Source organism: Leptosomus discolor, chromosome 1 (assembly GCF_034619465.1).
Source record: "Leptosomus discolor isolate bLepDis1 chromosome 1, bLepDis1.hap2, whole genome shotgun sequence".
NCBI classification, from domain to species: Eukaryota; Metazoa; Chordata; class Aves; order Leptosomiformes; family Leptosomidae; genus Leptosomus; species Leptosomus discolor.
Window position 1 is genome coordinate 125,912,059 of NC_141391.1, and position 288,358 is coordinate 126,200,416.

A 288,358-nucleotide genomic window follows, 5' to 3' on the forward strand; every position below is an offset into this window, starting at 1 on the left:
GGGAAAATATAAGGATGCTTTGTTAACTCCACTGCAATACATTGTAAACATGATACCTTCTTGAGCCCAGACTGCAAGGTGGGTAATACAAGTCCCATTGGCACTCACTGTAGTAGCTTAGGCCTGCGCTGAGTTTGGCTCCATGGAGAAACAGGAGATGATGGTGGAAAAGGCAATGGAGACAGCTGGTGCCTCTAGCAAGAATGGGGCAGGACACTGGAGGAGGGGTCCTGAAAGTAGGCAGAGCCATAGCATAAAAAGCTTTATAAGCAAGGATCCAGATTCCATGTTGCCTTCTGTAAGTACTTCTGCTGCTAGTGGTGTGCCGTCCCTGGCTCGGGTAGCACTCAGCAAGCAGCACATGCCGCAAGACAGGAAGGGAAGGTAGTTTGAGCTGGTGCGCTGTAGTGAAAGGAGAACTTGCAGAGTTGCTTAATACAAGTAGAGTTTCATGAAAACTCAGCTTCCTACCTGTGCTCCCCCTGTACAAGTGCTTAGCAGTAACTGGCTGGCACTGTGACTTGGTATTGGTCCTTGGCAAGGCTGGGGCCCTAGAGCTGCTCTTGTATAGATTCACTTGCTGACATTCACACCTGAATACAGATTTGTTCTTCAAGCACTGGTGCTGAAATGTGTAACACATTGAAAGAAGTTGTGTGCAAATACCTATTCCTTTTACCTGAATGAGCTTTTCATGTTTGTTCTTCAGATGGTGGATATTTCTTTGTGTATTATGAGATTCATAGCCTCCATTTCAGAGATCAGTGTGACTTCTAATAAGCAATTAAGTCCATGGCAAGTCAATCACTCTATAATTAGCTCCTATCTGTGTTCCCATTAGCTGCAACATCCTTTACCTGCCATTGAGCAGCCAGCAGTAAAAGGTGTGAAAATCCTTGTGACCTTGGAAATGCATCCAATAAACTGGAGCGATCCCCTCCAGCCAGCTAGTTGCAGCCTACTGAGAACAGATAGCAGGAGTTGTCTGTTGGAGAAAACACTGCTGAGGAAATCCTCAACTGTGGTAGTTAGTAAAGCTTATTTCTTTTTATTAGTCTTGAGAAACTAAGACAGGTAATTTAACTCGTGGTAAAGTAAGAATAAACAGTCCCCATTAAGGTACTTTTTGTCTGGATGTGTATCAATTTTGAAATGGCTTTGGCTTTACAGGCAGGACCAGATTTTTTTAAAGCCATATAGTGATGTAAAGACATAGACACTTAATAGGATTTTAAGCTGCTACTAGGCACTGCAGGGAAGATAGAAACCTTACTCCCACTAAATCCTTAGTTAGATATTGCATAAACCAGCTTACAGCTTGGGTTTGGTTCTGTGGTTGCTGTGCCTTTATCACCAGTTGCTTTGAAAGGATCCTATCTAGTGTTTCTGTAATATGCCACAATGCAGGGATAAATTGGAAGCCGATTCTTCATCCTAGTACTACTCTCTTGCTTTTTTATCATCTGATGGTATTTTAGTGTGTGCATTTTTCATCGTATGCAAAGGACTACTAAATGTGCATTGCCACAGAGAAAACAGCTCTCCTGTGTTCCGGTGAACAGGTACCTGTGTGAGCAGGTGTGAGCAAAGCTAAAGATAGGCAGGATTTAGAAGGAAGAGTTCTCATCAGTGCTTCTCCACACACACTTTTAATGGCAAAAATTGCCACCAACAGAAAGATGTGAACAGTGAATAGTCTGGACAGCCCGTCAAAACCATTCAGGAGGTCTATACAGAGCATGGGTATCTATAATCAGCTCATTTTTAACTCTGTGACTCGAACAACTGTGTGCTGATGGCAGCATTATTCTAATAAGAGAAAAGCTGTTCCTCTGCAGACTCCCTGATTTCCTAAGTCCTCGTTGGCATCCAGCTACCTGCCCTGCTGGAAGCCGTGCACTTCACTGTGGTTTGCGCTTTTCTGTCTCTGAGGCAACACAGACTAGCTGTGCCAGAGCAAAGGGCCGTGATGAAAAAGGGCAGAGGTAGTATGTGCATGGGGGAATCCTTTCAGGTCTGGTAGGAAGATTCATATGTAAAAGGTGCCGAGTGGGCATCCAGCACTATACCGAAGAGCAGCTTACTTGTGAAGGGAAGAAAAAAAAGCCAAGTTAGGGGGATGATCCTGCAAAGACTTTTGAGGTAGTAACCTGTTACTAAAGCTGGGGGGAGAAGAGTAAAAATGAATTTTATGCAACATTTTTATTTTTGTATGTGATTTTTAAACAGAATCATAATGTTTTCCCTAAAGTATAATTTTTCAAATGTGTAATTTAAATTCAGCTGGAGCATTCAAAGTGGTTCAAGGTGCTTTTTCTTCTCACTGTTGACCTTTTGCTTCACAGAAAGTTTAAAAATGGAAAATCCTCTTTTTCCATTCTGTTAGACAGAATGTCATTGTCATCAGTGTGTGCTCTTGCAAAGAAAGTGCAAATTTACGTTGTATTTTCCTAAGGAAAACATTTTGCTTAAATATGTTTGGGACTGCTGTGAATGGCTCGTGCACACCCTGTGAAAGTCTTGGTTGCATTATGGGGAGCTGGAAGGATCAGAGGAGCCTCCAATAGTTCCCATGCTATGAGCAGTTTTCTGCACGGGGGGGATTTCATTTAATTTCATTTACTGCATTCTCATAGAGAATTTTCTCCTTTCATTTACTGCCTCCTCCTAGAGAAACTGATGCGTTATGGTCTAGACAAGTGGTCTGTGTGGTGCGCGGGGAAGTGGCTGACAGGCTGCACCTGGAGGGTGATGGTGGTAAATAGCTCCTTTTTTAGACTGGCAACCTGTCACAAGTGGGGTCCCCCAGGGATCGATATTGGGCCCAACGCTGTTTAATATCTTCATAAGTGATCAAGGTGATGGGATCAAGTCTACGCTGATGAAGTTTGCGCATGATACCAAACTGGGTGGGGAAGTGGATGCTTTGGAAGGCAGAGCCACTCTGCAGGAAGACCTGGACAGGCTGGAAGAGGAGACTAACTCTTGTTGAACCTTACGAAGTTCAACAAGGACAAGTGTAAGGTCTTGCACCTGGGAAAACATAATCCAGGAGTCCAGCACAGGCTGGGATCTACCTGGCTGGCAAGCAGCTCTGTGTAAAGGGACCTGGGTGTCCTGGTGGACAACAAGCTCAATATGAATGAAGAGTGTGCTGCAGCAGCAAAGCAAGCCAACAGGATGCTGGGTTGCATCAATAAGGGCATCACCAGCAGAGACAAAGGAGTCATTATCCCACTCTAGTCAGTGCTTGTCAGGCCACACCTGGAATACTGTGTTCAGTTTTGGTCCCTGCTGTACAAAAAACGTGTGGGCAGGCTGGAGAGGGTCCAGAGAAGGGCCACAAAGGTGATCCAAGGACTGGGAAGCCTGCCATATGAGGAAAGGCTGAGGGAACTGGGTTTGTTCAGCCTTGAGAAAAGAAGACTTAGACCTTATCACCATGTTCCAGTATTTAAAGGGTGGCTACAAAGAAGATGGAGACTCCCTTTTTACAAGGAGTCATGTGGAAACGTCACGGGGTAATGGGTACAAGTTGCTCCTGGGGAGATTCTGATTGGACATAAGAGGAAAATTTTTCACAGTGAGGACAATCAGCCACTGGAATAATCTGCCCAGGGAAGTGGTGGATTCCCCATCATTGGACACTTTTAAGATTCAGCTGGACAGGGTGCTGGGCCATCTTGTCTAGACCGTGCTTTTGCCAAGAAAGGTTGGACCACATGATCCTTGGGATCCCTTCCAACCTGGTTTTCTATGATCCTATGGTTCTGGCACTGGCTTAAAATGACCCAAAGGAAAGCTTACCGTTCATATGGGGTGTCTCATCCAGGCATGGAATAAGGAATAGCTGCTGCATACTCGGTGCACCTCTAGCTATTTCAGAAATACCGCTCTTCATAGACAGGTGCTAACTAGGCACTGCAACTGTTACAACTTGGCACGGTTCCGCAGCATTTCCCCAACATTTTATGCCTGAGGCAATATATCCTATCTCATTACACCAAATGGTTTTCAACCTTCTTCCAATTCGCCAGCCACTGAAAATTCCAGCAGAAGTGTGGGCTTCTGTGGGAAGAATAGGTTTGCTTTTCTTGATCTTTGTCCGTGGATTCCTTAAAAATAATTTGCAGACGCCTGGGATCTCACATACTGTGGGTTGAAGACCACAAGCCTAGATCAGTAAACAGATCCAGTGGTGAAATGAACAGATCTATTCCTGTCTGCAAGTAGTGCAGAAGCAGGGTGTGAAGTTAGTCCTGTTTCATTTGTTTGTTGTCAGGCAATGCGTTCTTGCAGACAAAGCACTGGTCTGGCAGTCAGGACATTGGGTAGCAAACAGGACCTATAGTTGTGCAACATGCTGTGCAAAGCAGAAAGCATGGTTGATGCTTGTGGAGAGATGAGACAAGTAATATCCCTAGTATTTTGGAGCTATAGAAGCAATATTGGATAGAAAACCGGCTTCCAAAAAGGGTAAGCAATGAAGCACGGTTCTTGGATGTGAAAAGTTCTGAAAAAGACCTTTCCTGAGAGATAGTGTTACTACAAAGACACATTTTTCTGCAACATTAACAAAAGTGGGTTTCCTAGAGTGATGGCAGTAGTAATAGTGCTGAAGAATTTGCATTTCCGTGTCCCAGTGCCACCAGAACAAATTTTTCTTCAGTGTGTAGAAAACCTTGAGAAGTTCAGTACAACTCCAGTTAAAACTGCACAAGCTGGCTGTGCGGTTCTGTCTACTCTTTAAAAATGCCATCAACATTTCAACTTTGCCAACAGGCTTCAGAAGAGCATCACATTCAGCTAATAAAATACAAGGACTAAATTTTCCATTCCCCTTCCAAACTGCTGTCTGAACATGACCTGCTGGTAGGACATCGTTACCACATCTTACACCTCCTCAGTAAGCTACTGGGCTGATGAAGTTATCTGTAAGAGGTTGTGAAAGTTTTTGCCAGAGTTTTGTGGAGAAGTGAATATCCAGGAGTAGGAGAAAGTCTCATCTTCCCACTAAACATGCCTTCTGCCTGATGGATAGAAATGTAGGAACCTCTGGATATTGCTTTTTTAAGGAGGGATAGGTAAATGACCACTGCTCTCTTGCTGTTTGGATGTTTGCCTCAAAATGCTGAACAGGTTCATGCAAAGCTGCCGCTAATTCTCCATATCTCACAATGCCAGAATGTTTTATGTAGTTCTTGCTGCTGTCCTGAACAGCCAGTTCTTGCAGCTGGGAGTTTGGAAAGCAGAGATTTTGTTTTTAGTGATCAGTTTTAACTGTGGAATAAACAAGGAGTTCTCCCAAAAGGGGAGACAGTATAGGAAGATCTTAAACCATTTCCATGGTTGGAAGTGAAAGCTTCCAGACCTCTTCAGAAAGGACTTTGTGAAAGAGAAGATACAAGGGGAAGAGGATGGTGTTCTGTCATCTCTCCAGGAATCAGTCCTAATTTGGTGGACGAAGAGAACAGCATGCTTGAGATTTAGTCCATGTGATGCAGGAGCATCACTTCTTTTGTGGGTACACTGAGTATTTCAAGCATAATGTCTGCATTCTGGCTGTCCTGCACCACAATGAATCTGGATTCTTTCCACTGCAGACAGAGACAGAACATCCTGCAGTTTACAGCTGAATCTTCATGTTTGGAGGCAATCAGGGACGATCCCAGACAATCACGCGTGGCCCACTGCACTTGAATGCAGTTTTTATGCTACATCTGACCTCATGTCCCCTCCATATATCTGCTCAGCACTGCAGATGTCACACTGAGTCCTAGAACTTGCAAGTGGAGAGTACTTGTTTAATAATCTTGTAACTCCTGGAAGGCTTCTCAGGAGCAGGATGTGCTGTTCGGGTCCAATATTGCCCTCAGTGTGTCTGGCCCGCATCTCTCTTTTATCACACGTATATGGCATTAGAAAGCTGTGTCACATCCACTCCTTTGCTGTCATTTTGGTGTAGGTCCCTGCTTTTTGGTTCAATGACCAAATACAGTGACACTTGGCCTTTACAAAACCATGTAGCTTATGCAGAATATTGTCCAGATATGAAGCTGCTGACCCACATGCCATCTGTATGAATTAGGTCACCCTGGTTGTGTTTTGTCTTCATAGGGCAGATAAGGGAAATGACTTACCCTCCTGAGAAAGTGGGCTGGAAGTCAGTATGAGGATTTTAGTCCCAGCAGAACTTGTGCTGCTTTATTTGCCAGCCCTAAGTGCGAATAATAAAAATCAAGGGGGAAAAAAAGTCATAAAGTGCAAGGTGCATATTGTGCCCCAGCAAGAGGATGTCATGTGTATGAGCCAGGGCAGTGCCTATAAACAGAAGTCCGTATTACCGTGGCGATACTGGGAGATCCCAGCAAGAGGCAAGCCCTATTTTACTGATCTGCAAGTAAATGCATAGGAATAGACCATTGTTTCCCCACAGGCATTACACTACACTTGCTGGGAGGGAAGCAGGAAAAGGATTCATCCCATGGAGAACTGAGAGGAGGTATGAATTTTCCCAAGCTGTATTCAAATTTGTGGCAGAGCCAAGACTTAAACCCTTTCCCCCTTCCAGTGCTTAACCATCCCCTTTCCAAATGTCCCTCTGTGGCTGTGCCTGCAAAGCTGTTGTTCCAAAGAGCATGAGGATCTGCCTCTGAAGTGACTTCAGTGCAGTTTCTTTCTTCCTCACCCCCGCACCCCCTCTCATTAGCTTGAAAACTCCTATTTATAAACCTGCTCAAGCTTGCTTGTTCAGGGAGGAGGAGCCGAAACACTCAGCACACAGACTAGGAGACTCAGCAGAGATGCAGGCAGAGCTACTTCTCACTCAAAGGGTAATAACCAGATGGAACAAGTCAGCAGGAAGAGTGCCTGAAATGTCACAGAAATGAGATCAAGCAACAGCTACATCTTTGTGTCTGCAGGCAGAAGGGGGAGAATCACAGGATCTCAGGAAGGAGTAAGAAAGAAGGGCTGAGTGGAAGCAAAATATTTGAGTGGATAAGCATGTTGGACTAAATGGCCTAATCATCTCCCCAGACCATGACACTTCCATTACACAGTTTTGATGCTCTCTCCCAGCCTCTGACAGTGATGAACAGGAGGCCCATAAAGCTGGCTTGCTGTGAAAAAGTGTGCCAGGCTACTAACTGTGGACTGCCTTGTCACCTCTGTTGTTAAACAGATCGCTCTCCTCCCTGCATCTCACCGAGATGCTGTTTGTAAGCAGGGCACTTATTAAACTCAGGTTTGCCTGCAATTTCTGTAGCACTTGGTGATTTTGTGCTGGCAAGCTAGAGAACAGGCTGATGACAACTTGAACCCCTGTGAGGGGAAAAGTGAGTACCTAAATAGCTGTCCTACATTGTATGGCACGATATACAACAGTCTGACTTCCCTCAGCTTTCCTCCTGCCTATATATATGGTAATGAACTAGACACGACCCAGCTATCTCTGCTCTTCCGGAGAACCACAGGACAATTATGAAAGGCCAGACAAGCTTGTCTGCTATGAAGAAAGAAAAAAAAAGCCAGTTCCTAAGTTTTATGTAAAGAATAAACAAAACTGCAGTAACCCGTAAGGAGTTATATTCATGGGGAGGAACAGAATCACATTGTTCAAAAAATCAGAGGAGAACAAAGAGGTTCAATGAGAATCCCAGACCAAAGCTGTTTCTGCTAAGGGGCCTGCATCCGCGTGCTGAACATAACCTCACCTCTTCCCCTTCCGGCTTACCAAATGATTTCATGGAGCTCTTTGTGCTGGCATGCAGGCACCTCCCTGAGCTGCTTCTCTTCCCTGGGCTTCTGAGCCAGTGGAGGGCAAAGGACCTGCTGCCCTGTTCTGCTCTTCTTCAGTTTGAATTCCTCCCATTCGTCTCACTAACACCAGATGGATTCTCCTTGAATTTGTCATCTGATACATTGTTACGTTGCTTCGAAAAAACATTTTGATGCCCACAATCTTGCCAGGCTGAATTCCCAGTGTATTAAGCGACAGTTTACAGATCTAGTGAAGGACAGTCATTCCCACAAAATGCTCACAAGGTGTCAAAGACAAGACACAACTAGTAAATGAAACAGGTAGACTGAGGGGATGAGGCCAAGAGTTAGGGTAACAAAAGTAATGTGATGTGCACCATTGTGGCATTTTCATTCTGATGAGTTTAACGATGGTGTGCTGGACATACCAGAGTACTGGGAAACTCTCATGAAAATACAAAAAATATTCTAAAAAGGTTACTGAATTTGCCTATATGTAATTGCTCTCTTTGCGGGAGAAAACCCAATCCAGTTTGTGGTATCATCTGACATATCTTAGGTATTTAAGAGGCTCTCTGCTAACATCAGAGAAAAAACATCAGCCTATCTAGAGCATGTCTCTGTGTCAGATGCAGACTGAAGTGGGTTTAGAAGTGAGCGATGAAAACTGTCACAGGTCTAGAAAACCTGGCCAAAGCAGAATGATTGAAGGAATTGAGTTTGCTGGGTTTGAAAGAAAGAATGTTAAGGGGGAACATGGAAAAATGTCTTCTAATGGAGCTATAAAAAGAGCAGGGATTAATTGTTTTCCGCTTCTATGGCAGAAGGGGTATGCAACAAGTAGTGGCCAGCTGTGTTTGCATAAACAAAGATTTTGGTTAAGGATCAGAAGTAGATTTATTCTGAAAATGGGAAGAGAGAAGCAGTGAAGCAGCCTTGAAGGCTGTGAAGTCCCTGTTTATGGAGTCCTTTAAGAACAAAGCTTTGTTAGTCAGTGATGGTCTAGGCATGTTTACTGTTGTAAGGAGGGGACCTCCGAGATCCTTCCAGCCCAGTATTTCTATGATTTCTACTAAATCTACAGTTCTAACAACAAGGTTGCAAGCTATAATCTCATTATATAAATAAAGATAAATGGAAATCTCCATTGGGATCCCAATGACCAACTCTGGAAAGGGAAACAGGAAGTTTGGGAAAACAAATGCCACAAGAACCTTGAAAGATTTATAGGTGTAATTTGACCTTGTAGTTTCAGGAGCATCTGTGAAGAGAGGCGTGGGTTGAGCGGGCTAAAAAGGGAAAACCCCACTACTCCTTGTCCTTAGTTTTAGGAAGGGATGAACTGGAGGAGATGGGATTGTCCTGTGTTTAAATAGGCAGCTTCAGGGCTGGCAGTGGGATCCAGGCTGCATCTCAGTGACCACACTCAAAAATGTACAAATAACAAAACTCACAATAACAAAATATTATTGATGAAAATACCCTGACATAGTTAAAGTGGTTCACTATTTCATGGCTGGAATAGGAGAGAAATTTGTGAAATTAAGATCCCTATATACCTTGTCCAAAATCAGGGGGAAAGCTGAACAGCACACAGGTGAAATAAATGGTTTTTAAATTACATTATCTGTAACCTATGGTATAAGCACTACATTTAAGGTTGTTGAGTATTTTTAAACAGCATCTACTGGGCTTGAGTGGAAGCATTAGATTTACTCAAGTGAGTTCTCTTAGTTAATAAAACTACAGATGAATTGCCACTGTACACATGAAAATCTAGTATGATTGCTTTAAGATAGCTTCTTTAGGTTTCTTTCTTCGTCCCAAGTCACTTACTGATTGTTCATATTTCTGTGGTCTCAATATTTTTGGTTTTGCTTTCTTTTTAAAGGCTTTTCCTTGGCAAATATAGAAGTTCCTAAACAGTGATAGACCATGACCAATGGTCCTACCTTAAGCTCTCAAGCTTATGCGTAATACTTGAAACACTGCGGGCTTAACTCTGGAAGATGATAGGAACTGTGGCTCCAGTCCAACAAACTGTATTTGTCCTGGGCATAGTCTGATTCAGCTGGACTACTTCCATGCTCCAATCTAAGCACCAGGAAGGAGAGCAGTTAAATCAGGACCTTCTGGGATAAAGAGAAGCAGTGCAGTTCTGATCATAGCAATGAACTGCCCTCCCTTGACTTTGGTGCAGTTCCTCTGATGTATGCAAGCGTAAGTGAAACTGGATTTGTATCAGTAAGATCCTTTCTCACTTTAGACTCCAGCCTTCAACATGATCTCTTTCACTTGGAAAGCATTGGTTAATTGAGATAATAGATACTTATCACTGGTTTATGACAGAAATTTATCTTTATGTTAACAGAACCTAATTAACATATCTCCTCCAAGAAGATTAAACTTGGAGTATCTGAAAGTCCTGTCTAAAATCACAGTGGTGAAAGGAGCAGGCTCTGTCATGCTCCCATTGTTGATGGCTTGGAAGGATGGACTGTTTAGCCACATTGGTGTGAATTGGTAAGTCTTGGTCCAGCTCACAATAGACTATGGTCAATCTCACAGCTGCTCCACGTGAAGGACTCATTCTGGAAACTTTCTCAAGCTGGAAGGCTTAAAACCAAGGCAGTGTGCTAAGGCTGCTAGCCCACTAAGGATTATGACTTTAATTCCAGACTCCCTGCATCCTGTGTTGTTGTGTAATTAGACAGATGATATTTTTCTAGGAGTCCCCTGAGATTCAGCAGGTTGATGTGACTTCTTAGCTGAAAAGGCACCATGAGGAAAGTACTTGATAAGTGCCTGCATCAGATGTTCTTAGCAAAGGTATAATTATTGTAAGGATAAGCTATGTTGCTCTTTATCTTTAGATGACATTTACTATTATTGCTCTGTGCTACCTGGTCTCCAATTTTTTCCATCCACTCCTTCCCTAGCCAACTCAGATCTGAAAGTGGTATGTTCTGGCCCAGCAGGGCATAAAAGTAGCTCTACTGCACCTGCATTTAAACTGGGTACATCAGCATAGCAGCCTGCTGCAGGGATCTGTGAAAGAGCCTTGGCTCAGCTTGGCCCTGCCATGAGCATCTCTGTTGCATGCTCCACTGCACAGTGCAGAGAAGCCCAAAACCTGATGGGAAATCCACAGACCAACTGTTTCACAGTTCAGATCCATCCTAGGGTCTTGATGTTTGTCACCACTTCTCTGCCTATCAGAACTTTGTTCAGTGTGGCCCAGAAGTGAATAATGCAAAAGACTATTTGAATCATGTGGCCTCTGCTTGCTCTCAAGTTCCTTGGATGAACGGTAGTTTACTGTAATATGCTGCAGCACCAGAAATGCATCTAAGACTGTTTTTCATCCCTTTCTTGCTTCAGAGTAGCAAGGCTTGGACCACTGAAAAAAAATAATAAAAATGCAGAACAACATCAAGTCTAGAGCTCCTGGCTTAGAGAAACGGTCACTTTCTGTTTTCTGCCTCTCCCATGCAAGCTGCGTAGCCTGGGTCTGAAAGCTGGTCAGCTAGCCTCGCTGGTGGTCAGCTCTTTGCAGTTAATCAATCCAAAAAGACCTAACTTGGTGCAGAGCTATAGGGTTACATACAGATGGTTACTCAGTTGTGCTTATGGGATGTTGACAGAAGTCAAAAAAAAAAAACCAACAAACAACTAACACAAGCTTGTTACAATCTGCAAAATAAAAAGCAAAATCACTGTTCTTCCACATACACTTGCAATTCTCTGCTATTTGCTCTCTTGCTGTTCTCTGCCCCTTCCATAGTCTCTCAGAGTGTAAAATAATCATCCTTATGTTGCATAACTTACAGTGTTGATGTCACTATGGAATTTGGTGCTTGGCTGTTGGTTTTTGGGTTTTTTTTATTAGATGTAGTGATTAGAATCTAAGCAGTGATCATAGCTTTAAAACTTCTATAAATACCTACTATAAATATGTTTCCAGTGGGATTTTTCTTTGTATTTGCTAAATAGCTGTCTGATTCAGAACACTTATCACGACTTGGGAGCATAAGTGAGTATGAAGAAGCATGGTGGGGGAAGTTTGGATTTTAAAAGCCTGGTCAGATGACTTAAGGGCAGCAAATTTGTACTGTAGGCTAAGGTACTTTATTTCTTAGGATAATGACAACTGGAAAATAGCTTCCAGAAGAAACATATGAGCTGAAAAATATTGGTAAGGAGGTATGATGTGTCTTTTCCTTCCATTGGTGAACCAAAGCTAGCCCAAGGCTAGTGAGAACTACTCCTATTATAGAACTTGATGGGAACTGTGGAAAAGAGGCTCAGATTTCAGTGCCTGGGCTCCCAAACACCAGGTTGCCAGTGAAGGATCAGGAATCAGTGTCCACCTTTTCATTACCTACATGAGATGAGGAGGGGTCCCAGGAAGAACAATGAGGAAACTGCACTTCAGGTGAATCCATTTCTGTACATCTGATTCATCTGCTTATGTGGGGATGAACTGGAGTATCCCACTGAGGACAGTAGGCTAGGTCACATGAGAAGGGAAGCCTATCCTTCTATATGTATTTGATTTGTTCAGTATTGGGGGCCTGTATTAAAACCACATGCCACAGGAAAGACAGTCTTAAAAGAAATTATCTTCCCACTAGGCTAAAAATAGTGTTTTCCGTGTTTCGTTTTGGTGGCACCTTTCCTTGGCACCTCTGGGTCTACCTGCAGTTGTAGTTATTCCAGATAAGGATCTGGTTTAAGATAAGCCACTTCTGTGCTAGCTTATATGTGCTACTTAATGTTACCTTGACTGGTCTCTTCAGTACTGTTCAGTCTCCTTATTTATGGCCGTCTTGTCTCTTCTGGTTGACAGTTCTGTCTCTAGCTCTCTGCTTATATAATCTTTGAAAGAGCCTCTTACCATGAGAAAAAGAAAAGATTTTTTTTGACATTTCCTAGCATGTGTTCATGGGCACATGCAGCAGGTATGTTCTTGGGAGCTTTCAACTCAGAGTCTGCATATCAAAATATGTTCTAGGACATGTTGTTCATTCTGGAGAAATCATCCGTAGGTATTTCTGAGACACCTACACCTCGTTTATCAGTTCAATGTCATTTGACATTTTCTCTCATCCTTTCACCAGAAGAAAAAAAAAAACAACGAGTGCACACAAAAGGGTCAATGTTTTTGGAAGGTCAGTAATTCCAGATGAAATGCAAACCTAAGGCTTAAAAAAAAAAATCTCCATTGTGCAATAAAGCACTTAGAGTTTGACTTTGTTACGCAAGAGAGAAACTTTCCAGCTGGCTGGCAGTGGTTCCGAAGGGTGTCTGTGTAGTTATTGATTAATTAAATCTATTGTTACTCACTTCTTTCATTAATCCAAGTGTTTTCTCTTCACTCGTGTCCCTGCACAACCTTGTTTTAAAGACTTGGAATATGTCAGAGACAACTGCTTTGAGTATTATGTTGCTTATTTGAAATGCTAACTCTTCCTGTCTCAGAAATCTCTAGGTGTGGCATTTTAGACTTCAGAAAAATGAGAACACTGCTTAAAGTTGAAGGTGTCTCCAGTCTCATGTTCAGACCTGGAACTCTGTGTCCATGCGTAACAGGGAGTAGGGCACAAAAGGCAAGGCTGGACCAGAGAGGTGGCTCCGCTCTTATGTAGGACTGCTCTCAGTTACAGTGCTGAAACACAAACTTGGTAGGGGATTCCCGGCTGAGGTGAGGGGCAGATGCCTCTAGTGGGTTGACACTTGCTGTTCTGGATTATGAATCTATTGTGTGGAGGATGGGATAGCAGTATCAGCAAGCCAGCAGAACAGTTTTGCTTCTCTGTGTGCCCATCTTGGCCCCAATGAAAATTTCCAAACAGCCTTATGCCCACGCAGTCCTCTGCTCATGCTCTCAATAACCAAAAACCCTAAAAACACTGCTGCCCCAGCAGTAGGAAACGGTGTCTAAAAACCCAGAGAAGAGCCCAGATTTTTGCTAAGCCACCCGGTCCCTGGCGTCTCTGTTTGCTGTACTGAGGGTACTTTGTTCGCTGGTCCCTGGCCCAGCGCCACTGACTCATGTCACACAGGAAGCTGAAGCCCTGCCAGCTGGGAACCGCTTCTGGTCGCTATCTCCAGTCATCGGTGCTCAATTGGAGACTGTTAACCAGGCTTCTGACCTGCCAGCCTCGCAGGTCCCAGGCATTTGCTTTCCTTTTCAAGCCCTTGAGATAGCAGAGTCTGTTCTACCGGGATGAATGCGTTTAGGATATGTTAAATCCGAACTAAGCACTGTTGGGTACCGGGAATTTTCAGCTGTAAGACTTCAATCCCAACTGGAAACATTTGCCAGAAACTAGGACAGACTGAGTTCAAGCCCAAGAGCAGTGCAGACCTCCTTGATAAAGCTTCCCGACAGCAGCGAAGCTCATTAGGAGATTCTTTATCGCAGCAGCCACAAGTCACTCTTGCTTCCTTCCTGCTGTATACCAGCGTTATTTCCAGTGAAATATAGGGGTCGTTTCAAGGGTAAAACTGCAGCCATCAGTCAGGTCAAGAGAGCAACATCTCCACCTTTCTGAAGCAGGGGAAGGGAGGAGGCACTTGCAGTTCGTGACTGTTTGGCTGCTTTATAGTTTTGTTTGGTAGAACATAAAAGAGACCTGGAAATTTCAGAGGGCTATTTTATTAAATCCTTTGCAAGTTCCTTTAGGAGATGAGTTTTACCTCAACAATTCAACTAATTACAATTAGTCACTTGATCCTGAAAGCAGAAGGAAAGTGTATCATGCATATTTCATACAGGATTTACTTAAGTATTCTGTTTTTTAGCTCTTTGGCACCTGCTGTTAGTCCTTTTGCCTGTAATTTCAGCTGGCAATACCGATGCCTTTGTACCAGAGAAGTGGGCTTCCTCTTCTGAAGAACTTAACAACAATAGCGTCTACTGGCAAGCTCAGTTCTTCTAAAAACCAGACACAAACAAATTATGCATAGGTTGGTCTTCCAGTCCAGTCAGATACACAGGAAACCTTTGTGCCTGGGGAAGTCCATTTTCTTCAGCTGTATCGGTAGGCAAGATTACCTTGCTGATAACAGTAGATTGCCCTGCTTATAGCAGTACTGCTAGTAAACACTACAGTAAACCTTCACACAAAACAATACCAGGAAGGCCCCCTACTTTCTCTAAAGCATTTTAAACTGGGACTTTTTAACCATTTCCTAGCCACAGCAATGTGAATGTCCCTTCAGGGGAGCTGAGACCTCAAGGGGGGCTGGCACAGCAGATGGGGAGGAGCAGTTGGTGACGTGTTTAGCTTGTGTGCTTGTTTAGGGATATAAATGTGTTGAGCACTGAGGAAAGTTGCTGTCAATTTGGTGTAAACAAAATAATATATTTCAGCATAATTGCAGTAATTATACGGGTACGCTTCTTTTAACTAAACAGCTGTTACCTTTTTCTGATTAAATTAAATAGTTATAAGCCTCTGAGGCTTGCTATTACTCTCTCTTCCTTTCTGGCTTAAATCTCTTTTCCTGTTGTATGTTTTATCAATCAGTGATTGTGCCTGAGGATTTTGCAGTGTTTCTCTTTGGTCAGATGGGAAATGTTTGTGGGGTCGTGCTCTCTAAAGCCTTGCACATGCAGGGCAATTTTCCTGGAGAAGTTCCTCGGCCACTTCAGAAGCGCCCTTGTGCCGGCAGCCACCTGCACTGCTCTGCTGCTGCCTCAACCACTGTGGAAGGGACTGATCCTGGAAATAAGTTGATCCTGATCTGAATAAGCCTGTGAGTGGAAGCAGACGATGCTTTGCCACTCATAAAGCAGTCTCTAACACATAGGAACGAAGGCTCAGCATTTCCCTGAATTAGGGTGCGCTTCACCTGTTTTTGCAGTTGTGTTAGAACAGCGTAAGGTGCTATGACCAACCCAAATATAGGCAAACCCATTTAACTCTGCACTGTATCGGATGAAGAATTTGACTGTTACCATCTTCCACCTGAAAATCCCCCACAAGCAGTGGCATGGGTGGTAACATTTACAAACTGCACTGCCGGACAGCAGGGCAGTAGCAGGAGTGACTCTTCCAGCCTTGCATCCCTTCAGGACGTTTTCCCTCACTTTCTCATCATCTTATCCTCACTCATCCTCAATGTTTTCCTCATTGCACTCTTCAAATATTTTTTTGGTGGTGTTTCAGGTCACCTTAGTGAAGCTGGAAGAAAGACTACTTTTGAAAGAGCAGCAGTGATAGTCAGCTCAGCAGCACAACTCCTGTGTACTCAACTCCGCTAGGTTCCCTCAAATGCAAGTGCTTGGCCCCACTTGACCTGTGGCCCCAAGCAATCCTGTCTTTGTACTGGCTTAAATTTGCTGCAAATAGGTCACCCTATCTAAGAAAGGCCATAAGAAAAGAATCCTAAATATTTTAATTCACAGGCATTTCTGAACTGGCAATACTCTTGGATAGTGCACGGTAGAGCTTATAAATAGCTCTTGGAGTGCCCATGATGTCACAAACCACAAGAGCACCTGACTTGTGATTTATTACATCAGATCGTGGCTTGTTCATAGGCTTGTAACTTGCAGCTTATTTACAGTCAGTGCACCCATTATTATTCCTAAGCCATCCCAGTGTTGAGCAGATACATAAATGCTGCCTGGAATTGAAAAAGTAAACAACCAATTGAAAGTTTAACCTCCTCCTTTCCAATCTCTTCCTTTATTATTAACTGAGGATACTGTTGCTTAAATTAAGGTTATGTGAGATAATGACAAATAGGTGGTCTTTCATTTGCCTGTGTATCATCACATCTGCACAAAAAATACTTGTAGATTTTTTGAGTATTTATGCTCAAAAATAATTTCTCATTAAAACTGCATTTATTTGAAGACATGTTCTTTTCTTCAGTGCAAGAGTGTTGTTTTACAAGATTTCCTTGAATAAAACTGAGAGCTCATCTCTAGAATTTAGTGAAAGAAGAATTTAAATTCTTTTTGTAGTTCTTGACACTGAACACAAACTGGTTTACCTAAACAGTAGTTTGCAAAACCAGAGTTGGACAATGTAATCAGAAAGGGAAAAGCTTGGTATTCAGATTAATTAAGCTAAGTAACATTCAAATTTTATGTCACATCTTCTTGGTGGAAGGGAGGAATCTCATTCACTTTGGCCGTGTTTGGGAAGAGGTCACAGTTAAGATTTAAATGCAGGCCAGTATAAACCTGAGGCATTAATGAATCCTGAATGTATTGATTTTAAGACTGGAAAATTCTTTGTCCCACTCATGTTCCCTAGTATTTCTGTGCTCCAGGGATGACTTAGTTTCCCATAGCCCAGTCACAGAGAAGGGCATCCAACTGGAAATCTACTGAGAGAATGAAGACATTTCAACCGACGGTTGTCCAGCATTTTAAAATAAACAAAAGTCTGCCCTGAGAAAAATGTGTGAATATATACAGGTGTCTAAAAACCTGTATATCCTGGTATCTGGGAGTGAGCAGGGGAGTAACTTCATCATTCAGAAATGGCAAAATGGAAAATAATTTACTTAGCTACCCTCAACTGAATATCAGTGAATCTTGCTGGTACATTGGCATCTGTTCTCTAGCAAATTTTACTGTAGAGCACTACTAAATGTATTATTGTGATTTACTCCCTCTCTTTAAAAAAAACACCCTCAGATAAGTCTAAGGCTGTAGGAGAAGAAAAGTAATTAGTAGTACTAATGTCCTGTAAAATATCTCAGTCCATGCTTCGTGGTTTCTTAGTCTGTGATCTTAAAAGCATAGCCTGTGTCCTGAGATCAGAAGCTCCTTTCATATTCTTGTGGGACAAAGTACCCTAAACCAGCTAGTTGAACAAGACCAAACACTACATGTCAGTGTGATTTGCAAGAGGGACACAAAGGAAACTTTTCTGTAGCCAGCTGGTTCTTTCTAAATGTTCATTTGTATTAATTAAAATATTTACAATGTTAGCAGCCCTTACTGGAGTTGGGACAGAGTGCAGATAAGACGGTTCAAGGTGCATGAGAAAACTGGTTTGTTGCAGTTTTCTCCGTACAGATTTTGCGTTTTATATCTAACCTTGTTTAGTAAATAGTGAGTTGGCTAGCTGAGGTGTACTCATGGCCATGAAAGAGAAATCTATTGCACAGCATGTCAGCAATACTTCTTCTAGCTGGGTTTACATATATCTGTATGTGGCCTTAAAGCTGTTTTTTATTTATTTTTTTTACTGGACCTGTTTTTGAATATGAGTGTTTTCAGACTCTTGCTGAGGTAGGCAGGGGGCTTAGTGGAGATTGTGGGAGTGCTGTGTGCTTGCTGTCTCTGAAAAGAAAAGCCAAGGTGCCTTGAATGTCAAGAAAAATTCTTATCTTCTTTGTGCAAAGAAAAATATTTGTGTGCACTGCTACTAATCTCAGGTGTGTAGTCATCAAGGAAGAGGCATGCAAAATTTAGAAATCAAAGGATTATTGAATAAATAAATAGGAAAAAAATCCTTTTTTTAAGCCCTCTGGATATGGGTGCTATTGGTGTACAGAGAAATTCTGGTTTCAGGCTTTTCTATGCAGTCATGACAGCTCGAATCCCATTTCCCTTTGATCAAATCACCTATGCAACCCCTTGATACTGGGAACTGCAGCTTTAAGGAAAATATTGCAAAACTTTCCTGTATGAAAGTATGCAGATTTTTTGTAATGTTTATCATCCAGTTACTGGCACACTGCCACTGGCACAGGGTAGTGCTGGAGGCTGACTGGGCCCCCGCTACAATTATCAGTGTGGATTTTCCTATGTCTTACATCCCCCTGGACACATGATAGCAGCCACTGTCAGAGCCAGGGCAATGGCTAAATAAGCCTTTGCCCTGCTCTGCTGGGGCCTTTCTTATGTCTTATTTTGGATTTGGAAGAGTTAATAAACATACAGATTCATTTTTCCTCCTCCCTAATTAGATCCCAGAGGAAAAATGCCACAAGCCTCAACTATGTCCTTAATCTCCTGAACAATAGAACCCGTATTAAAAAAACCTAACTGTCTTCCTGGGAGGGGTGGATTCTAGTCCATGACCCAGAGCTGGGTTTCTGGTGCAAGCCTTGCACAGGCTGGCCAGGGGCAGTGAGGGTGGCCACCCGTGGCTGCGGGGGTGCGGCGGCACCTCCTAGTTAACCGGGCTGGGTTGGGTTCCTGCCAGGCAGGTATGTGTGGCCCAAAAACTGTCAGGGCACTTTGCAGCGATGTGGAGAGGCATCAGGGAAGAGGGAGCCTGGGAAGGCAGGCGAGCAGCTTGCCCACCTCTGCAAGAAGCAGCTTCCTTCTAGGTCAGGACCGCTTTGGCAGAGGGACGGGGTGGATGGATACCCTGTGCTTGCCCAACTCAGCTTCTGGAGAGGTGCCTTCTCTCTCCAAGTCTGTCAACTCCCCAGCACTAAAAATACTTCTCTGAAACGTGCCCTCCTCTGCATGCAGCCGTGCAGAGACCCGCAGCTGGGCTGGCAGAAAGCAGTCTTCTGGCGTTTTGTGTGCACTTCAGGAAGGGTGCAATCAGTTGCCCAGGACCATTATCGAAAGAATTGGGACACAGAACTGCACACGTTAACCCAGCCTTTCCTCCTCTTCCTCCTTCCTCTGACTCAACAAGTGGTGTAAGCTGCAAACATCATCCTTATCCAACAAGTGTGTGTTTTATTTCCATAACAAATTGAGGTATTAGGAATTTTAAACCCCAGATGTTTCTCAGAGTTATGTAAACCAAGAGGCACCCAGATGCTGACATAAGAGCAGAGGGAAAATCCTTTTGAGAGCGCGTGCCTGGCCCATGGCTGCCCTGGGCTGCTGAGCAGCGTTATTCAAATTGTGAGGTGCAACAGGCTGAGATAGCAAAAGCCCAGGAAGAATGAGGTGAAGGTGTAAAATGACACACTGTCCCTTTTCTTTTTCCCCAGGCAGGCTGTGGCAAAACTAGAATATACTTCAGTCGTGGCTCCCAAATTAAGAGTCAAGTTCACCTATGTGTGAACACAGGCACAAAGCTAACCAGCAGAAAGAGGCTTAAATGGCAAAGAGTATCAAAAGAAAAAAAGATGTAACAAAACAGGTAAATATTACATTCAGTGTTTCCTAATGTACTGTATTTAATTTTCCTTTCCTTGTTTCATTCCCCTTCTGAGACAGAGAATTGTCATCTGGAAACAAGGAGAAATTTCCTCTTGTTTTGTCGTATTGTGGCATATAGGGAAAGTTTGAAAAAGTTCAGGGTTTTGAAAATTATTTTCTATCTTTAAAACTATCACAAACACTGAGTCTGTTTCTGGGAGGTGTTTCTTGGTGGACTCAAGATGTTGACCAGGAGGTCTCTGAATCCTTAGAGAAAGTAGCTGAGACTTTATTTCCTTCTAACAGTTTATTTTGTCCTTTCAATCGAAGAGATATTAATGAACAGACACAGTTATCAACAGCTGTTTCTGCATCACACAAGAGCTTAACTCCACCATAGCAGCTCTGCTGAAAATAGGAAAGTGATCTCCTGGTGTGGATTCAGACCTGCGTGAGCTTTGGCTCTACTTTCTTCTGCAGGACTCTGTCCCTCACCCAGAATGGGCAGCCTTCCTCTATCTACCTCCCATCTGCCCTGGGATGCCCTATGTTACAGGGATCAATGGCATGACCTAGCCTTATCTCGTACTAGGAAATTATAGAGCTATTAGGAATGCGGAAAATACCTTTTCTCTCCCTCTCCTCCCACCAGTCAATTGCAATCAGCACAAGCTTTAATGTAAACGCAGTGATAGAGGCACAAGGAGCAACAGGAGGCTTTTTACTGGTGTGTCTTGTTATTACTAAGAAAATAAGCTGTGAATGCAATACTGAGGTTTGCTATTTATAGCATTGCCCCTGTAGCTGTACCTTGTTTGGTGGAGGCAGAGTGAGATTTGAAACTGCAACCAGTGAGGCAGGAAAGTATTTTATTAAAAGCTGCAGCACCCTGAGGAGTGAAAGAACTAAATTGTAGGCACCTAAGAAAAGCATTTGATAATGCTTTGAGGACATCCACATGCACATGGGGGCCTTTCTAAGGGGGGCATCATGAAACTCTATCATAGAATCATAGAACAGTTTTGGTTGGAAGAGATCTTCAAGATCATTGAGTCCAACCTTTGTCCTAGCTCTACCAACACCACTAAACCATGTCCCTAAGTACAACATCTACCCATCTCTTAAACACCTCCAGGGATGGTGACTCCACCACCTCCCTGGGCAGCATGTTCCAATGCCTGACAACCCTTTCAGTAAGGAAATTCTTCCTAATATCCAGCCTGAACCTCCTCTGGTGCAGCTTAAGGCCATTTCCCCTTGTTACTAGGGAGAACAGACTGACCCCTGCCTCGCTACAACCTCCTTTCAGGTACTTGTAGAGAGCAATAATGTCTCCCCTCAGCCTTCTCTTCCCCAGGCTAAACAGCCCCAGAGCCTTCAGCCATTCCTCATATGAGACGTGCTCCAAATCCTTTACTAGCTTGGTAGCCCGCCTCTGTACCCTCTCCAGCACCTCAGTGTCCTTCTTGTAGAGAGGGGCCCAAAACTGGACACAGCACTCGAGGTGCGGCCTCACTAAAGCCAAGTACAAGGGAATGATCACCTCCCTACTCCTGCTGACAACACTATTCCTGATACAGGCCAGGATGCCATTGGCCTTCTTGGCCATCTGGGCACACTGCTGGCTCATGTTCAGCCGGCTGTCAACCAGCACTCCCAGGTCCCTCTCTGCCTGGCAGCTCTCCAGCCACTCATCCCCAAGCCTGTAGCGCTGCTGGGGGTTGTTGTGACCGAAGTGCAGGACCTGGCACTTGGCCTTATTGAAACTCATGGAATTGGCCTTGGCCCAGTGATGCAACCTATCTAGAACCCTCTGTAGAGCTTCCCTACCCTCAAGCAGGTCAACACTTCCACCCAGCTTGGTGTCATCTGCAGACTTACTGAGAGTGCACTTGATCCCCTCATCCAAATAGTTGATGTGTATGTGTGGCTTCTCATCCCAGCTTGCCTCTGTTGGGATACCAAGGAATCCACAGTTGGGATACCATCAGGCCTTTCTGGCTGAAAGGTACTGACTGTAATAGTAAGTGGCTGACTCAGTCTAGTAGCCTCCTAAAACTCTCAATATGTGCCAGATATAAGGAGCTCTTCATCATGCAGGTATCTCTAAAGAATCAAATTGAGGCCAGCATATCCTGGCATGGAGAGTACTAATCAGTCCTCTGAGGCTGAATCACCATCCATTCTCACCAGACCAGCTTTTGAATCAGGTCAGAGGATCAGTTGTTTATTGTCAAAATCCTTAAGCTCTCTGTCCCTCCTTGCCAGTAAAGCTATTTAGCTTTCTGCCACTGCTTCAAAGCATTGGTCTTTCAAAGTGGCCTGTGCTTGACTTCTCCTTAATGCCACTCTCCGGAGAGAAGCAAACGTAGTGTCACCCCCAGTCAGGGCCGGGTGCCCTCTGTCCATGACCTTTATCACACTAACCTGCCCTCATCTTGCCCGACAGCATTAATTGCCTCTTAGGGCAGCTTTGTCACCAGCTCTGGGAGGTTAAGACAGACAGCTCATGCTTCCAATAGTTAGGAACTAGTAATAGCCAGTTTGGGTCCTGGTATGAGAGGAGAGGCTGGTAATACCCCTGCTTCAGCGCCCCATTAGAGTGGAGGAATCCTCAAAATGTGGGTTAGTTTCAGCTGAACCTGCTCCCTTGCCGACCCAGGCTCTTCCTCATCTTCTGTTTCAGCTCTGCACCACAACCCACGTGAGGAGGGTGTGATGCTATTTATTCTTTTTTCCTCCCTCTCTGGGATCCTATCAGAAACACCAGCCTGAGTCAGAGGCAGAGGCTGTGACTGAAACGAGAGAGAAAATTTGGAAATGCACAAATTTTAGCCCAATGTGGCTACCCCAGCTCTGTGAAGGAAAACTGGGCCTCAAAAAATGTGTGAGATACTCAGCAAAATAGCAGCTAAAGAAAAATGATGTGAAGTAGAAACTGCCTAGCAAGCAGCACAAAAGGAGTGGCTGGCTTGTCATAGGTAATGAACAGGACTCAGAAGAGTGTTGTAGCATGGGTGTTACGTGACCTTCTACCCTCTTGCAGTATCTGCTATTTTTGGACATTTGCTGAGATTAATCCCTCCAAGATCACTCTTCTGATTTCTTGGGTGGTGATAGCTGGGTTTTCCAGCACAAACAGAACTGTGCTACAGTGAGAAGTTTCCAGCAGGGATACTTTTTCACAGGCATTTGGATGAGGAAGTCACTTAAAAGCCTACTCTCTGCATTCGGCTGGTAGGGGCAGGGTACCACAAACCAACAACATGTGTCCAAATATCCTAGTCGCAGACATGTAAATCTAGCTGCTTGCAATGTGCTACCATTGTACATTAAGCAGCACAGATCTGGAAGTATCTGGAAATACTTTCCACATCCAGATCTCCCCAGCAAGAACCATGTCTTGGGCAGACTGCATTTTTATTGCCTTCACTGCCTGGCTCAGATGATATCCCAGTGCTTAAGGTGAGCTGTGTGAGTAATGGCACTTCAGTATAATGGAGCCATTTGCTTCTGCCCAAGTGAACTGGTGCTTAATGGTCTGTGCAGTTATATGACCTCTGGTTGCAATCTGATCAGATATCACAAAGTAAATGAAGTGGAGTCTTGCTGATAATGGGAGGAGAATGGAGAGTCTTAGGAAGGAGGGAGGGTCAGGACCTAGGGTATTGCCCAAAGTAGGGACGATTGGTCAGTAGGTGGCAATCTTATATCTGAAGCAGGAAAGGCCCCCACAGTGCTAGAAAAATCTGTGCTACCAGCTATGTCTTCAGTGAGATGTGTAATCGTGAGGTCTGGATGCTTTGGGCACTAGTTCTAATCACATGGATTTATTTTTTCTTTGCAGCATGTTAACCTTGCACCCTTGCCAAGTCCCAGATGTTATGACTTAGTTTCCCTTCCCTCAATTCTTCCGTGCCCTCTAGTAGCGTATCTGATTGATAGGTTATATACAGTCTACTCCTTCGCCAGACAGCAGCACAGGGCCAGACGTGTAGCCTTGCTATTTGCAGCTAGAAAGCTGCTATGGAATGGATGCACTGTGCAAATGTGAAGTCCTGAATTATCATTAACAGAATCTGCCATTCAGATGTGTGAGAGGAGGGCATCTCAGTCCTTGCAGAGATGAATGGCTCACAGACTTCACTGGCCTGGTTTGTCCATGCAAAGTCAGTCAACTGCAGCAGTTTGATCAACAGTTAATTCAACACTGCAGCTTAGGCATCTTTGCTCATATAGTGCTGACTTGAGAAATGCTTTCATCTGGGGCTTTTTATTATATACAGAAAAAAGTGCTGGAAACCATTTCCAGAGCATTTGACCTCATTTGCAGCCTGTCAAGTGGGAGAGAGGCCGTGAAGCATAAGGAGAGTGGTTGGGACCAGGCAGGGAGTATGCAGCAATGGAAGCATTTATGATACATGTTGTCCTAACAACAGCAGCCTTCTCTAACCCAAGATTTCCTGTGTTAACGTCTTGAGAAATCCTTGGGTATGGCCTGTTACCTGAAAGGCACTTCATGCACTTATGGGGAGGGAGGAGGTGAGAAAAAAAATGATGATGATGCTTTTAAAGCAAATTTAGCATTGATGAGAGTAACTTATTCACAGCCCTCGAGCCTGAAGCTTTGTCTTACCCACAGAGTATGGAAAACAGGCAGCATTAGAGCAAATGTCCCTGTCTTGTATTTGCTCTAGGTGGACTGGGACCTTGCACCCATGAGAGTGCAGGTGAAGTCCTGGAGGAAAGGGGCAGGTGTTCATGCTAGCCAGTTCTTTCTCATAGACCCTTCTGGGGTGCCTGTCACCTATCATGGCCAAACTTCATACAGCCTCAGACTACCAGCCCCCAGTACCCTTCTGAAACACTGCTTACCCCGATTTCAGGGAAGCAAGTGAGGGGGCTAAAAGCTAGGTGGCTTGGGCATGGTTACGTGACAGGTTTGTGGCAAGGCAAGCAGTTATGCCAGAGCCTTGCAAATCCTTGCTCTTTCTCTTAGGTTAGAGCAGTTCCAGTTGCCTGTTCAGATCTCAGCCCCATAACCAAACAGCCAATTTTGGCTCACTGCAAGTGAGATGTGAACCACTGAGGCCTAAAACTCATTTTGCTCAGCCTGCCAGCGGTCATCAACTGGAATTTGACAGCTAAGCACTGCTAGTCTGTGCTTGATTTAAGCTGTTAGCCTTCTTGTTGAAGTCAAGGTCAATGGGAGCAGTGAAGGGAAGGGAAGAGGCTATTACAGCACACAGAAGCCACCCAGGCGCTCACATGGGGTTTGATTTCTCGCCCCTTCTGTTGTCCAGTTTTCACAATGCACATCCACGGATTTAGGTTATAACCCTGAAAGTGTTGCAACAAGTTGCGGCTTGGAGCACATTTTGTCTGTGATGTTTGCACGGTCTGTCAAGCGAGCAGCCAGGGCTGTCCCAGGCATGCCGGCAATGCAGGCTGCAATGGCTGGATGAAGCTCCCAGGTAGCAAGCAGGGCTTTAGCTCCCATCCCGCTGTAACCCGAATCACCCCAAGGATAAGCTCACTGAAACTGAGACCTCCCTACCGAGGCGTGCACTCCTCGCCTGGCCGCCTGGGGCCTTTGCTCAGAGAGCTTGGGACACTGCGGCAGTACAGATCAGCGGTGCGTGGGAAAGAAAGGGCACTCATCGGAGCTGCGCTGGCTCGGGCAGCTGCTCACACCCTGCCCGCCGAAGCAGTGATCTGCCTTCAGAACCTGACCCAATTTCGGCCCCTGCCTGCTTCACAGGAAAAACACTGTGGGGCTTCCAGAAGGCGCTTGCACAACAGCCGATATTACAGGAGCTGCAGGCCAAGGCAGACGCATTGTCAAAGCAGTGTTGCCACATGTGTTGCAAGGATGAATGAAGGATATTGGCATTTTGTGTCATTCATACCCAGAGGACGATTTTCTCTTTCTGAATACAGTCAAAATGGAGGCGAGGGGGGAATAAGCATGGTTGTGACTTTAATATGCCAGTTATGAGTGGGAATGTGTGGCTGGCATAAAGTCAGTTCATTCACTAATGCTTATGTTGTTTTTGTGTTTGTAGAAAATTCAATGTGGATCACCACCTAGAAAAGGCTAGGGACCTTTGCTTTAAGAGAAGGGCTTTGACCTGGTGGGGTGAAATTAATGTGGTTTGGAAATTTTCCCTTCATAGACATCTGCTCTACAACTAGCCAGGAGCTCTGACCCAAGCAACAGTCTCTCAGGAAACCAATTTCTAATCACATGTAACCACAAGTGGAGGATAATACATTTTCTTTCACAAGGATGAGAAGGAAAAGCAGTGACAAACACAATAACTGATAGGAAAAGTCCACTCCTTATTATAAACCAGATGTCTTCCAGCCTGAGGAGGTGGCATGTGGCTCACAGTGGAGTGGAGGAGTGCCGGGAAGTACGAGAGGGCTTGGAGCCAGATAGCTGGCCTGGCCCAGTAGTGCATGCTCCATGTCACCTTTGGTGAAACACTGGTTGTTTCTCTCTGAAAGCCATTTGCTTTCCACCCACCTTACTGTGTCAGTCCTCAGAAAAGCTTACCTTGGAAAAAATGCCTAGTCATCAGCCTGGTAAGTCAGGCTTCACGTACCCTCTCTCTCTCAACCTTGTTCCCCGTCAGAAGCACATTTATTGCAGCTTCAGAATCCATAGCAGAAATCTCTGCTTTGCCTTCCCTGGAACTGGGAAAAAAGTAAGGCAGTAGAAGAGGTAAATGAGAAGAGGTGATGGGGTAGGGAGGCAGCAAAAGAAACAGACAGGAAAAAATGAGATCAATGTGTGATCCCAGCCTACAGGATGGGTATGTGAAGGAAAGGAAAGGGCAGGGCTTTTGTCTATGCTAAAGAAGCTCTAAGGGAGACATGGGAAATTTTACTGGAAAGGTTTCCAAGGCTGAAAGATGTCAAAAGGCTGTTAGGAGCAGGGAGACAAAACAGTATTCATCTTGGAAAATGGGAGGCATAGGGATAGCTATGGCCCTATGGAGAGCTTCCCATTTGTTTCTTTAGATGGCCCTTGCTTAATTACGCTCTGTACCAGTACTTATAGTAGTATATAGCCCTGCTTATGCTACAACTTTAACCTGCAATGTTAGCAAGTGGCTGTAATGGCTGGACCCAAACCACGTGGGTCAAGGTGCCACGTGGCTTTCCTTCTCGGCTTGCACCCAAGAAGGAGCTGCAGCTCCACAGGTCCCATCCCCACCCCTGCCTGCCTGGAGGCCTCCTCATGTCCCAGCCAGCTCAGCATGGGGGCTGGGTGGACAGTGGTGCTGGTGTAACTGGTTTGGTCAGCATACCGGACCAGAGTGGGTGCCAGACAGCACTGCTCCAACCCCAGGGCTGCTCCTCCAGTGCCTCCTCAGGGCAGAGCAGCAGCTGGGTACCAGCACCCTGCACCTCCTTGGGCTCTTTGCAGAGCAAGGCTGGGCCACGTAGGCGAGGGAGCAGGTTTCCACTGATGAAGGGCCCCGTGCTGGCACATGGGCATTGGAAAGCCAGCAGGGCACCAGTGCGAGCAGGAACAGGCATGTACTGGTGCTGGGTCCAGCTGTGGGTCAGCCTGGGTGACGGGCCAAGCAGCAGCACAGCTGTCACACGTTAGGTGCCTCCACAAGGCCAGGTGGAAAGACAGAGGTGCTTTACATCAGCCTCCAGCCATGTGTGCACAGGTTCAGTGCACGGCACCGCCCCAGGCACGATCGGGTGCTACAGGCTGGTTTGCAGGGAAGCAGTGTCCTTGCAGAAAAATAACTCTCACGGTCACTCTCTTTTGCTGCCCCAAATTGCCCGTAAGGGTAGTGGAAAAAGCCAAGGGGGAAGTCCTGTTCTGCAGCATTTTCTCCTTGAACTCCAGAAGGAAAGTTGATGTTGCTGTAAATGCAGCAACACACTTCGCCACTGAGGCATTTCTGTGTGGCTGACAGGGATTTTGCCTAAATGTCACGCAGGAGGCCAGAGATAGGTCGTCCTAGCATTAACATATATAGCCTAGCCTTTTTCTGCTTCTCCTGCTCTGAGGACTGGCATGAAATGATGAAAAGGGCGTCAGGCAAGGACAGCTAGCTCCTGTCTTCTACCAGTCAAGGTCTCAGCAGAACATTCCTGCTCTGGAGGTCATAAGTCAAGGAAGCCTCTTTGGAACAAGCAGAAATACCAAATCCTGAGCCTTGAGCTGAGACTTGGTCTTCACTGTTATCAGGCTGGAAGGATGAAGCCAGACTGGATTATTTCCTTTTCTTTTTTGAATTCATTTTGTCTTGGGGCCCTGATGCTGTGGACAAGAGTAAGAAACTTCCCCTTGGATCTCTCTTCTTTGGGCATTTTTGCATGCTGCTTGTATCCCAGGAGCAGGCAAAGTTCCCATCCCTCTTACTACAGATTGTATTTTTTCAACCCATTTTCTGCAATGCATTCCAGTGAGAGACGTGTCCTGTAAGTGTGTTGTCTCAGATCATCCTGCCCTCGGCAAGCCAGGACTTGTGGAAAGGAAATCTGTTTGGGCCAGGAATGTGTTAACTGTTTGCTGCTGGCTTTCCCATCAGGGGCTGTGCCGGGGATTTTCCACTGGCTCTGCCTGTTCCAGCTTTTCAGCTGGGTGCATTTTCCCACAAAGACATGGTCTCAGAAGTGCCATCTTCACTGTTTAGTCACTCAGGTAAAGAAAATGGTTAGAGCATGGTTCTCATACTGTCTCCTTCCACTTGGCTTTATCTTGCATTATAACTGAGACTAGATCTTTTTGCAAAACTATGTGTCAGCACCGAATTATTTATAGTCATGTCAAACATTCCTGAATATATGGGTAAAACCCAGGATAAAGTATCTTGGTATGCCACTGATGACAAAGACGTGTTTTGCCAGTCAGAGAGCTGACAAAGATGGTTTTTGCCAATCAGAGAGGGGGGGGTGTTATTGTAAGAAAGTTAAACAATATGTCATATTTTACAATTACCTTAATAATCACATATATATATTTCTAAGCAGCAGACTGCAGCGGGAGATAAAGAGCTTAGAATTACATTTATGAATTTGACTGGAGGAGGCTGCAGTCTGTTCCCAGGCCATGTTTACTCTCTTCACCAAAACAAAGTATTACTTAAATAGAAGGCTAGAGACACTACGCTGCAGCCAAAATATGACCCATTAGAAATGCCTGAGAAACCGCAATTAAAAACTTGAGAAATTTGAAATAATTTCTCCCAAATAAAACTGGGGGGAGGGAAGGTAATTGTATTGGTGCATCAGTTATGAATCCAGATCTTGCTTTGTAGCGGCTCATTTCCTTCATATGCTATTTGCCATTTTTTAAAGAATAACAGAGGCCTTATACATGTATACAATAATACCTCATTATCCTGCTTGTCCTTTATTAATTTTCTATTTAAAAATATTCCAGCTTTTGAAGTGCTCATCCTTGTGTTCAAAAACTGCTTGGCTTTAGTGGCTGCTCTCTCTTATTCTCAAAATAATTAAGACCTCCACATGTCTAAATTTTTAATCTCTTCTTTGCCTATGTTCTGACAGGTATTCTGACTGCGCTCTACTAGAGGAAACTGTGGTTGATAGATCATGTCTTCAGTTAGAGAAGGTCTCTTGACCCTCTCCACACGGGCATTTAAGAATCCTTACTCCCCGCTTTGCTGTTGAGTTCTTGGTGAATTACCCGCATGAATGGGCTGGACAGTTGTCAAAGGAGTGGTTAAATCTCATCCAGGCCTGAGAGGGTTCAAGTGGACTCTCCAAGGACAAGGAATGATAGCCTTTCACCTGTTTTGGTCTTCTCAGTCTTATCATAGCAATATATGCTAACTTGGTCACTCCCTCTTGAAAAACAGTCAGTCTGCTGAAAAACTAGGTCCTTTGATTTGCTCTACGTTTAGGCAAAACCAATCTTGATTCCTGGACTATAGAAATGCACACTTTTCCTTCCACCCTTCAGCTAAGGAAGAGGGGAGAACAAACATTTGAGCAAATCCATCTATAATAGTGTAATATTTTACATGTCTGTTTAATAGACAACTACAGCAGGGAGGGAAAGTTCATTGACCTGGGTCTTCATCTGGATTCCAACAACTCTGTATCTCCTTGGGATTAAATTTATGCATCACTGACAAATCATTGCCGGGGAGTCCAGGCACTTTGTGTTGGTTTGTGCTCTGAAGGCTGCTCAGCTTCTCCATTGTCCTGCAGAGTTTGCAGATTGGATTCTGATCTCTTGATGGTTTTAGTTCATGACTAAACATAAATTTATTTTCTGGTAATGCTTAGACAGAGGTAGAAACTTCCCAACCATAAAGGAACTATTGGCATCCTCAAGGTCCTGAGGGCTGAGGACAGACCACAGAATGGAAATGTTAAATAAAGGGTGGGAAAATCGGAGTTACTGCTGTTGGCTCTTCAGCAGAGCTGTGTCACTTCTCACACTGGAGTGAACACTTTTCCCTGGCTTTATTTTTCCCTCACTATAGTGTAATGGTGATACTGATAATGTGCATACGGATTATTCTGAACCGAAAATTTTTGTTGTCTGGCTGGCTTATACTAGTTGGGAGTACATGGGAGAATACACATCAAACTCAAATCAGTGCTGGCCCTAACATAATTTCAATTATGCTTGCAAAAAAAAAAAAAAACCACAGCTTAGTCTATTTTAGGTAGCTGAGAAAATAACTCCTTCAGTAGTATGAATGGCATCTCCATTACTAAAATATTTTTGTCATGGCTCTAGCAATATATATATATATATATATATGCTGGAAAACTCCTAAAACTCCTTTTAGTGTAGACACACCCTAGAGGAACCGAGTGTCCAGCTTGCCGAGAAGGTCACCTAGGTACCTAACTCCCTTGGACGCATTTGAAATCATTGTCTAAAGCCTACTTTTTCTCTTTTGAAATGATGGTTTAACACATTTCTTTATGTTCCCCCCCACCCCTATGAGGTGTCTATGAAAAATATGGCATCACCTTCCCTCAATCCCAAATCCAGTCTACCTGTTGGTCACCCTGCCTTCAGCACTGCCCCTCAGACATACCCCAGGCAGCAAAGCTGGGGAAGGAAGCCTGGGTTGGGCTGGCTGGAGAGAAAGCAGAAGGGTAAGACTAGGTTTATCAACAACAGGCAGCAAAGCCTATGTTTTTAACTGCAAATAGATGGGCACTTTCCTTTAGCGAACAGACCTGCCCCTGTGATGCAAATGAAGTGGGAGATTTGCAGTGGTATACCAGTGGGTGTAGATTTCACTTGTTTTAACATACACAAACCCTAAGCCTATTTTCCTGTTTCTTTTCTGCCTCTGGAGCTAATGCGTTTAACTCTCAAACAGAAGACAGCTGCTTGTTAGCTTTAGCTTCTCTTGATGTTCATTTTCTTTTTAAACAACCTTGCATATTATTCTAGCTTAATTAGATCTTTCTGCAGATAAAATCCTTGGAAGGGGTCCACCCTCCTCCCCCCATTCTGTTAGGTTTCTTGCTTGATTTCTTCCACATGTCCCTTCCCCAGTGAATATATCTGAATGTTACGTGGCGTTAATTAAGCATCTCAATTGCATATTCATCTTTGCAAAGCTTGCCAGTGTGTACAGGCAATCGTGATTGATTGACAGCACACAAAGAACAATGGAAAAGCCTTACAAGCCTTGGCAAAGTAATACAATTAGTGAGGAGCATGCAGGCGGGAAGAGCTTCACACAAGGACTTCAGGAAAACCTGTGCCTCATGATTTTTATTTCCTTAATCAATGGCAGGAAACAGGTCAGCCCTGCTGAAGCCGGTGATAAAGTAGCTCCCCCAGAGCCCACCACTAAATGAAATAATGACATGGCCTGAGGTAGAACAAGCTGTTCTGGAACATGTGATTGAATGGTTATTCAGGGAAGTCTTAAGAAACTGTGATTCTTCCCAGCAGTGGCGTGGAGCTGGGAGATTTTGATATTGTCCTGCAGCTACACCAGGACAAGGTGCTTGTGATGCTGGTGCAGAGTCCCCTCCTCGTTGAGGTCCTGACTAGATGACCCAAGGCTACACAGGTCAGCCATCTCTTCTGCTGCCTTCCTAAGGCAAAGCTGGAGCAGTGTAGAAGAGACAAAGTCTGGATTTACCTCAACTCACTCAGGAGGTCTTCTATAGGCAGGGTGAGCTTCAGCTGCAGCCACCTTGTCCTGGTTTGCCTGGGATATAGTCACAGCCCAGCCATGCTAGGCAGGCTGTCAGCAGTTTTGAGTCAGCCAGGGCAGCTGCCCTGAGTTGGCTACAGGTGCAGCCCATCCCGTAATGTCATGGTCATTGTTAAGGGGTGAAGGTTGGCTGAGGAAGGGGAGCTCCTGTGGGGTTCCTCCTGGGGTTCCTCCTGCTCCTGAGGACTGCTCTCCTTTCGATTGTGACTGCTGCACATTCATTTGGCTGAGTACAACTTTGTACACCTTTGTTGGTATCAATGTTGTTGCATTCAATCGTTTTCACTTCAACCCACAGATGTCCTCTCCTTTTCCCAATTCCCCTTCCTGGCTGGTGAGGGGTCATCAGGTGATAGAGCAACTGCTATAGTTTAGCCCTGGATACAGACTAAATGTAGACACAGCTGCCCTACATATCAGGGGAAAAACTCATCACAGTTCTGTCCATCAGGCATTGTCCACGGGGTTTGCCTGTCTCACGTGCTGTCATGGTCTCTGGTACCACCAAATCTGGGCACCTCACAGCTTCCCTGACATTCTTGCATTCTCCTCATATTCCTAAGGAGTTAAAAACTGCAGCAAGCCGTAGAGGCACAGAGATGACACCTCTTCAGTTTCCTAAGCAATGACGAAAAATTTTGGGGCAGAACCAGGTATTAAACCTCGGTTTCCCTTTGGTGTTCCTTGGGGAGTTACCTCAGGGGTTTCCTGCTTATAGGGACAGGACTATGGCTGGTAGGACATAATAAGAGGATGCAGTGGTTCAGGCAAAACACTGAGGAATCACAATGATCAGTTACATTTGGGAGCAGTAGCATAATGCAGCAGCATTAGAAACTCCTTTCCCCCCCATCTGTCACGCCTGGAGTGGCACTTACGCAGGCAGATCTCCGTGCCAAGAGGTCACGTTACAGCACAGTTCTCTGCTAACCATGTTACTGCATGTTTTTGCCTCACCTGTGTACGCAAGTCCCATCCATGTTACGGCTCAGAGGACAAATTCCTTGTTAAAACAGAGTCTGACCTTATGTATACCAGCAGTAATAATCACTATTGCAGCAGGATTCCCAGGCATGTTCAGTTTTCTATGCAGACAGGACTGCTCACAACAATGAAGAAGGCTGCCAAAGTAAGGTGTGCACTGTAAACTTTAGTGGGGGATGATGTGCTGACCTATGAAAGTTTGCAATATCCTTTTAGCCAATTGCATAATTATTATTTCTTGCTTATTTTACCACTTCCTCTCTGTCCTGCACTTGTCTCCTGAGTTGAGAAGCACAACAGATCGGGTGTTTGGGTGCTGGCAAAGCACTTGGGAAACATGGAATCAATATCTCTGCCTGCTGCAATCCTTTGTGTCTGAGCTGGGTGAACCCCTTAGGGTATGTCTGCACCAGGTGAACTAAGTGCCTGAGAGGTTCTACCTTCTTGTAGGCAACAGCTGGATAAATTAATCCAGGGAGAACATGGCATGACTGTCTCCCCCCTGATTTAGAGCTTGTCTCTTGAAGAGGTTGCCTGGGCTGCAGGGATGGCTCAGCTGCTTGTGAAGCAGTTTGTGAAACACTCTGGTTAACAACCCCCATCATTAAGGTAAATTAACACTGACATAGAAAGTTTTAAATGAAAAATGGTCATATTGGATCATTCTAAATATCTGTCTAGTCTCGTATCCTTTCTTCATTGGTGGTTGGTAGCAGATGTTTAGAGAAAACTGTGTGAGAAAGGCAAACATGTAGTGGTAATTCTCCGGTGTACTTGCCAGGCTGTGGGTTCCTGAAAGCTTCCTAAAAATCTTGCTGTCTAATAGTGCTTAATAGATCTGTCCTCAACTTTGTCAAATAATTTTTCGAAATCTGTTTTTGGCACCCACAGCACCATTGGCAGTAAGCTCTACAATTTAACTATGCATTTGATGGAGTGTTTCCTTTTATTAGCTTTGAATCTGCCATCTCATAACTTCATTTTATGCCGTTTCTGCTGCATAATCCTGCCCTGTGACGAAACTGCATGGAAATCTTTCTTCAGTTGCCAAGAAACTTTTCAGGCTGGTGTCCGATCTATAGTTGCATGCTTGTGCAACTGTTGTGGTTACGTCTATGTGTTGAGGGGAAGTTGTTTTTCACATAATCAAGTCCATACCAATATAACTCCCAATTTTAAATTCCATTACAATAGCCTGAATAGGTCTGCTGTTGGTTTAACTCTTCTCTCTTCTTGGAAGTGAAAGCTTTGCCAAACTGATATATGTGTGTGACCGCGCTCACTCAGTGAGCAGGTGTAGTCAAAAAAGCACATCTTTCAGCCACAGCTTTGTTACAAACACTTTTCCAGCACTAGTGAGTTTTACCAGGGGGGTGTTTCTGCTGTGGAGATGGCGTGTTGTCAAGGCTCTGCTCCATACCAGCCTGTAACCCACAGGCAGAAAACAGGTCTTTGCTGCAAGAGTGACACCAGCAAGGCAGCTCACCCCTTTGCTGTCCTGACCAGCACACAGGCCAACAGGAGTCTTCAATGATCCAGCCTTTGGGGCTAAACTAGCCTGAAGGGATGCAACGCTGTCCCTCAAGTCATTTGAAAGAAAAAGCACAAATATCCTCATGAGGTCCCTTCCTATACTAAGGAGTCTCCCCACCCAACAACTGTACTAATGACATGATGTTCACTGAAGGCCCATGCCTATGATTTGCATTAAAAGCTGTGTCCCCAAGACCAGATCTGACAGTCTGATAAAAGACTTGATTTTTCAGGAACTCTTGAGTTTCTGTTAAAAGCAGTGAGAGAGATTGTGAGTTCTGCTCATTTGAAATTCAAGACGTTTACTCAGGAGTCTAAATATGGAGTTGGACTTTCATTTTATGATATATTGGCCTTTGTCTTGGGCTGTTGTAAAGCAAACATGATAAGCTAACAACTAGCATAAAATTTTCAGTTACTTTCTGAATGTTACAGCAGCAGAGAACCAAGTAGAATTACCAAAGGGTCAAAGGCATTGATTAGAAACATCATTAAGAAATGGTAAGAATTACTGGTAAGTTCTAGTGTCTTTGTTTTATTACTTCCCTGTCTCAGTCAGGTCTGCAAACACACTGATTCACATTTAATTGAACAACAGCTTCACTGTGAAACCTGCCATTCTTAGCTCCAGTATAGAAAATATCTTTAAAAACACCACCCCCGCTTTCTAACATTGTACAGACAAAGAATTACAGCTCATCTGCCATAGGTTATACACTACAAGTGGCATCATCTTCCTTAAGTCTCATTTTGTCCTTCGTACGTGGTGTGACAAACAGCAATCTGGGGACCTGCATGCTGTGTGTGCCTCTGTGCAGAAGAGGTGCCTTGCTGGCAGTCTACAACAGGCCCTCTCCTTCCCCCCGCCCCGCTCTCCCACTCTTTGTGCACCTCATGTCTGTGCTTTGGGCATGACCAGTGTCCCCTGGGCCGGTGTCCTGTAACTGCAAACTAGGGCAAGGCAGGCGATGCTGTGTGGAGGTGTGTATGGGTGACCTTCACTTCAAGTTCCTGAAGCCCTGCCCACACTCTGGGTTGTGCACAAGTGAATGCGCCTCCCACTTCCCTGAAAGACGCACAAAATGAAGCATGTCCCGCTTCCTTTAGCCATGGGCTATCGTATGCTGCAACATTCACTACATATGATCAATCGTATATATTTGATGGCTCTCATACAAATATAAAGGATCAGCTGTCTCAGAGCGTTTGGCCTGCATTTCACCATTTTGCTTGTGAAGCTGAGCTGCACAGGAGTGTGAAAAAAACAGAGCTTGTGAAAGCCCTGGTGTTGACACACTTAAGTCAGCAAAAATTTCTTTTTGTCTGGATAGCTGATTTCCTTTTGAGGGATGCATTCCTTTGGTGCTCTTAGCTGTGGCTTCCACTGCTGTACTGGCAAGTCCCATCTTAAGTAGATTTTGCAATGCATAGATGATACGGTATGCAGTCCAGCTTGGCTGTGACTCAAGCTGTATGGTGCTGGCAAGTACTCAACCTAGGTGGTAGTCTTGCTAGAGTGCAGCTCCCAGGAGCGGTATGCATCCATTGCAAACTCTAGGCTTGAGGAGGATGCATGAGAGGCTTCTGACCTACCTCTAATTTGAGATACTGCAGCTGTGTGCTCGAGTCTGTTTCCCTCAGCTAATTTCAATTCCAACATACAGGGCATGGTGCAGTGGAAGACGCAGTAGTTTGGAGGAGACTGTATGGTCCTTTAGGTCAGATGACAGATGCGATCATGTATGCAGAATGCCCCATGCTATGTAATACATCCCTATGTCTGCCTTAGACCATGTGAGATTTCACAGGTCTAGTGTCACCATAAAGTTAACTCACTGGAGTGATCTAAATTGACTTAACCAAGGCTAAAAGTGACAGTTCAGTACAGATAAGCCCTTCATTTTTAAGTTGGTTATTTACATTAGATCAGCCTGTGTGAGTCACAGTGTCTGACCTGAACAGCCCATTCCACTACCTGAGTAAGAATTTGTCTGGCTCTGTCATTTTTTGCCATTTTTAAACTCCTCATGCAGTCAAGACTGGAAACTTCTCTGGAACAGTGGCGCCTTCCCCCTTGCTCTCAGTTTTAACCTTTAGTCATTTTACTTTCAGCTGAAATTGCTGAAAGCCCTTTCCTCCAATCTGTACACTAAAGATTATGAAAAGTTAATGAGAAAAGCTAAAACTCATTTGCTCAGAAAGAATAATTCCAGCTCATTCCTGTGGCAAATGAGAAAATTAGGCAAATGTAATGCATTTGTCATAGACTCAGTTGAATATGCTATGTTTTATTCAGTTTCATGTAAGGGTACTGTAATAAAGGTTTGGGCATAAGTCCCTGACAGGTTAATGATGACTCCAACATTGTTTCTACAGGGCTTGTCAGAGCGCTGCAGTTTTCCAGATAGAGGACTGGGGACCTGAGGAAAGGTCCAGGCCCAAGGGATCCTGGCAACAGAGGAGGTCGGACAGGTGGGTATCTACAAATGTTGCAAGAGAAGATCATATCCACAGATCACCTAATGACTGCGCCCACCTCTGCTCTGGACCCCATGAGCTTTGGCCAGACGGGTCTATGATTCAGGGTGCCAAACATACTGTGACTATCATTTGACTTCTGGGTGTTGGCCCCCAGTGCTCCAGTAAACGCCTGTCTAGTCAAGTCACTTTTCCCATCTCTCAGTTTCTGCCTCAGGAAGAGGTAAGAAAAAATGCTTCTTGTCCTTAGTATTGTGTTAAGATCCAGCACTGGAAAACTTCTTTTATATATATGTTCTAAACGTTACTGATGATCCCACAATGCTGAGACAGTGCAGCGCAGTAAGTCGAGTCTGCTAAAGAATAAAATATTTGTGAGTGAATTACCTACCCTGTAGAGGCTATTCTCCATTTTTCTGTCTTGCTCATTTTTATGCTTTATTCCAATGTGCATTTGAATCCCTCTGCACTGCCCAACCTCATACTGCCATTTGGGTAGGGGAAGAGAAAAGGCTAGATTCATCGCTCGTTTAACTGCCCTGAAGCTGCCCACCAGGTTCTCCTTTTGGCTCCTGTAGAGTGCCTGAGGCCGTGACCACCCTGTAGAGCTTGCAGACTTTGGTGCTCCTGTTCCAGCTGCATTGCTGACATGGTGAGGTAGACAAACAGAGCTGCTGTATGTCCTCAAGGACCTAGATATAGCAGCAACAATAAGAAAGAAGTATCTGAGGTTAGGAGAAATTTGCGTTCGTGCTGGTGTAATAATTTCAGACCCCTGAAAAGGAATGGGGTTTTCCGCTCTTTTTTTTTTTTAACTGCTATACACCGAAGCTGCATCCCCAAGAAAACAGTGGCTATGGATTTGCACAGAAAGCCATGTCTGTCAGAGAAGAAAAGATTACAAAAAAGTAGTTTACTAAAAGGAAAATTGGTTTCAATGGAAAACATGCATCTAGCAAAATGCCTGGAACAATTTGATTGCAGCAAATACCTAGCTTCATGCTTCAGTCAAAGATAAGCTATCAGGCTGACTGAAGAAGTAACGGAATGAAATTATACTGTCTGTGTTATGCTGGAAGGGCAGAATAAATGATCCCCACACTTTGCGGTCTTGAGGGACTGCGGCATTTTCATGAACTTTCTACATGGTGTTTCTTGCAGCCAGACAAGACACCTGCTACCTCACTCTTCCTACCTTACCTCGGCTGTTGCAAAGCCTGATGTAGTAGGGGTAGAAAAAGAGTGCAGTAGGGCTAGATCTGCAGAAAACCTTTCCAGCAGTGGTAGAAAGGTAGTGGAGAGTAAAGCTGCTTCCCTGAAACTTGTGTACATCTGAGCTCCCCCACTTCTGCTCCTGGCACTTCTTTTGGATGATCCTAAACAAGTCCCTTCTTCTCTCTCTTGAATGGCTTCTTTACAATGGAAAACTGAGGAAAATGTCATCTAAGTGAACTAAAAGCATGAATTTCAAATAGGTGAATCAACTGCATTAAAGTGGACACCTTTAGTAAGAATTAGGGTGGACTAAATTAAATGTTCTTCAGTTTGCTTTGGAGCTGAAGTATACTGCAGAGAATAAAACATACCTTTAAGTTAAAATGCCCATGTGGGGCTTTAATGTGATTTAATTAAGTTTTTAAAACTTTTGTTAGCTTGCAAAGTTCATTCAAATTAGGTTTCCAGAGCATCTCCATGTGGGCAAACCCATAGTTTCTCCCACTGATGAAATGGGGACCTTTCTACCTTAGAAAGGTGATGCTGCTGGACTCAGTTCATTAATACCTAGACATGTGGGAGGCATGAGGCAAGATATGTGTAGTTCTCTCTTGTGAGTGCAGAAGATGCAGGCTTTCAGCAGCTCCATGTGGCTCTGTGCGAGGCTCCCAGCTGCACCCACCTCCCAGACGCCTGCCACCTAGCAAGGATGGTGCCATCGCCTGCATGAAGCCATACCCGAGGCAGTAAAACACTGGTTCTGCTCTTTCTTCTGCCACCAACTTCCCATGTACCACATGTGCCTACCTGCTAGAAAAGTGGCCATAACAATGTATATGCATTTACTCTAAAATGTGCTTTGAAGCCGAGAGGGATTTGCAGGCCTGTTGTGAACATCCGACGTGGGTGACTTCGCTGACGGTTTCATTATGGGAACTCAACTGCAGCAGATTCCTGGAAACCTGATCCCTGAGATAAATGTGGAAAAACTGAAACAGCAGTATCTGTCCAGTGCTTCAGACCTTCAGTTCAGAGGCAGGTCAGAGCCTCCCTGACCTGGAACAAGGCTGTCAGTATAAAGATAGCTGCTCTCAGTCATAGGCACCCAGTGGGCCTAGGTGGAGGCAAAAGTTACATTAAACAGCCGCCCTGCTTTCAGAGTCACATGAGACCTACTGACACGCATTTTCTAAGAGACTGATGACATTTAAAGCTCTTCGAGTAAACTATTTGCTTTCCATTTATAACAGGATATTCATCCCACTGCTTGTCACGGGAATGAAGCACACTGATCACCATCCCAATGACCAAACGTTTGCCATCTCAAAAATATTCCCCTGGAGAATAAAATATATATCTTCATTGTTAAATTCTGTCTTGTCAGTAATGCTGGTAGAGATTCTCTTACAAAGGTATCAGGTTTAAGAGAGCGGCCATCTTCCTAACCACACCAGCCTTTTTTCCAGATGGCATTTTGAATACAACAGAGACCAGGGGCTTTGCTAACCAACGCATTATTCAATTAATTAGCACTTATAAATTAAGTATGTGCCTAGTAGAGTGTGTCTTTCTGTGTGACAAGCCTCTTCTCACAGTGCAGCAAGGAAGGACTGTGAGTCAGTGGGTCACCACAGGTGACATGCAGGCCACCTCGGTCAGTCATCTCGACTGAAAAATGAGAGGCAATCCCCATGTGCTAGGAGGCTGCATCCGAAGAAGGAGCTCAGTCGAACATGCAGAGCTCTTTGTATGCTCTTATGTTATAGGCCAGTATGTTGTTTGGTGGCATTGGCACGTGGGTGACTGCTCAGATACCACCATGACAGTAAGATGAACACATAGCTAGGTACCTCACTTGCCAGATACACTATCGTGTGTCCACTGAAAGTTCTATGTTCCACTTGTTGCTGCACGCCCCATGGGAAGGCTGATCTGTGGGCCCCCTGCGGCTGGCGGGGGCTTACATAGCAAGGCCAGAGACATCTTTAAACCATCTTGCGGAACTACGATGAAATGTACCAGTGCAAAGCCCAGCACAGCCTGTAGCTGTTCACACAGGTGGCTATGAGACCTGCTCTCACCTCTGCGTGGTCACTGGCCCCTAAAGCTCGCTCGGGTGAACTCGCAGAGGCTGCAGTCACACAGCCGAGCTGGAGGGTGAGGTGCAACATGCCGGATACAGACTGCTTCTCCAAAGTGAGACACAGATTAGGTTTGGGACTACGCCCAGTTTACTTAGCTGTCAGCGTACTCCCTGGCTTGGGAAATCAGAAGGCGGCAGGCTTTGTGACAACGGGCACCTGGGAGGTGACTTGGATCACTCTGTACTTGCCCTGTTCTTAGGCCCTTTTTCCAAATATTTGCTGCTGGCCACAGCTGGAGAAGACATACTTGATTAAGTGGACCTTTAGTGCATTCCAGGTGTAGCCAGTCTTATGTTCTTACAACTGACAAAACTAGCCTGTAATAAAACTGGTCAGCTAAGGCCATTTTTGGTATTGAGTGTTCATTTGTGAAGTGCTTTGAACATCAGGCGATAGTAGCTAATCTTTGATTACCAGTATTGACTGCTTTTTCAAAAGGAAATATGGGTGGGGAGAAAAGGGAATTTCTGTTCAGTTCCCGATGCTGGTTGCCTGGGGAATACTTCTAACACGCAGAAGAACAGATTTGCATGTTGGTATTTTGGGGATGTTTCCCATGAGAAAAAAAGTGCGACTCAAAACTCCAGCTGACTTGGGGGTCTTGTCACGATTATATTCTCCAAGAGTTTGTGTTATTCAGCTGATAAATAGGGTTCAATAACAGAAAAACAAAGGTATCACCTTATGTAAATAACAGCAGCATCATCGCATGCGCTGTCTTCCTCTACCTGTCCCATTGTTAGACCAGACGTGATGGAGTGGTTTGCTTATGGTGTTCCACTTCCCTCTGCCCGAAACTTGTGGTACCTTACTCAGTCAGAATTGATCGTTTCTGAGAAATGCTTGATGGATCTGTGGACACCAGTGACATAAGTGCCCAGCTCCTGTCATGCCTTTGCAGAACGGATCCGCTTTGATGCGGGTCTGGTACAAATGTCCATGTCAAATGCATCCTGGCTATCTGAGCAGAAAGGCTGAACTGTGGAAAGTCAAAGCAGATTTTCTAAGGTACGCAAGCATCAAAAATTACATCCAGCTTTTCAAATCATCCACAGAGGTCATGTTCTTAACTCCTACTGATCATAATGAGAAAGACTTCAGTGCTTTTCAAACTACTATTAGATGCGTGTCTGCCTCCTTTGGCCTGTATGTGAATGCCTCTTAGGCTGTGTGACGTGCTGCAGTCCGTGCAGGACTGGTTAAGAGAAAAGGGAATTTCAGACTCCAGCATGGTTAGCACAGCGCCAAATTTACATCAGGCGAACAAAGACGGACAGTTCCCGTCACGGCTGCATGATGTCTTTTGTCACAGTAACTGGATGTTGAGGACTGGAGAAAGATTCTGCAGTCAAAATGTGTTTGCTTTTACATGTGTTGTGTTGCTGTGTTGCAGATGAACGTGCAGTTTTGTCATTGCAGGACGTAGCAGTGGAACCACACAACTGAAATCAAAGCAAAGACCACCAAGAAGCCCACAGCGGACAGCAGGCTTCCTAGTCTCCAGAGTCATCTGCCTTCAGTTGGTGTGAACTTTTAGTGTGGACAATGCTGGAGTAATCTTTAAAATTATCACAAGCATCTGTGAGTTGTTTTAAGGAAAGGACCTCCCATGAGGAGAAGGAGAAAGGCCTCTGGCAGGCCCCATAAATCACGTAGCATCCCACTGTGGCCCTGACTGAACAATTAAAAGGAGATGTTTAGGAACAAGTCGAACCCTAACTTACCATGCCCATTGCCAGCTCCTGTGTGGTGCTGCTTAGGTAAGTCTTGCTCCTGATGGATAAAGATAGAAATGTTTTTCCAGTCTGATTTTGTTTTTCTTTTTAAACTCTATTAGAGCAAGCCTCAAAATAGTTTTGGAGTTTATTTAGTTCTTGTTCTTTGACTTGGTTTTGTGCTGGATGTCGCAGACTGGCTGGCCCTAGAGACAGCAGAGCTCTAACCGGGGCAAGCCGAGCAGGCTGGTGCCCAAATACAACCTGCCATCAGAAACCCCTTACGGTTAGGAGCAAGTGGAGAGTGAAGCCTTGTGATCTTGCTGCCAAGACAGAAAACTAGTGACAGCCTGTTTTAACGGTGCATAGTGCTGCTCTATCCCATAGGAGCCGAATGGGGACCATTTTATTTGGACCAGCAGGGGTGAAGCCGAATCAGTTCCCTAGACTTGCAGCTGCTGGCTGCATCAGGAGCTCATGTAGCTGCCTGAGCTCTGTGGCTGCATACCAGGAAGCTGGCTGCCACTCCAGTAAGGGCTCCAGGTGCCCGTTGTCACAAAACATGTGCTGCTCTTGCCAGCTTCGTAGCTATTTCCTGGGTAATGCTCCTTCCCTGTGTGGCAGTCACTTCCAGATGTGCCAAGGAAAACAGGGTGGATTTTGTGCAAGAAAGTATTTTTACATTATTTTCAGTGAGGAGATGAGGGTCATTTTACCTGCAGCAGCCAAAAAGAGAAACTCTGGCAATATGGTTTGATTCCTGCTGCCTTCACAAGTTGCCTTTGCCTCCATCAGAACAGTGTTGATAGCTGGCAGGTTTCACTATTGGTAGCTGCGTTCAGCCAGAGGAACTCTATACCGTCCACCAGAAGTATTTATCCCAGTTATTGAACACCAGGCACACAGCACATTGTCTCTATTGCATCCCCCTTTTCTGTCTCCACCTGCCAGCCAGTCCACCCCAGAAACCATCCCTTGTCCTGCACCTAGTCTCCTGTTCAACATGGAGTGCATCTTTTTTTGGTCACGGAGCATATAGGCCTTCTTCTGCCAGGATTGGTCAAAAACTTCTATCATTTGGTCATTGTTGCAGGGAAAAATGGCCCAGCTCATGTAGGTTAAACCAAAACAGGATTGAAATGGTTTATTGATTTACTAAGGACATGTAATTAACTGACAATCAGTGAACTATACATTCAGGATCTATGTCAGCAATACAGCAGTTCAACCACAACGTTAGACACTTGGAAAGCACTAATAAATCCCTGCAAGTTCCTAAACACACTTCTGTACCTAATCCCCAGAATTTCTCATCCCACACATGCAAGCACCCACCCCTCTCTCACTGACAGGGGAGTCACTTCTGGGAGCATGGGTCCCCCCGCTTACGCCCCGCTCCCACTGGGGCTATGGCCGCTCCAGCTCTAGCAGCGCCCACGCTACTCCCTACAATCGGCTAAGCACCCGCTGCCGGGAAGGCAACTCAGCAGGTCACCCCCACACACCTGAAGTGTGAGTCCCCTCACGCTGCACCCCACAGGGTCAGGCCACGCGCTGGGTGCCAGCTGCTGACAACGTCTCATGGGTGGGGAAGCTGCTGCATCTGGTCTCGGCAGAGGCTGTGATGTGCCAGACTGGGTTTTGACTCCTGCTCTGTTCCCAGTCCGAGGCCTCTCCCTGCTCCATTACAAATTTTTATGCTGCTTTTATACAGCTTTTCAGACCAACTCGTTTCAAAATTGTCTATGTCATTCCTTGGTTACCGTTTAATCCAGCTGATGGCTGCCATCCTCTTTAGCATGATCAGTTGAGGACCGATGGGTGTTTCCCTCTTCAGCAAGATCAGTTTTGGGCAAATGCCCTCTCAGACACTTCTGGGTTTTCCATCCTCACATGCTGTTTACACTCACTTATCTATCTTAACAGCTGTTGTTTTCCACATCATTTTGCCAAGGGTGAGCTGTGCAGGCACCCCCACAAGTCATATTACACAACTATCAAACTGACATTAAACAAAAGAATACTGGCCCCATGGCTGGATTTGCAGGGAGGTTATTTCTATATATATTTACTTTCTCAGTGCCTACCAGTTCATGATTTTTTGAACTTAGTTACCTCAGCTTGCATAGCTGTGTGCAATTAATCTGTTCCAATGCAGTCATTGTGCTCAGAGGACCAACCACATATATCTATAAGCCTAATCCCTAGTAAGCCCGCATCTCGGGGTGGGGGGGGTGACGAGAAGGGGAAGGAGGAAGACTCGAAAACTATTTTTGTCAAACTGTGTTCTGGGAGACAGAACAGACCCTGCTTGAGCCAGTGTAATGTGCAGCAGCCCCTGAGCGGGCTCTGTTTCTCCTGAACCTCCCAGGCAGAGAGTTGGAGGATGGTCCTAAGGCAGTGCACTGCAGGACTGGGAAGCTGCCGTGGGGACCACACGCCGGCACTCGCCTCGCTGGGGCACTGAAGGCAGTTCTCGAGGGTCGTTCCTCCCCACTTCAAGACCCCTTGCAGCTCCCAGAGGGGTGTAAAATGCCCGTGTGCCCCCTGGCCCCTCACTCGCGGTCTGTCAGGCTGCGGCAGCTCTCGACGCCCGTTTTGTTCCTCGCCCTCTCTCACCTGTTTTGTGTGATGCAGGCTCGGTGCCAAGCTCCTGCGCAGCTGCCCTTTTCCAGCTCCTGGGCATGCCAGCCCGACGAGGCCCAGCCCCGTTTGTTTGCTGTGGCAGCCCACGAATAGTAACTACTTGAGGTCATTTTGCACACTTCTGTCGTCTTATAATTAGCGCTTGGTCCTGCAGTCTGTGAGAGGCCCTCCCGCCCCCTCCTCCCGGTGTGCCTCTCTCTCTCCTTCCTCTGCTGCATATCGCAGCATCATCCACAGCCACCCTCAGAGATGTTTCTAGATCATGTTACCCAAAGCTCCTGTGTAGGACCATCAGCCACACAGTCTCATTTTCCCCCACAAATGGCGCTAATGTGCAGAACAGTCACCAAGGTGGACAAACCCTCACTTTGCTTTGCTCTGTGCCAGGCCCTTCTCTTTCACCACTACACCAAAAGCAATTGTCCACCCTCCTGCCCTGTAGTGAGACACCTCTCCTTGCCCTAGGTGCTTTCTCTCAGTCCTGCAAGGCAGTAGACCCAAAGCAGGGATCTCGGTGGTGGCTACACCCAACCCTGCTGGAGAAAATCAGTGTTCTTCACGTGCTAACTCCTCAGGGCAGCGAGATAAACCCTTAACAACTTCCGTCTTGCAGGTTGTTCCTTTGTAGGTGACCAGTGCACAGCTTTCCGCAGCCCCATCCTTCAACCTGCAGCTAATCTCCCGGACATGGATTGCTTTGCACATTTTGTTCTTGGCAGTTTCAAATGTTGCCTCAGGCCCTTATCGCCTTAAAAAATCAGATCATATAGTGGTGGCCTTAGAGACGGCCTGATTGATATCTGAGCAGCCAAACAAACAGTAAATTTGAATAAAATTTAGCACCCCATTGCCTATTTGCTCTGCCAGTTCTGAGAGGGTGATTCACTGACATCAAATAAAAGTGCATGTCCTGAGCGTGCATGGGACTGAGGCTTCGGGTGTGTAAAAGAGTTTGTAGGAACAGTGTGCAACCCTCATAAAGGGCCTTTTGCCCATTCCAGATCCTGCATGCCCCAGCCTGTGCAGTCACGGGGATTCGCTATCGCTGGCCACTGCCGACCCAACAGAACTTCTCTGTGTATTTATACAGAAGTACAGATGCTTGCAGGAAGAGGAAAGAGTTTCCCGGTGATCCTCGAACAAACACTGATGAAGCCAGGAGCTCCTGCAGCTCAGCTTCCACCAGCACCACCAGCAGCATGCACGTACCGATGGTGAGGATGTGCTCAGAGGAAGATCTGGCTGTTTCTGGGTGGCCATTTGCCATGTAATTGTGGTACAATTATTCAGATACTCTCTAGCCGCTTTCTCCAAACTCGTTCTCTGTGGTCTTAGGAAATAATGCTGAGGGAGATTGTACTTCCATTCAAGTCTTCCCTGATTTGAGTGTCACCATGAACCTGCCTGTTTTATTTTGGATGACCCCATTGCTTGGGCAGAAGGCAAGGAGAGGAGGGCAGCACTGACTGTTGCTGTTGCCTGTGCCCTGAACTGACTTGTGTGGTGTTTTCCTCTGCAGACTAGCTGAGCTGAGTCCTGGCCCATGGATAGTGCCAGACACAGCATCCAAGGGCAGGCTGTCTGATGAGTAGACTTCATGCTTGGGTGACGCCACCGTACACCCACACATAATTCCCAAACTGCTGCCCTTTGTAGGGTAACATACCTGGGCCGTAAATTGCACCCCGGGCATTAGGAGGAGAGTTGGTTCAGCTCCCCAGTGGCCAGTGCGGAGCTGGTGGCTCAGCAGCCGAAAGGAACTGCCTAGTTGGTTACAGCAGCAACTGCACTGGTCTGGGAGTTAAAAATGGGTGTTTTTTTCCCTCCAGTGGTGCTTGTCTATTTATTGGCTTGATTGTAATCACAACCGCCTTAACTTGTAACTGATACTGTCCTCCCTGCAGCATAGATGATGTTCACTTGAGTATCAGATACTGCTGTCTGTGTTTGCTTTTGTTATCGCCACCATCAGTAGGTCTCTTTAAAAAAAGACCAGCTCTGACCAGACACCATGGAGAAAAGAGAGATACCATTTATCCTCTTCCTTCTAGCTGATTAGCTCTTTCCCATGGCATAAATGCCACTGAGAGCTGATTCTCCTAACCTAGGATGAAAATCCGGGTGGCACACCTGGCTCCCTTGGATCACGCATAACCTATCATGGAGCGTTCAGCAAACTGGACACTCCCAATTAAACACACACCGCCTTCTAGGCACACGACCTCTCTACACCTCCTGCATGGTATCTGTCCACTTTCTAACCCACAAGTCTGCACGGCTTTGAGAGATCTGGTTGTATGCCTAAAGCCAAGGAGGCCGTGCTCAGCTGCCGCCATGAATGGTGGCGTGACCTCGAGGGTATCTGGCCGCTGCGGACCCAGTGTGACTCCAGTAGGCAAAGGCTGATGGCCTAAAAATGCAGGGCTTGCAGCTGGCTGCTTCAGGGGCCTGTTCTGGGTTGTAGTCGTGGATCACTTGGAGAAGGGTGGCACACAACGACATGTCCCCTTACTGCTAGCTTAATGGCTTAGGGAGGGTAGGAGATGATGGTGGCCAGACTATTTCTTCTTGAGATCTGAGAAGATCATGCTGAGGTTGGCTGGTTGGGTAGTCCTCAATTTCAGGCTAGGTCATTCTTGCAGGTAACCTCCAGAACATGCACATGCTAGGTGGTACCACGGAAAGGCCCACCTTCTCTGCATTCATCCTGATTCCCTGACCAAAACCAAAATAAATAATAGAGGATGAAATTAAAATTGAGAGAACATATCAGTAGCTTAAGGGCAAGAAAATATGTGGAATACGATATTGCAACCAAATAGGGAATTCAGGGGTGAATCCAAGTACGGTTGGATTTACACATGTAGCTGTGCCCTGCAATGGTACCATGGGATCAAGGCAGGTTAGTTGCCCGCAGTCACAGAGCAGAGTAACGATGCTGCATTAAAGGCCCTCTGCCTTTTCTTTCACCCCTTCTTCCTGCAAGGTACAAGCGGAGGATGGACGAGGCCGGGGCAGCAGGACGAGCCCCCAGGCTGAGATGCCGAGGCCCCTGGTGTGCTGGCCTCCCCTCAGCTCCTCCCCGGCGGGACGCCAGGTAACCCCACGTCCCCGGGGGAGCGGCGCTGGGCTCCGTGGGGCACCGTGGGGCAATGGGGTCGCAGCCCGCCGGGGTCGCAGGGCGGGCCGGGCCCCGGGGCGGCAGGGGCGTGCGTGCACCGCCCTGAAGGTCACCCTGCAAGGGCGGCTGCGGCCTGTTGTGGCTGTTCCTCCGCAGTCCCTGCTGCAGCCCCCGGGGTGGGCAAGCGGGCAGGGCAGGACCCGCTCCTCAACCCCGCCAGCCGCGCCCCCGGGAGCCCCCGCCCGGCAGGTGCTTCCACCGCGGACGCGGCGGAGCGCGGGGCCGGGAGGGGAGCGCCGGTGGCATGACATATTCCGCAGCCGCGCTACACGTGAGCCAGCCGGAGCGTGGCGGGGCCGGGAGGAAAGGGGCGGGGGGGCCGGTGCGGGGCGGCAGCGGGAGGAGGAGGGGAGGAAGGCGCCCGCCCGATCAGCCTCCGCTGCGGCGCTGCCGGCCGGCCGGCGGCGGGAGCCAGGACCCGCGGGCCGCGGCGGGGGGGGGCGGGGGCTGAAGTACCAGGCGGGGCCCGGCGGCCCCGGCACAACCGCGCGCGCCCGCGCGTACAGGTGTGCAGGCACGTGCACGCGCACACATGCGCACGCAGCCGTGCCTGCAGCTACAGGCGGGCAGGGACACGCAGCCCACGCCTGCACACCCGTGCGCGCGCACCCGCGGGCACGCACGTGCCCGCCACGCCCCTGCCCGGCGGCCGGGCAGAGCGCAGGTGCGCGGCGGGGCGGCCCCGCGCCCACCCGCGCGGCAGCCGGTGCCGCAGACCCCCGTCCGCCCCCTCCCGCCCCGACCGCTCCCACGGCCGGCGCGCCCCCCCGCCCCCCCTCAACGGGGCCCGCCCGCCGCTGGGGCCCGCCCCCAGGGCCCTTTGCCGGGCGCCGATTGGCGGCGGCGGCGGCGGGGCGGAGCCGGCGGTGTATATGAAGGGGCGCGGCAGGCGGGGAGCGCGGTTACTGTGTGGCTCGTGGGTTCCGAGGTGGTCCCCGTTGCCGCCCGCCGCCGCTCCCGCCCGCGCCCCCGGTCGCTTCCCCCTCCCCCCCCTCCCCTGACCCGCCAGGCCAGCGCCGCCAGCTGTCCCGCAGCGCGGGCGGGCGCACCCAGACCTTCCCGGTGCCGCGGGGCGCGGAGTCCGGCCGGGGCCTGCCGGCGCCGCCTGCCGAGGGCTAGACCTCTCCCCGCCGCTCGCCCGCCCGCCCGCTCGCCATGGCCCGCGGGAAGGCCAAGGACGGCGACGGCAACTGGAAGAAATTCATCTGGAACTCGGAGAAGAAGGAGCTGCTGGGCCGCACCGGGGGCAGCTGGTGTGAGTGTCGGGCCGTGGGCGGCGAGGCCGGGTCGGGGGGCGGCGGTGGCGGCGATGCGGCGGGCACTGCAGCACGGCCCGCGGCGCCCCGCCTCCGCCGGCTGCGGCGGGGCTGCGGCCCGCGGCGGACCAGGGGGCCGGGGCCGGCGCGACGCGTCCCCGCGGGGAGAGGGCGAGGGGTCCTTGTTCCCCCCGGCCGCCTCCCGCGTGGGCGGTGGGGGCCAGGAGGCGCTGCCCGCGTAGGTGCGACTTCACGTGGGGCCCGGGGTGAGGCAGGGTCTGTCCCCGGTGCCGGGATGGAGCCCGGGGCGGGCCGACCTTGGCGAGGGCACCTCGTCCTTGGGCCTCCTTCCCCGGCGGCTGGCCCGGCCCGGGAGCATCGCCGTCGGGAGAGCCTGCCCTCCCAGCCGTCGTCTGCCTTAGGCTTCAGGGTGGCTTTTCTTTTATTCCCTTTTTTCTCGTCGAGAGGGAACAATTGGCTTTTAATGCCCCTGCGAGAAGGGAAATGGCTACATGTGCATTTCTGATCAAATGCTCGTGATGTGTTTATTGGGTGCTGTACAAATAGCACTTAGAGGCTTTTAACACTTTCTTTACGCAAATAGCCTTCCAGTTGCCGCCGACCACAGCTCGTGTGCCACGCTTGCGGTGTTGAATTTGGCTCCTGTTGTAATGGATCAGCCGGAGGTGCCACATCCGGAGCTGCCAGCTTTAGCTCTGGCAGGCGGGCGGACTAGAGCAGGCTTCTGCTGTATCTTTACGTGAGCAGAATTGGGTTGTGGGTGCGCATGGATAGGTATCTCCTGCTCCTGAGGCACCAGGCAGCTGCGCAGTGCTTCAGACGCGGAGGCTGAACCAGGTCCTTCTCCCAGCGCGCCCGTACCTGTCTGCCTGGGACCGATTTCCATTTGCAGAGTCGACGGGCAGGCTGGCGATCCGACGTCTCTGTTACAAGCCTACCTGTTGCGGGAAGCTTTCTCGTTCAACCCGGTCGTGCTCGGTTGCTAGACCCGCTGTGTATTTTCTGAGACCTCGGAGTGGTTTTGACCTTTAAAGGTGTCTTTGGTGTTAAGAGCATCCTGGCTGGGAACCTGATTAAATAAGCTACCTCCCAGCGTTTGCCTTTTGATGTTACAAAACTCAAAGGCGTTACGCTGCAGACAACAGCGTTAGTGTTTGGTTTGTTACAACAGCACCTCCTATGACTGTGCTCTGGAAAAAATTTCCACACGTCCCTGACGTCACAGCCATTTGCTTTACGCTGCCTGGATACCAAAGAGTGCTTTTAACTCCTGGAGCACCACGTTACCACATGCAGCCCTGCTCCCCAGCCCTGGCTACCTCCCCTGCCTCCGGTGCACGTGAAGAAGAGGAGAGGATGGAGTTGCCTTTCTGACGGTGTCCCTCAGCCTCCGTGTTGCTGGCTGTTCCTCCTGCTCGCCTGTCTTTCATAGACTTGAGAACAGCCAGAACCGCCTGCTTTCATCGGGAGGCTTCTCCAGTGATGGGGCTTTTTTTACCACGGGGCTGGGGAGCGAGGAGGAATACTTCTACCTGCTGCTTCCTCCCCTTCCCTTGTAGCTCGTTGCTTCAAGTCCTTCAAATAAACCACCTCTTTCTTTGTTTGCAATTAGATGAGGACAGTCTGAGATCAAGCGGGTTCTCTTTCAAGTACTCTTTGGCCTCTGCGCTGGCCTGCTTGTTCCTGCAGCCTGATTAGCATAGAGTTGCTTGGCATGGGCTGGCTTATCCTTCCCGTAGGCGGCCTGGTGATGCCTAGTACGGCATGTTACTGTGCAGTTAATCAGTTGAGATAATCCTTGTAAACTGGTAACTGATACCCAGAGTCTGAGGCATGCTGCGTCTCCAGGCTCTTCTGCCCCCCACCCCCAGATTATTCTGGGCATCTCCCTTCAGACCAAAACTAAATTAAATCTTTCATTATTATGTAATTCACTTTTTAATTAGTATGAGCTGTGCTGGAATGCCTTTGTAGATGTATAAGGCTGGTAAACGTGCGGTACCGTGACATGTCTGAGTGCTTTCCTACAGCTGAGATGGAGTATTGGAGCCAATTGGAGCCTGAATTCTGTTCCTGTTGTCTTTAATAGAGGCAATAGCCAGAATTACTAGGGGAGATCAGGCTTTGCAATTGCTTGTAAACCCGAACAAAACATTTTGCTGTAGAGTGTCCTGGAAATAGCTTTGAGGCCCAGAGCTTTGTGAAATGGGTGCCCTTCAGAGCGCGCCCGTGGTACGGCTTCTTGCCGTTGGGCACTCGCTTCACTGAAAGTCTGTGTCTTGTGATAGCGCGCGATGGGAGTGCTCTGACAGCCAAGGGATCCTTTAAATATTGAAGAACACGGATTAATTTTTGTTTTACAATCCCAAATCCCGATTCACGGATTTCTAGGTTTTCAGGGGCTCATGCTTCCAGCCCCACAAACAGCTGGAGTGACTTACGTTTTCCGTCTGCGTCAGGGCATAATCTCGCTGTTAAATCTGCCTCTGCCATGGGGCTTGCCATCTGAGTTCAGGGCGTTGGGTGCTCGTTGCAAATGGCAAAGGTTGGAAATTTTTTCCTGAAATGTGACGGCCTTGAGGGCTTGATTTGATTCCTCTTCCTGTTTGTTTTCTCTTGCAGTTAAGATCCTCCTCTTCTATGTCATCTTCTATGGTTGCCTGGCAGGTATATTCATTGGGACCATCCAAGTGATGTTGCTCACTGTCAGTGAATTTGAGCCCAAATACCAGGATCGAGTGGCACCTCCAGGTAACTAAATAGGAGGCCTATGTTTGACTGGGTGCAAGCTGTTCTGGGGAGGCGGGTTGGTTACTCACTTCAAGAAGGAGGATGAAATAAATATGTGTTGCAGCAACGACATGCTTATAGGGGGTGGGTACGTTCTCAGCCTTCTGTGTTAACAGTGCTGGGGCTCGAAGGCAATCCGGCTAGAATTAAAGGTTGCATCACATGAAATATGCCTCCTGTGTGAGAGGAGGTTGAACCTGGATTGCTTTCTTCCCGTCCCCTAAACGGAAGCGATGGAGTGAGGCTAAGAGGTGTCCCTTGGGAATGAGCTGTATGAAGAAGCTGGGTTCAGTTTTTCTTTCTTCACAGCTACTGCATTCCCATGGGTAAGCGAAGGGACAAAGGTAAAATGTTAACTTCATCTGTGAAACTGGGGTGCACAAGGAGAAAGGGGACAGGACCAATTCCGGGTGTGCTTACTGAACCGTATTAGCCAACACGGCACTACACTGTGTGATCTAGAGGAGACGGTAGCGTTTACTGCTGGGTATTCCAATGGCACTGCCTCGTGGGAGGTTAAAGGGGGGTCTTGTAGTTGCTGGTGCGTGACCTATCTTTACTAGACAAAGCAAGCCTCTGCTCAAAGTTAAAATGATCCCTTGAGTGGTGCCTGTGGCCAGCCTGCCTTGGGTAGGGGCGAAGGGAGTAACTAGCCCCTGCCGCAGGTTCCCGGCTCTGCCTGTCCAGGCTCTGCTGCGCTGTCTGGTTCCCGCCGCAGCCAGCGGCGGCTCAGAGCGTGGTGGGGGAGCTGCGCCACTGCTGCTTTCCCACATTACAAATGACCTTGAGGCTGCTTGGCACTGGGGATGGTAACGATCTGTCTCCAGTTGCTCTGTAAAACAGTTCAGAAGCTTTTAATAACAGTGGTATTTAAGTGACAATTGTGAGGCCGATGGCTTGTAGCTACAGAAACTGGCTCTGGTGTTGCACGGTGTCTTACAGCCCCGCTGTCTGCAGTGCTATGCTGTGATTATTCCCTGCTCTAACAACACAGGGAACATTACCATTGCCAGTTGGTGGTGTATCTCAGCGAAGAATCATCTTTTTCAGACAATTGCTTTTGCACTTTCTAAAGACGGAGCGGAGACTGGAAGTGCTGTGTTAGCGCATGGCACTGCTCAATGTACCAGCATGGCTGGGGTAAATGCTGTCTTAAGCACTGGAAGTGGCTGTTCCCATCTCTGCCATGGGCTCTGACATTTGCAGGAAAGACTAAACGGTCACTGATACTGCCCAGAGCCGTTAGCTGCCTCTGAAAAGCCAACATGGCTAATGGTGGAGTAGTTGTTATTTTAGTAATGTGTTTTTCCCCGGCTGAAGCCCAGTGGTCTCACCAGACGTGAAATAATTAGCAAAGAAGCCCGGGGATCTTGGGTCACATCCAGATAGACCTGCTGTTTAGCCTGATGTCGCATAATTACTCATTCTAGGTAAACCGCTCACTTTCTGTGCAACAGCAGTTTGCAATTCTAATTTCAAAGCGTCTCTGGGGTAGAATTTTTGTGTAAGATTTCAGCCTGCAGAGGATTTTCATTCATCTCTTAATTGCATACTGCACCAGTTTTTCTGGGGCTTACCCTTTTTTCACCAAAAAAAGGAACTGAATTTCAAGATGCCCTTGTAGGGCGTACTAAAGAAATCAAAATGGAGGAAGAATGAAAAGGTCGTCGGGGATCTCTGTAATGAGCTTTCAGGACATGTACTGAAATCAAGGGGAAAAAAAATCCAGCTTCTTGAATACATGACAGTAGGCAGCCCAATAAACAAGGGTTTTGAACAAAGCTGTAATGGCACACGCACGCAACTTCAAGGAAATAATTACCAGTTAATAGTACAGTCCTTTGCAGGGCATCATGTGACAAATCTTTCTATAGATGTGGGCAAGCTGGGGATAAGGCGTGGTGGAGGCTGGCTCTTAACGACAAGTCCGTTCCTCATTGTGTAGCACAGCAGCCATTAGACCACAACGAGTCAAAAATAACCTTTTAACGTGGGCTTTCAGAGAGATTGACACTGCAGTGAGTTGCTGCACTGCTGTGCTCTGGAGGTCGTGTAGGGCTCTCCCCTGCGCTGCAGGCACAACCCCTTTTCTGACAGCAGATACGTGTGCGGGCACGTTTGCTCCTGCACTTGGTGAGCATCAAACGCAGATTTTTTGTGATCTGGGACCCCTGCAGACTATGAACTCCGTAAAACAGGGTGTTGTGCAATTCTAATTCCTGCTTCTTGTGGGACCATTTGTAAGCCAAGTAAGTATATTGGCAGCTTGATAGAGCTGGGGATATTCTAGGAAGCTAGAAAACCTGGTTTTGTGCTTGTAACAGTGCTCTGTCCTTGGGCAAGTGGCTGTTGTGTCAGCCCAAAATGGCTGGGAAAGGGAAAACTACACTCCCCTTCAGGATTTGCAGGAGAAAATGCTGTAGGGGCTGCTATAATATCACTCTTGTTCCGCAATATAACAGATTTCATAACAGTAACAGAACCTACAGGATGTTTTATTGAGTTATTGACAAGGGTATAACATTGGAAGCCATAAAGTGCTATTTTTGTAGCCAAGTGTCATTAATATGCTAATTGGTTTCTGCATTGAACACAACAGGAATGTTATACAGGGCTTCAGGGCAAGCTGGGTTTTGTACCTTTCCATGATACTCCCCCCCCACCTGCCCTTCTTTTGTCTTGGGGTAGGGAAGTGACAGTGCCGTCACCTTCTTGTCCAGCCTTGCCATCGCCCCAGCTCCTGTTCCATGTGTGCTGTGGGCTCAGACTCTGCGTTAAGCACAGAGGACTTACCCTGCTAATAGGGAAGGATGGGGATATTGCCTCTTAAACACAGTGCACTGAGTGTTTAAAAAATAACACTCCACTCGCCTCCTACCCCACTATAAATTGGGCCGTGTATCCTGCCATCTTGTGGCGTGCGTCCTGTGAAACACAGCATCCCATCCCGAGGGCTGGCGTAGGGGCCAGAGAGCTCACCGCTGCCTAAGGCTGCTCTTAAGTGGCAGCTGGAAGGAAGAACCCTGGCTCAAGCCAGGGGATTTCGGGTGTCCCTGCTTCAGGTGCTGCCTGGCCACGATGTGCCTGGGCAGTGAGCGTGTCATGGAGAAGGCTGCTGTGGTGTGTGTTCCCCACTTGGCTTCTTTAGCCTGGATAGCAGCAGGGAGGGAGGTGGCAGGAAGGCCCCAAGGAGCATTTGCTGCCTCCTGTGAAGTTTTTCACTTCTCTGCTTCTGTCTCTTGTTGTCTCAGCACCCATGTTTGGAAAAAGCTCTGAATCTCAAGCTCCAGGGATGCTGTCTGCCAAGCAGGTTTCGCTGCACTTGTAGAAAACGTGCACCTGCTTTTTGCGCTTTGGGGTGAGGCAGAGGGTGACTGGAAGCTTGGAAGGGCATTGCTTGGTATGGAGGCTTTCAAAGTTGATCCTCATTTAGCGAGCCGGGGGTGGGTGGTAAATAGGAATGGTGTAGTGATCACTCAATTTGTCATCTGTGTCATGCCAGGAGTTTTCAGACTCATTCTGTATCAAGATGACATGGTATTTGGAAATGAGCATTGCATGGTGAAGCAAGAGTGGTTACTACTGACTTAAACAACCTTTCCTAATAACAAGCCTGACTTCCCACTTCTAGTTTCTTCCTCTTCACCCTCAGGACACTGTTTTTCCTGAAGTCTTACTCTTGCAGCTTAGAGCGATAAAGTCTGTGTGGAAAATCTGGTTCTAAATGAACTTGAATAAATGTGATTTTTAATCTGCAGTGGTGTTTTGGAAGTGGAACTGTGGCTGAAGAAAAAAATCAATGACTTTACATGCTTTTTTTTTTTGGCTTTTGGTACATTTGTACACCCACAGTTAGCGAGCCAACAGAAGGTGGTGTCTGTTACCAAGTCAAGGCATCATTCATCACTTCTGTGGACAGTGTCAGTCAAGTGAAGACAGGAATCATATTTCCAAGCAATGCACTCAAGAGCCAATTGCAGAAGCTTTCTGAAGTAGTTTGTCAGTATTTTAGCAGTAAGTTACTTGATTCTTCCACATGTGGAGAACAGCATCGCCGCATGTGACACCATGGTGCATCCCTGTGCTGATCGCATGAGATGCAGAACTGGCACACAGATGATAGTCTGAAGATGGGGAGAGGATTGTTTAGACTCCTGGCTGTGAAAGCCCTTGAAGCTTTGTTTCTTTCCCCCATGGGACTTGCTTATGAATGGCTTCCTCGCGTGCATGAAGCCTCCAAGAGGCTTATTCATACCTGTAACTTATTGGAGCCACATACTTCCTTAGGTGTCTGGCAACCCACGGTGGGTAGCACTGGAATGGCTCAGCTTTGTAATTTTTTTTTTCTTGTCCCTACTTGCTTCAGTTCCTTAATGGGGATGAGAGAAGGTTACGGAAGTGTTCTGCAGAGGTTACCTCTTCTTGTACCAAATCAACACACTTTTTTTTTTTAAACAAGGTTGCTTAAGAAGGATTCAGTGATAGTGCTCCTCTGAAGCTTTTATGTTGGCTATGGGATGTACAAATGGAAAACCAAGAAGGGAATGATAAATCTGTGCTTAGGGCTTTGTCTGGCCTGTGTCTGTGGCAGGCATGTGAGAATGGAGGTGGTGGTGGAAGCCAGTGATACATTTTTAATCAGGATAAAGCTATTTTCTCTAACAAGTCTCATCACAAAGATTTCCTTCCTTGCTTTGTAAGTGGGAAGATTGATCTCCACTTTGCTCTTGTCCTAAACAAAGTAGCTGCTGTACCAAAGCCTGGACCAGTGTGGTTCATCCAAGTACCTGTAAATGCCCGCAGTGAGGCTGACAGCAGCCCAGCTATGGCCACAGGCCAAGCCTACCCTGGTGGGAACGGTTGTTGTCTTGCACTGGCCGCTGGAACAGCTGCACGCAGGTGCTGCTTGGGCTTTGGCGCTGTTCCGCAAGGATCTGCGAGACAGAGGTGTTTTGGGGTGGGAGGCTGTTCTCCCAACAGTGTCACTTGTGTCATGGGCAGACGTTTGGCTTTGGACTGTACATACCAGTGGCCAGGCTCTCCTAAGGACAGAACAGGGTGGCTTTTTACGCACCACAGGGTGTATATTGCTGACCTTCCCTTCACCTTTGCCACACCTCATGGGTGCCTTTGTGCATTGCCTTGGATGAGACAAAAAAAAAAAGACAGAGGTGGGGAGTTCCTTTTGTTTTAGAGATCCTGAGCAAAACTAGTAGCTTAGCTGCCCAACCGAAGGTTAGCAAGCCTGGCCAAGCCTTCTTGGATTTTATATTTATACACTTGAATGACACACCTGTAACTTGAACTCTGGAAAAGGCAGATCCAGGAGAGGAACCAAGGCCTGGCCTGCCTTTGCTGCAATTCCAGATAGTCACTTCAAGTGACTCTGAGCCTTTTGCTTCCCAGCTGAGTGGTAACATGAGGAAGGTCTGACAGGATGGGATTGAAGTCCCTTACTAAAATTGAACCCAGCTTATTTATTTTACATATATTTATTTATAACTGTTGATGAAGCAAGAAAGCAAGTAATTGCTCAAAAAGGTGTTGAAAGCCACTGTCTTTGGAGGGTAGGGTGTAATTCTGCTAGTGGAGTAGTAAGTTGCTTCTAAACTTGTAACACTCGGCCTGGCGAATTTGTACCAGAGGGAGTTTTGAGCGGTTCAAGCTGCTTCCTGGAATAAAACTTGAATTGCCCGAGCTACTCGCTGGGTGTCTCGCTATCTTTGGTGACTAGGAGCTGCGTTTAGGGGAACAAAGCTAATCTTTGTCCTAGTTACAAATTCCAACTCAGTGGGTAGCGGGGGTGGGGGGGTAGCAGTGAGCTGGCTTGAGAAGGGACTAAGCAGAAGCACTCAAGTGGCTTTGGAAAAATTGCTGCAGTCACAAGCTCTTGCGGGCTGGGGCCAGCCCGCTAAGCTGCCTGAGTTTTGCACTGGGGGAACTTGTTGGCAACAGGCCTGTTCTGAAAGCTGTCACAGCAAATGCTGCTGCCCTGCTCCTTTTTCTTGTTCTTGCTAAAATGAAGATGACAAACTGAACAGAAGTCAAGACCTCAATAATTACAGTGGCCACCACAAGAGCAGCATGAACTCCAGTCCCCATTACTTAAGTTTAAGGTGTTAGCCATGCATCGATGCATTCAATTAAAATGTGACCTAAACCGCGCGCGGGAGCAGCTATTTCCAGGTCCCATAATGAAAAGCAAAGGGGTTGCCACTTTTCATCACCTGTAGGCACTACTTGTATCTAGTCCCTTCTCTTCTCCGTGCCTTCTTTTTCTATTCATCCTCCTGAAGTCAAAAGCAGAGCTAGTTCCGCAGCCCGGAATCTGGGACAGTCGTTTAAACATCTCTCCTGTGTGGTGGTATTTCCTACTCACCTGCTCTGCGGTCAGCTGCTGAATAGAGAGCTCAGCAGGCTCTTTCTGCTGTCAGAAGCACCTGCTTGCGGAGTGAAAAAAAACCCAGAGAAAGCGACCAGGCTGATGAATTTACTGAGCGAGAAAATGTCTCCTGCCCTGCGTCCTACAGGGAGGCTACACAAAGGCAGCGTGGATTACAGCCAGCAGAGAGTGACCGCGCCTGACTTGGGGGACCTCTCCTCTTTTATTGCGAGGGTTCACAAGCGGGCAGCTCTGTATCCTACACACGTGGGTTTTGCAGACTTTTGGGTCAACCTGATGGGGATACATACATAAGAGCAGCCTTCTGTGGGACTCCATTTCGTGCAGTTGGTTTCACATGCAGACAGTTTCTGTTCCGTCCTTGAGGAGGAGGAGGCAGAACTGGGCAGGGGACCTGTGGTTGCCTGTTTTTCTGAAGGAAAACCTTGACTTGTAGCTTCTCTTCTGTGATTTTTATCTGCTTAGTGATGCAAACATCGTGATGAATATTCCAGACTGTTGTTGGAAAGAGGAGATAAAAGCCCCTCAAAGCCCCCCCTCCCCTCTAGTGAGCTTAAGGTGTTTTGCCTGAGTCCTGGAGTCTGAAAAATAGAGATTAGAATGATTATGTTCTTGATGTGCATTGTATTGCCTGGGGGCTGCACAGCTCTGAGGTGTAATTAATGTTTTCTTCCTGATTTTGCTTTTCTTAGGACTGACTCAAATCCCCCAGGTACAAAAGACAGAAATTTCCTTTACCGCCTCCGATCCCAAAAGTTTTGACCCGTATGTGAAGAACCTTGAGAAGTTCTTAAAGGACTACAACGCTGAGCAACAAAGTGAAAGCATCATATTTCAGGATTGTGGGGGTAAGTCTCGAGTGTTTCCTGCAGCTGAGGGCTCTGGCCAGCACCTCTGTGTCAGGTCCGTTGGAAGCCGAGGGTGAGCAGTGGTGGTCCCTGTCTTCGGCTTTTTACTGTAACCAAGGGCATGTTGGTGAGCTGGCAGGCTCTGGTTTCGGGCGTATGGCTGCTCGTTATGTTAGTCTGGACAGACCAGACTTGGCAGGGATGTACCTGGAAGCTCACTGCAGAGGTGGTGTGGTTGGTAACTCCTCGATTTCACTTGGGGAAAGTTGCAGCTGACTCTGAGAAGCACACAGTGCTGACCTTAACCTCTCTGAAAGCTACGGGGGTTTTACGCACGACTTTGCTAAAGCCAGTGTCGGTCCTCTTGATGCAATGCAGCGAAACATTTGGGAGGTATTAATTTTAATAGTTTATATGATGAGACTTACCGCCTCATAATACGTGCATATAAAATCTGAGGGGAACCTGCTTGTAAAAGCTGCCAAAAAAAAAAAATAGTCTCTGAGCCAGTGGATTACAAAAGCGTGTTCTCTTGTCATCTGGAAGAATCCTCAGTTAAAAAGAAAAGCCCTGCAAACTTGCTGGTCTGGGACCAGCCCACCCGTGGGGGGGTGGCTGGGTGCAGGTCTGTGGTGTCACCCGTTTGGACGAGGGGGAAATCCAGACCGCACAGTGAAGCCTAAGTGTTGCTGTTACCGACAAGCAAGAGATCGTGTTGCGTACCGTACAGTTGTCTTTCCTTTCCCCCACCGTGACAGACATGCCTACCGATTACAAAGAGAGAGGACCATATAATGATGCCCAGGGCCAGAAGAAGGTCTGCAAGTTCAAACGTGAATGGCTGGAAAACTGTTCTGGAATGAACGATCCCACCTTTGGGTACAGGGATGGCAAACCATGCATCCTCGTCAAGCTCAACAGAATTATCGGCTTCAAACCTAAGGCAAGTATCTCTTCCCTTTCTAGCAGAAGCTACTGGTAAGGAGGAGGAGTTGGCTGCACGTTTGCTGTGCCTGCTTTTCTGTCTGGAGAGAGATCAGTATTGAACCCCTCCTGCAGAGGAGAAACTGTGAGATGATTTGAGTAGCTGGCTTTAAAAAGACTTTTCATGAGAAAGCAATGAAAACCGCACACTGGAAGCAGGTAACAAGTAGTAATGAACCTCACAGTGCCAACTCCTGGTTATTTATCTGGTAACTTCTGAGCCTGCTGACTGAATTGCTCTAACAGCGTATTTCCTTCAAATGATAAAACCCATTTTAAGTTCCTGTGTGCTTCCATGGGACCGTCCCAGACTGACTCTATCTGTAGTAAGATCAGCACGTTGTGTCATGGCCCGATCTACTCCGTGCTTTCCTCAGGCAGTGTAGAGTTGCCTGCCTTGCTAAAACCACTTAATTAAATGAAGTAGTGCTCGTATTAACTGTCAGACTGAAACATAGGCTACGAAGTGCAGATTGTGTCTTAGAGCCAGGCACAGCTCTTGCTTGCAAGAAAGGTGAGCAGGCCTTCAGGTTAATGCAGTTTCCCAGATGCTGTTGGATGGCTCTGTCACCCGCTTGCTCTGTGCTGCACCCGAAGGCCTGTTTGCAGTAATGCTGAAGGATGTTAATCTGCACAGGAACGGTTCTTACCTCAAGTTTTTTTCCCAACACATTTAAATGCTAAAAAATTCTCTTAAGAATTCAGTGGCAGAGCACATACTGTTGAATCAGGTGGTGTGCAAAGCCTGCCACTCCATCTTCTGGATGGAAAACAGTGCAAATGGTGTGCTAAGCTGCCTTCACCAGCATCCCTCGGTGCGGTCCAGGGTGGGGAATGGTGCTCTGTAGCTAACGAGTTGCGAGGAACAGTTTTCTTCAAAGGGAGCCTGCCCGTCTGTGCTGAGAGATGAGCTGAGTTGAGTTTCAGCTTATCCAATCCAGGGTGGAAACAGTGGGTGCATTTTAGCAGGAATGTGCTGCGCTTGGTATGCGGTGGCTGTGGGATGACACAAGACATGCACGTTTGACTGGGGAAGAGCAGGGTTTGGTGTGTTCTTCTCTTTGCCACGGAGCTCTGAGGAGCTCCAGACCACGTTAGGCAGCAGGGCCTAGCCAAGGAAGGACTTCACGCGCTTCATTTAGACATGACATGTGTGTCCAAGGCAATTGTTTTCCTTGTTCCACACTCTGGCAGAGACCCTGTAGCTCTTGCGTTGGGCAAGGTGTGTGCAAGGCAGATGTGAGACTTGCAAGGTTGTGAAGCAAAACTACTGCACTTGTAGTTTGAGACCCAGAACCAACACCAGGGTTGGTGCTGCCACCTTTCCCCGATGTACTTGGAGCCTTTGTCCTTCCCTGCAGGTGGTGTCGAAGTTCACCGAGGTCAGGGCGTCACTGCCGCCCTCTGTTCATTCTCGTGCGCCTCAGTCCCAAGGCACACACCTGGTGGGCAGGTGGCAAAGCCTCCCACAGCGCGTCTCCTCCTGCTGCTGCCTAGGCTTTGCACAAACGCGCCCCGTTAGCCAGCGCTCGGCTGTGGAACGCTTTCCCCAGTGACACCACGGAATTAAAAGCAGCCTGACCTGCTTGCCTTGGTACCCGGAGCAGTAAAGCTGTTGGAACAGGCAACAGCTCTGCTTGGGTGAAGTTCTCCTGCTTCCAGTTGCGTTACACTGCTTGTCTGTCCCAAGAACCATCACCATGAGCTGTTGTCTCTGAAACTGAGCTAGAAGGGACTCTGGGTAACGGCACGTGTTCAGTACCGCTGACCTCTGCTGCTGCAGAGCCGCTCCAGCCTGCAGAGAAGTGTCCGCTGTGTAACATCCCCTTGCTTTGCGTTTCTTTTAGGCTCCGGTAAATGAGAGCCTCCCTCCAGAGGTTATGGCGAAATACAACCCGTTTCTCATCCCTGTCCACTGCACTGCCAAGGTAAGTTGAAATGCAGTCGAGCAGTCGGGAAGCCGCAGGGGAAGACTTTAAGTCTTTGTCCCAGTGCAGTTACCCCTCTCTGCCTTTCCGCAGGCAACGGGGCGGGGTTTCACTTGGGATAGCTCCCTCTGGGGACAGGACTTTCTCAAAACCCCACCGATGATGGATGACAGTTGGTGCTGCCGTCACAGGGAGGAGTAAAAGCAGGGCCAGATAGTAAAAGGTGTCCTCAAAAGTAGCCATTTTGCTTCCAAGTGCTGTACTGGAGCTCTTGGCGTAGGTGGCTGAAAAAAGGACTCCAGGGAAGAGGTGTTTTACTTGGCGTTGTAAAGCAGCTGAGAAACGGCAAACTTTTTTTTTTTTTTTTAGTCAAAAATAGCCCATCGGTATGACAGGAAGCTGTGGTGGCTTCTGAATGCGTAACGTGGTTGGGGTTTTAAATAAAAGCCCTTTTCCTGGCTGATGCGTGGTGGGAGGCGCTTACTGTGTAGCTGCTGGTGAGACAGCACTCAGGTGCCCTCGTCCCCAGTGGGACGTCCTCGTGCTGTCAGGGTGAGGGTCAGCGATGACCAAAGCGAGGTCGTGGTCTTGGTGAGCAATGCCCGCTGCTGCTGGGGGAATGGGCTGCCAAAGGCTGCCTGCGGGTGATTGTCACTGTTTGTTTTTCCTTTTCCCACCTCTAGAGAGAGGAGGATGCAGACAAAATAGGCACAGTGGAGTACTATGGGATGGGCGGCTACCCCGGCTTTGCCCTGCAGTACTACCCCTACTACGGCAAGCTCCTGCAGCCGCGGTACCTGCAGCCGCTGGTGGCGGTGCAGTTCACCAACCTGACCTACGACATGGAGGTGCGCGTGGAATGCAAGGCCTATGGGCAGAACATCCAGTACAGCGACAAAGACCGCTTCCAGGGACGCTTTGATATTAAATTTGACATAAAAAGCAGCTGATTGTAAGCACAACTCTCTTCCCCCTCCCCCTCCTCCTAGCCATTTAAAAAGGTTAAAAAAAAAAAAGAACAAAAAAGAAAACCTACTAGTCTTGAACAAACTGTCATACGTATGGGACCTACACGTAATCTATATGCTTTACACTAGCTTTCCGCATTTACTAGGTTAGAATGTAAACAAAGTGTAGCAATAGCGACAAATATTTATTCTACTGTAAATGACAAAAGAAAACAAAATTGAGCCTTGGGACATGCCCATTTTTACTGTAAATTATGATTCCATAACTGACTTGTAGTAAGCAGTGTTTCTGGCCCCTAAGTATTGCTGCCTTGTGTATTTTATTTAGTGTACAGTACTATAGGTGCATACTCTGGTCATTTTTCAAGCCATGTATTGTATCTGTTTTCTACTTCTTGTGAGCAAAGACTTTTGCTGTCCAAGGTGTAAATACTCAATGGGACTAGAACTGGCATGATACTTCTCATTGTTCTGTTCCTTTTCAAAGAAAGGCCCACCTGTGAGACTCTATTTAACAGCACTCCATACGGCTTCTGACTTTTCCGTGATGTTAGGGTATTTTATTTGGAGGGGTGGCAGGGGAAACTAACTTAAGTGAAGTTAAAGAGAACAGATGATTGTGTACTGTGCTTTGTAGCGAATGCAGTCTCTCTCTCCACCTTTTCCCTCATCCTCCAGTATGTTGTGTGAGAGACCGGGTCAGACTATCACTCTCCGCAGTGATAGGCATAACTCTTCGCTTTGTATATTTTCTTTTATTTTTCTTTTTTTTTTTTTCCTGCTGGAGGCATCGCACACTGTGGTGCTAATGTCTTTATTGAATGTTTTAACCATTTTCATGGTGGAAGAATTTTATATTTATGCAGTTGTACAATTTTATTTTTTCTGCAAGAAAGTGTAATGTATGAAATAAACCAAAGTCACATGTTTGAAAAAAAAAATCTTTATTTTAAACTTTATAAAAGCAATGCAGTACCCCATAGAATGGTGTTAAATGTTGTCTAAAGTGCAAAACTCTATGTTCTAACATGTAATAATAGCCAGGAGTACAGTGCTCTTGTTGATCTTGTATTTCAGTCAGGTTGAAACATTGGACAAATAAATGAATGAACACACTGTTCTGTGTGCGCGTCTTTTGCGTTGGGTGAGGATGGCGGCTGTTAGTTGTCCAGAATCTTGAAGAAGTACTGTACCTATTTCAGATGGAAAACACATCTTTATTGTTCCCAGAACCTCTCAGCTGAAGGTAACTGAAAAGGGCTTTGGGACTGCCTTACATTGCTGCTCCTGCCTGGGAGCGGAGGTGGTGTTACACATCAGCTGTACAACAGCGGGGTTGGGGGTTACTTATTTGTCTCCCCTCTCCCTGAGCTGCGTGTGGCACATGTGCCTGCAATCACACCAGCCAGGAACCCCAAGTCTTCACTGGTCTCACCAGTACTACACGTTCTCCATGGCGGGAGGCAGGGGCCACACATTCTAGCAGTAACTACAGGTAAAAATGGTTGGTGCTGAGCGTGGGCCAAAGCCCCCACCAGCAGCGTGTGCTGCAGGCCCCGAGGGGAGGGTGTGGGCTGAAGTCACAAGCAGCAGAGCGGGAGTTTCAGAGCAGCGGCTTGGTGCTGAAACAGGCTCTGCCTGGTGGGGCAGCTCGGAGGTGACAAGACGTGGCAGCTGGCTTCCTGCAGGCGTCACGACCGCTTTGTGCTGCGTGACGCAGGCTACGAGGGAGAATTTCTCTGTGTAAAGTGACAAAACACAACTGTCCTACAGCAACCTGCTGGATAAAGCCCTTCTAAGTGGAATGCACGATACTGGAAACAAGCTGCTCAACTTTTGCCATCTGCTAGGCGAGGCCGGGGGATGGCCGGCCGTGGTGGGCAGCGCATGCGTGCAGCAGCTGTTTCACGCTGCTCCCATGGGGCAGGAGTGAGCAGAAATCTCACCTGCAACTTTCACTTGCTCCTGTATGTTTATGGTGAGGCAAGGATTTAACAAAGATGCTGTGATTAAAGCGCTAAGATACTCCCTGAGGGAAGCTCCACCTCCAGAAGAGCTGAGCTGGTGTGGCCCTCAGCAACTGGTGGGTGTACTACTGTCACCATTTTGGGGGGGGGGGTGGTGTTGCATGGCGCAAGGTTTGGCAGGATCACCTGCCTGTGCAATTCAATTCTTAAGTGCACAGCCTATGATGGGTTTAAAAAAAAAAACAACAAACAAACAAACCCCAAACCCACCCCCCACAAAAAAAAAAAAAAAAAGGAAAAAAAACCACCCCAGATACTGCTTTATTTATAACTGACCAAACTCATGGTTAGATAATATATCACCTTTTGATTTGCTATATGAGCACAAAGTCCAAGCATGAGCTAATAATAAAGATAATGGCTTATTCCGGGGGGTGGGACAAACATTGTAGAAAACTTATGGTGCCTGCGTTGGCTTCTGTGAGCAAGTGTCAAAACAAAAAAAAAAAAAAAAAAAAAAAAAAAGGGGGGGGGGAGGGTGGGCCTCATATAATGTACGCTTTAGCATATGAAATAAAGCAAACCCAACACTTTAACACCCCCCCACACACACACACCCCCTGCGCCCCCATCACTGTGTAGTACCAAATCAGTGAAAGCCGGCTGCCCTGCCCCAATCCCTCATCAACTCGGCCGTAACCGCAGCCCCAGCTGCGCTCCCCCCCGTTCCCCCCCCAATTAGCAACGCTGCTGTAATTTGGCAGCCCTACTACAGATACAGCATTAAAAGGCTGTAGGATGGTTAAAATCCCCCCCCCCCCCCCAGCAGGTACAGCCTGTTGCTGGCCAGGCAGCTCGCCTCAGGGCACCACTTTTGGCACACAACAGCCTCCATACGAGAATGACCTTTCACAACACTGCTGCCGACACAGCCTTGCTGTGCTAAATGGCCAGGGGAGTGTGTGTGTGTGTGTATATCAAGATGTGATTTCTCATTAAACCCCCTCTAAAATTTGCATTGCTTTCAAGATTTTTTTTTTTTTTTTCCTAAAAAAAAAAATAAATAAATTTGTGCTGCATTGCCTGTGTACAAGCTCTTCCCCTCAGGAAGGCGTTGCTTTCTTTACTGCCTAATAGGACGTTACATTATAAACTGCCAGTTCGAACATGTTGTTCTTTCTGCCACATTGGAGCAACACAGTTAAGTATAATTGTAGCCATTAAAGTGAATTTTATCTCCCTTCTTGTTGACACAGGACACCTGCATTTCAAGGTTAGAGACATACAAAAATACCAATTAAAAAAAAAAAAAAAAAAAAAAAGCAGCAGAGAGAGACAGAGACACACACACACACACCCCCTCACACCCCCCCCCCCCCCCCCCCACCCCCGCACATTTAAGGACAAGACCCTTTAAGGCTGTGTCTGCACGAACACTTGCACCAACACGCAGCAGCTACCAGTTTTACAGCTCTGAGCATTGGCGCTTCTGGGCTTCTGTCCCCAGTTTGGCCGAGGGCAGCTGGCCGGCACGGGCCAGGCACGACCCTCGGCGTGTGCGGGGAGCTGTGCCAAGAGCAAAGAAAAAGGCCAAGCACAGCAGAGTCTGCTCCGCTGTGGGTAGTAACTCTGGGTCCAGCCTCGGCCTGGGGCGCTGACACAACTGCTGCCACCGCAGGCCCCTTCTCCCCGCGCTGGGGCAGGTTTAACAGAGCTGCACCACCTCCACCCACCCACACCCACACACACACACCCCCAGCTTGCTGTGCCCTCCGGGGGGGTTAGGGCCTGATCCGCCCCTGCAGCACCCGCTGACCCAGGTGAATGCTGCCCTCTCCCACCTCCTGCTCACTCGCTCTTAGCCACAAACGGCATTGCGCTATGTTAGTCCTTAAAAGCCCCTGATTTTGTGGAAGCAGTTTTCCCAGGGCAGCCGGGACAACCTCAGCGCACTTAGAACCTATGGAAAACCTTTTCCTCCTCAATGGGCTTTCATAGGATTGCTGAAGATCCCCACAGGCCGTACTGACAAGGCTCGGGCATCAGAACAAGCACACTATGTATTGCATAGCGTGCAAAACTAGGTGCCGGTATCTTATCTTTATATGTAATTATCTTTATGTGGGTCAGCTGCCACCCAGTTCCCAGTAAAACCAGTTAAGAGCTGACACATCTGTGGTACACAGAAAGGATCCTTCTCTCCAAGAACCTCACCCTTGAGAGCACGGCCGTGCTGGACATGGAACACCAGGAACAAGGGACATCCGTTACTCCGCTCACACAAGACATGCAGTGTTTTGCAGAAGAACAAAGACCAAGGATTTCAGCACCACCAAGAGATTTGGAGACAGCTTGAAGAACCCATTCTAAAAGTACAGGTCCTTTTCCAGGGGAATCCAGGACTTGGTGGTACTTGCCTGGAGCATCCAGATGGGGGTTAAGTATTCCAAAGCACTCTGTATTTTAGGAAATACACTTACCCTCTTTCCCAGGGTCCGAGTATAGTATAAACCACAAAACAGGGAGCTGTGCCTGTACAAAACATCTCAACAAGCCTCACATTTGACTTAGGGCAAGGTCAGCTTCTCTGAGCCAAGCACACCTCTGGTCTCTTTACAGGACCCAAAGGTGGCAGAGGGCAAACTCACACCAGGAACTGATCTGAAACCAACCAAATGCACTTCACAGATGCCACCCAAATGCCCTTCAAATGATGCTAACATTCAAGTGTGCTCACTCCTTCCCAGGGGGGAAAGAGGATTAAATTTAACACCAGCCCTCTCCTTACAGATCCCAGGAACCATCTACCTGCTTTACAGCACACGCAGCTACACCTGCTCTAGCTCCTGGTCAGGGACAAATAACAATAATGCTCAGGAAGTAATAAAGGGTGAATAGCTGTGACCTTCTGATTCTGACCCTATAAACTGCTCCACTGAGGAGGAGCTGAGAGCTGCTTCAAGTCCGTGAGGTTTTGCTTCAGCCACACATGTGCTCTGCAAAACTCGCGCTAATGAAGCTGGCCGCTCCCTCTGGGTGCTTCCATGCGTCACTGCAAAGTTTGAGGAGTTAATATAGCAGACAATGACAAAATCCAGTCTAATGCCCTGGCTGAGCACAAACAATTATCATCTGAACAATGTGTGCCCTAAGAGCATGTAGAGGCCAGGCAAAATAATATTTTTTTTTTTAAAAAGAAAAAAAAAAAAAAAGAGGGAAGCAAATCGAGTGAAGCAGCCAGTCTTCCAAGGGAGAGCAAAAGATCTTGCTAAATAACAGGACTCAGCACAGGCACAAAGCGCCCTTGAGATTTCAAGTGCAAGAATCACAGACACCTACAATTTAACTCTCCTCCTGCTCAGAAAACAAAGCAAAAAGCGGTGCTGGTGAGAGGTGCCAGCTGAGCAGCTTTGGAGTCAGAGCTTTTGTCTACAGCAGGGCAGACGAAGGTACACCTTGAACAGTACCAGCGTAGCGTGCAGGCTGCGTTACAGCTTGCCTCGAGGAAAACCAGCACTGAAAGGGTACCTCAGCGTTCCCCATCCATTCCCCTTGCTCCCTTGGGCTGGCAGTTTTCAATAAGAGACCCTGTTAGTAACATTTGTGACAGCAGCAAGGGGGCTGACGGCGAGACATCCTAGTAGGAAATGCGCTGAGATCACAGATTCACTTCTCATCCATCGCCAGAAAGATGACAGCAATTTCAGTCCGTCCTCATCTCTGCCAAACCAGAGCTGGCAGCCGGGAGATGGAAGGCTCTTCCATCCCTGCGTTCATTTAGAGCCTGTCAGTCATCTCAGTGCCTTCCACGCAGCTGGACAGACACTCACCAGTACCCTCTCCCCAAAACCACCACAAAACTGTATCCCCTTGGTTCAGCGTAGGTATCCAGGCACATAATCCAAAGAGTCTTTGCTGACCTAAATTTTCAGCATCAGTACACTCTCCCTCAACGCTTAGGTCTTACAATTTTTTACAGGTTATCTCAGTTTGAGGTCACTAGCAGAAACCAAAAATCTCTCTTTGCCCATTAATCTTGGTTTCTACATCAGCATGAACCTGCCAAGTCTGTCAGCAAGAGCACTTGCTAACACCTGAAACGCATTTCAGCTGCAGTTCACTCAGCTGACTCACATGACTAAATCATTAGCTTAACACACCAAAAACTCATGGATTCAAACCACCCTTCCAGCCACAAGCAGTCCAGAAATAAAAATGCTTGCCAAAGAAGAGGGTCTGCTTACTCACTGTGTTATTTGTTCTGAAAATAAAAAATTCTTTTCCCACATGAACCTGAAGAGGGTTTAGTCCCAGGAAGTTTGTTCAAAACCAAGGAAAGTTCAGTCACTCCTGCCTCTCTCTCAAGCGTCATGCACTGTAAGAAATAAAGGCAGTCAGGCTGCCCAAGGCAGAACACTTTGTACACATGCACTTCAACTGTCCGAGTTAATTTCTTAAGTACAACTGGGACAAAAACCCCTATGCACCAAAAAATAAAACGTTGCAATGGAAGGTTTTATTAAAGAAACACTACAGGGTAACCGCGCGTTCTGCTTTTACGCTATGTGCTGTTAACACAGTCACCCCAAACACTGTGTATGGTTATGATCAACTCTGAAGATACAGTGAAAGAGAAGGGCAAGGGAAGCTATTTGGAAATTGTACCACAAAATAAAAGATTAGAGAAATCTGAAGTCCAAACAAGATGTAAATGAGAGGACAAGACAGTAAGTTGTTACACCACAATCAAAACACCAAGAAAGCAAGTTCTATGCTATTTACTCCATAATAACTACAACAAAAATAAGTGAACCCCAAAACTTAGTTTAAATAACAAAGTGTTGGTTTTACATCGTACATAACTACTGTGCTGACTCAGACCACCGATTTCTGAAGTGCAGGTACTTGTAGATCTAATTAGACGGTACAGGTTCACTGAAACTCCCCGCTCCGCAGCGTGAGCCAGCTGCTGAGTAGCTGGGGCTGAACATATTAGCCCAGGACTCTCTCACGAGGACCTCTACTCCTTCTTTAGCAACATCTCTGGTCACCATCAAAAGAGATCACTGGCCTAGTAGAGCCACTGGAATTAAGTAAATTGAAAGGTCCTGGCTCCCACTGCACATGAAAACCTACAACACGACAGCAAGTACTGCTTTCCCAAGGATCCCAAGCAGCTCACTGAGTCACCAGGACCACTGCCTCTGCACTTCATGCGTATCTTGAGGGACACTTGCCTGCCTCAAAATCGGGAGCTCCTCTGCAGCTCTTGTATGATGCCCTTGAGCCAGCCAGCTTAGGCACAGATGAGATGCTAGGTGCAACATGCCCTGAACACTGGATAAAAACGCTGAGAAGAACCCCTGCTGCTAGCACCTAAAATATCTAAGCAAAACCTGGTTTGGATGCCCCACAGGCATTGTGGGGGCTCCTTGCCAAGGCTGAGCTATGGCTCTCCAGCCTACTCAGAGAACACTGAAAGTCACGGTCCTCACGAGCTACCAGATCATGGCCAGTAGAGGAGAAAGTGGTTTCAGAGAGAGAACAAGAACACGTTTCCACCCACACCATGGATTCAAGCGAGGCTGGAAGCAACAAGCAAACAAATGAAGTAGAAGGCAGCCAGCATTTAAAGCTCTTTCTGAGCAACCAAGATGTTCTGCAGGGTAGTATTTGGTCAGGGGACACAACAGGCTACACCTGGCAGCAGGGTAAAAGTTATGGCAGGTGAGACAATAACAAAACAGTCTGAAAAAACCCCAACCAAACAAAAGCACCACCCCGTCCACAAGTAGTGGCCTTGCATGCACCATCACAAGCCCCTGTGTAGACTGCGGATACCTAGCTGACAGGAAACGTCCCACCAAACTAATGGCATCAATTTCCCCAACATAGCGCTCAAAGTACCTTCTCAGCAACACCACTGAATCTAGAAAGCTCCATTCCCCTGTGGAACGGGTCAATATTAAGAGGCCAAGAGCTCATCTGGAGCCTCAGCAGCCCTCTGCGATTTCAACATTCCTGCTGTGTGCTAAACCATGGACCATCATGGCAGGACTAAACTCCTGACACCTGAGTGACCAAGTTGCTACTCAATAGCGGGACTGAGTGCGGCAGCTACCACACACCGCCCACAGTTCCTGGTTCGTGGCTGGACAGCCTCGGCACACTGTCTCACCCCCGCAGGACAGCGGTAACTACCGCTGACACCAATGTGGAAGGGAACTTGCCCACTTAGCAACTCTGGCCGCTGAAGAGAACTGCCTCTTGCTCAGAGACTTGCCTACACATCTCAGTACATCTCAGATGTACTGGTAGGTACCTCAGTCCTGCCTATATGACAACGCACTTAGGGTTAAAGAGGAAGAGGGAGAATCCAGCTGTTACTGAAACCAGATGGTGCTCGGTGACTTTGAGGGGCCCTAGACTACAGCTAACACCCTTTCAGGTGACCACTGTCTTCTTGTTCTGTGTTTGCACAGTTGTTAGCACAGGATCATCACGGCGAGCATCTAAGCCCCCAGTATTACCAGAACACAAACCCAGCACTGGTATGACACTACGCTTTGAATAATCTATTATTACTTATGAAAGAAGAGAGGTTACTAGAGCTCGATAAACTCTTAACTCAAGATATCCCATGGTGTTAGTTATCTATGAGAGATAGCAAATCCTGTTCACAGTCTTCTATTCATATTAACACGTTTGGCTTTGTTTTCTTCCTCCCATGTTCCACATACATTTCAACACATGTATGCAGATAGCTGACTCACATTCTCCTCTTAATTACTCCTAATTTACAGTAGTCAGTCAAGGTAAACCCTACACCGAAAGTACCGAAATAGCTAATCATTTGCCTGTTTGACTTCTGAGAGAGAGGTGGGAGGTGCAACTGGCTGAGGTCAATAATAGGAAGCCACTTAAAATTATATTTGCATCCCCCTGCAGCATGTGCTACAGGACAACAGTGCTTCTCTTACCCCCAAAAAAGGTGCAGGCCCCCTTGCTCAAGAAACGAAAGAAGACAGTGAGCTTCTACATGACTGTATAACTACAGTGCCCCCTTACTGCTTTTGCTGTACAAACTATTCCCCTGGGCTTTTTTCTCTCCTCTGCTGACATCTGCCCATCCCGCAGCTGAGTTGCAGCTAAATTGTTGCTATGCTTCAGCTGGAGGAAGAGGGGTAACGGAAAGAGTACCTGGGCTTTTTGGTTGAAAATGAGAACATGCTGAGGGAAAGAAAGAAGGCAGCAGCCTCAAAGACACAAACTGGGCCTCAGATGAGTTATCAAGAAGTGTCACGCCTTCCCTCTGCCTTGACCTCCCCTCCACAAAATTACCTTGCTCAGCGCAACACAAACACGTGCCAAAAGCCAAGCCCTGTTTATCACGTAGGTTACCTTCAGGATCAGGTGAAACTTAAAGAGCTTTGGGAGCTGCTTGGTTCACACTCATTAACTTCTTCTCTCTGGTTCACACTCATTAACTTCTCTCTGGCACTTACAAACCTCAGACTTGGCAGAACAAGGGGCAATCGGACCTCAGATCTTACCCAGAAGTGGAAGTACAAGAGCTGAACTATTTCACAACTCTGTTTAAACAAGTTTCTAGCTTAGTTTGCCTGTCTGGCCCACAAGTATAATAATTATACAACCTATGTTCAAAATTAGGCTGCAAGTAACCTAATAATACCATAATTTTATTGTTTTAAAAAAAGATAAATCACCAACATGTGTTCAAAATCCATTCCTCTATTATTGCTATTTTTAATTTCTCCTCAGATAGGCCTACACAAAAAGATTACTTAATTCTCTGCACAAGAATATATAGAGCATCAGGAAACGTTGTGAGACAGAATTCCAGTGCTGGCTAACATCTTCTGATATGCAAAAACACCACCAAATAAGATGAAGTTTTCCTACACTCCAGATTCTTTCCAACCTGTTCCTACAGCTGTTGGATAAAAAGTCTCAGAAAGTTAAAATGGAGAAGCACTTGAATCATAATAACCATTATCTGACAGATCATATTGTACCAGGAGAGACTGAAATTTCCAACTGACAGACAAAAATAGCTACTGCTCTGATGAAAACTTGCAAAAAAACCCACCGAAACCCAACCTCACCCAAACCTTCCAATTTTTTATTTCTTTTCACTGGAGATGATTAAAAGCATCTTACCCTGGATTATGCAGCTCAGTATGGGCCCCTAATAAAAGACTTCATTGCAAAATTGCCGTATGACTGAGTGAAACAATAGCTTCTTTATTAATATTTCAAAGACTCCTGAGGGAAACGCTGTACGGCTGAAATGCCCTCAGTGAAAGGTTCATTGCCATGCTATGCACTTCTGCTGTGTAATGTTTTACAAGCTGCGCTGCCCTGTGAATGGGGAGAGTTAGTTCTCAGCTGGCAGAGGCACCTTGCATAATACCAGACAAGTTAATCGGTAACGAGCAATGCAGGAGACCTTTGTTCCGAGTATGACACACACAAATTCCACGGTAAGCACATTGACGCTTCTGAGAGTTACTCATTGACATGCTTTATTAAATTGCTTGGACTATACCTCGATGCACCAAAAAGATTACTTAAACAGAGCTGCATCCCTCTGATGCCTTCCATCCTAAGCTGTTGCACTATAACCTCAGCCCGTGGATCGGCTCACTGCTGGTACAAAGGCATGTCCAGGGTGGATGATGGCAAGCACGCCGCCGCACGCCCACGTGTCGAGGCAATGGCAGCGGGCAGGCAAGGAAGCAGCAAGCAGCAAAGCACAAGCTGGCAGCCAGCAGAGCGCTCCTGTAACAGGACTCTGTTCTTACGGAAAGAGTTATGGGAAGCATTTGTTGTGTCCCCCCACTGCAAGTGCCCCCCGCCCTGTCTGCTCTGAGCAGCTTGCTAAGACACCACCCTCCCCCCAGCCTCCCTGAGAAAGGGAAAGAAGGCGCCAGGCGTGCTTCTCCTGGCACTGTTGGGAGCGCCAGACCAAGGACAGCTGGCTTCTAGCAGGTGGAAGGCAGGCTGCACCAAAATCCTAGGAGCTGCGCTGCTTTTAACGCTCGTCAGAGCATTTAGTTAATACCAAGTCTGAAGAAAACAATGCTGGTTTTCACCACCCACAGCACTTTTCTGGACAAAACACATCTGCCGAACTGGCCCGTGCTGTCACCGCTTATCGTACGACATCACCTCCCACCTCTCCAAGGCTGGATCCAGCCAGCTGAACGTCCAGTGCCAGAACCTGTGCGAGTTCCATCAGATCACCATAGCTGACCTGCACGGCTAGATGACATTACTTTTTTGCTTAAACGCCGCAGAAGCAGTAAGCCAGTCTCACTGCTGCAAGGCTGAGCAAGGGGAAGAAGAGCTTCCAGCAGTATGTTGCAGTCTGCCAGTCCCCAGCCCTACTCTTGAGCAGCACTGCACAGCTGAAATTCAAAGACGTCATAGGGAAAAAAAAACAACTGGCAGCACTCTCAGAAGACAAACAAAACCCACTCTTCTTTGATAACAGCAAAATCATCCCCCTTCGGTAAGTTCTTTTCATGTCTGTGGATGCTACAAATAGCTCTGAGGCAAAGGAGAAGGCCAGCAAATGATACTCAAGGAGGTCCTCGCTACTGCCTGGCTGGAAAGCTGCCCGCAACACTGAAAACCGACACATTTCCTTCCACCGTCCCAATGCCCAAGGTGGAGCGTGACGGCACCCGGCAGCCACGCGGAGGCAGGCACGCAGCACCCCGAGGGGTCAGAGGAAAGAGCACCCGTGGGGACGCAAGACTGAGAAGGCAGTTGGCACATCCTCCGCTCGCTCCCACGAAAACTGGCTTAACAGCCCACCCCACTCGGCAGTTTCACGCCTAGCCTACCGAACACGCAAAGGCACGTGTGTAAGCACACTCCTGCAGCAATTGCCACGTTATTGTCCACTAGAAGAATTAGTCACCCAATAACGCATCTTCCTTGGCAACAGGGAGAAGGTCATTTCACCCAGAACTCCAATTTTACCCAGCACACAGCAAACCCTTTTTCATGCAGATCTTACTGAAGGCAGCATCCTCTCCCTTTATGTGTATGTGTGTGTTTACTTATACATGTATGACTATAAAGCATTTTTTTAATTATGCAAAGAAACCCCACGACACTGACTGATTGCCCAAGCACCACGGCACAGGAACACAGGAGCCACGTGGGTGGCTCAGACACAGCAGGCTGCACCTCAATGGAGAGACCTTTCAGGTTACCCCAGACGTGTGCAGTCTACCATCTCCAGAGTGTTTTGCTGCAGTACAAATGCCCTTACGGAACTGCTCACAAAAAAACTAAACCTTGAACCGCACAGTAGGAGCAACAATTTACGGGCAGAGTGTGCCAAAACCCAGAAATACTGGTTTTGTTATAACTGCAGGTCTATGCTACCAGCTTTTAAACGGTTGTAGATTACATGGATTCCTGCATAATCTGAAAGGTATGTAGCCACTTGACCCAACAAACTGAGGTGTGTGTACAGCACCACCTCCTGTGGAAAGTTTTGCTCACTGTACTTCCAAGTGGTGTGAACAAGGCCTTCACTGACCAATTTTTAATTTGCCTTCACTTCTTTAAGGAGGCACATAAACCGTATAGTCTGGTAGCCACAACACCTTGTAGCAAGTACTTCAACTAAAACTAGCTCAGGAACGACTAATTTCAAGGAAGCTTGTTTTGTCTAGAGAACGATGATTCATCAGATTCAATTGTTTGCAAGCTTCTATTTCAACAAGATATTTATCAGAAAATATCACGTCAAAGATGTTGAGTTGAGAAACAGAATAATCTTTCATCACGTGTACATGAAAGACAAATGCAAAACTGTTTCTAGCCTGTTAAATAGAGCACTTACTTGGGATATAACACATGCACGTTCCAGACCTTACTCTACTTGGCTCAGAAGGAACGTGAATGCAGCTGAGTACTGTAACTGTTTGCTCGATCCAAATAGTACTTGCTTTATATAAAACAGAAAAAAAACTGACGTGAGGTAGAGCAGTACCTGCTTTGGATGTGGGAAACAAATGCAAACCCCTGCTCTGAATGAATGTCCTACACAACATCAGCTGATCAGAAAAAAATAAGAAACTGCTTGTTTAGCCTTCACTCATGTTTAGCCATCATCTCATAAATACTCTATCGCTATTAGACTTTCTTCTCTACCTCCTCCTTTCTTTCCTCTCCCCATGAAAATGGGAAACTGATGACAAGACTGAGAAAATGTTCTGAGCTATTTGTGTCTACCCATTTTCCTTTGCTAAAATACATTTTGTACTCATACGAGGACACACAAGTCTATGAAGTGAATAAACAAGTGCCTGACCCAGTAAGTCAAAGAGCTCATCCAAGAGGCTTCAGGGCAATATTCACCCTCCTCCTGTATCACTCAGCTAGGAACAGAAGAAGCAGTTACAGCTTTACAACTGAAAATACACTGATTTTTCCATTGCGACCAGTTGCATTTTAGGCTCAACTGCATCCACCCTCCTCTTTTGAGCCAAAGCAGGTATTTGTTAATTCCGGTATGCCTTAGTCACTGCCTAAAATGTGAAGTAGTTTGTAGAACAAAGACAAGAGTTAAGGGTCAAACTGGTGGGAGCAAGTGCTGGTATTTGCTCTTGGGGTTGGTTGGTTTGTTTGTTTGTTTGAGGGTTTTTTAAGATTAAAACTGAACTTCCCTTTTTCCAGGTCCATGGAAAAGAGGTCTAACAAAAAAAACACTGAAAAACTGCTGTACTACACTAATTAAATATAGCGTTCTAAAACTAGGTGTGCAAGCTGACCTTTACTTAGTTAATTAGTCCTTGCTGTTCCCGAGACAGCGTTGTTCTCTCTTCTTTCCCCAAGTACTCCTTGGTCATGATTTTTGGGAGAAAGGTCACTACCTTGCCCTTCCTAGTGACTGTCAACTAAGTATGAACTACCAAAGTCACCTAGAGTTTGACTATTAACTTCAGCAAGCATTTGATCTAGCCCTAATCTCCTCTAAGACATCTCCATTTGTGGACAATCAGACAGCAGCTGCCATCGCAAACACTTCAAATTTCAGTTAGATCTTAAGCTGTGGGTGATGAAAACTGCAGAGAAGGGTGGAGAAATCTTAAAATAAGCCATATCTGGCACAAAGGATACCTGAGTCTTCAGAAAGCACCAATGTTTTCCCCTCTACACAGGAACATGCCTTTATTGTGCTTCATAAATACTGCGCATTTAAGGCCCACAATAGGGTAGCAGGTCAACCAGATATCTCCCCTTTCCACCTCCATCTGGTTCTGGGAGTTCAAAAGTCACAACACCAATTAAAACACAGACCAACCTATTCAGCTTCCTATCCACAAAATGGCAACAGCAGCGTCTTGCCTCCAGGATCCTGGGGGCACTGCTGACCCTGCAGGTGTGCACACACAACATGTGGCCTCAACAGAGTCAGGACTGTGGCAGGGACCTCTAATAATTTAGCATTAACAAAAGTATTCCACATGCCAGCCAACAGACACAGCTAAGGCTTTCTTTGTGCAAACCCACTGGGCTCAATCCAAGCTCAGAGATACTGGGACTTCCACTCTGCAGCCCTTAGACCTGTAAGGAGAGGTTGCACTGGAAATGGGAACCTCTGGAAAAGGAGGATTCAGCCATCAAACACAGTCAAGACTGTACAGAAGCTCTAAATCAAAGGCAGTAAACATCTTTATTCATGGTGTATCAGGGTGGCTCTGCCTGCTTTTGGGATAGTTCTCTAAGGCTCACCTCTCTGGTTCACCATGAGTTTCAGAAAGCTTACATCACAGCATCTTCTCTCCAAGAAAGCTTACTGGGTTTCAGAAGAGTAAATAAGCTATTTCCTATTTTGCTAGGGGGGAGGGGAAGACAAACCACTAATAACAAAAAACAAGACAAACCAACCAACAAACAAACCCCAAACCAAACAACAAAAACAAAAAACCCCTCACAAAACCAACCAACTGACCCTCTCAAAAACCCCACTAACATATACGTAGTGGAAATTGGGGGGGGAAGTGTTAGAAATTTTGTGTCGTTATTTGTAATAATGATTCTGCAGTTTGCTTTCTAAAATTTGTTGAATTTAGTATTTTATTTTGGAGAAGAGAAATATAAATCAGAACATCTTCATACAGAATTTCAGAGCTGAACACTTTCATGCCAAAATTTGATAAGTGGCTTAGCCAAGCTCAGATAAAATCAGCACCAGAGTTAGAAACAAAACTCTGGAGTTCCTAGGTCTTGTGCCTGAATTCAGATTGCCGAACTTACCTTTCCTCAGCAAGAAAGGAGTGCAAAAAGTTGCACATAGGCCAGTTTTTGGAGCTATACTGGTTAGTAACTGCAGCAGAGTGTTAACACTGTACAAAAACCAATGTCACCTGAAGAAAGGAAAGAGACTGCTAGGGATGAATTCATTTTCTTTGGGGTTTTAAAAAGGATCCTTCATCTTTGTAGTATAGGTCTAGTAGGTCAGATTTCTCCTGAAATTTACTCCAGACTCCTCCTCTACTAATCAGTTGTCTTACAATGATACTGTAAAGCTTTTATAGCAACAGCAGCATTAACATCTCAGCAACAGCAACATCTCCTACCAGAACACGGACATAACAGACACATGCTAACTCCATATTGAAAGAAGCAAGTTCCACTGCACCAACATAGCCAAGGTCATTCTCCTCAGTGACAAGTGCCTTACCTAGCTCTGAATTCACCTCCTCCGAGGGTCAGAATAATTGGTCTGTGAAACTCAGTATATTAAGGTATTCAGCTATCCATTAAAGAATGAAAACATTCACTACCATTTACTGAACAGCATACTACTCTAAAAATGTTAGTCTGGCTCAGTTTCCTTGTATGGTTGTCTTGCATGCCACACAGTCATTCTGTTCCAGCCCAGCATGTCAGTTATTGGGGCTGAGGGGGGAAGAAAGGTCTCGTTTTCTGCTTGCCAGCAAACAAGACCTCTGTGACTGCATTTGAGCTCCTCTCACAGAAAAGCTCACTGAGGAAAAAGTCCTTCCCAAGGATGATCTCTGTGTGTACTGTATCATTTCTTTTTCATCAGCTGTGACAAGCCCTTGCACTTAAGCAAATCCAGAGGTTATTTTTTATTTTGCTTACCCAAGTTTTCAGGCAATGGAATACAGATCTAAAGATACTCCAATAATTAAAGTGCTAGCAGTGAAAAGGTTTCTATAGTTTACATCATAATACTTATTTGCAAAACGATCAGAACGAACTGCTTTATTTACTCATTAAAGAACATTGACCTATGTCCTTTATAACTGCTGGCTTAACCTGGACTGTTAGAGAAGAAACTACAGACAGACGAAGAGCCACATTCTGTGCACAATAAGGCCTACAGTAAAAAAAAATTTTAGACCCCTCTCCAAAAAAAAATTGCAATCAATAAATGACTGTTAAAATGACCAGTCTGCGAAGTGTGTAGCCAGAGTAATAGTAGATCCAGAACTTAGCTTATGATTCAGCTGTGGGATTCCGAGGACAAACACATGTAGTAGTAGAGACCTTGAGAAAGAGCTCCAGCCTCAATTTTTTATTTTGGAGAAGCAATTCACCTGCTATGTCCCACCCACCTCACTTATAGTAGCTGTAAACTTGATTTAAACAACCAGCAAAATGGGGTCATACCTGCTTTGCACCAGCCTAAAGGAGACAGACTGTGGACATGAGAGACAGAATTCCGCTGAAGTACTAAAATGCTCTGTGAGTTTTGGTGGGACTTCCACTTTTCCCTTGTAGGCTATGTCTTTTTTTTCCTGCTGCCATTGAAGAGCCATGACTGAGGGATTTCAGGCATGTGGTGACAAATGCCTGTTTGCTTGTTTAAATCCAGTCTCTTTGAGCAGAAACCAGAAATTGTCAACTTTTAATGACAGCTTGGAAATGTTTTAAAGAGCTGCAACTTTGTTGATACTGGCTGCCATTCTCAGTGTTGAATTTCACTAGTCTACTGCTTAAACTAGATGCAATTTCCTGGCAAACAGCACTTTAACCCACAGATCTGACTTTATTTCACAAAGGGAGATGGTGATGCAGTTAGCTCTTCCTCTCCCCTCTATGAAAACACTATTTTGGCAGTGTAAAATTATCCAAGCTAGGAAAATTCTTGCTGCTCCATCATTCTGCTATAGTCTGACAGCAAAACACTCACAAATATGTGTAGACAGTAAAACAGAAGCCATGTGTGTGCTGGAAAAACTTCTGCATTGATGCAGAGGTCCATCCAAGACACACACACCGCTTCAATCCCCTTGTACGGACCTTAGTTTTGAGGCATAGAATTGAGTGAACTTGTTCTGGTTTTCATAGTGAGTACTTCTGTCTTTATGAACTCCCTTAATTTCATATTTTCCCCTTTTATTGGACTTCAATGAAAGCATACAAAGCCAAAATCAGATAATAATCAGTAAGTTAATATAAAACACAGGAAATATCAACTGATGTGCACAATTATGACTGTCTACAAATAAACCTGGACCCCTTCTGGAGAATTTGAATCCCTAGTGCCTGTAATATTGCAAGCACCACACAAGCTCACTGCAGAGACAATCCAGATCAGGAGTCATGGTGGTCATCCAAGAAAGGGCTAAGAAGGTGTCCCTGCACAAGCACTGTTAGGCGCTGATATCCAGCCCCAAGAACTCATTCAGCCAAAGAGAAGACTCTTGACTTTCATTTCATTAAGTACTTCATTGTACTATATTCACTCAAGAAAACTGCATGGATTAATTTTTTACGCTATCAGAATAAACCAAGTTAAATGCCCTTAATAAACTCTTTGCTTTTGTTTCTAGTTACCACTGTTCTCCAACAGAGCTACTCCTCATATAAAACACTTCAACAGCTTAAAACGGTGTCGGGTATAGCTTTTTGCTTTAAAACTTCCTATGATATAAAAGCACAGGTTTGTCTATCTGGTCTTACCTCCAAAAGTCCATCTTCAGGTAGGTCTGTGCAGTGGACAGCATTCTGAATCTTGTTCTTCCCAAAGACAGCACGCAGAGTTCCAGGTCGAAGATGACGGGCTATTTCCTATTGAACACAAAAAATCAGAAGACCTTTGTGAACCACACTGTTCCTTTAGATTGTGGATGCAATAGAATCTTATAAATAAAACATTATTGTGCTATTATTATATGCGTGGTACACTACAAAATAAAACAATGAGGAAAATTTCAGCTTGCATTACACACATAGACAACTGCTGAAAAATCATGACCAAGACCTTACAGCTGCCTTCCAGTACTTAAAGGGGGCCTACAGGAAAGATGGGGAGGGACTCTTTACCAGTGAGTGTAGTGATAGGACAAGGGTGAACAGTTTCAAACTGAAAGAGGGTAGGTTTAGATCAGATATTAGGAAAAAATTCTTCACTGTCAGGCTGGTGAGGCACTGGTACAGGGTGCCCAGAGAAGCTGTGGCTGCCACCTCCCTGGCAGTGTTCAAGGCCAGGCTGGATGGGGCTTTGAGCAACCTGGTCTATGGAAGGTGTCCCTGTCCATGGCAGGGGGTTGGAACTAGGTGACCTTTAAGGTCCCTTCCAACCCAAACCACTCTGTGATTCTAAGATTCTAATATTGTGAAAACTAACTGCTTGAAATTGGAACAACCAAGCCACCTCAGGTGAAATGCAGGACCCTTCACATTACAGATACACCTTCCTGGCACTTGTATTAATACAATTAGCTCATGTTAACACCTTTGCAGCTCTCAGGCACAGAACATGCTGTCCTTAGTGAGCAGACACAAGTGCACCACCTTGCAGACTGCCTCCCCTAACACTGAACTAGTTGCCTCAGAACCTGACATTTGTGAAGCCCAGCTACTAAAGAGCCTCTTGGTCTTCTCCTCTGCGGTGCTCGACACCAGGACTAGTGCCAATATCTGATCCCCTCTGAGGATCAGTCTAGGCTCTCTCTACATCTTTCTCTGTTCTTTAAAGTTGACATTTCAATACTTTTCTTCATCTATGATGCCAAACACCTCCTTGGCCTCTCAAGAGTTTTCCTCTTACTACAGCAGATGCTACTCAGGTCCTGAGATAACATTCCTCCCCTACCTCTTTACTATGGTATATCTCCCATCTTATACCGCAGAAGACTGCCTTCATTAGCTCTCCCTCCACCACACTCTTTCTCTCAAGGCATAATGCTGTCCTGCTGTACTTCTCTGCACTGTCACCTTGCAGTGTTGTCTTTCAACCCCTTTCCTATGCCATCTGTGCTACACCTTGTTGACCTCTCTTCCCAACACCCTGGAGCTCTTCTCCAAGCCCACCTCATGCACCTCCTTTTCAAATTCAGTGATGATGGCATTAACCCAGTTTTCCCTCTTTAAAACCCTTTGAACATTTTCTCATGACTGCCTCCTGAGCGCTGCTTCCTGTAAGGGGACAGGCTGATAAGAAGCTCACACTACAGCTACTGAAAAACAAAAAAAGCACTCTTCCTTACCAGCAGAGACTACATCAGCCCCTTTCTGAAAAGGCACTGGGTACACTAGGGTGTGATTGCTTTGGAAGTGGCCAGTGCGGTTTCACTGTGCCACTCCCAGGTGTTTGTTTCGGTGTCACAGCTGGAGGTTACTGCCCCCACAGCCAAGTCACCAGACTGGATCGTCCAAGCATTTCTTAACGTTCAATGTCAAATGGGTTCAGAGTGACTTCAGTAGCGGCTCTTGGCTGACACGGAAAACTTTGCACGTGTAGAGATGAGAACCACTCACATGATGCATGGTCTCTTCTGGGATGGCAGCAAATGTTTTAAGCTAGTCCCAAAAGACCTCACATGAGCATTATCTGACAATATCCTTTAGCCACTTCCCAGCTTCACCCACTTGTCATGTCTCGCTACTAAACTAAGACAAGTGGACTTTAAGGGCAAGATGTTTTCTTAGCCCAGCAAGTCCTAGATATTTTCCTGTAATAACAACCAACAATTATGGTGATCTGTTACCCAGTAACATAGATCTATTACCTACAGGGATCTGTTACCCCCCTGGAAGATGATTAAACTGCTTTAATGCTTGAAGTGTGTTTAACCCAAAACATGTTACAAGGAGGAGTTTTAGTTCCCCATTGTTACTGTGTGTATGTCACAGGTTATACAGGATCTTTGGGTATGGATGTCAAGGATATTTGAATAAGATAGACTCAACATCAAACAAGTTTTGCTTCAGAGGAAAGTTGTTCAAGAGTTTCAGTTAAAAAAAAAAAAAGCCCCAAGGAGAAAAAAAAACCCTCCTCTACATGGTCCTCATTAATGGCTGGCGATAAAAAAGTCTGCTGGAGAAACAAAAGTCACGTGCCAGTTAACTATAGCTACGTGACATTTCAATCAAACCTTCCTTGAAACAACTGTTGATTCCAGTAACAACTACCTGTCAGGAAGCCAGCAACAGCACTGGGTTCTCAATTATTTTAAGGAAAGTTTGGGCATATCAGAAAAAAATATTGTGGCTATGAAACCTTTGGAAACACTTTAGCAAGAAACAGCTCAGAGCTAAAAAGCTAAAGCTTTGTATTTCATACTCTGTTTACTTCCTATCCATCAAACTTTTGCTCACACTCTTCTGTCCTTCAACGGGTCCAAAAATGCTGCTGCTTATGAAACTTTCCCAAGTTTTCATTGCCCCATCTTCCTCACAAAACCCACTTTTCTTTCCTTTTTCTTTTCTTTTTCTTTCTTTAACAGCAGCTACAGCCTCCTGACTTACCATTTGTCCTAAGCTCTCATTTCTACTTTGCAACTTCATAACAGAAGACCTCATGTTTCTTCTCTTGGACTCTCATTAACATTGGCAAAAGCTCCTACTGTTGCAGTATGCAATCTCCTATTCTTCCTTCAATTTTTCAACACAGGTTGCTACACATTCTCCTGCCGCCCTGAAACTCATCAGCCCTCTTGCACAAAAAGGAACTCATTCTGTTCTGCCTGGGATTGCATTAGATCTGAAGTGCACCAAGGTAAGTCCTTCAGCACTTTACATTGTTAGCACCTGATTAATAAGAATCTAAATAAGCCTTTCTTGCCATCAGTTAACAAACAGGATGGGAGGTAAAGCAGCCTCTGCTTACATTTACATAGCCAAAAAATAGGTAACTGCAAATGAAGGAGATACAAAGAGCTGTGTGGAAATCTTAGGAACATTTCAGGGAAGGAGGAAGAGAGTTCCTTACAGAACCTATTCCTCATAGCACATATAATATATAGTCTTCTGCTCCACAACAGGAAGCTTGCCAAGCATTTTATTTACAGGGCCTCATCTGCAACAACAGGGAAATACAAACAGAATAGCGGGGGGGTTTGGGTTGGGTTCCCCCCACACCTCCATCCCCTTTTAAAACTCTTTTTTCTAAGCTTTCTGCTGAGTCTAGTTTCCAGAGTATGTGTTTTGTGTACTGGTTTTCAAAAAATTTTTGAAAGTTGAGAGTAGGACTTTGGAGGAGGACTTAAGAGCAGCTACAGCCCTACCATACGCGTGAGAGGAGAGTAACATATATGTGCCAGAACTTCGTGTGTGTGTGTAAGAGTTAAATTGTAAGAATTAGGACATGTTTGTCTTTGTACCCTGTGGTTTTGAGAGGAAGTAGAGACTCAGTAGAACGACAGCGCACTGACTGAAGGCCTGAAGCAACTACTTAGAGGAACACCTGTTTGTACAGATGCGGTTAGGACTTTGGGCCAGGCGACACGGCTTCCTGGAAACATTGTGCTTGTCGCTTCGCGGTAACAGCTAAAGGCATGAATTTGTTCGGCTTATGCACTGCAGCTCGCAAGCTGTGTGCTGGAGGTTGCATGGACTGCCAGCTCGCGATCGGCGCGTGGAAGCAACATGCTGCTGCTGGGTTGGATCTCACCGCCTGACCGCAACGCATCACCATCGGATTGGCCTGGGACTGTGGTACAAAAAGGACCCTTGGCAGCCCCTCGGGGGTGGGGGGTGGGGGGGGCAAGAAGAAGGATGGGGGAGAGCACAAAGAAGGACCAAGGGGAGCGGAGCAGAGCCGAGAACCTGCCTGCCTGCCTGGACTGGACTACTGTTGGAAAAACCCTCAGAGCAGAACAACTGGATGCGACAGATCCCCGGTGGTGACTATTACAGTGTGCTCTTCTTCTTCCTCTCTTTCTCTTTCTCTTTTTTTCTCTCTCTCTTTCTCTCTCTCTCTCTAAATAAAAGTTTGTAGTGGTATTGACAATATATGGCCTCGTTTGTGCCTTAATCTCTCAACGGCTATTTGAATCAGCAGCCCTGGTAAGAGTTCACCTCTTCCGGACTGTAACATTAGAAGTGGTGTCAGAAGTGGGATGTCCACTCAGACTGTAACAGTGTGTGTAAACGGGGATGCCATGAACTCGCACCTCATATAAAGGATACACTGTTTGTGGCAAAACGAACCAGGGTTGATGTACCAAAAGGCTTCATCCTCTTTGGTCTTATTCAGCAGGCTATTTGATCACACCTTACAGGCTGGGCTTTGATCTACAGCTAGCCCTTTGAAGATCCTGTCCTACACAAGATACCAATGCATATATTTCATGTTTGTCTCTATCATATAACTGTGCCCAGGGCAACACTGCCTGCATGAAGTACTTAGCACATTCTAAAATATTGCTATTTCTACTTCTGTACAAGTGAAGGGAAACAAAAATGAAATTAATGCCAGTAATATGTGAAAATCAGACTGAAAAATCATAAACATAATCACGAGCAAAGCTCATTAACTGCATTTCCTTCAAATGACTGTTTTACATGGGCTGGATGGGAAGTTACATAGACCAGTATTCCAGCCAAAACAGGAGATTTAAAAAAAAATTGGCCAGTTTTTTAAAAGCACCTGCCCTGAATACTTAATTGCACATCTCGAAAGGCCAAAAGGCCACTGCTCTTAAACATTTCTGCATGCTTTGTTATTGTCTAAAGGCATTCAAGGAAAAGCCAAACAGGTGACCACTGACTCTGCAGCAACCATTCTCTCCCTCCTCAGTGGGAAACAGCACAAACTCTGAATGGACCAAAAACACACAAAGGAACCTGTACAGCCTAAATCTTTGTTCTACTCAAACATGAACTAGAACAAGGGAACCTTGGAAATTAATTTCTGGTCCTCTTGAGTGAAGCAGAATAAAAGTAAGAGAGTTTGTGATCAAATCCTCTCCTACCCCCAGTGTGCTCCCAGGGCATGTTCATACTTTTAGGTTTGCTTTCAGGCCAGCAGCATTCAGAGGACTTCTTGGGCTGCAACAAACTCTGCACAGTCCCCTCTAAGCCTCCAGTAAAACACCTTGTTTTCCTCTCCTATCCGAGCCGTGACTGCACATCTGCTCCTCGCTCTTGGCGTTCCTCAATCATCGGTCTTTCTGAAGGCTTTATGCTGACTTGGTCTCCCCACCTCTGCTTTCCCCACCCTGCACTCATCAAGTTTTTTCTTCTGCAGTTCTCCCTGCTCTGCTGCTGTCATGAAAGAGATGGTCCCTCTTTCCCCTTGAGGGTGCCAACTGATCCAGAAGGCAGTAGCCAGCCTAGTGCAAGCAAGTGCCTTTCTCCTTTTAAGGATCAGCTATGCCCTTGTCAATAGAACAAAACACGCATTAACTGTGAACAAAACAAAACAAAAAAGTAAATTCCACCGCTCATCATGGAAATTGTCTGGCTGAACTTTAGCCATCAGAAAGCTGATTGCCTCATCCAAGCAAGGCACCTGAGCTTCCTCTGTAGTAAGCAGATGATAAGCCCTTTCGGGACAGGGCGGGGACAGGATGGACAGGACGGGTCGACGACTCTCTTGCAGTACAACAGCTATGTAAGCAGGTAGGATAAGTGTCTCTCTCCTCTTCCTATCATCACAGCTCTTCCGTTGGCTTTTACTTTCAGGCGATTTTAGCACCAGTCATATCACAGGCTGCTGGTTGCAGCAGGGAGCTGCGCAAAATATTAATTCCTACATAAGCCATCAGCAAGACGTAAAAGGATAAAAGCAGCACAGTCTCTGTCATGCAGAATACAATACTAGACAAGCATCTCCTGTAATGCTTATTCAAGCTAAGAAACACCTTAACATTATTGTTACTTTGGGAACAACCTCAATTCATTAGTCTGACACAGCCTTCACAGAAGTTCCCATCCAAAGACAAAGACTTAACCGTCAAAATGAAATCTGTGGTCACAGATGACCTTGAGCATGATACACATGGGCTAGCTTGCCTCATCTTGTTTCACAAGTTTTCCTTGCAGCCCATACTCCTTCCAAACTCTAGCCAACCAATTCTGATGTGTGTGCTTCCCCCCTAGTTACATCAGCTCTGATCTGTTTATGTTCCCCAATTTCCTGCGACAAGCCACCTTATCCTCAACATCAGCTGCTGCAGAACACATTAATTTTCTACTCCTGCATCAATCTGAGGTCCATTTAATCATCCCTAAATGCAGTGTTAAGCCTTTTGTCTATATTACAGAGAGAAAAATCTACATAAGATGGTGACTGGGGAAGAGCACATTTTGCCCTGAAACCCATGGCCCAGCTGTTGAAAGGTACTTTGGAAAGTTTCTAAATACAAAACCAGGTCAATGTTAAAGAGAATGCAATAGGTTTCCTTCAGCTTACATTTCACAAACCAACCCAGAACAGAAATCCTTTATTGACAGAGTGACACAACTTTCCTTTGCATTTCACATGAGCTGCAGCACCATCGTGTACAGATACGGAGTCAGTATCAACTGCCTTACACACACTTCCAAGGGAGTCAGTGTTATCAAAAAGTCTTTTGTACTTTCCACATATCGCAAAAAATAATCAAAACTCCTCCACATCCCTCAGCTTTTAATCTTTATCACAAAACAAACTGGTTCTCAAGAAGCTGGAAAGGTTGCACTGAAAGGCTTTATAAAATTTAGGCTAATCTATCTCCTTAGCCCTGTGCATTTGACCTAGACATTCAGGTTGTCTTTTCGTGACTGATGGTAAAATATGTATGCCTCCAATCACTCACTGGCTGTCTGGAAAAGTTTCTCATATCTTCAACTGAGCCAAGTCTGTCTGCACACAGTTATGCACTTGAAAGAGCATGGCTGTAAAGGTTTATTCAGCAAATTAAATGAGCTGATCCAGGCACAGTAGCGAAATTTTCAATTGCAAGGCTGTAAAAAGTGCATCTGAAGCTCACCTCCTTCCAAAATCAAATAGTTTTGTAACAGTAGCAGCAAGTAATCAAACCACAGTTTATTTTGTTACAAAAGCCTACTCTGGTCCGAGTAAAAAAAAAAAAAAAAAAAAAAAAAAAATCCATCTGCTTTTCTGTTTATTTTAAAGTCAGCCTACCTCTGAACTACCAGTCTGAAGCCCTGTATCGTTCGAAGGTTTTGTTAACGGACCTAAAATTATCTTCCATACTCCAGCGTTGGCAGTTTTTTTGGAAGCTCCCAAGCCTGTAGAAGTTGTTACACTGTCTCCTCCTCACCCTCCATTCCCTGAGGCACTTTAATTCTCTCTGCTTCACTCCCACATGTTCCCTACCACTCCTCCTCCCTGACAGCCCAAAGGTGCTGCACCAACTCTCCGCAGACTCTCTGCTGTGGGCAGCAAACGTGGCACATTTGCCAGCCTGAGATAGCATTTTTACTGGTCTTGGTGCTTCTGGTTGATGTTTAAGCAATCCTAATGATACCTGCCCTGCTCAGAAACTTGTTTACTGTCGTATTTGTGTGCCCATCTGCCGTTGCCAACGGGTTGAATTTAGATACGAGCAAGCAGCCACGCTTCTGAGTTAAGTGTAAGAAGTCTTGAGGATAACTAACATACCAAATATAAGCTGGTCACAAAATAGGAATAAAGATAAAATATCTAGCTATCTCTTTGTATTATCTGGGTGTAATAAGGGATATTTACATTACTTGACAAGTTGGAAAAAGGAAGCATTTAAGAACTGAAAAGCAACTAACCCCATAAGACATCAGAAAACACAGTATAACTGTAAATTTTACTATTAGTTGCTTTACTTTAAGCTTTAAAGGCAATATACTGATCCTACTGATGCTCTTCCAGTGCCTTCAAGGCATCCAGAATTTCATCCATTTATTATTTCACCTGTAAAACAAGGATAAAAAAAAAAATAAGGCTGCAAGGGATATTTTGGGATTTCATTAATTCACATTAGCAAAATAGCTGGATAGCTTCCAGTGAAAGTCATTATGAAGTTGCACGACATTATTTTTAGTCTGCAGATATCTTGGCTGAATTTTCCCCTGCAAGAACAAGAAAAATTACCTTTTCCTTTGAAATTTTTGAGACAGAATTCTGCATTTGGAAAAGCAGCTCAGATAGCTAAGCTTTACATTTCTCAAAGCAGAAAAAAAAAATGCTTCAAAATTCTATCAAGACTTCCCAGCTGAACCAACTTCAGACCATCCGCTTCAACAGAAGACACAGACAAACTGAAAGAAAAAACTCACAAGTCTGCCGCAAACCCCAGAGATCCTTCTCATTAAGGGGTCAGCATGGGAGAGAGCTTTCCCTTCCACTCTGTGCCCTCAAGTCTCTCCAATCCAACAGCAAGCTTTTCTTTGGAGGTGGCAGAGCTGCCTGCCATCTCTTCCCACACAGTTGTGAACAGCCCTCTTCTGATGGAAGGAATCACTCATTATTTGTGTTACAACCATTTTTTGAAAGCCCCTGCTGTGACTAGCTGTACTAGTCAGTGTTCCTATACATACTAAGAGATAGTTTCTGGCCTGGAAAAACTTAGATGAAGAGACACAAACAACAGAAAATAGGAGCAGAATGGAGCACATTTTTTGGAGTGGGAAACTGAGACAGACAGTAATTTCCCAGGGGCACAAACAAATACACATTTCACAAAGATCACCAGTTCAATGTCTAGCTCTTCGCTCAGATCTTTTGAATCCTAGCCAAGTTGCTCAACTGTCCTCTCTCCCTGATTTAATTCCTATGCAGCACTCTGATGACAAGCCACAGTCTGCAAAACTCAGGCCATACCAGGTCACCTAAGGGAACTTGAGAGCTGCCATGGGAACACGAAGAACTGCTGCTCATCCATCTTCCACCCCAACTTCATTCTAGTCCCTTGATCTGGGAAGCCAAGGGACACAGAGAAAGGAAAAACAGTAGGAATATCCAAGGGATGTCCTGTGTGCACATCAGATGCAGTCTATCATACTATAAGCAAAAGAAGCTGCTAAAAATTCTGCTCAGGTGGCCTTGCAGTAGAAAAAGTCAGCCTAAAACAAACAGACCAGCAAGCATCACCCCAAATTATTCAGCAGGTTAATTATTTTATACCCATTAAAACGCCTTTGTTTAGTTAATAGTGTCCACAGTCAATGAGACCAGTGGCACAGACTGAAAACTATTTACTGCAGCTGTTCTCATGGCTGTCAGCAATTGCAGAGAGGAGGATTAATGATGATGAGAGTAACAACAACAACAATAATAATAATACCCATCACGATCAGGAAGGCAAACCCAGACTACCTACTTCTTTTTGTTACAGAAGGGAAGGTTTAGGCCATGGTATTTGTTTTCATCCATTTTAAAGCCTTCAATAACGTAGCTCAAGCAGAAAATAACTGCAGATACACTCTGGCCACAGCATGTACTTCTTGCATTACTACAATGGCATGCAAAGCACCTAGGGAATTTCAGTCCATACACACCCTGTTGCAATGTACAGTAGAAGGATACCACCTATGCCACCTAGAAAGCCAATTGATCCCTCTTAGGGCAAACCCACCTGAGAAACTGATAGATGTCCTTCCAGCAGTGATCAGTTCCCTTCAGATCAATTTCTTTTGTGTATCAATTTATCATCAAGAGCATATAAAATACACTATGTTCTGCAGCTCCTTTTCTGTTCAGTTATTATTAGCTCTTCCACCAATTTATTAACTAAGCAGCGCCTGAATAAGCAGTTTTCTACAATAAGAAAAAAAAAGCCATGCACATCCAAGAACTGACTACTCATAAGCTGTCGACTGAAAGACATGAAACCTTTTGGGACAGCTACAGTCTACTTCAGGATACTCAAGATCACAACATCATCATGGTTACGTGGAAAATTAAGTGCTCTGTTCCCCTTTTTCTACATGTTTATAACTTCCTCTAGTGCACATTTTCAACAAGCACCTTTGTGTGCTGATTCTTGCTAACTGCCTCCTATAGTGCTCTAGAAAAGTCCCCTGAAGTTTGTTCTACCAAGTTCTACCTTGGTTTATTAAACTCTTAATATTTTTTTACTGGAATGATCATTAGTATTACTTCATAACTTGACATATATGTAACAGCACTACAAAACTACGTTCCAACAATAAGTCAGGAAGAATTCACATGAAGGACAAAGCTATCTATAGTCAACAAAAACCTGAGTCAGGCATGTAAGCAAATGCTCTTAATCTATTCAAATCAAAGACTGCAAACACACAAGGTCACTGTGACCAGGATGCTAAGAAACTGGAAAAGGAGAAAGTTGTTTAGTGCAGTAACAGTATCATTTTCTTTTCCAGATAAGCGTGACCTCAGCACTTCCCACATCTTCTAGAAACACCGCTGCCTTTTCCCAAGAAAGGACTGAGGTTGTAGAGAATTTGTTTTATGCTTGAATGTTTTTTGTTGGTTTTTTTTTCAGAGATTAACTTTCATATATTCAAAACCATCACTGTCCAATGTAAAAAAGTGATTTGCTGTCTGCTGTAACCAAACAGAACACAGAGGAAGCGAAGAAAACAACCACATAGACTGAAAATAACCCACAACCAAATTGTTCTCAAAAAGGCTCTTACCTTGTGCCTTTATGGACTGAATATACTAATGAATCTATTCTAAGAAACCTCAGCAGCTACAGGAGAAGCATAATAGAACAGTCCAAGGAGACAGAAGGGAGAGAAAAAAAAACCCCACAACAAAAATAAAAAGATAAGGAATCACCAAGGAAGGTAGACCTCCTGTGACCGCAGGAAGAGACTACAACCTAGGAACTCTGATGACCAGCTCTGTGTCTTACTGACAAAGACTATATTTTCACAATGGGGAAGAATACTTTGATTTTTAAAAAGTGTTAAAACCCTCCCATAGGCAAGGTAAATCACATTTTAAACCAGTGCAGCTAGGACAAACAAGCCTTAGAGAGAACCCAGCGGATTACCTTTGATCAGCCTACCAGTGTAGTTACATTGTGTATTTGTCTATACCAGTCTGGTATCACACAATCACCTGATACATTAGAAGCCTACCTCTTTTTCTACAGAAGTGAGAAACAAACCTTTTATCCTTAATCCATCTAAGATATGTAAGCAGAGATACAATAAGCATATGGTATTAGCTAGCATTATTTAAAAAACAACCAAGCAAATGCTAAAAGAAACTAGGCAAGCAAGCACTTTCAAAACTTTGTGTGGTCACCTTTTAAATAAAATATGATCCATCTATATGAGATACTAAATCTGTAACACCACTGTCTAAAACTTGGCATATACTCAAAGTTTGAAAAGAACCTGCACAGGAAGATGCAATACAAAGAGGATATGGAAGCATTCATTTTGCAAAACAAGACATGCAGATGGACAGTTAGAACCAAAACCCCGTGGAATCCAAAACCCCCACCTCCTCAAGGCTGAATAGACAAATTTATGTAACTCACAGCATTTATAAGAATCTTGTGTTCATCACAGACTCTTAAAATACCACCTTTTTAATAACACCCACCTACTACTTTGGGATTCACTCAGTCTGAGTGCAAAGGGAGCTTTTATGATCCCTAAGCCAGTCTTTCAGGCTTCTTTCACACCTACCTATAGATACAATTAGTCTTTGTGATTTCAGATTAGGCTAAACGTCTTTAGATGTCTGCAGAGCTGAATGGTACAAAGTCCTTGACAACAAAACTGAGTTTTCTTAAAAAGCAAATATTTTAAGCATGGCTTAAACCCTTACCAAAATGGCTAGCCCTATGATGCTTTGCAGGGAAAGGCCTAAAAACCTAGCTCCAGGATACCCTGGCACGTTATCCATTCTGGGGAGCAGCTAGGAGCTCTCTATGGCAGCACAGCAAGTCAAGGAAGATCAGTAACCAGTGCTGTTAATGCCTTGTGGCACATTCCTGCTTTCCTTCAGTCTCTGGGCTCACGTTCAGCTTCTCTCCTCTTGCTAAAATAGGGCAAGCTATTCCAGCCTGGAACCAGGCACGAGGAGCCCAGGAAGAACCAGTTCAAAGCCAGAGACAGTCCGACATAAGGGAAAGATGGCAACACAGATGGAAACCCTGAGGCTTCTGAAATAAATGGTACTTTCCAGGAGGGCATACAGGATTTTTGACAAAATGTTGATAACTTCCTGAAAATATCCAGAAATTGCAGTTAAGAAGGTGCCTTGTCAGGAGAGGATACTAAAATATCATAGTGACAGGTAGCAGAGGAAACCACGAAAAACCCCTACAAAGGCTAGAGGGGCTTTGGTAGCAGACTTAGGAAAAAAAAAAAAAGCATTGCAGCAACCAGAAACTAGATGCAAAGGTACTCCATTTTCAGTCCTCTCCCAGAAGTCTCCAGCACCTTCTCTCCAGAGAATGAAAGCAGCAGAAACCTCCAGCGTCGTGCCCCTGCGGTGGCAGTGGGCTTGATATCAGACAATGCAATATCTTTTATTAACTACTTTATGAAATGACTGTAATTTGTGACCCCTGAATCTAACTTCAATGACCTCCCATCCAGGCACTGCTGACATGTTCAAGTCTGGTAGCTCTAGAACCTCAGACAAGGAGTGGCAGATAAAAGGTTTTTTTCAAACTGTAACCTTGCCAACACACCTCAATCACATTGGATTTAAAGCAGAGTTCAGTCTTGAGGGCTCTGTCAGTATTCAGTCTCCTAATGGAGACTGCCAGTCACCACCAATAACAGCAATTTTCAACACATGCACCTACCCATCAAGAATCAAAGTGAGCCTACAAACGCCAGCTTCACATGACACTGAACAGCCATCATATGACAGCAACCTTCCGGCAATAACAAGCCACACTTAAAGCAAGCCATTTGCAAGCAAAAGGCTCCTCCACCACTACAAGTGCTCTGATTTTTGTTCTAGTCTTCACACAAAAACATACTTCAGTGAGGCTGAACTCCCTCTTCCTATCAAAGGACTTTCCGTCACCTGCAAAGCGTGGCTTGGAGAAGACAGTATGCAAGAAACAGTTCTAAAGAGGTCACCTCAAAATTGTTACCAGACCATACATACATGCCACTACAAAGCACATACACACACGATTAAAGCAAACAGGGTGGCAGGGGGAGGGTGGCGGGGCTGGCAGACCTCTGCAATACCCATTCAGGAGCAAAACGAACAGGAGAACTTTCTATGAACACTGAAATCATGTCTGTAAAAATTAATTATTGGATTCTTGGCTCTCGGCTGCTCCCAGGGCTATACACAGCTTTGACAAATACGACATTTATGTACCAGGCTTGCTCCTCGTGCAGCCAGTGCTGACTCTGTCCATTTTAAACCAGGGAAAGCAGCTCACTGCCACAGGTGAGGTGTTTTTGGCACCCACACAGACACAGGCTTGTCTCTGACAACAAGCTGTAACACTTCTAGAGGTAAATTTCAAACTATACACCAAAATACTGACAGTCTAAAGCAGTGGTGGCAACTCACAGTTGCAGTCACATTACAGCTGTCGGTCATTAGAGCACAGCTGTCTCAACACTTCCTTTCCTCTAGATCCAGTCTTAATAAGCTCCCTGCCCATGCAGAGAGGGGTGGCACAACAAGGTAGGAGAAGTTCTGAACCCACCGAGACTTTGGGCTTTATGAACCAGCAGCGTCAGCTCAGCAAAAGGGGGCTGCACTAGAGGGAATGATCTCCCTCCACAGTCAAAAATTACCATGCCCTCCAACTAAGAGGCCTGAGCACTGTCTAAAACACATTTTCATTGGACCTGCAGAGGCTGATGTGGAAATTAAAAACTGAAAGGACAGAGTCAGATGACTGACCCTAAATAACATCTAAGCAATTCAATCGTGTCTTTCCCATTGCAGGCTTAGACAGCAGGATATCGTAACTAGTATCAATCGATCTGTTTGCTACTCTAGCTGATAATGGTCTGGCGCTGAATGAAAATTTTTATTATTATTACATGACTCAGGCTATCTGAGCAGATAATCAATTATATGAAAATATTCTTAATCAAAGAATTAGATTAATAAATCTTATTTCTCTTGAAACACATCATGTACTCCACTGTCAACACTGTTACCAAGGCTCACTAGGCTATAGGGAGAATCCACACTGCAACAGCTATGAAGGTATTACCAGAAAATAAACACTTGGAAGCTCAAAAATGGCTTTTTTATTTCTTTATATCTTCCATTGAACTATTTTCTATGTGACATAATATGAAAATGTAATGCTGCTTAATGTAGTTCTAGGAATAAACACGAACATTTTTGGCCTTGTATGTAGACATTTTTCAGTGCTAGAAATTCACAGGATGGCTATACAAACAGAAGTCTTACAGCAACCGTGCTCTTTGGCTCATACCGTTATCCCTATTTAACCGACGTGATAACTGAGGCAGAAACATATTGAACTTTTTGTCCAAGGTCACGCAGTGAGGTCAGGAATAGAGCTAAAGCAGACTCCAACTCTTTCAGTTCATCGCTTTGTTTTAAACCACTTAATCTCCCTTTTAGCTCTTCGGTGTAGATGCAAAGATACAAAAGACTGTTAATACACTGTTACCCCTAAAATTGCAAATCCCCAATATAGCAAGAATGCAGGTTAGCATCTAAAGAAAGTATACAAAAATCCCCTTCCAGCCCACTGGACACAGAAATATTGCAGCATGTCCCATCCCTTTAATAATATCTCACAGCAGAAGGTACTTGAGTCACTTTTAGCGTAGTGCCAATCCTAACTAAAAGCTCTTAAGACTAATAAAAGTTACACAATCGGCCAGGAACACGTAGCTGATGTAGACTCCTGGAATCACACGTTATATAACCAACCTTTTCATTTATGTACAAAGAAAGTTCAAAATAAAGGTAAAAAAAAAAAAGATAAAATCAATATATCGAATTTCTACAACATTTTACAAGTGCCTTATGAACACTAAGTACCCACCTCAACAATTCCACAACTAAACATTACCAGCAGCTATTTCAACATAGAAGCTGCATGAAGATGACGTGAAAAATGAAGCTGTAGCTTCAAACTTAAGTAATAGCAAAATGCCTCCAAGTGTTCCAGAGGCCAAAAATACACAAGCACCAATCAAATGAAAGATCAATGCCAGTAAGCTCAAGTAGTGACAGGATTCCCTGGCCACCATCCCCCTGTTCTGAGGTTTTCCATTATAGCCTTTGCTTCCTAATCCATGTGAAACAATGTCAAATCAATGCAGAATAGGTTGCCTTTTTTTTTTTCTTACTGCACTTAGACAAAACAGCTTTCTTGATAATGCACACTGTGCTGCATTTACCCCTATATCTCCAAGCACCTTCATTTCTTTACAATGAAGAAGAAACATAGCTTCTTTTCTGTTGAACTTTGTTGCAGTTAGCAATTCTCATTTCTAAGTGATAATGTGTATTGTAAGTTCAAAAGGTTTGTGTTCTGTAGAAATCCAATTTAATTAACTTTTTAACTCCGCTTCCTAGCTTTATAGAGCAGCTACCTCTTTTGCCACAGGTGTAACTTTTCTTTCTCTCGATGCCAGAACTGCACCAGTAGAAACAGAGTGAAATAGCACCCAGCACAAAACCCATAATTTAACAACAAGATTTGATAGTATATTTTGAAAAACGGCTTAAATGATTCAAACATACCATGGAAAATCAGTGGAACTCAAAGTCATTTCAGAAATCCCATTCCCATTTGAAATTTAAATATCTAAATAAGAGTGCTCAGCTGCTCATAGGATCTCAGTATCTCAACCCTCCTAGCTCTGGGTGCATAGCAGAGGCTGCGGGTGCTTTGCCTCCTTAAAAAGCTAGTCTTGTGTGGAATTCAGAGATCTGTTTTATACAGCCCTTATTAACATGGTAAAGAAACATTCTTTCCAAGATGGGGATCAGAATGGCTGCTGGCCTTTTATAGGGGTGCTGCAACAATAAGTAAAGCGTAAATACCTGTTTATTATAGTAGGTGTGGAAAGAGCCTTCCATTACTAAGCCCTACGCATTAGGCACAGAGGCATTCCAGGACAGACACAACGAGGAACAGAGCGACACCAAGAGCAAGTTACACAAGTAGTCTGGGACCTGGCTGTGAGGAACAGCTAAGCTAGAGGCTGCAATCGGAAGACAAGAAAAACAAGCATCATGGCTGATCTGAAAGATTACAGAAAGGTCTTAGATGAGACCACCAATGACACAAAAAAATTCAGCTGCACTCTAAAAGCTTAAGCGCGGTGTAACTAAAGATGCCGACAGTTCATCAAGAGCGCAATGAGCCAGCCAGCCACTCACTAGAAAAGTGCCAGTGTACAACAAGAACGCAAGCAGCAGCAAGATCTGCAGAAAAGCATTTCTCCTAGTGCACATACTATCCACTGAGGACAAATGTTCCACAAGCCTGTAATCTATGACACTAAGCCCTTCAATCAGGTCACAGTAATTCTGAGAGTGAGCACGTCCAGCACAGCTCCTTACAGACAAGTATCTTTATCCTATTGTCCGCTTTCCAGATTTGATAGACCATCCTTATGCTACAACAAAGAGGGTCAAAACAGGTTTTTGGTTAGTAGTCTTCCCTACTACCACATAAGAGGTTTTAATGAAGTATTTATAAGCTGATTTATAACGAAGGATGTTTTTGGCAGAGAGCTTTAATGACCTGCAGTGCTAACAAAATACTATTATAGTTACAGAAAATAGCACAAAGTTCCATTTCATTTTTAGCACTGTACACTTGGTATAAATTGCTAGCTTACTAAAGCACAATCCTCAAAATGGAACAACTCTAATTTTTTCTTTAGCCCTAAACATCAGGGACTTGGACAATACCAGACTTATTTCCAAACAAACATCTCGCTTTCATTTGGGAAAATTTGTATCACCTCTTTCTCGATGCCTTTTATTCAAGTATGCCCCAACTGATTCCCCACAAAACCAAAAACAGACTGAAAGGGCTGTTAACATTCACACCTAGTTTAGATATCTGAGTTGTCACAAAGTAATTATTATATTTGCTATGTATCTAAGATACAATTAACAGTACACGTCACTGGGAGAGATTTATTATCTAAGTCAAATTCCAACACCTTTACTCACTTCAAACAGCACCTTGCTTTGAGAGTCACCACAGTGATTTCACGGCACTACTTGCCAAACAGGGTACTACTTAACAGGAGCCAGTGACCCAATCAGGTATGTTTTGAGTGAACTTGGTCTTCACCTGTGTTTATAAACAGGCTGTCCACACATCAGGATCTAGCATATACAAACAAATAAAGAAGTTATAGAGAGATCCAGATCTCCTAATGATAACATACTTTTTGCACGACACTTAGATTTACTTTAACCACTAGAATATCAAGTCCATGGTATCTTCATGGTCTGTATATAACCTTGCTAAATAATGAAACTGCTGTTATGGTGCTACTCCTATTTGAGACAGATATTGTAACTGCAAAGTTCAGTTGTGAGCTTCTCTGACTATTCCGGCTGGGAATGACAAAAGACCACTGAGACACTTTAGTCCCTTCTTCCCCAAGGACAAGCTACAAACGCTATCTGAAGAGACAAGTGAACTTCAGGCAAACATCACTCTTGAGAGCAGCTGTAGTTACTGTGCATATGCTTTATGTGCCTAAAGAATCAATTAATTTGCAATTCTTATAGAAAACAGTAGACAGAAATATATAAACACAGCTGCCTGTCTTCCAAATATACCATTAGTGTAACTGCTGTGAAGTCAGTGTCCAAAACTTACAGCCGTCTGCTTCCACTAGAAGCAGGCAGGTATTCGTTTTCATTTCACAAGTCACCGTTAACTATCAAAAGGGAAACACAAACAGCATAGGTAGGTCACTAGCAAGAGTTCTGGGAGACAGGAATTTAGTTCCCTCCTCTGCTGTTTTCTTGTGCTACCCAGAGAAGCCATCAGTTTACACATCCCTCAGTTCCTCAGCTCATCAACAGTTCCTTTGGTCACAAACATGTCGAATGGCTATGACAGAGCTTTTTATGTGATGTAACAAGACAAAATAGAGAACTTCCCCTTGTGTAGGTACATTTGTCTTTAACAACCTAAAGCAGCTAGCTATGATGTTTGCAAGTATATTTTGATTTTAATGTATCAGGTATTAAACAAGAAGAAACACGAAAAGGATATAATAGGCCCAGATAAAACAAATGCATCTTTGCAAGTTTTAAAGACGAGAAATCTTAAACACGGAATTTGAAACAAAACTGAAACCACCATATTGTGTGCATCACTACTGATAATCATCCTGCAGTTAAAACTTAGTCAGCTGAACAGGTTATGCTCTGCTTACAAGATGCTAGCCCAGCAGAGGAACGTACGAACGCTACCAAACAGAAGGGGAAAAAAAAGGTTTGGATAATGCATTTAACTTGTGCTTTCTGTAATAGAAACTCTAGATCTAAAGAAAAATACAGACTGAACAACTTGTTCTCTCCTTCTAATCTGTGTGAATTTTTTCCATGGAAACTGGTAAACCCACTCAGTCTGCAACTAACACACCAAATCATAACCAAAAAGCGTACAAACCCTGACCTCATTGCCTCCATCTTGATATTTCATCTCATGGCTCCTGTGTGGTATAGCAGCCTTCACTGTTTAACAAAAAACTGCAAACTCTCTAAGACAGCACTTACGCTTGTCACCAAATTGCACGCAGTATCACGCACATCCAATTAGCCTCCTCGAGAAATTAAAAATTAAAGCTAGAAGCATCAGCATAGCAAACAGGTACGAGAACTTTTACACCATTTTTTGTTCGCTCACTTCTGAAAAACAAAGGAACCAATTCTCCTTTTATAGTTTCACACTAGGAGAATGCCACAGACTGCAGTGGACTAACATTTGATTTACACTGGCATGCACAAGCAATAACTATTTGTTCCAGGTTTCTGAAGCCTTGTGTTAGAATATTTATGAATCTTTAACAGAGATTTTTGCTGAGATAGCTTTCCTTTCACATAAATATCACCACATTATTTTATCATCTAGTTTAGTTAAGATCAGAATAGTTTCTAGTGGACCAATTGGCAAATCCTCTAAGACTGGCATTTGACCCTCATAATAAGGCAGCGCTTACATGTTTCCAAGGAATGCAGCAGGTACACAGCAGCAATACCACACTGTGATACTTTCATTCACATAGACAGCACAGCAACTTTTCCAGTGCTCATTATCACTCAAGCAAGTACTTACAGGGTCAGAAGGACCACAGAAGTCTCTGAACACTTTTGGAGGCTCGGGCTGTATAATCTCCATTGCTATACAAGGGCCTGAACACAACTCTGTAACCATGTCCTGGAAGAGAAAATGACAGAAACAAATCTGAGCTTCTTTGGGCATTAGCAAGGGTTGTAAGTTTGGGCCTAGTTTTGGGGAGGAACACAGGACAGGAACAATTAAGAAATATTGGTGCATTTAGGAAAGCAAAGACATCAAAAAAAGATGTCATTAGTATTCACAACAAAAGAAATGTTTTCCATTTTGCTGTTTGCTTTAGAAGGTGGAGATCGAGGTAAATTAGATATTCAGCTTCAACAGGATACTGAATAACATACAACAGCATGCACAATACTTTAAATTCTTTTGCAGGTACATACTTATTGACCTGGACCTGGATTTCACAGAAGTATCTCATAACTTGCCAAACTAGACTGAATCAATGGAACACACTTTGCTGGGTATAAGTCTGAAAAAAATCACACTATGTTCAGCCAGTTCCATACTTTGCAGTGTTCCCTACAGGGAGCACAGTACACAGCCTCTCTTCGTTTCCAAATGTACGCCCATTTGCTGACTTTAAGACATTAAAACGTCTCTCATGCTTTTGGTTCTCACTGTCCCTTCCTCATATACTAGTACAAAAGCTGATACACACAAGCAAACAAAACAGCATCGAAAGGGGCCTGTGGCACAACCTGTTCGGGAAAGGGTCTTTGATCTGGCAAGAGTCTTGTGGTGTACTGTTACCAGAATCTCAATACACCAAAAACATGTTTCCCCGGAGCCTTCTGGAGAGTGAAGAGACATCATGAGTTCCAAGTGGGTGATGAAGATGGGTCTTAGTTTTCATAAGCTTAAATTAATACCGGACGTTAGTGCCAGTTTGGAGTTTGTTAATTAGAGGTATAGGTTTCACAAGCAGGAAGAACCTATTCTGATGTTCTAGTTTGACTTCATTTTTTAAAACATGCCTTTATAATTGCATACTTTTCTAGAAATTTGGGCAGACAAGTTTTAAACAAATCAGGACAATTAAAATAATTGAAACAAATGAGGAAAGAAGAAAACTTTCACAGGAAATAAGGGAGGTTAGGGAAGGATAAGCAAGGTACTGCAATCACACCTACCAGCCACGGGCAGGTCAAGGATGAGCCATGGCAAAGAACAAGAGCACAGAGAATGGTCAAAAAAAGCAGTAGGAAAAGAAGGATTTAGTCCTTCTCTGCCTTTTATGAATTGTGATGGAAACTAAATACACAAATACTCCAAGTCAAGCAGCATTGTTCCAAAGAGCTGGTATGTTCATAAGAGATTCCATGCTAGGAGCATGTGCTTAATCTCCCCACTCTGAAGTCAACAGTCAGAATTTAGTGAAGTGCCTCTATCACCAATCTGATCTTAGGAAATGCAGGCCAGTAAAGAAGGAGTGCAGACTAGTTTCTTGCTCTACAACATGAATAAATATTTTAATTCAAAAAACTTATCACCAATGGTTAAGAACAGGTCAGAGGGCAATATATTTCATTCTGGTAAATTACCAGTCACTACTCTCTACAATTTCATTGAATTCTGTCATCTAAATAACTGTTAACAGGCAAGGAGAAAAAACAGGCTTTTAACGTAAGTTGACTCAACTGAATTCCTCCCTGCAAACTGTGTTTTCTCTTGCTCCTCCTTTTGCTATTGTTTCTGTATCAGCACTGACATCCCACCAGCAACAGCAAGCAACGTGAGCAAAGTAACTCCTGACTGTCATTACAACACAAAGGTGAGGACTAAGACCAGCTGCCATCAACTATAGCAGAGAGGCATGTAGTATTAAGTGAGACAAGCTTGGTCTACTTTACACAGCCTCATCAAGTCCAGAGTTGAATTTAAATAGCAGACACTGTTTCTCTGATAAGACTCCCAGTTACAGCTAAACAAAATTTTCTTTAGCAAATAGTTTATTCACCAAATAATATGGCTTGTGGTCAACCAAAACCATTTCTGGAGCTAGATCAAGCCCAGGCATTTTTGGTCAACAAAGTGGATTCTGAGCTGACCCAAAATAATCTCCCTCCTTTTCTGCCCATTTTATATTCCGGCTAAAGTAGGAAATACAGTACAAAACAGCACAAAAACTAATCAATAGTATGCAAAATCCCATGCAAGTGATAGCAACAAAGCTAAAATTTTAGGCAATCGTTCAGCTTTCTCTTTTCACAGAGAAGTGCTTCATATATGATGTCAAGCCTTTATCTGAGTGACAGAATAAATGGGAGTACAGTTTTTGAAAAGGATTTCTGGATACCAAGTGTCATCTGTGCAGAGTTATTTTGGAATGATAAATAAAATTCAGACCAAAACAGACGGTTCTGAGTCACAGATATGAGAGATCATATTCTCTCTTCAATATCCTATTTCACAACATACTTCTTCCTATTTGGCCTGCACTGACAACATCTGTGGCTCTTCCCATATGTGCCTTCTCTGGGTCCCCTTACCATCATGATTAGCTTTCCCACATTTTCCTGTTTCACAGATATCCTGAGTGCACAGAGATATTAATTTCATTTCATTTCAACTGAGTGCATCCCGCACATATGGCTTGCAGGACAGAGCCCTGATTCTCACTTTTCTTCAAATCCCATCTAAAATATATCTTCTTTATTGACTTACTCTGTTTAAATGTCACTTTCCCTTCTGAGTATCTCTTCAATTAAATTACATAACTAAAATTTGCAACTTATTAGGGGGTCAGAGATTGTGCAAAAGAGCTGCAGAAGATGGCAGGGAATTTCCAATCTGGTTAATAGCAGAGACTTTTGCAGTACCATGGGATTCTCTGGACCCTGAAATACTGTTCAGATATTACCATATTTTAATTCTGCCACATACCTACATGTCTGCCTGTCCAATCTTCCTTCAGTCCTTGTCAAAAAACAGTGTTATCAGAGACTTTAAGAGTATTGCCCAATCTCAGAGTGAAATAACAGTACTCCTAACCTCTGTAAAGGCAAATCTACAAATCATGTTGAAGTAAGTTAGACTAAACAATCATAAAAGGGGGGAAAAAAAGAAAATAAAAATTTCATTATCAGAGTAATATTAGTAACTGTCTGGAGTAATATTACTAACTGTGTAGAAAGCTTTTAATAATTTAACCATTTAAAAATTAAGGATAATTTGCATAGTACATAGCATGGCAGTGAAGCTAAACTCACCACTATTTGTAAATGAACCAAAATCCTCTGACAGAAGGTGATACAGAAAAGCAAGCTTGTCTTCTTGTATTCCTGTTGTACTGTCTGCAGTCAAGAAGTTATATATCATAGAATCACTGATCGCTTTGGGTTGGAAGGGACCTCAAAGATCATCTAGTTCCAACCCCCCTGCCATGGGCAGGGACACCTCCCACTAGACCAGGTTGCTCAAGGCGCCGTCCAACCTGGTCTTGAGCGCTTCCAGGGATGAAGCATCAACAACTTCCTCACCAACCTCAGGGTGAAGAACTTCTTCCTTGTATGTAGTCTAAACCTGCCCTCTCCCAGCTTCCAACCATTACCCCTCATCCTATCACTGCAGGCCCTTGTAAAAAGTCCCTCCCCAGCCTTCTTGTAGGCCCCCTTCAGGTACTGGAAGGCCACTAGAAGGTGGCCTTTATGTGACACTACAACAAGGCATAATAATATATAAATTCTTAGACATTCACTGGGATTACAGCATATCTCAAACCTCTTAAATTTTCTGAGGACCCACAAAAGTCAGATGAATAAACTTAAGAATAGCTCAAAAATGTCATTAGGAAAGCATTCAAATACAGCATCCCATTGTAAACAAAATAATAAATGCATATTCTGGTCCAAGCCAATATCAAATGAAACAGAGATATAGATGTGACACGTTCTCATAGCTCTACTGCAATAAAATTACTTACCTGAGGGTTTTGGGTTTTTTCCATTCTGTTGTATTTTACTAATTCCTTGGCTGAACAATTTTTCACATCAGACTATCCTTTCTTACAATGTAGATAGCACAATTTTCAAGATGAATTAGTTTATTTGAGAACAAGCTAGAACTGGTCAATACCAGGCTCCTAAAAGAAATCCTATCACAATCCCCAAAAAAGGAAAGTTATGACAGATTATTCTCAAACTTAGGCTTACCACATATTCAGCAACGACACCTTTGTAAATCTCATAAAATTCTTCCACATTTGAACGCTCCATGTTGAACTAGGAAAACAAAAACGTTAGCCAGTCTGCCTTAAACAACAACAAGAAAAAATAGACAGACACCCCTTCTTAATCAGCAAACATTCAGAATACTCTTTTTAATTTTTACTAGGTAAAAGGAATGCCTTTACAGCTGCAGTATGAAGACAACAACTTAGCTAACGATGACAGAGGCAACATAGCACACAGTATCTTCTTCTGCCTTAAATGTAAGCAGACAACGTAGCGTTGTCTGACGTCACTAAGACACGCAAGAGGATCTGTCTGTTGCATACTAAAGGAAAGGGGCTATTCTTCATTTGTGGTGGGGATTTGAGTCATAGGAGGACTTCAGATCTTGAGACTTTCACAAAAAAAAATCAAAGGGCAGGACTTACAGGACTACTCTTGAGAATAACATCTGTGCCAACTTCCTTTAACTGCTGAGGGTGATCAGGGTCAAAATTCTTTAAGTATCTTTAAAAACCTTCCCCTAAATTAATACTAAATATACATTTTTAAGAATTGAGGAATTATATTAACAATCATTTCTCTAATCTTAGCTAGTACATTTTGTAAAGATACCTCAATTTGCCGTGGAAGAGACAGATACCATTATCCCCCTTCTAACTCTATGGAAACTGAGATACAGAGAGGTAAAGTGTCTTGGCTCAAGGTCACCCAGCAACGAAAAACAGATCAGCTGATCAATCAAATAATAAAACATAAATATCACAAGGACAGTGCTAATCCCAAAACATTGCTACACAGTCTGCACAAAGGTTTTGTACTGCAGGAAAACACCTGTGCATTGTTGTGAAGCACACACAGCTTTCTCCAACTTGTGTTTATCAGAAAAACATACACAAAAGGAAACGTACCATCTGCAAAGCTGAGATCTGAAATCCTTCATTGATGATGGCTTTTATAATCTTTCCAGATAGCCCTGAAGAAACACATGAAAGAAAGTATTCAATTTTAAAAAGCAGAATTTACAACCAGAAGGTATTTATGCTAATATACCACTTATTTTCAAACCAAAGAAACAGTGTTTGCGTAATGCTGCAAGAGGAAGCAGAGAGCAGAGCTGAGTTTACATACTCTATGTTCTATCTAAAGTGACATGTTGATGATTTCAAATAACTAAAGTCCATGCAGATGTTGAAAAGAATCTCTACCCAAAAAAGTAATCAGTGAAGCTTTTGCTTTTCTCAGATCAACTGCAAAACACTAGTTGCTTCAGATCAAGATTTATATTTTTAATTAAGTTCCACTGGCAATATTGATGCTTAAACAGTAATCAATTTGGGGCACAGGCTGCCTATTTTGCTGTTTTTATACAGTATTCCCCAGAGTGGGAGTCCTACTTTAAGCTAGAAACAATGCAGGATGATAATAAGTATTCCAAATAAACCAGCACAGAAGTTCATGTCTTCTATGGGAAAAACACATTAGTGCAAAATAGGTTATAACTCACAAATATGTTATTGCTGATTGTACTGCTTCCTTTATTCTCTCCAGAATGCGTCCTCAAAGACTGAATGACATTGTAAAGCAAAACACTAAACTTCAGAGAACGAGAACCACTGTTTTTCCACTGAATGTGTACTTTAGATTTGCCTGTGCTTACAAGATCAGGCCATTTGAAAGATTATGTGTCAGCCAAGCACAGTACGCTGTGTATTTCATAGAATCACCATTTTTACAGAATGTAAGGGCCTGTCCTCTAACACAATTTGTGAGAAACTACACATTTCTGGACATCTATTAATCATAGAAGAATACCCTGTAATGAATGACAACAGTAGGATCTGACTCCTGGTCATTACATCCTTTTCTTAACTAGTCTTTAAATTGCAGGATTTTTCAGCACTGCGTAAATTTAATAGATAAGAATAAAACACATCGGGTACCTAGTTTCTAGCATGCTCAAGACTTAAACTGTACACAGTCTGCTAACACCTGTGGCACAGAATTGGTGAGCTTCCTAGCACAATAAAAGGTCAGTGGAAGCTCTGAGTAAATGAGACGGATAGTTGGAGGGCTTTCAAAAATTGTATTTACAAATGAAAATGAAAAAAGCTATCTCTGAAGTATCCCTCATCATATTTTCACATTCAGGTTTATGCAGAAAAACCTTCCACATAAACAGTGTATACTTCTTCAAAAAAGTCTTCAAACTACTAAAGGGAAAACCTGAAATTTTGGTACATACTCTGTTCATGCAGTCATTGAGCTTACAGAACATAGCAACAAGCGGAGGGAGGTGCAGTTCCTGGCATCCCACTTTACTGTTACACCATGGCTCAGTAGCACTGATACAAGTTTTCTTATAACACTCCTGTGAAACCAGGAAAATATGTTTCCTCTTTTTTTCAAGGTGAAAAAAGTATAACTGCAGAGCAAAATGAAGTGACTTGGACAGGTTTGCCCAGGAAATGTAAGATCAAGTCAGAGGGAGAAACCAGACCTCTAGTTTCTTTCTGTCCACACTGCTGGAAAGGCTAGGCAGCTCAGATGCTTCCACACAGAGGTTCCAGTGAGGTAGCCAGCCCACAGTCTTGACTTCAGAGATGAATGGCCAGTTTATAAAGAGATTAAGCAACTGGCTAGGGATCATTCAGGAAATAAATAAATTAATAAATAATCTGTGACAGAGCATAAACATTTCCTCATTCTCGATCTTCAGAGCAAACGCTCCAGTCAACAGTCACTGCTTCACAAGAAAACAACAAAGAGGGAAGAAAGGACAGTGTCAGAGAAATGGCAAACACCACTTGCAGGGACAAGGCTACCTCGGTGTGAGAAAGCTGCTTCGTGTGACATTTCCATTTTATACTTTACATCAGTCAAGAACGGGCCACTCACATAGGCCTTCACAGCGGGCAAGAATCTAATTAAAATACTCATCAGGTATCAGGTTGAGGTACTATGGAGATCACCTTTTTACAGAACTTTTGTCATCAGCAGGTTTTACAAGCTGTAAGTAAAATCCATGTTTTGGAGAAACAAAGGGGGACTCAAATATTTAGCTTTCTGGGCTGTTTCTCTATTGAAGTAGTTAAGATTTTTCTTTTCTGTTGAGAGGAGACAGGCTCCTTTAACGATAAAAATCAAAGTAGGAATGTATTTTGCATAAAGATCTTTAATACAAGGTTCACTTAATAATTAACTGTGATAAACCTATCAAGATTTTCCTCTACATTGTATTCCTGACTTCACTCTCACTCATCAGAGCAACAGAGCACCTTGTTGCTCCAGACAGATTGGCCATGACCACAACACCCAAAAGACTTAACCAAAGGAATTATTGTCACCATTGTACACAAATAGATGTCTTGCCAAAAAAATTCAAAGTGCCTTCAGGAAGAGGTATGAGATTTCATTTACGTTTGCAAAGCGGGATGTTAGCTCCACTTCCCAGATGTGGGAACTGAGGCACAAGAGGATAAGTGAGTTGCCAGCGGCAGAGCAGATCTACAAATCCAGTGGCTTGGCCTCCTTTGTCCCAGTTTAGGCAATACACGTATCCCTTCTCCTAGGGACACTCTCCTTTCAAATTCCACCTGCACTAAAATAGAAACAAAAAATATAGAGGCAATGCTCAAGCAACAGAAGAGTGGAAGCTCAAGGCTCGGCTTGGGATCTGTTTCAGGCTTTCAGCCAGTTGCATGACTGAATTGGAACCTCTCCTTTGTGGGCAGATAAAGCTGAGAAAAGAAGAACTAATTAGATAGAGTGCCATTTCAGCAGCTTTCAACATTTGTTTTGAACTTTAAAATCCAGATCTGTAGTGAAAAAACAACTTTTTAAGGATCCTTCAAACAGGGCCAGTGCATGTTTAAAATGTGATTACAGTAAGAACCCAAATCAAAGCTCCAGAGTAGGCACCAGTTATGACGACTTTTCAGTCACAAAGTACAAAAGAATCACAAGCATTACTAAATACAACTAGGGGAATGTAGTACTAATCCTAACAAGAGAGAGACAGAGAGCATGCATGTTTTATGTCTTCTAGGCAGCCTTCTGTTACTATGCACCTAATACAGGACAGATAATGTTCCAATGTATTTTAATCAGATAAAACAATAAGGCACCAAGACCTCATCAGTTACATTGATCTTCTACAAGATGTTGATTTACAACGCACAACATTTGAAAATTGTGCTTTATTAAGAAGCAGAAATTAGCAGGAAAGACATCAGACTGAAAAATGTTACAACTTTTAGCAGAATTACGGATTGGAATAAAATAAAACAGCTCATGAAAGTCACTTTTAACCTAACAGCACTTTAATTAATGGAATGTAACAGCTGTGTTACCAGGACCTGCCAGTCCCAGCACACTATGAACCACCAGCCATACAACAAGGGATGTTACATTATCTTCCCCTTGTTCTTGGCCTGTTTCCCAATTTAACGATTCCACCATTAAAAGCTTATTAGGCAAGACAGCAGACTACCTTCAAAGCAAGTCAAGAACTAGCTTCCTCATCTCAGCCTCTATATGTCGTTTTTTTAATAGCCTTCCAATAATTAAAAATAATTCCTCTTGAACAACAACAGGTTTTTGACAGGAATACACAAACTGCTGACACTGATCAGATCAACAATCCACCTAATTCAATAACATATTTCTAGAAGTAAGTGGTACCAGATGCTTAAAGTAGCACTAACTATAAGTGGCAATTTCATACCTATTTTTCACATTTTAAAATGCAATTTTGCTCCACAGTATAACGAAGTATCTAATTCCTTATTGCCAAGTGTTAAGGTCCTGTCCCAAAACTCCAGAGAATCACAGTCAGGCTTGATTCCAAGCAAAGTCCTTTTTTCAATTCCAAAAGAGGAAAAAGGGGGACTCAGAGCTGGGCCCTCCTGCAATGTATTTCAGTTGAGGTTCTCAATAATGCTGCAAAACATTGTGCAGCAGGAGGCTGACAGATGTCCTTCTCAAAATGTGCACTTCTTCCCATCAGTTGATCAACCTATCCCCTGAAGAACAAGGTTTATCTATCTCTTCTCTTAGAGAAGAGAGTGTTTTCTACTTAGAAATAACGTAGCTCTAGGCATTCTTATTATGCAACATAAATACATCACTTCTAGACTCCCCAAAAGTTTGGCCATAGTAATAATCTGCAGCTATTGATCTCCCAGCCTCGCTGTATGAAAAAGGACATCCAGTCATTTTTGTATTTGTACTCTGGAGCACAAAGAAGTGAGTCACAGAGGGCCTCCTGAGCGACACACGCTGGGCCAACACAGAGGAGAAGGGGAGCTCAAAAGCTACCCAGTCTAACCATGAGGAGAAAAAAAAAAAAAAAAAAAAAAGAGAAGTGGATGCAGACAGAAGATAAAGAGGAACATATGAGGAAATCATAAAAGAATATTGTTCATAGTGATAGAATCCATGATTTTCCATCATCCCTCATTTCTCTCTAGGCATTGTATTAAAGGAGAACCTCAAGAAGTTTAAAGGGCAGATTTACAGGTATTTATGGAGAACTCTCCATAAACACTATACAGACAGTATTCAACAAAACTAAAAGGGTAGACAAAAGATATCACCACAGCTTTACTGGAGAATGCAAGTCGGCATTTCGCTAGCACAAGAAAAATTATGCATACAGGCAGTAAATCTTAGGAGATCTTGGAAACCATAATGGCTGAGTGTTTGATGTGACTGAGAATGGGAACCAATAGAAAGATTCAAAGGGGGTGGGAAGGTTCAAAGGCTTAATCCCAGCTGCAACTTTCTGAACCGCTATGAACAAGTCAAGACCACACTTATGAATGCCAGACAGGGCATTAAGACACAAAATGATGAAAACCTGCAGGGAAAAAAACTGTTCTGGGAGTTTTTGCATGGGAAGAGATGGGAAGCATCACACTTAAAATTCAGGTACAAAATTAATACAGAAATTCAAGTCAAAGATCACAGCCAGGCTACAGAAAGCATCCAGCAATTTGGCTGTGCAGCGCGTGCCATTTGAGAAGGGAATCTGAGGAAGCAAGAAAGATTAACAAGTAAAGATCAATATCTCTGCAACAGTTATGCTGAACTCAAACTGATGGCTGTATGTTTACAAAAAACCAGAAAGGCTTAAGTTTCTGGCTTTCACTGTCTTGTGCTAGGAGAAAGCTTAAAAAGAAATACCCGGTTCGTTTTTCTTTTTACTTCTTTCGAGTTGTTCATGATCTCACACTCCTTTAGTGCATCCACTCTAATTTTTATTCACTTGAAAAGGATATGGCAATCACTCTGGCCAGAAAAATGTTTCTATGGCTATAATGATTTTAATTCACTTTTGCTTACTTCTTGAGTGTGAACAAAACTAAACATGATATGTTAGTTCAGGCTGTACTGCCGGATTATACGACGCCATTCAGTATTATAATTCAAATCATTTGTATGCTTACTAATATTTCTTTTTTTCTGATTATCCCTACTGGACACCACGCATGGGACTTTCCATGAATGGTTACAATTACAGAGAGGAAATGGTTAAAATTCTGCCTCGTAGTGTGCAGTAGCCCATAATTATAAACAATAATTTTAAACTACTTTTGCACTGTCAGTTAACTTAACTCTGGAGGTTAAAACCCTCAGGAGATCTCCTGTAACCGGCTCCAGCCTTTACTTATTTTATATTCCACTTCCTGTTGAAGGTTTGCCAACTAACCTTCCTAGATCAATAGTAACTATACTGTAAGCTCTATCATTTATTTTCAACAGGCAAAAGACTATCACATATTCCCACATTCAGTGTTTTGGCTCTTTTCAGACCCAATACCTTGCCTTTCTCCTTACGCTCTGATTTGAAAAGGGCTGTAAGAGGAGATTTCAAGATATTTATCTTTTGCTCAAAGGTACAGTGAAATTAAGACTATGCATGGCTGCATTTTTATAATTTTCCTAAAATGTTCTCAAAAACTTCTGGTAACAAGGGTTCCATTACATTCCGAGATATCAGGCTAGTGATATACTCCAAAGTTTTCCTTAATACTTAGATTAAATTGTCTTTCATCCAAATTAGTAAGTATGCACGTATTTTCCAAATTTACATATAGAAAGCTGTATATCCTTGTCTTCTCCTTCTCAGGTTACACAAATGAAACTTTCATCAAGTTTTCATTGGCTAAATCTCTTATTCTTTTTGCTTTCAGTTGATTATTTTATTTTTGAAACACACTGCCCAGAAACGGGACATGGTACACAAGTTGCGTTCTCGCCAGCACTAAGCAGAACTAGTTACTCAAAAAAACCCCGACCAAAGTGTGCCCAACATTGTGAACACTGATTGTGCTTATGCTAGATATGCACATACATCATATGCTCATGATATATCACTATTCCAACCATTTCTCTACAGACTTTTCACTGACACCCCACCAGTTCTTCTCAGTTTTATATTTGCACCTTTATTTTCCCTTTTTCCTGGCAGTGCTATGCAGTTGTTTATATGCACTTTCATCTTCTTTACATTGCTTCATTTCCGCAGTTCATCAGGAATGTTCTCAATTCTAGTCACATCCTCCAAAACTGTAGTAGGCGCTTGGTACCACATGCAAACACTGCAAGCATCCTCTGTCCTTCCCCATACAAGTCATTGATGACAACATTGACAAGAACTGGGCCAACGATGGGAGACAAGATTTCACTTGTAAAGCCCTTTTAATTTGATCTGCTCATGTCCAGACCACTGTTCAGGAAAACATGAAAGCTATGCAAATGCCTATGCTGCACAGATCTAAACGTGCAAATTCCTTCACTAAAGGAAAATTCTGATTTCCTAACAGCAAGGGACTTTGACAAAGGCACTGATATTCAAGCAGATTAGACTATCTGGCTCTGTTTTACCTTCCTTTATGGAGAGCATACTTAGAGAATTCAGAGATCAAAAAGCATACTTTCGTTCAAAAAAGATAGGCTGGTAAATGTCCATCATATCATCACTATCTAAGTGGTTTAAATGAAATTATAGACTTGATTCATCAGTTTCCTTGGCAAGAAAGAAGTTTCATTAGCCTGAAATGCCCCAGACCCCTCTTAGAGTTGACTTTTCTCTAACCCTTTAAGAATTAAAATGTCAAAATGCAGTAATTAAGCACTTATTCTTGCCTTTTTTTTTTTTTTTTTTTTTAATGTTAGCACCATTGTCCCCGCACTGAGACGATTTTCAGCAACAGGAGTACTACTAATATGTTCTACTGAACACTACTGGGAAACACTCTCTTTCCAGTAGTAGGAAGATACTTATAAGCTTCAGTAAGGATTGGCTATGCCATTTGAACTGCTTTTTTCTCTGAGTATACCTCCTCCTCTTCCTTCCAGTCTCAAACTGTCAGAAAGGATTTCCAGATTCAGTTCACCTCCCCCTCTACATTAATCAATTCGAATGTAAAAAATATTTTTCAAACTTCAAAAAAATAAATGTCACTTCCCTACTAGCCACTGAAATCCAAAGCCAGTTTAAGTTGGGAAGCCAATGCCAAGCTGCTAAAACTTTATGCAGGAAATAATCAAGAAACAACATAGACTTGGCTTCAAAAACAAACATCCCAAGCAAGGGATATCCATCATTACACTACAGCAAAGAATTTAAAACACAGATGGAAGTGGATGGACTACTGTTCTCAAGGAAGCTAAATTTTTTTCTAGAAAACGGTGATAAAGCAGTAAAGTAGGTTGCTTTTATTTTAACTGCTTTTTCCTAGCTTCTCTAAAGAGAACAAAAACAAACAAACAAAACCCCAGCACCACCAGACACCACCAAACACTTCAACACTCTACCTATAATACATTCAAGGAAAACATAAGAAATAACGTGCATTTAATTTTGCATAAGTATGCCTTCTGCCTGGACAATTCCATCTGCAAAAAAACACCCGCATCTGAAAGCATAGAGCTTTACTACGTAGCTTTCACATGATTGCAGCACTAAGATTGACATTTTGCATGTGGGAATATCCAGAGGTCACATCTCAAATGATCTACTGTACTTGTTTGAAGCATCTCCAAAGATTTGTGTTCATCCCACTTCTTTTTTTCCATTGTTTTCCATTTCCAGATTCTATCTTCAAATAGTTCCTTCCAGACTCTAATTGTTAAATGTATCAAGGCTATCACTGATGCCCCTTTGTACTCAAGCTTGTAGACAAGACACAAAGAAAAGTTCTGCCTACAATGAGGCGAAATCCACAACATCTGCACTTCACCTTTCTATTACGAACACTTATCACAGACAGAATATATACTCTCAGATTACTTATGAGAAAACTGCTTTCCTCATTTTTTCTCAAGTATGCAAAAACAGGTTTCTGAAAACCTTGTTCTACTTCTAAGTTTCCTGAAATCAAAATAATGAGTTACTCAAACTTACCTCTAAAAACCCAGGGTGAAAAAAAAATTTGTTTAAACTTTTAAAAATCTTATCTAATGAATACAAATCATCATGATAAAACCCAATGATATAGATATCTAGTCCCGAGAATGATGACAGATTTGACACAGAGGTCAACTGGACATTTTCATAGGGATGCCTTCTCTCTTTCAAAGAGCAGTAAGTACATTGAGTGTCAGGAACAGCTCTTCAGTTGTTTGCAGTCAGACATATCTACTAAAATGCTGGATTTTAGTCCTTCTCTCCCCACTCCCTCTTGTAAAGTAACTTCATTTGAGACCCTACAGAAGTAAATCCTGTTTCTGTACCTACTTGAGACTGAACTACTGTCCTTGGTATTCTTTTTGTCTCTGGAGCAAGGAACTACTCTCACAATTAAAATTTTTCTGTGCCTTTGCATAAATAAGGAACTATGATTCTTATGGTTACCTGTCATACAGCATTTTGTTGATCAATATAAAGGCCTATGAACTTCAAAAGCAGTCTAGTAGGCATTAAGATAGGAGCGCTTTCTAAGATTTATCATCCACTCAGAACAGGTCTAAAACCACATTCCCACAGACTATCTTTTCCACTCGGGAAGAACCCACTCCTGATCCTTTTCTTTTCTACGAGACGTAAATTTTAGTTGAAGAATAATGTGGAAGACAGCACTGCAATTTATTAATTTTTTTCATTATTACAAAGTGTGACAAGGGTTTAATTTACCAGCAATGTTAGAACAAAATCTCAAGCTTGACACATACTAGGAGAACAAACCTGTCTGGGTAGCCAGGCTCACAGCTAGGAGCTCTCAAGACCATAGAGGCTTCCTTACTTCCAGGCAGGCCTTTCAGTTTGCATCAGGTCCTATGCATTCCTGACTAGCAGTTTTGCTTTTCAAGTTCATGGCACAGTTCTGGCCCTAAATTTGTTTTTGACAAAGCTCTGACTTTAGAAGAATCCATGTCTCGGGCTGGGAGTGCAGAAAAGGGCAGCGTTTCACCTCTCAAGCTCTGTGCTGCAACCTAAATACAAAATGTGAAATATAACAAACCTCTGACCTCAGCCTTTATAGCCTGATCATCACTACTTTCATTTTTTCCCCACTCGTTTTTCAAAGGAATTAAGTAAAAGCCACACCAAAGAAACTTTAAACCAGTCATGAAATATCAAATTCTGATTCCTACAGCAAACATGACAAAACTGTTACACATAAATACATTAACGTTAATCCCACTCAGTGATCTACAAGGTGCTATTTCTGCCAACAAAACAGTCGAGTCATAACTGTCCTCGGGGCATTAAAGTGGAGTTCATCCATTTTGGTGCATTTACAGTTTTGGCTTCTGAACACTACTAATACCTCCAGATCTAATAACATGAAGGGAATTACAGAAACAGAATGTCTAAATGATTGGAATTGTGACCTTGTATCTGAATTATCAGAAGCTCCAAATGCAAGAAGCAAGTGGGTTACAGAACACAGATCCACACTGAAACTCTCCAATTATTAAACAACTAAGCCCTGCAATCCTAATCAACACACTGAGGAGCTGTGCTTACTAGCTACCTCTTCTTCAGCTGAAAACTGGTCTCAAGAGAAGACAAGGAGGAGGCTAAAAAACATTGAAAAGTGTGGCAGATTCTAGAGGGGTCAAACCACATCATGACTCCCTGACACACCCCTGGTCAGAACAAGTCTGCATGGAGTAGCATCAGGTTGCTTTTGCATTCTTTCAGCTCCCAGTAAAGAGGAATTGGACTGCTCTTCCAAATCCCCTTCAGAGTTAAAATACAACCACTTCACCATCGCCAACTTTCCAGCCAGCCAGGGAAGTGCTTCGTCTCAGCCAGGAGGAGCTGCTAGAGAATGAGCTAAAGCTGCCTAGTCCAGAAAGCTGGACTACATGGCCTTCAGTGCCCTTCCCAGCTGTTTTCCCATTCCTGATCCTCCACAGAGGACATCATGCTGACACCGGACTGACAAAATAGCTATTGCCTTACTACTTTAGGAGGCAGGTATGATACACATTCTTAGACTGCCAGTGACACCACCCCTCCAGCATTACAGCACCCTCGACAGCTGAAGTTAAACTCTGCGCAACTCCCCTGAGACCCTTTATCAGGCCCAGGGTTTCTCTGCAGCCTGGCTGACACTTTTGGTACTCTCGCTTACAGGACTTGTCAGGTGGGTGGGAGCTGGGCCAGATCATCCTGCAGGTGGTCAGGCTGTGCTGCTGCGGCTGCCCTGCAACATATCCTTTCTGTGTGCCCGCGAGGAGAGGGTCAGCAAGGCCAGAGATAAAACCAACAGTGATTTTCCACTGCTTTGCCACTAGATAGGAACCCTATAACCCCTCTAAGGTAACCAAAGTCAGTTTCTAGACTCTGTCTGAGAATTAACCAGTGTAAACTAGAGATTAGATCCAGCCTTTGACAGCAAGGTAAGCTCGCTGAAAAGCCTCCCAAATTACAGTTGTGGTTAAAGCAAATCATCTTCCAGGATGGAACAATAGAAGATTTTTCCTTCTAAGAATCAGTTATGGAACAGACTCTGGAGGAGAAAGAAACACTGGGAAAAAGGACCAGAAAGCAAAATTCAAATCATTAATTTGGTCACATGTTTCTGAAGAAATAAAGACTAAAGCTCCATATAAGCTCAAGTATGTAAGTGAAACTTCACATAATTGTAAATGTGTAATGAGCAGATTATATTCATGGTAATTAGATAATCAAGTTCAAAGCCACAGCAGCGCATCAGAAATGGCAAAAAGGTTTATTTTTAAATACTTGATACCGAAAATTTGTGGAGCACAAATCAAATCTGCAATGCATAAGAGGCTCTGCTGCTTTGATACACATAAATTTCCCTCCATGCCTCTGCATCTGCCAAACCACCTTTTCACACTGGTGGCCACAAAGGGTTTCCTTTGCTCTCCAGCTGCTGTGTTTCCATGCACATTCTCCCTACCAGAAACAGCAGGGTGGACAGCCACAGCTAGAAGCACTGCTGCTGGGGGTAAGCAGGTTGTTTATTTTTAAGACCATGCAGTCTCCTAGATGCAGTTTTGCCAAAAGGGCAGCTCACCAGTTGCTACAGCACGTACTCTGAGATACAGGAAATGATCCCGGTATAACCAGAAATGTCTTGGGTACTACTGAACACAGTTGCTAACAGTCATCAAAAGGGAGACGAGATGAGCAGGGCCTCCCTGCTCTGTCACGGATCGCTGAGCCCAAATAGGTCAGCCCTTCCTTTCTCAAACTTTCTGCTTACAGATGCACAATCCATGAGGCCAACCTCCTCCATTGCCTTGCCTCTGCTCCCTAGTACCTAAAGTTGGGCTCCTCTGCTCTTGTCTGCCTGTTTCAGACAGGCAGCTGGGAGTTCTCCTTTGCAGACTGTTTGGTCCCCAAAAACCCTTTAAGGATGTTATTCCCTGACTCCAAAACATTCCGCACAGGGAAAGAGGCATGGTGGTATTTCCATAGAGACAGCCTGCCACTGCCACACAGCATGCTTGAAACTTTAAAATCTTTAGAATCTATAGGAGGGAAAGGGTATGTTCCTTCAACTTTAAAACAGGCAGTTTAATCAGAAGTGAGTAATTTCTGAAACAAGGCTTCCAAAAACCATCGCAAAGCTAGTGCACAGCTCTCTACTCTGTTGCGCGTGGTTCTTCAAACTGTGCCAGACTTCCGGGAAGTTTGACAAGACCTCCTCAGTCTCATAATCTCTTTAAGAGAGACAGCACCTGTGGCTTTTGAAACATTCAAAGTAACATTGGAGAAAACAGGCAGGAACAACAGAGCTTAGTAAGGTAAAAGCGTAACCAGTGCCTGGATTCCATCATTCTTTATGTTCATTTAAAATTTGTAAGCTTTGCTGACTTACAAAAGAAAATTCAGTTTTGATTTCTTCATTCTGTTGAGGGTAGTAATCAAAGCCGTACGGATGGGAACGCTCACACGAGGTACACTTTGTCTTTCAAATCCTAGTTGCTGTTTGGCAGCTGTGGCCTGCCTTTGCAGCCCTCTGTGGTGTGAGGAAAAGGATTATATAGTGGATATTAAGCTCAACTTTAGTCCAGTCTTTCTAGCGCTCCCATTGCAAAACAGGGTGTGCACTTATATTCTCTGTTTATCTGTACCCATACCTCTTTCACCCTCTCCCATCACCCTCACCTCCTCCAAACACTCATACTCCCAGATGGGAGTGCAAACAGGGCCAGAATTTGTCCTTTGGTGATGCAGAAAAGTTCTGAGAAGTTCAAGAAAAAAAGAAAGAAAGTAACAGACAGGGCACTATGAAATCTGCAGAAATGAAGAACATTAAAAGTAGGAAGGGACAACCTGAGCTCACTTACAGAGAGTCTGAGCCCCCACATGTAATAGAAATTATATCTTAAATATATGAAAGCAAAGTGGATGGCTTCAGCTGTGCTATTTTCACAATCAAATTAAAGACCCTAACAATCCTGCCATGGAAAAGTTTGTCCTCTGCAAATGTTTAGCTAGGTAAGATCACAGCTCCAGCTGCTGCCCATATTTCTGTAAAAGGAACATCACTCTGTCTTTGTTGCATGGCAGACTTATCAGTAGCAGATACCACGCAAGGCCTCAGAGAGATAACGGGCATATTATCAGCAGTGAGCGTGAGACTCTTTCCTGTGAAAGCCATTTTTTTTTCCAGCAAGCTCTCCAGACATCCCGCTTGAGGTGTGAAAGGCCTGGAAACTGCTACGGCCACTTCTGCTGTTTCCAGTTCAGCTGTCCACAGAAAAGTGATTAAAATGTTGCAGCACGCTCTGCATCTTACTAAGAAAAATCTCAGTACTCTCACATGGCAATATTTATTCTGTACTCAAACATACTGTTGCAGTGCCAGAGCCAAAATATTTTACTGCACTTACTGCTCCTACACATGCTTCTGTATCTAAGTACAGGACACAAAAGTGAGATTATTTTCGCATGGTAACATTTCCAATACTCATATGGTGAGCTCACAGGGCATTCTCCAGCACAGAAAGCATCATGGAATCCAACTAATGCTTTAGGTCTCTGGCACACTTACATAGAGTAAACAAGCCTTTACTACTTTCAATCCCCACTGCATTCAGCAGAACAAGGTTCATATCAGCACAAATCTGCCTTTGTGAGTAGTTTAGTGTAATGCATTACTGCATAAGCGGAAGGCCCTGCAATACGGCCAGGTGTCCTGCTTTCACTCTACCGTGAGGATGCTAACCTCCAACAGATGAGTGTGGTGGGCAGACAGGAGCAAGGACATGGTAAGCTGTCACAGTAAGAGTCATCAAACCTCATGTATATTTTTACCCTTCTTTTTTTCACCTCTCCCTTCTTATTCTGAAATTCTCAAGTATCCACACAGAAAACAGTGACCCACTCTTCATGGAACTGAACTGCAGAAACGCTAAAGGTATATGAAAGACAATATATCTGCATACTTTTGATTGTACTGTGATATACACCCTGTGCTCTTGCACTCCTATTCTCCCAAAAAAGGGCACAGGACTGATCACAGATACAATGAAGCACACGTTGGTTTCACCTCCACTATTTGCATTGCTTACCTTCATTAACCGCATGAGGCTTAATAATGCAACAGGTACAGTTTGTGAATTTTGCACTGTTGACTGGTCCACGGCCTCCACTGGAGGGAAAGAACAACTCCAGCTCCTGAAAACAATTGTAAATGAACACATTTTAGATTCATCGAGCTGCATACATCAGCTTTCAGCATAAATAACAACATCAGAAGTCATAGAAGATAAACCTTAACTATAGATTTTCGTGCTACAAATACTTTTTCCCTATAATATTCTCTCAAGTATCTTTCCCTCCCCAGCACCATTGCTACAATCATACAAATATGACCCGAATAGTTCTTGCAATGTCTTTCTTTTCACTTTTGCAACACAATCCATTTCCATTCAGAGCATTCAAAATGCTGCTGCCACAATCATTTGGTAGAGGTGCTCCCAGTTTTCTGAATTCTCTCTTTCCTCAGTATTTTTCCCAAATCCACTCCCATATACATGTATTTTATCTTCCCTCTTTCCACATCATCTTTTCCACTACATAAGCAAAAATGCAGCTACCTTCTATTTCTCAGTATGTTTTCAATTTGAAGCTGATGAACTCAATTGCTCTGATTTCTGGGTTGAATCAAAAGAACCTCTTCGCCTTTGATCACTTCCTACCATCACTATTCAGGTACCATATAGCTTCCCACCATCACTATTCAGGTACCATATAGACCATACTGGGGTGAGCTTGAGAGCCAGATTTCTTTCCTCAGTGATATTTTTTCCACTGTTCACCGCCAGCTTCACACTTTTTCCATACCATTTATTCACATATATTACACAATCTACCAATTAAAATTAATCAAATGTTCAAAACACATTCCATTTCAGACCTATTGGTCAAATTCAGTAAGAGAATTGATAAATTTCTATTTAACGGAAATAATAATATTCTGGAAATACTACTACCGAATCTATCTGATTTTTTCCTATGTAACAGTAACAGTGCTAAAGGCCATTTCCTGGAACTGTCTCATTATTTTACTAGCTCAATTCAGATGGAATAGACTTAACTATCTCCCAGTCTTTAGCTCATGGCACTCTGACAATTCCTGTAATCCTTACTTGAACAACTATACAACTCAAACTAATGGATCTTTCCACAGACAGGAAAAATTGTTTTTGTTTTTCTCCTAGCAAATAATCCACATTTTAAGTGGGCATATCTGAGACAAAAGGGCTCATTTCCTACATCCTTCTACTGATAAAATGCTGCATGCTTCAAAGACCTTATCCCACTCAGTTAACTAATGTTACCTCTAAAAGAAGCAGCCAGGAAAGGCAGCAAAATATTTATAATATTTAACACTTTGTTTTATCTATTAAAAGTCATAAGAAGAATGCAAGTAAATAATGCTGAAGGACTAGGATAATGAAATGCCAAACGACAACCAAGTGGGGCCTTAAAAAGAAAGTTCATTTCCTTTCCCTTTATTCCTGATCTAAAAAATTCCAAAATCCAAAATTTGGCCTACAGATACCAGCTTAGAGTATACCAAAGGCGTAGTTTCACTTGTCATTTAGCCCCCAAAAGAACAATGCAGTCTTCCACTCTAACTGTTCAGTTTAAAATACATTCAGTAAATGTGGCTGAGACTTCAGTTTTCCTTCAGAAGAGTTCATTTAGGTCCCTTTATCTTATATTTCTTTCTTCTCAGCAAAGCTTCTGCAAGGTGCAGCCAACTAGTTTCCATGGAAACTGCTATACAGCCATATAATACTGGGCCTACTTAATTAAAATAGGCACAGGGGTATTAAATTCACAAATTTTTTTTGATTTATTGAAGATTGCTGTCAGTAACACCACGAAGATGCACACACCTGCAAAAGTTCAGCAAAACAATTCCACAGTCATAAAAATGCTGCAGATGAATGGGGCCTTTAAACAGCACTTCAAAAATAATGAAATGCAAAAAGAACAACAAACTTAAGCCAAAGGACATACTTATGCTTCTAATCAAAATTTTATGCTAATAGATACTCTTTCCTACACTCTCGGTTCAAAAGCTGGCACAGTTGTCATGGCACTACACAGGAACAAAGAGAAACTTTCACACTTGTATATGAAAACATCTAACTATTTAACCAGAACTACAAAGAGTTTTCTGACTATAATTCTCCTTCATCAGAAAAAATCAATTTAATCCAAACTCTTTCTGACTCTACCATCTTCATCAAGTCTGCCAGCAGAAAAAGTACTTCAGGTCCAGCATATGATTTCTTGTCAAAACCAGGGGCACACGGAGAGGATCCAGCAGCCCAGGTATGGTGCAGACAAGAGACAAGTGCTTGATCAACAGAAAACCTCCCACACTTTGCAGTTAGCTTGCTACGCCACACAGTCTAACAGCCAGACAGAAGAAGAGGCTGACCAACTCTGCCCTCACCACCAGGATATAATCTCTGCATGTATTTTCTAGTATACAGTATTTGGCAGCTCATTAAAGTATTCCAGGGCAAGACTCTCCGGCTGTGCTACTGCAGCTGTTCCAATTTAAATCGAGGGAAGACTAGGATCCAAGAAGCAACAACTGGAATCTTTTCCCTGCTGGTCTAGAGCTAAGATACCACTAGAGCAATACCAACTGATCATGAGATAAACTTTATTCTTGCCATCATTTATCAGCGTATCTACCCCACAACATCATATGCAAATAGTCACCTCAATTCTGCAGAAATGCTGGTAATATCTATCACCCAGTCCCAGGGCTTTTTCTTAGCACTAAGGAAAGACACTCTACAAACAAAGCAAATGAGCACCAAACTCCTCAAAGCCAAGCCCACTGTATTACCTCTCAAAATACAAAGCACTACAAAGTGGCCTGTTTTCATAATTAATCATTCTGAACAATAACAGCAGAGGAAAGTAGGCTGCAGGCAGAGGACTAGTGAGGACTGTGGAGGAGAACAGATAAGCAAAACACAGGAAGGCACAAAAGGATTTAATTGTTTAATCCGTTTCTTTTTATGGCCAACATTGGTAGGCTATAGGTAGATTATGCAATTTACTCAGTTTGTAATGTACAGAAGACATTAAAAATGACCAGGCATGCTCTCCTGATCAGAGTGCCCAAGATTCCCCTTTGTGATAAACAAGATTTCTGTTTCCAGACAGTTTATTTCTCCATGCTACAAAGGATCCACAAAGAGTAAACTGAAGTCAAGTGGGGGGAAATAACAAATTCCTGACCCAGCTGTTACCAGATAAAGTAAAAATAAACCTCAGTCAACAGTCAAAAACTTACCTGAGCAGCTGAAGCAACTGAATCTGGGCCATGAGCTGCATTTCTTAGGCCATCATGTCCAAAGTTCACTCTAATGCTGTCTGGTGCATCAGTCTCAGCCACTGCAGAGTTTGCTGGCCCCAGTAACGTTTTCCACTTACAAACCGCATCATCGCCTAAGATTTCCATAGCAACAATGGGACCACTTGTTATAAACTGGAGAAGCTCACTGCAAAATGGAAACAGCACATGGGGATGCACGCTACAAATTAAAACGAACAAAACCACATGATTCAGTGGAGATGCTCAGAACTCAACTCAGCAAGGCCTTGAGGAACCTGATCTAACTTTGAAATTGGCTCTGCTTTGAGGGGGAAGTTGGACTCAGTCACATGCAGACATTGCCTTGTTATTATGGTTGCAGAAAAAGAATCAGATAATGCAAACTCACTCAAGCTACAGTGTAGTATGTTAGATTTCAAAAGAATTTTTACAAGATCAGTACTAGTAACAATGAAAGAGACCCTGATAACCACTTGTCTGATAGGAACAGTTTCTAAGCATGTGTCTTCAGCAGGATTTCAGGATTCTCACACATGACTTGTGTGTGTTCCCCACTGACACAACTTCAGCACTGCTGTCAGGATGGATTGCTCCACTGCCCCATGGATCTCTCTCCAAAGTGGGAGAGAAGGGAGAAGGAAGATTTGGAAAGTTTGGGGGGTAGAGGGGACTTAACCACAAAGTGAGTTATCACATCCTGGCATAAGCAGAAGTCAACAATTTTAATGGGAAGAATCTGAGTAAGGAGAAGAGACTGTCAGGAGCAGCCTGCCTCCTGTCTTGACCACCTCACTTACAGGGAAAACAACCACCCAAAACTGGAAACCCAAACATTCTATTTAAAAACCAAATAAAACACCCTAACTATAATTCTGTATCTTTGCAAAACATGCCAGCCAACAAGCCTGCCTTTTCACTGTGTAACCTGGACAGAACCAACAAAGGAGAAAGTTGACTCAACACTTTTTGTACTACTTTCTTAAAAAAAAGCTTTACATAATTATAATTGTGAATGTGTATGCTTCTTCAACCATCTTCTTCCTAATGATCATTTATGCAATGATCAGGGGCAAAAAGAGGAAAGAAATACTACTAGGTCTTTGCTAAAGGAACCATATTAAAATTATGAAAAGTTACATAAGCATAAAGAAACTACACAGGGAAAAGCTATTGGAACTCAAGTTATGCTGGTCAGAGACTGCTTGTTTAGGATACAGGTAAATAGCTTACACATACATACATCCAAGAAAAAAGCAATTTCTACAACACTGCTTACTGTGCAGACTAATCCTGAATACTAATTTTAAACATTAAATTCTTCAATATGAAAAACATTATTTTCCAAACCAGTAGAATTGCTATTTTTCCCTACTATTCACTAGACTTATATTGACTAGTGAACTTGCAAACTAAATCTGAATTTAAAGACAAGTAATACAATGCTAAATATAAATGAGTTAGAGATTTTACATTTTGCTGCCTTGACGATTCTTGTTCTATTCGATTTGTAATGCTTTATAACTATTTGTTTCTAATTTAGAGAAAAATCCTATACAGAAGATGTAGCCAATAGAACTGTAGGATAGGAGACAGGCACATCACAATGGACAAAGGCTATAGCTCCTCAGATAATTACCATTAGTCTAGATAGACATCTGTGAAATAACACTACAGGCAAAATTCTTGCTTATTTATTAACATATTCAAGCAGGCTTCCTCAGCAAAGAAAAAGCAATTCTAAATCTTCCTCTGATCTCCAACATGGTCAGACATAGCCTGGGGCCATGTCTCCGTGATGGGCTTGAGTTTGGTCCCACAATAAATCAGTTGCTGTTGCAGGAGAGCAGCTGGCAGATCCTAACACTCAAGCTTTTCATGATGGTACTGAAACCAGGTCTTTTGATCAAATCAATGCAAACACGGGCTTCAACATGGCTGAAAAACACAAGGCAGAGCTGCACCCTCTTCCTAAGAGAGGCAGACCGCCAAATCCAGAGGGAAGAAAAGAAAGTTGCTTGTTGGCACTTTCAGGCAAAGTAGAAACGACACAATCTCTGGGTCATAAGCATCAATCTGGTCAGTCATGGAAAGATTAAGGTTTTTTGTGTTAGGTGGAGCAGCCTAGCATCATGGAAGTTTGATGTTTTGTCCAAGGGCAGCAGTACAGTAAACAACTGCCCCACGCACTATCCTTTCAGTTACTTATGATTTGGGGTACTTGCTACAAAAACAATTCTCACAGCTAAGTATTCCCCCCTAATTCTCATTACCTGCAAGCTCCACCCTGATCCTGAAGATGCTCCTTCCCTGGCTTTGAAGTTTCACCTTGCTAGGAGCATTTTCACTTCTGAGAGACCAAAGACATTCGCCTGATATCATCAGGCTGTAAAGAGTGTGAGTTAAAACCCTGAATAGCTGAAAGAAGGATCTGTCCCTGGAGGAAGAACAGGGTGCATACTTTGCAAAGGGCTCCACTCAACTGAGACAAGTTCTGATTTTCCCATGGTCCTGCAGTACCAAATATGGTAAATGAATCCTGCGCATTCAACAAATAAGCTTTATATACGGCAAGCTGAAATTGATATACCTACTTATAAAAAGGTTTTGACTGATGGTCTACGTAGAAATCAGCTGCTTCTTTCCTGGAAGAGTAAAAAGACAGAGATACAGATGTATAGATATAGATATATGCACACACACACATATATATAACCCCCCCCCCCCCCGAAAACCACAAACTTTCATCAACATGTTTCTACAGGTAATACCTTCCCAAGCTGAACAGCCTGTGAGGTATTCATGCCCAATAACAGAAACTACATTTAACTTCCTGTCTTATTTTGTGCAGCTAAGGCATAGCTTGTAGCTGACCCCTCCTTATGCTCCTGCTCTGAGAAGAAAGTAATTACTGAAGCCCATAGCATGGACTTTCAGCACCACTGATGGTCCCCATATTCTCAGGTTGAGAAATAAATGCAGCAGTCACCTTCTTGCCAAGCCATTTGCTGCCATGTTGTTTTCATCTTTCATCTCAGTTTGAGTATGTATGTTGGTTAATGAAGTTTGGGTTTAAAGCGTAAATGTATCTGTTTCATTGGAACTTATTTCCTTATTGAGGCTAGTGTTTGATTACACTAGTGCACAACAGAATATTGATTGCATGACCTGGTTTATATTCAGTATCCTCAAATGTTACAAGTCACATAGGCAGCACAATGACCACCAGATTAAAACTTCCTTTTGTCCACTCTTTCCCACTTGAAAACTCAATTTGGTCTTGCACTTGCCCTCGGGGAAAACAGCAGTTACTACACACTGCTTTCTCCCAAAGCAATGGTGTTTCTGGAATGAGGTGGGTTCCTTACATTGTCAGGCAAATAAAGGCCACCAGGCATACACAGTATGTCTGTACTACAGCTATTTGCCTTTACTCAGGTACTGGAAGCAAAAAGATTCCCTTTTCAGACAGGTTGATGGCCCTTTCCAAGCTCTGCATTGCCACGCTGCCAGCAGCACAGGGCTCAGCTACCCAACTACTCAAGTTTCAGGGACTATGGTGCAGACTCACCATCCATCCGCTGGTGTGCATACCATTCTGTGGCTTTTCACCCTACCACCCCCTGCAGCTAGCCAGCCTACTCTCTTCCCTGTTTTTTCTCCAGCTGCTTCTCATGCTTAACTCTTGCTTACTGTACTGCTTTTTCTGCATGTCAACAGCTAAAAAAATCCATGGTGGTTTTCAAGTTATTTTGAAGCTACAAAATTCGAGTTCAGAAGTGCAGGCTTGGTCTTGGCTTGCTCCTGGCTTGCTCCAAATCCAGGCGTGTACCACTTTCTGAAGCCGGAATTTGTGGAGAAGGACAAGCTCTTCAGGAGGACTGACAGGAGAAAGGAAGCAATATTGCTTACCCCTAGTCTGGGTACAAAGTTCATCATCAAAGCACAGCTGCAAAGGAGACTGAAAGATTCCCACTTGGAAAATTATTTTTACCTGCAGAAACAGTCTTCTGATTTTTTTCCATGATTTTGCTCACTTTGAGCAGCATTCTTTACTGAAAGAAATTACCTGAATGTTTTTCAAATAACAGATTCCAAATACAAACAAAGGCATGGTTCTGTCACCTGCAATGGAACTTTTCACATCTCTCTCCCATTTGCAGTCCAGACTTAGGCCAAATATTGCCAGAGGAAAGAATTAACCTCAAGAAGAACCTAAGAAGAATTTCATTTTCCTAACCTTGACAAATACTTGAACAGTCTCAGCTTTCTCAAGCGTTTTTATCAAAATGACCACCTGCTCATTGGAACTGTGTAATTCCTGGTTTGTTGCTTTCAGTTCAGTACAAGCATGAGGCATTCAAAAGCCAAATTATTTTCACTGACCACACAGCTAATATGTTTTCCTTCCATTTCATAACTAGGGCAGAAACATGATTTAAAAATTATGCTAGTCACAGGCACTCTTGCAATCTCAAGCTTCAAACCTACACTCTGCAAATAGCCTAAAGTTTTTGCTTACAGTTCACTATTTCACCAGAAAATCCTCTTCTGAAATTACTTCACCAAATAATTTTGGAAAGCAAATATGAAAAAGGCATGCAAACAGATTAAGAATTATCATTTCTGAATGTGAAGAAATATTTGAGGGATATATTTCTGAAACAAATTGAGCTTTACTACTCAGTTAAGAACTCCTATTGCAATAAATATAAAATTGCAGTTGTGCTGTATAACTTAGGTCCTTTTTAATTTCATCTCTCTCATTAGTCTGCTTTTGAAGAACTGAAAACAGTGTTCATCTGGGAATAATAGACTGAACTGACGTACGATTAAATGACGAGACTAGAGAGCTGACCTATCAAAGCAGGTGCCTGCCCTTACTTTCATATCTTGGCTACAATTTTTACAGAAGGCATGAATCTGCTTACAGTTATTGCCAGACAAATGTCAGCAATAAACCCTTCAAAGAAAGCAGTAGATGATGATGCTGGTTTGAACAAGCATGCCTGCAGAGACCTAAGGGTAGAAGACTTTGGCAAAGCCATAGTTCTATCATTTTGAAATGGCACAGTCCCAGGAAACAGAGTATATAGTATACATAGAAACCACAAATACTCAAGACATTGTTTTAAATATATCCAGTATCACAGCCCAATCTTGTGCTTATTAATAATTATTTTCAATTAAACAAGACAAGCAGAAATTTTTGTATAGCAATAGGCAATAAAAGTTCAAGTCTCAAAGTTTCTTCCCTTCAGTGTGAGTCAAATTCAAAGCACATGACTTGGCTCAACAGTTCTGATAGTTCTCAGACAGACACTGAAATACCACCCAACACAACACTTCAGGATCAAATCTCTCAGACTGCAGGAGAGCAAGCCAAAACAAGCTGGCCTGAAAGACATTGTGAATTGTAAATCAGCATTAGAAACCTGATTGAACTCATGAACTGGAGTTGTTTGAGGGAGGATCTGGACCACTGCCATGAAACATTGCAGAAGGCAAATGCAGAGACAAGAGGAGGAAGTCACATAGTTGTTTTATCAGTATTTCAGAAAGCCCAAAAGGTTTTGAGGTAGAGGAAAATCGTTCCTGACCTCACCATAAGAAACCTTAAGAACACACATGGTATTATCTAAGACAGATAGCTTTTCTTTTCAAAGACATGTTGCATATGAACAGGTTTGGCAAAGCAGCAATGGAGAAATAGTGCAGTAACTTTGGGGAAGTCTTCTAGGGTAAATTAATTATGTTTTCTTTCCTCTGCAGCATGCCTTCTTTTAAAATGTTGTGGCTCAATGAGGTAATTGGAGAACAGTGAAGGTTGGGGGGGATTAGGAAGATGCATGAGCAAAACCTGTCCAACCCTGCAACAACCCTGAAAACTGCCATCTTGGACTTCCCGAGGGCAGACTTTGGCCTCTTCAAGAGACTGATTGACAAAGTCCCTTGGGAGGCAGCCCTGAAGGGTAAAGGTGTCCAGGAAGGCTGGACATATTTCAAGAAGGAAGTCTTAAAGGCGCAGAAGCAGGCCATCCCCGTGTGCCAAAAAATGAGTCAGCAGGGAAGAAGATCGGCCTGACTGAATAGGGACCTTTGGCATGACCTCAGGAACGAAAGGAGAGTTTATGACCTTTGGAAGAGAGGGCAGGTTTCTCATGAGGACTATAAAGAAGTAGTGAGGCTATGCAAGGAGAAAATTAGGAGAGCCAAAGCCCAATTAGAACTTAAACTAGCTACAACTGTTAAGGACAATTAAAAAATGTTTCTATAAATACATTAACAACAAAAGGAGGGCTGGGGAGAATCTTCTTCCTTTACTAGGTAGAGGGGGAAACAGTGACAAAGGATGAGGAAAAGGCTGAGGTGCTCAATGCCTTCTTTGCCTCAGTCTTTAGTAGTAGAACTAGTTGTTCCCTAGACACCCAGCCCCTTGAGCTGGAAGACAGGGAGAGGGGACAGAATGTGGCCTTCACAATTAAAGAGGAAGTGGTCAGTGACCTACTACACCACTTAGATGCACACAAGTCTATGGGGCCAGATGGGCTACATCCAAGAGTACTGAAAGAGTTGGCAGATGTGCTCACCAAGCCTCTTTCCATCATCTACCAGAAGTCTTGGGTAACTGGGGAGGTCCCAGTGGACTGGAGAATAGCAAATGTGACACGCATCTACAAGAAAGACTGAAAGGAGGATCTGGGAAACTATGGACCTCAGTGCCAGGGAAGGTCATGGAGCAGATCATCTTGAGCGCCATCACAAGTTATTTACAGAACAAACAGGTGATCAGGCCCAGTCAGCATGGGTTTATGAACCTTCTATGATCTCCTTCTATGACAAGATGACCCACCTAATGGATGAAGGAAAGGCTGTGGATATTGTTTATCTCGACCTCCATGAAGCCTTCGACACTGTTTCCCAAGGAATTCCAGTGAAGAAACTGGCTGCTCATGGCTTGGATGAGCACACGCTCTGCTGGGTAAAACACTGGCTGGACGGCCGGGCCCAGAGAGTGGTGATCAATGGGGTTAAATCCAGCCGGCGGCCGGTCACAAGTGGTGTTCCGCAGGGGTCACTACTAGGGCCACTTCTGTTTAATTTATTTATCAATGATCTCGACGAAAGTATAGAATGCACCCTTAGTAAGTTTGCAGACAACACCAAGTTACGTGGGAGTGTTGATCTGCTTGAGGGCAGGGAGGCTCTACAGAGGGACTTGGACAGGTTGGATCAATGGGCCGAGGCCAATTGTATGAGCTTCAATAAGGCCAAGTGCCAGGTCCTGCACTTGGGCCACAACAACCCCCAGCAGCAATACAGGCTTGGGGATGAGTGGCTGGAGAGCTGCCAGGCAGAAAAGGACCTGGGGGTGCTGGTTGACAAGTGGCTGAATATGAGTCAGCAGGGTGCCAGGTGGCCAAAATAGCCAATGGCATCTCGGCCTGTATAAGGAATAGTAAGGCCAGCAGGAGTAGGGGGGTTGATTGTCCCCCTGTACTCAGCATTGGTGAGGTCACACCTCAAGTACTGTGTGCAGTTTTGGGCACCTCTACACAAGAAAGACATTGAGGTACTGGAGAGAGTGCAGAGGAGGGCAACAAAGATGGTGAAAGGCCTAGAGAGTAAGTCTTATGAAGAGTGGCTGAGGGAACTGGGGCTATTTAGTCTTAAGAAAAGGAGGCTGAGGGGAGACCTTATTGCTTTCTACAGCTGAGAGGACATTGTAGAGAGGTAGGTGCTGGTCTCTTCTCATAGGTAATTTCTGATAGAACAAGAGGGAAAGGACTCAAGCTGCACCAGGGTAGGTTTAGGCTAGACATTAGGAAAAATTTTTTCACTGAAAGGGTTGTCAGACACTGGAACAGGCTGCCCAAGGAGGTGGTTGAGTCACCATCCCTTAATGTGTTTAAAGTTCGTTTAGATGTGGTGCTTGGAGATATGGTTTAGGGGTGTACTTGGTAGAGTAGTGTTGATGGTTGGACTTGATGATCTCAAAGGCGTTTTCCAACCTGAATGATTCTATGAGTCTAACATCAGAAGATCACTTACTTTGCCTGGGACTTCCAGTCATTAGAAAGCAAACAAGTTTGGGTTCCGAAAGCACAAATTAAGACAATGGATTTACTGAGAGCAAACAAACTAGCTACTTTAAAGACAACACTGTTATAATCGGCAATGTAGTTTGTATCAGGAAACCATGAGGTGAGGGCATACAGACACATCAGAGTAAACACTGCTAAATTGCCAAAGCTATGGCAGTCACCTCGGATTCATACAGAGACATTACAAATTTGATCACCCATACTCATTTGCATGTAACTTTTTAATACTTAGCTTAATTCTCTACATGCTTTCAGAAACCTACATGATTATGAAACTGATGATTCTTCCCTCTATTACTCACTGGAATGGATCCGATGTGTGGAACAACACAGGAGAGCTTCAGAGAATGTTCTTATCTGCAAAAACAATATGTAGACACAATAGAGCTAACCTTAAAAATTCCTTACCTTGAAAGCATCATCATTTTGGCCTTTGTTATTGTAAATCCTGCATTAATAATTATATCAATTAATTCTCCAATCTTGGGCATTGCATCAGGTTTAATCAAAGCCAGCGTTCTGAGGGGAAAAAAAAAATTGAGAGATACAGCCAACAGTACTTTCCTTAGAGGATTTGGTGTGCATGTTGAGTTTATATTCAGACAAAAACACATCACATCAAAGGGAGAAATTCTGCCACAATCAAACATTCTAGTCCCAGTGCCTCATCAATTTCCATGCTGTTCTTCAATGTCTGCACAAGGCATTATTTTGATAAGAATGAGCTTTGCACATCACAGTTTCCTTGGCTTTCTAACCCAAGTCAGCCCACAGTGTTCCACCAGCCATCATTATTTAGTGGCTTCTCCCTTCACTCTCAGAGCAAACAATTTGACCACTTCCTCCTTAGCTAGTGCATATTTCTATAGCCCCTCTCTCACAGCTCTGGGTCAGAACACAACTGATTTGTTAATGTCTCCATATGTTTGCGCAGCTCCCTTGTTTTCCTAACGTTAATCATTATATACTTAAAAATTAAGCTGTTAAAATTCTCTATTTAAAAATACTACTTAAATATGTGCCTCTTCCATAAAACTCAAAGTGAAATGATTGTTTTATTACTACTTTTAAAATACTTGTAGGCCTCCATGAGAAGAAGTCCTATTGTGTTTAGTGAAGTACAAACACTTCACGGTATACAATTTGCATGCCAAATAGCTGACACTGTTAACAGACACAATAAAAGGTTGGCAGAGAAGGTATTACATCTCTTATACTGACTGACAGCTATATTCTAAGGGAGACCAATCCAAAAATCTCTACACTCTCCCCCACATTTTTGTTTCCAAGTACATCCTGTCTTCTCAATAATCATCTTTTTATACTGTACATCCCCAAGGCCAGGACTGTTTTATTAGTGCGCTTTGCATAGCACCAAGTACACCATCAGCACTAAACATATTATTAATCAAAAATAACAGCACAAAAAGAAGGTCTGTAAAATGGCATTTTCTATTTGCATTCATCTTGTGGTGAGTCAGCTTCAAATGTGCTCAGCTTACAAATCAACAGATTTATTCAACCCTGTACCTCAGAAACTCCAAGTCTCTGACAATCCTAAAGAGCATCTTTTACACTGTTTCCAATATTGAGGGCTACCCAAGATAGAATTTTTTATTGCAGTACTTACCTAAATGAAAGGTAAATAATTGCAAATTTCTCATTTTATATACCAGCATAGCATGGAAAGCAGCCTTTAGGTTAGCAGCAATATAGTCCAGCCAGGGCAAATATGCTGAGGTTACAGGAGATGAATGAACTTTCATTACATTTACTTTGAACCTTAAGTGACCCCAGATTGACAGATGAGTGGGAGCAGACAGGCTATCTATTTCACAGCAAATCTAAAGGAAGGGAGGTGTTAAGACCAGTCAGTGTAAAGAGGAAAATTTGAATGTATGTGACATTTCATGTGAAACTAAGGGAGAGACACAGACGAGACCTCAGAAACAAACAGAGATTTCCTCAAGCATCAGGAAGCTCATACACACAGACTAGCTTAGGCCCAGATCCACTGGGAAATACATCTTCATCAATGACATAGGCAGTGGAATCAAGTGCACTGTCAGCAAGTCTGCAGATGACACCAAGCTGAGTGGTGCGGTTGACACACCTGAGGGACAGGACACCATCCAGAGGGACTTGGACAAGTTCAAGAAGTGGGCCCGTATGAACCTCATGAAGTTCAACAAGGCCAAGTGCAAGGTCCTGCGCCTGGGTCGGGGCAATCCCCAGTATCAGTACAGGCTGGGCAATGAAGAGATTGAGAGCAGCCCTGCGGAGAAGGACTTGCGGGCACTGCTGGACAAAAAGCTGGACATGAGCTGGCAACATGCACTCATAGCCCAGAAGGCCAACCCTATCTTGGGCTGCATCAAGAGAAGTGTGGCCAGCAGGTTGAGGGAGGTGACTCTCCCCCTCTACTCTGCTTTGGTGAGATCCCATCTGCAGTGCTGCGTCCAGCTCTGGGGCCCCCAGCACAAGGACATGGACCTGCTCAAGGGGGTCCAGAGGAGGCCCACAAAGATGATCAGGGGGCTGGAGCACCTCCTCTGCAAGGATAGGCTGAGAGAGTTGGGGTTGTTCAGCCTGAAGAAGAGAAGGCTATGAGTTTTGCAGCTTAAAGGGGGCTTATAAGAAAGATGGGGTTAAACTTTTTAGCAGGGCCTTCTGCAATAGGACAAGGAGTAATGGTTTTAAACTAAATGAGGGTAGATTTAGACTGGATATAAGGAAGAATTTTTTTACAATGAGGGTTGTGAAACACTGGAACAGGCTGCCCAGATTGGTGGTAGAAGCCTCATCCCTGGAAACATTCAAAGTCAGGCTGGACGGGGCTCTGAGCAACCTGATCTGGCTAAAGATGTCCCTGTTCACTGCAGGGGGGTTGGACTAGACGACCTTTAAAGATCCCTTCCAAGCAAAACTCTTCTACGATTCTATGACACAAAAAGACTGATGGACTAAGGGTGTAGCCAGAAACTGCATGAGAGTAGTCAACCAAGCCTATGCTTCAGTTGATTGCAGTGCAAACTAAAGTTGGTTTAGCCCTGTCTTCAGATCAGGAAAGGCTGACCTCTCACCAACATTCAACACAGTTTGCCAGGATATTCCATGCAGCCTATGGCCCATAGCCTGTTCCCCTCTTCCCCCAGGATTTCACAGCATCACTTCATTTTGTGGGATTATTTATCACAGGGTGTGCCATGTGCATTGAGGCACATGACAGGGGGCAGCTGCATGCTTGACACATATCCATCCGGTCACGCAATGTATGACCTGCATCCTGGCATAAGAGGTTCTCAACTCTGTCGTTTACTATGAACGCTAAGGATCAAACCATTGGAATGAGATCTCCAGTGCCATTTGCATTTCCTTGAGGAATACTTTTTTGAACCTATGTTATTATACAGGCTATTTGAGACAGCTAATACCAGAAATAAATTGTCCCTTACTTTTCTAATATCAAGCTTTCTAGTAAAACTGTAATTCCTACCAATATGTAATGAAATATTGCATTATGAATCAATTTACCTAGAAGACAGGAACACAAACTGTAATGAGCAACTCTTACAACATCTTTTCTCTAACACTGATATATAAACTTCAACATTTCAGTGAGAGCTTCTCAGAGGTATGCAGGATAAGAAAAGTATAATTCAGGATGCTGAAGACTGTTTCTGAGATTAGATTTTGATTCATGTGTCCTATTTTTGTTTTTAATTAGGAATATGTTTCTTGTAGTTTGACATGATGCAGTCTGCAAAGCACATTTTGAAATAGTTTTATGTCTAGGAACAAAGGAGAAAGAATGAAAACTGATCTCATTTGCTTATATTTTCAGAGGGACTGTACAACAGTACTGCAAAGAGTACTGAAACATTAGAAGACAGGAATTGATCAAAGAAATGGTGCGCAAAGCATTCTGTGGCTATGTTTTTGAGATCTATTTATTTCTAATAGGACTGTTGCATGTACAGTAGCTTATGCCTTGAAGGGGAAGAAACACTGATTATGTCAATGACTAGAAGCATAAGAATAACATATCCCAATCAAAAATTAATTAAAATATTTCTGGTTGAGATAGAAGCCTTCTAACTCCATTTCAAAACCAGTGATATTAACTGACTATACTTACAGTCTAGTTAGACAGGACACACTAGTCAGACAAATGTTTACCTCAGGTTACAACCATCCAGGATCACAAGTGAAAGACTACAGAAAGATAAATCCCTGTGCTATGCCAGTGGTTCCTTATGTGGTACACTGTAAGTAAGCACATGCTTACTTACCCATTTTAGTCACTGTTTGTGATGGTTTCCTTATGATACACTGGGAGAGGAGCAAGGAAGAACACCCAAATAGGGATGTATTTAAAAACTGACCCAAGAAAAGTAGGTGTAGAAATTGAAACTCCATTGAACTGTCTTAACTATTTTAGCCTAATTCTAGAAAGGGCCTGTGCAAATCTAGCCTCTTTTTGCACATCTATTTTGTACCTCATGTACCTAGAGTCATGTTCCCTTGCTTTATTGACAAAAACAAGGGTCCCTAATTCAAAATTTTTTTATATACATTCCTCAGTCTCGCTCAAAGGCCTTTGCTGAGCCTGTCTACATACATACTCATTTCCAAAGTTGAACTAAACTAATGATAGTCCTGTACCACACAAAGGCAAGAAAAAGACAGGGAAACATTCTGCCTCATACAACATCCTTAAAATTATTAATAGAATTCCAGCTACAGATTATTTTAGGAATTCTCACGTATTGCAGAAATCTTAGTATATCTATTTAACTAATAACTGCTGTAAAACCTGCTAGGAACAGGCCTAAAAGATAAATGCCTCATATGCAACTGTTTTGCCCAAGGAGTCTTTTAATATGACCCTGTTTACCCAGTGAAAGGTTCTGCAAGAAACTGGTTTTGAGGATCCCTTGCCTGTTTAAGACACCTTTCACTATGCTCCTTTGGGCTATTCTGAATATGTAACACCACTTGCATATCTATGTTATCTTTCAGCCAACATTCCTAAAATGTTTTCCAAACAGCTGACATGTCATAAATTCCCTTCCTTCCTTTTGCAAAGCGGTACAAAAATTCACCCCCTCCCAGGACCACTTCATCAACACAACTATAGTGTCGCTGTACAGATGGCAACTTCCCTTACAAGAAGAAAACATCATTTTATCACAAGCTGCCTTTTCTTCATACAACTGCATCAGCACCAGAGTTTACGCTAGTTTAGGCAGAGCAGGAAATACACAACTATAAAAAGTTACATTGATAAAAAACCACAGACAAGACAAATATAATCTACCCAAGACTCCACTGAGGAACAGAGGGAGTAGCCACATAGACAGAAGCCATCCTCTGGTGTTCTCCACCTCCTTTGCTACTCTTAAACCATGCTCAACCCCAGCTTGGAGAAAAAGCACCAGCAGAACTCCTTCTGAAAAGATACTACGGCAGTCACTTCCTTGGCAATGTTTTTATGAAGATAAGTCAAAGATGTGTGTTAAAACTTGCAACTCTTCCTGTATGTCTGGTTATGTACAACCCTCCAAAGAGAGTTCAAAATAAGCCCAGTTAGTGGGAGGGAGCAAGAAAGTAGGCAAATAGGGCTCACTGGAACATCATACCTTAGAAAATATCCTGTGTTCTTTCCCAGAAAGGCTGAAGCAAATTATCAAAGTTTATTAATTTGCAAATTTAGAGATTACCTGCATTGCAGTCAAACCAGATTCAAATTCCTTACAAAGTAATCTTACTGTCATTTCATCAAGTCTCTCCTGATACTTTGTTCTTGGATGGACTCTTAAAGCCTTTGCCAAAGCAAGTCTTTCAACCAAAAAGAGATGATGAGTCTTATCTTCATCCATTATAAATGAAATTTTTCTCAACAAACAAGCCTATAGGTTTTATTGACATTCTCACTGTATACTTCCTGTCCTCATGCACACAGAGTTTAGGAGATGCTGAAAAAATTCTCAGAAAAAAATCCTCCATAGTGAGAAAAAAACGGAGAATGGGAATGGGCCTCTCACTCCTGTTCCTACTGTTTTCAGTTACTACTGCTAACACAGAGTAGATCTGATTAGTAAGGCACCAGGCTTCTGCACAGATCCCAGAGAGACAGGTGCTAGTTTTGCAAGATCCAGGCCTTTCTAGCCCAGGACACATCAGAGTCACCATATCAATTCTGCCCCAAGAGAATTCACAAATCACAAGAATCCTACTGCTGCCTACCCTGGGGGAGTAGCAATCCTGAAACAGGACCCCCTGTTTTCCTCCTTCCCCTCTTCTCTCCCAAGAGACCTAGAGAAGGCAGCTGTTGACACCATGGAGAAGCTGTCTTTGAATATTTATCAGGTAACAAGGGCAGTCGTGGCTTTGCCCACAAGCAGGGGCACTTTGCTTCTCTCCAACTATCAGTATGCCAGATCATTTCAAGCTGCATGCAAACTTGTACCTATCTCCTGCTCTCCCATAGTACAGAAAACGTATCACATTTCCAGCAAAGAACGACTACCTTGAAAGCCCAACCACAAAGGAAGATTTCAAAGAACATGCTTGCTTACCTTTCTTTGCGGCTCCCCAGCTTGCGGGCTGTATATTGATCCCCATAGTCCACTAAGGATAGATGACGGGAAAAAACAGTAATTTTGTTGCCTACAAATAAATCCTCAAGGTGTAAGCTCTCATACTTGGTGCGCTTCAGAAAGGTGCGACGATTCTTCACATCATACTGCAGAGAAAAGATTAAGATCTACCATAGCAAGAGATTTAAGCTGTTGGCAAACTCAACATAATTTTCACTCTACCTTCAGAAATGTCCATAGTACTGTAGGATTGAATCTGATCGCTGAATTGATTAAATTCCTAAACCTTTGAACTTACAGGTGTACCAGGAAAGCTTAGAAGACTAAACCAGAATTAGAAATGTATTCTATTTAAATAGTCTCAGGCTGACAGCTATCTTTGCATTTTTTATTTTATCATTTGCTTGTGCTAATTCAAGCTGTGATAAATGGGTCAGGTGCCTAGTGGATACCTCCACCCAGTCTCACTAAGAGTTCCCCCTAGCAGATCTATGCTGTTTCACAGACCAATGGCTCGCACCAGGAACGATCAAGACACACACTGTGGCAGGTCACCTCTTCAGGGCATCGTTCCAGTGATACTATGCTTTATTTGACTGCAAAGACTCAGAATTAGGGACGGATGGATGACTGCAACACTAGGCTGAGACATTCTCACTGCCTAGAGCTGCACGCTCAAAAGCCTGTCAAGACAATTCAGCTATATATCATCATTCCAAGCAAGAAGACAGACGTTAATGTATAGTTTTCTGGGTGGGCTGGCACAAAAGCACAAAAGGCAACCTGCTGAACAGTTTCTTCACTGCATGTAGATACTACAGATGCCTTCAGTTTCCTGGGGAAGCGGAATCCCACGAAAGGAAAAGTTTTGTCCTCCTCAGGCCAAACTTCCTCTTCTCTATCTTGAATGACATGTACTGTCCTCCATTGCAATGATATACAGACAAGAATAGCATCAAAAGAAATAACATAATTTCCACAAATTTTGGAGGAAAAAAAAATTAAGAGCAAAATTACATACTCCTTCATGTTCTGAAATGTGTGAACACTTTTCTCTCCTTTTAAAAGGCTAGAAGAATTGTAAGTTTTTCCAGAATAGCCAAAACTTTGCAGATCAGAGAATATAAATTATTTTGATATTTTCTTCTGCTGAGGCAGGATTATGAGGAAGAATCCTTCCCTGCTGAAATATCTTTAGCCCCTCATACATGCTCCTACTAAGCGTCCTCTATTCAAGTGCAGTAGGGAAAGAAATGACCACATGCCCCAAAAAAAAAAAAAAATTTAAAAAAAAAAAAATCACTTGAATTCAGCTACTTGTTTTTTCCTGGACTTTGCAGGAAGCCTATTAACTGTTTTGACTATATTCAAATTCTTCAATACCTTGACTAAAAGTCTGACCATTTCCTTGGTTATTTCACTAACAGTTGCTAAAGGCACCCCAAGCTGCTTCACTCCTCTCAAGCAGAAGATACAGGTAGGGGGTAGGCATATACCTGTGTTAAATTCTTTAGAGTGGAATTTTGGATCTGTTTAAAAAACCTTTTTATACGAAGTGAGTGATAAGCCATAGCAGAAGAAAAAGTAAAACTGTTTGAACTGTTCCCCTCCTGCCCATGTACATTTAGAAGTAAATTACCTAAACCAAAATAATTTTCTGCTAAGAATCTGTCCTTTTTAAAGATTACTTTTCTCTTTTTAGGAAATCTCCTGTAGAAAGAAAAGTTACTCAGGCTTTAAGAATTCCCCATGACAGTTATTAACTATGGAAAATTGAGAGAATGGGACATCTCTTTGTCAAGAGATCCAGTTTGATCATAAGAGCTGCTTGCTCTCCTTGGACAAAAACCTATATTGTCTTCTTCCAGCTGCAAAGCAAGATGGAAACTTGTCTCATTATTCCCACTGTCATTTTTTTTCACAGGAACCAAGACATGAAGAACTGAGAAAGAAAAGTTAAGGACTTCCCATAACACAAGCCTTCAACAGCTCTGCTCCATCCTCAGCTGAGGTATGTGATAAAGGAGAGCTATTGCCATGGAAGTGGGAAAGGAGATGAAACATCTTTCTCATAAGCAGGGAGAAGCTGGCTCATATCTATTACCTCCCTTCTCCTCAGATACACTAGTGGTAAGAGCAGGCTGTCATCTCCTTAGGAAGATACTAAAAGATGCAGAAGAATTAGGCAGAAAATTCTGCAGAAATTAAAAAAAAAAAAATCCAGAAGAGAATTCTAAATTCAATCTCTGTCCACAAACTCACCCCATCTTTTCCTCAAAAAAGAAAGATATATATTCTTTCTATAGAGATGTTACATGCATTTTTGCATTTTTTACTCCTGTCCTGATCACACACAGTCCATATACACTCACGACTGTGTACACACCATACTATCTTAACCTAAGAGCACAACAGCAAAATGCAAAACTCTACCAAGCAATCGGTATTTGATGCTGAATGCCTTAAGAGGTTCAAAAACATGTTGAAAGCTCCTGGTTTTGAGACATCTAGGTGAAACGAACAACAATTTTGCCAGCCTACACATGGTTGTGTAGGAAGATTATTACGGCTCCTGACTGATTAGCTAAACTGTCTCTGGGAAATAAAAAATAGAAATCTTCACATTTTGACAACTGTGCACACACAGACATCATACCAAGAACTCAACTTAAATGGAACAATGTCATGACAGAGTTTGTTTAAAGACAGTATCAGTAAAAAGTGCAAAGTGCTTCTCCTCACACAGGTGGGTGCTATGGTTTTCAGTGAGCAGTAGTTTGGGTAAGAAAAGGCCGATTCCACTAGCTTTCTTATTTCTGCAGTTGATATTTATAGCAGGAAAACTAAACTTTGATAATGAAATTACTAAGTGTGAATATTCAAACCAAGGCTATTCCCAGACCCTTAGGTCTTCATTAAAAATGGGAAAAGACTAGTCATTCACTCATTCCTAAAAGGCAGCACAAAGCATTGGTTGGGTTGTTAGGATTATCTTTACAGCACATATTAGATTTTTATATATATTTCTGCTATTGCTAAATCCTTGTTTTAACCTGCTGTCAATAAACAATGGGGATTAGTTGTATGAACCACAAGTCAGAAAGGTCTGTGCAAGCCATCACTGATAGAAATAGATCCCACTGTCTGAAACATCCTTCCTTTCATTCAAAACCAAATTAAGAGCAATTTACCATCTCCTCTACTTTGATAAGACTCTTTTACATTTTACTCTTCTGGAATTTCTGCTGAAGCTTATTCCCCTGTTTGGAAACAGCTTCAATTTACGTTTTTTGAGCAGTAGGTCAGTGTTGCCAAGTTTTAACTCTGAAACCCAAGTAGAGATTGAATGAAAACAGATTTGTGAAAATTAATCTTTCCAAACCAAAGCAAGCTTTGAGAAAAATAAAAATCATAAACATGGAAGCTTTTCCACCTGCTTCACTGTGAACTTGTACTTTTTCCTCTCTTTCAGTTTTAGAAAGAGAGCAAGACACGTCTTAAATTACATTTTCCTTACCTGGAAAATTAATAGGCATAGGCAGGAGCTTGCCATTTTACAAACTGTTTGATTGGATATTACACTTATGACAATAATCTTTTTCTTTAATTCTTACCATTTCAACTGATCCATCTTTTGGATAATACAGAAGTTCGTAACGCCGAAAGAGTGAAGCATTTGGATCGTACCATTCAGCAGTGAAAGCAAACCTGTCATCTTGACTCTGGATAAAGAAAAGTGGGGAGGGAAGGGCTATTACAGAAGGCATACATGTTTTATATGTAAAACCACACAAATAAAAAACTTCCTTGCATTTGTTATCAGAAAAGCAAAAAAACCCACTAGCAAATGCACTTGCACACTCCGCATATCACCTTCTGCTCACCACAGCTGGTGACATCTTTTTACTTGATAGCTATCATCTATTAAGTATGATGGAAACAGCACGGCAGTTTTCCAGGCAATCTCAACACTTAGTCTGATTTCACCAGTCATGAAAGGTGGACTGTTGTAGAAGTTGTTAGACTTCTTAACTTCATGAAAGTATTTTATTTACTTTCATTTGTTAAAAATAATGTTTGTTCTCAACTAAATTATAGAATCTTAACACATTTTCTACACATCCTACAAGAAAACACTTTCCTCTTCCTGAGAAGTCAGATCTGAACTCCTGTTAATGATGAGATAAATATACTCAAGCTAAGGACAACATTAGTTTGATTCACTACTTAACTTCCTGAAATTTACATAAAGCATAAACAGCCTAATCTCATTTGCAACTAATTTTCTGCCCCTAAGGAATGTGACAAGAAAGCTAGGCTGCAGTAATTCTAAAACTAGCTGCATGTGTAGCTTCTCTCCACTCCTCATCCTTCAGAGGATAACACCCTACAGGAAAGTAAGCACAAAGGCGATGCAATGCATGTGGACATGCAGGGTGTCTGTTTGTTAGCTATTGACACTGCAATACCAGTTATTTCATAGCTGTTACATGGAGCTCTGAATTTTTATCTTCCACACCTCCTCTATATCTGATTGCTACTCTTGAGGGTAAGCACGATCTTGTGACAGGCTTCCACTCCTTAGATGCGCCTGTACTCTTCTTATACAGCCCAAACATTTAGGTACCACTGGGAGTTCGAGTCAAAGCCACATAGGCCTTTTTAGTCCTTCACTTTTTAGAAAACAGCAGCATTTCAGTTGCTTCAAAGACTGCTCAAGAAGCAACAGGACAGGAGTTCCCATGGGCTTCTATGACTATTCTGGAACACCAGCAGGAAAAGAATCATCATCATTTGCCTAGTGAATGCAAGCCTATAGACATACAGGCATTAAAAAAACAAAACAAAACAAAACAACAACAAAAAAAACCTAAGCCAAACCAAACAAACAACAAAAACAAAACAACAGTGATCTTGCTTTTGTTGTCAGTGCATCTTTTTCTTTCAGCATTTTCAGCTTAAAACTGACTTAGGACTAAGCGCTTTTGCAGGCTGAAGTCCTAACACAAGCAGCAGCAGGAAAGAATGAGATAATTAAGAATAATTTCAGAAGTTTACAAGGTGCTGAATACTTGTAACTGTTCAGTTAAAAGCATCATGGCAAGTGTCCCACCCTCCTATCAGCCCTTAGGGTACCCCTATACTGCAAAACGAAGGTATATCACAGAAAGACCCACACAGCAGGGGCAGCACAGTGCTCTGTGAAGGATGCAAAGCTTTCATTTCTAACTATAGAAGCCTGTACAGCACTGAAAGCCTTATTTACATTAGCTACTTTAACTTCTGTGTTATCTCAACACTACCCACTGCAGCCTTTCACAATACTTAAACTCATGTTTTAGGTGCAGCAGCCAGCACAAAAACTCCCTAGGGATTTAGCCTAGTTTCTGGCCCTTACTTAAGCTAAACATGCTCATGTCTTCCTTACTACTGCCATCATTCTGAAGATACCTAAGCCAGAACAAACTCTTTCATATGTCAAAACTCACACCCCAATTTTTCTATATAGGCATGTAATTGGTAATAAGCAATAATAAGGGTTGGCAGACAATAATAAATGACTGATTTCAACCTTGATCTTAAATACACTCATACCGCTGAAAGACAAGATAAAACATTTGACAGATTAATTTGACCATCATCTTGTCAAGGATGGAAGAAGCAGTTCTCTACCAAAGAGGTTGTCTAAATAGAAAAGAGTCCTGTTTCTACAGTACTACCTCCAGAAGTTGACTAGTGAAGTACGAAATAAAAGAAGATGCACCACCCTTAACGTCTCCTCATAACTTGAAGACATACATAATTGCATTACTTCATGCTACTTATTTCATACTATAGCATCACTTTCAAACATATTTTCTAGGTAGCAGTTGCCAGAGAAGCTACTAATTTTCATTTAAGCAAGACTTTCCAAATTTCCAAATGCTTACATGTCTTGGGGAAGTAATGTATTTATGTGAACAAGCAAAGAAAACACCATTAGATTTTTCACTTAGTCACCAGTTATCAGTCATCAGCACCTTCATGTTTACAATGAGAAGCTACATGGTGTATTTGTCTGGTGAAGAATTTGTCTGCTTTTTTTCTTTTAACACAATCTTTGTTTTAAGATCCATTTGAAATTCATTTTATAAGATCTTACTCAATGTCTGAGCTATTCATATTTGTGGCTCTGCTGGCCACTGCTTCTCACTCAGCTGAATGTTAGAAATGACCATTCTGTTATTATGTTCTTTTAGCATTGTAAGCAAAGGCAAGGTAATAAACACCACTTAGACTTGAAAAATACCGCATAACTATCACCCAAAAGCCCAGTAATGCTATCAGTAAGCAGGAAAATTTGAATTTATTATTATTTTGTATCTGGAAAATATGGAGACAGTTTTCCAAAATGACCAAGACAAAGTCTGTAAAGCTTCTCGTGGGCCACAAGTAGAATTTCCTTTACTTTATGGACATAAAATTATCATAATAAATATTTCTAAATGTAGAGAATAGAATCAGAAGAAAACTTTAGAGGTTATGGGAAACACTGTAAAAATAATTGGAAACTGATTATGTTTGTGAACAGGTAGATTGTTTCAGAGGCAAATACTGCAAAGTAAAGAAATTCAATATTAAAAGCAAACTGAAGACCCTACCAAACAAGTATAATGTAAAACACAGTAAGACCGCAGTTTTACTATTGCAGATTCATGCAAATCTTCTTAAAACATATAGAAGACAATGCTGAATATAATCATGACACGAAGTACTCTGATGAGCCCTTGCAAGGCGTCACTGTAAAACTGCCACTCCAAGTCATCAAAAACACCAACCAATTTAAAATAATTAGTTTTAAAAAGTGAGTACCTAAGCTTATAATACATCTTTTAAAATGAGAACTGAGACTTCTATTTACTTAATGCAGGAGTAGGATTTGGAAGGCAAAAACCAAACACAAAAACCTATCCACTTCTCATCACATATTGTAAGGATTGCAATAAAGTTTTAAGTCTTTACAGTCCTGAAATTAACTTTCCTGAACATATACTTGCAATCAATTTACTGCTCAATCAACGGAACTCGTTTGGCAAACAACTTTCTTACATACCCTTTCACTAGTGTGCCCTAGACTGCAATGTGGGAAGGAGTCTCAAAGATGAGAAAGTACTACAGGAGACGTGCTAAGTTTCATCCTTGGCTAACAAAAAGAGAGAGAATAATTGTCCAGAGCAGAGTGATTAGTGACCAGCAATGGCCTGTCAGGTGGTATCATGTTCAACGCACCACACTGCTCTGGAGCAACACTGAGTCCTGAAAGGGGAGGATTTCGAGAGCCCCAGCACCTCCTTCCCCCAGGAAATGGCTGAAACAGATCAGTCACTAGTGAAATCAACTCACTGTGAACAGCTTGAGTAATAATAAATCAAGTGAATCTGTAAGTATAAGTCAGAAAATTCTTGCTTTAAAGCATTAGTTGCCATTAATTTCTGTACTGTACCCTCACTGAAATCACACATAGCCTCTGCTCTCATGACTACGCAATTAACCAAGTAATACCTAAGCAGGGAGAAATAATTTTTCATAACTTTTCACTTCAGTGGAAAAATTAGTAGCATTGAAAAACTTAGCAGTGACTGTGCTGGGTTTATATTTACATACTGATAGTTTTAGTGTAGCTGTCTTTAGCTCAATTCTTACAATCTCTTTCCATGGTAAAATCTAGGGCCACTGAAATCAGTGATGTCAAGAGTTCACGTCCTGTGAATACAGAAAGTATAATCTTTTTCTTTCTTCTTTTACAAGATGCATGGGAAAACATTTGGATGCATGTGTAGGTTTTGCTAGCTTACACTCTTTTGTTTATATTAGTACGTGTGAATATGCAAGTAGGATGGCTCTGTGCATATGAGAAACATTTGTTGAAGTACAGCTGAATTCAAAAAATTAAATTTTGTACTTAGTTCTGAAAGTGATGGGGGAAGCAGTCATTCTTAGCTAGCATGGAACTAAGTTCTAGAAGTTAAATCCAAGCATTTATGAAAGAACTGTGCTCAAAAAAACCTCTGCTGCAGAGGGAAACAGTTTGTCTGGAATATAGCTGCCAAGGAAGCTCATAACCAGAAAGCAGAACGCTTAGCAAGCGGGACAGGAATGATCTCTTGTCTTGGAAACCTTTTGGACTTCCAAAGGGATTCTGCTCTGCAATAAAACAAGAGCAGATCTTCCCAAGGTTTTCATGAGAAGCAACACTGGTAGAACGGCAGCTCAGGGACCAAGGCACTTCCCCACTAGGATGGTGGAGAAACAAGTTTATCCCTCTGCTCTGAATCATGCAGAACATACATCTGGATTTGGTTTCCCCAGCTTCAAGATGCCTCATGACTGCCACACTATTTTACTGTTCTAGGTTGAGTACTTCTGTCCTCTCCCTCTAGTTTTGACTAGAAATGTCATCCTAGACATTTCTCTTACAGTGGAGAACACAGGGAATCAGGACTATGGAATTTTTTTTTTTGCTGGTCATATACATTCTCAGACTTAATCACAGTCTAAAGGAAGGGCAATTTAGATGATTCCCCTCACTATTATATGGGCAACATATTTTTACTAAGATCCTTCCTTTCACATTACTTTCTTTTTTTCTGTTATACAGATAATTCTGTCCCATCTGTAAGGTTGAAGTTAGTATTTTTCTGCCAGTTTGTCACTTCTTACTTTTAAGCTGTAACCTCTGTGATCTGTAATTGACTGGAAACAACCACCTGTGCTTAAACTAGTAAGCAGCCTGCAACATATCAGAACCGCTTCAGCTTACTACTCAAGGAAACCTCACATGAAACAGTATCAAAGTATTTCTTAAAATTAGAAAAGCCCTGAGGTACCTAGAAAGTGCATCTTTACATGCTATTAGCAATCTGGTCTCTATGAGGCTTATACACATTATCAGGAACTTCAGCATGCATGACATATTTGACAGAGGCTCACAGCCTGTTGCCCACATATTTACAAGTTTAGGAATCATGAAGGGTATTGCTTATGTTTTAAGTGGGCAGCTTCATGTCTACTGCTCCTTCAATTTTCTCAGTGACTCAGTGTGAAATCAGAGCAGAGAGAAAAGGAATCAAATGACCTGAATCAACTCTGAAACAAGCATAAAAAGACTGCAAAAACCTCAGTAAAAGCTGAATCAGAGCCAAAAGGATCCACCTTGGTATCTGTATTCTATAATTTGTAGAACTCTCTGCTGTCACAGGGAAAACCTGCAGTCAAGCACTGATCTTAAGAATCAAGCTGTTTCTATGAAAAGTACTGTGAACAAGATGGACCAGCAGATAGGAACTATCCTCACATTGACTGTGTATTTCTTCTTATACAAAAAACCCAAACCAAACCAAAAAAAAAACAAACAAACAAACCCAAAAAACTTTCTGGAAAGATTGCCCTGAAAACTGCCTAAAATTCTTGCAATAATGTTAAGGAAACATTTGTTTCATAACCTAGTCCCTCCAAACAAGGTTGGTGGTACACTCAAAAGTAATTTGGAAGAACAAGAATACTTTTATAAAAAAATGAAATGGTATCAAAGGACAAGGATATACATTATTTTAAAACTTTTTAGGTGAAGATATCAGGAGTCTGACAGACTCCAAAATCAGGTAGTCTGCTTATGCATTAACATGTATTTACCTTACGCTTTCAGAAAAAAAAAAAAAAAAAAAGATAAAAAAAATCACAAACATATGCGAGTTTGCCAATCACGCTCTTTGGCAAAAAATGGAATTTGTTGAAATGGCCAGCCAACAGGTATCTTTCTCCTTGTCTTTCCTCTTCGTAGGTTCCACAAAAAAATAACAATTGCCATATGTGTTGGTGCATTCCTTAGACAGATGTCGGCCTCATGCTCTTCAGACAGCGGGCTGAAGTGGGGGACCTGACCAGCCGCCTTCATCAAGAACATTTTTCTCAGAATTGGATCCAGAAGTTATTGTTGTAGATGTATGATCAATATCTAACAGCAGGTATCTAAGTCCTGTTATGAATTATTTGAAACAGTCCCCCAAAGCTCATAAATCACTGATCACTCATCTTCCAGACCAATCCCCACTTCAGATTTAACTCTGCTTCCTAGTTCTGAAGAGGACTTCAGCACAAATGAAAAGAACGTCACTGATAAACTCCCAGTCTGAGGAGCAAGAGTCACAAATTTCAGCCATTCCTATCTCCACCTTCCGAAGGCAGCTACTCACAGTCTTATACTCCCCCAGCAGGCCACGGATATAAGCATTGTCACAGTATCACCTGCTTGCTTATGAGTCCCAGAGATACTTTGATTGCTCTAAATGGTTCGCTTATTAGCTTTCCTGTTCTCCCATTCTAACAGCTGGCTAGCTTTGCTTTACTTTCAGGCGACTGCTTTTAGGCGCATCTGCCTAGGGAGCTGCATGCCCAGCAGTACGCCCAGCTTTCCAAGTAGCACCGAGTGCTCATGCATTCAGAACACCGAACAAAAAATGTAACTTCAATTAGCTTTAAAGGTGGTCTCAACCACTGCATTAGGAGTGCTTTTCTTTCATGTAAGGACATCTTAAATGTGACAATCCCCTGCAGATAAATCTACAAAGCTGAAAAAGGAAAATCAAAAACATTCAAAACAATTGGAATCTCTAGAAAAATGTTACATAAAAAGTCAAGACATCAAATGGGACATGTCAAGCTCTTCATGGACTTCTGTGCAATCTCAGACAAGTCAACTAACCTTTTCTGTGACCCTTCCTCCAGTTGTAACAAAATCCTTATTCTGGGAGGGCTTGCCACTCTGGGCACTAGTAAATAAAAGGGATACTTGTATTATAGAAGCTGTAAAGCAATTCTAGCTTATACAAAACAGACAGCTTAACTTCCTCTCATACAGTCTATGCCTGGACTCCTACAGTGAGACACGTCTCAGAGAGCAAAGGAATAGCTAGAAAAATGAATGGTGCCACTTCATCACAGTGCAAAGCACTTGCTGCTTCATCAAACTTGCCTAACTTTGCAGTTTCCAGGCACTGTATGCCTCTCAGTCTGACTGAACAAGAAGGACATGATATTTAACTACAATAGGCAACAATCTTAAGCAAATACATTCCCAAACCACTGTCTCTGCCTTTCTTTAGGACTACTTGTCATTACTGAATGACAAGTACTTCTGCCAGCACAAGAAGTAACGATGCCTGGTTGTCTATACTCATGTTTCTCATCCCTGACTGTTTTGACCACAATGTCTCTTCACCTCAGGCATTTAATAAAGACTTACACTCACCTGGATTCTCTAATGTCTAACTAGGGTTCAGTTCACACTGAAACCTTTCTTCAAAGATGCCTTGGAGGGTTTTTTCCCCCCTCCCCATTCTTGTGAAACCTGGAAGAACATCATTATCCCTCTGCCAAATCTGACCGAAATCTGCCAGTAAATTTCAGACTTCCCAGGGGGGAAACTTAGTGGTCAGATATACACCAACAAACTGTGATCAGACAAACTTTGGTTTTCTAAAGCAAATGGGCTGAAAGCAGCTGTATCAAAAGTTCTATTTGCACACTACAAGTAATTTTCCATCATCAATTCTTTAAAAGGAAAATCTCCATTTGTGAAAGGAAAAAAAGTCCAGAAGTAGCTAAACCATTAAATATTAGCAACAATTCTGCAAGACAAACAAAAAACTTCAGACATACTGGTGGTATTTAAGAAATAACGTTGAGTGGCAGAAAGTGCTCTCATTTTCAGCATTGTAAGGCATCTTAAATCCCAAAATTAATCCTCAGCAGTGCACGCTTATTAAGTTGTGTTATTCAACCCATCTTCTACCTTCACAGTTCCTGTAATACAGGATATTTTCCAGGCAAAACTTAAATCCACAATACTGTGTAGATAGAGCACTCAATTAGCTCTGTCTCTTAACACTCATTTTCCTCCTCCTCTTCTATTCATGTTTCTGATACACGAGCTGGTATAATTTTTAGAACTCCAATTTTGCAGCCCCCTCGCTGCTGTAGGACCTCCCACCACTTTTTCAACAGGCTTTTCTTTAGCCAAAAAAGTAAAATCAAAAGATCACTTTTCAAATAGAGAAACATCTGGCAACAGCAATTTCCATGACAATATCTTAACTACAGATGATTCTCAATCTAAACCTCATATTCAGAAGCTCACAAGTGAATTTTGTAAGCATATCTCTTTTTATCCTCCCCTTGTAGAAAGTAAACCCTGCCTATTGAAAATTTCACACAAATTCTAGACAACTATTTCAAACTACTTAAGTATTGGTTAAATTATTAAAATTCTTAATCATCTTTGGAGATCTATTAAGTCAAACACTCGACTGCATTTACATTCACCCTTCTGCAAACAGGTGCTACATCCTTTAGATCCACAGTTACCCAACTCCCAGTATTACTGGCACCTAGGCTTCTCAGATGCCTTTTGGATTATATATATTCATATGGCTATTGCTGCCTGGACCATCTGTTGCCAAGTAACATGGGGATACTTCTGTCTCTTTAGCACTAACCAAGTGAATCTTCCTCTTTGACTGGTATCTCAGTTCAGTAAATCATCCCCATATGCTCAGGGCTTGTGACGAACACAGGCTCTAGAAGGCTGATGGCCCCAAATTTTCTTCTCAGATTTAGGAATCTGCAATCCTACCTCACAGCAGCAAAATTATCTTGCTGTTCTGTCAATTTACTAAGCAAGAAATCTTCTTTTACTACTAGATTATGTAAATTCTGCAAGCTTCCTATGAAGTGTGTAGGCATGATTAGTGTAACCTATTTTTTTTTCCCAGCCTCTCATATAACAGAACCAAGAATTCAAATCCTCAACCACTAACTCCAATCCTCTGCAATTACATGTTATAGTTAAGTACTTAGTTACAGGATTCATGTTGTTTTTCTAATTATGGAACACAATTTCTCCAAAACACACAAAGGTTGCCACACTGCTGCTGTTCACTGCTCTGTGAAGACAGTTTTAGCTTTAGAAGACCAGCTAAACCTTGTCTTTAGGGGAATACATCCCCATTTAATGCATGTTTACAAAGCTTCAGATCATATGTTATATTATTGTACTCTTAATTACAATTACATAATCACAGGTAATTCCTCAGAGTAGTCCACAGTGCTCAGCATGTGCCTACCTGCCTCCCCTAACTCAAGAAGAGTCTGACAGCGATTTTAGTGAAAGCAGAACTCTTCCCTGACTCAGAACAGCATTTGTGACACAAATTACATTTGAGTATAAAGCTTAGGTGCTTTGTATCTAATCAGTCAGTAGTGGCAGAACTAACACTGCCATGGTCTGAATGCTGCGTGTCTGACTTTGAACTATGAAGTTAGTGTCTGCATGTTATCCCAGAAAGGGAAACAGGGCTACACATACATTGAGTTACCTGTGCACATCCTGTTACAAGATCTAACCTATATGGTACTTACAGAAGAAAACATTTTTGAAAGGCTCAAACTCGATTAAAAGTTGATGGCAATGCTCAAAGATAGTTTTCTTTTATAGAGACCATTCCTCTGGCAAACTTTCAGCTTTCAATTTCCAATCTTTTCAGAACTAAAGCTCTTTAGAGGAACACTGAGTTTGTTGTGGGTTTTTTTGGGGGGGTGGGAGGGTGTTGTGGTTTTGGTTTTGGGTTTTTTTAATTAGGATTATGAAATATTTTCAATTTTTTTTTCCCCACATTATTATTCGAGTCTTCCATTAAATTTGCAAACCCCAGTAGAATCTGTCTGGAAAATTTAAAGCAGAATGGTTAAAATTTCAGAAAGTTATGAGCAGCTGGAGTTAGAGGTTTGAAAGGGAACACCTACAACGCCTGTCAACAGCACTTCAAAGTAGCATAATGCCTACAGCATCTTCAGATTATCTCAGATCATAATAATATTCTGAAAAGCATTTTTAACAAGAATCAGTTCATTGCCTTGGAATCACAACTAAGGGAGAGAGGTTCCTTCAGCTAGCCAATACTGGAGCATTAGCACCCAGGAGTCTGTATGAATGCTCTAAAGACCACACATGCTGCATCTACCTTAAACAGTCAGAGCTTACAACAGTCAAGTAATAATTTACAATCCTATGAAGCAGACCAACAACTCTGCTGACATGTTGCTCATTCACCACTGTGCACACCTAAAGCAAGCATTTTGACTGCACTACTGGTTAACCAACTGTTGTCATTAAAACACTATTTTTTCTCAGATTGTGTCAAAAATTAATTCTAAGGTAGTTGGACTAATTCCAGATTTCAGCTAATACAGATATCATGGTCATACATCCTTTATGCTGAAGTCAGACTAATGACAAGTTACATGTGATCAGAAGTTCTCACAATAAAAGCTGTTCAGCAACTTCCCATTAATAAAGTTGTTAAAAATTTAAAACTTCTGTGGGGTAGAAGCAGTAAAACGGGCAAGTATAATCATGTTCTTAAACTCTGCCAATCCTAACAGGTTTTTAGAGGTTCACCTTATGAAGATTTGTTCTACAACTCAAAGATTTATTTCTCTCCCAGAGCACAGGACTTTTGTCATCACAGTTTTAAGCAGACTATGTTATTCCCCAGAGATGCAAAGGTCTCTGCTGGATGCAAACAGTGACTAAGGGATTCCAATCCCATACACAGTTTTGGTCAAGCTGCTTAGCTCCACCTTCACAGCTGTCCCCTGCATTCGATGTTCAGCACTTTAAAAAAAAAAAAAAAAAAAAAGGAGGAATATTTTCCACTTTATCCATTTCTAAAATGGGAATAATCATCATCATTCCTTTCAGGGAAGCACAGCAAGATTTAATAGCTAAAATATCTACAGTATTTAGGCATTATAAATCCCCCTTGGTTTTGCCGAAAACATGGCAGAGGCAGCTCAGTTAGTTCATCTTCATTTCCTGCTCCTGCAGACCCTTCACTGCAGCACAGGAGCCAGACACCTGTGGAAGAAGTCAGAAAGGGCTGCTAATGCTGCTCAGCCCAGTGCCTCTGCAGTCGCCACCAGGAACCTCTGCTAGGCCAGAATGTCAGCAGTTGCAAGGATTGGATCCAGATCACAGTTCCGCTCCTCCTCCCCAGTGATTTGAGGATGTTCAGACTTAGAGGCCATGGTTCAGTTATCAGAGAGGACCGTAACAGAGAACAATCAGACAGGGTGGGGACAGCATTGCTATTACGGAACTAGAAAACACACAGCATAATACAGTCTTTCTCCTAGATACTACAGTAAGAGAAAGAATTCAGAGAAAGGATAAAATAGGAGGGATACTAAGTTTAGTGAAGGATCACAAATGTGCATGTGTTCACGTGGAAGAACAGGTACACAGCCTCAAGTATGCATGACTACATCTCTCCCCTTCCCATGTGTAGACCTCTCTTATACGTGGCTCTCTTTCCAAGTGTGTTAGAATATTCTGCAGAAAAAGTGTGATTTTTTTAAATAATTAAGATAGCTACAATTATTGAAGGATCCCATGCAAACAAAGAACATGCAACAGGCTCTCTGGCACGCCCCTCCGGATACAACCACTTCTTTGCAAGTACAGGAGCACCCTCTGGTGCTCAAAGACAGGTTGAGCACCTTAGTCAAACCTCGAGAATTAATTTCTGAAATGACCAGCAAGAAGTCCCTCTTTGCTACCTCTTCCTAGTGCCCTATGCTTCAAAATTAGTAACTTTGTAAGAGGAGGTAGAAATTACTAAATTTTAAAGCACAGATGACCACAGCCTGGGTGATAAAGTCCTTTCATGTAGGAAAGCTGCTGACACACATGGCCTTCTTCAATACCCATCCTTCAAAAATGCCAATGCCACGTGTTTTAAATGAGTATTGGAGCTGTCCGCTCCAGGACAACTTGCAAGGGCCACCTCGCAAGGGCCACCTCGCAGAGCTGATCTCATACTGGGAACATACTTCTCTAGGAGGCATTAGAGTGAGGAAAAAAAATAATAATTTCTACCTTTCGTACGTGTTCATCTGATCAGGGGCTCTTGTTACACATGCAAATACTTGCTAAGCCCTCATTTTTAGTATTAAGCTGTGGCAGCATGTTCTAAAGCCAAGTTATATAAAATTTACTCCCTTTATCAAATCTTACACTGTTTTTTGTTGCACTTTGCTAGCTGGGAGAGAACTACTGGGTTCCACCCACAGAACTCTACTGAATGGCCTTGGCGTGTTGCTTAGGCACCACTGCCACAGCTTTCCATCTGCGTAAGGACACAAGTGAACACAAAATAGTTTGGGAGGATTAGGCCAAGCACAGTGTTTATTTCCAGGATATAGTACTTTTGGTGATTATTCCTGGTAGCCACAATTATAGTTAAAGGACAACATTCATGGAAAAAGCCCTCTTCAGACTCGCAGCAATAGGTGTTCCCTACTACCACTGTTTCTCACCAGCCGGTTAATGATTAGCAGATTATTCCACCTGGATATACTAAATCACCATAATATTTTAGAAACTGACACTAAAATGCTCAACTGAACAGCTGAAAACACTTTTCAGAGGCTCACTACAGACACTATCAAACAGAAAAAGATAGAAGGTTCAGTTTTCAGTGTTTAGCTACCTGGCCACCAAGACAGTCAGGGGCTGGAGAACACAGCACATGAGATGAGGCTGAGAGAACCAAGTGTGCTCAGCTTGGAGAAGAGAAGGTTGAGGGTGACCTTACTGCTGTCTACAACTACCAAAAAGATGGAGCTAGATTCTTCTCAAAGGTGCACAGTGATAGCAAAAAATGCAAAGGACACAAGTTGAAACATGGGACATTCCAGTTACATATTAGGAAAAAGAATTTAACAAGCGGGTGGTCAAACACTGACACAGGCTGCCCAGAGGAGGTGTGCAATCTCCATCTTTGGAGATGTTCAGGACTTGCCTGGAGGCGGCCTGGAGCAGCCTGGTCTGGTTAGACTTGTTTTGAGCAGGTTGGAGGTCCCTTACAACCTAAATGATGATCCTATGATTCTTATTACAGCTTGGCAGCTCCTTGCCCAAAGGTAATGTCTACCCTCCAAGCTTCTCCAGAGGCTACACAGACCTGTCGCGTTCATATATTAACAATGGTCTAGATGTGTTTTCAATAAATTAAGAGCTCTGATACAACATTCTTAGGTATAAATTTCATCCACATCAAATCTGCCTCGAACAATTCTCTAAATAACCACTGGCTCTGTCACCAAATCCTATTAGTTTTTATTGCCAACTGAAAGAAAAGTTTCTTTATTCCTGGCAATGGTTCACTAAGTAATTCCTGAATTTCTTCAGTTTCTGGCAATATAAAAAACCCCACAACATACAATTAGAACAGATGCATCAAATTATTAAGAACTGCACCTACAACCTGAAGGATCCAGAGAGACAACTCGGGGTGATAAAGGGAGATCAGTATTGAATTTATTATTAGGTAGTGCTAGATAACTATAACACTGCCAACTATTTGAGCCACTCCATCAGAAGAGCCATCAATGCATCTAAAATTAGAGACAAGCCAGTTCCTCCAAGTCAAAGCCAAGACTTGGCTAGAGTAGGAGGTAATTTATCCCATGGATTCTGAACCTGTCAACTTTATATTTGTAGGGCTGTACTTTATACAGCATGTAATGTCATAAAGATGGCAGCTTCAAACCCAAAATGAGCTCCTGGAGTTATATTCTTTAGCAGTTTCCATTTAGCTGACAGAGGGCCAAAGATTCTGTTATATCAGCTACATCTTCTGCAATGTACACAGCCTATCTGCTCAAGAAGTAAATTAGCAGTATTTGGAAACACTAGTTCAAAAAGAAACCATGTCATGTTTTTGATGCTCATAGGAAGACACACCACGCAACAAGCACTTAAAGGCCACCTGATAGCATTTTGCTTATTTTTTCCTCACATTGCATATAATGTTTTATTTTTCCCTGTGATTAAATGCTGCAAATGATGGTTAGCCATTAACTAAGGAAACCTGTCTTTGTGGTTGGTTCTGTCATGCAAACTTACACCTGAAAGGGTCAGGCAACTTTGCATCTGAAAAAAAAATCAATGTAATCACCAGCTGGCACACTAGTGAAACTGAGTCTTGTTTTAACATCAAAGCAGCAACTCTTCTCAAGCATTAAGAAAGTGTCTTTTGGGGAGATTTTTCATCTTTTCCTGGAAGAGTTAAAAATGCCTTTTTTTTTTAATGGCAACTATTTTGCAACAAAATGTACATAGTTTGAAAGTTATTTTATAAACATGCACTTGTCAGGAAAGTCTATCAGCAGCGAAGAGTTTTGTCTGTTTATATGATCAGCTCTGAATGACAGCTCTTCACCAAAGTTATCCCATTGTACCAGCTAATCCAGTATGGTTGAGATTACTGGTTCATAAATGAAACTCCTGTAAACCAAGGTATATTCCACAGCTGCCCCATGAGCTACTGTATTGCCTTTATAAAGTCTTCAGCTGAAAATCTGATCACAACAGGATATGCTGGACCACAAGGAACTTAGGACTCACTGTTGTCAAATTCTAGAAACAGCTTATTCGCTTCTTATTTTCTAAGATCCATTTTCCAAAACATAAAACAAGTCTCTTCCACTGACGAATCAAAGCATTTTTAAAAAATTACTCATTTTTCTTGTCTAAACTGAGGATTTCCATGTTGATATTGTCTAACCAGGGGGTTTTACCACAGAACTGATGATAATAATAAGAACAATAATAAACATGTCAGTTGTAAAATTTTCTGTTGAAGTGAGCCAAGCCACTCATCCCTGGATATATTCAAGATTATGGTCAAAATTACAAAACTACAAGCTCTGGCAACCTACCCCAGGAGAGTCTACATATATATTTTCCCCCAACTTTACAAAAAGAACTAAGGTAGTTGGACACTCAAATTCTACTAACCATGTGCTTCTACATCCACAAAATCAAAGCCAGATGGCATCATATTAGACAAGTCACCTGGCTTTTATGTGCTTTGATTTCTTCTGTTGTTCTCTGGCAAATGCTGCATTTCACACAGAATCACAGAATGGAAGGGTTTGGAATGGACCTCTGGAGATTATCTAGTCCAACCCCCCTGCCAAAGCAGGTTCACCCAGAACAGGTTGCACAGGACTGTGTCCAGGCGGGTTTTGAATATCTCCAGGAAAGAGGAGACCCCACAACCTCCCTGGGCAGCCTGTTGCAATGCTCTGTCACCCTCAGAGTAAAGAAGTTTTTCCTCATGTTCAGGCAGAACTTCCTGTGCTCCAGTTTGTGCCCATTGCCCCTTGTCCTGTCACTGGGCACCACTGAAAAGAGCCTGGCCCCATCCTCTTGACTCCCACCCTTTAGGTATTTATAAGCATTGATAAGGCCTCCTCTCAGTCTTCTCTTCTCCAGGCTAAACAGCTCCAGGTCTCTCAGCCTTTCCTCTTATAAGAGATGCTCCAGTCCCCTCATCATCTTTGTAGCCCTCCACTGGACTCTCCAGTAGTTCCCTGTCCCTCTTGAACCGGACAGCCCAGAACTGGACACAGCACTCCAGATGTGGCCTCATCAGGGCAGAGCAGAGTGGAAGGAGAACCTCTCTCGACCTGCTGGCCACACTCTTCTTAATGCACCCCAGGATACCATTGGCCTTCTTGGCCACAAGGGCATGTTGCTGGCTCATGGGTAACTTGCTCTTCACCAGGACTCCAAGGTCCTTCTCTGTAGAGCTGCTCTCCAGCAGGTCAACCCCTAACCTGTACTGGTGCATTTTTATATCTAGAACACTTTCAAGTGTCAGAGTGCACCAAACTCATTAATAAAAAGAAACATTAAGATGATGGTCCAATATGTCTCTGCATGTGATTACATGAAAGGCACCATTAAAGAATAATGCATTCCAGCAGCCAAGTGAGACAGCACATCTCAGATGGAGACAAGCAAGTTTCCCTTTGGGAATTCACTGCTTACCATCCACAGGAGCTATGTGTAATATATGTACAATCAAGATGCTAGAATGCATTAGAGTTGATTTGAAATACTGTCATCTGATGACAACAAAAACTGTTTTCCAGCGATTAGCAGACCTTTAAGGCAAAGCGCTGTCATAGAAAGACAAATAACTGCAGGATATTTCAGAACGCTTCTCCCCTTACCTTAGCTTCCATCACAGTTACATACCCAGTTTTACAATACATACAACTACTTCCAGTGTGCTGCTTCCACACGACTGAAGATAGGGTCTAATACAAATACACTCCGAACTGATTCCACTAAAAGTTACTACATTTTTCTTTCTGTGGCCATGGTATGACTTGTAACAGGTTTTTCTCTGAGTAGGTATATATGTTAAAACTAATGCAACCTATACAACCGACTGGAAGCAACACAGTAATAAAGTTGGCCAAACTTTCCAGCAGAAAATTCCTTACTTTCAGAATATAATTAGGTTCCTGAGGCTAAAATCTAGCTTGTAGATCAATATTTGAATCTACCAGAAGGAGTATTCAATGTTCCTGAGAAAAAGATGTTTTTAAATTGAGACAGATCAGGTGTGCAAAGTCATTGTGTCCAACAGTCCCATAACTTACCCCTTTCCCAGGATGCTGTGTCCATACCTAACTGGGCAGCACATGTTCCCAACATTATTTTCCCATCATCTTCCAGCCCCGGATTATTCTTACTGTATTTAAGGAAACGGGCAGGAGGAAGGGTACATGAGTGGGAAAAATGGGTGGCTTTGCAAGTATTAAAGAAACAAGCAGGACTGTAACACTCGAAAGGCCAGAGAAAACCAAAAGAGGGAGAGGTCCCAGGTCACTGAGAAGGGCAAGAGAGACAGTCAACCTAACTGCAGTCTTTGGGAAGACAATGGAAGGAGTTATTAAGCAGTCAGTCATTGAGCATCTAAGAAGACAATATAATGATAAAAAGCAGACAATGTGAATTTGTCAAAACCAAATCTTTTTCTGACACAGTGAGCAAGGGAGAAGCCACAGATGTGACAGACTTAGCTTTGATTGGGCTTTTAATCTAAGTCACCTGAGAGTCTGACAAGCTGAGTAGGGAATTTTGGCCTAAACTGCGGAGCAGTTATGACTACTAAAGAAGTAATTAGGAATACTTCTCTTGCAAACTGGGAGACAAACGGGGTTCCACAATGATCTGCCACACACCTAGCTTTAGTTCATGTTTTCCTTATTATACTGACAATGAAACTGAGAAAGCACACTTTCAGAATCTGGGCTGATAACTAAGGTGGGAAAGATTGCAAGCAGTGTAGTAAACACAAGCAGAACTCCAAATGATGATCTGAAGAGTCTATAAAGACAGACGCAAAGTACTACAATAATGATCAAGAAAACAAATTCAAATACAAGGGAAAAACTAGCCAGACAACAAAAACACAAGAAAAAAATCTGAAAGTTACAGTGGGTTGCAGTTAAGAGAGTGCCATGAAGTACAGCTGGTAAAAAAAACGGAGAGCAAACTTGGCACTATGAAGTTCTAAGACACAAGAAACAAGTATTTTGCTCTGTTCAGCAGCAGTGAAACACACAGGCTGGCAAACAATGTACAGATTAAACATCACATTTACAGAAAATTGTAGAGTAGAAAAAAACTAAATTTTAAAAACACATGATCAGTAGGCAATTATTAAAAGACAAGAAATTGTTTAGTGTAGAATAATGTGAAAAGAGGAAATGGCAAAGTTACAATCTTCAAGTTCTTCAGCATGTAAAAGACAGAAATGGAATATCTTTATACCCACCAAGGATAGAACAAGTAACCACCTGCATCATTTGCAGCACGGCATGTATTAGGAAAAAACCTCAGTGAACTATAAAAATTATCATGTAACAGAATTACATCAACAGATCATGCAGTTCCTGTCATTGAAGGCTTTTCAACACAAATTAAACAAATTCACCATGAAAGGTTTTGTTAGAGGTTGCTGTAAGATTCGACACTGCTTTAATGAATCAGGTAACTTGGTGTCACCTCAGATATAAAGGGAGGTTAGAAACACATTACACTCGTAGTGACAGTCAACTACAACAAAGCAAACATTTTATCTAAGTGACGTCCGTGTGAACTCACAAACCAGGACTGCTGCCGACGTGAATGAGAATTGAAAATTACCATTTTGCCTGGATTACATAAAAGTTCTGTAATCCCTGTATATGAAAACGAACAGTGGCATTCCTTCTTAAGTGGCAATTCCTGATGTTGAGTTTGTGTTCCGAAAGCAAGGTGCAAAGGAAGCTGCTACACAGGCTGATGAGCTGGGGCAAATCCGAGCTGCTTCAGGCAGTTATTTAAAGCTGAGCACACTATGAGGTGCATCACCCAGGTTCTTGCATATGTGAGTACAAAATTCGACTCACAGTTGTTAGTTTTTAATCAGCTTTGCAACACTGGTTTTTGCACACCATCTTCGGCAAAGGGGACTGTCAGGTGTTGTCAGTGCAAACTGTGTTTTCATTAGTGCCCCTGCAACGACATCCCGTCATCTTCCTTGCACTACTAAACAGAAGATCCAGCAAGAATAGACTGAAACGTATTCCCTTCTTAAAGTTCACCAGCTGCTTTCCAGCTGGATCCCTCACGAGTTTCCGAACTAGCCTGTTCTTAATTCAGAGTGGCTCGGGCGCGCAAGCAGCTTCCAAGGTGGGTGGCGACGAGGCCCAACGGCAGTGTAACGTCGCCCGCCTACCGCCCTCACAAGATCCCTCAGAAAAGGGCGAGGGGAAAGGCCAGGGCAAACCTCGGGCCAGGGCAAACCTCGGGCCAGGGCAAACCTCGGGCCAGGGCAAACCCCACCGTCGCTCACCGGCCGCCGCCCCCCCCGCTCACCGGGACGCGCAGCCCCTGAGGGCAGCCCCGGGCGAGCCCCGCCGCCGTTACTCCGGCAGCTCAGCACCACCTGCCTCGGGGCTGAGCTTCGCCGCGGCGGCCGCCCTGCGGGAAGGGGCCGACATGGCGGCGCGGAGCTGCCGACATTGGCCCCCGCCCGCCCCGGTCCCGCTCGCCCCAGCCCCCCCCCCCCCCCCCCTCCCGCCCCCGGCGGCGCTCACCATGGCGATGGCGGCGGCGGCGGCAGCAGGCAGCCCGCCTCACCCTGCTGCCGCGAACGCGACGTGACGCCACGCGAAGCCGCGCCCTGGCAACCGGAGCCACGCCCCCGTACAGGGCCCAGCGATTGGGGGAAGGGGTGGGCATCACCCGGCAGCGCTCCGCCCGCCGCAGGAAGCGGAAGTTGGGAGAGGTGGTGGTTGTGGCGGTTGTCAGTGGCGTTGCGTCAGTGCTGCTGCGCGCTCCGGTAACGTCGTCAGGGCCCCGCCTCCCCTTCCCGCGGGCTGATCCTCTGCCCGGCCCGGGGGCGGCCTGCCTGGGCGGGGGGCTTGGGGCGGCCTGGTGGCAGTAGGGCTGGAGGTCGAGAGCGGCCGGGCGAGGGCTCGGTCCGTGTTGGCCGAGAGCGCCGTGGGGTGAGAGGCCTCTTTTCCAGAGCGGTGGGTAACGTCCGGCTGTCGCTTACCGGCGAGCTGCGGGGCTGAGGTGAGAGGGGGGCACCTCCTCGCCCCCGGCAGCCGCGGCGCGAGCTGGGTGGCCGGGGCTGGGTCGGTGGCGGTTTTCCGAGGCCTTCGTGGGTCGTGACTCAGCCGAGGTAATACAGGATGTCCTTGCGCTGTTTGTCATGTGGAACATAACAAGAGGGGGATGTATGCGGAGGCTTACCCTGAGACTTTGCACGTAGTTCTTACTAGAACAGTGAACGCTGAAGGAGCAGGTTCATCAGAAGGTGGTCTCAGATGAAGTGGATAAGACCAAATGCTCATAATCAGGCTTTTATTGAGTATTCTTGCCTCTTTCTGGGCAACTACACTTTCATCCTTCTTTTTCTCCCCAAATGAGTACAGAGCCTCAATCAGAAATTAATGAGCAGTGGTGGTTAACACATTGTGGTATTAAATGGGCAAAAAACCTAACTCCAATTGTACAAGAAACAGATAGTGAGATGTTCCCGTATCTATGGCTTGAGAAAGCTCAAGGAGGGAAAGGTGTTTCTTTTGTCTTCTGGTCATCACGAAAGAGAAACCCACCTTCTGTGAAACAAGTCATGAACCTAGAAAGCTATCAGTAGTGTGCTCACTGCTACCAGTATCTTTTCAGGGCAGAGAGCTGTAGCAATGGAAGTCAGTAAAAGTTGTAGTTAAACCTTTTCAGTTGGTGGTGTAATGAAAGGAAGCAAGGGCTTTTGGAGATCTCCCTTGAATAACAGAGAGAACTAAAGGGGGGAAAAAAACGACAAAACGGGGATATACTGATCTCAAACTAATGCAGTTAATGACAGACCCTAGAAAAGGAGGATTGAGAGTGGATAAAGGAGGCAATGGTCAATAGCGTTGGTTGATAAGGGAGAAAATGGCCAGGATGGCAGTTTGGGCCAAACTGGGTGTGAAGTTTTACTGTTAAGTTAAACTAAGCATGTGCAGCCACTCAGGGCGCTGACTTCTGCTTTGGCTGGGCATCGACTGTGTCAAAAAAGTTAGGTTAGCAAGCAGGACTAAAGCAATTGTGCAACTGTGCAGTTGCCATCGTTTCCTCCTCGCCTCTTGGTCTTCTATAAGCACGGTGTGGGGTTGCCCTTTCTTGTGGTTCTGCAATGAACTTAGCTTTTCTCTGCACAGTCATGCAGTTGTACTCTGGGAGCGTTACAGAGTTTTAAAGGGTGAGATGAGGGCTCACTGAAAATAGGAGGGGGGCCAGAAAGAGAAATTTGAGAAATGGAAACTGGAACTGGATGAGGAGCAAGAGACAGGAGTTGAAGTCCAGCTCTTAGTGAAAAAAGAAACAAGTGCCAGAAGTCTCATAGGCCTTCTCCTTTTAACTCTTTGGGTCCTGGAGTGGTTTTTAGCATTTTGGCTTTTTCCTTTGCCTTGGTGTGTTTTCTTTTTCCACTGTGCTACTGAATTGGAGTTTAGAGGTTGTACTAGAAAATAGGGTAATCCAAGATTGACTGTCACTGTTACACTGTTACCGTGCTAAAGATTTTTTTTTTTCCTCTCCTCCCTCCTCATTTCCTCAGACTTAACGTAGTTAGGAAGAGCTGACTACTAAAGAGAAAATGACATCTCTAGAAAAAGGTAGGTGGTTCACATGATACCGAAGCAGACTGGATTAAGAGTACTTTAGCTTGAATTCCGGAGACCAGAGTTACACTGTGTGCCAGGCTCCATTCATTTAAACTGACTCCGTTTATGTAACTATTAGGAAGTAGTTGTGTGACTTCATGAGTGCAGTGAAAACTAGAACTGCCTGGCTGGAACAGTTAATTCAATGTAGTTTTCTAATTCAGCTTTGTGTTGAAAACAAGTTTGTCACTGGTATGTCACCTGTCTGTATGCTTGTCTGTCAGGCCTCCGCTAGTATTTAGAACCTGTTGGTACTGATACAGCCAACTTGGAAGTAGGGCGATATAATGGTGCTACTACAGCACTTTTGAAATTCCTGGTTATTTGGATAGAGGACGCAGGCTCACATTACTGCCAGCAGGATGAGGAAAAGAGCAGTGTGCGTAGCTATGTTCTAAGAAACTTTCTTGCTTTTACCCATTGTGAGGAAAGTTTGCTACAATAATATTTCATTCAGCTGAAAACTCAGTGAACATAAATAAAATGAATTTCAATAAACTTTATCATGCATATTGGGGAATTCAGAGCAGAATGCATCATTACTGGGAATACTGGGGTTTATTGATTAGAAATGAAGCAGAACTGGCTTGGCTTTTCTTAAACCTTCACTTAGACAACTAAAACATGTGGCAGATAGTGCTTGAAAGTCTGCTAAACTTCTTAAGGTGTTAGTAGCTATGTAGCTAATGGATGCTTTTCATTTAATTCTTGCTTTTAAAATGTGACTGCTCTGGTTCTGTCAGCTCCCAAAACCTGATTTTGCTTTCAGCTTATGAGTAACAATGTCAAGAATTCCCTCCATACTAGCTCTTTTCATGTCTGCGTTTAATCTTGTATGGCAGCAGGAAATGAAGAGTAATACAATTCAGATCAATGTTTGTGTCTTCTACTATTAATATTAATGAGCAAGACTCACTTGAGTAATGACTTTTCTAACTTGTGCTTGATAATTGCTGCTGCAAAGGACTATTTTACACATGCAGTGTGCAATTAAAATCTGTAACTTTGAAGTACGGAAATTGTGAAGAGTTACAGTGAGACTATAACAAAGTGAAAGGTGGTAAACTTTCCCTCTGCTATTCCTAAATTTTAGTTGATGATGCCTCATCACCCATCCGAGGACCTGGAGATGGCATGGAAACAGAGCAGACAGCAGAATCGGTGGAAGGAATCACTGGAGCCAACGCTACGAACCATCACATCCACCCGAGCCCACAAAAAAAGACAGTCTCTTCCCTGAGTCCTGGAGTTCTGCAGCTAGGGAAAGTACATGCTGATAAATCAGTGGAGATTGAAGCTATTCGTATATTAGTCCCCAAAGCAGCTATCACCCATGTTGTTCCAACTAAAAATGCTAAGGTAGCTAAATCAGTGGGACATAGAGGAGACCTGTTCCACCAGTCAGATGGAACCACAGATCCCAAGAAAGAACAGCTAGAGCTGAAAAACACAATTGAAAAGCTAAAGAATTCAGAAAAGCGACTGTTACAGGATAAAGAAGGTCTTTCTAATCAGCTGCGTGTACAGACAGAGGTAAGAAATGTGTTTTCTCTCACACAGCTGAGCTGCTTTGGTTTATATAAGCAGTTTGTGAACGTGACTAAAGAGAACTGCTGTGACACCGTAGCCTTGAAACAAGTAGTTTCCCTTTTGAACTTGTCAGCTAAGATGCGGCATAGAAGTACATCTAAGTGATCCAGTGCTGCTTCTCTGACAACAGATGAAAGAATCAAGGGCTTGAAGCTGGGAGAAACACATTAGAGGGCTGCAGGGAAATGAGTCTTTCATGAGGAAAGATTTTACTCCTCAACTCAACCACTGAGTGAAAAATGTTATGCCATAGAAGGGGTGATTATAACTTTCTACAGAATATAATCTGTGGATTTCTTGTCTAATCCTTTGTTATCTCACTGATTCAAGACTTGAATACTACTGAAATTTTTGTTTTTCTTGTAGCAGGTTTTCATTCTTCCTCTGTGGCCTCTGTTAGAATTTAAACAAGAATGTGTTAAATGTGCATTAGTCTCAAATGTTTGTGCCCACTAGAGTGGATTGTGAGGCTCAATGTACTCCACGTTGGATGCATCCCATTCTGGAAAGCGAAAGGCAATTTATTGTTAGCAATTTGCAATAACTTGTGCTGCTTTCTGGAAGTAGGAGGTGTTTCATTCTATATTGATAATTACAAGGCAGTCTGGTCTAATTCTAGGTGAATCGGGAGCTGAAGAAATTACTTGTTGCTTCTGTTGGGGATGATTTGCAGTATCACTTTGAACGGATGGCTCGTGAGAAAAATCAGCTGATCCTAGAAAATGAAGTCCTGGGCAGGAATATGTCTCAGTTGTCCGAACAATTGGAGCGCATGTCTATACAGTGTGATGTGTGGCGAAGCAAATTCCTAGCAAGCAGGTATCCCTCTGACAGAGCTGTTATAACAGCGTTTTCCTTCGGTCAATAGATAGACTGTGTGCAGTTTAGGTTTAAAAATGTCTTCCAGGACAGCTGTCTTGACTTGTCTTAAAGGTAATTAGCTTGATTTTTATCCTCACCCCCCCAGTATGGTACAATCATCAGTTTGTGAAGAAGTTGATTTGGTTAAGAACTCTGCTTATAGTCATTCAGGGATCTAGTGTGAAGAACAGCTCAGTATGGAAGAAAGAGTAGGGGGACCTCTTCCTGAACACGGGTTATGTTACTGCTAAGAACCCAACTGTTACTTCTGTAACCATAAGAGCTGGTCTGAATGTCAAAATCTCATTTGACAATGGATTAGACTTAACTTGCTGAGTGTAGTTGTCTTTACAGATCTGTAAATAGCATACTAGGATTTTTAATCTCCTGCTGTACTCAGATATGCCTGACTACATTTTAATTGTGATGCTTAATGCATCACAAAAGACCTGCTGTTTGAAGGAAATGGTCATAAAATACAGCCTCCTCCCTTTAATTTGCTGATCTTAAGAAGTTTCAGCATATTGAGTGAATGATAAGTGCTTGTGATAGTCCTAGCTAGGCAAGAGCTACTATCCTAACGTAACTTCTTTCTTTTCGAGGAGTTCCGAGATCAGGGATGCAAGTCCCTGGTGACGTGCATAGAGTAACACCCTTCAATATTGTAATATTCTGGTTCATTGAGATCTCTGTTTTTTAACGGGTTGTTGTTTAAATGTCATTCTGCTTTTTGCATTTGCAGTATCACAGGCATTTGAAATATCTGCTTGAGGGGTTAGTGCCAAGTCTCATGGCATAGCAAAATGTGACAACACTTGTCTCATAGCTCTTAAATGCTTGTGTCTGGCACATGCAACGTCTAGTTATTGCCCCGAGACAGGCATAGAGGTGAATGGGTGCAGTCTGTAGCCGTAGCTGTCATCTTCAGAGACGAGTATGAAGAGATGTCATTAGGGCATACTTGTGAGAACTGTGTTAGTAAAACAAAATATTTAGCATTTTATCTTTCAGGATCCTTGACCACCATGTTCACTTACCCAAGGTATTTTGAAATGTCTGTTACTAGATTTCTGTTAAGTGACATGAGATTGTTTAAACTCAGCAAGTCAAAACATTGTCTTGCACTTGTATGGGCTGTAGTTGAACAGAAATGATTCTTAATACATGTCGTTTGTAACGAGGTTGGTACAGCCTCTGTATGGGGGAGGGGAGTGAGAACAGCAGCTTAATCTTTAGTTTGAGCTGACAAATTATGGTCTGTAGTAGAATAAATGTGACTTTCAAACTGCTTGCTCACACTGCTGATTGGAGATTTCTTTTGCAGGGTTATGGCTGACGAGCTAACCAATACCAGAGCAATTCTGCAGCGTCAAACCAGGGACGCACAAAGTGCAATCCAGGACTTGCTGAATGAACGTGATCAGTTCCGGCAAGAGATGATTGACACACAGAAGTATGATTTTTCGAATCCAGGCTGCCTCTGTGCACACTTCATTTCTGTCAGTTTATTCTAGGCCAGAGAAGGATCAAATAACTGTTCCAGTGATATTCAACAAAAATTAATTGTGCTGATGGATAGTATGGTCACTTGTCAGTCCCAGAGCTGAAAGAGCCAAAGTAGCATCAGTTCTTTCTTCATTCCCTGGAGGTGTGACATCTTAGGGGTAATATACTGTAGAACTGACATCACTTATATTCTCAGGCTTTCTCTACTTAAAAATCACTTACTGTCTTGACTTCAAGTCTCCTCTGTCTCCTTCCAAAACATACAGATTCTTCTACCCACATTGGCTTTTTAGTGCATATCCTGCCAGATGTCAAATCCAGTATGAAAATACTGTGGTGGTGAGGCCTTGCCTTGGAGAGTAGCCTGTTTGCCTCCTTCTTTCAAAACACTTTCCCCCCGCCCCCATTTGTCCGGTTAACATTTAGCTTGTGCAGTAAGTCTTGGGAAGGGACCATTCCTCTGAGTATGCTGTGTGCTGATAGTATAGAGTACAAAACCCACTAATAGTGTTTTTTTCTTTTCTGTGCAGGCTGCTGGAGGAGCTGATGGTTTCTCTTCAATGGGGGAGACAACAGACATACTATCCTAGTGCCCAACCTTACACTACAACAGAGCTAGCAGCTGTGAATTGTAAGCTGGCCAAAGCTGTAAGCTCACATCTTCTTGGAAATGTTGGCACTAACAGTCCAAAAAAGACTTCAACAGCTGTGGAGTTTTGCAGTACCCCTGCTGAGAAAATGGCTGAAATGGTAAGAACTCTTCATACATCTCAGTCTGCCAGCATGGAGTCTTCTTTCCAGAAAGAAACACCCTGCTTTGTGTTCACTACTTAATAGCTTCCCTTTTTTCAAACCTATATGCAGGGGAAACATGCTGGACAGACCTGTCTGTTTCCCTCATTAAAAAGACCCAAATGAAAAAAAAAAAAACCACAAAACAAACCAACCAACCCCTGGAATAATAAGCAGAACACCCTAATATGATGGTACATACTGTTTCCTTCTCTGTCCCTAGCACCACAAATGACTGAGTCAAAATTTTTAGAGTTAGTGTGTCAGGAGGAAGCCAGTTGAAAATACTTAGTTGAGTTTAAAATCTGAGTGGGAGAAAAGATTCAGGTAGGAATAAGTCGTAACACTTCAGCAGTAGTTTCTGTTGCTCTAAAAATCAGCTCTATTCAAAGTGGGTGGAAACAGAGAGAAGCTGTATGATTATCTTTCAAGATAAGTTTCTGCTGCAGGAAGCTTCATAATTAAATAGCAAACCAGACTAACAGTAGTCTGGAAGCAATTGAGTAGTAGCTGAGCAGCAGGAGGCTCACAGTGCCTAGTGGTCTGTGGTGTTCTTGCCTGGCTTTGCTCAATTCTGCTAAAAAGATTAGATTTTTTTTAATTCTTAATAAAATCATACCTTGGATTTCTGATGGACATTAGTAATTTATAAACAGTACTTAGTGTCTTTATATTGAGGGTCTGGATAGGCGAATATTTAATTTTCAACTCTGAAAAAAACCTGAAATATTACTTTTAAGCAGAAATCCTTTCTAGCTGTTAGAGAAGGATAAAGCCCATTAGACTTAATAGATGTATTTTCAGTCTCAAATTTTCCATCCTTAGGTGCTACGAGTACTAGATCCAGCTGCACGTACAGAAACATCAACAGAAGTTTCTTTTTCTGAGACTTCTCCATCCTCCTTCCTTTCCACAAAGAAGAGTATCGGAAGGTTTCACCCATATACAAGATATGAAGATGTAACTTTCAATTGTTGCAATCACTGTCAAGGAGAGCTGATAGCCCTTTAGAAACACAGCCAATGCAACTGCACACACGCTCTTTCTGAAGAGTTACTCTAGTTGATGTTCAGCAGCGTTCCCTTTTTCCTATTTCTTTCCATAATAGGTGGGTTTAACACTGGAAATGATGCAGTTTCTGCTTCTCTGCCTCTTGAAGTTAGGGACTGAGAGGATTTCCCGTCTGCTAGTTTTTCAGTTTGGAAAGCACTCATTTTCTTCTACAAAGGCAAGACCAAAAATGTTCAAATGTTCTGCTGGTCTCCATGGAGATGCCCTCACTTGTTTAAGGTTTATAGTCTTATTAGCAAATATCAATAAATTTCTCTTTAAAGAGAGACAAAAGTTTAACTATACCAAAGTAAGTGACATGCTGATAGGTTATGTTTAAAAAAAAAAAAAAAAAGGGCAATGGAAAATGGTCAGCTCCATGCTTTTTTTGTTTTTTTTTTTAATCTTAGCCAAGGCAATGAACTGTCCCAGAGTTTATGTTCAGCCTTTTAAATTTAGTAATAAAAAGGAGTATGTGCAATGATTCTTCATAGCTGTAAGTTCTGAAAGTAAGAGCATCTGCAGTGTTGCAGTCCTCCTGGCAACAAGGAGAAAGAGCTTGAATGAACTCTAGGTGTAAAAGATAAATAGTAACTGGTTTTAAATAGATTATGGAAAACTGTGGGGGTAAGATTATTCTTGTGTTTCCATAAAGCTAAAATAATGGCTTTTCCATCTATTTCAGCTTCTAGAGTGAAGCTGTGGCATAGCTGATCCTCAGCAAAGACAGTGTGATACACCTCCTTTAGTACATAGTGTTGAATCCTGACCTAGCGTTAGAACCCAGTCCTTGTCCAAGGTCTTTCTGGGTGTTATAGGAAGCTGAAGATAAGCACTAAGTTTGCAGAGGTACTAGTAAAAAATATATATATTTTTTTACTTTTATGGTTTTATAATCTTGCTGTAGGTTTGAAGAGAACTTTTAGCAGATAATTTGCTAAATCCAGAGAAGCCCATTTAAGTTGCAAATGTGAAGAGGAAAGGTAGGAGGATGCAAATACGCATTTTAATTTCTTAGTTTCATTCCCAAATTAGTCCTATGTAGCTGTCTAGTTTGGGGAAAGGGTTTCTGAAATGGTTGCTTTTACCCAGTTTTCCTTTGAATCTCATACCACAATCAGAATGTCTAAGTTGTAAGTTCTTGGTGTTGCTGGCCATGCTTTGGTTTGCATGAAGGAGGCTACAATAAACTTTCTTTGCTTGCTTTCAAGCTGCAATTTTGGATTTAATATAGCTGTATTTCTGACCTTGGTTTCTCTGCAGCATAAAAGGAACTGTATGGCATCAAGCTGTAAAACCCATCATTGTGCTGATCTGAGGTGATGAACCGAGAAACGCCTCTTTTGTAGCTTACTGCAATTAGGGAAACAGCGAGAACTTTGCAAACTTTCCCCCTGCATTTGCGTGCTAGACCCAAAAAGCACTTCTTGCCCTTGGTGTCAGAGGAAGGTACAGGAAGGAGGGAAGGACCTGTTACTCGTGTTTCTCATTAGCATGTGAAATTTTCATTTCACATCCCTGCCCTTTATCTATGCCGGCAAATGCTGGAACACAGCACTCTCGGGTCAAACACCAGTACTTTCTCAATACGCCTATAACTATCTCCAACATAGTAAGAGAAAACTACTTATGGCAAACTGGCTTGGCATCTGCTACGCTTCTGTCTTTGAATGTGGAAAAATAGAAGAATAATGCCAGATCATGAAATCTGTTGGACACGTAGGTGGACAGAACACTCTTCATCTCCCACTAACTTTATGATTTCATGAGTGACCTCAGCGTGTTCCCTGACAAGAGTTCACAATTTACCTGGGTAAGGTGATGTAGTTTATTTTAATAAATTCAGCAAACATGGACAGGTATACAGGGAATGCAGCTTCATTGGTATTGGTAAAGGTCAGAATTCACACAACCTCTTAATTTCCTGGAACAGAAAACTACTAAATATGACTCACAGAAATAACTTCCAAAAACTGTTGCACGTTCACATACATGTTAGCCTTCAATGATCGCTTTCCCTGAACTAAAATAAAATATTCCTCCAGTCTAGCCAGAATTAATGGCTGGTCAACAGGTCAATAGAAAGTGGTACAAGAAACAGTATTTTCCAACAACAGAACACCTTGTACAGTCTTCATCACAAGCAGCAGCAAACAGCAATACTAATCCATCAAAAATTCAACATTTTACAAAATAGCCTGCATCCAGGAATTCATGGTGGAGTTGAGTATAAAGTGCCTTTTAAAGACAGGAATGTGTATTTGCCACCCTTCTATATAGATGTCACACTCATTTAGATTTGGTCAAACCGAGAAGATCCCTGAGTTGTACATAACAGCAGGCTTTTCAACAAAATAACAAATAAATAGATAGTAAAATCATTGTCAGTGAAGGTGATTGTTAAACTTCCTTGAAAGCTTTAAAAACACCACAAAAAGTCAGTAGCTGTAAAGAGCAAAAGCTCAAGACATAAAAATTAAGAGAGTTGCCACACAGAGCTCTGCTGTTGCATCAAGCTTTCAACTGTAATGGTCTGTGAAGCGAAAGGATTTTGGCTCTGAACTAATACAGTGGATGTTCTGCATCTGTTTTGCTCTTCTGGCTTCTAATCTAAGCTGCCTTGCTCTCTCTTTAGCAGCTAGTTCTTCTGCTCGTTTTTCTTCTCTCTTTCTTTTTAGCCATCTGCGGAGAGAAAAAGAGGGCTAGAAGTACTGATAGTTGCAACTGAAAATTTTACATCAGCCAGTCAAAGACTTGCCCCCATTTAACTGGAGTCACCTTGGTCTGTAGGATAAAGTTAGGTGTTGTGGCTGAGCCAGTCTAAAAGCCTGCCACTCCTAAACACGGGAAGCACTACTTCACCATCCCAATGCTCTCCTGCTTCTGGACCCACCTTTACCTCCCTGCTTTTGTTGAGATAATTTGACTCATGGACTCAAGGGAAAAAAAAAAAATTATTGGATTAACTTTCTGCTTTAATGCACTGAATCAACCCAAGCCTGCTCCAGAAAAGGCAAAAAGGGGCAGGGGAGAAGGATCTCCCATTTCCAGCAGAAGTAATTCACTATTTCAACTCAGGTTCTAAGAACTGATTTCACAACAGTGAACAAACAACATCAAGGAATTGATGTATTTTTTGCTAGGGTGTAAGTTCATGAGGGCATGTTTATGAAAAAAAAAACCAACCAAAAGACTTCAGCAGTAAAGATGCACCATAAAATACCTACAGTCTTAAGCTGATAGACTACAAGATTTTCAAATATGGCCAGGCTGGATGGGGCTTTGAGCACTGATCTAGCAGAAGGTGTCCCAGCCCACACCAGGGGGGCTGGAACTGCATGATCTTTAAGGTCCCTTCCAACCCAAAAACTGTTCTATGACTCATGATTCCATAGGAATGACCCTACTCACTCTTTAAAGGCTCTGTTGCATTCCTCAGTTCTTGGAAAAAAAGCAATGCCCTCAGCTTGGCGTCTCAGAATTTCAATCTGTTTTTCTTTCATGTGTTCTTGATGCTTTTTTTTAAGCCATAACTTGAAGGCTTCTTCTGGATTCCTGTTCCTCTCCTATTGAAAAAAAAAAAAAAAGACACATATACACAAGGCTTATCACTAAATAACCTTTATATTCATCACGTTGTAATAATTTTTTGAACTCTGCTGGCATCTCCCATCCATGAAAAATACTTTATAAGCAAACCAGAGCATATGCTAATCTGGCATGGAATATATACATAAACAAGCATTCAAAGCAGTATGTTTTAAAACATACTGAATTTAGTTTTTCAAGCCCATCACTCCAAGGCAGAGGAACTTCAGAACAGAGCATCTGAATCTTTAGGTTCTGGTCAGGTCACGTGCATTAACTGCTTGCCAACAAGTTCTGATGGTAAGGAATGCACTTCAAAGGGTTTTCTGGCCGCTTGTTCACTGCAGGGTTCAATCAAGTCATTTTCCTGATAAAAAGGAGCATCTCTGTGTCTCCTGTGATTTTATAGCTATTAAGTTCATATATGCAGTTTCTGAGACACAAGCCACCCCGCCAAGCAGAACAATCCTAAATGTGCAAGTCAGTCTAGCTCTTCACTGAAAAAAATGTAACAAAAAGACTTCCTATCACTGTAAATTTTCACATGCTTAGCTAAGAACGCAGGCTTAGAATTTGGTTTCCCTATTTAGCAAGAGCACCACAGATCCCGTCCTGCATTAGGGAGATCTTACTTTGCTGTTCAAGTCTTCTAACTCCTTCGCACGACGAATTCGCTTTTCTTCTTGCACTTGTTCTTTCTTCTTCTGTAGCCAAGCTTTAAAAACCATGTCATTCTCTCTTCTCTTCTGTTCTTCTTGTTCCCTTTTCCTTTCTTCTTCCTTAAATGGAATGAAGAGTGAATAAACTTAGTTTTTAAGAGCATCATCTGAATCTGCAAAGGCCTCCACAGACAACAAATAAGCCATTTCAATTATATGAGAGACACAATACTGATGAAACAGGAATACTGCAAGACTGCATCAAAAATGAATGCAACTCTCACGCTCGACTAGCCATTAAACCCTAAAGGATATTTAACTACCTAGGGCCTGCAGGCGCTACCTTATAAATAAGGGTTTTTTTTCTGGACATGAATTTGTAATATATTTACTTAAGGAGTACTAATAGCTTAACGCTTCTTTCACGTTAATAAAACGAACTGACTTTTACAAAATTGAGAACGGTTTTTTTATTATTTTTAATCACATTCTAGCTAATGACAAATATCTACAAGGAGGAGAAAGGTTTTCAAACAACGCTTCAGAAAGCTGGACATTCTACCAGGTTTTGACTGTCTTTGACACAAAAGCTACAATCCCCCTTCATTTCAACTCAGAGGAATCTATTCTTCTTGCGAATAAATGACGTTCCTCCCACCTACACACCTTTCAGACTATCCTCCAAATTTACAATTTGTAATTTACTAAAATGAAAGAAACCCCACCAAAATGAAACAGATGGATTCCTGTAATGTCAAGAAATGTTTCATGCCTGTGAAATCCATCACAGAATGGAAGAAATAAGGTAATACATTCTTACCTTTTCATAAGTCAGCCAACAGAGGAAGAGATTTAGCACACACTGTTAGGGAAAAAACCTTCCTTACCTCCACCACGCTACCTTTTACTCTAAATGTGCAGAGTTTGGTGTCAAGAGATACAGTTTTGTGTGGGCAAAGAAAACACATCGGTAACTCTTCACATTTCATAGCCCTTGTTACTGAGTTAAGCCTCAGCAAACTTTTCAAATAAAGCAGACTAGACCTATTTCCACGGATAGAAAGCAACCTTTGAAGATACATAGCCAGCTTACTTACAACACCATGGCACAGAAAAATGGTAGATACTTCATGCTCTTTTTGTAGAGCAGCACACATAGTAAGTTACCTTTTTGTAACTGTGTCATCATAAGGCAGAGCAAAGAGAAACATCTAAGGTTTTTAAATCTTTGGTAAAGATTTCTGAAGTTCCTGTTACAGCTGTCAGAAGCTGACTCTATTAAATACTATTTTTTCCTGAATAAGTAGCTGAGAAAGAATTAAAAGGTTGTTGGGTTTTTTTCTGTTAATACCTAAAATACTGATTTGATTTCCTAAAATAGAATATTTTTATTATTGTCCTTTATAGATACAAGAAGGGTAACCTCAGTACTGGGAATAGTTTCTTTTTGTCCTCTGTGTAGTGCCCAGATAAAATCAAGAAAGAAGGAAACATAATATCGATTAACAGAGAAAGGGGAAAAAAACCTACTTTGCAACAAACTCATCGAGAAAACTTACTACAGCGCTCACCTATGCAAAACCTTTACAGGAAAAAAGTATCCAGTTATATTATCAGTCAACGTGACTTCACCTGCATGCATCTTATGCAAGCAACAAGGCATGCCACTTTTGAAGTCAGCTGCATCTTCCGTACATGTTAACCACACCCCTCTTTGTTGATAGTTCTCACAGTCGGTCTCCTGGGTAAATCTTTATGTTATGGCTGAGCGCTCTCCCCTATGATAACTGCCTGCTGCACACTTCATGAGCACCCAAATGTGCACCTGCAATACTGTGGTTAATGTTAACTTCCTGCACTGCAGTGTAACCTGTGGAGGTACGATACCGCATGCTACGTTCCAGTAAACAGTGGGCCTGTAATGGAACCTGCGTAGAAAGAGAGTCAATAAGCAAAAGCAGTAAGCACAATATAGCAGAAGGCCTGTTAATGAAGGATATATGAAATAAACAATTTCTCCTGCAAGGCATGATCCTATGCTACTCTGTGGTTGTTTTTTTTTCTTTTAAGGAAAGGAGTTTTGAGAGATTCTGTACAAACTCCAGAGAACTATTATTATTGCTGTTATTGCTGCCTCTTTTATCATGGAAAAAAATGGAGTATGTGCCCTGAACATGTGGTCTCTGTGAAGCAAAGGAACAGGATGGTCACTGTGATCTACTTGCTGCCTCTATATCTTTACCTCTTTCCTCAGTTTTTCCTTCCTTTGTTCTAACTGCTTCCGCAATTCTTTCTGTCTGGGAGAAAGACAGTAAGTGGAGCTTCTCACAGGCGCATTTGCAGACTGCGCCCTCTGCGGAGTCTTCCGTTTCCCCAGACCTCTTGCAGCATTGATAGCAGAATTTGGGCGACGCTTAGGGTTAGATGGAGGTTTAGGGAAATACACACACTCTTCTCCGCCAGAAGAATGCGCTCCTGGTCTTACTGGAAGTACTTCCTTCCCTCGAGAGACACTGCCAAAAGGACCACAGTGTGAAGATTTTGGAAACGTGTGTTGAGTTTCAATATCAGTAAAAGAAACACTTATTGGGGGCAAAAAGCCCTGGCTTTCAATGTCACGTAAACTTAAGAGTTCAAACTTCCCATCTTTTTCCACTAGGATTTTACCATCCTTCTTTTCCTCCTCCTTGCCAGTACGTGGTGAAAGTGATGTGCTTCCCTGTCCCGTTTCATTAGAAATACGCAACTGAGATAGCCTATTTGAAACATCATCTCCTCTTGCAAGGTCAGTTTTACAAACTTCAGCATCTTCTAGAGGAGGAACTTCAAGATCCACCAACTTATCCTTAAATTTTAATTTCCGTTCTCGGTTCTGATCCACAGGAGCCTGATTCTCCAGCAGCTTGTTGGCTTCTTCAATCTTTTCCAAGATGTAACGCTTTATTTCTTCATCCTCTTCCTCATCCAGTTCCTGCTGGTTTTCCAGCTTGGATTCCTGGATAGAGCTTTCACTGTCACTATCAGTCACACGGTCCCCCTGTTTAATATCAGAATTGGATTCCAAACTTTCTTCATTGGACGGTCTCACTTTGGCATCTACATCTGCCTCTGAAAGCTGATCCAGATTTTCTTCCATTTCCTCATTGTCTTCATCAAAGTTGTCTGCAATTTTAACAATTTGTGCTCCAATATCCTCTTCATTTTTTTCAGGATTCTAAAAAAAATAAAATAACTCGTCTATTCTCCCAACAAAGAACAGTATCAGAGAAAGAGCAAAAAAATAGCTAGAGATAAGAGCAGTACTAAGTACCCTAATTCTAAAACAGGCTGTCAAACAGTGCATGTCTTAACTAATGGCTTCTTTGGCACTAACTCTCTTGCAGTTTCTCTATTTTCACAACTGCACAGTTTGACTAACCATGGCTTGTCCAGTAAAGTGACCAGTGACAGTATAAAAACAGAACATGTGTTGCACAAACACTTAAAGGAACCCAGAAGTACTTTTGAAACAAACATATTATTTTCAATGAACACTGAATTTTCTGTTTTAAGGCAATTATAGCCAAACTAACCAGTTCACTGAATTGTGTTTCACTGTAATTCCAAATAACCTTCCTTGTCAAAATTCAGTGAATGTACATACACACTTCAAACCATATTGAATTTTGTGCTGGTGATTCCAAATATTACTCAATTTTGTCTTCCAAGTAAGACAACTAGCATTTAATTTAACAAATACCTCTCTTTCAGCAAGGTTTTCTTTTTCTTCTTCATTAATTAGCCATTCAAGGTCTTTTTCGAAATCATCCTCATATTCTTCACTTTCTGTTAAATCACCCATATCTGCTGGATCTCCTCGGTCTTCCTTTTCGCTCATTTTGGTGATGTGTTAGAGTAATACTACAAAGAGGAGAGGGGGGAAAAAAGTTTTAAAAATCAAGTGACATACAAATATAGAACATTGGTATCTCTTATGGGACCCATATCAAACTTGGGAGCAGTATCAATACAACTGTGTTAGATAGCACCACAGCACCTCAGGGCTAAGGATCACCAACGATTCATAAACATGAATGGGTTTGGCTTTCCCAGCTCCGACTACTAGGGGAAGATTTGAGTCAAAGCAAACCAACAGAGAGACCTTACTCAATGTCTCGCAATAAGTCTCTGACAGAGCTAAAACTAGAACTCATGATCTCTTAACTGTTAGTCTTGTGCTTGGACAAAGAGACCACTATTTCATGTCTGATAGAAGTACTAGAGGCTTTCATTGCTCCCAGGTCTGCCTGTCCCATTGTTCTTCAAAGAAATCTTAACTTGTTTAAAGTTACATTGCAAAAATGCGGGATGCACAAGTCCTAGAAGATCCTCGTCACGTTTTACAGTAGATCAAATTACCAAAAAGCTTCTCATAATGACATATTAAGAGAAGACATTCATTGACTGGACTCTTGACAGAAACCTTCTGCTGGAGTGACTGAACATTTACCAGCAGCTAGCTTTCAAACCATACCACCTCCACTAGTATCAGGGGTACAGAAAGTCACACAGATACCAACTGAGACTGCTGGGAAAAGCATTCGGTTCCAGTTTGAATTTCTGAGGACGACAACAATGGGAAATACTCATTAGCCAGTTAATCAGGCTGGATGTAGTCATATTCATGACAAAACTGAAGTTGAGTCACTGTAAGGATTGAGTCTTTTAAACAGTCTGGACTGTATAGCACACAGGTGCCAACAGCTCCTGAACAACTGCTTAAATGCCAGTGTTCGGGGCTCCAGCCTGACTGCCTGCCACCCCTCGGCTCAGCTCACTCAGTAGAAGGCATCTGTCTCCATCTACAGACACAAAAGGGTTAAAGACATGTGGAGACACACATCAGCCTAGAGAGTTGGTTCTGCTCTTTTTACAGCTTTAGCCACTCACTGTTCATTCCCTTATTTGTTTATTACTGTTTACAAAAGCAACATAAAAGAAGGAAACATTGATTATTTAAAAGATCCTGTTCTCTTTGTACCCTCCGCTGTAGGCTGGAAGACGCCACTTCTAAGTGTCTCTCTAGAGAGACACAAATCTGTGTCATTTACAACATACTAAGAGACCACAATATGAGCATTAGGATATGGCAACACAACATGGGATGTAAGAGTTAGCTCTGACCCTGGATGGCCCTGGAACAGCAAGACAGCTCTTGCTATGTGACCATCCTGCCCTTCCAGACAAGAAGGGTTGCACCTGGACTTCCCAATCTGTCTAAGCATTTTGTAATGCATTTTGCAAAAGCCCTTCCATCCCGAAAATGTTGCTTAAATTCCTTCAAGCTTTTGTTTCAAGTTCTGATGAGCATCTCTGAGTTCCCAGAGTTCCCATAAATATTCCCAGGAATACCAGCTCCACTTCTTAAAACTCTGTATTTCATGCTTGACAAGCGTGCTGCTCTTTTAGACCCCAAAATTTAGTCAAGATTTGTTTAAGAGGTGTGCTGGTTTTGGCTAGGATAGAGTTAATTTTCTTCACTAGTAGCTAGCGTGGGGCTAGGTTTTGGATTTGTGCTGAACAGTTGATAGCACAGGGATGTTTTTGTTACTGCTGAGCCACGCTTGCACAGAGCCAAGGCCTTTTCTGCTTCTCACCCCACCCCACCACTACCCTTGGGTGTGCACAAGAAGTTGGGAGGGGACACAGCCAGGACAGCTCCCCCCAAGTGACCAAAGGGATATTCCGTACCATGCAATGTCTTGCTCAGCATATAAAGCTGGGGGAAGAAAAAGGAAGAGGGGGACATTCAGAGTGATGGCATTTGTCTTCCCAAGTCACTGTTACACGTGATGGAGCCCGGCTGTCCTGGAGATGGCTGAACACCTGCTTGCCCATGGGAAGGGGTGAATGAATTCCTGTTCTGCTTTGCTTGAGTGTATGGCTTTTGCTTTACTTATTAAACTGTCTTTATCTCAACCCACAAGTTCTCTCACTTTTACTCTTCCGATTCTGTCCCCCATCCCAAGGAGACATGGGGATAAGAGATCATCATGAGGGGGGAGCAAGTGAGCGGCTGCGTGATGCTTAGTTGCCAGCTGGGGTTAAACCATGACAAGAGGAAATAATGGTAACAAAGCTGGGAATTTTGTTCCAAACTTGTTTGTACAGAAACTTTATAAAATCTCTTCTTTTTGTTTGATCTACATTTTGTACAAGAAAATCTGGCAAATTATTTTTCTCGTAATTCACTTCTTTTTAGCCACCACTTGCCAAGAGAATCCCTTATTCACACTAGATTTCTCTGAGTGTTAATTTTCAAAGCTTGTTCAGACCATGGCTTTCCACACCATGTCTATTTCCATCATGTTTTTCCAGCACCTCTTCTCATATGACATGTAATCATTTTTGCTGGGAAATGCCCCTTCCTTCACAGGTATCATTGGTTTTGGGTGGTGACATGTACCTGAGTGCTTAATGGACATTACTTTGCTCTAGTACATACTCAGCACCACTATTGTTCTTTAACTCCATAGTTAGGGTAAGCGGATGCAAAAGCTACAAAGCTGAATTGTGCCTTTAACAAAACAGGTTCAGTCTGTGGCACTCAACACAAATACTGAAAATTGTTCAATTTATTTAGGATACATATAATAAAGGGGAGCAGCATAAAAATCAGCCATCTCTGTTGTAACATAAGGTAGTCATGGCTGAAGAGATCGTATCAGTTTAACAACCTTGTTTCAGAAAATCCTGAATCGGCTCCTATTCTATTTAGGGTCTTACTAAGAAAAGATTAAAGTGCTTCAGCTTTAATATGGACCAAGACTATTCAGAAAAGCCCAAAGCTTCATTTGCACCTGCTTCTACTCTAAATGGGGGCATGGGGGTGTGTGCTGTGACTGAATTGTTCTGCAAAGCTTAGTAACACCTCGACGTGGTTATACTCAGGCACAGGCTAGGCACGGTTACAACAAAAGGAGGGAGACATGACGGACTTCCGTTATTTCGCCCCTTCGTACCAAAATACACCACGCACAGAACCACAAACCCGACCCCAGCACTGGGACGGTGGGGAGCGGCCAGCCCCGCAGGCGGGACCAGCAGCACTCGGCTCCGCGTTTCAGCCTCTGCTAACGAAGACCGGCAAACGCCGCTCCCCCGGCGCACCGCCCGGCACCGGCCCGACCTTCACCGCCACTACTACCGATACCCGCCGGCGGGCGAAGCAGCCTCTCACCGGGCCGTAACGCAGGAAGGCCGGCCGTGCGGCGGGCCGGCAGCAGCATCCTGCGACGGCGCCGCCCCGGGCCCAGCCGGCAGGTGCGGCCGCCATTCGCTTCACCGGCACTACCTTCTCCTCCCCGCGGGAGCCGGCCCCGCCTGCCTCGGACACCCCACCCTGCCCGCTCACCGCGGCCCAGCCTTGTCCCGCCGCTGCCCGCCCCCCCCGGCCCGGGGGACGACGCGTGCCGCCGCGGCCTGGCCCGCCCCGCCGGTGCGCCCGGCGGCGTTGCCATGGCAGCAGCGGGGGCCGCCTCCCCCTCCCCTCCCCGCTCACCTTCCTGCGGCAATGGTCACCGCCGACGGTGGCCCCCGCGGACCAAACTCCTCCCGCCACGCCCGCACCTGTTCCCTGCCGCCGGCGCCGAGCCAGCGGCGGGCACAAGCGCGCTCGCAAGGCGGCACCGCCCCGTTGCCAAGGAGACGGGCCTCAGCGCCGCGTGTCCCGCCCCCCCCCCCCTTTGTCCCCCATTTTCGGGTCTGAGGGCCCGCTGGGAAGAGGCGCTCGCTTGTCCCTTTGCGATGGTTACAACATTTCACCCAACGCTCGGAAATCAACGCGAAGCAGAACGCGGGAGGGCGGGGGGGGGGGGCCTCCCCACAGCCGTGAGCGAAGGGGAGAGGGGCGGCAGCGCGGCAGGCGGCTTTGCGTGCCCAGCTAAGAGGCTTTTGATGCTGTTAAATTATGCAGTTGTTTGGGAGCAGCCTCAGTGTCGGTAGTTCTTGTGTTGTATTATTCATGCTCCGGCTGGTGATGAGCAATCTGATCAGACCGAAAGCTAGCAGTGTCAAAATCTGAGCTTTTGTTAATAAAGGTAGTGCCGCACCTCCCAACAGACACCTCTCTGCAGTAATCACACATCGCGCCTAGATCTTTGAAAGGTGAAAACAAGAAAGAAAGAAAAAAAAAAAAGGCAGAAAAACACCCTAAATGAATTAGCTTCTGGAAAAAAAAGCCACTAAAATCCACCCTGAGTTACACCTCCTGGGCTGGGGGAGCTGGCGGAGAGGTCAGGCTCCTCAGCAGAGATGTGGAGAAGAGGTGGCACGTCGCAGCTTCCTCCGTGGAGGCCCAAACAGCCCCACAGGTTGTGGATGCTGTGCCCCTGTGATTAGCGGGCCCCACAACAAGCTGCATGACCACCAGACCCGCCATGGGGCAGAGGCCCTTCTGCGAAATGCTGGCTGCGGTGGCACCAGGCAGAGGCTGCCATCAGGCAGGGGCCACCATTGCTGCAGCCCATCAGGGCCTTGCAGAGGGCAGGGTGGTGCTGCCCGGCCTCAGAGAAGCAAGCGGTGTTTGAACAGCTGGTTGAACGCATTGATAACTTCTTACGGGCTCCCAATAAATGTGGCTGTTGGTGTTGCCACCAGTTACCACAGAGTCACTGGCTCGATCCCACTAGGTGTAGTTCAACAGGACACAGATATGCTCACTCCTTAGAAAAAACAAATGAACCATTTCCAAATGTCAGCCTCAGCTCCCACCTGCAGCACCAGCACAAGACTAAGATATAAACCTCCCAGCGTACAACACACCTCTGTGGTCCCCTTGGCCCGGTGAGGGCAGCTCCTGACAAAGGGAAGCAGCCCATGCTGCTGGCAGACCTCTGGGGTGACCAAGGCTCATGCAGCATCATGTGGTGCTTCCCATCACCATGTTTTGGGGGATGATCCTCCTCAGCCCTTCTGCCAGCATGTGGGCCTGGGCTGCGGCAGCATGACCCACCCAGGGTGGAGGGAGGGAGGGAGTCGTCCTTGGTGGCAGCACTGACATGGCACCTGTCATTCCATCCCACGCACAGCCGTGGCCCCCAGTTTTGAATACATTGGCCCAGCAAAGTGAAGGATCACAGTCTACAAATGCACCAGAAGGCCACACGCTTCAGATGGCAACACGCCCCCTGCACTGAAGGGTTAATGTCAGTGAAAGAAGATATGGGCAGAAAACAGCCATGAATAAATCTAGCCAGGGCGTTGATAACTCTCAGAGTAATGCAGGTAGAGTTACCCTTTCACTCAAAGTCATGCGGGGTAGAAAAGCTAAACCCCTTCAAGGTGGGGTTCAAGAGGTCTCTGAGGACATCTGTCATCATAGGCCACACACCACAGGAGGAGGTTGGACTCCACGACCCTGGGGTTTCTACTAATCCTACACCACACAGTGAGAAAGAGAAATGGGTTTTGACATCGTTTTCAGTGGGTTGGAAGGGCTCCCTGATACTTACCTGAGATAACACTCAGGTACCTGCTTGGCAATTGTTCCTGCTGTACCTGGAAAAACTTCAACCACTGACCTCACCCAGGGTCATGCAGTTATCCTGCTCTTGAAGACAATATGCTGAACTTCTGATTTTCCACATTTCACAGACAGGTGGCTTTGACAAGTTCATAGAAAACTAAAATAGAGAACTGGGCACAATATCAAACCTTTTTGCTCTGCTTTTATTGTAAGACTATCCTTCATCTTACAAGCCAGTGCCACCCCTTTCATTCACAAGAGATGCTTTATTCGACTAATTACAAATCAATGTAATTGCAAGACAAGGATTAGACCCCATTGTTGGAAGATCAAGCTGTGATGCTTGATAATGATCATTTAATGATATCTTAAGGTCAATCTAAATTCACGCAGGCATTCATTAACCTGCATGACATTAAATTTAGGTTTTCAGGTGTTCCTGTCTGTGAGGAAGCTACAGAACATACTTGTGAAAAACCAGCTAAGCAACGCAGGGCTCCAAGGACAGGCCCTGACACCTTGGTTGCTCTTTTCCATATCACTAATGCATCAGACACTGCGTTTAGGAATCACAGATTCATGCAGGGTATGTTTGACAGAGAAAGGCTGTGTAACACCTCCAGAGCAATGTCAAACAAGAATCTTAACCCCTTTTGTATGTTGTGTAGGAAACAGTCGACGCTGTCAAGAGTCACTGGGAACAGGGTCCAGAGCTCCCAGTCTCCTGCCCCTTCCGTAACCAAAGTCCCTCTTTCCTTCCCAGTACTTGGCTATGATCACACTGATAGAGAAGAAAACATAATCACTTCCATACAGAGCCCTTCCCTTTCCCCAAGAGCACTGCCAGAGCAGCCAGCTGTTTCACACACATACATGGCCACAGCACGGTTGAGTTGTAACCCTGCCATGCCTGTGCTAGCCCACGGGGACAGCAGTGGGTGCTGCTCCTGAAACAGCAGCCTCTGGCAGCTCTTACTGTTCCTCACTTTTTGAATAGAACAAGTCCAGCACCCGGACTCTCTCCCTAACAGCGATCCTAAAGCCTGGGAACTATACCACATATTACCAGCATCATAGCAAGCCCAATGCAGGACACACGGATTTGGTGGTAACACTCACCTCCAGCAGCCCCCAGCATCGACTGGAACAAAGAAACAGCCACAGCATCCCAAGCAGACACCCCAGCCGTGCGTAGTATTTATCTCATCTCCATCAAACCGCACCGTGTGCTGCTGTACCACTGCTACAGGAATTCAGCTCCCTGACAGCAGCTGGGTACCCTTTTTCAGATCTCTCAGCTCTATGCTGTGTGGCAGGATGCGATGGGAGGAGCAAGGAAGATTGCTACAGTTCACGTGGACCTGCTTCGCTCACAGGCAAGAGCAGCCTCAGCATTCTAGTCACAGCACCTTTCACCAGCACCAGAGATGTGAAACACTTGAATCCACTCTAAAGGGTAATGCCACACCTGTATGAGCTACTAGTTACCTTCCTGTCTTATGCAAGCAGAGATTTTAATCCCCCAACACTGTCACAAAGCTCATCCCTGCACAGCTGACTCCTGCATTCACCCAGGGAAGGCAGATGAATGAAATTCAGAGCAAGCCTGCCATGCTGACAGTCCTCTCCCTACTGCCTCAGCAATAAGGCTCTCAAGGAACACAAGTAAGAAAGGGCCTTCCTTCCTCCTCAGACCACCCCTTTTCTCTTGTTTTTGTGTTGTGCAGAGGGCTTGTTGGGCTACTGCCCACACTGAACTGCACCAAACTGGCAGCAGATATTCAGAAAACACTTTGCCCTCCAGCTCAGCCTGTACTTTGAGGTACAAGCCATCTCTTCTAGAAGCACAAGGCAAGAAAAGCTTTCCAAGGCAGTCAAGCATGGCTGTGCCAGGACGGGAAGTTCACAGCATTTTTTTCCTTAAGGCCTCAATTTTGTAATTAGGTCAATGTAAACAGAAAGGTCTTCCTGCATGACAAACCCACACCTGCTTTCCCTTACAGTCACCCTCAGCCAGACGGATGCATCCTGACCAGGGTTACCTTGCACCAGTGAGTAATCCTCTCCCTGCTGGACCAGTCTGCACTGGAACTAGAGTGGTATTTCTTAAACTGCTCAGCAATTAAGGACCCTCAATGCAAGACACTTGCACAGGGTTCTGCAAACCTACACAAGCCAGCCAACAACTATCAGCTTCTTGAAGACCTGCTTCTTTTTGCATGTTTTGTCCTGTATTTTTTTCCCCTTTTTGTAGCAAAGATGCTCAGAACAACCTGCAGCAAGGTATTAGCAAGGTATCAAAATATGAAACAAACGGGCCACAGAGGATATCTCCAAGTATTTTTATTTAACAAAAATAGCTATTCAATTAGAAATTAACAATGTCAACACGTTTACAGAATTTCATAGGCATCAGTAACTCTCTGTACAGCTCCAGTCAGGCTCTATAGTCATCTCATCACCACAGCAACAGCACTGCATAGGAACCTGAACAACATCCAGGTGTGGCTTCCATACATTAATAGGCCTCAAGATGTACACAAGCATGCCTCTATTGCAGTTGCCACAGTTTCATTACTTTGGTAGAAAAATTACCGTTATTGCTAACTCATTAGTTGTTTTTTTTTTTACTTGCTTTTAAATAACTGGGCTGTTCCTCATCAAAGATTGGTTCTCTGCAGGAAAAATGTGATTAAAATTGAGCTGCTTCTTTCGGTCACTTGACACGAGTGCTGTATACCCATTCCTTGTGCCTTGCTGCAACTGCCATCTGACCAAGGAACTCAAAGGATGGAGTACGCAGGATATGCACTTACCATCCCTTTCCCAGGACAGCTCATCAGCTAGCATTTCACGGCTTCAGATTTTATTTTTCAAAACCAAAAAACAATAAAGCAAGGAAAATATACATGGGTGGGTTCAAGTTTCCATTTCAAGATAAGGCAGTGAGGTTTACATGCGTAAGTGCCAGTACAGCAGAGCCCCTTTTTATGGAATTGTTTCAGGGGGCAGGCTGCAAACACAGAGAAACTTTGGGGAGTGGGTTCCCCTGAGTAGCTGGCCTGGAAGGGCTCCCCAGACCCCAGGCAGCACATACTAAACACATTAATCATTTACCTTGTGTGGTAAAGACCGAGGCTCACAGAAATGATGAGAAAGGCCATACCCGTCCCAGCCAGGGGAAAAACGCCTTCCCAACCCTGATGCTGTGAAGTCTCCATGGCACTAAAAAGCAAGCAATGAACCAAAGCTGCTTTTTCAGGCTCTGACTGGAAGAAGCTCTATAACCAGCACACAGAGAGAAGGCATGGAGGGAAGCACACTGCATTGCATCCTCTCCCTTGCCAGTTCTCCTGTACACCTAAACTCATCACAACCTGCACAGCGACAGGGACAGCTCATAGGCCATTTCCACAGTATACTACGGATATCTGTTGCTGTGCTGGTCACGGTGCCCGAGTACCCAGGTGCCCAAGCCCAGGACAACTCTGTGCAACTCCTTCCCAGTGCTGAGGCAATTTGGAAGAAAAAAATATTTTTTAAAGAAGAGGTATGAGGCAAGTCCCAAATTGCTTAGACTGGACAAAATGAAAGAACTGCCCACCCCAAACATTCACTGTCCTGCTTAGGTGGAATGAAGAAGTAGAACTAGTGGACAGGGACCAGCCAGAACCATAAAAGCATTTTAAAATAAGGGGGAAAAAAAAAAAAAAGACAAACCAGAAATCAGCACTTTTCAAAGCCTCATGCAATCACCCTACTAACTACCATAACTGAAGGTGTCTGTTTAGTTACCAGCATCACAACTCTCCAGGTCACAAATAATAGCTTAAAATCCTGCAAGTCATCGTCCTTCTCAGTGCTGTACTAACACCCACCATCCCAGTGAAACAGCCCAGCCTCCAGGGTTGTAAGGCAGTGATTCCTGCAAGGAATCCACAGTCCTAAAGGACAAAGGCAAAGATGTGCAAGGGTCCCTTGGATTAGCATTTTGTCTACTTAAACTCCCTCTAAGCTTCCCCTCCAGCTCTACAGTCCCTTGGGCACAGGGCTTCATGGCACAAGTAGCACTGCTGGTAGTCAATTCAGCTGTGTCACAAGTTGCCCCAGGATGCAGTTTTTGGGGAATCACCATGATTGGCTATGGTAACACTCTGGCAGCAGGCCTGACAGACAGGAACAGCAGAAACAGCGCAGGCAACTCAAGGAGATATGTGCATATGCAGAAACATAAGTGTACTAGTCCTTGAAACCAAGCATCCAGCATCACGGGGCAGCCACAGTGAGAGTCACACTGCAGAGCACAGGCCTAAGGCCACCTCCTGTCCCAGGCCTGGAGCTCTCCACAGAAAGGTCTATTAGTGTTCCCTCACTCCTGCCCTGCAGCTGCACCTCAGTGAGAGTAGCAGTTGACTAGACAGTCATGGAGCTGCTTTTCCAATGGCAGCCTCCAGATGCACAGCCTTCAGACGCACAGCCTTAGACTAAAGTCACCCAAGGCTTTCATTCTTTGAGAAAACTTACTGTTCTTTGCTACACATCCCATATATGCAACAGAAGAACAAAAGGCATTTTAGAAAGAAGATATTTGTTCTTACTTACGTAAGAGCTAATACATTTACCTTCTAAAATGTGCTACTAATATAGTATAAATATGGATCAAATACCATTAAGGTGACTGCCTTGGGGAAAAAAAGGCAGAGATTAAAAAAGTCAGACCTATATCTTCATATGTAGCCACCAAGACTCTTCACTTGGTGCACTACTGGCTTTCAGGAGATCTGCTTTGCATCTGCTCTTGTCTTCTGTAAGCTCTCACAATACTGTATATGCCACTGCCTAAGAACACCAGTGAGATGGCCGCAAAGTAAGAGGCATAAATCATGAACTGCAGAGAAAGGGAAAGAAAAAAAAAAAAGAAGTGGTTAAACCAAGCAGTTACCAAATTTGTAAGGTTAATAGATGAGCTCCTTTCCTCTTCTAAAAATACCACGAATCAGTGATTATTACTCTGTCAAACCTTGACCCAGAAACAGGTAGCTGAGAAGCTTTACACTTGGTTTACCTTCCTCCCTCCCATCAGTAAAGCTAAGAGAGTCTATCATACCTGGGTGAAGATGTCCAACCCAAGCCCACTGGCATCCACGACAATCAAAGTGAGCAGAGTCTGAAGTGCTAAGGCAATGAAAGTATTGACCCCAAACACCAGGGCATACCGCTCCACACTGTGATTTGTAGCAATCTGAAACCTGGAAAGATAGGGATGACGAGAAACATAAGGACATGGAAAAAGCAGGAAAACGCAAGAATAGGAGGAACACCTTTGGACAAGGAGACTATGCAACCTGAAGAGTTACATAGCCTAGTCCAGTGTTTTCCACATCTAAATTACCTTGCACTGACAGTATACTTCACTAAATAGGAGCACCACAGACTTGACTGTCTTGTAGTGATTAGGCACATATGGTTTAACAACAGCTGCGTTTTCCTCCACAAAGTGACAAACAACATTGAAGAAGTTTTCCTCCTTATAAGTTAGGGAAGGTTGACACTACACAGGCAAAGCATTGTCCTCTCCTCATCTCTTAACACTTATGAAAAGTGTTTATGAAAAACATTCCCCTGGCAAGCAGCACTATCTAATATTTAGAAGGAGTCACTTTAGTGTCATAAGACTTTTAAGCTGGGGCAGACTGCCAGCCAAATATATCTCTCTGCCTCAGTTTCCAACCTGAATGACAACACAAACCCTTGCAAGAGATTTCCAAATTCCTGGTAAGCAAGACCAGTTACATGGAAAACATGCCAGCTTTCTTTTCATACCAGCTGTAACCCTGAGAACAATTTACATTAAAAAGATACTCACGTTGCTATTGTGATTAGCAGCATGTAGATAATTCTGAAGACAACATAGGATGCATAGCACACCCAGATGTTACGAACAGTGTCCATGATATATACAGCAGCAGCAATAAGAAAGGAGAACAGAGCAAGTGCCACTTCACCCCACATTGCCCAGGATGTTTTTATGTGACCCACAACAAACACTGCAACAGCTCCTGCGAGGGGGAGGAAAGCATAACTGTTAGTAATTGCAATTGGAGCAATCTGGAGCCTGCGTACTAGGAGCTTTACAGCCCCTAAGAGCCAAACATGACTGAAGCGGAGGACACTAATGCGCACACCTTAGCTGCTCTCCTTCCTGACCTCTCCCTCACCTGGAACCCTGCTGCAAACTCCCATTCACTTTTACAGGGGGGGAAAAAAAAAAGGTCAAAAAAAAAAAGGTCCAAAAAAAAAAAAAAAAGGAAAAGGTCAATGCTGCCTGCCTCTGAAGGCTCCTCTCTGGCTTCGGAAGCACAACAGTCCCAGGACTCAGATCACTGCCGCTCAGTCCTTTGCGCCTGACTAGCTGTGTCAATGGGGCTACAGAGAAATGCAAACCCTGATTCTCAAAAGCACTCAGCTAACTCTTTCGTGGCACTTTAGAGCGGGTAGGAGGGAGGAAGACACTACCCACTTTGATACACAGAAGTGAGAGCTCTCTCCCAGGAGGCAGAAAAACCTACATTTACTGTCATCTTCATGCTGGGCTGTAAGAGTGAGTAAGAGCAGGGGTCCAAATCCACATCTCCTAGGATGCAGCCTAATCGTAAACTACAATCACACCCTGTTGATTGTGCAAGAACAATCTTCTACAACCAGAACAGGTTTGTAACTCCTGCTGGATTTTACAGAGGGTGGATGGGGAGAGAAGACATATCACAAGGTGGAAAGCATGCGTTATTTCATGCAATGCAATGAGCAGACAAGCTGTGTTTCATGCACTATATCACAGCTGTAACTATTGAGAAGCCCAAATATGTATTACATTACAAGAAAATTCCCATTTGAAGCAGGCCTTGTTCCAGAAACAAGCCGAATGGCAACCAACAGCCTAACGATGCTGCTGTACACAGCAAACTAGACAAACAGCATATTGAAAAAGGGAGGTTTACTGGAGATCTCTGAAAAACAAGATTGTATTCAGCATTTGACCACTGTACAGAAGTGCTACAGTGCAGCATCTAAGCTCTTTGTAGCCCTTAGCTGGCCTGCTATCTTAGAAATCCTCCAAGAACATGAAGGCTCCTTATGTACCATCAGCGTGTACAAGCCTGCAACCCTGTCAGATCTCACATCCATCTTGCAGGCTAGTGAAGAAGGCAGCCATGCCAATGGAAAGGAACTTATTTCCCCACCACTAAACTCTTCATTCTAGTGCCTGCTGTGACACTACCTGATTGAGTTTCTGATCTTTGAATGTCTGGCTCCCCCAGCAACAAAACCCTGAGATGCAAAAACCCCCTAAGTTCTAGAGCCTTCTTTCTACTGTCCAGCAATTCTGAAATACGGGAACAGACACCACTCTCTGGGGATCTCACAGCAACTCATGAAGTTGTACTCACCCTGTCTCAAGGTTATATCAGCCTGACACCTAATTATGACAATATACACAATCTGTGTCCCGCAATTAGACATCTACAGCTGATCCAGTGTTTTCACAACCCAACCTGATAAAGGATTGCCACATTCCCAAGAAGGTGCAGGGATGCAGCTTAACAGTCAGTTGACCTCACTAGAAGGAATACTATTTATCTTGCCCAGGACAGGAAGCCGATAGCCACATGAGTCACCATGCTTGACCTGAACCCTCCTGCAGGGCAGCACAGGTACAGGCAAGGATGGCAACAGCATCTCACACAAAGGTTGCCAAACATTGCTCTTAACTGAGCACAGCACGACTAAAAGCCATGAAAATGGCAAATCAGATCTGGGATGCACCAGGAAAGGTATTTCCAGTAAAGGGAGAAGAGTGAACTGTATCTTCTTCTTCTACAAGTCTGAGGCCTCACTGAATAAAGCTGAACGCAGCTCCAGTCATCCACCTTCAAAAAGAATGCAACTCAAACAAGGTTTGGTGCAAAGAGGGGCTAGTAAGACGACAATGTGAACAAAGAGCTTAACTTTACCAAAGAACAGCTAGAAAAAACTTGGTGGCTTTGGCCCAGAGCTAAGATTTTGTGCTAAAATACAACCTTGGCATGACATCAGAGATAAATAAACTGCTCATTAATAAATTCAAATTGGAAATCAGAAGAAAGTTAGAGCATTTGCAGTAGTGCCTAGGAAGTCAGGTTACTGGACGCTGATCCTTAACAGGTCCCTTCCAGTCCTTTGATACACCTCAAGCTTGTAGTTGAGGTTATTACTTCACTAAACTTCACTTGTTCCAAGCAGTGAACCTGTGTCAACTGGAGTGATTTTTTTTGGTTCTTTCTTTTGAGCAGTTCAGGCACAGAGGTTAATTTGCACAGAAAACATCACCCAAAATGATTCAGGCATTTATAGAAATGATACTAGAGGAAAAAAAGCAAAATGGGAAACTAAAAACTTCAGTTTTACATGAGTTCAGTGCCAACCACCTTTTCTTCCAACAGGTCCATTGTTCACAGGCCTTTAAAAAAAAAAAAGACCTCGCTATCAAAGATATTAATAATAAGACCTGAAGAATACTCCTCCTTTTTTTGGGGGAAAAAAAAATAATAATAAAAAAAATCAATCTGCTGATACTTGGCCATGCTATGGGTCTTCTTTCCATTGATACAGATTCTTCTCCTTCCTGGGACCAAGGCAGGATGCTAGGAGAAGCCAAATCAAACAAGAGCCACAGCATCATGCTGGAGTGGAGGAACACTGTAGGACTGAATGCTATTAAAGCGCAAGTTTAGCACACCAAAGACAATTTAATAGCCAAAACCTTCAGAATCAAGTTGCTGACAGTTCCAAACCCAACAATGGGTGGTAGACCAGCTTTTAGAACTACAAAACAGCCACAGCTTCCCATTGAACTCCAAGAGGGGGCTAAGCATGTCCAGGAAACTGCTAAGCCTTTCTTGTTTGTGTACCTTCGGGTTTTTTTCCCCACAAGTAGGTGATGTCCACACCAGATGGTGGAACAATAACTCCATCAAAGAAAATTAATATACTGCAGCAACACCTAGAAAGCCTCTGTAAGGATATGGTAGCTATATTAAAAGGCTATTGTCCTAGTTCTGGTAATGGAACAGTATTACACAACCTAACAAATGTTTGTCTTGACTGACCTACCTGTCCCTTTCAAGTCAAGAACTTCATTCATCCTAATAGCTTTTCTGCTTAACAGTGCTGAAATGACTAAATGTGGCTCACCGCATGCTGTGTGTGTACAGGAAACCTTCATATGTTCCCTACGCTGCCAGAGAACAAAAGCAATAAACCCACAAGACCCTTAGTCTGACTTTGAGTGGTTAAAACAAGCATAACCCCACTGCCATAGTGACAGCCAAGAACACACAGTCAGCCACATGCCTGGAGCCTTCTGCCAAATATTTCAGAATGAAGATTGACTTGGGAGGCTCCTTTAGACACCTACGTACTGGATTACAAGAATTAGGGCTGCATGCAGGAACCAACTCAGCACTGAGCACCATAGCCATCAACATCAGGGAAGACTCACCCCGAATGCCAGGGCTGCCTCTCCTGCATGCTTGGAGGAACACAAGACACTTCCAAACCATGCTCTGGTGACCTTGAGGGAAACAAGGCATTTCTCACAGCAGAGCAGGAGCTATGCCAGAAGCTTACCTAGCAGTGTTGAGGCTGCCTCCACAGCACCGTTGTAGATCTCCGTGCTGTGAGAAGGCAGCACCATCTCCCATAGGCCCTGAGCGTAGTTGATGACCTGGAAGTAGCCGCAGGTGGACAGTGCCCACCACACGGACCAGCAGAGCATGGTCTGGGAGGAGTAGCACTGCAACAAGTCCCGCCAGAGATCTTTGAGCACCTTTACGATGTCTACTTTCTGCTCCTGCATAGACTGGAGAAGGAAAGGGAGAGAAATTATAATCTCTGCTTATAAATACTTCACTCTGCCTCACAAAATTACCCCTTTCAAGTGGTCTGATCACTGGTGAGCAACAGTACCACTCTTAGGCACAAGCCTCCACAGAGCTAATGAATAAAAAGGTTCCCCATCCCACAGTCTCAGCAACTGGTCTCTGCCCTAAGCATGGTCATCCTCTTATGTACAGAGGGAGGGTTCAGAGATCAAGCACACCTTGATCTCTGTCAGAGAACAGTAACTGCTAGATGTTAGAAGTACCACATAAGCAACTGAAGGGCACCGGAGAAAAGAGACACAGGGGAATAGGACACGAGATCTACTTTGACAAGACAGGATCAGAAGCCAGTCATTCAAATCATAAAGGCAAAAAGCATCACTGACACTTTTAAGTCCTGATAAAAATTCAACCAAATTTGGTAGCACAGAGAACATGAAAGCCATGAGTTTATTTCCCCACAAAAAAGTTTATTTTCTTTAGTACTAGCATTCAGGGATTATAAATATTTAAAGAAGCAATCTCATTACACCACACTCGACCCCTGCTAATGTTTGTCAAGGGTCTGAGAAGGTGAGAGATGTTGCCTGGGGATATGAAGAGAAACAGAAGCTACTTCCACCAGACACTGCTATTGCAAATGGCAGCTCCTGTACATGCAAGTGCTCTGACAAATGACATAAGATAAAAATGAAGCTTTCCCCTCCAAATCTTTCTAGAAAGGTCATGAAAGGAGAGAGACTCATGAAGCAGTTTGAGAAAAATTTGACAATAGATCAGTTCTAGCAACAGGGGATGACAACAAACAAAAATTTCTTTTTACATATAGGCTCTTACAGTCCTGCTTCTAACCACTTCATGCCAAAAGCAGCAGAGGAAATGAGCATGTCTTTACTTTGTAGCTAGAGCTGCTGATTATATTTGCTTCACACACGTACGTAGAGAGACTTTGTAGACAGGCAAGACCCTTCTTGTGAAGTCAGAGCAGTGGTTACTTCATGTGAGACTGGGCAGAGCCCCCAGGGCCCACCAGCATCTCTAGCCTGCCACGAACTTGGATTCCCTTCAGGGAAACGTACAGCACTGTCACGGGACCGAGCTATTGCACATCATGCCATCACATGCCCAGTTTCGGAGCGGTTTCCAGACAGCAGCAGCAACTTTAGGCTCTTGGCGGTATGCCCTTTCCCTGGGGGAATCATGCAGTGCATGCCTGGGAAAAACTATTCTCCATGAACAATAAAACTCATTTTAAGGTGTTTCTACTAAAACATGCAAAGACCATAGCGTGACTCTGTCCTGAACTCCATATTTTCAACCCCTCAAAGTGTCACTGATTTCTCCTCATCTTTATTAAACATCACACAGTCCCCTTGGTGCTTTGCCAATGGTAAAACGCTTGCTCTGCATGTGGACGCCATTCGTCCCAATCCCAGCCTTGGGAAGAGGTCAGCTTGTGGCAAAGCGACTTCAGCAACGTAACTCCCACACAGAAGGTTTCACACAAAGCTCAAGTTTAGGTGCAGGAAAACCAGGGAAGGCAATCATCACATACACTGCAAAAACTGATTTAGCATCTTCAACCCAAGCACGTGCCTGATAAGCCCGAAAGGCCCATCCACCCTCCCATCGCCTGGCAGTGCTTCTTCAGTACAGTGATTTGTACAGCCATTTGTTTATGTTCATGAAATATGGTTGCTGTTACCTTAGGAAGAAGGACTATCATCACACACCAATGCTTCCCAGCTTTTAGCACCGGGTATAACTGAACTCTGGAGAGCCACGCAAGCGTATTTGCTCCTTTTTAAAAAAATTTCACCATTAGTTTGGAACTGCCCTTGCTCTCACAGGAGGGGAGCAAGACAAACAAAAGGGACAGATAAGTTATATTAATACCTTAACCATTATTGGCACAGAATTTGTGTTTAACACATACCCTTCAGCATGCAAGTATAACATGGTTAAAAATACTTTTGCTCACACAAGATTGTGCTGGATGGGGCAGGTTTAGGTCCCTGGAATGTTAATACCTTTAATTCCCAGCTGTAGCTGGAAGAAGCCAAGAGTGGCCCTGGATGCTGCCTCCCCTGAGCCAGCTACCTTGGGCTTACTAGCTAAGTGAAATACCCATTAGTTGACCAAACCAACAGCCATGCTTACCCTCTGGCTTCTTCTCAGAAGAAGCACAACCTCCTCCTGACCGAGAAGCAAGGCTGACCTCTCCCCAGGGCCTCGAATCCCCCTGATACCACAGGCTCTCTGTACGTGTCCCATCACCTGGAGCAGCATGGCGGAGACCTGCCCAGCAGGCAACTACACACACACACATCAGGCCTCAAAACTGGAGGCTGGTCGTTCATGACCTTGAGGGACTCAACATGTCCTGCCACCAAACAAGGGCACCTGCACGTTTGTTTCCATACAAGTGACTTTGTTAGAGGTTACGTAGTCCATGAAAGCCACGAGTTGGGACACCACCTTGGTGCTCCCACGGGCTGCACTGAGCTGTTAATTATGCAGAGGTGTTTCCTGCAATTTATCCGTATTCTGTCCATCTATAACTAATCAGTGTCAGCCTGTAAGTGCTCTCAAGGACTACTGCAGTTTCCTTCCTGGCCCAGTTTCCTTTCAGGATCATAAGATAAAACCCAATTACTACATAGCTTATTACTGCACAACTTGCACAACAGTTGAAGTAACAACTGTTTTCAAATCATGAGTGCAGGAAGAATTACCTCTTTTCTGCAAGTCACAGGCTGCATCCAGAAGCACACACAGAATTTGGACATGCACAATTTTTAGTGCCCCAGATATGTCCCTTGCTTTGGACCATTGTATGGCAATTTGATACCCAGAGAATTTTAAGCACAGCCTTGTGAGACACGCAGAAAAACTTCATAAAAAATAAGGAGCAGCCTACCGTGCTCGATCAGCAAAAGGAAGCCAGGAATAAATTTTCCTGTGCCATAAATAACGAGGTGGGATAAGCAAAGAGATACTCTTTGCTGTTGCTTATTACATCTCTGCAGCTGTGTACGAATATGCACACATGCACGCATACACCCATATGCACATGCATGCATGACAACCACATCAGTATTGCATCGTCCATTTACATAAACCCAGGGCACAACTCACCTGTTTCTCTGCTGAATGACCCTCCCCGTTTAAGGGAACTTTTGTCTCCTCCTCCCAGCCAGGTGCCCTCTGCACGTTGGGATGATCTTGAACGGCCGAACCATTTTTACAGTCCATAACCTTCATTTCCCAACTGAGCTGCTGACTTGAGACATGGTGAAAGAAAAGGCTTTTTTGTGGCATCGGCAGGAACCACGCTGTACCAAAGGCAATGGATATGCTGGTTAAGGAGATAACATTCAAGCTGAAGAGGGACCATCCTGCCACTGACACAAGGACCTGCCCGGACACCGAGCCCACCGTGTAGCCCACTAGGGTGGCACTCCGGCAGTAGCTGGTGACCTTCTGGTATAAGTTGACATCGACGACACTGTAGATGTAGGAGTAATAGGCAATGTCGGTTGCAGTCCCCATCCCGTAGAAGAACTCGAGGAACTGGATGGCCCACAGCCCCTGAGCATACAGCAGCATGAACCAGGTAACGATGAGGCTCAGGCCCTGCAGCAGGACCACGGGCTTGTATCGCAGGTAGTCCGTGGCCAGGAACACCGGGAACAGCAGCGCCAGGTAGGAGTAAGTCCACACCGGGTAAATCTCGTTGAACACCTGCGGGAGGGAAAGAGACGGCGATAACCCCCAGCACCCACGTACCGCAAGGAAAACAACGACAGAGCTCACGGCGCGGAGGCGAGGTGCCCGGGGCCGCGGTACCTGGGTCTCGGAGACGTTTTTGTACTCCAGCAGGTACCGGGTGAGGAAGGGCTCCGAGGGCCGCACGCTGCAGAAGAAGCCGTAGGCGCACAGCAGCCCCGTGGGCAGCGCCCAGCAGCACCCGCCGCCGGCCCGGGCGGAGCGCCGCGCTGGCCGGCCCCCCCGCGGCCCCGCCATGCCGGGCAGGGAGGGGGCCGGGCCCGTGGCGGGTGGCGGCCGCGGGCCCGTCCCAGGTCACCCCCCGCCGCCGCCGCCGCCTCAGCAAAGGCACCTCCGGCCGCAGGCTCGCGGCGCTGCTCTTAAAGACCATTCGCCGGTGCGCGGGAGACGGAGCTGCGCGCTGCCCTCTGATTGGGCGCGGCCGCCTCCTCTCGGCAAGGTCGACTAATGGGGGGCGGGGGGCGGGACGGCTGCGGCCGGCGAGGCGCACGTGCGCGCGGCGGGCGGGCGGGCTTCGCAGGGGGCTGCGGGGCGGGGCGGGGCGCCTGGGCGCGGGGTCCGTCCTCGTCTGCGGGCCGCCTTCCTCACCCGAGCCCTCCAAGGAAGGGACGGCGGGGTTTATGGGTCACGGTGCCCGTTCGACACCGGCGGCGGAGAGCAAGGCTGGCACCCTGCTTGCCCACGCGCAGGTGGAAAGCACGCAGGGTGGCAGAGCTCCAGTCACTGCTGAGCACACCACCCCCCCCACCCCCCCCAAAGGCTCATCTCCGCCTTCCCCGAGGGGCAGGTACAAGCCTTTCCTGAAAACCATCTCGGCAAAGACAACCTTCACCTGCTGGGCTGGTCTTGTTCATTCCTGGCCCAAAGGCGGGCAGCTGCTGGCCTCTGCCACCTTCCTCCCGATAGGATTATGAGAGTGTCTTTACAAAAATACAGTACCATTTACCCAGGCTGGTACAACACACCTCAGGCCTAAACAGTGATAGATAAGGAGGAGAATGTTTTTGCAAGTACATGGCACTGTTTACCCAGAGGAGCCATGTGCTTAGTAACAAGACTAAGACAAGGAGGTCTTGATAGATATAAGACACTGTTCAGCAGGCCTTGTAAAACAGGAGGTGCCATATATTGCAGCAATTAGACAGGAACCAAGGACAAGACTACAAAGCTGTGTTAGGTAAGAAGATAAATCATTACAAAATTTTTTTTTTCCTCGAAAGTTTCAAGGGAAGTTTGAACTTTTCAACTTTAGGAAACAGTGCACCGGTTTAACAGACTTATTAACTTCTCCGCCCAGGAGATGCATAATGACATGATAATGAAACTTACGATGCATGATGCAAAGGGGGGTACACGTTAAGGGGTAAAAATGTAGTGTATGTAGTAGGAGGATCGTGAAGTCTGTGCCTTCCTAATACCTTAGCCAATGGGGAACAGGAGAGGGTCCTACGCGGCCGGGAAATTAGGATAAATAAGGGGCTGTGACCCCAGCAACTTTGAGAGACCCCACGGGATATGCCCAATGGACTCTCCCTTTATTCGAATAAAGTTTATTTTTACAGGACTCCTCTGTCTCCTTTGTGAGCACTGGTACCAGGATTTTCCGCACACTCCCTTTAGCAAGGTGAGAGCTAGGACCGCTTCCGTGGTTGAATGGAAGCTGCACCTTGTTGTCCAGCCAGAAGAAATATTAGATGAGAGGGGAAAACAGAACAGTTACATTCAAAGTAATTATCTAAACCTTCGCCCAGGGCTACTGTTCTTAAAGCTTTGTCAGTCCTCTAAACTACTTCCTGTTCACCTACTCGATCTCTCCATATTGTCTATCTACCCGCTTTGCGTTTCCCTGTACTCCACTCCCTTGATCTCCGCCACATTGCTACCACTGCTGGGGCTTCCTATTCCCTGCCTACAGTTTATTCTCCAAATTGGCTGATACCACAGGAAGTTCACACCAGGGGTCAGGCCTCCCACTTATGCAGTTGCAGATCCTGCCCCCTAGCTGGGGTCAATGTTTGAGGAAGCAAAACAAAAGCCCTCAGAAGGCATCTGGCTGTACACCGTTGGGTGGGCAACAGCAGGTTTCTTTTGGCCCCAGAACAGATTCCTTGAACTGCAGAATTTTATTACTATCTCCATCATCATAGCTTAATAAACATAGCTACAAAAGCTTTTAGGGCCATAAGATTACTCAGCTCTCTGTAAAATGCAGCTAAACATTTTGGTTCTGTATCATCTGGCATCAGTGGTTTGCTGTTTTCTGGCTATCTTCTGGGTCTAGCAAAATTTCCTTTCAGTTGTTCTCAGGCCATTGATGCTCAGCATCTCCATGTTCTCTTTTGTTTGCAGGTTTATTAGAAAAAAAAAAAAAAAAGATGACAATTGCCTTTGCACCACACTTTAGCTTGAAGCAAAACTAAATAGAAAGAATCAGCTCCCATTAATACTGGCATCCATCTCAGTTGTTTGCAAGGAATTGCTGATCTCTTAAAACAGCATGGTTAGAGTGAAAAGAGCTGAAGCAACTGATAAACAAGTTGCCATGGGGAAGCAAACAGAAACGCACGGTTCCCTCTCACTTAGCTCTTAGCAGTCCCTCTGTTCTGCTGGCATGTGGCTCAGTAGCAGGTAATAAAAGGGTATGGGCTGATAGCATCAGGTGTAGAGCATCTTCTTACCGATCTCGGTCATTGCTTCACACTGAGCAGAGGCAGGAGCAAAGACTAACACCTTGGAGTTCCCATGGTGTTCCCTGCCTAGGAGCAACTTCCAGGCTGCTCACAGGATCTGATGCGTGGCCTCGGTCCTTTCCAAAACAGTGATCCCTAGAGTTGTGCCACTGCAGCTCAACTGCTGTTTCCAGGGGATTGGCTGTGGTAGGAGGAGTTACGTCAGCTCAACCCGTTTTCTTGAAGTGACGCGCAGTCAGTCAGTCAGGCAACCTAGATTTCTCCTCCAAAAACTGCATAAGAAAAAGAGCCTGCAAAGTTCTGATTTAAGTACTCCACATTTTCTCAGGGTTTCTTTTGGTCTCAAAAGAACTCACCTTATTTTGTTTTCACAATATTTTCAGCCTTTGGAAACAAGATAAAATTTTATTCCCTGAATTTTTACTTCTATCTTTGCTTTCCTAGTCTTCCCCATTTTCTCTCTCCATCTCACCACTCTGCTAGAGTAAGTAAGGCAAGGTTAAAAGTGTTCGATAATAAATAAAACCCTCAAAACTTCCAATATTTTTTTCCAAGGTGGAAGACATAAGCTGTGAAAAGTAGGGCTTCTCACACTTTCCTTCCTTATTCTTCTCCCTTCCTCTCAACAAGCACACACTTTTTTCAGTGGAAACATGACATTTGAAAATAAAGAAACAGGAATAGTGGGAAAATTCTTCTACCCTTCAACTGTAATTTTTAAAGCTCCAAAACCAAAATAACCTTACAATTTACATTAGTGTTAAACATTGACTGGTTTCATCCCAAAGCTACGTGTTCATTTCTGTCTTCCCAGACAGGTGCTGTGAAGAGTGTTTTGAAAATCACTACATTCCACACAGGATGAAACCATTTTCCAGAGAAAATCATTCTCTTACCAAAAGGATTTGACTGAGTGATTGCTCATATTCTGAACACTTCTACATAAATAATATTACGTGGAAATAATTATAAAATCTTTCAAGACCATAACAGTCAGTGCAAGTCTGCCAGAGAGATACCCCTTGCACATGTATGATCTGAACGGATTGAGTGATAGTTGCAGCACGGGTGCACTGAGTGATGGCTGCCCTTTACAGACACAACTCTGGCTTCTACATCTCCTGAACATTTCCCAGTGAACAACATTTTCTACAACGACATAGCTCCTGCAGTAGTATTGGACAAAACCCTTCTGTGCTGGGTTTACTCCACCACTCAGAACTGCCTTCAGAGCATATGAGTTTCCTCAAGCCACCTCTTGATCGGAAGCCTCACCTTCATAAAACTCAGGGCTGTTGTACGCTAGAAGGCTGTCTTGCTGGCCAGGGGACATTCTGGCTGTGTTTTCCTGCTCCTCTGTTGCACAGGGGAAGCTTGAAACCTGTCTGTACTTGCCCAGAACTCTTCAGATTTTCAGATCAATCTCAGAAATTGCTGCTGGCACTTTGGAAGAAAAGGATCACACCAAGCCCTTCAGCAGGGCGCTGTTGCTGCTTTCCGTAGTGCTAATGACTAAGAATCCCTTTTTGTCTGAATCTAGAGTGGAATCACCCCTAGAGGATGCTTGATTCAGCATAAGATCCAAGCAACTCACCTAAATGCACGCATCAGTCTCAGAGGCAACAATGTTTAAAGGTCACATCTTATCCACACCATAAACTGACAGGTTTCAACCAAAAATGCACCAGAGGGGAGTATTGTTAACCAGCTGTGGCCTGCAGTTTATTCTGGAAGAGTTTATAAAATACAAATGCAAGAAAAGTTCTCTTAAAGTCTTGCCAAGTTGTTTGGAGAAAAGCTTCTGTAAGTTAAAAACAATCTGCACTCTCATGAAGCCATTCTTCAGGATGTGAGAACACTAAGATGGTACAAATACCTCAGAAACTCTCCAGAGGGAGGGACTGAAACAGATTTTTTTTTTGCTGAGCGTGAAAGGTACAAAGGCACATAAATGTGAGAAAGGGCAGCAACTGATTTTTTTTTATGATTTTGGATGTTGCAATTAATTTGGGGTAGTAGACTCTGTTAACTAGTATATATGTTGGAATGAAAGACAAGTAGCAAGAACGAAGAAAGTCAAATGATTTCTGAAATGAGGCATGATTAGTTTAGAACAAAGCCTATAGATTGTAGCTATCTGTAAGAACAGAAGACTGGATATAACCTTGAAGGTCTGTGTCTTCTATTTCCCCCCAACTGATCCTTTGATACTTTGGGGTCTCTGAACAGGAAACTTACAAATATTATACAGCCATGAAAGGTTAATTTAAAAGCTTTGGCATTGATTACTTTATTCAGATAGTATGCCTTCATTTCTCTTACTACCTCTTCTCCAAGGGTTTGTTAATTCCAGGCTTTTAAGATCTCACATGTTGAGTAAATACGAGCCCAAATTCAAGAGGGTAGCCCTGTCCTGCAAGCACAGAGCATATGTTTTCCTGGCATTAGAACCAATGCAACAAGGCAATGTCACTGGAGGAAGAATACAGTGTTTTCCCATATCAGCACCTCAAATAGTAAATTACTGTTTTTGAAAAAGCCTTAGGAAAGACAACAGAATTGACTCAGCTTCTCGATCCCTTCTTAATTAAAATTCCTCCCACTTTTCAAAAAATACAGATGTATACATTCTGCTAGGATATTTTTTGAATGCCACAACTTTTTTTGAGCCATTCTGGAGCCATTAGGGCTTTTTGAGAGCAAGAAAACTCTCAGGGGTACATTGTAATTTTGTATTTTAGAGAGATGGAGGGAGGGTCAGCAGTCATTGTTATAAATATATTGCTATAATCTGATCAATTGTCCTTGCCCTGTAAGAAAATGTAGCATCAACAGAGCATATTTTCTGCTTCTATTTTACTGTGCACAATGTGGAAGTCCAAGATATTCTGGTACTCTAGTTCAACGCAAATTAATCTTTTTCATTTTTCTGAAAGTTTTTTTTCCTGTTTTTACCTGTAGTTCATGCCTCAATGTCCACACATTCTACCATGTATCTGCTCCAGCGCTGCCTTCATCACCTCTAGTTCCATACATGCTAGGTCTTGCATTCAATAAGACTGGTAAACCAAGTATGTCCTGAAAGTTGTGCATGGGGGGAAAAAAGGCAGGACAGCAGTTTACTGGAACACAGCTGATAGAGAAGCCAGTGTAAAATCGAAGCTATGAAGACTGCAGAAGCCTTAGGACAAACGGGAGCCATCCCTCCAAAGTGCAGGAGTCATTAGGAGGCAGGTTGCTATCGAAAGCCTCTGGCAGAGAACTTCCCTTGTGCCCACGCACCATAGCAGGCTTTGCATTTGACACAATGCAGGCTGAAGTGCACAGCCGTTGGAAATAAGGAATTTATGGCTGAATTTGTGGAGTTGCTTGTCACAGGTTATCAGATTAACTCTTGGTCTAAGATGGATCATGTTGTACAGTACTATACATTTCTATTATGGACATAACATTTTAAAAATATTTTGTAGTCAGCTACATGGGAAAAAATGGAAAAGTCACTTAAGTCTGCTACAAATAGGGACAGTGGTGGACAAATTTGCATGGGAAGTGCTAAAAGAGAGTACAATAGTGGTGTTACAAAGAAAAGCAAGTAGTGCATCCAGTAGACTTTGAAGAAACATACCCTATACTTTTATTAAATGTAGAAGCACATAGGTCAGTCTGAATTACTTGGTGCTTTTAGGTATATCTAGGTCATGGTGGGCTTACCACAGTGTTGCTCCCATTAGGAATGGTGTTATAGATGTGCCGAGGAACTCTGAGAATAATCCCATGGCCTGTTTTGAGCGTGCTGTTCAAGCATTCAAGAAGACGGAGTCCCTACCTGGAGGAGATCATTGTAATTAAAGTATGATACAAATACTAAGTGTAACAAACAAATGGGAGAATGAGGCCCAGTAATGATAGGAAAGTGTAGGTGGATAAACTGGTTATGATGTGCAGCTAGCATAAGTAAACATAAGAAAACAAATCATAGGAGCTAAAGCAAGAGGAGGAATATTTAACACTGATTATGTGGAATGATTGACTCACACGAAATAGCAATTGGTCACCCCAGGACAGTGTTGCATCTCGTTTCAATGGTGCTAGATAGTAACTTATTAATAAACAGTCTTCCCTAGCACGTATGTGGGCATGGGCACAACCATTACCTTCCTCCCTCAGGTATGTATCCAAAAAATCTTTTCTTGTCATGAAAGATACCTCATGAGCATCAGTGCTTGTGAAGTTGCAAGCCCTCTTTTTGCCCCTTAGCAGAGTCCTAAAATTCTGATCAACCCACTAGTGTTTATGGCCATTTCAGGGAGTTCTGGATGGTGATCAAAAGTCCTGAGCAGATTCCCACTTGATGCTTTTTCTACAGCATTGTCCTGGCACTTCGCATAGGCATACTTTTGCCATGCATGCTCACTGGTGTCTCTAATATGTGAAGTGCCCCAAAGCCCAGATTCACCTTTGCACCTACGTTGATGCACAGCTCAGGTTTCTGAGAGAGCAAACACAGAAACGTGATGCACATTGACTTTAATCCATGGGTAATACACAGCTTTATGTCTCCACTATGTTTTGCTATGCCAGTGGTGTGAAGGGAACCACTCAGTTTGCAAACTCCTGAAAACCCTGGTGAAGATGAGGCGGCACAGGTGTTATGGTCAGGACTACCAGCAGAAAAACTGGCAAAAATGGAGATTATATCTACTCTATAAGTAAGAGGCGTGCTTACTGATGCATGAATCAGCTTTAGACTTTACAGGGCAGTCTGTACAAACCTGTCTGAATACTGGACTAATGCATCAGGATCTGAAGAAATGACTGTGGCACTGCTGTCAGTAACTACTTCAGAGCTGCTCAACTGTCTTTACGTGTGCTTCTACCTCCCTTCCAATCCAAGTGCACAACCAGTTTCACAACTTCTGCGTGAAGGAGTGCAGCAACCACCTCTAGAAAGCAAAAGGAAACACTTAGTGGCACCTAGTGAGTAAAGGATGAGACTTTGTGCACAGCCATCCGTACACTACTGTCATCTGCAGGTGGTCAGCTTTGGGCACCCTGAGGCCTCCTGGAAGCTGGAATGAACATTAGAGGGCAGCAACTCCATCATAACGCTGTTTGAAGATAAAAGGGGTTACCTTTGGACCTTTGGATCAAAAGGCCAGTGTGAAGGCATCCACTCAGATTTGTGAGTGAAGAAATTATTGGCCAGATGAGAATACTCTGAACTCTGGCACTGCATTTCTCCCTCAGTCCAAAAGAGCTTGTGTTAGCTAACCTTCATGCCGAGATAGGCACCTTTATTCTTTAGTTTCAGAAAACTGCAGGAATTCTTGCTCTCCTTGTGTATTTTGCAAATAATTTAAATGGACACAGGATTACGTTCCACAGTGTGTAAAAGGTTGTGCAAGACTGACTGTTTTAAATACCAACTTCCAAAAGCCTTGCCAGATTCAATGTAAGCTGGCTGTTTCATAAAATTGATAGAAGTTCTTTGTTTTCTAGTCATCTGCAGGCTCACTAAACATCACTTACCTTCAGTTTGGCAGATCTGGTACAGGTACATTTTCACATCTTCTTTGCTGTAAACGTGGACAAAGAATTTGCCCCTCTATTTGCATTTGGAAATACTTTGTGTACCTCATCTGGCTGGGAGAGTTAATTTTCTTCAGAGCAGCCTGTACAGTGCCACGCTTTAGATCTGGGACCAAAACAGTGTTGATACCACACCGATGTTTTAGCCGTCGCTGAACAGTGTTTGCACAGTGCCCAAGGCCTTTTTCCCACCCTGCCCCACTGATGAGTAAGCTAGGAGTGCACAGGAGACTGGGGGAGGAAGCAGCTAGGACAGCTGACCGAGAGCCAGCATCTAACATCATGCTCAGCAAGAAAAGCTGGGGGAAAGGAGGGAGAAACGTTGAGAGTCATGGTGTTTGTCTTCCCAAGTAACTGTTAGGTGTGCTGAGGGTCCGTGCTTGCCAGGAAGTGGCTGAACACCTGCCTCCTCATGGGAAGCGGTGAATGAATTCTTTATTTTGCTTTGCTTGCATGTACAGCTTTGCTCCACTTACTAAATTGCCTTTATAAGAACCCATAAGTTTTTCTTGCTTTTGCTGTTGCAATTCTCTCCCCGAGGCTGCTGGGGGGGAGCAAGCGAGTGAGTTGAGGCTTGGTTGTCACCTGGGGTCAACGCACCACCGTTCTTTTTGGTGTCCAACGTGGGGCAAGAGGACTTTGAGACACCACCACCTGATCAGAGCATGCTAGATGGAAGTTAGAGCAGTTAAGTGGCAGCTTACTGTATGTTAGTGGCTGGTTTGGACTTTTGCTGTTTATTGTAGCACTTCTCATCTTACTCTGCTGTGCCAGGGAACATTTTGTTAACAACAATGGCCATGTGCCTGCGCTGGCAGGGGGCTGAGGCGCTGCTGCTGTTTCTGTGCTGCTAAATTGGACATACTAGAACACCAGCATTTCGTCGTAGCAGCTCATAGGTTGTTGTGTTTTGGATTTGTGACTAAAACAATGTTGACAATACACAGCTGTGTTAGCTGTTACTGAACAGTGTTTGCACAACATCAAGGCCTTTTCTTTTTCCCATCTGTGCCCTGCCAGTGAGTAGGCTGGTGGTGGGAGGGGACACAATCAGGAGAGGTGACCCCAGCTACCCAAAGTCCTATCCATTAGCAGGTAGAAGCAGAATCTCTGACTTATAAAATCGATGCAGATGTATTGAGTCATGCTTCTGCAATGAATTTCACATTTGTCTAACTTTACATAGAATCATACATATATACATAAAGGACTAATAACTTATTTAGAACCTTTAATATCATGGCCTTCTTAAACATAAATAGTTTAGCACTTATCACACAAAATCCTGGTTGTGCTGAAGTTAGCAAGCATTTATCTGTTTTCCAAGGTAAAACCTGACTCCAAAGTTGCCGTTTATTTTTCTTTTCTAAATAGGGCTTGTATTGCAATTTCATGGCTATATCTACAAAAATAAATTAAGCACCATCACAAAATATTAAGAAACTGATCATTTAAGATGAACTAATTATTCAGTTTCACCATTTGAAATTAATTTTAATTAGCACTGAAAATTCCCATCAAGCTGAAAATTTTACTTTCATGATGGAAAATTTCACTAATTATTGCCGAAGAGGTACTACTGTCAAGGCAAATATACACGAAAAAAGTTGATGCTTTTTATGCTACAATATTATCTTTATTTTCCAGTGAAAAATGACAACAGTTTGTGATACAGTAAAAAAAAGAAAATATTTGTTTAGTTTTTATATTTTTTTCACTCCCGTTCTATACATTTTGAAACACATGGTCTGTAAGATAACAAGAATTGGAAAAACTGCTGAAATAACTGGGATAACACCACACAAGGTTCAAAGATACTTTGAAAAATCCATCCTGCTGAATGGGACCTAGTGTGATAAGTGGAAGTCCTGCAATTAAACCATTTACAGGATAGAAGTCAAACAGAACTGAAAGCTTAACTAAAACTCTGCTAGAATAATGAGTTCATGGACGGTGTATATATTTTCACTAGATGTAGTCATCCTGGGAAAAAAAATCCATGTATACTGTATGTACAAGAGTAGTTCCACTAGTGAAAACGCTGTCAGAGCTAAATGGCAAAGATGATGCAGATGTTTCTATTACCCAGACTCATGTAAGTCTCCTCTGCCACCACCAGGCTGTATTCTCACCAGACAGCTACAGTTCTCAATGCCTTCCTATTCTAGGGAGCTCCCCCGCCCCATGCTCTAGAAGTTTGTATGGGACTGAGTGTCTGGAGTTCTGGATTCTCACTTTGCTTCTACCATTGCCATTCCATGACCTGCCAGGTTAAATCACTTCCCTTCTCATTTCTGGGAAGGAAAGGTATTGCTGACTCCCCTCTCCTTGCCAGGGCACCAAAGACAAATTATGTGAAATCTGCAGCGTTTCAGGTGTGCTGGGTATGTAAGAACCTAAAGTGAACCCACATTCTCCAAGACGGGGTTGCATGTGCCTCAATGCTGGGATGCATTCTACCTTTGTTGCAGCGTGGATGAAAGACGTGTGGTAGCGAAGCCACCCGTACAATCATTTCACACTGAGGCACTGCTGGAACGCAGCACTACAGCTCCACATCTGCATTGGTTTTCCCTCTCAGCACTATGTATGGAGAACATCCACCTGCTGTAGCTTTCTCTTCCTCCTCTGTGCTGCAGAAGCATTATAAAATGGAGATAATCAGGGCTCAGGATTAAGGCCAGAGTCTCCATCCCTACAGATTTAGAACTTAATTTTAAGTAAAAAGTAAGACAGAGTACTGGTTAGAATGAAGAAGTGATAACACAAATCAGAAGGGACTGCTGTTTCTTCCCAGAGAACAGCAGCTGTTTTCTACAGTGTGTCTTTGTAGGAATGAAACACCTGCCAGAGAAATCTCTCTCAATTTTTGCTGACAAAACATTAAGGTCTGTTGAGGAACCACACATCCAAACTACTAAGTATGATTGTTTTAAGGGTTTTAAAAAAAATCGTTGTTCTGCATGACGATTGCTGAAAGGTTAAGAGCTCCCAGACTTGTCAGTCCTTTTCACAGCCAGACCCCCGCCAAAATCACAGCCATAGAGTTCTACCCGAAGGGCAATACCATGATACCATGTTCTTGGAACAATGCGGATAAACCTGGACAGGATGGGTGGGTTAAAGAAATGCTTGACATGCCTGTCACTGTTTTCATTACCCAAGAAAACCTGCAAATACACAAACACACAATTAGTTAAAAGGTAGCACTTTAAAAAACCCCAACTCTTCTGCTTCTTTTTAAAATGGTTCCAAGCTGTTCAATCAGCCATCCAGGGTAGATGGACTTGCTCATTGCTGATTTTATGTAAGACCACATCCAGTCTCTTCCTAAAATGCTGGTTCAAAGGTAGATCAGGCTAGCAATACCTGAGTCTGAATTAAACAGTTTCTGCTTCCATCAACACCACAAAATTTGCCATTCTAATTTGGATGGACTGAAAAACCCAAACTTCCCTTATTTTACCTCTGCTAATAGCCCTTGTGGGTTAGGTTGGTGGAAGGTGATATGGGCAACAATATAAAGTACTGTGCCCGCTCTATGGTTATCTGGAGCTCTCCAGCTCCGTTACAGCAGAACTGCTCACTAACATTAATTGCACATATAAAATCAAGGCAGAAATAAAAAAGCTGAGAAGAGGCCCCGGGTAATCCATTGTTCATTCAAATTAAATGTCCCCCTTTACAAATAGTGTCAGCTCCTTTTATCACAATGTTGACTGCATTCTCTACAGATGTAGTGTTCTTTCCTTTTATTATTGTTAATTACTATGACCAAAATCAGATAGATATTATGACATTATCTGTAGTAATCCCAGCTCCCTAGCATTTTAAAGTCCTCTAAGAATATCACTTTCACCGGCTATTCTGCCTTTGGGCCTTGACTGTGCCTAGCATATAAAACCAAGCAACAATTCAATTGCCTGAGCTGAGGACAATACCTTTGCCACTGAGCTTGAACCATCTGTATAGGATTTCCACTCTAAGCCATGGTCGCTGTATAGGATAACATAGGTTTTCACAAAGTTTTCAGCAGTTATGGACTTGACCCCCTGGGTAGCAATAGCAGTTATCTTTTTAATTGTAAGGAGATCAATTTGCAGCCACTGTTGGTTGTTGTTCACCTACAATTGATAAAATGGTTGTGTATTAGCAAACATGTCTATGTCTTTATTTGCTTAAGTGAAAAAACCCTGTTTAAAGACAGTTAAAACCGCATCAGAATTGTATCAAAGAAGTGCAGGAGAGTGAAGCTGAGGCAAAAGTTACAAGCGTTCTTGGTGGCCCATACAATTCTTCAGTGCAGATGGTATATTTGGTGTCTTAAGGTTTCCACATCGATTTCCAATACATAATGAAAAATAACACAGATTTATCTCCAGTATTAAGATGCAATACATAATAGTAACGCCAAATGCTTGCGCAAAACTTCCATCAAATAGTAGCTTCCATCAAACCTCAAGGTACTTCATAAAGAAATGCAGCTCCATTTTGAAGACACAGAAGCTTACACGCCTTGAAGGTCATCCACCCCCAGATCCATTAAAAGCTGCACTGCCTATAAACCAACCCACAAAGGGTTTCTTTAACCCCTTGGAGCCAAATATTCAACTTGTATTCATGTCCTGACATTCAAAGGGCCATTTCTGCAGGGAATTGCTGCAGGCCCTGGCCCAGAGGACACCATCCATCTCTGAAAAATATGATTTCATTGCTGTTGCCAGAAGTTCAACAAGTTTTCTACCAGAAATGTTGAATGGGCTTCTTTGCAAAGGATGGCTAAAGAGTTGTGAAGTAACCCTCTCACACTTGTCACTGGACACAGCATGCAGGAATTGCATGAGCACACAGGCAGCACAAATTTATTAACTGTAGTTGTCTTACTGTCGTCCTTATTTTTCACTTGTTACCTTGGCTCGCCAGGCATTAATCTTTCCTTTCTGATTGAGACGAGCAAGTGAAGGGTCCCATGTGTTAAACCAGGATGTCTTAACAGATGAGGCTGTTATCTGGGTATTCTTGATGTCTCCATTTTCCATTCCAAGTGGCAAAGAACAACCTGTTAAGAGAAGGACCATGTTATCTCCAGTTCATCCAAGTTGCCATACCCTAAGCAACAATGTTGGAATTGAGAACACCCACAATTTTAGCTTCATTTAACGTATTAGGTATAAAATTAGCCAGAAAGGAAGCACGAGCACACGACCCATTCTTACCGTCTACTTCACAGCCCAGAAGTTCCATGCGAAGCGTAGGCCTGTTGTAGGCCTGGATTGGGTAGACTCTGATGTACCTAGCAATAATAGGGGGATCAATGTTGTTCTCTTTTACCCCATAGGCATCGGAATTACCTTCAAAAATCTATTTAAAAATAAAAGAAAATATATCAACATATAGTTAATTTAACGCAAACACAAGCTTAGATGCTCAAAACCTGCTCTGTTACAAAAGCGGTCTTTTTTACACCATTAGGCCCCTCCACGGTGATGGAGCGCCCTATGCTGCAGGGCAACTTGAAATATTTCATGGTCCTGTCTTAGCATATTTGGAAGCACCTGAAGGGCTCAGTTCAAATAACAAACCCATTAATAAAGAGGCAAAAGGAGAGGTAAGAAACAACAGCTCTTCAATTTGGGAATTGTACCATAGAAACCTCAGAAAACTCAAAGTTTACCAGTAATTGGTAGGGCTGGAGCAGCTGGGCATAAAATAAACCTCTTTCAGGGTACGACCACACTTATTACACAGGCCTTCTGCAGGCAATTCAGACAGTTTAACATTCAACTGTTATAACAGCAGAAAGGGAGGCACAAGAAGGATCTAACCCCAAATGAGGTAGGGCTTGATTTTTAGTTCAGCTTCCTGCTTGTTTCCAAAAGGCTGACATGGGCTTAGGAAATAAGAGTAGGGAGATATGCTTGTCAGAAAGCCAGACTTAATATAATCAAGGTCACAGGGCCAATCTAATACCCAGTCAAGAAAGTTCCTCATCTTACAATTTGTCTTCTGGTCTGAATTTCATTAGATTGGTAAATGCTCTTTGGGTCTGTATTATTAAGACTCTGAAGGCCATAGTTTTTTCCACTATCTCCTAACAAAGTAAAACTGTCCCCTCACTGCATCATCCAATGGTGCTACCTAGGTTGTCGCAACCCCTATGGCACATACAGACCTTTTGTGCTGGAGAGCTGTCTCCTCTGAAGGTGCTCCACACCCGTTTGTCTTTGCTGTAAACAATAAAAAACTTCTGGATGTACAAGGACTTTAAAAACTGCTTGGCTCCCTGCGTCTGTATTCCAGTTAACAGAACTTGTCTTTGAAAGTCCACCTAGGAACAGCAAACAGTGTTTATAAAGCCAGTACCGCACAGTGAAATCCATTTCATTCTTTGGTATCTACACAATAGCTTTGAGCCTTACATTTTAACACCCACAACACTAACACTCAGAAGGAACAACCACCAAACACCAGAGTCCAAATTAATGCTAAATCGTTCTCATTTCATTCGTGTATTTATTTCTAATTTCAGCCTCTAATTTCAGAGGCTGTTTTACAGCGTTCAGCACAGCACCATAGAGACACTGCAAAAATATCTGCATCTTCATGGTAGGCAGAACACCGCTATCCCCATGTTACAGATAGGCAGAAGGGGTATAGAGAAATTAAAGTCTCACATTTTCATAAGTTGCCTCTAGTTTTGGGCATCCAGGCTGAGAAAAGGCATATGACATTCTGAAGTGCTGAAAAGCCACCATTCCTGTTGATACCAGATCCAAGCACTTAGGAACATCTTGCTGTTTTTACGTGCTATCAGCAGCAAAACTAATTTTTGGGGACATGCCCTCCACATCTCTGCATGCTTTACTGCAGTAACCTCAGCTTCTCACCATCATGCCACCTATCTAATTCTTTCTTCTGCCAACATTATTTCCAGTTCCACATCAGATCTCCCAATCTTCTGCCCCTACTTCACCTGCATATCAAACATTAGCAAGCCAAACACAACAGCCACGTGTTGAATTCACACTGCAACATTTTTCTCCCAACTGCCAATTTTAAGGAGATTTGTAAGAAATCAACTATCCTTCGTAAATTTGGGTGCAAAATGGCTTCCTGATGCAAAAACGATTGGGATGGAAGAAAAAGATGGAAGAAGTGAGGTGACTGAATCATAGCGCTTGAAGCCATAATTATAAGCTTAATTTCCCTTTGAAGCCACACTGTGCTGTGTCAAGTTGGACACAGAAGCATTCAAACTAACCAATCAAAAAGCTCTTTGAAGCAATGTTTGAATATTACACTTTAAATGATCACCCCAAACACATACATATAAATATGTGCTGTTGGGTAGATAGAGAAAAAAAAAAAAACAAAAACAAAAACAGGAGAAAGAATGGCTCCATTTGCCCACAAAATGGTTACAGTCTAAACTGTGAGGGTCACTGTCCAGTCAATGGATCTCAACAGCAGTAGAGACTGGGTTACTCCAGGGCAGGTGGACAGTTTATGGCACCACCAATCAAACTTGCTGTATCTTTTCAGTTTTCCCCAACAGTCTTCTCAGTGAGAACAAGAGCAGCTTGACCTTCTAAGACAAGTTGTAGGAAAACTGCAACTCAGTGATGGGCAAGCACATGTTGTACCAACCATACCTGGATCCAAGGGAGTTGTTGTTCTTTCATTGTAGTGCTCCAAGCATTGTATGTTCCAGAATTGTTTAATCGGGCTAACTTGGGTTCCCAGTACTCTAGACAGAAAATATGAATAAAGCAAGAATTTAAACAGAGGTGCTGGATGAGAAATGGAGGCTGTAACTAGCTACTGATGTTTAGTGCTTCAGTTCCTTTCCCATCTGTCTTGGGGGGCAGGTGGGGGGAACTCCAATCAACCAAGAGACTCTAAACCCATAATCTAGGATAATTTGGACATGGTCAGCAACTGAAAGTCAGCTGTTACTCTGCAAAGTTTTATAGTTGGCAGAATGACTTTGAATGTAACAGCCTTTTATGTTACGTACTGTCTACTAACTTGGAACCAGGGTCCAGAGTTTACTAGACAAGTTTTGGCCACCAGCAGGATCAGACAAAAAAATGTGCTCTACATTCACGGAAGAGAGCTGCCCTCTGCATAAGGAGGTTTCCATGTTAACAACTGATATGGAATATAAATATGACAAACACAGCTTTCAAGCCTTAATAACACTGTGGCAAGAAATGAAAAAATAAAATTAAATCCACAGAAAATCCAGTTTTCCACAATGAATCATTTATTTGTTATTTCAAGGGAAAGGATGTGTGCTCCTGCATGTGCATGTAACCTGTATACCTTGATTTGCCACTGTCCATGTAAAATGCTATCCATTTCTCTACCAAATGATCCACTTCTATACCAGGAATAAACTTGGTAAATTAAAGACACTCTCTGCTCTGGATGCCAGGTTCCCAAGTCTTTCCTAATAGATACACTTTGTCCTTTCACATCTCATACTACATGCAAATCTCAAAAGCTTTTTGAACACTTGGTGTTCATTTTCAAGCAGGGAACCTGAAGGACAAAAAGATAATGCCGGATTTGTTCCAGGTCATCTAGCAGGCCACAGAGGACTCCCTGACTCTCAAGCTTGTGATACTGACAGTAAACCTGTGACACTGTTAAAATACAATGATGAGGGCAACCTAATACAGCTCACAGTCTCTGCTTGAAGCATTGGAGAGTTTTTTAACCCAAGAGTTGATTCACTGCCGTACCGATTTTGCAAGACATATAATGAGATGCCAAAAAAATACGGAACTGCAATACTTTGCCAAGGATATTCAGGAGCATGCCCAGACCTTTTCAAGTATTAACTCACCTATATGATCTGAAGCGCTGATTTGTGAATCGAGTATAACTCCACCTGCTAGACCCATTGGACTCCTGCACTCTAAAGACAGCACAGTAAGTTTGTGGTCAAAGACAAGGAGAGCTGTTCCAATATATATTCTGGTGGAACCTTCTAAGACAACATCACTCAGAACAATTCTTAGTAATACAGTAACATCACCGTCCCAGAGAAGGCCAAGTTAACCCCTGCAATTTCTCTCAACAGGTTAATCCACTGGTCACTGTGAGGAAACCTCAAATTCAAAGCTAATATGCTAAAGGAATAGAAGGTAGCATGCTAAGTAATTCAAACCTAGTATGCTAGAGGCTAAACTTTTTTTCTTCTAGAACAAGTTTACAGTAACTACTCCACCCCCTCCTTGAATGAACAGAGAATCCACTTTGTTTTTTTGCAGAACAATCTCCCAAATTTATTTTTAGTGATCCTGAAAGGGTAGAGATGACTTTATAGCTTGACTCCCCCAGCCAAAAACCACCTTAGTTCAGTACCTTTCTCTATAACCAAATAGGATGCCTGCATTCCTGCTTGCTGATATTCCCCCACTTCAGTGTCTAAAAGCCACCAGCCAGGTCTCTGTGGTTTCATTTCAATTGTTCTGAATGAGCCTTGGAAAAAACAGAAGAGAAACACATCGGAAACGTTAGCACTATAAGGTTGATGTTAGCAAGGCTGCATGTTACACCAAAGAGCATCCTATGACTTAATCCGGAAAAATGAAATAACTTGCTACACATTGCAGAGAGAGCAGTATCTACCACCGTCTCAATCATTTTTTTTCTTAGCAAGCAAGTTCCAGCTGGAGACTGAGACTGGAATTAAGTGACCAGATCAAAACCTAGCCTTTGCTGCTGGTGCAAAGTACAAAACCTTGGATGCCTGCACGTAACGACAGCACGTTAAGTACAGTGCTGAGCCATGTAATGAATGGTGATATTAAATTTACTACATAATGTGGAGATGTTAAGTCTGTGGTTCTTACTCCTGCTGCCCTGGTGTGTTGTTCAAGTAATGTAAAGGATGGATGTAAAGTAGCCAAAAGTAGATGTGGGAGAATAGGATGTATGGGCCCTCCCCTCACTTCCTGCGTGCCTCAGGAGCGCCAAGGATTAAGCGAGAAGCAGATATGGTTTAGGCTGTTTGCTTCACTTTTTAGAAAGCACAGTACATGCTTCATTGTTTTTCTTATATTCCTAGTTAGTGCAGACATGATAATTCTGGTTCCCATCTAAACAAGAACATATGTAAACACCACCTTAAAAAGCTTAAATAGTGAATAAACCACCTAAAGTTCATTAAAGTAAACTCCTATTATTCCAAGTCAATTCTATTCTTGTTGCCTGTTTTTTTTGGTTGTGATTTTTTTTTTTTTTTAAAACACTTGTAGCTGGCAATGCAGGTTTCATAAGTGCTGTTACTGCACATTCACACTGCTGACAGCGATGGGCAACAGAATATATCCTGTGGCCTAATGAATGCTTTTAGCCTATTTCCTTTCTCCTTGGACATAAGAATTCTCCTAGGGCTCACATTTGTTCTTTGTCTTCTGTATCACACTCACCTTGACATTACAAAAATAAAACCTTTACCATACTGAGCCAGATACCAACAGTATTTCCCAGCAAACATGAGTTTGCTATTGTACATGCATCATTTCACAAGGAATCGGTGTCTGACACTATCCTACTGACTTCATTTTTCCCAACACTGACCTTTGTTGTTGAGCACTTTCCAAAGCCAAGCCCAGCACTACGACCTACTTTGCAGGTAGGAGAAAAGAGACGCAATAAAGGAGAGAAACCCGTTCACGCTCACATATCTGGTGAGTGGTAAGGGAAGTGCAAAACTGAAGGTAGTGCTGCAGGCCATACTGCTATTCATTTTCCACATATATCCCTTCTCATCTGAGAGGAAGAGATTTGTCCAAGCACTACATTTTGTCTGTAACTTTACTAGCATTTCCAGTTTTAAAGGGCAGCAATGTTATCTTTATTTCCTTCCTCCCACAGTGTTAAGTGAGGTGCAAAGTGATGATTTTCCTTCTGACTATCATAGGCAAATGAACTGTTAGTGCTCTCAAACTCTTTCTTACTGTGCTCAAAACCGATTTCTGTTCACCTTTACATTTGTATGATGACAACAGACTGCAGTGGTCACCCCTTGGAACTTACTCTGCTCTGATGCTTACCTGGAAGGAGTGTGTATGTACCAAGCTGATGCTTTGGCTTTCCTTGTTCTATGAAGGTCTGTCCATGAAAATGAACAACGTGAATGTCTTTTGGCCCACCCATATTCAGCAAATGCCATCGGACCAGTTCACCTTCATACATCCTCAAGCCTTGCAAATTGTAGGTAATCCCATTAATGGCTGAAAAAAAAAAAAAATTGTTAGTAAGGAAAACCACTTACAAAAAAGGTCTCAAAGTGCTAGAATGTGGTTATTAAAATGAGTAAAATATTTAATGAAGTAATGCATTTGGGAAAACCACCAGTTTTTCTAATTCAAAGTGCTACACACTTTATAGTCTATGTACATCAATTCAGAAAATCCTGGGACCTCATCAGAGGATTTGAGCACAGTTTGCTTGCAACACATGGCAGCCAGGAGAACACAAGGGTGTAAGTGATTAAGTGTCAGATGGGAACACCAGGTCCAAAAGAAAGAAAAGCTATCCAAAACATGTCCTGCAGCTTACATTTCCACAGCTGTACAGTCACAATTGACATTGATTAATAACTTTTCAAAAGGCAGATTCCAGTTCTCAACATGCCTTTTACAAACATGATCACTCAGAGCACACAAGCATCAGGTTTTCAAAGACAGAAACATAGAGTTTTGTTACTGACCATTACTTCAAAGAGAAAAAACGGTTCCATTTGAACAGTCAGCCACTTACTTTACACGACTAAAATCTCTGTATCCACAGAGAGGTATATGAAGGGGGGGGTCCTACAGCTGCTTCAAATTCCTCAGTAGAACTAGCTGATTTATCAAATTATTACAATGTTTTTAAATTTCTTGCAAAAAGTTTTCCGGGTATTAGCTTCTTACCGAAAAGAGGGTTTCTTTGGTTTTCTTTTTTTTTTTAAAAATATGCAGGGCGGATGTGAGTGAGAGAGAGGAGATTTCTGTTGAAAGTTTCAGTCCTTTTTTAGTTTTAATAAATTTCCAGTCACAGCTAATCTTTACATATAAACCCATGACTATTATGGGTACAAGGGAGAACAACAAAAAACCATTAACATGTACAATTCATGCATGTTCAAAGGCACTGTGAGCTGAGATACTTCCCCCAACACCCTTCCCTCTACCCCAATAAACCAAATACTTGGCAAAATGAAATAAGTACCATAGAATTTGTGGCATTGCTGCATTTCTTGTGTCTTTTCAGTACAAGGCCTTCTAGAACGTTTGTCAAAGTACCAGCTTTTCTCTTCATCAAAGACCATAAAAAGCAAGAAAAAGTCTCGCGTTGATGTTCTGCTGTTGTCTGACTTACTGAAGGTTCCTTTTTGACAGATCAGTATTGGCCCAATCAAACCAGAGTGAATATCTTTCTCCTAGAAGATAATGAACTCAGATGTAAAAGTGTATTTCCCAAAAGATGTAAACAGCCCATAGCATTCTGTAGAAATGCATCAGGCCCTAAAAATTTAAAGCAGAGGCCAGAATTGCTGTTGCCTTGTGTCCTTACTTTCTCCTGCTCAGTCTACCAAAGAGTTCTCCAATTTGAATTCTTCAACAGCTTTTAATCTCTTACCCTCAGTTAAAAGAGGATATGTGTCAGATGGGAACATCAGGCCCAAAAGAAAGGACAGCTACACAAAATGTGTCCTGCAGCTTGCATTTCTACAGCCATACAGTAACACCATTTGGAGATACTCAAAACCTGACCAGATATGGTCCTGGACAACCTACTCTAGCTGACCCTGCTTGAGTTGGGGGGGGTGGATTAGTTTATCTCTAGTGATCCCTTCCAGCATAAATATTTCTGTGATCAACACTATCACTTCTATTTTGATTTCTTTACCAGATTTAAATCGGAGTAGTAGATCCAAGACCGACAAGCTGCTCCTGACTGCACAGGTCCTGATCGCCTGTTTGCATACCATACATATATATAGCTGTTATTTGGCTGAACTTTGTCATCTTCCTTAAACCAAGGAGTAGATTCATCATCATAAAAGCTTCCCTCAGAGGACTTTTCATAGAGGAGCCCGTGAGCATGGAGGGAATATGGTCTGGATGCCAGATTCTTAAAATGAACCTAAAAAAAAGAAAAAATAGATTCTGTTCAGCAAATTCAGGCCTAAACAAAAGTCCTCACACAACACAATCCCATGACCTCAAACCAGGGCCAAGATTTGTGTAACAATTACAGGTTACGCTGTGCATGGCAAAGCTGGCAGCAATAGCTTTTGACATCTCCATGCAGAATCACCCTTTTTGATGCAAGCAGTTAATTAAAAAGTAGAAAGCATGAGTTTAACTCCCTGTGTTCCACTGAGTCTAGGTTCCTAGGACTTCTACTGCTGCCCTTCACACCTGGATATGTATAGGCACAGCAAGCAGGGAGGTGGGGAGTTTCTACCTCTTATGCTTTGCTGCACAATTGCACTAAAGGACACAAAATTCTAACACTAGACCTCTGTACATACCACTCTCACTGAAATCAGTGCTTCTCACTTGTCAGAGAATCATTAGTATAGGGAGATGACATAGTTACCTCTCCTTACAGAATGCCGCTCCCAAGCTAAAATAGCTTCTTTCTTCTCTTACTCAGTGTTTTTAAATGTAGCTCAATGTGTTCCCATTGTACACTACTCCTACCAAAATAAGCAGAAAGCAGTGAGATCTACTCTCCCCATCTAAGTCTGTCCCTGTGTGTTGGAAGACTGGATGAAGAAGGATGATAGAAGGGAAACTGTACAGCAATGTGCTTCCTAATGCAAATACACCATTCTGTCACCAGGGATACAGTTCCTCTCCATCCCTGTTGTTTGTATTAGAACTAAACAACTCATTTACAGCAAAATTTTTCAGAGGAAAATACACTTTATTGACAAATACGTATATTCATCCTGAATACGTATTTACTAATTTCTTTTTAAAACATTAAGAAGCTTCCTTTACTTATAAAGAGTAATATTTTCAGTGCAATTTGTGTTTAAAAAACTTAATTTTTTTTAATGTTAAACTTAAATCCCCTTTTACATTAGATGATAAGCTACTATTCAATGTTGGGAAGCATAAGAAAGTGAATTTACTGCGGACAGGAAAGAAAAAGGCTGTGTTTCGAAGAAACACATCACTGTGCTTGTATGCCCACACTGCAATTTCCAGCTTTGAAAGCTGTTTCCCCACCATCATCTTTTAAAAATCTGTGGTATTTTTAAGACCCATTCTATGTCATACGGAGATCACCATAAGAATCTTATCCTGCACACAAATTCAAAACATTGACCTACTAGGATAACATCGTCCACTTCAGCCTGGATAACTGGCCCCAGGATGCCAAGGTGTTCTTTATATTCATCTTCATCCTGAAGAGTTGTAAAGGTACTGTCTGTATAACTTTGGAAAATCACCTTATATGTGCTGCCATCTTTACAGGTTTTGTCACTCATCATTTTACTGAAAGGAATAAAAACACACACAGTGAATCAGAAATAATAGCTTTGATGAAATCTGAGAACACATACAGCAGGAACATTTTAGAATATAAAGAATAAACACACAAATGAATGTCAGATGATTCTGAAAATCATGACTTGCAATCTTTAAGCAATTCTAATTCTACAGTTGTATATGAGATCCTTCAAAGATTTGGTCAGTTATCATTGAAAAACTCCAACTAGTCTGAAAACCCACCAGAGCTCTATTTTCCTTTTTTACCATTAGCCTTAATAATCTGAATCAGAGTTTAGTTCAGAATGTAGCAAGCCTATAACCCTACTGCCTCACAGGTGTACCTTCTCTGGAAAGCTAACACACTTGACATTTGATTATACCTGCATTTTGCAACACAGAGCTGGTAAAAAAACAAAAAGCTTTTAGGTATTCAAACCATTCTTCAGATCTTAAATAGAAGCACCAAAAATGCTATTATCTGATAAAACACATTATCATTTTTTATAAACTGTGCCTCATTAACAATTCTGCAAATCAACCAGTAACTTAACCAAAGTTACCTAGTAGGAAGAAAGGCTGTTTTTCAGCTCGTTAGCACACTGAGACAGTATATGCTATGGGCTCTGTTAATTTCACTGGAACAATGCACCTCATACCAGCTGCGGATGAACCTCACTGGGGAGATCTATATAGAGCTCTGAGCATAAGACTTAGTTTGCAAGGGCACAAAGAAACTGTCTGGTTTCTGCCATTTTTGCAAGTGCCATTTATATGGACTGAGATGAGGCAGGGGTAAACCTGGAGTATACTGCAAAAGTGTGTGTGGGGAAAATATCAAATAAAATGGACATTCAATTTGAGAAATAATATATGTTTGGAGCTGAATTTTGTACAATGACAATTTTCTTGCTCCTGTTTCTGCTTCTTTTGATAAAGACCTGAAGTTGTGGCAGTCTTAGTCTTGTTCATTTCAAAGGCCACAAAGTTTAGCTTTTTAATGAAAAGTGACTGGGAATTGCACACATTGTAGGGTGAGCACTGATCCTAATTTGTATGATTAAGTTAATGAATTTTTAGTAGAGTTTCTCTTGAGTCACATATACTCTTTGCTGTGGCATAGCAGCCAGTCCTCCCTATGTAAGAAACCCCCTCAACATTACAGTTTGTGATCCAGCCGCCTCCTGATTTCTCTAAACAGTAGGAACAACAATGTAGTAATTCATGCAGCTTTATTTTGACTTCAAGTATAAGGCAGTCACCAGTGTGCTTAATCACTTTGCATCTTTCATATATTTTTCAGTACTGCAGCCTTGTGAAGTTGGAAAGTGCTATTATCCCATTTTACAACAGAACTGAGACACCAGACACACCTCTTGCTAGTGCTAGAAACTGACTTCATCCTGCCTATAAGCACATCCTGTCTATATTAGATCAGTCAGCCCATTAAATTCCTGGGAAGACTTTGTACAAAGAGGTCACTATCCTGTCTCTACTACAGAATCCAAGAACTCAAGGAGGAAGTAAAACAGGTCATTCAAGTATAACCTTGGGGAGTCCCAGCATCCCATGGAAAATTCTTAAGGTTCTGCAACTGAAGTGTTGGAAATCACATTGCACATTTCAGATGCTCTTAAATTTACCAGCATATGAATCAGCATTCTGCTAGCATGTATCAGGATGGTGTGCAAAATGAAAGCAAATTATGTCGCCCAACCTTTTTTTATGTCCTTCATAGTTCCAGCAGACCTCTTCAGCTGCAATGTAGTATCTTCTCTCATTCCCTTTGCTACGCAGGTAATGTTCAGCAATGTTGTCTGGGTTACGTTGTTCATTGATATTCACTTTTGGATCTGTCATGTATGGGTCATCGAAGTTCACATAATGGTATTCATATTCACCACCTGATGTTTCTTCATCGTAAGATCCTTCCGTAAAATACTCATAGTCTCCATTTTCTTGGGGAAGCCCAATCACGATCGATGGCTTAAACTGCCGTGGGGTAAGCGTGTCATTTAGCAACTCTCCACGCCTGGCTCTACTCAGATCCGCTGTATGGTTGGCCTCACCGGGTGCCCCTGTGGTGTTAGTGCAACATGGCAGTGTCGTGTAGTTTGTCTCACCTGGCAACAACGTACGGCCAAACCCTGCCATAGAATTGATGATATTTTGGGGCTTTTTACTCCTTGGGCTCAGCAAGTGAGCCATTTTTGGATATTCCTTTTTTTTCCTTCGGATCTTGATGGTACTCAAAGTACCATTCTTGATCCTCTCCTTTCCTTTCAGAGTTGGGTGCATGCTCCCTTTCTGGTTTTCTCCCATTAGATATAAGAACCCTCGATATTTCTTCATGTGCATCTTATTTATGAATGCTGTACCATTTCTGCCATGATGATTTAACTTACCACTAACAGATTTGTCTAAATTTGCCTCCAACCCCAGACTCTCCTTTGCAGACACCAAATTCCATTCCTCGTTTGTCATTTTAGATGAGTATTTCCCAGCCCTGGGTAATGATGCTTCTACTAAGTTCTTCACTAGCGCAGGGCTGGAATTAGGACTTATATTGCCTAATGTACGATCTAAAGAAAAAGCGTTTGCTTGTTCATCTTTGGATAGCTTGGGTTCAGAGAGGCTGGATGCATTAGACCCATCTCCTACCATGAGGTCCAAAGCAAGCGTCAAGTTAACTGCACGCATGGCATTTTCCATCTTGGTTTCCTCCTCTTCCAGTTCATCATCGTAATCATTTGGGAGCTGACCAGTTCCCACCATGTCTGTATCGGATGTGTTCTCTGAATGATGCACAGAATGAGCTGCACTTGTGTTGTCAAAAAAGGAGACATTTTTATGTCGTACATGATTTAGAAGGGTCTTCATCTTTTGGACGGCGTAAAACTTAGTGGCCAGTGAGTTTCGCCTTTTCCTTTTACTGTTAACATTATAATTTCCTCTTCCTGGGCTTTCCTCTTGATGCTTTTCTGAAAAAAAATTACTGTCCTTTCCATCAGTTGGAAGCTCTCTTGCAACATCCAATTGGCTTTCCCCATTGCTCAGCAAATGTTCACCTGCAGACATGTTACTGTGATCTATTTCATAATTGCTTTGGCTTCTGTTCTCAAATACCAAGTTAGCCTTCCCATCACTTGTGCTAGCTAAAAATAAGTCCTCTTCTGCTGTGAGTGATGTGTGATTTGACTGGAATGTTTCAGCCTCAATGGGCTGAAGAGGAGTGACATGAGTTTCTAAGAACACAGAGGTGTTTGTGGATTCACTCCTATTTATAGCTCTCAGACCAGAGACAGCTGCCACCTCAGAATTCATAGCATCAGTGCCTTCATACTGTTCCCAGGCCAGTGCTGTAAGGTTTTGTTTTTCTTCATCACCTGTTGCCTTCCTTAAGCTCCGGATGGAGTAAAAAGAAGCCAGGTAATTCTGATAATCCAAATCCTCCTGATCTTCTGGCACATCATCTTCAACTGAGGCAGAAACAGCCTTTTTATCAGTCTTAGTGTAAGTGAAATCCACAACATCAAATGTGTAATCTTCCTCATAGTCACATCTGGCGTCTCGGAATCTCAGCCTCATGCCATAACTCATCTCTGGGGTACCCCAGGATGCTAGGAGCCAAGTACCTGCAATTGAAATAAGTGTTTTTCTGATATGCAGTAGTTACGAGAGTGGACATTGCCAATCATGTAAACGGTCAGGGCAAGTGGCTAGGTTTGTTTCTACAGCACCTGCTATTGCAGAGTGCTAATCCTCATCTGGCATTTCCATGAGCTCTCAATGCAATGACAAATAATTAATAAATGAAAATAATAACAGCACATATAAATAAATACATCTAAGAGCTGGAGTTCTTCTCCACGGATTAAGCTACACCTAGGACCCAAGCCCAAACACAACCTGTAAAAAAAACCAAACAATATAAAAGAAAAAACCTCAAACAATATAAAGGATCCTCTGTCTAGATCTGGATCTAAGACTGCGATCTTTTGAGATCAAGTTTTAATTTTGTTCTGTCCTTAGTGTTGTATGTATTGCCACACAGATATGTTCTGAGGCAATGCTGACAAACATCTGACGCTCGCAGAACTTTAAAAGCTTTTGAATGCATAAAGGGTCAGCTTTAAAAGAATAAAGTAATTTGAATTTCCAATCTGGACACAAAACATTAAGCTGCCAATCTGAAGCATCTTCAATTAACTTAAAGGTTTTAATAATTCCTCCAAAACCTAGTCAGAAGTTCTCCGTTTGAAATTAGGATCTGCAGAGACACAATACAATCTGTTTCCTTAAACAGCATCAAATCAAGTTTTTTGCTTGTTACAGCTTGCTTTTGGAACTAGCAGAGATTACAGAACAGTCAGAATTAACAGAGCTTTAGAAAACCAGCCACATACATTTTTTTCTGTATTTATCAGAATTTGAAGTGACCTGTGCAGCTTTCCTGATTTCTAACAGCAGCAAATTTACAAAAGAAAACGTGCCTTAGATGGAAAGAACAGACCACATACCAAAAATCAAGCAAAAGTGCAATTTCATTACTGGGGAGATTTCCATAAAGTCTGACGGAGTTTTAATGATCACACTGTCTTGAACAATAAAAGCCACATACATTTTAAACTTACAAGGTCTTGATGCTGTGCAATCACCAATACCAAGCTTTGAAGACAATGAATTTGTTTATATTTAAATAGATATTAAAAAAATTGGTATTTTAAATAGGATAAGTATTCCTAAACCTTGGGGGATTTTAGGATGATCACTGAACACTCACAGCTTTCAATGAGGAAGAGTCTTTTGCAGATAATTCCATGAGTGTGCACTACATGAGTTCTAGTGTCACCTTTTCAAGACATGGTATTAATATTCAAGATAAGTATTATAATTCAAGATAGGTATCTAATCCTAGTTAGAAATTGAGATGTATACTGATGGACCAGTGATCTGATTCAGTCAGGCAGACTTTACTGCTGTTAAACGACCACAAGCCTAAGCTAAGGAGTAGCCACTTTTCCCAATAATGTCAAACATAATTTGACAATGTTGCCCTATTTTAGCTAACTCAGGATGGACAAGTATGTGGCAGAGCTGGGAATCATACAGTGAGTTTATACTGGATTGTTTCCAAGGACAATCTTAGAATTGCCTTAAGATGATCACTGCGGACTCCAATACTATTTGTGAAGTAAAAAAACCCAACCCAAACAAAAAACAACAAAAAGAGCCTCAGTATAGCATAAAATTACGCTATGTGTTAAGCCTGTGTAGCCAACAAAACTCCATACACATCAGTTCACTGGGGAGTGATTCAACATTTTTCAGCACCGTGTTTATCTGAAAAGCTTTCTTTCCTATTCAGGTAAGTCTTCTGGACTGGAGATTAAAAAACATCTTAGAAGAGCTGTCAAACACTGTAGTTTTACCACTTACCAACATTGTCCATTTCCACTGTGACCGATTCTCCACTCATTGGGAAAAGGTTCAAGACATCTTCATATTTCCCTTGATACAGAAAGGAGTGCCCAGAAAGGCGAACAGAGACAATCTCATCATAGGTGCCAATACTGGAGAAGTGCCACTGAATCACATTATCTTGGCAAAATCCAAGGATTTCACTGCTGTCAGACACATAGCCATTTATTGCTAAAACAAAAGCAAATTAAAGTGGTCTCAATATTTTCAGAGTAAGACTCTTAAAACCTCTCGTTCTTTGATGTCAGTCCACTGAACTGGACTCACATTTGCACCTGGAAAGAGACTGGCACAGGGCTGAAACCACCGTAGCCTTGGTGGAGGTTCCAGCTCTGGAAATAGTATCTTTAAGGCAGCAGGGTGCTGCATCGAACTTAAATAACCCTTGCCTTTGCTTCAGGGTCCAGAGCCAGACTGGTCCCTAAAACACTGCACATTTCTGTCGGTGCCACCTGGCATGGTTAGAAATTCACTGAGTCTCTGGAGAATTCTCTGGTTGCACTGAAAGCAAGTAATCACCGAATGCTCCAGTTCACATGAGCTTTCCTAACATTCAGCTTCATATCCCACTCACTGTGCATTATGTTTGAGTTATAGAACTTGGGGTCATCCCTTTTAACACTGGCAGGGTGGCTGCAGTAGTCCTTGATGTTATCCTCTATGTACCAGCTCTTGTTCTCATCGAACACAGCAAACACTGCCTGCTGCTCCCCATCTGCCTTTTTCTGAAAGACAATCAACACAGCAATTACATTTTATGAGCAGAGACATATTAAGGACTCAATCCTACTATCTTTCTTTCTTACTATATAAAGAATATAAGCTTCAGAGTTGTGTAAGTGTGATCCAAGTGCTAAGTGAAAGGGAGTAGAGGGTCAAGACTTCAAGGTGACATCCTACTACTGCAACCAACCTGTGGTGGAGCACTGAGCAAGCCACTAGCACTGCTGATACTAGATAGTATATGACTGGGCCCTCTGTAAAAGGATCAGCTTCCTGGTTTGACCTAAGCACAAGCTTTTGACATCTTTCTTACAAGCAATGCTCAAGTCTTTGCCAAGAAAGATTTCAACGGATGGCAAAGAGAACCACTCTCAGAACTCTCCCGTGCTGTTTGGGTTGTTCTGGATTTAGTTATGCCTGAGATTGTCAGACCCTGTTGAGATATCTGTTACAGAAAGGAATCAGCTCAGATCTGAATGTCTTCAGAGTGTGAAGGTATAATAGCAGCAGGAAAGTTCATTATCGAGTTTAGAAAGAGACTTTCAAGTCAGGTTGACCTTTTGTTGAAATGCTTCTCTTGCTAAGAAAATCAGAACGTAATTTCTCTACTGCTGTGGACAGTTAGAGGACTGTTTCTTCAAGCGTTTCTTCAGGAGCCTATTGGTTTAATTGCTCTCTACAGGACAGTTCTCCAAGGGGAGCAAAACCAAATTCACTGTAGATCAAATAGTATTTTTTGAGCAAAATCTACCTCAAAGAAGTTGCTAAACATGTTACCTGAACACCCTTCTGTGTCAATGCTTCACTCTTACAAATCAGAAGCGGGCCAATCAGTCCAGAGGCTATATCTCTCTCAATATCTACAGCACTATGATATAGCCTTGTAATACATTGCGCATCCTGTGCAGTTGGTTGGTCCGTTTTAGAAATTTTCCATTCATAAGTGTATGTCTTCCCTGGTTCAATTCCTCTACTCTGGGTGGCATTGCCTAAGGAAAAATTAAAAAGAAGAACAGCAATGATACAAACTTAGAGCCAGATCTTTATATAACATCAGGCTGCACCTTTTAATAAAATTGGTGCAGTTATGCCATTTCAAGCAACCTCCGAGATAACTGAAGTTCAGTGTGAACTTTTGTGTCTCTCCAAAATCACAAACGAGAACAGAAAACTAAGACACCAAAACAGGGTATTTGTCTATGCTTTGCAGACAATACCTTGGTTTCTCTATAAGGCAACACAACAGGTCAGCAGAGGCAGAACACAGAATTGAGGTCCCCCAGTCACGCACATTCCTAGCCACAGTGTCTCCTTCAAAACAATGAAGCCTCCACAACAGTTAGCTGTATGCAAAATGTAATTCACAAATTTCTTACTTGTGGGATCCAGAGGATAATCAGCTCCTTCTGCAGTCTTTGAAAGTGTCACTCCATGGAAGTAAATGCTGTAGGGTCGACTGGCCTTATTTTTGAATACAACCTATATTGATAGGTAAATAAAAATAAATAATTTGTATTCACCAAATCCTTGTCTGAATATATAATGAAGTTTCAACTACAGTAGAATTTGCCTCATTTCAGCCCAGGAAGTGCTGGAAAGACAAAGGGATGTCTTAAGTATTGTCTGACAATACAAACGCATAGCTAAATGCTGCTGGTACCCTGCTGCTGGGATCTGTAGAGCCCATTGAGTGAACTTCAGCTTCTTACACCTGGTTTCTGGAAAATCTAAAAAGAACCTTTGTTCCTCCAGCTTCTAGGCACAGACTACCTCAGGGAATATGAAGTTATTGACTAAAGTTCTTAAGAACCTTCAATATGGGAGAAAACAAATTTAAATAGATTTAAAACCAAATCTTCTCCCAGATTCCAAGACCCAAAGGGGATATGGGAGGAAAAGGCAAAATGTCCTGCCTGTTCTTGATGAAACCAGAAAGAAAAAAAAAAAAACAACATGCTAAATTCGAATTCAGAGTCAGAGTCACAGTGGCAATTAAAGGTCATGAAACTTTGTGATACAGAATTAAGTGACAACAGAAGGACAAGTGGATATATCAGCAGCACAAGCTTGTAATACAAATGCTTTGTATTTTCATTTCATAACTCCATGAAAGAACATTTAACTATGAAAACTGAGTACCATTGTCTAAAGCAGCCAGAAAAAATAACAACATAAGGAATGAGGGGCTCACAAAGTTTGGCCTCACATCCAAGAGCCCCCGAAAGTCCACTTGGGTCTAGCTTTTTTCCATTTTGGACCAGTGTCAACATATAAATATATTTTACAATGAGTTTCAATGAAGTGTACTTATGTAAAGAAAATGCTGAAAAGTTTAAGCTAAACGCTGTCACTTGTGATCATATTTTTAAATAGGGACAACATTGTATTTTTTGACAAAAAATACCCAAATCAAACTAGTTCTTTTGTATCTCTGCCCAACAGAAAATTATCTATAGTATAAATAATTTCTGAATTTATGTTACTTACTTTGACTTTGTCATTCAGTTGAGCTCTGATAATAGGGCCCAAGATTCCAGTTTCCTTGGGACGAGGACTTTCCAGACGTTTAGTGAAGCTGGCATCGGTATACTGCCTAAAGACAGCCTTTTTATACTTTTTACCGATGAGATTTGAGAAGTTGTCCAAGTGCTGTGCTTTATAGTGTCTTAAAAATAACAGAAAAGACAAGTGAACAAATAGAATAGTGACATCTATTAGAATACAGAATTAGTATTCAAGCAACTGGTAGAAACCTCACTGCTTGAAGAAAAAATCCAAACCCTAAACTAACTTAATGCTCTTCACGCCAAATTCTAACCTAAATTAGGTAAGAAGCTTGGAACATCATTTGTGTTTCAGTATCGCACATGACTAATTAGTATCAGAGTTTACATTTAATTTAACACGTGCAAGAAAGAAACAAAGAAAATCAGTATGTACATTTTCAAGATAGGATAGCAGAAATCACTGTTCTCCTTTTACAAAGGCATAGTTGAGGATAGAAAAAACAAACAATTTGCTTACAGTAGCAAAGACTCTAGGAGAGACAGGAACAGATAACCTTAATCCCAGTCAAGCACCATACAACAAGTAATGTTACACTCAAGTTTAAAAACATTAAAATTGTTAATGCTGAGAGCAAAACTAGGATAAATACTGGGAAGTAACTCAGAGTAACGTGTTTGTCCTGGTCACTTGTGCTTCAAAAAGGGTCACTGAACATGGATTAACTCTGTAATTTTGAACAAAGGGGGTAAAAATCAGAGCACTGAGGTGGTTTAAGTAATGCCATGTAACTAGCAGGAAAAGATACACAAGTTTGCTCCATGCAGACCAAGAGGAAATAAGGAGGGAAGCAAATCATACCAAAGAAGGAGGAATACTTAAAGAGTTATGTGAACACTATATTCTAAGGAGGTACATGAAATTACAACCCCAGACAGGGTAAGGAATTTGTCTTGTTCTGCTTAAATCCTTAAAGGTTCTTAGGAACATCAGCCTGTACAGTCACCAGTACTGTAGCAGCGGGGAACTGACAGGTTGCAAATTTAACCTTACAATGCACTGTCAACATTGTGTACTATGACCTCATGTACATTACAGAATTCCTTCTGTTTACCTGAAGTTCAACAAAATAGCCCAATATGCTTACTTATGACTTTTACTACATCTACATTGGTGCCACTCAAAGGTCATTCATAGAGACACCTCTCTCCCATTCTCTAAACACTTTATTGTGCTGAACTTCTAAAAACTTTTATTCTTAGAAATATTCCGTCCCTCCCTCTCCATTCCTCTTCAGGATTGTTTATTTTAGTAGAATTCACATTGAAAAGTAATTTAGAAAATAGGCTTAAATCCTACTTCAGGCATTTCCTAAGTCATCTTCACATTTTGGGCTCCCCGTTAGAGGCAAAACAAGGTGTCCACCTTTGGGTTCCTCAGCAAAGAAAGTCATTAACACACTGCTAAGAGTCCAGTGGAGGGCAACCACAGTGATTAGGGAGCTAGAGCACATGACATAGAAGTAAAATCTCGGTTTATTCAGTCACGCAAATACATGGCTGAGGAAGCATCATATTTTTATCATCAACTGTCAAATGGGAGATTATAGAGGAAACAGAACCAGACTCTTCTCAGAGTTGAGTACTGAAGAGACGAGATACGATAGACACAAGGCACAACATGAGAAAGCCTGACTAGATATAAGGAAAAAGTTTTTCACTGTGAGGTTGCAAAGGTGCCCAGAGAAATTAAGGAGTCCCCATCCTTGGAGACAATGAAAACTCAATTGGATAAGGCCCTGTGCAACTGGACCCAACTTTGCCGTTGGATCCCCAGAGGTCCTCTCCAACCTGAGTTATTCTGTGATTTCAAGTTAACATTCCATATTACGCTGACAAAGTATTACCTTACCTATCAAGGCTGTCTGGAATAGTTGGGGCATAATCCCAAGTAACTTCTTCTGCAGCAATGAAATATTCCCAGCTTTTGACCATAAGACGTTCTTTATAGGAGAGACGACTCTTCTTCACCTCTTTATCCCCACAGTCTCTTATTGTGAGGTAACCGTGCATTCCAGCTAATTGAGAAGAAAGAGTACCATAGTGATTTTCCATTTTATGAACCCTTACCACTTCAACAGCATTTCTCATCTCTTTAGCTAAGGCTGCCAGCAAGCTTATGTTCATCTGATTGCCATCTTTTCAGGCTTGAAAAGGCTGCATCCATGTAGATTATATACAGGCTGGGACCCTTTCAAGGAGCCCATACTAATCAAATGGAATACAGAAGCTCTCTCAACTAGCCCTCTTTGAAAATACCAGCTGAACAGATAGAAAGCTATTTTTTCCAAAACATGTCTTCTAGCTCTTGTAAGAGAGACATTTCTCTCATTCTTTAAAACAGAATTCTGATCACTGCTGAGAGAGAGATACACAATTTCAAATGACAAACAGCAAATACTTTCATCAGATTGAGTGATCCTTAGCTGAAAGTGCTCAGTTTCTCAGGAAACATGCAGTTCCTTACTCATTTTATAACAGTCCTTATCTGAACAGCTCAGAGAGACTTAGATGTTGGAGTACTCATTCACTGTTGCACTGTGATCTGACACAGCAGTAAACCTGCAGGTAAGAATGCCTTTTAGTTCATCGCGCAATTCTCATCCCAACAGAATGCCCTGTTCTCCAGTGGTTTCTCAGTGAAACAACAACCCTCTGAAACACAGCAACTGTACCACTGCAAAACAGTAGAAGCCATTTGGGATAAAGAAGAGAAGGACAACTCTACAGTTGCCTAATACATAGATGTTTCCTTGCCTTGCAGGTGCTTTTGGACAAGAGAAGATATCAGCCACCTTCCTTCCTCAGTCACTGTCATGTTTACTGTGGTTGATGCTCCTCCCACTAGGTTTACAGTAGAAACTCGGCGATGTGTCTGCTCCATGGACTGGCCGTTGATATGAATGGAGAAAATTTCTGGCTTGGAACTCATTCCTATCAAATGCCAGCTAATGTTGTCATATGCACAAGCCTCTAAATCTGAAAGAGAAATTAGAGTGGGGTTCAGAATACAAGCAAATTATGCAAGTTCCCTATGCACACTAGGTCTGAAGTTGAGTCTTCGCTCAAAACATTAAAAAAAAAAATCTCAGACTCCTGTGATCAGTGTTTGCAACAAGAGGAAGTTCCAGAAGCTTGTAAATGGAACAGATACCAAAACTGTGTATGTCAGTGGAAGACAGGGGTTTAAATCTCAAAACACAAGCGACAATCTGACTTACAGTGAGCTGAGGAAGCAGGAAGAAAACCAGTAGCTTCTTTTGGAAAGCTGATCTGTCCTTGTTTGGAAAAAGAGATGAGAGCAAAAACAAGAGAAAGAGAGCAAAGATCCAAGAGAAAGAATGAAGTTGTATCTAGTGACAGTAACTACCCTATGCAATATTTGTTTAAAAAATTCACATGTAGGACAGTCTTTTGTATTTACCCAACGGACTGGACAGAGATATGAAAGTAGTTCCTTAGGAGAGCCAGGGGCAAACATTAGCAACAGATGAGCCCCATTACCACATTCCTAATCTTCCCATTTAATTGTCTAATTTAATAGTAAATGACTTTCCAATTCCAGGAAGTACTTCATCTAGCACGTTCTATATGCTGTAAAATCAGCAGTTCACTTAACCACATCACTTTCTCCCATCAGCTGCGTAAAAAAATGAGGTATTGCTTTTTTTTTTTTTTAAAGTTAATAAGCCTGTTCTTCAAACAGAACTCTTCTTAGAAGTAATTTTGTTGTTCTTATCAGCAGTACAGCATGACTTCCTTACAGCAGCATAGTTTCTCTTCTAGAATTTAGATGCTCACAGACATGTCCTAAAAAAGGCTGCATCCTATTCCTCCACTTAGGAACGTATAAAAAAAGCAAACAAAGGTAATATTCAATCTTCATCAACGTTAATTTCATTTTGCATAAGCGTGAACAGTACCTGGTAACGTTCCATCAGCATAGCCATTAATTGTGTACTTGAGTGATGCTGTTCTTTGCCAACTCTTGTTTTCATCAAACACGCCAAACATCAGTACATACTCCTTGTCGAAAAGTTTCTGTGACCCATCCTCATTTAGGCTTCCTATGAAGAAGAAAAAACAGGTCTTAATTTGAAACAAAAGTAAAGCAGTTTTCACATCAATGTAGTGGCATTAATGTGTATTTAATGAGCTTGCTTCACCAGTTAGCATGTTCCGGCTAAGCCTGACCATAATAAGACCTTAAGAATTCTCATAAAGTGATTTTATTTCTGAAAGTACTTTTGGGTTGGATAACCATGAAATCAAAAGTCTGTAATATTCCAGAGGAATATAAACAACATGCAGTGAATTGGCTCAGACAATTCTGGCAATGCATTGTAGATATTGCCTTAATGAATGGAAGCACCAAACGGTCTTCTGTTCACAGATGCTGGCCTCTCTTTTGAGACAGTGAGGCAAGCAGAAGAACGATGGCAGTCACCTGCAGTGTGAACGCTGCCTTTTCAAGCTCTATATTGAGGTCATCGGGTCCTTTAAAAAGTATAAACCTAACCACTCAGCAAACAACCTTTACATACAAAAGACTTTGACAAATACTGATGAATTAGAATGGTTATAAGAAACCATCTAGAAAGAAGGTAATTCCAAAGAATTTGTCCAGATTAACTCCACCAGTATGCCATAAAATGCACACATACGTGCACACACAAGCACAGAGAAAGAAAACACAAGAAAATTAGGAAAGTAGCAAGTCCTAGATAATACTAAAAGCACTAATTCTCAAAAAACTTCCAGAGGAACATAAGTAATAATACTAATGCCAATCCTTTGAGGTGACATGAGTACGTGTGTTCCGCAACTAAATGGGTATCTATCAGTGAAAAGAGCGCCCTTGCACAACCCACACTGAACTAGTTTTATGTTTACTTTCAGGAAAGATTCAAGGTGCAAGTTCATGCAGTCTGAAGTCTATACAAAATATTTGACTCAAAGTGCAGGGAAAGAGGATCACGTTAAACTCACAGAGCTTTCACTAAAAGGAGGATATTTAACTTGGAAAAAATTAGGATTTAAAGAAGAGCAAGTAATTTAAGCAGCTTATAGAGTGCTAAACTTCCCTCAAGGCAGTGGTATGTACCTAGCAGTTATTTACAAGTCCTACAAGACACGAGGTTGTATCAGTGGAGATGGAACTCACTGACTTAAACTGCTAAAATCTCAAGTCCCTGTTCACACGCAAATCAATTTTTGAAGACTTATAATTTGTTCAAATTGGGCTATACTTTCAAATGATTAGCAAAAGACACACTGCTCTGCAGTTTCAAACCCATGTTACAGAAGGTAGAGAGTGCTACAGCCTCTTGATCAGACAGCCTTTAAAAGGCATTAGTAAAACAACTATTTCCTGCTTTATTCTCTGGAATGTCTGAACGATTTTGAATGAAACACTAAAAAAATACTTATTCTAAGACAGGAAATTTGAGGTCATATATTTAGCAGTTAAGCTACTGAGAATGCAACCAGTACAGGCAGTGTATCTATTAATAGCGTGCTCTGTCCATCCTGTAGTTATATGATGGATCTGCACAAAAGCTGGCATTTAAAAAACTTTAACATCTAAAAGAAAGATGTTGAAAATTATTTACTTTACACTACATGTAAAGATGTGAAAAGGGGAATAATGTATCTTCTCTCATTATCATACAACCTTAACTTTATTGAGAAAATAAACTGTATTACCTTATGGTAGCCTTAAAGCATTTCATTACCTTTCTTACAGATAAGCAGTGCTCCAATCAGACCAGAGTTAAAATCCATTGCCATGTTCTCGTGAGAATAATACGCATAAGTAAGACAAGGAAGGTCAGCTTCTCTTGGACCAACATCTTCTGTTATATCATACACGTATGTGTAGACCTGGCCCGGAAGTACAGCATCATCTCGTTTTTCTGCAGATGATGTTCTGTCATCATACAGGGAGCCTGCCAAGAAATGAGTCAGTGGTGCAGCATGAAGACGAAGAGCAATTAAATCATCTGGAATATCCTCCTGCAATCAGTTCCAAAAGCTTGGTTTGCTTCTTCAGTTTGAAAGAGAACTCAAGATTCCACTCACATTGTGGACAGTACCATAGGGGAGAATCACTATTCTACCATCATGTTTCTTACAGATTGAAGAGTTCCTAGAACTGTCATCACTGCTGAAAGGTGGGGCTCTTCATCAGGCTGACTAGGGTTAGGATAGCATGAAGCTTCAGCTTCTGCTTACTGACACTCTGTGGAAGAATACTGCCTACTTTGTCAACTTTCTAACAGTCTCTCATAAAGCCAATGCACAGGCTAGTACTGCCTTGCTGCCTTAGCCTTTTGTGCACTGCATACCCAGATGGCAATAACAGCTCATCTCTATGCCTACCATATCCAACAAGTTTGCAGTATGACAAAAGCGAGCCAGAGAATCAAAATCCTAGGTGCAAAAGGTGCATTAATAAGATAGTCAAACTGCCTATCGCTTCCAATAACGTGTTCTGTTCAACTCCATGAGGTGGGGTTCCAAAATTCTCTTTGTACCGACACAACAAACAAAGCCTTGAACAAATTTGTAAACTGCAGGTCAGAGCTCTGCCTCAGCACCCGGGCAATCAAACTCACTCTGTGCTAGTGCAGACATTTAACTGTCAATTTGGTCACAGTTTATGATCTCTTTTTGCTAGTCTGATGAGGGTTCCAGGAAAAAAACACTACAGAGCTGAGCATGAAAAGCTGAGTGTCAGAACATGATCGGCTCTGTCAGCTGCCTTTACCAACAATGCATTGCTGTACACTACTGCAAGGAATTTAGAAAAGTTTTTTTAAGTCCTGTATTTAAGAGTTTACATGTCCTGAAATAGCATATTTTGCGATTACATGGGGGTTGGACCAGATGACCTCCGGAGGTGCCTTCTGACTACAACCACTCTGTGATTCTGTGAAACAGTATTAGCACACAGGCAACTGGTAAGGAGACTGTGCATGTCAGATGACACTCATATTCCTAGCATTACACTGATGCACAAGAAAGGAGCTAACAATGGGCATAAAGTTTTAATCCAGGATCAACAGATATTTGTGTTACACACATCCTTAAACATTGGTCTGGATACCTCTCCATACTTCATACACGTAAATGAATGAAACACAAGAGCTTTTATATATGTTTACCTTCTGCATTTTTGTTGTAAACTATGCCTTGGGGATGAATACTGACTGGCTTGTCAGCCATATTCTTAAGGTGAACTACTAAAGTATCTCCCACTTCAGCACGCAGAGTTGGTCCCAGAAGTCCTGTAGTTATTCAAGACAAAGAGAGAGGAAAATGTGAGCAAAACAGTGTGTTTTGCAAAATGAAGGGTTCTCTCCCCCCATTAGGGAATGCAAGCTCTCAAAGTACAAGTTGCAAAATTAATACAGGCACAGAGTGGAATACTACTGCAATGAAGATTTACAAAAGGCATGTGGCGATTTAAAACCTGCATCTCATAGTTATGTTACAAGGTATATATTTGGCAACTAGCACTTAAACTTCACATGAAAATGGTAGATTCAGGAGAAAAAGTTATTTTCAGATACATAAAATTTATCAACAGGTTCATGTTGAGGTTCATTGGGAATTTCTAGGAATCCTTCACAAACAATTTAAACTGTTTTAGGAAGGCAGACATTTTATAGTTTAAGAGTTTAGAGAAAGGCATTCAAGCCCATTTCTTTGAATAGCACTCTCAATGTCAGAAGTCACAAAACAAAGAGATCTTTCAATCCCAAAACGTTATCTAAAGAAATACTCAGTTCCATGTCGCAATTTTCTTGAGGCATAGCCTTCAAAAGGTTTCAAGAGGGGTTTGTATCCCTACTCCCCATGTTGCAAAAATAAGCAATCGAAACCTGCTAAGACAACCTTTGGCTTGTTGGCCTCTTCCTTTGTAATCTATATTTATCTATCTACCTTTTCTCTGAAAAGAAAGAAGCAGTTTCAGAAAACACAGGGGAACTAACAAAACTAGAAGGAATCAGATCAGACACTAGACCTTTCAGAGCAACTTGTAACAATTTCTTACTACCAACCTCACACACACTTACTTTAAAATCTAAATCTGAACATCTAACATCATAAAGCGCAGACTACAGAAGTACAATATCTGCATAAGTATCAGAACACAAGTATCACACCTATGTATGGCATAAGTATGAGAACTTGTCTCCACCCATTTAAAGTGTCTTCAAGCAGTAACAGATGCAGAGGCAAGGGGACATCTTTCACACCCAATCTCATAGTTTTTGTTTTCCTTTCCACTGATCTATCAGAAATATATTTAGCCTCAGGCCTTAAGCTCCTTCCATGTGATTTTATAGTGTCACCACTGTGACTGTGCCATACAAGTCTAAATGTGTATGGGAAGTCTCATCAGATGCTGAAAACAAAGGGAATAACTTTGTACTGTGCAATGAATTTGCAGATAGCACTGAGCCCCAGCCTCTGAAAATCCAACCTATGGCTTTCGAAAGCCTAGGGCACTGTAGAGACCTCACCACCTGTGCAAAACAATGGACACCAAAAACCAAGCTGCTTAGCTTGTTACTGTCTTTATAACAAGCAACAAACAAAAGTACTCAGAACATTTCCTGCCTGTTTACCTGCAAATACGTTTGCTGGCTTTTCTTTTTTAAAATCCACTTCATATTCTCTGTAAGAAATTTTCTTAAACACAGGATCTGTATGTTCCAATCTGAAACCAAAAGAGTTACAAAAAATTAAAAGGACCAAGATTCCCAGACACACCATTGCTTTTTAACTGGTATCTCAGAAAATGAATCCTGGAACTACATTTAATCATTTTTTCAGATTTTGCTGAAGCCAAGGCACACAATCCAACTCTTTGTCGTGCCTTCCCCTATCCCTCTTACTCTACTGAACCTATGATGTTCCTGAGCTAGACCGTTTCATATTAGACACTGAATTGCAGTACCTAGCACAGTTTACCCCTGATTTCTACAGGCCCTTCTGATTCTGTGATGAAGATGTCTTTGTTTTGTCCATTTAAGATACTGAGGAAGATGTCTTGATCATGCTTAACCTAGAAAGCATCCATCTAAACAGTGAAAGAAACCTGAATTTCTCTTTACTCAGTCCAATGCTTGAACTTTAAGACTCACCACAATGATTCTAGAACAGCATTAACAGCAAGCTCCTGTAGCAGCAATGCCCTTGCAAGCAAGCACAAAACTGTTGCCTAACAACTACGATCTCTCAGCAAGCCAGAAAATTGCTTTCTGAGAAACAGTGCAAGTGCCCTTAGTCTTGTTACATAAATAAATCAGTCAGTCAGTAGACCACACAATGTTTTCTTAAAAGACAGGCAAAGCAGAGGGAAACCAGCACATAATGGAATGAACGTAGCAATGAGAAGAGGGCTGGAGGGATAATAGCCTGTATTTAGTTTCACGTTTATGCACTGGTTTCTTATAGTATGCATGATGACTGGATCCAACAGTAATTCTGCTTGCTTCTTTAATGCCCTTTCAGGCACATTTGATAGTGGGGAGCTGATGGGCTGCTGCTCAGGAATAGAGAGGCTGGGCAGAGATAACACAGTGAGCTCACTTCAGTGACATCCAGGGTCCATAAGGGGGAGATCTCTTTCTGTAGAGATCCGTAAATCCCTCTGTGACACTCTCTCACAACAGAAGAGCCAGGCAGAAGCAGTTCACGTTTCAATTAATTGCTCTCTTAAGTCACTGATAAAATTTTGTTTTACTCTTTCAGGAGACGGAACAAATCCATAACCTTCCTTGACAAGCGCTGCCCTAATGTGTCACATGTTCAATAGAACATGCTCAAAACTATGGGGTGGAAGAGGAAATTTGTCAACGCCAATCACATAGCTAGAAGGAACAAAATACATAGCTTACTAACACTTCAGAAATCTCAGATTATGCAAGAAGGTCTAGTTATATAACTTTTGGGAATGGCAGCAGCAATGCTGCCTGCACAGACAATAGATTTTCACTTTGCTCTGAAGTATCAGTATCACTTGTACACGGTAACAAATCTCTACGAAGACATTAAGTGTCCTTTTCTAGCCTGTATGACAGTAAAATTAAGGAAATAGTTCAGGAAGAACCTATTTTCTTTGCAGCCTCTCTTCTATTATTTAGAACCAAAAGCAGCAAAGTATCAAATTCTTACACTGTATTTAGACATTCAGCTTCTACTGAAATCAGAGCAAGTTACATACTCAAATGCCTTTGGGATCCAAGCCATTAGCTCTTCCTTACTATCTTTGTGGTGTCTTTTTTTTTTTTTTGAGTTAAATTTCTATAAACTCTACAAAGTTCATTAGACCCATTTGGGATGTGACTTGCTTTAAATACTTATGTGAGATATCTCAATAGGCATTGCGTATGAAAAACTCCTAGCTAATCCCAGAATATTTCAGATGAGGTTTGAGGCAGTCTTGTGGGTCTCTACTGCATGAAAACAGTCTATCCACAACATTACATTTAATGAAACAGCAATTGATGTTTATATTGATGCATCCAGGGCAAATGAGAATGAAGTTCTAACTATTAAATTCACATGCCTGGGTCAGTACTTAAATGGCATTTGGTTTCATATACCTACATTTAAATCCTGTTTTCTTCTGTCTTGCCAGTTTAACATTATGCTTATACCAGCTGTATTAAACTTCCAAGGGGAGTTTTAGAAATCACAGAAACTTTGTTTTAAGTAAGGAAAAAACATTAGTTAGAAAACTAAATCTGAACTGGAAATGTCCTTTCCATAACATTCAGAAATGCAATACATATTTTAAAATATACCACAGACTAAACAAAAATAAAGAAAACAAGCCATCTACTAATATTAAAAAAACGCAGTAGTATCCAAATACCATTCAATGTAGGAGAACAAGTAATTTGTACCATTTCCTGCCACTTCATGAACAAATAAAACTGTGTTTAGTGACTATACTGAACACAGCGTAAGAATGAAGCCTAATTTAAACAGAATTCTAAATTACATCCAAGTTTTTAATCTGTAGCATTGTACTTGAAGTGTTTATAATCCTAAGGATAATAGTGGTAATACAAATAAGGTATTTTTTATGCTTGATTGGCATATGCATGTAGGCTGGCCATTCTGCAATACTATCTGATAAAAAATTAAATCAGTATTTTTGCTTAATGAATTATAGCAATGCTTGATCCTACAACCTTTACTCGGCAGAACTCACAATGGAAGTTTTGCAAAAACTACTGAACAACTCAGAAACAACATAGCTAGTTCCAAAGTTCATCAGGCTCCGATTCAAGTGAAAGTGATAGTATCCAAATTGGAACATATTTATTCCTTCACCTAATTCTTAAGTTCTGAAATCTTATCAAACCATGGCTCAACTTAACACTGCTCAAAACCCATATACCTAAAACGATTACATTAAAAAAACCCCAAACAACAAACATCAATCCATACAGATGACAAAAGCAAGCCCTGAAACATATTTACAAAAGTGCTCTGAAAACATAAAAATAATTCTATCCACTAATGAAGTAAATAAGAAGGAGCTTCGAATACTTCACTGGCTCCAGTTCAGGTCATGCTGTTTGAAGTCACACATACTGCTCTGAAGCCAACAGATCAGGCTCTAAAGTCCTCCTGGGCTCTAAAATTCCACAGGAGATGGGAGATGTAAAACCTCACAAGAGAGGACTAGTTTCATCCTTCTTATCCTGTACTTTGTTACCTGGACTTCTCCTCAGATGCCGGTTTGTAGGTCCAGCTAGTGATCTGAGCAGCTATATAGTGCTCCCTGACCTTCACAGCTCCCACCACATGCTTCTCTGAGTCTGGCCACCAGGAACCAAGCAAAAGCAAGAGAAAAAGCCGCATACAGTGGAGCGTCATGGTACAGATGCCTGTTGATGCTGCTCTGGAAGACAAGGCAGAAATCGCTGCTTTTATTGCTGTTGCCACTTCTAACTTCCTCTCAGAAATGAAATAATTGTGATGCAAGAGGGTAACAGCATTTGCTATGCTCGGGTCATTGCTCTTTACCTCCTCCTCCCCTTGCTGACAGGGATCCAATAGAGATAAAAAAAACCCCTGTTTAAACTACCTTTCCCTCCCCTCCTCCACACCACCTTCAGTGAGAGAAAAGCACCAAGAAGCAGCAGATTCAGTGCTACTGCAGACTGTGGTTGTGTCATTGTCTACTGAAGCAGCAGGATATCAAAGGCAGAAAACAATTACTTAGATTACTTACAATTACAGGATATTTGATTTGCATAGTTCGGAAGAAAGGGGGGGCATATTTTCTACCTTCCCAGAAAACAGAAGCCCAGCACACAGCTGGCACTGATAGAAATTTCCCACTGAGAAGCAACAACTCTTAAGAAATCATTTGCAGTTAGAAAGCAAAATCCTGAGGGATTAGGTGTGGGGACTAGAAGAGCTAAATTTGGTTCATATCTATTACATACACTGCACACTCATAATGGTAAGTCAGCAACCTTTCCAAACATGTTGTCAGCTTCAGATGGCTCCTACTACACTCTCAAGTATCTCAGGTAATGGATAATGAACTGTCTTCTTAGTGGCATCTAATAGGTTAGCCTGAAGACTTGCCTGTAGTCAGAATCCTACTACACTAGTCTTGATTAGGATCTGTTGACATTTATCTAAATAGGAAACAGGAAAATACCTTTTGTTAAGCTAATTACCAATATCAATTATATCACCGAAAGTGTTTCCCTGCTTTTGACAGTGCTGAGAGGTTTGTCAAAACAACAAGAAAATTTTTGAGTGTATTTCCCATACACTGGGATCACTGGAAAAAAAAAAATCCCTACCTATTTTTTTCATGGATAGAAGATCACAACAACTTTTTCAATAATGTTTTGTTCACGTTTTAATGAAAAAAAAAAAAACAACGTAAAACCACAAATCAAAATAATTCCACTCCAGATCTGGATAAAAATAAGGACAACATTTCCTCAAAAAGACTTCAAAAGAAAACCTGATCAATTCTAGGTTAGATATATTGTTCAACAGCAGAATGGTCTAACTGGCAGCTTGGTTAACTCTATCCAAACTATATAGTACCACATGACCCTAGAAGAGATAGGGAAGATGGTTGGAAAAAAATTTAAGACCACCAATAGCTGAATGCTCCCTACCAAACTCCAGAATAGCTTGGTGCCTAAACCTGAAAACAATAGCGATCACTTGGACAGCAAAGGACTATAGACATCATGGGACAGTTTCAAGGCAGCAAATTGAACTTAAATCAACTCCATGCAGATGCAGTCAGAGGTAATCACTTGTTCCCATGAGCCGCTTTAAAATAGGTATGAAAAGGACGCAAAATCCAGAATCCAGCAACAATTAAGTTTGATCACAATGTGTGCATTGATTTTGAAGAGAAAAATCTTAGATAACATGGTCAAATAGTATTTCATTACTAATTAATTGTTTTAAAGAACTCAGAATAATCCTTGGTAAACTACTTCAATAATTTTTAATTAAAAAGTTATAATATTTGTCTCATTTCTTCTCTGGTCCCAGTTTCATCTCTGGCTCAGGATCTATTCCATTGCTGGTGCTTAAGACTTTGATAGTTGATGTCAAAATGCCTATAATTTAGATTTAATGAAAGAAATCTCTGGGCAGGTGGACAATTCCTTCCTTCAATCCAGAACTGATGGGAAGCAACCGGTGCTGAAGTACCTGGCACATTCTGTTAAACCTAAACCATCTTCACTTTCAAGTTAGCTTGTCTCATCTCTAGGTCTTCAACGTTCATACAGAATCACACAGAAAATATCATGCATCTTTACCAGAACAGAAACTGATTCAGGTTTGAGTTCAGTCTCCACCCACTGGGCTTTACAACTCCATTCCTAAAGCTCCTTCCCATGCAGCGATGTGAAGACCCTCTTGTATTCTTATGTGACTGGCTGAGGAGATGAAACAAAAATACACTTTAAACAAGTCTTTCTGTAACTCTGTTTAACGAATTAAGTGTTTGAATTTGAATTTTCCTTTATAGGTTTCTAATACTTAATTCTTTCCTGTAATAAAAGCTAAAAAATTGCACACGAAAAATTAATACCCCAAATACCTGCTTAAAATCCCTTGCCTTGTGACTGAGCTGGGAATCATCAAAGCTGACATCAATTAGTTAGTTCTCTTTTATCCATTATGATGAATTTGGGGGTTGTATTTTTCGAAGGTGTAAGGCAATGAATTGTGCAGTGACAATCAAATGGTAAAAGGAATTAAAAATGCATTGTATCAGTGAAATTACTTTTACAAGGGTGGCTGATAATACTGATAGTTTTAAACAAGAGTATCAAATTAGACCAGACATAGTTTCCATTAAGCTACACTGATTAGCATGTATTATCCTCCTTTAATCCTTTAAGAAGAAAAAGGCCAATACTGGCTACTCCCTTATTTTCTCCTCTTCCCACACCTCTTGAGCCAGCTCAAATTGTGGGTCAGCCTGTTTGTCTTTCTTATTTTCTTTAAGCTATTACATCATATTGCCTCCCCTAGGCTTTGGGAAGTTTCAGTGTTCTGAAAATCATTACTATTAATCCAAAGATGTTGTTTCCTTTCACCTGACCATTAATTTCTAATATCTGCAACTGTATCCTGTCTGACATGGTAAAAGTCTAATACACACACATAATTTTTTTAGTTGGCATTGGTTCCTGCAATCTATTACTATTAGTCACATGACAAGTGACTACAGAATATGTTCTTCAGGCTGAAATCTTCCAAGACAACGCAACTTTATTGTCTATTCATATATATATATATAGCCATGATCTTAGCTGCTTCTACTTCACAACACTGCGTATGCAGTAAATGTCACATTTTACCCTCATTGCTTATCCACACGTTCAAATGTAATTTACATTTGGTCACCAGCAACATCAAAAGACCTTACGGGCAAAAGCACGCATAGAGCAGCACTAGTCTAGTCCACACTCGCAAAACAGTCTCTGCAGCACAACGAACAACATTATTCCCAAAACTAAGCAGCACCTTTGGGATGTACTGATAGTGAAATGTCAAATGAAAAGAAAGCATGGAAAGAGAAGCATAAGCGATACTTTTTAACACTAAAAGCAGGTCTGCGTCTTCTAACTGGGGAAGTTTACTGTCTGTTCTGACATTCAGTAATTACGGTCCCAATTCTTGTTACGCTACACATGAAAACTTACTAAAAGAGTATGCTCCCAGTACTGCTCTAAGGCTAACCTTTAAAACTAACTGGGATTGCCAGTTTTTTCCACCCAGAATAGCCTAGGCTGAGTCTGAGCAATCACGAACAGGCAACTCTTTAAAAGAGCACTGACATGGTGATTTGCCACTTTCTGCAAATTATAGATTAGGACCCACCATAAACTTGGTTCTACTTCATCACAAATGCTATCCTACGTGCTAGCAGGCAGCCCTATCCTGATGGCTGCCATCAGTTTTAACAATCGTATTATAGGGACTGAGGGGGACTTAGTATAGAGAAGAAAAAGTTGTACAACAGTTATTGAATTGGTTGCTAATAATGCCCCAACATAGATCTCTCTCCCCCATTCAAACACATAAATCGATGCAAAATAGTCCAGCAAGCATACTTTGTTTAGTGCAGGGTGAAAGGACTTTCATGGGCAAACAAGGAGTTAATTATTGATCAGCAGTGAACACTCGGTTCTGAAGTAGGTAAAAGACAGAAGGGGCACTTACCAAATCTGCCAGGCACAACTCACACACAGAAGCCATCAGATAAATATCTTCACTTCTGCAAGAAGGCACTGAAGCCAAAAAAGGTTAATCTGTGAAACAGCTCATTTCAGAAGTTTAAAGTAGATGCACTATGTCAAAAACCACACGAGCAGGCAAAAATAAGAGATGACAGAGAAACTTGGGCTTTCTTTCAGACAACTTACGCAAAAGGAATACGTATATGTGTTTTGTATTTGATGGCAGCTCAGGTAAGAACACATTCTGCCTGTTAAAGGAAGGCAGGCCCTGTAACTTGCGTGGTCAGACATACTACAAGGCAGTAAGAATGTCGAACAGCATTTCAGACTGCTCTGGTGTTAAAGGCTTCAAAAGGTACATGATCATGCTGATTTAAACCTAAATACGTTCATGTGTTTTAAACTTGTATTTTTCCTTAGGAGAAGAGCAAGAGTTCTTGATTAGAGTTGGGCATTTCTCCAGTCAATGCTTGTCAAAACCAATTATTTAGCAGGACCCAAAACTATTTGTACAGAAATACTGAATTCAACAAACAGTTTCAGAGAAAAAGAAATCTGTGAATTTTCTGAACATTGTAAAATCTAATTTCAGTGCTTCAACAAATTTCTCTAAGACCACTGGCTTTTGGTCTGAAAAAAATTCATTTTAAGGAACAAAAAGAGGAGGATGCACTAGCTTCCTCTCTTCAAAAACTACATTAGCAATGTCTGACTCAAAATTTTGGACTGACCCAAAATAAGCCTTTAAAAAAAAAAAAAACAAACCAAACCAAACAAAAAAAAAACCAAAACAAAACAAAACAACTGTGTGCTTAATTTTTGCTAGGAAATTTTCAGTTTGGCTCCACAAAGAATTTTGCTGCTACTCTAAACCATGTTTGTGTTCTCTGTGTTTCAGTTCATCGCCTTTTCTAAGAGATTTCCTTATTTGCCCAGGCTTACAACTGATACGCTAAATCAGACCAGCTGCCCTCATGCTCAGTCAGCCTTGCAGCATATTCAACTTTGTTTTCTTTCTGTAGAGAATAAAAGCAGTAAGAATATCAGTGCCTACAACACCATGTTAAGCAGGTGGTACAGGATTGTAAGAGTTTGCAACTAGGAAGACTTGCATCTTTTTATCATAAAGACTTGTTGGAACTGAAAGTGGGTTATCAAAAAGAGAGCCTTTTACCAAGTTGTATACATACCTACTACTTTAGATGAATCAACTTTCTCTTCTTTCATACGGTTGCATTTTCTGCATCCAGATTTTGCTTGCTTGTTTGTTTTTTAAAAAGAAAAACTAAATCAACTTTTACAAGTTACTAACAGGAAGGTTATTTTCCAATAGGAAAGCAGATAGGTATGTTTCAGGAAGAAACACGAAATCAGTAAGCTTTCAGCGTAAGACAACACTAAATTACACCTGTCCATACAGACTTTACAACACCCGAATTCAAGGCATTCCTGTTCCCTAGCAACGGATCAGACTGTTTGTTAGCAAGCTGGTTAAACAAGCTCCACTTTCCCACACATAAAAATGCAGCCTCAGAGTTGAAACTGTCCTCAGTCTTTAACACTATTTCCACCCTTCATTATTTATAGTTTAGACTTTGATTCGACTTTTAGAATAATAGATACAGAGTGCACTTCCCATGTATTGCTTGGAAGTTACTGCTTTGATTTTTTTCTTCTATGTTTTTTATTGGAAGCAAGTCTTTTCTTTGTATTTTAAAAGTACTCCATGCAAATTGAGGATTAGGTATCTTAAGTTTGACAGTCGAGCTTGTGATGGTCATTACTTTAAATCTCTCTAAGGTTATTCCCTTTGCATCATAATCCATTCCCTATGGTAAAATCGTAACTTTGGTTCAGATTCAGTGGAATCAAAATTTCACCCACATCTTCACAGCATGCAGCACCTGTAAACTAGAATTACTCAAAGTCCACAGTCAAGAGATAGAAATCTAGAAGGCAAGTAAAGAGCCACACGAACCATAAAATGTGCAGTAGGAAAGGGACTCCAGCAGAGCAGAACTTCTCAAGAGCTATTTTGATGTAGGGGCAAAATTCAGACAATGAGTGACCACGTAGGATTTGCCAGAAGCTGTAACTGATGTTACTGTGTTTGCACATGTTGATAACAGTTCCTACAGCGGCATCCTTCACTTCTAACAGGAATTTTAAATATTAGTCCCAAACAAAGAAAAGAATTAATGCACAGCACAACTGCTGTAAGTGTAGCCAGGTGTGGAATAATTACCAGAGGTGACTTGGAAATTACACTTGTATTAAAGACACAGCATTGTTCACACATTAAGGAAAGATACAGAGCAGAGTGCAGTGGGCACACAAGGAATCCATTCCACAGAAGTTCCCTAGGCAACCTTGGGTGTTGGCAACATCAGGGGAGATTGATGCGCTGTCTCCAAGAGCAAACAGCACGGAGGGTGGAGCAGAGTGAAATCGCCACAGCCAGGCTCTGTGATACCACTGCCAAGACGGGAACCTGATGGTACCATGGAACTGGTAAGCTGCATAGTTGCCACCCTGGGCCAATGGTCTGTCATTTTTTGACAAAATATCGTCCTTTGGGTGAACTTTGCTCATTATAATACCAAAACACACCTCCAACCCAAAAGCTACCCGACTTCAAGGTGCGACCACCCCTCACTGAGCTTGCACCCTGAATTTCTATAGTCTATACCTTTAAAAGCAAAGGGAGAGAATTTTACACCAATCATAATAAAGATATGTATGCCTTGAGTCACTGAAGCTCCACCTGAAAGGTAAAAATCAGTATTAAAAAATGGTCTGAGAGAAGGATGTTAGGGAAGACACCATGGATAAGTCACAGACCATCTTAGACTTCCAGGATCAGTCGACCAGCTAAGCCTCTCTTCCCCCCCATAGGGACACCTTTGGGTAAGAAGACTTGAACACTCAGTTACACCGAGTGCTCCCTGGGAAACTTAGAAATCTCTATAGTTGCTTTTACAACTTAGCGTGCTTTATAGCCAGGCTGTGTTATTTTATCTAAACTTGCATGTGCTCTACAGACAGTGAGTTTATCACCAGCAATCCAAAGAACTTGTGTATCTGTCACTGCTCCAATAAACTGCACTATCATTAATCCAGCCATGTGAGCTCTTTTGAATGTGACCACAATCCTACAAGTGGCCGTGCTAGTTCATCAAGCACCGCTAGACTGACGGTGCAGGAACTCCATAATCATGACAGTTCAATTATTTGTCTAGCTGCGTGAGCTATTAAGTGCCACTAGACTGACATTGGACATGACCAGACTCCTAGAGCCGAATTGGGCATCACTGAGAATCTAAGTCCAGCTACCCCCAGCTCCTCTGATATCTGAGGACAAGCTGGAAAGCAAGGGGGTTTATCTTCTGCCAAATTCCTTTGCCCTTTAACATAACACCAGGTCAAATTTGTTTGGGCAGGTACAGCCACTTTGATATCCAGCCAAGCAGAGCACCACGTATTAGTCACCAAGCACCAGGTTTTGCGACACTAGATATTTCTGTGCTACAAATACCATAAAACATTAAGTATCACGGTGCTGATGGAAGCCATTGGCAAGTTGTCTTCAGTTCTGTTGTCCCTCTTTTTTTCTGCTACGTTCAGAAAAAAAATGCCTTCATCAGTTTATACTTAAAAAAAAAATAAAAATCACACCACTTACTTCTGTCAACAGCCTGACAAAGAAGAACGTATTATTTGTTAACTCAACATACCGGAAACCAGTGTCAGACTAATTCACCTTCCTAAAGAACAGACACCTTCTAGGGAGAAGGATGTTTCAGAAGATTCTGACAGAGCAAAGAAAAAAAACTATACATCACTCGTGGTTATTTTAAGCCATACTCCCTCTTTGCTCCTCTCCAAAACCCCCTGTTTGTTGGGTGGAGGACAGCTACTTCCTTTGTTACCAAAAACCCCAAAACATCTTTGAAATTAGATGACGGGGGAAATCCTACAGCATGACTCAGTGGATGTGGTTAAGTTTTAACAGGTTTCAGTTAGCATTACTCTTCACTTATGCAGACATTGCTTAAGATACTGTCCAAGAAAGAGGAAGTGAAGATAGGTATCAAAAGAGGGAAGCTAATTTAAGCATAGTACACAGAACTCGATTACAGGCTGTCACATAACAACATGGCACAGAGGACAACCAAGACAGGGACCAGTTGTGCCAAAACAGAGACCAACCTTCCTACCCAACAGAAAATCCAGTCAGTTGCAGACACCCAAGTTCAGATTACCTTGCAGAATGCAAGTTAGATGTTCGGGAGACAAAGATGCTGTCTTGAAAGCTAAACAGAGTTTAAGTGAATCATATATATATATATATATACACATACACACACACACATATATATATATGAAATGGTCCTTTCCTCCTTTCCTCCCATGGTCATTAATGGAAAAACTTACATTTTACAGGGCAGAAAGTGGCTGCTAAAGACTGGATGCATCTGCAATATTTGAATTCATAAACAACCTCATGTATGTTTATCCCAAAAAGGAAACCATGTCCTTAGACTACCAGTTAGTGTAGTTGAGGCAGAGAAGTAATATTGAACCTTCCTCTATCATAGCAATCTTCTCTCTTTACACCCAAGCTGTAATTTTGTCAATAAGACTGTCCTTGCCTTCATCACAAGATGAACTGACTACATACTAATATTCCTCCTTTGCCTCCATCTCAAAACACTAGTCTAGCTCAAGTGTAAATCTAATCACCTTTCAAAGTCTGGTTAGTTACAGCTATTTCAGTTTAAGATGTAGTCAAACTTTCCTAACACGATGATCACTTATTTTCTTTCAGCTTTCAAAATCCTCCTTCAGCTAGAGGAAACATCACCATTCATAACTAGGAAAAACACACATAGCTTTCAAGTGAATTTAAATAGAAGGAAAAAAATGATAAAAATTTCACATTTTCAGGAATCAGCAATGAAGCCAAAAGCATTATGCTCCTAGCAGAAAAGTAGATTTTAGCTTCCAATATAGACAAAAACAATCTTCTGTTGTAAGAAAGCTGAAGGAATTACAGATAAAAAATCCCACCTCTTATTACAGTGTCTGTATAGAAATGAAAGTGATTTATTTATATTACACACAAAGATTTTTATTAAAAAGGCTGGTAATGGAATATTTTATTTTAATTCATCAAGCTGATAAAAGGTTAGTTACAGAAATTTTGTATAATGTTGTATGAGTCACATGGATGGGTTACTTAAAAAAAAAAAGATTTGATGATTAGAGGAGGACATCTCTTATTTTAGTTACATCGTAAAGTGCCTCGTGTAGTCATATTCTATTGTTGGAATGACTGCCTGTACAAATTTCAAGAAAATAAGAAGGTACCTGAGTTTCTTGTCAAGGAAAATGTGCAATAGCTAGAAATCCTGTAAAACAAAGCAGAAGTCACACTCAATCGTCTGCTCAACAGTATTTCTTGCTAATAGGAAAATAATGCCTAGCAATTATACAGTTAAGAGGCTGGGAAATTAATGCAGCAAAACTCTGGTGATGACATCTGATGCTTGCCCAAACATACAGACCTTCGTATTTTAAGTTAAAGCAGGGAACCAGGAGTTATTTTCAATAAATCTTACAAAGACCACACAGTGACAATGCCATTTACATGTTTGTTATTAACAAATGGAAGGTGAATTGCACCTAGCAAAGCTAATGCCTAGCTACCTAGCTATTACTATGTGATAATGAGGGAAAAATTGTCTGTTAAAAACCCCTCGATTTGTTAAGCAATACCAAAAAAGTAATCAAAATCTTGAAAATAAGCTATTTCTAACTATTGAGGAGTGGAAGACTTGGACCTACCTTGTCAGAAAAGTAATTTTCCAGTTTAGTTTCAGTTGCTTGCTGCACAAATTGCGCAAGTCACGTCATACAGTGAACAAGAATTTTACTGATTCAGGGCCTATAGCTGCTCAGTAATCCCCCTTGCTTGCCTTATACCAGCAAAAGAACACTATTTTGAAAGGACACACTTGCTTCCAACATGGAGGTTACTTCAGTCAGAAAGCATAGTTATCAATTACTACAAAGCATAACTAAGATCAGTCACCTTGCTAAAAGAAAATTCTAATTGTGAAGCATTTGATATTAATGTTCAGAACGGCTTCAGTAATTTTCATTGCTTTTTTTGTCAGCTGAATGTTTTACCAAAATAATACTCCCATGCAGAGTAGAGAATAATAGGACCTCTACACCTTTCAGAAATGAATCGCAGATTCAAATTTAATACAGAACCTGCTGTACCAAGAGGATTGATTACACTCTGGCCAGAGTCTATGAACCTCCAGCCTCATCCTCCCTCCTACACTGGGATCTTAGTTCCATACGCACAGCTACCTCCTTCACAATGCTACAAACAAGGGCTCAGTTCTGTCCCTTCAAACCTACCTACTTTCCCTGTTGCTCCTGCCCTCCTGCCCCTCGCCCCCTGCCCCAACAACTGATTAACAGTTTGTTTGCACAGAGGAGCTCATCCCAGAACTCTAGTGAGTGTTACCACAAGCAGCTGTTTACTGCTTTCACACACAATTGCATTCCAGTTTAGGAACCTTGAGGTAAGAGCTCCTTACACTGCAAGAAACCTCTAAGAATACCATGTAGTAATGAAAAAGGATACATGTGAACTCCAAGTTCTCCCCCACCTTCTGCAACAGTCTCGATTATTTTCTTCATAACTTCTGCATGCCTGAAAAACAGATCAGAAACAGTGAAAATATTTTAAAGAAAAAATAACTCCCTCTTCACCTCACTAAGATTAGGTTTTGTGCAAATTAAATAGTTTTGGACTGTTAGCTTCAGAAGCAGCAAGAGGAAACTTTCAGTTTACTGAGGAAAAAAAATCCCAACAGTAACTGAAAGTTAGTATTAAGCGATGGATGAAATATTATTTGCCAGTTCCTTACATTCACAAGGAAAGCAAAAAGTGTTCTATGCTACAATGTAGACCAAGTGCCACAATGAGTCAATACATATTGCTTGTCACTAGTGTAGTTTTTAACTGCTAAATGCCAAAGAAGCCCCCAGGTAAGTGCCCAGAAGGTAATCCTCACCAGCACCAAGCCACCAGAAGTTCCCAAATGACCTGAAAAAGTTGCCTAGAAATTGCTACAACTTTTCTAGCTGCCTTTGCTGCACTCTTAAATTTGTAGAATTTAAAAGGTATCAAATACTTAAAACAATTCATAGTTTCCTAGGAAAGGCAGGCTAAACCAACCCTGCATAAATTCAGAACTGTGTCTCTGGGACTGATGTAGGGTATGGAAACTTTCTCTGGCAGTAGCTTAGGTTCTATGGCAGATCAACAGTTTCTAAATTAGCTGCTTCTCTCTCGTGACACTGTTGTCATAAAGCACTACAGACGATGACAAATATTTCCTCAGGTCACTGTGTTTTGACATTAAGTCATCAGTGACATACTAGACCTACTATGAACTGCACAAACATTTTGTGTACAAAGCTGATCCTGGGAATATAACACGGAATCACAGAATAGCTAAGGTTGGAAGAGATTGGTCATCATCTAGTCCAACCCTCCTTGCTCAGTAAACTAGAAGAGATTGCTCAGGACCTTGTTTGGTCTGGTTTTGAATATCTCCAGTGATGGAGACTTCAAATCTTTTAATGACCAGTTACAATTCAGAAGTAATGGTCTTGTGTTCAGGATAGTTCTTATACCCCACAAACCAGGGGATGAAGAACATCAAATCAGAGGTGAGAACTACTGTATGGTTAATTGATGTTTTATTTATTTATTTCTAACATGAAGTCCCATGTTGTACAACTCATTTAACTTTTCTCTGTTCTTCAACTTTTTTTTAAATTCATGATTCCGTAGGCAATCTTTATCAGTGACATCATACAGGGCTATGGACATCCACCGACACAGCACTGAAAGCTATCGAACAGCAGCAGTTTAAAATACCCGTTCTGAAAGAACCTATGTGCCTATGGAGAACAAAAAGAGTGGTAAGCAGGAGTTGGCATAACTTTCTGACCATGCTTTGATACTATTATGCAAATATACAGCTGACCCATAACTGGCATTTAGTAGTTACCTCCAAATTTAATCACGCTGCCAGCGACAGCAAACAAAAGGAAGGAAGCTGTTACAAAGTTACCAAGACACATTGTAAACAGGAACATGCAAGTCTGGGGAAATACTAAAGGTCAGCATTTGTCATTTGCTGTGCTGTTGGTATCTGCAAATCAACTAACCCTCACAGTTGATTCCAATTCTGGATCCTCACAATTCCCCTGCAGAACACACGCGTATCAGGTACCAAGGCCAGTCGCTTCTGTATAGGAACCTGGCCACTGTCAAAACTTAAGCTTTGACCTCATCCACAACAGTGGACTATTTTTTGCCGGTCACCCTACAGCTATTAGAAGTGTTTAACAGGATACTGGCTCAACTTCATACACCTTAATGATATTTGTTCTTTTCTGTTTTCTAAGGACTAGTTAGATACCTGAAATTCCATAATGGCCACAGTAATGGTCATTCTCACTGTCATATAGTTACTCATTATAAGCTTAGCAGGTGCTTCATAAACTTTCAGAAGTTTGTTTCCTGTTTTTGGTTTCCTTCTATAAGAAAATTTTGAGGAATTTATACGAAGTATGTATACCCCTCAATGGAAAGAAATCAGACAACTTTGGAAGAAATGTAATCTAAAATACCCTGCTATCTAGAATTTTTTTTTTTTTTTTTTTTTTTTACTTTTGAATAAAAGTCCCCCAGAAATAACTCTTAACTGCAGGTGCCTAAATATACTACATGATCACCAGTGCTTGTTCCAGGACCTGTTTGTAGATCACTTGAGCTATCAAATAGATCAGACATTTAAAATATCTACTAATATCACCTAATTTACTCTCTGGTATGTCAACCAACTCTTGAGGTGGTTCAAGTAATATAAATGAGTTATTCATATTCCAGGTCAGAAATACTGCTGTTCCTATTAAAAATAGATTGAGATACACAGAGTTAAAACTACACATTAAGAGGTTAAAAATAAGTTCTAAGAAGCTGATTTCTTAAGATTGATTAGATGACCCTTTACGCTTTCTTTAGGAACGTTCACTTTCCAGCTGAAGAACGTCTCTCCTGCTTTGCAGTTGACCAAAGCTGTCAGTCAAAATATTTATTAACTTCACATTGGAATTCAGCCCAGCTGATATACTGACATTGTCTGAATATCAGCTGGAAGGGAAATATATACCATCAGAAAGCAAAAAATAAAAGCCTTCCTGACATGGGGAAAAAACCCAACACCAGAAATTATTCATTCCCATCGTTGTCCCTCCCCGCCTTGCAGTTCATAGAGATGAAAGCCCTCCCACAGGACTTCCAGTGTAGTACACAACAACTATAAGCTTCCATAAAAGGAGAAACCCGACAAACTTTTTAGGACAGTGTACTTTCAAGAAAAAGTTACCTATGAATTTCATTCAGTGTCTGTAACTGCTCTCATACAATGAGACAGGTGTGGAAAAACCCACAAATGTCATCATTAGGAGAAACATTCAGAATCCACAATAGTCAGTTGACATTAAGATCTACAATTCACTGATCGTTACAGTTGCCTCTTGTCACTTCCCTGCAGATATCCAGAATATGTAAGAAGGAAAAACAGTTCAGAAGCCTATCACAATTTATTCTGAAATAGAGAAAAATGAGCCTTTGGAATTAGTGTAAGTAATTCAGATCTAGTTGTAAATGCGTTTAGTAGTTAACTAGTCTAATATTACCTTCATAACACTGACAGAAAAAAGCTGAGAATTGTGATTAAACCAGTTTGCAGCAATTATTGAGGAAGTTGACGATGTTCCTCCAGTACGATAAAAATGCTGACAAGAAATACAACTTACAGCAGAGCTGCAAGATTAACAGTTTCAACTAACTATTCAAAATAGAAGCAATCTCAAGCAGCTGACGGCAGCATCTGACTGCCATTTCTTTCCTTTCTGTGACGCATAACACAGGGATATACACGTCACAAGAAACAGCCAAGTAAGTTTAGGACCATCCAAATACCCTACATTACACAATTGTTGTACTGTGCAGGGAAGCAACAGCAGCAAAGCTAGCTAAACACTGGTGCATCATAGCTAAATTAAGAAAACAATATCTTCTGCTATTATTTTTCTCATCAGAAGCTCAGACATTCTTAGGTGTTAGCCTTACCAATTTAATAAAACAGAACAGCTCACAGTAAGAGAACATACTTAAAACTTCCATTTTAGATACAAAACGTTTGCCTCTTTCTTTACAGTCTCAAGACGACCTTTTCAAACCTTTCTGATGTTAAACAGTTGCTGGTCAATTAGATTGCTTTTTGAGAAGGACTAGACAGCTTCCTCAACATTTAACACTACCAACAAATGTGTCTCACTGTGCTATTAATCATCTCTTTCATGCTTAAAAGGCTAATTGGAACAAGTGCCATAAGGCAAACCATTTCTTCGAGTGTAGATGTGGATTACATAACAAAGGCACTGGCACTTCACTGGCTTTAGAGGAAGAAGTGAAAACAAGCACCCAGAGCTCTCATGAAGACTCTCAATCCAAATTCACGGACTAGCAATAAATTGGTTCTTACTGTGCAAAGGTGTTTGCAAAATTAAGCAGATTACGTTGCAGTCACAGCCCAGTATGAGAGTCGCAGGTCTACTTAGTCAGTGAGGGCTGTCGTGCCCCAATATCGGTCATCTTTGTTCCCTCTGAGTGCGCCCTCCCAGCCTGCATCCATCAACAGGATCTTCTTCCCAACCAATTTAGTAGCAGGGCTTCTAGCAATCACTAAGTTGAGCCTTTACTTCAGGCTTTTTTCCTCCTTTTCTTCTATTAATCATCTTCCTAGTAAGTCTGTTAAGCCTTCCTACATTCACCCCACCTGACACTCCTTCAAAACTAGTTTCTGAACACTTCAAAACCAAAAAGCTGCATCCATTTTTTGTCCAAAACCCTGCAGACAGCAAACAGTAAGACAGTCAAAGTCGCTAACAGGTTGACATATTAGGACTGATATGTTGATATAAGGTACCAGAATACCTTATTGTATCTACCTCATCCTGCTTATTAATTTATAGTACGGGCTCAAGAAGAGGCCAGAGCAAGCACCTAGCAATGCTTCCCCCAAAGTACTACTAGTTTCCACAGTATGCAACCCAGGGACTTTCTCACTCTGGAGCATTCTGCTAACTTCATTTTTAATAACTCTCGACAATTTTTTCTTTCATTGACATCATATTACTTAAATAAAAGCAATATGATGTCAATGAAAGAAAAAGCTTAATTAAGTGCTGTGTGCAGAGTCTAATCCTTTTTTCTGGCTTTGGACATGCCAGCAGTGAGCAGTATTCAATGCCACCGGTTTCACTATTAGGAAAAACTGAACACCTCTTAGTTCACCTTCTGAGCCATTCATGATGAAGGTCACCAAAATCATAACTCCCTCCTCAGCTGCCTTTTCCACAACTGAAGGGTTCCAGATTATTCAATCATTTCTTATAGGAAAAAGCTTCATAACCTCAGTTATCCCAGACAATGCTTCTGTATCTCTTGCAGCTTTAGTTTCCATCATCTCAGACTACAGAACAGATGACCAGAGCTGTACTGCAATATTCAACATGTGGGTCATCCCACAGATCAATAGAGGCCTTATGCCATTTTCTGTTCTATTTTTTATTCCTTTCCTAAGAGTTTTCCAAGTTCTGCTTCCTGTACTACTCTTGAGCACAGAGACTGACATTTTCACAGGTCTATTGCGTTAGTGTAGGCTTAAACCTGAGGATTTAAAGACCAACAATAAACTTTGCCACTTTAAAATCTTCTACAAGACAGCTAAACTGGGGAAGAAGCTATTTCCCAGTTGTACAATGGCTTATCTCCTCAATATCGCCCAGACATAAGCCCAACTGCTTGGTGAAAGCAAAGACTGTTGTAAAGCAGTAGTTAAAGAACTATGAACGGGAAGAAACATGAGATACAGATTTACAAAGCCTATGAATATACATCCGCATAATAAAATCAAAAGTAGCCATAAACCACTTGGTGCAAAGCTCCCTTCCTCTCTCTCTAAAGAATGGTATACCCTTCCCAAGACTAATCTTATGATCAAATAATTCCTAAACTAAAAACAAGAATGTTTTAAGCCTGCAAAAACTACCACAAGCTTGTCAACAAAAATTATTTGACACTTCAGCTAGTGACATGGATCCCAGAAGTGTTTCCTTAAGTCAAAAGAAATTACAATTCTTAAAGGGGCTACTTGGATTTTTTTTAAACATATGCAAGACTACCAAGGTTGCCTCTTTTTTTTTCTTCTTCTTTAAAAAAAAAAAAAAAAGACATAAAAACCCAAACTCATATCTCCAAGAACTTAATACTATCAAGAAGGTGAGGAGTTACACTGTCTAAGATATTGGCTCTGCACCACCAAGATACCTAAAAGGAAATCAGGGCCTGCATCTAAGATGAAAGGCACTTATCAAAGACCTAGAAAAAAAAAATCTGTTCACCTAGTTGAACTACAGACTTCCTATGTCTTGGGCAAGAAATAAGGAAAATGCAACAGAGAAGACCCTAAACACACAAGTGTGTTTTGCACTTGTGTTCAACAAATATTTCAATGTGGCAATTAGAGGACCCCTATTTATTGGTGTAAAAGTTCAAGGACTTCTGGGGGAGCAGAAGGTAGTTATTACAAAATAAGAAAGAGTTATTTGAAGTTCAAATAGCTTTTTCTGCTCTCAAAATATGCATTATACCTTTATCCTCTCAAAAAAGCAGCAAAGGAAAGTACAGAACTTTCTTTCATAGAGTTCTAGTAGTCTGCCATCTTCCGGAGTCAGTAGGGAAGTGGAAACAAAGCAAGTTGAGAAGAGAGAAGACAGCTCTAACTGCAGAACAACACACTTACAGCAGCGCGCACTGGCATGACTTCAGAGAATCGCTGATGCCTTCCCTTCACACTCCCTCAGAAGCTAACAGAGCACTATGGCAGCCAACTGTGGAAATATGCCCAGAAAACCCAAACCAAGCTCTTAACAAGAAAAGAGAAGTGCCTTGTGTCTGCATGCTGAATCAGACCAGAAACAAAGACTGACCTGCACGGGTGAACTGAGCACATGGGAGGTGGAGGGAGATGAGGATGGTTTTCAATGGTCACTGTTTTCTTGACATGATCTTGACTGATATCTTCATACATATGCTCTACTGTTAAAGGCTGCCGTTGCTATATGGGGAAAAGGAACACGAGAACAAAAGCATTACTAACAAAGAATTGCTGAGAAGTAGCAAAAGATTCTAACATCGCTACCAGATGAAGCACCATAAATTGTAAGCACCTAATACACAACAGTTCTGAGGGTACACTGAAAGAATAGAGTGTGTTAAAATCCATATGGTACAGAAATAGTACTGCACAAATTTTTGGTTTTAATATAGCAGGTGAATTGTAAAGTCAATATATTTGAGTACTATCTAGGTTTCCATCTAGGTATTCAAGCTGTAAGCCCTATCAAGAAACTTGGTCATTAAAGAGAAGAGTGATTTATCTAATCCTCTCCCTCTGAAGACCAGGAAAACACATACCTACTTAATTGACTAAGTTTATTGGGATTATTACTAGCTCTACAGAGCTAACGAACTCAAATGACAGAGCATGATTTCCTACCTTCCAAGTGTGCTCTGTTACCAAGTACAGTTTTCAGTGAAATTGTTCCCGCTTCCTGCAAGTACCGTAAATCTTGCCTGCAATCCTGACTGTATAATGGTTTTCTCACCATTTTTTCCTTTACATTTCTACTGTGAATAAGCAACAAAATAGCCTTGCTATTTGACATAGTGAGTCTAATTTCACAGAATTGTGAAAAAAACCAACGTAGCTATACCTCATCATATCCAAATAACCAGAGCCTTGGAGTTTGGTAATATTTGTCATAAGTGATGTAGAGGTCGTAAGTTCTAGTCTGTAGAATAGCATCCTCCCCTCCAACATCAACTTTAGCTTTGTTAGCTTCTACAATCTGTCTTGTGTCAAGCGTTGCCTGGTTCAAGGTAAAGATGACAACATTAGTATAGTCTTGTTTGGGTTCCCTCCTTTCTCATCCTAAGTAGTTATGCAAAGCTTTAAAACTGAAATTAATGTTCTTAAGTGAGCATTAAAAAAACAAAGGGTTTTGGGGTTTGTTTTAATTTAAGTTAGGAGTATCAGTTTCTCTCCCACCCAGTAGTTTTTGGGTTTGTTTTTGCTGGTTTTTTTTTATTTTTTAAAAAGGGTCTGATTTCTTAAGGAAGCATGCAACTACATTGTGACATCCCCTTCCCTTCTTTCACCAGTAACTTTTGAAGCCAACAGATGATTCCAATGAAATTCAGTAGGCAGAGGTCTCAGTTTATGCAAGTTCATGAAGACCATAGCAGAGTACCACAAATAACGATGCCCTCTGCTTTCTCTCAGTACGATTTCGTGCATCAGTGTAGTCTATTCAACCAATAAGCAACTCATCCTCCACCTGTAAGTCTCAAGAACAACCACTGCATTTTTTTTACCTCTTGTGAATACAGCACTGTGTGTAACCAGAGTGAAAAGGATCAGCAAAAATATCAAAATTACTGTGATCAAAATCTTTGAGAACCTAAGAGTTAAGGTCATTGCAGTACGTTGGCAGGAGACAAATCCATAGGAAACCAGGCTCAGTAATCCCATTGCTCCTAACAAGCTTGTTATGCCATCCACTTGTTATCATTATTTTTACTTTGCTTGTGCTCATATTGGTGATAAGCATTGTTACAGACAAAACAGAGAACTGTTCACTCACATCATCTGTCTCCAAAAGCCCACTTTCTTCGTACTCTGAAAAGAAGACCCATAAAATTCTGTGTTCAGCTGGTAGCTAGTTGTCATATTTCTCATTCATAAACAACTCCTTTAAAACAATCTACATGTATCTGAAGAGGTTTTACTCAGGTAGACTTCCCAATCCCCAAACCAGACTATACCTTTTTTAATACGAATTTGACCAAAACTACAATAAGTACATGATGATCAATCCTCAAAGTGGTTTTAAGTAGGCAGATTGAGTTTAAGTGTAGGTATGAAGCAGGAAGGAAGCTGTGCTAAATCCCTAATTTATACTTGCTTGGATCTCTTCTGCTACTTTTTATTTCCCAGTCACTAACATTCACGCAGGTTTTGGCACACAAGTTAGTAAACATGCTTCTATAAGACCATACAATAGATGATAAACAGCATATGCCTGCTGAATTTTTCAACATGCATTCCACGAAAAGAAAGAGTAGTGTTTTCTTAGAGTGTACTGCTTTAGTTAAAGGGCTGAAATGAAGCACCTCCCACCCAATTTAAGGTAATACCTTCCATGTCTGCAGCTTCTCCTTCATCTTCCTCATCATCATCTTCACAAGATGCTGAACGTTCTGGTATTTTTATATTATCCTTTAGAAATTAAATTGAAAACACTGCTTTAAGAACTGCTGCATCTACACACCCTAACAGTCCCAGTAAACTTAAGGCGTAAGTCCAGTCAATACATACAATGAACGGGAAAAATAATAATAAGGAGAAGGTTTACAATGAACTCAAATATTCGCTTATTAAGCAATCTTAGTTTAAAAGTCCTAGTATGACATTAAAAATCTGCTTTAAAAGTTCTCATTTGACTTTGTAATCTGGAATGATTTAATTCCTAAGCAAAGAATAAAACCCACTGTGTTCAACAGCCCATAATTTCTTTTCAAAAAACCCACCTATCATAAATAAAAGGCAATGACTAAACATGTAGGTTAAGACTTTGTATGTCCTAACGCACAGCCAACTGTGCAGCAGCTATCATAGAACGCCTCAAGTTGGAAAGGACCCATAAAGATGATTAAGTCCAACTCCCTGCTCCTCACAGGACTACCAAAAACTAAATCATATGACTAAGAGCATCATCCAGTTCCATAATCTAAGAGTGTCATCCAATTCCGTAATTGCTTTTAAAATACAAGGGAGTCCCAAAAAGATATCACATTTTGATATCATTGTCTGAGGATGCACAGTCCAGCAGAAACAAATACAGCACAAGCCCTCAGCCAACCTTTTGTTTTGGGCATTGTGGGCCTCTGCATGGCATTTGAACCCAACAGACAAGTCCAGTGAAATTCAGACTGGAGACGTCTCAATTTACACAGGTTTCATGAAGACTTTAGGAGAATATTCCAAATAATGATAATAATTAGAAGCTGCTCTAATTGTAAGCATCAGGTGGCTGGTTTCCTCATTAAAAAAAAAAAAAAAAACCCACACCAAAACCAGTAAGAAACTAAGTTGTGAAGTGCTTTGGCAAACAGACCATTAGCAGAAAAAGAGTTGTCCTATGGTCCAAGAAATGAAGTACTGTACAACAAGCAAAATATTAAAGTGAAATCCAATTAGTAACACACACCAGCAGTTATGAATCATGATAACATTCTGCAAGTATTGTGCTTTGCAGAAATAGTGATGACTTCCAGGTATTCTTTAGAGTGTTTCTTCCACCCTTATGTTAGTGACTTGTGAAAAAAGTGGTATTTTTCCTATGTTCAGCATAGCCCACTTGAAATACATGGACTTCACAGTTCATCAGAGCAGTAGCATTTGAGCTGTTCACAATTGTACAGTAGCATGTAGCAGCCCATTTTCTTTCCCCCTAAATTTAAGAATCCTAACCTTTGCGCTTGGATGGTTTAACAAACTTCCATAGCACACAGAGAGAACTCCATCTTAACAACCAACTCATCTTTAAAAGCATTTTGTGTCTCTATGACTTTCTCCACATTTCTTAAACATGTTAGCTAAAACATTTCAATTTCGAGTACTTCCAACTGTTCTTAGTTTCCTGAGGACTTAAGTTTCAGATTTGGCTCCTGCTGCAGAGTGACTTTTTGGAAACGTGCAGAAACTGATGACTTTATAAGATGTTCACATTTAAACAGTTTTAGTACTTCTAAAGTTGAGGGCAAAAGCCTGTCAAGCAGGACCAAATGTGTTAAAATTCTGCTTTCAGTAGTTAAAGATTATGAAGAAATACTTTACATCCCTACATTATTTTTCCATGTAAAAATTTCTTTACACTATATCTCCAAACATTACTTTGAGACACAAAGGTGTGATATCACTGTAAACAGAATTTAATTTTCCATTTGTAGAATCCTGTCACGAGACCACATTAGCTAAAGACATTCCAAAAAGAACACTGCCTCAGTAAACAGAGTAATAAGGAGATGCACATGTTTAGACGAATATCACGGGTTCTGAAGGTCAATGTATATCTGCAACACACCTAGTGACAAAGTATATTTTAATCTTCCATAGGCAGTACTAGATTGCTGCACGTAAGACTTCTATGTCCTTTATGTCCTGTACTGAAGAGGAGAATTTAGAAACAAGTACCTTACTGTCTAGTGTGATCTCCTTAACTGCTTCTGTTGCACCCACTATACCTGTTAATTGAACAAGAAGTTTGCATTAGAACAGTTTCTTTCTTTGTTACAGAGCAGTACAGAAAGAGGTTGCAAAGATTTCAGAAAGCAGCATATGATCTGAGTTACATCTCACAACAATTTTGATATTTGAAGGGCTGTTTATTTGGTATCGGCAGCATGCTTGGTGCTGGATATCCATAAACAACCTGCATTAGTAACATGGAGCACAACAGCACAGCTCTTGCACGTCATACAAATTCTGTTGATGGAACACTGCAAAGTAATTGGGATTTTTATTTTAAGGAATTTTTGCATAAAAGCAGGCTCATGATGGGCATTCACGTCACAACAATGGAACTCAACTTCATGAGCAAGGCATGCATTTCTGAAAATTTCTGAGCATCTTGAAGCCACAGTGTTCAGGACAAAGCATAATGTAGCAGAACACTCAACGCTTTTAGCCAAGAGGAAGCAGGGGTAAACAACATCCCAAGTCACAGTAGTATAAACTCTGAGTTCCTCCCCATTAGCTTTCTAGCTTTACTGCAGCTCTCACCCAGTACTCTTTGGGATACATGACAAGATTCTATTTGACACAGTATATTGATCAAACTAACTCTTCAGCTGAAAATAAATTACATCATTATGGAGAATGAACTTGGATTCAAGTTAACTGCTGATCAGAAACAACTGTTTAAAGAAAAGGAATGCCAGTTGAATGCTGCTTAGAAACAATCCATTCCTAGTGGCTGTGTGATTATTTACACAAGTTTTCTTCCTAGCAGAAAAAGTGGTGTTATAAAGGACGTCTATACAGATGGGTGGAAACAGATTTTTTTAATTTCCTTTGACACTGTTTGGAGACCTGGCCAGGTCCAGTTTGAGTGTTACAGTTGTGCTACCACAGCATGGTGCCCAAATCAGTCGACTCTAAAAATAAAAACTTGGCAGAGGAGTCTATCCACAACAGGGATGGAGAGTGCAGTCCTAATTCAAGGATATGAAAAAGCTATGCCAAACGATTTCTTTGGTGTGGGGTGTTCAGTTATGAACTATGATACATTTAATGGCCAGTGATGAAGAAATGTACATCTACAGAAACAAAAGGCATCTTCTCACACCCTTCTTTCTCCCCAGCCTGGCTGAACTATTTAGAGAACTTCTTCCACATTACAGCAAAAAAATTATACCAAAGAAAGTAAAAACTGAGTGGAGTACCTTCTCGGTTTGGAGATGGTGGAGAAAACATCATTGAAAGACAGAATTTTATTAACTCAAGATAAAACATCAAGAAACAGACTAAACAAATACAATTGCCAATTCTTAGAAAAGATTTAGATGAGGCTGTGCTAGAAAGGCTAATGAGATTAATCTAAGCAGTAGTTTTTAGACTTCTTTATAAACACAAGCTCATCTAAGGACATAGTGTAAAAAAGGATCATCTCCCACACTCATCTCCATATTTAATAACATTTTCTTTCTTTTTTAGTGCCCTGCCCCTCTTCCCCCAGTTACTAAGATAATAGGTATTTTCTAATGATTCCCCCTTTTAGCTCAATTCAACAGAATATGAAACACTGAAATAAGTCAGTTGAGGTCATCATTAAGATAAAGATCTCAACACACTTCACATGTAATCTTACTAAGAAAAATCTGCACATTCTTTAAACCAGCATTCTCTTCATAGGACCTCTTTACTAAGGAATGAGCCACTATACAGGTCATTTTAAAAAATAACTTCCTAGAACTTTAATAAGACAATATTGAAATAACTTATTGTCAACACCTCTAAAAAGTAGCCCGTTTCAGGGATATAAAGCCATACAGACAAACACCTGAGCAGTCATGTACCAATCAAGCAGTCAGCTGGCAATGTAACTTATTTCTTCCAGGTTAGATACTAATGCACAGCCATCCATATACAAGAAAGATTTTACCTTCTAAGAGTGGAAACAATCTTTCAGATTACCAAACGCAAAGTCTGAAGCAAGACTTTGAATACCTGCATTGTGAAAAGTGTCTACCCATCCCCCATCACCATCATCTTCTTCTATAATTGCTTCCTGCTCATCTGAGTACTCCATCTGCTTACACCTTTTGTAGCACGGCACTGCAAAAAAAATCATAAAACAAAATCAATGCAGTCATTCCTATACAAAACCAGACTGGGGCAAGAAATTATCCTACAAGGCCTTCTGAAACATGATAGTCTCTCATATATCCTTATTTAAGGAATCCTAAAGCTGTATTTCAAATACAACATATTTTTCTCATTTGCTAACAGCTGGAGACAACCTATTAGTTTTCTTCACACTGCTAAATAACTTCTAAGTACAACTTTGCCTGGATTAGCATCAGTTTACCAAACTGATTTGTCTTTAGGATTTTGCTAAAGTTTGATCAACTATTTATGTGATATATTAGGTACGTTTAATTGAAAATTAATATCTAGAAGTTTAGAACAGGTTAGAACTAATGTGTTACTGAAAATAACTTCAATCTTATGTGTTACAGAGCCATTCAAGTACAGGTTTATACAAAGTTTCCAGAAAACAGTCAAAGAAAGAACGCAGATCTGATTAAGGCAAATCAGACATTTTCCAACATTATAAACTATGTAAAAAATGCTCCTTTTCTACTAACGTGGAGGAAAAAAAATGTGCTGCACAATGTGCAGAATTTGTAAATTGCTCTTAGACCTTCAGAAAGGCAGAAGAGGGGTGCGAAAGACACAGTGAAGTTCTCCAAAGACTTCCAAAATGAGGTCCACAGGATGGCTCCTGGCCTCACCCACAGCTTTTACTCAGGTGGCAGGCCAATATGTCACCATCAGCAGGAAACACATTATTTTGAAATGTGATCTAGAAGGATCAGAGCAGTGAGGGATCCTGGAAGTGGGTGGAAAAGAGAAACGAAGTAGATCACCTAGCCATCCAGCCATCAGGACCATCTGTCCAACACTACCATAAGCATTTTCTCATGACAGCACACTACAAGACTCCTAAAGCCAGCAAGTGAAATCCAAGTACAAAATATAACCCATTGCGGGTAAAAATCTCCTCAGGCTGTTCTTAGTACTAAAGGTTCATCTAATGGCATTATTTTTGACACATTTTGATATGATCTTTTGAGAAAATGATTTCCTCATGGTTGTGTCAAAATGTTAGTCTTCTTATTCATTAAAAAGGTAGCCAGCACAAGTATTATATATACACAACCGTGAGGCTGACCAGAATTTTATTTAAAATTGTATTTTATATTAGTGTTATTGACAGGGATAGTGACATTAATTACATATCTGAACTAGAAGTATCAGTGTCACTGTGAAAAGACTTTTCAGGAACACTTCAATAGCCTGAGTTTTCCAAAAGAAAGAGGAAATTAAACGTATTTTCCTTTTAGACACTGCATATGAGTTGAAGGACAGGAGAAGGGAACGACAGACAAGGAGATTTATAATGTTTAAACTTAATTTCTACTTCACCAAGGCAAGCCATATTACTAGTATAAAGCCCTGCTAACAACTGGTCTAAGGAAAAGATTTCAGATGTGCAGGAAAAACTTTAACATCGCGAAGCCAAAGAATCCAAAGTGCAAGGTATTTGCTTCCCCTGCCAATACAATCAGTAGAGTTGATAGCACAGTCAACCATGTTTTTAATCCCAAGAACACTTATATTTAAACACCAACCTTACCATTTTTAGTTACCAAAAACTGTTTGTCTGTTGGCAGATAAGCCTTGACTTTTAGCTCTTCTCCTGAAGACCTGTAAAATGAAGTGCACCATAAAAGGTTGAGAATTTGATGACCTGCAAACAAAAGAATACTTCTATTTTCAGTGTATATCAGGAAGATTTTATATACTCCTCTTGACCTATTCTCAGAATCCGTTTGCCGCAACTTTACTCTTCCCTATACAAAGACTCTGATATAGCTATGGGTCAAAAAGGTTGGCCACCCCTAAACTATGGAGTCTTGGATCAAAACTATTTGCTGCTTCATTTCACTTTAAAAGGGCCAAGCAAAGATGGGCTGACAGAACAATGTAGTCTACATGAAATTTTCTAAAATCAGCAACAACATAGTCCCAAACGTCTGAAGAAAGCAACTTCAGAAAAAGCAAGAAATAGACCTCTATAAATATAAAACCTGCCCATAGTCACTAGAGCTCAAGTGATCTTTGCCAAGTTCACATTACTCAAGCATTTGCTTTTTAGTTTGAAACAAGAGTAACATTATAACAGCCTGTTTCAAACTGCTGGCACATAGGTCAGACTCAACATTGTGTTTTCTCTAAGACAGTAAAAGGGCAAGAAATAATGATTCGAGCATAATAATTCCTCCTTCAGCAATTCACGGCCCAGTATAGAGCCAAGAACCTTAGTGATATCAACCACACAGACAATGCCTATCTTGGCAGTAACTGATTAGCTTTACAATGCAAGACACCAGTAAAACATGAGGAAGCACCTTATTTACACCCTTATTGTACATGAAAGATACAGGATTTCCAAGAGCAAGCACTGCACAAAGGGATCTGATGCGGACCATCGTGAACATATTCAATTAACAAATGCTTGTCTAAAATACACCACTTGCAGCTACCTCCTAGCAATTCCAGTTGCATACGGCCTTTGCTTTTTCAGTCACCAAGACAAGCTCAGGGAGACATGCTGCTATTGCAGCTAAGCACTGAAAGCATTCACAGTATGTACCAACTTATTTCCTCTAAAACCTTAGGAAAACAAACAAACCAACCAACCCCCAAACAAATCCTCATCTCAACTACTGCTACACAGAGCAATAAATAAGTCTTGCCTGACTTAAAGATAGCTTCATCATAAAAAGAACAGAAGTTTTACTGGAAGAGTCCATGTACTGTTTTGAAATGAGACAACTGTACAGTTGCATCCAGTTAAAACACATCAAAGCATAGGTAGAGATGCCAGCTTTCTATAATTGTTTTGATTTTACTTACCATTGCCAAGTAGGACAGTGGTGAACTAAGTGATCTCCAGCTGCGACAAACTGTTAAGGCAGGAAAAAAATTACAGTACTGTTAGAAGTGGCATAAGGAAACAATCTCTATTTTTTCTCAATATTAATATATCAGTTGCACATTCCTTTGATAGCTTAACTATGTAACTAATAACCGTTTATATCCATTTGACACTAACTGCATTTCTCAGCTGACCATAAAAACCCAAGACTAAACCAGCTTCACCTGAAGGAAGTGAATACTAAGCACAAAAGCAAATTCAGGTAAACTTTAAAAAGCTGCGGTACTACCTACCAGTCTTGTAACAAGCAAAAAAGTTTTTAGACCCAGTAACATTGCTTACTTTGAGAAGAAGAAAGTTTTTATTTGCTACTCCTCAAAGTTTTACAAAGACAATGAAGAGCTTAATGTAAAAAAAAAAAAAGTAATTATCTTTCAGTGTTCCAAACAATTCTGCAGCAAGAAGAAGAGACTGACATCAATTCATTGACTCAGTGAGAGAACAGAAACCGAGGAATAAACAGTATACATTTTAAGTAACAATCATCACTATAGCAGTTCACCACTGATGTTAACTAAACACGGATAACCAAGTATTTAGTACATTGAAAAACCTAGGTATAACTTTGTTCTGCAGAAATAGCTTTAAAAAAATCTTCATTCTACTTGTTCTTCGTATCAGAGATAAAGACTTTTATAAAATTTTATCACTACTGCAAAGCGATATTGGAAAACTCACGCTAGACTTGTGTACTAACTCAAAACTCACCCAGCAAAGTCTAACCCATTGGGCTTGTTTTTTTTTTTTTTAAACACACAAATTGAGGAAGACAAGCCTGCACCTAAGAAAAGTGATTTTGCAGCACTTATTTTGAAAACGAGGTGCACACCAATTGCTACAGTGGCTTTCTTGTCTTAAAATGCCAGTGTGTAACAACATACTGCCTAGCTGACCAGAAGCTGTTGTAGCATGATGCAACAGGCTTGCAGCGTGTCAGCCATTTTCTCACCATGTCCTCCAAAGCAAGGCGTATCAGCACGGTGGAAAACACCACAACACTCACTGCGTGTGGATTAACAGATTTAATCTCCGCAAAAGTGTTTTCTTTCAACCATTTTCCAAGAAAAATCTCTAGAAAAAGTGAAATCTTTAAAGAAAACAGCAATCCCTCCCAATACATTTTAAAACTCATTAGCCTTTACATAATAATAAATAACACCTGAAACTCCAGAACTATTTAAAATTCTCTGTTTGAGGAACTGGAACACTATTTGTGCCACTAACATTAAAATATATTATTAAAGATTAAAAAAAATGTAAAGTGTTCTTTGTGCATATAAGATACAAAACCCTAAAACAATACTCGAAATTTCATTTGCATTTTCTTCACCTTAGGCAGCAAAATTATCTAGATGGTTTCACTTTCCATTTCTCATGCACTGACGCTACCTCATACCTGAATCAATATTGCAAATGTGGCAAGGGATCAATTTTTGGACATCTTATTTCTACTCATGGAAAGAACTATTTTTAAGATTTGCCTGTACTTATATATAAAATTAAAACAGGTGTTATCCTTCTGAGGTATTAACTAGTAAGAAATCATGACAAGCAAGAATTTCTTGCAATTAAATCAAGTGCACAGATATACAAAAAGAGGGAGCAGGTGTCGATTTTGATTAATGAGTCATCTTTAGCCTTATCACTAACTGATTCATCTTCAGAGGCAAGCCACAGGAACCTCACAAAGTCTATAAAACAGTCAGCATCTCAGACCAAAATGCAGTTGAATTGAGATTCATTACCAAAGAAATCCAAACTCATTCCAAGATAACATCCTAGCATTATTACCGATGACTCTCAATTCTTCTTTAGCAACCATTACTATATAGAGACCAAAACCACCAGGGAAGAGGAAAGACTGTCAAAGGGATAATCAGCAGTTCCATGCTGCAGTCTCATCCAAATTTAACAAAAAATTAATCTTGCTAAATAATTCTTTCCTTTGACTACTGCTTTGAAGGATCCAATTTATTCATCCTATCAGCATCTAACTTTCTATAAGGAACACATACTATTTGCATTCTTACTGGTGTTTAAATGCTGCAAACTGTTTAATGTAACAGTGTGGTTCTTGCTACATTCTATAAACAGTACCTTTACTTTCAGTACTACTGCAAAATTTTCTCCCATCGATCAAGAAAGGATTAAGCATCAGTAGTATATTTGTCTAGACTTTGTTATATTTGTTTTATATATAATACAGATTATAAATATATTATTACGCAATATAAACATTTATATACACACACATACATGCATGGTTATCAGAACAGCCGAACATCATGTTGCTAAGCCTGTTTTTCTGAGCAGTACTCTTCTGGATCACAGAAAGCACAAGTGCGTGCTTGCCATGCAACATAGCAGAAAAATGCTAGGTACCAACGTTAGGAAAGATACTTCTGTCCACATTATCTACCTGCATCAGTCATCATTTGTTCCATCATTTTCCATCTCATCTTCACATTTGTGTATTCTGCCTCATTTTTCGAACATTCTACCTAACAGTCTTAACATAGTTTTCTTACACCTCTGCAAAGACAACGTATTTTCAGAACAGTAGCACTTTAATATGAGAAAAAGAACAGGGAAGCCAAAATAGCACTGCACAATCAGTGTTTTTACTATTTTAGAAAAGATCCTGCTTGTTTCTCTTCACAGCAGACTCCTTAAAAAACTACAACTGCTTGGCAGCAATCCAAAAATACAACCAGTCTGAAGTAGCCTATAGAGAAGAAGAGGAAAAAAATAATAATCATTGGATACTTGGTGCAGACAAGCATATGTAATGATTTAGCCACAGCCTTGGAAAGAACCAAAAGTGAAGTAAGCAAAGACTGTTCCCAAGATACTAGTTTCCCTTTGAGTTGCTTATGGGAAAGACTTTTGAAATCAATATATTCCCATTTCAGTCCTGAACTCCCATGACAAATGGAGCTGTTGACCCAGCACGAGCTTCCTTACAAGCTTTTCATGACACAATGCAGGAAAAAAGCATCCCACATTCAGATGTCAAGTGTCATCTCAAGAAGGATTCTGTTGATCTACTTCATCTGTAAAAAGGCCATTTAGAACTTCCACTTCGTGGAAACTGTTTCAAAAAGCAATAATTAGTTGGCAAAGATGTGAATAGTTTGAGATGAACATGGTCATTCTGAGTAAAATTTATCATTGCTTTCAAAACGTATTTCAAAGTTTCTAAATACTTACTTCTTCAGGTGTAATTACTCCAGTTTCTTTAAACTTGGACTCCTGAAATAAAGAAAGTTTAGATATTTTGAGAACTACTAACAAATACTCCACTTCACTGGTAAGACAAACATCTGCTCTACTTTTGTCTTGGAATAGCTCTGTCCAGAGAGATCTGTGAATCAGCAAGCAACCTCTGCCAGGGCTGATGGGCAGCTTACTTCCAGACCCTATAATGTAAGGCTTGACAAAAATATTTGTTGCAGAATGTGGGGTATTATGAAAAAAGATCACATACACAAAGTAATTTTTCTGCTACAGCTAATTATATCAATAATGAAGTAAAGATCCCTGGCACTCAGTATTACATTTGCCAGTAAGACAGAAAAGCAGTTGGAATCGGTGATTCTCAGTCAGGACTTTGGGACTGTTCTAGGCACTGAACAGCACTGCAATGCATCAAATGAGATTCTAGAGATTAAGCAAAGTCATGAAATTAAGGACCAAAATGACTTTTCTCTGCGGTAGGGAAAGTTATGCAGAAAGACTTAGCTATTAACTTTTTTTTATACCCATTTTTGTGCCTTTATTATGCATCCCATGGAAGCAGTTTTGATATTCTCATATTGTTGTTTATGGATGAAAGAATAGATGGCAAGCAGCAAAATGATTTAATTCTGCAGGGAGAAATGAAGTACTTCTGCATTAAAGATGACATTTATGAAGATAAAGGATACAATATTTCCTAGCTTATTCAAATCTAGAGTATTTTGTTTCAGACTTCTGTTCATTTTTTTTTTTTCTTCAGAAGAGTCTCAAGCACCAAGAAAATCTACTGTTCCCAAGCATCAGAGCTATCCAAGAATGGCTTTTGAAAAAAATACTATTTTGACCACGGCATAGCTCAATTTTCAAGTTTTTGCATCATCAATTAATGAATAAATGCTTCTCCTAAAGAACTTGTGATTTTTTTTTTTTTCAATCAAGACTGAAACAGCAACTGAAAAGTACCTCACTTTTGGCTACAACTTCACCTTATTCAATCATTAGGAAATCATTAAAGAAAACCAGCCACTGATTAACTTAGTTATTCTTGGTGCATGCTATCACCCGTGCTACGTAAAATGAACTGAGAACACCTGTTTCATACAACGCTGATCACTTCCTTTCTCTCTCCTTTCTAAAGAAGAGACATTTAAGAATAAGATTAAGTTAAGCAAAACAGCAGTTGTACAGACACCATAACATCACTATATGCTAGGTAACAAATCAAAAACTCAAACAACCCTAATTTAGCAATTTGGATTACTGTGAAACTAAGAATTCTCGATAACACATTAGGCAACACCACAGTGGAGAAATCTTACTATTTAACCTCAAAATGAGCTATAAGCAACAGGCAACATGCAGAAACTTGTGTTTCTGGAATTACATAAGGAAAATAAATACCCATTCTTTGTTCCCTGAGGGTAAATAGTTCACTTTTTCATCTCTGTACATTCTGTGGTACGTAAACTAGTGAGAGACATGTCTAGTTTCTTTCTGAAGTTACCAAGTTGAAGTATTTATTTCAACCTCTCGTAAAGGGAACACATACACATAATATTATCACCTCCCATTTGTGGGAGGTTCTACTCCTGCCTCCTCCCAATAGTACATCCGGGCAGAAGAATTCTTCCACTGTTACACCAGCTGTGCAACAGCAACTGTACTATGGCAAACGAGTCGCTTCACCTTTCCATGCCACAACTTCACTGCAGCCCATATATGTGACAGTGGTGGGCAACTCCAGAAAGGTCCACTATCCAGGCAAGAGCATACTATACCCCAGAGGGAAAAGTTCGATTAATAATTGAATTATCACTGTCTTCTGCCTAAAGATCTAAGCTGCAGAGTACAAGGCATATTGAAGGTCATACCATAAAACCACAGGCAGAGAGGTTGCTCTCATAAACAATTACAGTAGAAGTATTTTTTTTTAAAAATGGAAAATTTGAAAAATCAGTAGTGAAAAAACTGCTGACAAGTTAAGCATTCACACACAAAGTTGCATTTTATACAAAAAAGTATTTGTAAATAGGGGCAGAAGAGGGGATGTAGTCTAACAACTGCAGAAAAACACTTACAATGTTTCAACCTAAATAAGCAGTAACAAGAACTGACAGATGTGCTGCCCACCTTTACAAGCAGACTGGTACAATCCACTCAAGAACCAAACAGCCCATTTCTACTATTCAGTTATTTTAGCACACAGAGGCTAGTGTTAATACAGTAATACTGATGCAGAAATAAGCTACACTACGTAACTTTACACCTGCTCACATAATGAAGATGTCACTAGGTTTTTTTTTTTTATATATCAGCTGAAGAAGGTGCACTTTCACTCAAAATAACCATTGCAACATATTCCTGAAACCAAGCTTAAGCCTATCAGCACACGAGCACCTTGGGATTTCCATTCCTGGTCATACAATCAGCTAAAGTTTAGCCACTTTAATAGAAAAAAGCAACAAATAAGCTATTTCTCGAGCAGAAGGACCAGCAACACCTGGTCTTCGAATGCCTGCAGCTCCCGGGGGAATGCTCCCACCCCTAACGGGATGCGAGCTCCAGCTCAGCTCCCTCCGTCCCGCGCACCCCGGTGAGGGACGAAGGCCGACGGCTTTGCCACCGCACAACCTGCCCCTGAGGCGTGAGGGACCCTCCGCCACAACGACATTGCTTCTCGGGCCCGGACAACAAGCGAAGCTGCAGCAGCAGCCGCCCGGCAGCTTCCGGGAAGGCGGAGCGATTCGCGGGGCGGCCGGGCGCCCCTCGCACCCCACCGGGGCGGCAGCGAAATGCCCGCGCAGGCGGGAGCAGCCGTAAGGAGCCGCCAGTGGGCGGGCAGCAGCCGCACCACGGGGAACACCCCGCGGGGGAAGGCTGGGGCCGGGGCCGCTCCGCCACCCCCCGCCGCCACCCCCGCGGCTCAGGGCTCCGCGGCCGCCCCGTCCGCAAGAGCGGGGACGCGTCCCTCCACCCTTAAAACGCCCCGGGCGGCGCGCGCCTCCCCTCGCTTCGCCGCGCCAGGCTCCCGCGCGGACCGGCACCTTGAGCACGGGGGTGAGGTACTCGGCCACCTCCAGGGCCTTCCCCTTCACCGTGTTGATGACGTTCTGCATGCTGCCGGCGGGCCCCGCGAGGAGGAACGACCGCCACCACCGCCCTTCGACCAACGGTCTCCGCGGCGGCGGCCGCCCCGGCAGCGCCGCCCCCCCCTGCCGGTCACGTGGCCCCTCCCTGAGGGGGGAGTTCTCCCCACCCACCCCATGTCGCACAGACGTGACGACACACCGGCGCTCAACGCCGCGTCGCGCCCGGCTCGGCGACAATGCGCCTGCGCGGGAGCGGGCCGGGGGCAACGCAACGCCCGCCGGCGCCGCAGATGCCTCGCCCCCCCCCCCCGTCTGCGCGCGCAAGGGGGGGAGGGCGGAGAGGGGCGGGATAGGAAGCGGATATCTCGTCGCGCGCATTCGCGCGCACGCTCGCCGTCTATGGGAAAGGGCGGGGGCGGCCCACGTAGCTGAGGGGACGTGCGCGGGCGAGAGCTGGGGCGGTGCCCGGTTCACCGCGGTCACGTGACCGGAGCGGCGGCCGTTGCGTGGGCTGTTGTCAAAGAGAATGAGGGCGCGCGCGCCCGTGCAGGGAGGCGGCGCGGGGAGAACAGGCAGGCAGGGGGCGCGCGCTGCGGGGCGGGAGGGCTCCGCCCCGCCCCGCCCCGCCCCGCCAGGTGAGGCCGGTGGGTGTGGGGCGGGGCGGGAGCCTGGCAGCGCCCCCGGTTGCGGCGCCGCGGGGGGCTTTGTGCGGGACGCTGAGGAGCTGGCCGTGTGCCCGCGGGCCTGGCGGGAGGCCGGAAAGCCTGGTGCTGGGCGCTGGGGGCGTGCAGCGGGGGTGAGGGGGAGCGCGGTGCCCGGGGTGCTTGGCCGCTGCCGCCTCGGAGCCCGCCTCACCCGCTGCGGCCGCGCTCCTGGCTGCGGCCGGGCGTGGACCTGAGGCAGCGACGTGGCAGCCGGCGGCCAGCGGAGCCAGGCGAGTGTTCTTTCAGCGCGGGGGAGCGCTCGGCGGCGCCTACCGGCTGCGTTCTCGCCACCGCTGCGAGGTGGGTGTTCGCCCCGGGCCCGGTTTGAAGCCGATCTCCTGGCTGCGCCCCGGCTGGCCCCGCGGGCGGTGGAACGGCGCGTTAAAAGGATGTTGCAGCCGTTAACGGGCGTCCCGCCTGCATCCGGCCCCAAGGGGCTCTCCCTCTCTTCCCCCGGCACAGAGGCCGGTGCTGGCCGTCTGCTGGTTGTTTTTTCAGACCTGGGGGCCCGTTAACGGATCGGCCGAGTAACGGCAGCGCTGGGGACGGAGGAGGCGGGTACAGCTCGGGCGCTGCCTCCAGCTGTCCGTGTTCCTCCCCTGCCTCCTGGGCACAAGCCGGTGCTGAGTAAGTGCCAGGTCATCCCTGAGGTGTTGCTCCTGCTCCACAGCTGTAAAACTTTACCTTGCTGGAAGTGGGAACAAGAGCACTTTTAAAAATATTAAAGAAAAATAAACATGTCATTTATTTAATCTTTTTAGCTAATCGGTATTTAGCTGATAAATATTCTGACAGACTGGCCTCTTTGTGCCACCTTCAGCATCACTGTGTATATACATTGTATATCCCCCTTTGCTGGTCTTCATAGCATATTCTTCTCTCTCATTTTATTATTTTTTTTTTAATAAAAAGGAAAAAGAACTGTAGAATGAGATCATGGCTTGTGATATAAGCATCTTTGTATAAACTAACACAAAGCAGTCAAATACACACATTTCACCTTGTTTAACTCTGGAAGTATAATTTATAGAGTATTTTCATTTTGCCATCTGAAGGGCATTGACAGCAAGACAGCAGAATGAAGACCAAGTGCTGTAGTCGATCCGCGTTTTGCTCCAAGACCACCATCTATACCTTTCTGCTTGGCGGAGTGTTTATTGCGCTGGGCTCGAGTCGAATCCTCCTGATGAAGTATTCTGCCAATGAAGGTGCTGTTGGGCAATAAACGTACCGCAAATAAGAAAAGAGTTGACGTTTGGGGTAAAAAGGGTACCTGGAAGCCTAGTTCTCCACCTGCAGAGTTCTTAGCATAACCATTCTATTGTATAAATAATGACGTGTATTTCTGTACTGGAAAACTTCTGTGTAGTCACTGGTCTGACATAAAGTGATAATTTGAGTTGGAAGGTCTATGATCTATATGGAGATTTGCCCTTAAAAGATGAGGCAACGAGTTGCTTTATAGGTGATTTTCAAAGACTAAATTGTTGTGTAAGCACTCTCAGTAGTACATGACTGAAATACTTGTCTTGCAACAGGCTTAGGAGAAAAGTGGTATCATAGTGGGCGTGCTGTAACTGGCTATATTGCTGCTTCTCCTTGTGCCAAGTATTGGCAAAGTACGCCAAGAAAGAAAAGATACAGGCCTCGAAGAAGGTGGTGCCATTTTTGTGAGGTGGAAAAAATAGCATATTGCTATTTGGGGAAAACATTCCCATTTTAATTTTTTTTTTAAAACAGGGATGTTCTTGAGTTCTTCCAAAAAGTTCTGCTGTAAACTGGGACCAAATGAGGAAAGATTTCAATCCAGAAAGGACGTTCAGGAAGTTGTATATCATAAAAATTGGAATATTTATAATGAAAGTGCTGACATAGCCTTTTTTATTTATAGAAAGTAGCTAAAATTCTGACTGAAGAGGTTGAAATAGTTTCTTGCTCTAATTATGAATGCAGGAGACAGAATCTGATTGTGTACTCTTATGATTTGCTGAATCCCACAGATAACAAATACGATTACCTTCCTACAACAGTGAACATATGTTCTGAAGTAGTAAAGCTGGTCCTGTGTGTGGTGTTGGCAGTATGGGTTAAGAAAAAAGGTAAGTACCTAAGTTTAAAATAGCTAAAATGTGCGGCCTTTCTAAGATTTGCTGTACTTCATATCCCTTTTATGTTGCTTTTTTAAAAAATGATAGATTCACATGTAGTAGTATGGAGCAAATCCTGCTAGTAAGGTTTGCTGGAATTGTATCTTCCATGCAGAATTATAACTATACTTTTATAACTCTACATTGTGTTGTAAATTCAGGTGTTCTTGAGTTGTGTGTATGGTAGTTGAAAAGGGGACAGGTAGTTTGAATTAGAAAGTGTCATGAAAACACAGTCTTAACATTTTCAGAATTTTAACATGGTGTCATGCTGGGATGATGTGAGTCACCTCACTCTGAAGTCATGACTGAACAGAAACTTATAAATTGCACTAACTCAAGGATTAGCCTTTACGTTCTGTTGTTCTGACTGCTTTCATTTAAAAGCACCACCACCTTTCACTGAAGAGGCTGTGTTGTATGTGTAGTGGTATTTGAGTCAGAAGCAACATATCAATGTTATAATTCAGGGTAGCTTTGTTGTGAAGACATGTCTTGGGGCTGCTGTTCAGAAAAAGTTACGTCAGGCTTCACCAGCTGCTGGTTTTGCATTGAAGGTTATTTTTCTTTTTTCTTTCTTGGCTTTTCTGTCCTGATATAAAAAGGATGAGAGGTCAACTTCATAGCATTTTGAAATGGTAGAGAACAGATGTTTAAATTGGAAGAGGGTGTCAGGCACCAGAGACTCATCTTAAATTGAACTGCTGGTTTTGTCTGCTTCTCCCATTTAACGGTGCTGATGAAATTTTTACCTCCACCATTTAGTACAGACATACCCAAGACAGTAAATACATTCAGTCAGTGTTTGCTGTCATTGTCTACTGCTGATTACACATTTTCTGGTTTTCCTTCTTTTCTTTTTTTCTTCCAGATGTCTTGAGTTTTGCTGAACTCAAAGTGTGGGTGGTTCAGAAGAGGATTAAATAACATTGTATAGTCTTAAATCTGTGCTGACAAAGTACTTATGTCACCAGCTCTAGAGTAGTCTAAGGTTTACCATAGTTTTCCTCCTAAAGTGTGTGTCCTGAATACCTAAGTGGATGTCATTCTTTGTGCCTTATCCATCCGTCCTTCCTTCCTTCCTTCTTCCTATATGTTCTCATGTGCTGTGGGCTACAGAGTTCTGGTTTATTTTGTATTTCTGACATTACTGGCTGTCTTTTGGGTGCTATATGAATAGATCCACTGTCTGTGTCATCGTTTCAGTTCTAGATTTGATTGATAATTACCAGAAAATCATACCCACTAATGATGTCACTATTGTGTGCAGACTTTGGGGTGCTTTTTGTCTTTCAAAGAATGGTTGATGATTGAACTTTTGCTCCCAGTGGACAAATACTCTGATGAGGGTAACAGATTCCGTGATGTTTTGTCTGTTGAAGCAAGGAGGTGAATGCCTGGAGACACAGGATTGCTGCTCTAGCTATGTGTTCTGCCCAGGATCTGTCCTTTATGTTGCCAGAGGGCTGTGGTACCTTAGTTTTTTTCAATCCAACAGTGTTCCTGAAAACAGAACAGTGGTACCCGTTCTCTTATAAGGGAATGGGCTTTTGAAAATAAGAAGGATGTCTTTCTTACTGATTCCTTTTCCTTCCAGAAGGTTGTTTGGATCATCCCTTTGAATGTCTTTCCTGGAAGAATTTTTGTAATTCCATGAAATGGTCAATTCCTGCCTTTCTTTACTTTTTGGATAACTTGATTGTCTTCTACGTACTGTCCTACCTCCAGCCAGTAAGTATGCATATGCTGAGTAAAGTATCTTCCAGTGTCTTAGTGGTAGGTGACATTGCCCTTGGACTATCTGCAGTTGAAATGCTGGCAAGGCAAGATTTGCAGGTAAAAGAATGATCTGTTACCTGACCAGCTAGACCTTCCCGTTCTCTTGCCCACTGGTCAGTGTTACACAGCTCTCAGTAGGGGAGAGTCTCTGGGTGTTTTCTCCATCCAAAGTGATTTAGAAATAGGCTGAATTGCTTAACTACTAGGCAGGTTTTCGGTGCTTTCCCTCCTTTGGTTTCCTCAACTCTATATTTTTCTTTCAATGCATTTGCTCCTCTTGCTAGTATTTGAGCTGCACTTTTCTGTGCAGCTTCTACCACTTTATTTATGTGACTTCACATGATGACTTGTTTTCTTTCCTCACTGACTCCAAAGAAAAGTAAGTAAATGTCATCCCACAAAGGGAGTAGGTGTAACGGGAACTGAGAAGGGGAGGGAGAAAACTGTTTGACTCTTTATTTTTTGCATTTCTTTATCAGTTGTGTCTAAGCACAAAATTTATTTGGTATTTTCTTCTAGCTACCTTCATCTTTTTGCATGAATCTACGTACGCTCAGGAAATAGTACAATTTTTGCACTTTCTTTTATTTTTCTGCTAGGATACTTTTTTGTTCAGAATCTGTGTTTGAAGTTAGATGGAAACAGGTGTTTAGTGCTTGCTATAAAATATGATGGCAGCCCCTGTTTGGCATTAAAAATAAGTATAAATGTTTCTGTTCTGTCTCTTTCAGAATTTCTCTTTAAAATGTTGTCCTTCTAGGTGTACAGTTCTGTCAGGGACAGACCAAAGTCTAGAATAGGACCTGACTGCGAAAATCTAATTAAAATCAAGTTGGATGTCTTGAAATAACGTGCATGGGTGCTTGGTTCTGTGGTTTGTTGTGTGTGGTATTTTGGTGGTGAGTTGTTTTGTTTGGTGGGGGTTTTTTTGTTTTGTTTTGTTTTGTTTTTTTACTCAGGAAGGAAATTCCATTATAATATTTGTAATAGCAAAGCCTGATGTTTAGAAGGTTACATAAATACTGTTACTTTCTTAAGCAATTCATTTTGGCTCAGTTAAGGACATCTTTTGTAATATGCACAGCTTTTATATTTTACATCCCCTCCCCCAGACACCTCGTCTCTCTTTCCTCAGAACATGTGCTCTAAGATTCCTCTTTTTCAGAACTCCTAGTGTCTTATACCTTTTAACTGAATATACTTTATGAGGGTTAGCTGAAATTGTAACGTTATCATGGTAATCGAGTATTAAAATCACTAACTAAATACCTGTAAGATAGACTACCTTGACAGTGTACAAGACTGAAAGTGAAAAGATGAAGGCAGGATGCTTGAAAGAAGGAAGCCATACCTGACTGAACTTGGTTTCATGTGACTTTAAAAACTTAAGTGGTACCTAGGTGAGCAGTTGCTTGAAGTACGGAGTTGCTTTGGTGAGGTTTTTTTGTTTGAAGCTTCGGCTGTAACTATGAATACTCTTTAGTGGCTAAGATTTCCTAGTGATAAGACTTGTTTTTTATAGACTTTGTGACGTAGAAGTTAGTGGTGTGGTGATCTTTGGCATATTTTTTTCTTATTCCTTCTCATCTAGAACAGAGGTCTCTTGAGACCTCAGAGAACAAGGCAACTCAAAATTAATTCCTTGTAACTATCTTGCTATAGATTTTGATCATACTATGTTACCAGAGATGTTGGATGGGGGCTTTGACTGTAAAGCAAAACCGGAGTACACATGGAACACTTGTACATTTTGCATCAAGGCTCTTTTTTTCTGGAGTGCTCTCTGCCATATTCACTTGTGTATTCAATATTTTTCTCATCCCACAGTGTTGACCTGACATGAATATTTATTGAGTGATAATCTTGCAAAGCAGAAAGTCTATCTGGGGTTTCTTAGGCAGATGCCTCATGTGTCAGCCTTCAGCTTACTTGAGACCCTGTGTCATGCTGTTTCCTGAGATTTATTATTCATCAGGTAGTATTTTGGAGTGGAGTGGAACTAAGGTAATTAGAAAAGGGCCTGTGCTTTTCCTGTGGTAAATGAAAAAGGTTCTGCTGTTGCAGAATTGGGAATGTCAAAATGCAGATTAGAAAGTTCAGGATGAGGTCTGTGTTTTGCACTTCTGAATCCATATATGTTTTTGTGTAATTTTGTCTAAAAAAGTGACCTCACTCTGAGGCTGAATTGGAGGAAAGAGTTCAGGTGTCTAGATTTTTGTACATGTACTGATACACAGGGCAGTCCTGAATAGCACACAATTTGGGACATTTGGGACAAGGAGGTTGCAGCTTGGGATTATGGTCATGGATTAGGGCAATGTCATTATTATATTGTTCCCAAATTGGACAGGAACTTTAGAGTTGTCTTCAGTTGTACTTTGAAATAAGTGAATTTTTTAGTACAGCTGCAGTCTTGAAAATTCAAGCTGAGCAGTTCATTACCTTTGATAGATGATACAGCAAGTGCACTTGACTTGCAAGAAGTTTTTTTCCACAACTGCCTTGTCCAAGCCTGGCATTTCATGAATGCTGCAAGCTGGCACCGCAGACAGAAGCAGCCTCAACCATTCCCTCTTCTTTTCCTCTTTTCATTTTGGAGCAACTTCCTCCTTTGTGCTGACAACTGTTTTTGCAGCTGACTGGTCGGCCTGGCTGGGGAACTGATCTGACAGAAAACTAAACCATATTCTTTTTTGTTAAGTAAGTTTTCTGCTGGAATGGTTTCCTCACATCTTTGGTTCAGTACAGCTTTCCCCACTACAGTGGAACTTAGGCTCTGTGGTTTGCTTGAGATTTTTGAAATGGGACTCAAATGTCATTTTAGGGATGTGTTATTCTGCCACATGGGTAAGGAAGAAAATTCAGTACCAGGATGATGCCTTTCACTCTGGCACCTTGCAGAAAGGCAAGCAGTTGAAGTTGGTGGGCTTTTGACGTATAAAACTTTGTTCCCCTTCTTCTCTTTTTAGGCAATGGCTGTACTCTTCTCAAATTTTGTCATTATAACAACAGCCCTTCTCTTCAGGATAGTGTTGAAGTAAGTAGTATTTACTAAAGTACATTAAATTTTGTATCTTCCTAGCCTTGGTGAAGAAGTTAAGCTATGTTCTGTCTCTTTGTCTGATGGGAACAGTAATTCTCTTCTCTTGTGGCTATACCAACTTGGAGAGGTGGGTTTGTTTTCTATATCTGAAGGTGTAGGAAATAATGGCTTATTTAGAGTCCCTACATATCTCTACATATATGGTCAACTGTAAGAGAAAACAACTGAAATCATGATTATATAGGTATTGGGTGGTCAGAATGAAGGTTTGGGTACTTTCATTTGTACATTAAATCTCATATTTCATGATTAGTAGTACTTCTTTCTAGTCTGTTGTAATTCTCAATTTAATGTAAATGTAATCTAACAAGAGGGGATGAGATATGTAGGAGTGAAAGGTAGAGGTGCCTTTGGTAATATTGTGCCAGCCCTGATGTGTTTCTGATCAATTGCACAGTATGTTTTAAAAAGTAATTGTATGTCCCTTCTTCATTTTTCATGTGACAAAAGCCAGACTGTCCTATGTGTTCCATTGTGCCTGATCCGTGCTTTTTATGGTGCAATTTAGATTCAGAAGAGACTGACAGGAAAACGGATATTAACTGCACACTCTAATCAGAAACGTGCAGCAAAGGTGCATTTTCCACAGGTGTTAGTGTACCAAAACAGTGTCTGATAGTCTGACTTGAAATGCTTTTTCTCAGTTGTTTAGTTTTATGTCCCTTGTGATGTCACAGTTTACTTAATCTTCCAAATTTCTGGTTTTACCCAAGATAAACAGGCTTTGCTTGAGTGAAAAAATAGTATAAATAGTTTTATAAATTACGTTCATAGATTTATATGATTTACCATCATAAAATACTGGAGAAAGGGCAGAAAATCACAGGGGAAAAGTGAAATGTGCTGAAAGTTTGCCAAAGAGGATAATGATTTGAATATCTGTGATTTCTTTTTATCCATCAGACCTATGTTCCCTTGGAGACAACAGTTGCTTTTAACTTGGCAGGCAGTCAGTGTCTAGAACTAACTTGATCTTGAAAGGCTTTCCTTAAATTCTCTCTGCAGAATACTCCATTTTGGATTTCTGTGATTGCCAGGCTGGGCCCCCCTTGCCATAGAAAAGTGTGCTGTGTTTTGGAATTTTACTGTCAGTTCTGAAAAGCCAAGATTTTTCTATGTGTCTGTCTCTGCCTTGTCTGTGGCATTATGTGTTTTATAGGACTTGTTCTCCAGTCACTTAATTTGTTTCTAAAGTTGCTGGGTTTTTTTGTCTACTCCTAGGCGAAAACTCTCTTGGGTACAATGGGCATCTCTGGTGATTTTATTCCTGTCCATCGTTGCCCTGACTCTAGGAAGTGGAGGCCATCAGCAAAGCTTGGCTGCACACGGATTCCATCACAATATGTTTTTTAGTCCATCTAACAACTGCCTTCTCTATGCTGGACCCGAGGAAGCATGCCTGGAAAAGGACAACTGCGTAGCACCAAGTTTCCTTCCGAGCTTTCAGTGGAATGTCACTAGTACCATGGCAGGAGCATTGAAACCTCTTCGCCTCAGCCTGGGCCATCTGCTTATTCTAGTGCAGTGTTTCATTTCTGCCCTGGCTAACATCTACAACGAAAAGATCTTGAAAGACGGGGATCAGCTTGGTGAAAGTATCTTCGTGCAGAACAGCAAGCTCTATGCCTTTGGTGTGCTGTTCAATGGGCTTATGCTGGGGCTGCGGGCCAAGGACCGGAGGCAGATAGAGAATTGTGGCTTCTTTTATGGCCACAACGTCTTCTCAGTGGCTCTCATATTTGTCACAGCTTTCCTGGGGCTGTCTGTAGCCTTCATCTTGAAGTTCCGAGACAATATGTTCCATGTTATGACTGCTCAGATCACCACTGTCATCATCACCACTGTCTCTTTCATCATCTTTGACTTCAGGCCTTCTCTAGAGTTCTTTTTGGAAGCTCCTGTAGTGCTGCTTTCCATATTCATCTATAATGCCAGTAAACCAAGAGGCCTGGAATATGCCACTCTGCGGGAGAGGGGCAAACTTGTCAAAGGAGATGCGTGGGAGAGGTCAAGTGGGGTAAGGCTTTTCATAATTTGTCTCTTCAGGTTTCTCTTTTGTTTTGCCTCCATTTATACTGTGCAATGTTTGGAAGATTCATTTTGCATGTGACCAGACTCATCCCTCAACTTGAAACACAAAACCTCCTCAGTATTTCTTAAAATCCTTTAAATTGATTTGGTATTGCTTTGCATATTCCACTTTTTCGATTCATGAAGCCTAGGTAAGCATTGCTTTCCTGCTGTGACCATAGACAGTCCGGTGAGCAACTTTAGCTTTGTACAAATCCTTTCTGGAAACCTTTATAACCAAAATATTTTACTGGCCCTAGGCATCCAGAAATTAGAATGGATGCCTGGGAAATAGTTGTACTTAAGTAGAACTGATAAATCTGTGTAGCTGAGCCCACATCATGAAGAAGTTAATGTATTTGATGTTAAGATTCTTTCTACCTTAATAGTCAAGGATATCTGAAGACAAAAAGGTAATGTTTAAGTATGGAGTTCTAACATGGTTATTTTGTTACAAAACATTTCCTCCAGGCCTGTTAGTGGGTTTTGGTCTAGTTTGAATATTAATCTAGTTAACTAGAACATGGCAGGGAGGGCTTGCTCTTAGATATGTCACTCAATTGAGCTGAGCAGTCAAAGGGGAAAGGGTTAATGTCTGTGTATTTTTAGTCTGCGTGTACAGATGTGTAACACGCGTTGCAACCAGCAGAGAGTGCTGTCTCCATTTAAATCTAAGAAACATTGAACTTGGAAGAGATGTTTTCCAGAAACTCTGCATGGTGCCTTTTTAGGTTGTTGTTTAACAAGCAGTAAGTAACACAAAGACGTATATTTTTGGTATACCAGACGTTATCTTATTTTAGCACTTTCAATTAGGGAGCTCTGGTAAAAACAAATAGCACTACGTGAGCAGGCTTCCTGATGAAAGAAGGGCCTACAAGCTATTTTAGGGAGTGAGTCACTGAAAAGTGTTAAAGACACAGGGGCTGTTTTTTATGAGCATGTACATCCTAGAACAAGATTATTACACGCTGGTAAGAGATTTAAGTTACAGGGCCTTGCTTTTGTGTAAGTGATGCCTTCAAAATAAACTTTACTTTTTTTTTTTTTTATTTTTGGTATTAATAACAAGATAACTTTTGCTCACATTGTTCTCTTTTGCTTCTGGTTCCTGTAGGATGGAGAAGAATTTGAGAGATTGAACAAACCAAGCAGTGACATTGATACAGATGAAGATTCCCTCTAGCATGAGGCTGGCTCAAAAGAGTGCTATTACTTACAGTGAGGGAATGTTAATGTTTTATTAACATAGAGAAGGGTCATTTTTCCCCACTTGCAGAGCAATTGTGACTGTTTTGCGGCTGGATTTCAGAGGTGGATGAGGAAAACATTCAAGCCATATATATGGAGAGCTGTATTCACTCTTCTTATCCATGTAAATCAGGAGTTCAAAATCTGCTGAAAGTCACAAAATTTGTAACTGCTGCAAACAAGAAAAGGCTTGGACCCTGGACTCAGTGGTCTCGAGTGACGTGCTACATTGTGGAAAGCAGTCCTGGCCTCTAACCATATGTCTTTCACCACTTTGGTTGACTGTCACTGCAACTTCCTGTATGAATTCCTTGGTTAGCAAAGCGGAGATGAAGCTGTTTTCCACCTTGCAGAAGTGATATGAGCGTTGATTAATGTTTTTGCTGCATCTTGCAATGTACAAATGCTCCAGTAAGTTTTCTTTTCAGGAATTGAGGTATTACTGGTAACTTCATAAATAATGAGGCATGTTGACTGTTTTATTGTATTTTGGCAATTCAGATTGACACATCCCTAGCTGAGTAAAGGAGTCCCTCTGAACCAACCTCATCAAACTTTCACTTGAAAATGTATAATAAATCAAATAATTTGGGTTAAGGGTGTGTTGATCCATCAAACAGGCAGATCTGTAGAGTGTGATTAGAGTTTGAATGGTCTTAATTCTGTCTTCATCCCTGTTTTTACATCAGTGTAACTCTGTACTGACTCCTGTGGAGTCCTATCTTTCTGATTCTCTCTGATGTGACTGAGAGAACAGATTTCACTGTCTTCAGCCACTAGTTCTGCTCACGTTTTCAGTGTGAGACTTGTGTGCCTGTCTCCCAGTGCCTGGGGAAATGGAAGTCTGGAATGCCTTTGTAGCAGATAGTGAATTTTACGTGCAACTTACGTGGCCTAACTTCAAAAGAGCTTGAATAAAACAAGTGTGTTACACAGTATGAATGCATCATAGAGTCTTTTTTGTGTTTAGAAAGGCTATGTGTAGTGAGAGGCTTGGCTTGCACTGAGGCCAATGTCTGAAAACAAATATTATGCAGCTATAGTGATGCCCTTCAATATCTGAAGCACTGAGCAAGAGGGTGCAGGTGGTAGCATCATTTGGTGTTGCTCCACCCTGTCAGACTGATAAAGTCTTGCATTAATTTTGGAGAGAGAGAGAGAAATCCTTCTGCAGAGTGCCAGGCATAGTGATCTCAGAATTACTGTTGAGGCATCTGCTGGATTGTATTTTGAGTGAGATGAAAAATAGACTCCAAATAATTCAGAGAATTTTAAAAGGGGGAAGGGAATAGGGATGCAAGATAAGAGATTCTTGGTATGTTGCTAAAGCCTCTTCTCTCTGAACAGTGGAAAAGATGTTGGTTTATAATTTCCTCCCTTCAAAACTGTGTCTTTCATAGTTGAAAGATACTGTCAAAAGAATTCTTAAGATAAGCAATGAGTTCAGTGTCAAAGCCTCATACCACAGTGTATAGTAATCAGTTAGTGATGCATTTCTCTGTGGACTGAAGACAGTGGTGCCTTTGTTCCCCTCTGCCACCCTGTTTCCAGGCTCCGTGTATAACAGCTTACTTATGCATACTGTATTGATGGCTCATCGCTGTATTAATTAACATACCTCCTGTCATTGATCCATCAAGACGGGCAGCCCATTTCCATATGTGGCCAATGACTGTCAAGTTATAAACTGAATCTAAAACTATTATTTCTTACTTTTTTACTGGGAGTATTAACTTTTTCTAGAATATATTAAGAATAGCTGCACAAAGTGAAATTACTGTTGTGATTGAAAAATTGTCTACAGCTAATCTCATTGTGCTTATATAGTAGGCCATTTCAACAAAAGGAGTCCTAGTTGTTTGCATCTGTATGGAATGAATAAGAAAGCCTATTTCAATGTGAAGTCCAGAAACATGAATTGGTTTATGATGCCTATTTTGGGAAATGAAACTTCAATGCAAAAAAAAAAAAAAAAAAAAAAAAGCTCAAACTGTTAAAGTCTTAGTTGCAATAAGACAGTTTCTTTTTCCATTACATACAGCTTTGCAATATATACCTGCCTGAGTTCATCATCTTTTTCAATCACAGCTACCAACTTTAGCAGGTATTTCCAAGAAGAGTGAAAGTACTGTTAGCTTTAAATTGCTTTGCATTTACATGAGCAGTAGCTTTTTACATGAACTTTTCCAGAGAGCTTTGCCTTGCATTAAGTCAGAACACAGAAATCAGCCTCATACCTCTAATGACAGAGCATCAAACCAAAGATGAATGTCTTAAAACCCATATGTTTGGCCTTCCTGCCTGAAACATCTGCATTAGGAGAAATGAGATACGGAAATGACTGATCTGCAGATATTATAAAGTGCACTTAGTTCTTGCTTTCAACTCTTGTCCTGCTTAATGATTTTTCCCTCTATAAATTTCACCAATGCTATCATGCTTTACTTATTTGCCAGAATCTTAGATTGCACAAAGACACCAGGTGTATAAGTGTTGATCCAAGCACTTACTTGTGCTGTAGAGTTGGTCCTGTCTAACATACAGAAATCTTTCTGTTCTCTTCAGGTTGGAGGTCTCAGAGACATTCTGTTGGATTGGCCAGGCAGGTTTCTTTTAATAGTGGAAGAGAACTGTATACCCTTTTTTGCAGCAACACAAATGTTAACTGCTGTTTGAAAATGGGAAAGGATTTGCATCAGCTTAGCAATAAAAATTGTGTAAAATAACCCAAGTATAACCATGCAGTTCTGTGCAGCTGTACTATCCATGGCAATAGTCGAATTTAGTGTGTACATGAGATTTGTTAGAGGAAGTGACTGTAAACGATTGTCAACTGGAGAGCAGCCCCGGTTAGCAAGGGGGAACTGTTCTATAGAGTTGCATGTTTCAAATAGATTATGTGAATCCCACTTGAGTAAGTATTTCCACTGTGTGGTTGTTGGGAACCTACTCCATGTTGGGAAAAAAAAAACCTTACCATTTTTTTCCCTCAATTGGCAATAGGGAAGTTTATGAGGAGTTTCAAAGAGCAGCATTAGTTTGGCACATAGTCTTTAATGAATGCATTGGGCAGAGAGCTCTTTCTAAGCTGTGATTTAAAGCCCAGATTCACAAACGTTTGAACTTGATAGCTGCTGAGGGTGTTACGTTCCTTCCTCCAGGTTTGAGAAATAGCTTACAAAACCTCCCAGGAAGAGGGATGTGTTCATGTTTCTCTTGTTTATGACAAGCCAATTAAAGTAATACTTATTTTGATTAATTTCAGCTACTTTGTGAATGTAATGACCGAGCCATGGTGCTTGAAAGATAGCCTGTGGATGAAAACAGCCATCTTGGAGCTGAATCAAATTGCATAAATATGTGTAAGAAAAAGGGGTGGTTTTTTATCATGTGGAATCTTTCCACTAAGGGCTGTAGAAATAGGACCTTAATCTCAGTAAGTCTGTCCTCAGAGTGGTGCTGCAGGGATAGATCCAGTGCTTTGGATTTGGTTTGTATTTTGCAAAATGAAGTCTTAATTCAGAGTATTATAGCTTCTGAATGCTTATAGTCTTCAAGATAACTATATGTTGTTGTTGAAAGGATTTTTTGGCTTGATGTTCCTCTAGGCTTTGCTTTTAGTTTTCCATAGGGAGAGGTAGGTTGCAAAACCAGGATTTTTGAATCCTGGTTAGAAGTTTCTGGTAATTTTGAGCCAGTTTGTAATGACGGTGGAAATTGGCACCAGAATGTAGACTAATACTGAGTCCTCCTCAAATTCTATGAATATTTGGATGTGTAGTTTAGGTTGAGAGCCCATCCCAGTCTCCCTTATAAGTGGACAACTTGTTTGGGGCTATCTTTTTAATGCAACTCCCACTGAATGCCTAGGCTGGGTTTGGTGCTTGCACAACTTAACTTTGAATTCTGGAGAGAGGGGAAACAAAAAGGCAATTCGGATCTGGTGTTGCACTCTTTTGTAGATTAACTGTCTCCTCCTCCTGCTCCGCACAGCACATTCAGTTTCCATGATTTGTAATGTGAGTTTGAAGGGCTTTCATTTAAAGAGTTTGCATGAAAAACAAGATTACAGAAACGTGTAAATGAACACCTGAAATAAAACACCCCGAAGGTGTTTCTCTTTTTGTCTACAGGAGGTGGCTGCTGGTATACTTTCCTCTGCTTTTGCTTCAGCAAATAAAGTTAGGCAGCTGACCCTAATACACTGATGCAATAAGCACTTGTTTTCTAAAACTGAGCTGTGTGACCTCCCATTTTCTTCTAAAAACCTTTCAGTTCTGTGGTTCTTTTTTATAATTTCTCTTTGGGTTGGTTTTTTTTTTTTTTATTTCTTTGTCCACTGCTTTCAACTGTGGAAGTGCTGTAGTTAATGAGATCTTGGAAGCTCTCTGCAGGCAGCAGTCCTCTCAAAATGGTTCTGTCAAATGCCTGTGTTCCCCAACTTAGCTCCGGTCACCTGAGAGAGGTAAGTCGGGAGCTGTACCCTGTGCTGTCTAGACCCTGTGGTACAGAGGACAGCCTGCCTCAGAGGGTGGCCAGGCTTGTGAAGCCAAGGAAGAACTGGCCAGGCCCTGTGACCTCTCCACATCCCTCTGCCTTTCTGACGTTCAGAAGGACAAGCACGGTCTGACCTTTTGTGACTGAGTTTCGAAACAAAGCATCGTTTTGAGTGAACTTGTTGCTTTACCCAATTCTGGTTTTGTCTGGGCCAAAAAAAATTAAGAAAAGGATCAGGAAAATGCTAAAACTCAAACTGTGGGTCATGCTCTGGCCAGCTTAGAGCTGTAGCTTCTCCCTATTCCTGTGCTACTGCTGTGATGGCAAAACCTAGTAAGAGTGCCTTGTTCCATGTAACTATACTTGGCATGTGAACCTGTGTCATGG

At 42.6% G+C, this 288,358-nt stretch overlaps 8 protein-coding genes across 14 annotated transcripts; 3 read left to right on the plus strand and 5 right to left on the minus strand.

The window, feature by feature from the left end:
* The first annotated feature begins 49,081 nt into the window (after nt 1-49,081).
* On the plus strand, nt 49,082-64,250 carry ATP1B1 (ATPase Na+/K+ transporting subunit beta 1). Its single transcript, XM_086478218.1, has 6 exons — nt 49,082-49,191; nt 51,836-51,964; nt 59,099-59,254; nt 60,013-60,197; nt 62,086-62,166; nt 62,850-64,250. The coding sequence occupies exons 1-6, from the start codon at nt 49,092-49,094 to the stop codon at nt 63,114-63,116; spliced, it is 918 nt and encodes a 305-aa protein (XP_086334344.1). The 5' UTR covers nt 49,082-49,091; the 3' UTR covers nt 63,117-64,250.
* Nucleotides 63,862-160,848, minus strand: NME7 (NME/NM23 family member 7). Its single transcript, XM_086478209.1, has 12 exons — nt 160,818-160,848; nt 141,389-141,496; nt 137,754-137,920; nt 131,581-131,691; nt 125,662-125,712; nt 123,029-123,236; nt 119,769-119,874; nt 105,671-105,735; nt 104,742-104,810; nt 100,567-100,668; nt 81,086-81,193; nt 63,862-64,327 (listed from the first exon to the last, which is right to left on the minus strand). Exons 1-12 carry the CDS (start codon nt 160,818-160,820, stop codon nt 64,295-64,297), a joined length of 1,131 nt encoding a protein of 376 aa, XP_086334335.1. The 5' UTR covers nt 160,821-160,848; the 3' UTR covers nt 63,862-64,294.
* A 172-nt stretch (nt 160,849-161,020) lies between these two features.
* Nucleotides 161,021-170,018, plus strand: BLZF1 (basic leucine zipper nuclear factor 1). 2 transcript variants are annotated; one of them, XM_086478224.1, is made up of 7 exons: nt 161,021-161,062; nt 162,830-162,887; nt 164,029-164,468; nt 165,145-165,344; nt 166,711-166,839; nt 167,423-167,642; nt 168,510-170,018. In XM_086478224.1, the coding sequence occupies exons 2-7, from the start codon at nt 162,869-162,871 to the stop codon at nt 168,693-168,695; spliced, it is 1,194 nt and encodes a 397-aa protein (XP_086334350.1). In that variant the 5' UTR covers nt 161,021-161,062; nt 162,830-162,868; the 3' UTR covers nt 168,696-170,018. The 2 variants fall into 2 exon arrangements, with proteins under 2 accessions (XP_086334350.1, XP_086334358.1); XM_086478232.1 differs by lacking the exon at nt 161,021-161,062 and adding an exon at nt 161,189-161,298.
* Nucleotides 170,019-171,178: 1,160 nt separating this feature from the next.
* Nucleotides 171,179-176,858, minus strand: CCDC181 (coiled-coil domain containing 181). Its single transcript, XM_009956302.2, has 5 exons — nt 176,721-176,858; nt 175,224-176,195; nt 172,955-173,101; nt 172,146-172,300; nt 171,179-171,416 (listed from the first exon to the last, which is right to left on the minus strand). Exons 1-5 carry the CDS (start codon nt 176,856-176,858, stop codon nt 171,254-171,256), a joined length of 1,575 nt encoding a protein of 524 aa, XP_009954604.1. The 3' UTR covers nt 171,179-171,253.
* A 10,390-nt stretch (nt 176,859-187,248) lies between these two features.
* On the minus strand, nt 187,249-196,432 carry SLC19A2 (solute carrier family 19 member 2). 2 transcript variants are annotated; one of them, XM_086463960.1, is made up of 6 exons: nt 196,256-196,432; nt 195,545-196,150; nt 192,153-192,375; nt 188,353-188,545; nt 187,594-187,735; nt 187,249-187,374 (listed from the first exon to the last, which is right to left on the minus strand). In XM_086463960.1, the coding sequence occupies exons 1-6, from the start codon at nt 196,430-196,432 to the stop codon at nt 187,249-187,251; spliced, it is 1,467 nt and encodes a 488-aa protein (XP_086320086.1). The 2 variants fall into 2 exon arrangements, with proteins under 2 accessions (XP_086320086.1, XP_086320079.1); XM_086463953.1 differs by having other exon boundaries at nt 192,153-192,384.
* Nucleotides 196,433-206,130: 9,698 nt separating this feature from the next.
* F5 (coagulation factor V) lies at nt 206,131-239,656 on the minus strand. The gene is made up of 25 exons (XM_009957583.2): nt 239,496-239,656; nt 236,389-236,480; nt 234,919-235,041; nt 233,488-233,700; nt 231,676-231,819; nt 230,510-230,731; nt 229,605-229,770; nt 227,676-227,853; nt 226,565-226,667; nt 225,966-226,177; nt 225,040-225,190; nt 224,424-224,636; nt 220,702-222,619; nt 218,825-218,990; nt 217,387-217,623; nt 216,706-216,916; nt 215,544-215,723; nt 213,847-213,963; nt 213,326-213,397; nt 212,127-212,221; nt 210,647-210,802; nt 209,691-209,835; nt 209,385-209,533; nt 208,416-208,598; nt 206,131-207,644 (listed from the first exon to the last, which is right to left on the minus strand). The coding sequence occupies exons 1-25, from the start codon at nt 239,654-239,656 to the stop codon at nt 207,456-207,458; spliced, it is 5,796 nt and encodes a 1,931-aa protein (XP_009955885.2). The 3' UTR covers nt 206,131-207,455.
* An 8,991-nt stretch (nt 239,657-248,647) lies between these two features.
* Nucleotides 248,648-272,506, minus strand: ATG3 (autophagy related 3). 2 transcript variants are annotated; one of them, XM_086463972.1, is made up of 12 exons: nt 272,376-272,506; nt 269,305-269,346; nt 266,013-266,062; nt 264,730-264,800; nt 263,037-263,144; nt 261,003-261,052; nt 258,944-259,025; nt 258,391-258,425; nt 257,461-257,616; nt 256,675-256,802; nt 250,181-250,249; nt 248,648-248,889 (listed from the first exon to the last, which is right to left on the minus strand). In XM_086463972.1, exons 1-12 carry the CDS (start codon nt 272,445-272,447, stop codon nt 248,808-248,810), a joined length of 945 nt encoding a protein of 314 aa, XP_086320098.1. In that variant the 5' UTR covers nt 272,448-272,506; the 3' UTR covers nt 248,648-248,807. The 2 variants fall into 2 exon arrangements, with proteins under 2 accessions (XP_086320098.1, XP_086320104.1); XM_086463978.1 differs by lacking the exon at nt 257,461-257,616.
* Nucleotides 272,507-273,033: 527 nt separating this feature from the next.
* On the plus strand, nt 273,034-284,412 carry SLC35A5 (solute carrier family 35 member A5). Of its 4 annotated transcripts, none has more exons than XM_086464006.1 (7): nt 273,034-273,055; nt 274,180-274,332; nt 275,125-275,223; nt 276,869-277,002; nt 280,020-280,087; nt 281,375-282,170; nt 283,341-284,412. In XM_086464006.1, exons 2-7 carry the CDS (start codon nt 274,203-274,205, stop codon nt 283,407-283,409), a joined length of 1,296 nt encoding a protein of 431 aa, XP_086320132.1. In that variant the 5' UTR covers nt 273,034-273,055; nt 274,180-274,202; the 3' UTR covers nt 283,410-284,412. The 4 variants fall into 4 exon arrangements, with proteins under 4 accessions (XP_086320132.1, XP_086320125.1, XP_086320142.1 ...); XM_086463999.1 differs by lacking the exon at nt 273,034-273,055 and adding an exon at nt 273,616-273,751; XM_086464016.1 differs by lacking the exon at nt 273,034-273,055 and adding an exon at nt 275,488-275,490 and having other exon boundaries at nt 274,170-274,332.
* The last annotated feature ends 3,946 nt before the right edge of the window (nt 284,413-288,358 follow it).

Bases quoted from the DNA above. Each gene is read 5' to 3' on its own strand.
- ATP1B1 (XM_086478218.1), top strand. From the start codon at position 49,092: ATGGCCCGCGGGAAGGCCAAGGACGGCGACGGCAACTGGAAGAAATTC. The intron at 59,255-60,012 runs GTAAGTCTCGAG...CCACCGTGACAG, and splicing joins CATATTTCAGGATTGTGGGG to ACATGCCTACCGATTACAAA. The intron at 60,198-62,085 runs GCAAGTATCTCT...CGTTTCTTTTAG, and splicing joins TTATCGGCTTCAAACCTAAG to GCTCCGGTAAATGAGAGCCT.
- NME7 (XM_086478209.1), bottom strand. The intron at 125,713-131,580 runs GTAAGGAATTTT...TTACTCTTCCAG, and splicing joins AAAATGATGATGCTTTCAAG to GAAAGAAGCAGCTGATTTCT. The intron at 105,736-119,768 runs GTAAGCAATGCA...GTGTTTCTTCAG, and splicing joins GCCTCATGCGGTTAATGAAG to GGCTATCTGGAAAGATTATA.
- BLZF1 (XM_086478224.1), top strand. The intron at 164,469-165,144 runs GTAAGAAATGTG...GTCTAATTCTAG, and splicing joins AGCTGCGTGTACAGACAGAG to GTGAATCGGGAGCTGAAGAA. The intron at 167,643-168,509 runs GTAAGAACTCTT...TTCCATCCTTAG, and splicing joins CTGAGAAAATGGCTGAAATG to GTGCTACGAGTACTAGATCC.
- CCDC181 (XM_009956302.2), bottom strand. From the start codon at position 176,858: ATGAGCGAAAAGGAAGACCGAGGAGATCCAGCAGATATGGGTGATTTA. The intron at 176,196-176,720 runs GTATTTGTTAAA...TATTTTTTTTAG, and splicing joins AAAACCTTGCTGAAAGAGAG to AATCCTGAAAAAAATGAAGA. The intron at 171,417-172,145 runs GTGAGTAGGGTC...TTCTCTCCGCAG, and splicing joins TGCAACAGAGCCTTTAAAGA to ATGGCTAAAAAGAAAGAGAG.
- SLC19A2 (XM_086463953.1), bottom strand. From the start codon at position 196,432: ATGGCGGGGCCGCGGGGGGGCCGGCCAGCGCGGCGCTCCGCCCGGGCC. The intron at 192,385-195,544 runs GTGAGTTGTGCC...TTCCTTCTCCAG, and splicing joins GTCATTCAGCAGAGAAACAG to TCTATGCAGGAGCAGAAAGT. The intron at 187,736-188,352 runs GTGAGTATCTTT...CTATCTTTCCAG, and splicing joins CTGCTAATCACAATAGCAAC to GTTTCAGATTGCTACAAATC.
- F5 (XM_009957583.2), bottom strand. From the start codon at position 239,656: ATGACGCTCCACTGTATGCGGCTTTTTCTCTTGCTTTTGCTTGGTTCC. The intron at 233,701-234,918 runs GTAAACATATAT...ATTTCTTGGCAG, and splicing joins TTACAACAAAAATGCAGAAG to GCTCCCTGTATGATGACAGA. The intron at 212,222-213,325 runs GTGAGTTAATAC...TTTTCTGTCTAG, and splicing joins CAGCGCTTCAGATCATATAG to AGTACTGGGAACCCAAGTTA.
- ATG3 (XM_086463972.1), bottom strand. From the start codon at position 272,447: ATGCAGAACGTCATCAACACGGTGAAGGGGAAGGCCCTGGAGGTGGCC. The intron at 264,801-266,012 runs GTAAGTAAAATC...TTCATTTTACAG, and splicing joins CACTGTCCTACTTGGCAATG to GTCTTCAGGAGAAGAGCTAA. The intron at 258,426-258,943 runs GTATTACCTTAA...TCTTCTTTTCAG, and splicing joins AGAAGCTGCAGACATGGAAG to AGTACGAAGAAAGTGGGCTT.
- SLC35A5 (XM_086464016.1), top strand. From the start codon at position 274,203: ATGAAGACCAAGTGCTGTAGTCGATCCGCGTTTTGCTCCAAGACCACC. The intron at 280,088-281,374 runs GTAAGTAGTATT...GTCTACTCCTAG, and splicing joins CTCTTCAGGATAGTGTTGAA to GCGAAAACTCTCTTGGGTAC. The intron at 282,171-283,340 runs GTAAGGCTTTTC...TGGTTCCTGTAG, and splicing joins CGTGGGAGAGGTCAAGTGGG to GATGGAGAAGAATTTGAGAG.